At 45.4% G+C, this 288,358-nt stretch overlaps 1 long non-coding RNA gene and 1 other non-coding gene across 2 annotated transcripts; both read right to left on the bottom strand.

The window, feature by feature from the left end:
* Nucleotides 1-1,289: 1,289 nt before the first annotated feature.
* On the bottom strand, nt 1,290-111,062 carry LOC149865082 (uncharacterized). The gene is made up of 2 exons (XR_016442717.1): nt 110,956-111,062; nt 1,290-2,058 (listed from the first exon to the last, which is right to left on the bottom strand). It is a non-coding gene; the product is annotated as an uncharacterized LOC149865082 (long non-coding RNA).
* Nucleotides 111,063-133,689: 22,627 nt separating this feature from the next.
* TRNAR-UCU (transfer RNA arginine (anticodon UCU)) lies at nt 133,690-133,774 on the bottom strand. The gene is given in 2 exon segments: nt 133,690-133,725; nt 133,738-133,774. It is a non-coding gene; the product is annotated as a tRNA-Arg (tRNA).
* Nucleotides 133,775-288,358: the final 154,584 nt, after the last annotated feature.

Raw genomic sequence — 288,358 nt, forward strand, 5'->3', positions numbered from 1 at the left:
ACAGCATGTAGCAAAGTGTTTTGGTCCTTTGTCATCAACCTGTACCTCTGCATGAGTGTCATTTGAGGGAATCTGGGTTCCAAGTCCTGGAGATTAAGATTTGTCACCCCAGCCATATATATATATATATAAAAATATAAATGTAACCCTATTGGACTCACGCAGTGATTTTCATGTGTTTTGCCAACATACCTGAAAATCACAGAAGGAGTATGCCTATCTTGCAGGGGGGTGAGCAGTTATTACTTTGAGAAATACAGCGGGTCAATGCTGGAGTTGAGAGAGATCTTATCGCTCTGTCCTTTCATCTAAGCACTAATCATTGTTTCTTCTTTTAACTATGTTTTTGTAAAAAGTGGCACCCCATCCTTGCTATTCCTTTCCCAGCACTGCTAATTAGAAAGCTTCCTCACCATCCTAATGTGCTACCTAGTAACAATAATCTGCTTCTTCTTCTCCCTCAGCCATGTCACAATTCAGTCTTCACAATCAACACACACCTTTGGGTCATAATTTATCATGATGGAAAGAGCAATTTTACTGTAAGAAACATTTAGTAATGGCTTGAATGAAGAAATAAACAGAAATGAGTAGCTGATTATAAGGGAGTGACTGATTCCAATATATGTGATCTCACATCTCAATCACTGCAACATTTTTCCCTTGGCACTGGCAAATGCAAATGTGCGCAAGCCAATACCCATTCAGGATCCTGCTGCAGAGATCACCTTCCCAGCCTGTTGCTTTGAGCAGGTCACTCCTCTCTTGGCATCTCTCCACTCACTCTCCCTTCTCTAGCACATCAAACTATTAATCTTTAAGACCCTTCTTGGCCCATTCCCACTCTGTTTATCCTGGTTTCAGGATCAAGGTCACCTCCCTCCTTCAGTCTGTCCATGATATCAGGCAGCATCACCCGCTTAGATTCTCAATCAAACACCTTCATGCCTTCTCCTGTTTGGGAATGGATCCACATTAACTCTGCTGATTACCTCTCTGAGTTTATCTGAAGCCATGCAGAAGGCAGGGTAGAGATGCACCTTATAGACTAAATGAGAGATGCATATAAGCTTTCATGATTCTGATCTCACTTCATCAGCGGCTGTGAAAGGACGTGCATAGAGAAGGGAATCAGAGAGAGTGATCTGAAAGTCAGGGAATGGAGTGGGTGGGGCCAGTGCTGAGAGAGGCAAAAAAGTCATAAATCCATATGAACAAAGGGGTCACAAAGCTAATCCAGGTAATGGGATAAGAATCCAGAATCCCCATTTAGACCACACATAACACAATTCAGTCTGTGGATGATTTATTTTTCTGCAATTTCCCAGTCAACTTCATTTTTCAAGTTGGAATTTGACAGCAAGAACTTGACAGTAATTAGAGAGCTGATGCACTTGAATGACTGACAGGCATGTTGACTAATATCATCTCTTTTTTTTTTTCCTCTTTGGATTCCCCTCTCTGTTTCCACCTGTTGTCTTTTCCTTACATAATAAACTCATTCTTTGTATGTACAAGATGGGGTTCAAGTGCATGACTAGTTTCTGAATGCTATTATAACAACAGCATGCAGCTATAACGGATAAAAACAGGGGAGATATGAGAACATAATGGGGCTTTAGGGAAATCTTTTTTTCTTAAATCGCATTTGTGTAATGAGTGCTCTTTTACAGACAAGTCATCTCCCCCCCCCATCTTTTACGTGATATCTGCTTTGAATAGCAGGAGACTGACAATCAAACTGGTTATTCAAATGACAATTAGAAGAGGCCAGAAGAATATCTCCCTCTGCTCCGTGAGTATGCAGAGCTGTTTGTTCTTCCAGGGATCGCCGGCCACAGGAGGGAATGCTAATGTCCTGGAACCTCCCACTCCATTTGTCGGGTTGATGACTTACTGCTATCCAGTAATGTTTCAACACAGGCAGGGTGATGAGAGTGACAACACGCAGCTAACCTGCGTGTCATTTCTCCAGCATTGTGACTGTCGTGCAGATAATGGATGATCAAGATAAGCATTTTCATACAGGAAGTACAGCGGTTTCCTGCATCAGACTGTCTGGAATGAGAAAGTACTGCTTCAGTGAAAGCCACAACTCACAAATCACAGTAAACAGAAAAACAGTCTTCTTAAACAAGACAACAGTCTACATGAAAAAAGACATTCATTGGTGGTCATGGGAGAGAGGGAGCAAGGAGAAAAAAAAAGACTCATTGGAATATGAAATAACATACTCCTTTACGTTCACTTACCCATAGTAAGCTGGCAAGAGATAAGACACAATGAGCCAAATTCTCCTTTCCTTTATTCCATGTCAGTCCAAAGCAACTCTGCTGCTTGTAATAGGATCAGTTTTTATTTATAATGGGAAATAAGGAATAGAAATAGTTTGCTATTTCCCAGTTTAGCATGAATCTGCTTTGTACCTACCAGCTTTGTACCCATCTACTGGCTATAATAGATACCCTAAATACTGATAAGCATGAGTGAGGTCTACAAGGGGATAAGTTTCAATAACTACAGTTGGCTGAGTTTAAAATATCCACACAGAATTGTGTCCAGCTGAGTAAGAGTGAAAAATAATAAAGCTGTGATGTCAAATGGAGACAAAGGTCCATTTGCACAGAATTGAACTAGAAATATTTCTTGAGAGGTGTGTCTGTGTGTGCAGAATTCCTTCTACTTTTACATACTAGCATGCCTCAAGGGGACACCCCAGGGTTAACCAGCACGGTAGGTCAAATTCATTGTCAGTGTAATTAGATTAGGATCCACTGAATTCAGTGGAGTTACCCCAAGTATAAATGTGGTTCTTCTGTAGAGTATGCAGATTAACCTTTATCCCTTATTTGCAGTTTCTTCTTCCTTTGATCAATAGTATCATGCCATCTCCACATTTATTTAGTCTGGAGAAGAGAAGACAGAGCGAATTTAATAATAGCCTTCATCTGCCTGAAGGGTGGTCTCAAAGAGGATGGAGCTGGACTGTTATCAGCAGTGGCAGATGATCAAACAAGGAGCAATGGTCTCAAGTTGCAGGAAGGGAAGTTTAGGTTAGATATTGAGAAAATATTTTTAACTTAGTAAAGCACTGGAACCGGTTACCCAGAGAGGTTGTGGAATCTTCATCCTTGCAGATTTGTAAGACTCAGCTTGATAAAGCCTTGCCTGGGATGATTTAGTTGGCGGTGGTCCTGCTTTGAGCAAGGCGTTGGATTAGATGACCACATGAGGCCCCTTCCAACCCTCATTTTCTATGATTCTATGAAAATGTTGGTATAATCTGGACACTTTGATTTACTGAAATTACAAAAATAAAGCCTAATTGAAGACAGGGTATGATAAATTTATTAAAAGGCTGCCTGTGATAACAACAGCATATATTTGAACACCCAGAAGGTTCCAGTCCCTATGCAACATCCTTTGATATTTCATGACACAGGGTTAGTGTATTAAGTTCTTTAGCTCTTTTGGTAGAAGAAGTTGAACTTGAAAACCTAAGGAAAAGTACCACTATCTAATCCTTTAAGGAGAATAAAACATTTCCACCAAGATCAATCTCTCTTTAATTACTTGACTTGACTAGTGAAAATCTACTTCTTGTTGTAACATCAGAGCTGGAAATTCAATTAGTTTTTCCCTGAATTCCCACTGTGAAAAACACTTACAAATTAAGCACAATGTTGGCTTTGCACTCATATTTACTGTTTTCCCTTGTCATTTGACTATCAACTCACCGGTTTTTTATTGTTACAGGTTTAAATAACACTAGCAGCAACAACCTTGTCTCATGGAGCTTATTCTCAACTTATTTTAAATGGGTACTTTGCATCAGACCCCCCCTCTACATTAATGCAGTTTTATGTCACTCCACTGACACACAGATACTCTAAGACCAATGTAAATAGCCAGGGAAGGATGCCTCCAGACTAGGAGGGTCCCCTGGTCACAGATGCTGTAGCGACTCCCAAGCCACTCAATCCTGGCAGCAGTGATGGGATGTGACCATGATGAAGAGAAGTGTGTTTGTAATGCCTTTATGCCCCAACAGTCTCCTCAGGCTGTTGGGCAATAGGCTGCCTGTGCAAAGTAGAACACCCTGGGTGTGTCTACACATGAAATTAATGCAAAGTAATAAACTCCGGCACCAGTTTATTGCTCCTGGGCGCTACATCTTCATGTGCACCCAGGACCACAGCTCATTGAGCCAGGTCACCCTGCCAGGCTGGGGCTGCTCTGACCCAGCTTAGCATGTTGTGGAGGGGCTGGCTGGGGCATGAGGGTGCTCCACTGTGGAGCTAGCTAGCAGGCAGCCCTGGCACTGAACAACCCTCATGCCCCAGCCAGCATTGCAAGCGTCTACATGTGCATTGGTGCACAGTAAAGCAGTCCGCCACAGGATAGTACTTGTAAACAACTTGTAAACCTCCAGTGGAGATACTTTGTTTCCTGAGGCTTAACAGGGTCACACGTGTAGACATTGAGCCTTTACTGTGGAGCTGACCCAGCACAGGGTAATGCCAGTATCAGGGAGCGTTCTCTCTCCACCTGACTGTACAATCATCAAGACATAGATCTTGGCAGGTATAAGGGCCCCCAAAAGGAGCAGGGGTTTTGCCCACTTTCCTGAGGGTTGGATCGTATAATCACTACACATGAGTGAAGTCTTGTTGCCTTGGATGACACCATCTTGTACATGCTGGGTGGAAGGGAAGGGGGCTGCAGAGATAGGATCTGGGACCATAAAGGAATAGGCACTTAGAATAAGATGCAAATTCTCTCTTTGCATTTACATTCCCTTAAGCTGCATTTACAAAGCAGCACATCCCACAACAGATATTAACTACTGTGCCTCCAAACCTCTCTCTCCAAAAAACAAAACCCCCCAACAAAAAAACACAACCACCAAGTGGGCCACTTACTCTCTGGACAGAACCAAAACTTTATTTTTAGCCCAATTTCCAAAGTGCTCTTGAATGTGTTATTTTTATCCTAGCAGTCTAGATTTCATTTAGTGTTATATTGATTGCACAGTGTTTGATGAAAGGCACTTGTGGGTTGTGGGTATCTCTTACATCTTTGTCATTGGTTTATCTTTTGCTAACGGGTTCAGTGAATTCTATTTAGCAGCTATTCCCAGAAAGCCATAAAAAGCTACAGATTAACTATTCCTCCCCCCCCCCAAAAAAAGTAATTCTCATGCTGTAGAAAATCACCTGCAATAACAATTTTGACAATATGAACTTAGGAGTTATTAGATTTACCCTGCACAGTGCAGGAAAAACTAAGCGTATTTCCCAAGGGAACTAGCAAGCTTTGGGTCAAGAATTAGCTCCCTTGTCTGAATGGCCTATTTAAGTAATTTGAATCAGACCCTTATTGGATGATGCCATATTTACATTCTGTAGGTCTTTAATCATCTGTCTTAAAGGGGCATGTGCTCTTCTCAAGAGAGATCAGCTTAGCCAGAAACGAGAAAGGTTAGTTAGTCCTTCTCAGAGGAACTTGTTTCTCTTCACAAGGAATGTATTCAAATACAGAGTCCCAAATATAAACTGCATAATCCAGAGCTGATTGTTCAGAGGCACAATTCACCTGCAGATTCCACTGGGGAACTGAGCACAGATTTAGGAAACTCATTTGAGGCAAACAGGTTTGAAAAGTATTGTCTTTTTGGTTAAACTCCTCCATCTTCAGCCCAGGCAAAGGAACATGAAAGGTATCAGAGAGAATCTGGCAGTAGAATGGCTCCTTTGACTCTACTGTTAGATTAACATTGAGCATTTCTGAAAACCCTGTACAAGAGCCCTGGCCAATGTTATATATTATTTATGGCAGATTTAACTTGTTAGTCATGGCTTAAATGGTAACATACCATACACTGCTCCAGTTAATGGTGCTGTAGCAAGTGTCCCATGGGTGCCTGGGGCATTTCCTGGTACCCTATGACCATGCCAGCTCCGCCCCATGGGCACCTTCTTATCTCACCCACTGCACCTTGTTGGTAAAATAATAAATAGAGAGGCTGCCCACAAGCCTTTGCATGGCCCCCAGTCCCACTAAACCCTATTGGACCACACTGGCCTTTGGACCCCTTGATGGGGCCCTATCCAAGATGGTGCCTCATGGGACACCTCGAGCCTTATGGGCTAATTGTGTGACTCCAAACCTCCCCTATACTGCACCCCATGCCTCATGGGAGTTATACAAACAGTTGACTCAGTGCTTTCCAGGGCCAAACTCTGCCCCTGTGCTGGGCCTCTTTCATGTCCCTATCTCCTGCGCCCCTCTGGTGCTGGGCTCTACACAATTGGGTGCCCCTCTGGCTGGGCACTGATGAGGTCTCCACCTCCCCTTATAGCCTCATCCCAAACCACCAGAACAAATGATAACACAAACATAAGCCCCTGGCCCATAACACAACAATAACAGTGGCATCCATGCTCTGCCCCTTTAAGAAGGCAAGCTTCCACCCTAGGACAGTGCTACGAGACCCTAGCCCTGGGTACCTTGTAGGCTCCTGGAGCCTTTACTGTCCTTGTAGGCAACAGAGCAGGCAACCAAACATCTCTGGGTAGCTCTCTAAGGCACAGCTCCTTCACTTGGCAGTCTCCACAAAGTGTGAGCCCTGCCAGCCCCAGCCTTGAGCTGATATGTTCCCAGGACACTGCCTCCTTCCAGTCATCTGACCACCTGCAAGTGCTGGCTAATTACCCCATTAGGCTGTTGCTCAGACAACCTGCAGCTGTGGATCTCTGCCTAGTCTGTGGGGCTCCCTGGCTAGGCTGCTTCTGCCCTTCAAGAAGCAGACACATATCAGCGCCCTGCTATAGGTGCCATAAAATTGCAAAACAGCCAAAAAGATGTTACACATATAACACAGAATGTCTTTATGGCTGCTATGTAGGGGACCTTCATTTGAATGTGTGGCATGCTTCATCCCCGTGCCAACAATCAGCCCTGTCCCAGTTCAAGAACATGGGCTGCCCCTGTTCCATGCTGACAATCAGCTTATTATTGGTGCTGGAGTGGGGCAGCCCCAGCCTGGTTCAAGACCCAGAGCTGCCTTGGTCCTGGTACTGACAATCAGGTGACTGTCAGCCTGGGGATATGGGCCTCCCACAGTCTTGAACTGGGCCAGGGCAAACCAGTGAAAGTGCTGGGTAGGGGGGGAGCTGACTGGATCCACTGGCTCAGTAGATTCAAAGCCTGAGCCCCAGGTGGGGCTTTGAATTTGCCAAAAGGAAGAAACCTATTGACTTCCCCTGCCCAGCAATTGCAGCACATATGCAGCCGGTGGGTGAGTGGCTTTGAACTTGCCAAGTAGAGGAGCTTATCTATACCTCACACCCAGCACTTGCAGAGTCACATTCCCAGCAGTCCTATGCAGGGCTATATCATGTACAGCTTTCAATTTGCTGGTGCAGGTGGAGCCCAGGACTGCAATTAAATCAACATTTGCCAGGGCCACAAGACTGTTATCCATAAATCAGCCTATTTTGCCAAGGTGCTGCATCTATATTTAGGCAAGATAAGTTTCTACTCAAAGCTGAAATAGATAAAGATGAACAAGGAAACCAGACTCTCAGAGGTATGGAAATAGCCAAAAATAGCCCCTTAACTACTATACACAGAGGTTTCACAGCCAAGAGAAGATACTTATAAACTACAGCAGTCCTACAAAATAAGTGCTAATGACACCGGTTTTCCGTTTGCCACAGACAAATGTGGTAAAACCTGGATTTTCTCATTTTAAGAAGAAAAACCCTGGTCTTCTCCTTTAGAGGAGAAAAATGTGGGAAACAGTGGGTTTCCCCTTGAAGGCTAGCAGAGTTCCAGCCTACAAGGGGCTGGGGGGAGCAGGAAGTGAGTGATCAGCACAGGGCATCATGGGCATGTGCGCATGTATGCATCACATGACTGCCAGACAGCCTAGAGACAAGGTCCCCACAGGTAAGTCTGGCAGTGAGGGGTGGGGAGGGGGGCACAGATTGAGGCCCCCATAGGGAGGGAGGGAGTTGGGCAGGGCTGGGGCTGGGGCTAGGGCTGCTGCCCAGCTGGAGCAGTGCATGGAGCTTGGGGCTGGAATGCATGGCTGCAGGGCCCAAGTGGGCAGCAGGATGCAGCTGTGGAGGCTCATCTGGGGGGGGCCGCTGGCTCCCTGCCGCTGAGTGCACTCCCTGGGGAGGAGGGGGGTACATGCCCCCCAGATCTGTGCACAGGGCAGAGGCGAATGCAGGCTACCCCCTGAAGGTTTGGGGTCCCTACCCTGCTGCCCTCTCCCTAGGGTCTCCACAGCCCAGTGGGTGGGACTCAGCACAGCAGGGCAGAGTGGGGCAGGGAAGCTCAGTGCCGCTGTTGCAAGCCCCACACTGCCATGGCATGGCGCCCTGCTGCTGCTGGGTGGGCAGGGGAGTGGTGGTGCAGAGTTGTTCCCCTCGCTGCTGCCAGGTGGACAAGGGGCACCTCACCATGGTGGCATGGAGTTCCCAGCTGTGCAACGAGCCTCCCCACCCAGTTCCACTCTTCCCTGCCATGCCGGGTCCCACCCGCTGGGCTGCAGAGGCCCCAGGGGCAGGGCCGCAGGGTGGGGAGCCCCAAGCCTGCAGTAGGCAGCCCACATCTACCCCCCCACCACAACGGGCTCCTCTCTTGCTCTGCCACCTGAGTGAGAGGAGGAGCTAGACTCCACACCTTGCTTTGCCACAGCAGCCACCACTGCCTGTGGTTCAGGCGCTGCTTCATAGCCTTGGCAGCTGTGGGCTCTCTCTGGCAGGGCTTGGAGGGGGGGGGAACAGGGACAGGAGGTTGTGTGTGGGGTGTGAGAGGCACCAACTGGGCCCAGGGGGCTGTGGGTGGGGAGTGAGGGGCAATGGCATGGACAGGGCACCAGCATATCAGGGCTGTTCAGTACCACAAAGCAATGGGGGCGGGGACAGCCACAGCTGGACCCACATCCTGATGGGTGAAAGGGGCAGGGGGAACTCATCTCTGATAAAGATCCCAAAAATCAAATGTTATAATTTATAAGTATTTAGAATTTATTTTATTATAGTGATTGGTAGGCTTCCACATTTCTTTAAAACTGTGTTCAATTCAGACCTATATATATAGTGGCATTTCATTTTAATCATGGAAAAACACAGATTTGAGGGGCTTTAATCAGAGAATTTGTGATTTTTAAACAGAGAAAACCAGGATCCCCACTAATGATACATGGTTAAGTCATGGAAATATTCTTTAACCCATCTAAATAACATGTGGCTGTGCAGAATGAAAGCAAAGAGATTAGACAACAGGGAAGAGTAATGCAAAGACAAAAAATTTACGAGTGTGAAGAAGGGATAGTCTGAGCCTGCAAACTTTGGGTTAGATCTCATGCTCTCAATTGCTAACTGATTCTGTTTTATAATTGAAACAAAGACTCTATCTTGAGCTTTTAGAATGCAGAGTACAGTGAGTTACAGAAGAGGTCAAGTGTGGGAAGTTAAAATATTCAGTTATGAAGAGGAATGAGAAAGCCTAATAGAAAATATGTAGTGCCAAATAATTAAAGAGCTTGGGCTTGCATGCTAAATATTAGAAAATGAACAGTAAGAAGAGAATTCCAGCAGGACAATTTACATTCTGCATATTAAACAAGGGGCTTGATTCTAATTTCAGAACAGCGGCACCTACTTCTGAGCAAATTCATGCAAAAAATGACTTAATGTTAAGAGAGAGAGGTCACTAGCCATGTTAATCTGAAGTCAGGCAGAAGGCAAGGTTGAGATACACCTTACAGACTAACTAAATTGGAGACACAAGCTTTCATGAGCCCATGAGCTCGGGCTCTTAAATGATCGTGCATCTCTGATTTAGGTATTCTACAAGGTGGATCTCTACTCTGCTTTAATAATACTACAAGAAACATAGTTGTGGCGTCCTCTATATTTGGGCTTCCCACTGAGACAAAGGCAGTAGGTCAAAAGAATAAAACATTAAAAATGGTTGTCGGTGAAGGCATTAGCATGTCAGCTCATATGACCTACTTGCAAATTCCATACAGAGCAAGTAAAACTTAGTTGTCTGAGTCTTTGTTGAACAAATCCATCCCTTGATTCAATATAGATTGTCACAGAAGATCAGGGGAGGCTCAGCTGGTCCACACTGGTCAGAAGTGGTCTGAGATGCATCTAACCATTAGTGGTATAGCTGAGCACCCCACAATCTGTCATGGTTTTATTTATCCTCACAACAGCCTTGTGAGTTAGACATGCTGTTATATGGCCTCAGAGATGAGGAACCCAAGGACTAGAGGCAGAACCACACACAGCTTGGGCACTGCCATGCTCAGTGCCACAATGCATAGCTTCTAAACACCAGGGTCCCACAATGCAATCCACGGATCTAATTAGATGCATCTAGTCTTTGTACAAAGTACAGGGAGAGGTTTCACCACAGGTAGCAGTCTGAGCCAGGAGTCGCCTAAGCTACTCAACAGCAGAGGCTGAAAAGTGGGGTATGTCTGAAATCTTGACACTTTACAGGGGGTGGGGTACCCAAATCTGGCTCCTTCTTCTATACCAGGGGTTCACAACATTTAGAATTGGTTTTGGAATTTAGGGGCACCCCGGCTGAGAACCATTGACCTAGAATCTAGCTCATGCCAGATGAGGTGGGGAGCAAGCTCTCCCCACGGTGCCCTTTTTTTTTCCCATCATCTTCCCCCTCCCAACCTCTGATCTCTGTTTGGGGGGTCAGGTGCTGCTCCTCTGGAGACTCAAATTTCCAGTGGCTGGAACCAGGTTTTCCCATGGAGACTCCCACCAAAATTAAGAGCATGGAGGGAGGGGAAGAGGGATAGGTGGTGAACTGAAAATAACAATCCCGTGGCCCCATGGCCACCAGTTTGCATGTATGTACAAAGCACAGCACACTGCTGAGAGCACAGGAGCTGGTGCAGGAGTTGCTGGGGGATGGGAAGGAGCTACAGGCACTGTCTGTTGAAAGCTGGGGTGCTTGGCTCTGGGATAGATGAGAAGCACCCTGGTAAAGACTCAGTTTTATACAATACTTCAGGGACCAGTTCACTCAGCCAGGATGTGGGAGGCCTGGACATGGTCCTTGTCCCAAAAGTGTCTATGCATTTTACCTAACGAGTATTCAGAATAACACACAGAGTATTCAGCATAAAATACATAAGCTAAACCTCTGTATTCAGGTTGCCACCATAACGATGGCCACCCACACAAATGAGTTCTGGCTATTAACCCTCATCCTCCAGTTCATCAGTAGATGCCAGCAGTGAGTATTTTACCTGAGCTCTCAGACTGCAGAACTTTTAATTAAAAGACCATTATAATACATACTAGGGCTGCGCAAAACAGCACTGCTCCATTTCAGCTTCAGTTTCAAGGTCTGGACAGAACAGTGTTTTGTTTTGAATTTAATTTCGAGTCGAAACAGCCTCACTGTTTCACTTTATCGAAATAGTGAGGCGGTTTCAATGCTGTTTCGACATTTTGCCTGACCATCAGGCTGGGGAAAGGAATTCCACCCCAATCTAGCACAGGTTGACTTCCTCAACCTTCCTCCCCTGGCACAATCTAGCATGGGGGAGGGGAACTGAGCCTGGGCTCTGGGAGCACAGCCCTGGTTCTCCCTGGTCTCCCACCACCTCACTGCTGGCTGCTTCAAAACATTGCAAAACTTTTGAAACATTTTGACTAGCCTCGTTTTGTTTTGATTCAATTTTGCTGTTTCGACCTTGAAATGAGTCAAAACAGTATCAAATCAAAACAGCCAGCAAAATTTCGCACAGACCTAATACATACACATAAGCAAGTGGAAGAAGGAGTGCAGTCTTGATTCTGGTCCACCTGCATTCTGACTTTGCAAACTTGGGGCGGGTTCAGATGAGCACATACATCCCTGTTGTGGTGTCACAAAGCAGTTTGAGACACCACAAGAAGCACGCTGTGAACAGAAAATCATTCCGTGCACTGCATATGTGCAACACGGTCTCCAAATTTGATACCTGAGAACTCAGGTATAAAAAAAAATAAAGCCCTGGAAAAAAGTGTCACAGGGCACAGTCTAAGATCATGCCCTGAGACAACTGAAGGCTGTGTCCTCCAGAGAGATGCTCTGGGGTGCATGGGGGTGAGGGCGTTTGTGGGTGTGGGATGTGTGGGTGGGTGTGTGGGGGGATGTGGGGTGGGTGGGGAGTGGCAGGAGGTGTGAGAGGATGTGGGGGTTTTGGGTGTAGGGTTTGTTGGGAGGCTTGAGTGGGGGCTGCCACCTGCCTGCCTCCCTGTGGCACTGGCAGCAGCAGCCATTGGGGCTATGGGCCTGGCTGCAGGAACAGCCCCACGGGGTGCAGCACTACCTTACCTGGGGGGGTGTGCATGCCAAACAAACTGGGCCCAACCCGGCCCAGCCCACTAGTGCTTTGGACAGGACCAGGACTGCTCTCCCCACCCCATACTGCACACAGCACTCAGTGTGGGCAGCAGCAGCCAGCTGGGCCACGACCGCTGCAACACTGCCTGACCTGTGGTCTGTGCATGGAGAATGGGGCTGAACCAACCCATCCTGCCCCACTACCACACCTTTAGATCAGACTAGGACAACTCCTGCCACCACCCATGGCTCCTGTCTAAAGGTGCATAGTAGCAGGGCAGGTTGGGCCAGGGCTGTTCTTCATGACACTCAGGAAGTAGTGCACAGCCATGGGGCTGTGCCTACAGTGGGACATGATGGCCCGTTTGGCTGCTCCTGCCACTGTTGGGGACTGTGTCCTGCAGAGGATGGGTGGCAGGGCAGGCATGTGATGGCCCCCCTCAAACCCCTCCACAAACCACACATCCCCCCATGCCACCCCACTCCCACCCACACACCTCTATATCCACCCACACAACCTCCACACCCACCCACATTCACCTAGACATCCCACATGCCCCCCACATCCACCCACACCTCTTCCCAGCCCTTTTCCTGCAAACACCCAGCATGTCCAGCTGCCAGACAGGATGAGACCTGCTGGCAGGGGCTGTGGCTGCAGGAGAAGCTGTCCCCACATCCTGGTTAGTGAAGGGGTCAGGGGGAGCTCTGATTTTTCTATGAGAAGAAAGCCAAAAGCAAATATCAAAGCATATAGATATTTGTAATTTATTTTATTATGATGACAGAGGCACTGGTAGGTTTCCAAATTGCTTTAACATTGTAAATATATCAATGAAACTTTACCCAACTGATCTCTCTCTCTCTCTCTCTCTCTCTCATATATATATCTAGAATAGATTTAGATATCTATAGATATCTATCTATCTATCTATCTATCTAGATAGATAGAAAGATAGATAGATATTGTGGTCTTTTGTTTTAATTGTGAAAGAACATGGATTTGGAGGTATTTTAAAGAGTGAATTTGGTAATTTTTCTCAGAGTATTTGAAGTTTTTAAATAGGGAACACCAGGATAGTAAAGTGACCAAAACGCTCAAGCAAATCCCGGGACGTCATTCTCCCATTGAACTTGGCCTTGGTGAGGCCGCAGCTGGAGTACTGCGTCAGTTTTGGGCTCCACAATTCAAAAAGGATGAGGAGAAGTTTGACAGGGTCCAGAGAAGAGCCACATGCATGATCAGAGGTCAGGAAAACAGACCCTACGATGACAGGTTGAGAGCTGTGGGACTCTTCAGCCTGGAAAAGCGCAGGCTCAGGGGTGATCTGGTGGCCATCTGTAAAGTTTATCAGGGGCGACCACCAGGATCTGGGGAAACATTTGTTCATCAGAGCACCCCAAAGGATGACAAGGTCAAATGGTCATAAACTCCTGCAAGACCGTTTCAGGCTGGACATGAGGAAGAATTTCTTTACTCTCCGAGCCCCCAAGGTCTGGAACAGTCTGCCAGCGGAGGTGGTTCAAGCACCTACTTTGAATGCCTTCAAGAGAAATTTGGATGTTTATCTTGCTGGGATCCTATGATCCCCGCTGACTTCCTGCTCCTGCGGCAGGGGGCTGGACTCGATCTTCTGAGGTCCCTTCCAGCCCAAATGTCTATGAAATCTATGAAAATATGGCCTCACTTTACTATTTTTGCCCACACACCTACAAACATTATTATGTATATATATGCATTACATAACTGCATAAAATAAAGGTATATAACAAATTACATACAGAAACCTTTGTTAAAGGAATATCATCTGCAGCCATCAGCTGAGCTCTTCACACAGCGAGTGAGCATCCAGTGCTCAGATGTAAGGAAATGCCACAATTTAGGTTGCCCGTACAACTTTAATTTTGTCTCCTTGCTTTGTGAACTAGGTGACATTTTCAAACATGACTTGAAAGTGGCACTTGAGAGCACAGCTGCCTGGAGGGACATTTTTATTCGCTTGTTTTAAATCTTTTAAAATTACATAGTGGCAAACACCTTTCCCATTTTTGCCTTTTTAATTTTCAGCAGAGATAATCTGTTTTCCTCTTCCACTTCTCCCCTCTATAACATTTACCCTCTCAAAGCTAATTCCAATGATGGCTGAAGTGTGAATTATTATGCATAGAGAAAAATAAGTCCAACTTTGGAAGAGCTGGTCATGGCAGTGGTATTTAAATCTTTCACTTGCACAAAGTGCATTTATTATTAAAAGCAACAAAACCAGCATTTCCTTTTCATTTACCCCTTCCAGAACATCCGGCAGTTTTGTGTTCCCAATATGTCAATAAATTTACTAAGCAAATTGAGTCAATCCTATGCAAACATCCAGGAACCATGTTGGATGTTAGGGGGAGATTTTCAAAAACTCATAAGGGATTGAGGGGTATAAGCCCTATTGGCAATGAGATTTGTGCTCCAGAATCCTTTAAGTCATTTTGTGAATCTTCTCCTTAGTAAGTATGCCTCCGGCCAACATAGTTTATTTTCAATCTCTCCTTTTTTTTCTGCCCAGAGCAGTGCCATGAATAAATATTTAGTGTGCCAGCATGTCGCTAAAATATTCATGCTTTAAACTCATAACTGGGAAAGACAATTTTCCTGACTTTACATGGTCTCCTGAAGAGATGCGTTATTCATTGGCGATTTTATTCTCATATCTGTCATGTTTGTCTGTCAATGCAAAGCAGAGTGTGAAAGGAGAGGAAAAATGATAAACCAATTTGAGCTCTTTAATTTCACCCCACTTCTTTCCATTATTCACCAACAGGAGCAGTCAGGGAGAGTTATCTGAATTTGTGTGTGTATGTGTGTATATATATATATATATATATATAAATTTTAGATGTAGTAAACAATTAATGACACTCATTAGAGCTGGACATCACCATTATTTATTCTATGTATTGCAGTCATGCCTGAGAAACCTATGACATTGTGCTAGGCAGCAAAGTCAGAACAAAAAGATAGTGCTGGCCCCAAAGAGCTTACAATGCACATATAAGATGAGATGCTACAGCTAGATAGAGACAGACAGGCTGGAGGAAATGAGAAAGCAGTGAAGCACTGAAACCTGTTGACCAACTTTTGTCAAATCTTTTGTAGGCAAGCAATAACTAAACAAGTTACTGTATTTCCCTGCATACAACATGTTCCCAAACAAGATATATACCTTATTTTTGGAAGGCAGAACGTGGAGTTTGCTTTTGAAGTGTGGCCCTTGTCATTAGTTGTGAAGTGGTCTGACAGATAAACAGATATGTGAACTGAAGCCTACTTGAACGCAGAAGGCAAATGCAGTTGCTCCCACTAACTTCAACGCAAGTTATAATCATGTTCACCAAGGGAAATAGGTGGAGTCACCAAAGGTGAAAAAAGGTCCAGGTATTATTTAGCCCCCAAAATTACTGCATCAGATAAGCACAGGGAGGATGCCAGTACCTCTTCATTATTCCATCGCAAATATGCCCCATGTTCAAGGAAAAGGTTTTGTTGTGCCAGCATTTAAAATTAAACCTGGATCTAAAAGGTAAGCTTAGCTCCTTCTGTCCTCCTGTTCATTATCTGTTAACATCATCTGCAGCATAAGGATTGCTATATTAAGGAAGTTGCCAGAGTTATAAGACCTTGGAAGGGAGATTGAAAACCAGGAATAGATGGTTGTTTAGTCATAAAAATCAAAAGGAGAACAGGAAAGGAGCTGGAGCTGGAGCTGGAGCTGGAGCTGGAGCTGCTATGGACTGGAGATCCATGTGGCCCAAAAATTAAATGAATACTTTGTCTCAGTTTTCAAGGCTCTTTCATTCAGGGTTAAAGCCACTGCCATTGACTCACTTCTATTGCTATAAGAGCATCCAGAGGTAACCATGACAGCAGAACAGCTGATGTGTGTTCCTCCTCTTCTTGTAAAGTAGTTACAACCATGTCTGTTCACAGCCTCACACTGGCACAACTGGGGTTTTAGTGGTATTCTGTGTTTCACACCTGTGAGGAGGTTTTACTATTTGGATACAAAAATCCCACTGTGTCCACTTTAGAGGCACATCACCAGGACAGGAATACCAGTATGCTTACACTAGCAAAATACTCTTAGTATGGAGATTTTCACTTAGCCACTTCCCAGAGCAAAACGCTGTCTGAAGTAACTGGACCAGAGTAACCAACTGCTCTGCTATTCCATTTCACAATCTGATATACGGTACTAGACAATTGAACAGGCGGGTTATTTATTTGTCTGACCTGGAAGGCATCAGATAAAGCCGATTGCTTTCAATACCTGATAAATACTATTAAAGAGCACACCACTTTGAATACATAATAGATAGGAACATAAGGAAGCGATCCTTCAGGCACAGAGGGAGAGGATCCCCGTACAAGGGGAAAGGGTGAAGGAGCCAAAAAACTTCCTTGGCTAAACAGGGAAATCCCGGGGAACCTAAGGACAATAAAGGCACAAAGGTGGTGTAAGCATGGGGCAGCTACCAAGGAGGAATATACCTACTTGGCCCGTACTTGCAGGAAGGTAGTTAGAAAGGCCAAAGCAACTACAGAGCTGAGGCTGGTGACACATATTAAAGAAAACAAAAAGTCTTCTTTTTAGGTATGTAGGGAGTAAAAGGAAGGTGCAGGGCAGCATAACACCCCTACTGAATGAGGACGAGCAATTAGTGACAGACAGGGGGACAAGGCTGAGCTGTTCAATGAGTTTTTTTCCCTCAGTGTGCCTGAACAGGGATCAAGATAAGTCTCCTAATGAGTTCTTATTTGGGCATCAGAGGGACACCAGCCCATTGGTGCTGACCTGGTGCAGAGTCACTTGGATGGACTAGATGTGTTCAAGTCAGCAGGCCTGGATGAGTTTCATCCAAGAGTACTGAAGGAATTGGCCAGTGTCATAGCAGAACCACTGGCACAGCTGCTTGAGTGCTCGTGGTGCTCAGGTCAGGTCCCAGAGGACTGAAAAAGGGCCAGTGTGGTCCCTATTTGCAAGAAGGGGAGGAAAGAAGATCTGAGTAATCATAGTTTCGTAGTTAGTAGGGTCGGAAGGGACCTGAGCAGATCATCAAGTCCGACCCCCTGCCATGGCAGGAAACAGTACTGGGGTCAAACGACCCCAGCAAGGTGTTTGTCTAGCCTCCTGTTAAAGACCCCCAGGGTAGGAGTGAGCACCACTTCACTTGGAAGTTGGTTCCAGATCCTAGGTGCCCTGACTGTGAAGTAGCGCCTCCTGATATCTAATCTGAATCTACCCTCTGCCAGCTTGTGACCGTTATTTCTACTCACTCCCGGTAGCGCTCGGGGAAAACAGGGACTCCCCCAATGCCTCCTGGTCCCCTCTGACTAGTTTGTAAATGGCCACTAGATCCCCCCTTGGCCTTCTCTGCTGCCCCTTGATCATGTGAGTGGCCTCCTCTGGATCCTCTCCATGTTGTCCACATCTGTCCTGAAGTGTGGCGCCCAGAACTGGACTCAGTACTCCAACTGCGGCCTGACCAGTGTCGCATAGAGGGGGAGGATCACCTCCCTGGACCTACTCGAGATGCATCTGTGGATGCATGACAAGGTACGGCTGGCCTTCCTGACCGTGTCCCCACACTGCCGGCCCATGTTCATCTTGACATCAATGATGACTCCAAGATGCTTTTCTGCCTCTGCACTGATGAGAAGGGAGTTCCCCAGCCTGTAGGTACGGTGCCAGTTGTTCCTCCCCAGGTGCGTCACTTTGCACTTGTCGGTGTTGAATCCCATCCTATTCTCGTCCACCCACCGCTGTAACCTGTCTAGGTCCAATTATAGCCTATTCCTTCCTTCTAGCATGCCTACATCCCCCCACATCTTGGTGTCATCAGCAAATTTGAGGTGCTTTTTACCCCCTCATCCAAGTCGCTGATGAAGATGTTGAACAGTGCGGGCCCGAGGACCAAGCCCTGGGGGACCCCACTGCCCACATCCCTCCAGGTCGAAAATGACCCATCCACCACCACTCTCTGGGTGCGGCCCTCCAGCCAGTTGGTGACCCATTTGACTGTGTGGGTGTCAACACCGCAGTCCCCCAGTTTTTTAATGAGAACGGAGTGAGAGACAGTGTTGAAGACCTTCCTGAAGTCTAGAAAGACTATGTCCACTGCTACCCCTGCATCTAAGACCTTGGCGACCTGGTCGTAGAAGGCCACCAGGTTGGTCTGACAGGACCTGCCTCTAATGAACCCGTGCTGGTTGCCCTCGAGCATAATCTCCCCTGCGGGCCCCTCGTGGACATGTGCCAGGATAATTCTCTCAAAAAGGTTACCCAGGATCAAGGTAAGACTAACTGGCCTATAGTTTCCTGGGTCTTCCTTCCTCCCTTTTTTGAAGATGGGGACCACATTGGCCCTGTTCCATCCTCTGGCACCACACCAGAGCACCACGAATGCTTGTAAAGCCACTGTTACTGCGCTGTCATTTAGTACTGCCTTTTGGAAGTACTAAATGATGGCACAGTAACAGCCCATACTGCGCCATGCATGCCACACACGGTTATTTTTAGGCACTGTGTCACCGTAGACATGTGCTATAATGAGGGAGTGCATCACTATGGTAACGTGGCTGCAGTGTCACAATTTTTGCCTGCAGGCGCTACGTCACTGTAGTGCATTGCTACGGTGACATACCATCTTGTGTAGATGAGGCCACAGAAAACCTATCTGGTACATAAAATACACATGAAGGGCTCCCAAATATAGAGCAATACCACTGGAAACTCAGAATCCCTGCTGAAGACTTAAGAAGGTGGGACACACTAAACCCTTGCTTCTGGGATAAGGCAATTGCTACCAAACCGATTGCTTCTCCACACATACATTTTCTACCAGAAATGTTGCCAGTGGGTATTCCATCTAGTTGATCACCAAGGCTCAGGGTGGAAATATCAACCTTCCTTTGGGGTTGTTGAAATGAACAACCATAATTTAGGGTGAAATGAAGTGAATTAGACACATATTGGATGAGGGTGGATTAGAAGGGTCCACTATTAGCTGGCCTTAAATGCTATCTCTGCCTTCACGCGGAGTACAAGTTACAGATGCATACTTGGGAATGGAAAGCAAAAAGGGCAACACATTTATATAGAACGAGTTATAAAACAGGGCAACAAGTTTATTTAGAACAAGTTAAAGCCAGGAATCCAGTCAGACGACTGGAAACAGAATCTCTACAGATTAAGAACAAAGATGTTTCTCCCCCAGAATAATGGATTTTAACAAACACAATTATGTTAGTAATGGGATGAACAAAAGTACAATAAAAACAGCAGGTTCATACGTAAACTGTTATGACATCTTCCTAGCTATGGATGAGCTGTGGGGGGGTGGGAGTACTGTGAGATAAATAGTGTATATTTTTCCCTGAGCCAGAGGAACAGTGGCCATTTTAAGATACATCTGATAACACAAGATGATTTAAAATATAATGCTAATTTCAAAGCTAGGGCTCCAAAGCAGCAAACAATCATCATATGAACAATCCCACTGGCATCAGTATGCATATGCATAAAAGGTCAGGCACAAGTGTAACTGACTGCAGGAAGAGTTTAGAAGTAGATGGTATTCTAGTCTCTATCTCACTTTTCCCCATCCTTCCTCCTTCATCCATTTATTTGACCTGCTTGCAATAATCCCTGTCTGGTGAAACAAAAGTTTTACTGCATACCGTCTGAAAGGTAGATGCTGTGATTTTCAAAGCAATAATGTATGACTATGGAGGGGCAAAATGTATCAGTTTGACAGAGGCTTGACTTGGAAACAGAAAAGTCTGCGCACTTGAAAACTGAATTGAGATTTGTTAATGTGGTTTGTTTTGGCATTGTAAAGACATGCAGGATTTTAGGATGATGGTTCTGGAAGGCTGGAGGCACAGTTGATACTCAAGTCCACATTTTCTATACATTACATGCCATTCCAGACTCTTAAAGTCTTCTCCATCCATTGAAACACATGATTGTGCTACAGAGTCCAGGAGGAAAGGTGCGTTGAAGCTCTAATCCACAGAAGATAAGGGTTTGTTATAAGTGTCAGCCTGAGACCTTGACTCTTTAGCTTAAGCTATAACAAAGTACATGCTTCACACATCAGAAAGTCTTCAGTTCATTTGTGGGTGGTGGTTGGCATGTGCATCGCTAGCAATATTATCTTTGGGAATCTGAAGGCTGCTGTATCTGCTTTTACGGACAAGTCAGGTTTTTGATGGTCATGCATCTCTTGAGCCATGTTCAGCAGCTAGAGTAAACCCACAAAACTGGACTTATTACAGGGAACATCTACAGGTGCAATTAAGTTGGAGCAATATCTTGCTGGAGTTTATTACTTCCCAGGAGTCACATTTACATGTGTGCCTGGGAGTGCAGCATCTCACTGAGATGGAGTGGAGCATCTCCGGCTGGCAGGGGTTCTGGGGGGGTCAGCCTGCCAGACTGGGGCTGCTGTGACCCACCTCAATGTATTGCCAAGAGGCTGGCTGGGGCACAAGGGTGGTCCGATGTGGAGCTAGCCAGGAGGCAGCCCTGCACTGAAGCACCCTTGTGTCCCAGCCCACCACATCAGCATCTACACATGTGCTACTGTGAAGTAGAAAACTCTGCAGCAGAGTAGCAATTGTGTTTACAAGTACTGTCCTGCTGCAGAGTTAATTAGTTTACTCCTGCCTAATAGCATGGCATGTATAGATTCAAGATGTTAACTGCAGAGCTAATTAGTCAACTCCAGTAAACGTCCCATGCAGACATGCCCACTGTGAAGCAAATAGCATAGAAGACCTCCCACTTTCACAGTATAGTGACTCCTACGCTTCATGATTCCCTCTTGTGGAATAATTAAATTCAAATACAATTATTCTGGAAGACAAAGTAGAGCCAGAGATGCTAGCAGGAGAGCTCATTCCCACAAAGGGATTGTGTCTTTGACAACTGAAACTCCCCTTCCAGTCAAATGCCATCTTTTCCAACAGAATTTATAGTTACCATGCCCTACAGCTGTGCCCTCAAGCATACCATGCTGTTCTGTGTGTGCTACCCCTACCAACCAGCAGGAATGTGGCCCCAGATGTAGGCTACTTGGTACTGTCACTCAGCAGTGCTAATTACCCTGCCCTTGGCAGCAAATTGCTTCTGGATTAGAAGTTAGCATGCATGGAGCAGTGCTTCCTATCTGAGAGTGCTGCTGCCAGGCACAGTAAGTCTGCAGCCTAAACGTGGCTATGGATTTAGAAAGATGGGTTAAGCCAGCCAGGCACTCAACCATTTTGCTGACACTCCACTCTCACTAGCTTGCTTCCAAACAACTGTCTCCTCTGGGGAGAGCTACACTAGAATTTTCTTTTTGCATTATCTTGATAGACTCTTTCATCCCTAGTAAAGTTAAGCAATGTGAATCAATAACAGCAGTAACAATAATAAAAAATATCTTGCATCTATATCACACCCATCAGCTTCAAAGATCCCAAAGTACTTTACAAATTCAAAAGAATCTGCTTTGCAACAATATAAAGCAGTCACTTTCTCTGCCAGAGAAATGTAGGCACCTCTTTGATAAAACACAATGGCAACTTCTTTAGGCGAGTGGGTAGAAATACTACTAATAAAGATAAAACTTTGCACATATGCTGCCTTGCTGCTAAGATTCTCAAAGCACTTTGGAAACACCTGTTAATTACACCTAAGGCGTCTGAGTCTGAAAGAAGACTTGATACTTTTCTTGCAGTTGTACCCATATTCCAGGTGGTTAAACCAAGGCAAAAAACAGCTAAATGACATACTCAGTTCAGACAGTGAGGAATCTTGTGATGAAGTCTGGAGTTTTATTCAAGAATCCTCACACCCACTATCCCACTGTAACCATTGATATATACTACCAACTTATAAGAAAATAGTGCATTGGTTTCATACCAGTCCATTCTAACATGGCCTACTATTAGGGCTGTGAGAAGCTTCGGTCCCCGATTCAATTCGGGGGCGATTCAGCCCAATTCGGTGGCTGAATCTCCAAATCTGAATTGAATTAGAATCAAATCGGAACCCTCTGAATTGATTCAGAGAGATTTGGAAAGATTTGGCCGTAGATACAGCTTTAAATGTGTTTTCTACATATCTCTAGGCAGCAGGCAGATCTAGCTACTAGGTGGCTCCATGGTGCAGTGTATAGTGCATTGTACTTCTAGAGGGTGAAGGGATTCAAAGGCTCTGAGTCCTGGCAGAGTTGCACTTTTCTCTTGCTGGGGTCACTTGATCCCAGATGACTTCCCACTTATGGTGGAGGGGGCTGGACCTGATGATCTCATGAGGTCTCTTCCAGCCCCTAATGTCTATGAAATCTATGGATACTGGGGCACATGGAGTGAAGCACTTCTGGTCCACTTCCGGGTTTTCTGCAGAGCATGTGGAGGGCCCCCTCACGCTCCTGTGGGATGCTCCATATGCCCCAGCATCACAGCATTCACAAGCCGCACTGGTACCTCGAGGTATGTAGAAAAAACATTTAAAGCTGCATCTGTGTCCGAGTTGCTGATTCTCTGAATCAGCATCAAATCTTCAGATTCAGATTTCGCCGGATTGAATCAGCGATAGTAATCCGAATCAACGAATCGAATCACTGTCCCTGATTCAGGCTGAATCTGAATCCGAATTGCATTGGGTCCGCTTCGCACACCCCTACTAAATATACTTTACGTTACATGGCTACAGCATAAAAAGGAGCAATGAAAGAGTTCTATGATTAAAGACAGGAGACAGTTCTGGACATTGTCCAATTTTCCTGTTGCTTTCTGCCAATACATATTTTACCTCTAATGTTTAATAAGGAATTGACCACCAGGAATTATACCACATTTACATTTTACCATCCAAATAACAGAGAAGAACACACCAACATTTTAAAAATAAAGGCTATTTTACAAACTAGAGTTAACTGTCTTTCCTGATACAGGTTGCAATGGAATGTTGTTACCAGCTGTTGGGCAAATGAATTTAGTGAAATATTTAGCAACCTGTTACTAAATATATCTGGTCACATCTTCAATAGAGATTTTTCCCCATAGAGCCTATAGGGTAGGAAAAAGTTGAGAATGAGAACAAATTACAATGAAAATAAATGATACTGTTTTCCTGTCATTAAATGGCCAAGTCACCTGTGTCCCTGGAGAAGGCAGCAATTCAAAAAGGTGCAAAGTCATCAGGAAAAAAATGGGTCTGCTCTTCAAATAGATATAAACTAAGGAACATTTATAGGAAGAAGGGTACATGAACTAAAATTGTCCCGGGTTCACTGTTCCTGGAAACTAGCAATGAATTTTTGCTGTCTCAATTATTTATTTAAAGGAGAGTCACTGGCAACACAGTATCTCATGCACGCACTGCACATACCTCTTAGTGGAATAAATATACTGCAAACTCAAGACAAAGGGGACAAAAATCTGAACCACATCATTTTGAGGACGGCATGATTCTGACTTTGCTCACATGGGAAGGAATTGAACAGAAGACAGCAGAATTACGCTGGCATAGGAGACAATGAAAATGGTTCCTTTAATGTTTTGTGCCCAGTAGTGTATATGCAATGGCATCTCACAATGCAATGACAAGAGGTACATGCCACAGTACCCACAAGTTCACTTATATACAGCAGGGAAACAAAGAGCACTTTTTTCCCTACTAAGCCCCCACTCTGTGGCTGGCATGCTATCAGGGTTTCTACACCACTTCTTATACTGCAAAAATAGAAGACATTGAAACACCAGGATCAAAAATGGCTGGACTTGTAGACTGCCGTTGCATTAATTCCTGCTAGACAATTACCAGGGAGGTCATTGGCTTTGTACTGCTCTTTATGCCCTATGAATGACATCTATGTCAAGGCAGTTCCAAATAAACAGCAAGTCTATAGGATCTGCCAAGGATCTCAGGATTTATCTACTGTGCATTTATCTACTTGCCTCTGCCCAAATGCACCCTGTCCCCCTGCATCTACACACATACTGCAAACCTAAAAATATGTAGTGAGGCCACACAAGCCCAACCAGTGCATTTCTGGGATTCAAGCATGGTGTTGGTAAGGGCAGGGAGGAGTGAATAGGATGTGCTGGCCAAGACCCACGGCTGCTGTGGTTCAGACAGGTTGAAAAAACAAAATCTGGGGATTTGATTTAAATTTGTGCGTAGTTTTAGGACAACTGAAAACACTGCATTGAGCAAATACATTATTCAAAAAAACCCACCTAAAAGGTGCATTTGGGGGTCTGAGGTACACCTGTGATGGCCCCAGAATTATGGAAGAGAGGGAAAATTAGGCTCCCCGTGCAGGCAGTAAGCTGCCTCTGCCTTGGGAATTCTGCTGCTTTAAGTGTGCTCCTTGCCACACACACAGAGCACTTGGTGCCAGGAAGTGCTCCATGTGCTGGAGAGCCAGCTCCGCACAATGCCAGAAATCAGCTGGCAGACTGAGAACAGTAGGAGCAGCACAATGACAAGAATTAATAACATTCTTTTGAAAAGATTGATCTTTCCCATAGGGCACAGCCAGGGCAATGAACCAGCAATATTCAGAACCCCTGACAGCGCACTCAAGTACTATGGCCTGGATAATGGGCACAGAAGTGTTAAGGGTGTTGATGGACAGCTCAGAAAGTCTTGGGAGCTCAGAATGGCCAGAGATCTGAGCGACACAGGGGGGCTGCAAGACTGAAGGGTTACAGAGCATCTGAAAGTGAATGAGTGCTGGGCGGACTGGCAAGGGCAAGGCATCAGATTCCTGCAAGGAAACAGCAGTGATTTTGAGACTCAAGAGCAGCAGCAGCTGGTCTGGATCACATCAGATCTATTAGTTCAGGAAGGGTCTGAAATTGGATCAGGTCTTACAATTCCAGCTCCCTCCTCCAAGCATGAAATGGAAATTCTGCATTTGCATTGCCGTGAAATTTACATTGAACTTGTCTGCTCAGGATCACAGATGCCGATAATTAAGCTTCAAAAGTCACACTCTTTGGAGATAAAGGAGGGGCAGGAGTCAGTGAACAAGTCAGCTGGTGCTGCTGTTTCCTTCTGGTTTGCAGATTCAAAGTGTTTAGTCCCATTTCCCCTCGTATGTATTGCAAGTAATGGGTTTTGGGAACACCTCTCTCCCGGGATCCGTCCTGATGACAGTAACAGAAAGCAGGTTCAATTCCTGGTTAGACTAGATGATCTCTTGAAGTCCCTTCCAGCCTTACTTTTCTATGAACTCTATGAAGCTTAAGTTCTGGTAAAGTGCATCATGTCCATGGGAAGCACTTAACATTACAATTCCAGCCCTGTTTTCCTGACTGCAGAGGACTTTTGAGAACAAATATCTATAATAAACAAGTTTATTGCTAGCATAAGATTTTTTTAAACTGCTTTGGCCTTTTCACAGTAATGGAAATAAGCATCTCAGGCTAGAGGTATGAACCCAGTCATGTAGACTGCAGTGATATACATCTCTGGTGTGTAAGGGACTCTCTAAACACAAAGCTGAGAGCTCAATCCTTGAGCAGATTTGGGGGCACACGTCCATTCCCATGCCCTCCTGCACCAGCAGTGCGTGGCAGCATGCAGTGGCAGAAGGCCCCCTCACCCCAGCTGGACAGCTTGTCTGAGTCCCAGCTCCAATCCCTCTCTTGCTGTGGGGGAGTTGATCTGCCCTCCCCCATCCCTCTCCCCCACTCCTCTGCTCACCACAACAGACTTACCAGCTGGAGGCAGCTGTATCCAGTGTGGTGAGGACTGCTGCCTGGTTAGTCTGTGGCCAAATCTCTGAATCGGCACCGAATCTTTGGATCTGAATTAGCCAAATCAAATTGGGACAGTGATTCAAATTACTGAATCAAATCACTGTCCCTCTGAATCATCTGAATCCGAAGTGAATACTTGCCACTTCGCTTAGGCCTATTGGCCACTTTTAAAGTGCTCTGCAGCCATGTATGTGTGTCATAGCATAGCTGTAGTAAAGAGGGCCAATAGTGTGACAAATGTCACTTCGGTCTGTGCACTCAGTGTCCTCAGCTATTTATGCCTGTGTCCAGGGGTGTCCCCACCTTTTCACTGTGCCAAAGTGTTGCATTTGTGTATGAAAATGGGGATACTGTCTGATCAAGATACCATTGTCCTAAAAACATAGATCATCCGTGCCCAAGGAACTAATAGCCTCATTAAGTAAAGAGACCTTAAAGAAAAGTGTAAACTTACAGAGCCTGATAAAAGAGAATCAGATAACCAAAAGCTGGTCATTTGTTATCAGGTATTTTATGGAGCAAGAAAGATAAATACTGTATGCTAAAGGATGCTCTAAGAGAACTATGAATCATAGAAAAGAAAGATGATGGGCCCTTGTGAGGTCATTCAGTCCAATCTTATGCCCCAAAGCGTGTTTTTTCCAGCTTATAGAAAGAGAAGATGCCTCACTACCCACTTGAAAAGTGATAGTTATAGACCTAATAACAATTGAACTAATTTAGATGTTACTTGCTTATATATATCCCAGTACTATAGGGGGAGATGCTAAATTAGACTTAAATTCCTTTGTTACTAAGATGGATGCTTCTAGGAGAGCTGGGTTATTAAATTGAGCAAGGAAGTAACCTTTAATTTGCAGGTATCTGTCAAGAGACTATTGGGAACACTCAATTATCCCTGTAGATCTCTAAATGAAATTGTATTTCCCTTTCATATTGCATTATTCAGAAAACTGATAACTTTTGTACATTGAATTTGGGGGGCTAACTCCTTTATTCAAGTTACCATGTAGGCTGTGCCAAAGCCCACAGAAAAGGTCTGTTACTTATTTATTTAGTGAATGCAAATCTGCAAAGGGAAGCAATAGCCTCCTCATTAGCTAAGTTCAAAGTTATTAATCCACCTCTTAGTTTGTAGAGGGGACATTCCTCAGTGTGGCATTGTTTGTATATCTCCTCAAGTGCACAATGGGTTAAGCACTGAGGCCCCAGCAGTGAAGTTTGGCTACATAGGGGCCTTGGCTGGTCCTGAACCTGTTTAGCAGGGACCACTCTCACCATGGTAGTTCAAATCCAGCAGGTTGATGAGTGGGGTTTGTCACAGGGCACTTGTTTGTGACTTCCTGTGATTCCCATTCCGTGATTGAGAGGGCATCTGTAGACACATCAGGGAGGTGGCTTCATAAGGGGTGTCGTGAAGGAAGGTGGGCCCTGGGTGGATTAAACTGTAGGGCTGTACAAAGCTTTGGTCATTAATTCAATTAGTTGGAGATTCAGCCCGATTTGGTGACTGAATCTCCAAATCTGAATTGAATCAGGAGGCCCTTTAATCTCTCTGAATCGAATTGGAACCCTCTGAATCAATTCGGAGAGATTCTGTGATTTGGACATAGACACAGCTTTAAATATTTCTCTACATACCTCAAGGTAGCAGGCGGCTCATGAATGCTGTGATGGTGGGGTAGATGGAACATCCCACAGGAGTGTGGGGGGGGGCTCCCCAGTGTGCTCGGCAGCAGACCCAGAAATGGACCAGAAGCACTTCTGGTCCATTTCTGGGTCAACCGAGGAGCGCACCAGTGGGCCCCGCCCCCCCACACGCCTCCCCGGCTTAGCAACTGGTGCTTCCTGGGTCTGGGGGGCACCCAGGGTCTCCCCCTCCCCCACAGCCAATCACTGAGTTGAGGAGTATGGGGGGAGGCCCCAGGGCACTCCCCGGCAGGCTCGAAACTTCTGGGTTTGCTGCCAAGCACATGCGGGGGGATCCCTGCACTCCTGTGGGATGCTCCATCTGCCCCACCATCTCAGTGTCCACGAGCTGTGCCTGGTACCTCGAAGTATGTAGAAAAAACATTTAAAGCTGTGTCTATGGCCAAATCGCTGATTCTCTGAATCAGCATCGAATCTGCAGGTTCGGATTCAGCCGAATCAAATCGGGGACAGTGATCTGTATCAACGAATTGAATCACTGTCAATACCAATCCCAATTGAATATGGCCCATTTCTAAACAGGTCATCATAGAGTGGTAAGTAACGTGCAGCATGAATAGTTTGACCAACTTTTGAGTCATCATCAGTTGACAGATGCGTGGGGGGAGTGATATTTGTGAGTACAGGAAGCCAGGGGAGGGGAGTTGAGCAGAGGGTTCTAGTTATGATATGCATGGTTGCGTTCATTTCAGTGTCAACAAGATGTATGTATGATGGCTTTTGCAAGACAGGTACACAATACTCCACTGCTGAGTATGATTGAGCTGAGGTCTGGAGTGTTGTGGATGCAGCTCCCCATCTTGATCCAGCAAGCTTGGCTAGCAAATTGTTTTGGGATTTGAACTTTGCTGCTCTTTTCTTTAGATGTTCCCAGAAAATCAGGGTTCTGTCTAAAGACACTCCCAAGTATGTTGGGCAAGGATCATGCTTTAGTCTCTGACCACCCATATAGATGTTAAATTCTTTTTTGGCACCGCTATTGTGGAGATGGAATACACTGGATACAGTTTTGGCAGGACTTGGTGTAAGCCGCCATTTGGTGCAGAAGTCTGTCAGCTTTGTCACATCTTCGTTCAGAGTCTGGTCCAGAGTGAAAAAAGATGGAGCTTGAGTGGCGCAGCAGATGTCATCAGCATAGATGAACTTGCAAGATGTGGCTGTTGGTAGATCATTTATGTATAAATTGAACAGGGTTGGGGCCAGCACTGAGTCCTGTGGAAGTCCTTTGGCCTGTCTCCTTGTGACAGGAGTATCAATATTGGAGCCTTTCTGGGGGTGGCTCCGCCCTCCTGTAATGGGCCAACCGCCTGCTTACTCACCTGCCATGTCTTGATCTTATTTGATTAGAAGATGGTTGTAATCAGCGGGAGGCTGCCCATTTTTCCGCGCCCCGGTGACAGGGGGTGCTACCTGCGGCTCCTTTTCCTCCCCTGCACCACAGCCCAAGCCTCGCAGATGGAGTTGACGTGGTTCAACCTGGGCCTTGTTGTTTTCTGGCCCTCCTCTTTACTCCTGGGGCTCCTTGCTGCCCCCTTCTCTCGCTCGCTCTGGGCCTCACTGCCCCCCTTCTCTCACTCACTGTGGGGCTCCCTGCTGCCCCCTCTTGCTCTGGGGCTTCTCCCTACTGCCCCCTCTCGCTCCGGGGCTTCTGGGCTGGGGCCAATGCGCCCCCTAACAATGCTGCGCCCTCTCCGGTGCCAGGAGGCCCCACGCTACCATGGAGCTCCTATGAGGCCTCCTCCACCCCTAATAGCTTCGCCCGCTCCTCCAGTCAAAACAGTAAACATAAAACATAAAGCCCCTGGGCTACAACATAAAAACTAGACCGTCTGGTCGAACAAAAATCTACTCCCTACTAGACAGCGAGGTAGCGGGGGAAGAAGGGCTCCACCAACCTCAGTAGTGACCAGGGGATGTTCTCATGGCCAGAGTCCTCCCCTCTGTCTGTCTGAGCTGAGTCCTTACTCCCACGGCTGCTGGAGAGGGACTGCCTTCCTGGCCTCCTACCTGGGCTTAAGAAGGGATAAGCCCTGCCCCTTCCTGGTCAGCTGGTTTTACTAGTTGTCCCGGCAACCAGCACCTGTGCAGCCCTGGTGACTGGCATCTGAGACTCCCCCTTTCTGCCACTAGGGATCTCCCCAAAGCAGTCTCCACTCTCAGGCGCAGGGCACCTGAGTGCACTGCGACACTCCTCCATGTGCTTTTCCCCTGCCCGAGGTGGACTCTGAATCGTCTGTTATGGAGGAGTGTTTTGACAGGTATAACAACCCAGCTTGGAAGTACTCTTAGCAGATTTAGAAGCAGCCCAGTGTGCCATAATGTATCGTAGGCAGCTGCAAGGTCCAGTAGCACTACACCTGTCTTCAGGTTCTTCTGAAAACCGTTTTTGAAGTAGGTGGTAAGTGCCAGTACTTGATCACATGTGCTGCTGCCTTTGTGGAATCCAGCTTGATTGACATTAAGGACAGTCTCTACTTCCAGGGCTATCCATTGTAAAATAAGGCACTCAAGGACCTTGTCACACACAGACACAGTGCAATTGGTCTGTAGCTGGCTGCCAGTGTGAGGTCTTTGCCAGGTTTTGGAATGGCAATAACTTTTGCCATATGCCATTTCTTCAGGAGTGACCTTGAGCTGATGATTGTTGCATGGAATTAGGTCAGCCATGATGAGCACAGGGCCCAAGTTGTTAAAAAAATTCTGGTAAAATGTTATTGTAACTAGCAGCTTTGCCATGTTTCAGGCCATTTAAAACTTTTTCCAGTTTGGTGACCTCAAAGAAGTTGATGTTCTTATATTCCACATGTTGCTTCCAATATTGCCTCTGTTCTTGATAAATGATACACTTTGTATTCTTTTCCAGTGCTGCCTGAGCTACATGTGGTAGGTGGCTGGCAACTTGGTTTGGAATGACTGATGGACAGTTTGGTGCAGGTGGTTTTTGGACTGCTCCAAGGTGTGGGCCGTATCTACTGTAAAGCCTTATCCACTTTGAGACTGTCGACCGTATCCACTATAAGGGGGTGCATATCTACTGAATTCTGATCAGTAGGGCTGATTTTTTTACCTACATATTTAGTGAGTTGTGTAGCTAGTTGTATGTAAGCCCCTGCCTTTAGATTAATCATCAGAAGTCTTCCTAGAATTGTTGCAGTGTGCAGTCTCTTAGAAACCATAAAAGTGGTACTTGGTCCTCTGTTTATGTTCTTTACATGCTACCTCTTCCTTTCCCAGTACAACTGTATAGAGACAGCCTCTCTCTCACAAACACCTACCTACCTTTTCACGTAGCAAATATGTTGTATTTTCCCCAACAGTCAAACTACAATTTATTCAGGACCATGGAAGGACTAGATCGCTGTATCCCATCCATATTTCTAAGTTAGATTAAATTTAATGCATGACATGTGAAGCATTGAGATCCACAGCTCTCAGTAGGAAGATATTTGGACATTATAGCAAGTCCAAGGAAAAGCAGCAGGTGGCCATGACTTACAGCACTGATGGTGACCAGGCCTCTGTTTCAGAGAAGGGCTGGATTTCCCTAACTGAGAAGGAGTTCAGAGCACCAGAATAAAGGGACACAGTACTAGGGGAGGAATTTCTGAGTCAGATCCCCTACTATTGTAGATGACAACATTATGTAACCCCATGAACAAAGAAACTGGATTCCATTTTGAACCTGGTTGGTTTTTGCTCCCACGATTCCTATTGTAAGTCTACTCTAGAACCTTGGTCCTCTGATGGATTGGAAATGCTCTCATTTCCAACCTAAATTTATTTACAGCCAGTTAAACAAAGAACATAAATAGCTCTCCCTCATCTCAGTGTTTTATAGTCAGGAATAATATCTCATCTACAATCCTCTGATATTTTTAACAGTTTCTTTGCCTCTGTTTTCTTGAACAGGGACCGGGACGTCCCTCCTGCCAGAGGTAGGGACAATCTCAGGGATAGCTCTGTCAGGCTTTGGGTCAGCACAGATGTAGTTAAGGATCTTCTGGAAGAACTGGACCTTTTTAAATCTGCAGGTCCAGATGCTCTCCACCCAACAGTGTTGAGGGAGCTGGCAGGGGTCATCGCGGAGCCCTTGGCCCAGCTGTATGAGCATTTGTGGTCATCTGGCCAGGTGGTGGAGGATTGGAAACTAGCTAATGTGGTCCCCACTTTTAAGAAAGGGAGGAAGGAGGACCAAAGTAAATATAGGCCCGTAAGCCTCACCTCAGTCCTCGAGAAGATCTTGGGGAAAATCATCAAGGAGCAGATCTATGGGGGGCCAGCAGAGGAGATCATGATCAGAGGCAACTAGCATGGGTTCATTAAAGGCAGGTCCTGCCTGACCAACCTGGTTGCTTTTTATGACCAGGTAACTAAATCCTTGGATGATGGTGTCGCCATGGATGTCATCTTTCTAGACTTTAAGAAGGCCTTTGACACTGTCTCTCACCCCATCCTCATCAATAAATTAAGCGACTGTGGCATTGATACCTGCACAGTTGGATGGGTAAAAAACTGGCTGATGGGGCACACCCAGAGAGTAGTGGTGGACGGGTTGTACTCAACCAGGTGAGATGGGAGCAGTGGGGTCCCTCAGGGCTCAGTCCTCAGGCCTGTACTGTTTAACATCTTCATCAGCGATTTGGACAAGATGGTTGAAAGCACATTGTCCAAGTTTGCTGATGACACTAAGATGTGGGGTGAGGTGGACACACTTGAAGAGAGAGAGAGGCTGCACCTCTCTAGATTTAGACAGACTACAAAAGTGGGAAGATGAGAATAAGATGGGGTTCAATGTAAATAAATGCAGGGTGCTGCACCTGGCGAGAGGGAATCCACAGCATACATGCAGGCTGGGGAGTTCCCCTCTTGAAAGCACAGAGGCAGAAAGGGATCTTGGAGTCATTACTGACTCCAAGATGAATATGAGCTGCCAATGTTAGACTGCAGCCAGCAAGGCCAGCCATACCTTGTCATGCATCCAAAGATGCATCTCAAGCCAATCCAGAGAGTCCAGTCCAGTCCTCTATGCGACATTGGTCTGGTCACAGTTGGGGTACTGCATCCAGTACTGGACGCTGTACTTTAAAAGGGATGTGGCCGGCCTGGAGAGAGTTCAGAGGAGGGCCACCCATTTGGTGAGAGGGCAGCAGGACAGGCCCTGTGAGGAGGATTATCACCTGTCTGGGGTCTTGTGAATACAGCATTCATTCCTGCCTGTGGCAGGGGGTCAGGCTAGATGATCTGTTCAGGTCCCTCCTGACCCTAGCTACTATGAAACTATGAAACAAAGGGAGAAGTCTTTTGGTCTCCTGTCATAGGACACCCTCCATTCCCCTGTTCACCCAAGGAGCCCTTCTCAGCCCCTTTGCTCTTTGAATTAATCTTCATAAAGTTTTATGCATTCAAGATGGAGTCTTACTAGTGCCTTGTACAGTAGAATTAGAACTTGTTCATCCTTCCTGGAAATACCTCCCCAATACATCTTATGATCTCATGTGCTTTTTTTCAGGCCTATGTCACATGAATGGCTCAGAGCCATCCCACGATTGACTGACTTTCTAGGCCTCTCTCCTCCTCTGTTGCTTCCAGCTGACAGTGCTGCAATTTACAGTAGATGTTTTTCTGTAAGCCCCTAAATCCTAGCAGCAGAGCAGACTGGTTCTCCTCCAGGTAGATTAACAGATGAAGGGAGCACATCGTATACTTTAAAATTCCACTGAAGCCAAATATCTGAGGGCAAAATTTGGCCTCTGGGTATATTAGCCTCTGTAAACTCCCTTGCTTCTGCCGGCCAATTCAACCTCTGCTGCGCTTTTCAGTACTATTTTTTCCCCTTTAGCTTGAGAGTTTTGCAACTGAGCTTAGAGCCCAGCAGGATACAGAACAGAAACAAGCATTTGTCATTTTAAACTCAAGCAACTGTAGCTCCTGATAGAGTGGCCTGTATCAAGTTACTGCTGACTGAGGACTGCCTCAGGAAAGGTCATCTTGCAATCATGGAGCCACCTCTGCCCCAATATGGGTCCAGCACTGGCAGATGTTCAAACTTTCAGAATAGGTTTCCTTAAGTTGTTTTTCTTCATTATGATACTGGGTAGGATTGTTTGTGGAAAGATGAATTGAGGTGGATCAGGGCAAACTTTAGATCCTGATATCCACAGCCCTTACAGAAAAAGGAGGTTGAGCCATGGAGTTGAACTTTGGGACTTAAAGCTCACATCAAGTATGTGTAGGATGAAATGCAGTGTGTTGTGAACAGTGCATAACAGACTGAGATTATAGCATTAAACATATCCAGATTCTGATGAACTCGTTGAGCATTTTGCATTAAGATGCATGTCTCAGGCTGTGTCTAAATTAGGATTCTTTGCCACTACTGCACAATGCCAAAATACCCCTAGCATGAATGCAGTTAAACCACCAAACATACACTTTGTGCCCAAAGTACAGTCAACTACTATCAGGGAAAATCAACTCTTCCAGTGAAAGGTCAGTTTTGTCTGAATGTTTGTGTCACTAGTTGGACTTTTTGCCATAACAGCTATGTTGTTTGGGGTTCGTGCCTCTTTGCACCTTTGACAGAGCCAAACCCATCAGATGTGTGTGACGGAGATCTGGTCAGAGGCAACATCAGCAAGATGTTATCAGGTAACTCATAATCTGAGACTGAAGTATCCCTAACAATTCCTGCCGATTTCAAAATGGCTTCATACCAGCCTAACTCCATTAACTTAAGTAGAACTGTCTCCTGATGGCCATGACTCATATGCCCATTATTTTTGTGTCTAGATACCATTATGCTTAATGAAGAGGAAAAAAATGTAACTGAAATACCAGGTGGGAGATAAGCATCTTTTTTATATATCTTACCTCTATTTTTAATCTGCTTTAAAAAAGTTGTTGCAGCGAAAACATGTGTCATTGCCCCTGCTCTTCCCCCTTCCTTGCTTTGCAGCACTGAAGGGACTCAGTAGAAAATGGAAATTACAGGGAGAACAGGACAGCAGTTTTCAAATGTTTGAAAGGCTTCCACAAAGAAGATGGAGAAACATTGTTCTCCCTTGTCATGGGGTGCAGGAGATGAGACAGTAGGGTTCAACTGCAGCACAAAGGAAATTTGAAAAAATTTCTCAGGAAAAAACATCCTAACCCTGAGAACTATAGGACAATGATGCAAGATCACAGAAAAGTAGGGTTGGAAGGGACTTCAGGAGGTCATCTAGTCCAACCCCCTGCTCAAAGCAGGACCATCCCCAACTAGATCATCCCAGCCAAGGCTTTGTCTAGCTGGGTCTTAAAAACCTCCGAGGATGGAGACTCCACAGCCTCTCTGGGTAATCTGTTCCAGGGCTTTACTACCATCCTAGTGAGAAATTTTCTCCTAACATCTAACCTAAACTTCCCTTGCTGCAATTTGAGCCCATTGCTGCTTGTTTAGTCATCTGCCACCACTGAGAACAGTCCAGCTCCCTCCTCTTTGGATCATTGTCCCTGATTTGATTTGGCCGAATCCAAATCTGAAGATTCGATGCTGATTCAACATACGCACAGCTTTAAAAGTTTTTTCTCCATACCTTGAGGTAGAAGGCCTGGCTTATGATTGCCGTGATGCTGGGCCGCATGGAGCATCCTACAGGAGCATGGGGGGGCCTCCATGTGCTCGGCGGTGAACCCAGAAGTGGAACGGAAGTACTTCCAGTCCATTCCTGGGTCCACCGGGGAGTGCACAGGGGCGATTGGCCATGGAGGGACCCCAGGTGCCCCCCCAACACCCAGAAGGCACCAGTCGCTGATCTGGGAGGGTGCAGGGGGGCTCGCTGCTTGCTCCCCAGAGGACCTGGAAGTGGACCAGAAGTGCTTCTGGTCCACTTCCAGGTCTCCTGTTGAGCATGCTGGGGAGCTGTCCATGCTCCTGTGGGATGCTCCATGTGCCCCAGCACTGCAGCATTGATGAGCCACCTGCTATCTAGAGGTGCGTAGAAAAAACATTTAAAGCCATGGCTATGTCCGAATCTCTGAATCTTTCCAAATCAGTTCTGAGGGTTCCAATTCGATTTGGAGAGATTAAAGGGTCCTCTGATTCGATTCGGATTCAGAGAGTGGGCCACAGCCCTAATTTTCATGGCCCTCTGCTTGACTCTCTTCAATTTGTCCACATCCTTTCTGTAATGGGGGGCCCAAAACTGGACACAAGACTCCAGATGTGGCCTCACCAGTGACAAGAGAGTACACAGGGAGGGGGGGAAAATCACTTTGCTTGATCTGCTGGCAGCACTGCTAGTGCAGCCCAGTATACTGTTAACCTTCTTGACAACAAGGGCACACTGTTGGCTCATATTCAGCCTAGTATCTACTGTAACCTTTCCCCCCACCCCAAGTACTTTGTGGCAGAGCTGCTGCTTAGCTAGTCAGCCCCCCAACCTGTACCAGAGATCCCCGCTGACTTTCTCTTCTCTGTTTATTATGTTGCAAGTGCTTCTCCTGTCCTCCCACTCACTTGTCTCTTATCTGTGATAAGCAGGCCTAGCCTCTTGAGTCTCTCCTCATAGGGGAGCCCCTCCCTTGTCACTTAGCATCCTAGTGGCTCTTCTCTGGATCTTCTCTAGGTCTTCCCAGGCCTCTTTAGTCCCAAGTCAATCCACACACAGCGTTACTGCACTGTAATGCCTGCACGTGTAGCTGCCAGTGTAAAAGCCACTTACTGTGCAGTAAATGCACATGTAGACATGCCCGCTATGTCCCAGAGAGTTTGTGTGTGATTGCTAAGTGACTCTAAGAAAGGAACATTACTTTGAGGCCTGCAAGACCTTTGGATATTACTAGTCATATAGCCAGGAAAAGTGACTACTGTAAAATAGTAACTAATAAGCCAAACAATGTGGGAGCTTGCCAAAAAAATAAAAAGAGTTTCTGGACGTATCTGCCCTATGTATCTATGAGCCTCCCAGCAGTATACCTCAAACCATTACATGGTTCCAAACTGTTACTGGAGTGACAAGAATTATTAGAAATTGCTTTGAAGACATGAGAAGAGAGAAGCACATTTGAACAGTGTCACAGAACTATTATGCATCTTGGTAAAGGTTGGAATTGGAAGGCATTTTCATGACCAAACTTATCTCGATGCCATTCTGACCCAGGATTTAAACATGATTTTCCATTAGGGAAATTGCCCATCGCCAAAGAAAATCAGTGCAGATGTATCAATTCTTAAGACAGGTTAACTGTGAGCAGAAGCAGCTCTAGTTTCTTTGAGCCTACAACAGCAGCTGAACCACATTCAACACTTGCTCAACTTTACCCATGACAATATGCAGTAAGAGATATTCAGTAATAAGCAGTTTTCTTTGTGTGGATAAATCTATGCTAGGTGGAAACAGGATGCAGGCCTGGGGGCAAAGACTTTGCTGGCAGAGGCTTTGCCACCTGGGGCAGGGCTGGCCTGGAGCTGGGGCAGACCAGACAAGCTCTGGCTGAGCTCTGGCCAAGGCTAGAGTGCTGCCCCATGGGAGGGGAAGAGGGAAGGAGAAATGAGTGGGATGCTACAAAGCCCCATGGGATGCTGGCAGAATGCAACCCAACGTGAGTCATGATGGGATCTTGTACAGATGCTCGATACAGCGCTCTAAACCTACAGTGCTATACTCTTGATACCACATCCACCCAGCCAGGGTTATCTTAGAGAGGGATCTGCCATTTTTATAGTGCTCTATGTGCCCTAACCATCTGTTTGGTTACAGGTGTAGAGCGCTGTCTGCATGCTTATTGAAGAATAAGTGAAACATCTGTACCTGGCCCATGATTTCATAATTCAGAGCACTCAGCAGCTCATCTCCCTCTGCTCATCTTATTTTGTGACTGTCAGCACCACAAGAACATAGTGCTTTGTACGTGGGCGGTTTCTAAAAAGAAGCATTACACATTTAAGCCTGCTTGCTAGGTCTGATCAGGGACTGGATGTGGACGAGATCTGACTCTACCTGCTCTTCCATTCCCTTTGAACCTGACAGTGCTTAGTTGCCCGTTTGTACCAGCTCGTAACTTGATTAGGCGTTACACCTACATAAGGAGGGTGCTTATACCCGTTAGATAGAATTGCGTAATGGTTAGCACAGAAAATATGTTGCAAAGACTCCCAGGTTCACACACATACCTCACAAGGGCATTAGATTAATTAGTCATTCCTTATAAAGCTATTTGAAGATGAAAAGCTCCCTCTATCACCTCCCTCTTCAAGTCTGTCCTCTGGCTTCTTGTATTCTGTACTGAGTCTGATCTTCTGATCTCTGCCTCCAGGACCCAGCAGAACTTCCCCATCCCCTCCTTATCACTATCCCTCACCTTCATCCCAGCCTGCTTCCCAATTCCTTTGGGTGTCATCTCACATGCATCTCTGAGCCTTTCAAGTTGTCCAAACATGCCTAGCACCCCCTCCTTACCTTAGGGTGCCAGACAGCAATTTTTTTTTCTTTCTAAATCCTTCTTCCATACTCATTTCTTCTAGGGATCTCATAAAAGCAAATCCACAGCAACATCAACAATAAAACACTGTCACTCACCCATTGCGCATTTCATTTTAAATAACTGTATTAATTTCCAACTTCTTCCGCTAGACCTCCCACTGTACTCTGTCTAATCAGATTGCACACTGCTTGAGGCCAGCATGGGACACTTACACTCAACCCTACAGAAGCATTTTTCTATGATTCCTCCTTACTGTGTGATCCTTTCTACATACTGAAGAAAGTTATTATTTCGTATTTTTATATACAAGTAACAACTTGGAAGCTCAGTTACAGAGTAGCACTCCTGTGGGTCAGATATAAGAAAACCACATGAGAAATGTTTTTTGTTGCCTCAACCAAAAACAGTTTTTTGTTTGGAAAATATCAATTTGTTGGAACTGATTTTTGGGGGAAGAACATGACATTCTCTCTGAAATATTCTTATCAGGTCCGGCATGGAAAGCAAGGGGTAAAAAGGAGCATCTCACCTGTAACCAGGGACCCTGCCCTCTTACAAGAAAAATCAGTGCAAGAGTAAAGAAGTAAGGACTGTACCATTACGGTGAGCTGCTGGAAGAGATGGGCCCTGGGGATATAAGCCCAACTCTAGGGGCAGGGGGGGCAGCCTGACATAAGGAGAGCTGGAAGAAGCAGAGCTGGGAACTGATTGCTCTGTGTAGGGGTGTGGTGGGGTAGTCATAGCAGTTTTGGGGCAGAAGCCTGAGGAGGGCTAGGAAAAGGCCTCTGGCTGGGACTGATTGCAGGGGTAGCCATGCCTAGTGGAGCTGACTGTCGAAGTGGGAGGTGGCAGCAGTATTTCTAGGAGTAGGACATGAGAGAGAGGCAATGATCAGAATAACAAGGCTGCATGCTTACCTTGGCCGGATTCAAACTGTTTTATTCTGGCTTACTCGGGGTATTCAATGGAGGGAGCCCAGTCTGCTGATTGGGACCACAGCACCTGTGGGACCACAGGGAACAGGGAAAGGGGGCCCAAGGGTGTGAATATATAGGGAGAGATGTACCAAAAGTTGCTCCTCTCATACAGAACTCAATGTAAATACAATTCAGTCATGGCAAGCAGGAGGTTCAACATCTTCATCACCTACTTGGACGAGGGGGTGGAAAACAGATTGTCCAAGTTTGCTGATGAAACCAAGATGTGGAGAGAGGTGGACATGCTTGAAGGGAGAGAAAGACTGCAATTAGATTTAGCCAGACTACAGAAGTGGGCAGATGGTAACAGGATGGTGTTCAATGTAGATAAATGCAGGGTGTTGCACCTGGCGAGAGGGAATCCACAGCATACATCCAAGCTGGGGAGCTCTCCCCTTGTGAGCACAGAGGCGGAAAGGGATCTTACAGTCATTATTGACTCCAAGATCAACATGAGCTGCCAATGCCAGACCGCAAGCAGCAAAGCAACCGCACCTTGTCATGCATCCAAAGATGGATCTCAAGTCGGTCCAGAGAGGTGATACTTCCCCTCTACGTGACATTGGTCACAATTGGAGTACTGCGTCCAGTTCTCAGCACTGCACTTTAAGAAGGACGTGGCCTGCCTTGAGAGGGTTCAGAGGAGAGCCACCCACTTGGTTGGAGGGCAACAGGACAGGCCCTATGAGGAGAGGCTGAGGGACCTGAACCTGTTCAGCCTTGGCAAGCAGAGACTGAGGGGGTGGCTGCCTACCAACTCATTAGGGGAGATCAGCAGCAAATAGGAAGGGCCCTATTCCCCCCAGCAGCACCTGGGTTGACAAGGAACAATGGCCAGAAGCTGCTGGAGAAAAGGTTCAGGTTAGAGATTAGGAGGCACTATTTCATGGTTAGGGTGGGTAGGATCTGGAACCAACTTCTTAGGGAAGTGGTCCTCGCTCCTACCTTGGGTAAATTCAAAAAGAGGTTGGATAAACACCTGTCTGGGGTTGTGTGATCCCAGCGCGTGCTCCTACCAGTGGCGGGGGTCAGACTAGAGGATATGTTCAGGTCCCTTCTGACCCCAAACTACTATGAAACTATGACGTGAGTAGGCACTTTAGGAAGTAGGGAGGATCAGCAGGCTAGGATTGATCACCAAGGACAACAGGCTTCCACTAGGCGCCCTGGAACTGCTACACCACACTAGAATGGCATGTGAGTGTCCTGCCCACTTGGCTATTTGCTTGTCTGGGACCACTTTTTCAAAGTCCCCCCAGCCCCCTCCAGGAATAAGCCTCTTCTGCAAAGTCTGAGTTTCATCCCAACATAAGTTTGAAGTATTTTTGCAATTCCAAAAACATTCATGGAATGAGAAAAGCATCTTCTACTTGGCTGGAGCAGTGAGAGTTCCTCTGCCCCAAGTGCAAATAGTTACTGTGTGCCTCAGTTTAGCCCTGAGATATGTCCCCAGTGAAAAGAATGGAGAACTTTCTATTGACTCCTACATGTTTTGGATGAGGGCCTCAGTGGGTGACTTGCTGCATAGGAACTGTCCTGCTTGAGGCATAGTTAATTAAAGCAGAGATAAAATGATTGGACAAATGCCACATTGTTAAGCATTGTTATTATTACTCCTTTAAATCACTGAAATGGGTTTAATGACATAAAGTGGCTAAATTGTGGAACATCCAGGAAATACAAATCTTGTTTATTTCCCCTGGAAAAGATTGATAGATTTAAGGCGGAAAAAAGTAGTAATTTAGCACTGATGCAGTAATTTAGTACTTAAATGTTGTCTTAGTTGAAAATGTGTTTATATTTCACATGATTAAAGTGGACCAGGCACTAGGAACAATTAAAAGCACTTTCCAAATGTGAACATTTAATGTTGCATCTTTCTGTCTAGTTCTTTCACACAGGGATACTACTTACAGCAGGCAGTTTCTTGCCAAATGTAATGTCTTTTGCTAAACTTCTGGACTGAGAGGAAAAAAATTGCCTATAGGAAGGACTGGCAAGTATAAAAACATGACACATAGCTACAGGGATTAAATGTATTATAAAAATATGTCTTCACATATTATCTGATTTATTTTTTTAGTTTAAACAGATACTCAGAAAAGACAATACAATAATGTCACATTTTCACTCAAGCTCTCAAAGGGACAACAACTTTTTTCTCATAGTCCATGAATATTGAACAAATGGGGTGCACTTTTTAAGAGGAAACTATATTATCATGTTGCATTACAGCTTATTAATATTTCCTGAAAGTCATGGTTTCGTTTGAAACAATGGGGCAAATCCACCTATTCATTGTATTTCTGGCACCTACCACTCTTGCATCTACCTGTCTTTGAGCTCCATCAAACATGAACATAGGATCATAGGAAAGTAGGGCTGAAGGGACCTCACAGGGTCATCTAGTCCTGCTCCCTGCTCAAAGCAGGATCATCCCTGAGTAGCCTATCCCAGCCAAGTGTCTGTCTAACCTGCTTTTGAAATTTTCCAAGGATGGAAATGCCACAGCTCTTCTAGGTATCTGTTCCAATGCTTGACCAACCATATAAGGAGAAAGCTCCTCCTGATTTCCAACCTAAATTTCCCCTGCTCCAGCCCTGTCCCCTCTAGCTATAACTAAAAGGCCATCTCCATCCTCTCTATAATAGATCTTCAGGTGTTTGAAGACTGTTATCCGGTCCCCCTTCAGTTTCTCTTTTCCCGAATAAATAACTTTAGTTCTTTCAGCCTTTCCTCATACATCTCCCAGGCTCCTTATTTTTATTGCTCAGTTCAATGGTTGTGTGTCCTAGCATCATCTAATATTCATTATTTATAGTGAAAGATTAGGCCAAGGGTACCTCACATCCTGCACAAGTACAATGTATCAGTAACTCGCTTTTATTCTCACCCGATCCTGAAGTTAGCTAGTCCAATCTCAGATGCAGGCCAGAGCAGCCTTAATGCTGCTTTCAGTGGGCACCTCTACACAAGACATTTACTGCAGTTGACTAATTACCTGTTCAGTAAATATCTCAGCATTTACGCGTGCGCCCCTATTAGACTGGAGTAAACCAATTTACTCCACAGCAGGATAGTACTTGTAAATACTTGTAGGTACTTGTACACAAGTGCTATCCTGCTGCAGAGTAAATTGGCTTATTGGTACACAAGTAAAAATCTCTGCAGCAGCACACGTGTAGAAGCTGGAGGGGCTGACTGGGGCACAAGGGTGCTTCAGCGCCGGGGCTGCCTGCTGACTAGCCTCACACTGAAGCACCCTCATGCCCCAGCCAGCCTTTCAGCTGGGGCTGCCCATCCCCAGTCTAATGTGCTGCTCATGAATAAACTGGGGAGCTTATTCCTCTGGAGTTCGTTGCTCCTGGGCGCACATTCAAGCAGCGCAACCAGGAGCAATAAACTATGGAGCAATAAATGACATTGCACGTGTAAACGTGCCCAGTTATGCATGGATGCAACATCTGCCATCTGCATATCCTTGGAGCATAGACTATTTCTGATTCCTATACTAGGGCTAGGAAGGAGGCAGCACAATGATGGCTTTGTGCTCCCAAAGGATTGATCTCAGAGGGAGGACTCCTCAGAAGACAGGATTTGCTTGTTTGACACCAGAAATACACAAAGCAACCAGAGCCTGGCTCAGAGTCTGGTCCCTTGTGTGCCATCTTGTGCTGAATTTGAACCACCTCATCTTTAGGATAACATCAGATTCATACTTTTCCTGTTACTGCTAGTAATAAACTCTGTTTAAAAGATAAGGTGTTCTGTGACAGCAAGTAAATTTCTATAATGGAAATTTTAAAAGAGAGAGAGAGAAGTTCTAGAGTTATCTACACTTTACAGTAGATTCCCATGCACATTAAACATTTTCTGATGCACAGAAGACAGGTCCCTATAAAGTGTTTCTTTGCTATAAGCTGTGCCTGCATAAGAAGGGTTGCCTATAAATCCTCTCTACTGTAATCCTGGCTACATGCATTTGGATACGCATATCCCAGAGATAACAGACTTTGGAGGCCTGTCTCTATTTTGGGGTTAAATAGGTGTGAAGTACTCCCATACTCACTAACTAGTGCTTTGTTCATACAAGAGAGTTGGATACTGAACTCAATTGGTCCCAGGGGCTGGAACCAGACTGCAGGGCTCCTTGCAGGCCGGATCCAGAGCTGGTCATGGAGCAAGTCATGGGAGCAGTAATACAGCTGGCACTTGTTGTCCTCACCCCACACCTATGCCCCCACCTCACACCACCAACACACATCCCACCATTGCTCAACCTGCCACCCTACCCCACAATTCCCAGCCTCCCCAGAAGCCCTGCAGGTCAGGTAAAATGGCTACATGGGCCAGATCCAGTCTACAGACCATAGCTTTGACACCCCTACAGTACAGAATTCAGTTTTATCTTGCTCCCATTCAAGTCAACAAGAGATGGTTTGGGCCTATGTAACCAAGGAGGAACTGATTTACCACTGCCCTGAACCTATGCAATTAGTCGAAAGAAAAGTGTGTGAAACCTCCTGCATCAGAACAGAAGCCTTGGGCATCTGTGTTGCAGCCATTTTTCCAGATGTGCAAATGGCTTTAAAGGGTGTAAGACTCTGCATTGTTGGGACTAGGCCACGCAACTAATTTAAGTAAACTACTGGAGATTTAACTAACATGGTTTAAAAACTGATTTACATTAAACAAATGCACCTGTCTCCTATACAGGGCCTTAGAGCCAAAGATTTAAATAAGATTTGCAGCCAGGTAAGGGCAGAATTAGGCCTGCTGGATATAGCAGTTAGGAACATGGAGAGACTGTTCTGACCAGTACGAACTGAACTCATGAAAAAGAATTACATCTATATGTGAGAAGTGTCCATTGAGTCCTCATTTTCCAATCTCTCAAAAAAATTATTACCCATTTTAAACATTCATTTAAAGTAATTCATTTCTAGACCATTTCAGAGTGTTAAATTCTGCTTGATTAACATTTCCCTTATTACTTCCATCATTACAGCTGCAGCATGAAGTTAATTTGTTTTAGGTAGATGGAAGACAAGAAAAGACATATAAATCTTCACGTTTATTGCTGGTAGCTTGCAACCCTTTTCAGTTTTGAAAGGCTGAGAGATGCAGGTGTATTTATTCTTCTCCAAACATGACTGGATGGCACTCAAATTAGATCTCAGCTGTTTCTGTTTATTTAAATATTTAATTAAGCTGCCAACTACACGTTTTTTCAGCATTAAAATATATTGCACCTGTAGCAAATGGCATTAATATAAATTAATGCACTTGGAATATTTGCCTCTTTCTAACAGCGTTTGTTATAGATTTTTAGGTACATATTCAACTTAAAAATAAATCGTTGTTAGCTTAATTTTGCTAAGCACTAAGCTAATGATTTCTGCCATCATGTAACATAGGAAATTTAGTCATAAATTATGAAAAGCCTCATCCAACACAAATAGATCTGTGGGAATGGTTTGCCCCTGGTCACAGCGCTTAGAAGTCTATGCTGTGCTATGTGGGGAGGCAGGAAGAGAAAACGGAGGTGGGATTTCAACCTTTCTGTGCCGCCACAACCATTACATTTATGGTATCTTCTCTCATATACCATGCACCCTTTACTCCAAATTCAGCTGTTGGGAATTGATCTGTGCATTGTAAGTGAGGGAATATGGTAACAGCAACTTCTGCCTCTGCCAGAGGCAAGGATGAAAGTAAAGCCACAGTGCTGTATGCGTGCATCCATGGCCCCTGGTCGTGAATATATTCTTTTCCCCCTTGAAGTGTTACCAGCATTTTCAAGGAAAGCTCTTTTTTTCCTTCAACTGTCTTTCTAAAACAAGGTGCTTATCTGATTTGGGTGCACACTATACATGAGAAAATATGATCTCTACCTCAAGATGTAACAACACTCACCATTGGCAGGCAGAAAGGCCTGGACAACGTGCACATGCCTCCAGTCCCCAGGAGACACCAGCAACCTCTACCCCCGTCCATGGATCAGATATGCTGGCCCACCACTAGCTGCTCAAGCAACGCCAGTCTAGCTTACAGTAGCAGGAGACTGTCACCGGCTGGTTCCCACAGCAGACCCGGGCTCACACACTCTCTGTGATATACTAACAGCTATGGAGATGCAAGCATTTCTATGCAAAGCAGACTGCTGCTGCACTGAGAGAACATGACTCAGAGTGCCTGTGTCTTCCCTTAGGATGCACAAAATTGAGCTCCCTTATAACAGGGAGGTTAGGGGCCGCTGCAAAAAGGAGCTCATACCACACACAGTTGGATTTAGAAGGGCATGCCACTCACAGCTGCAGTTATCTTCCATGCACATCTTGGGACGCTCTTTGGTGAAATAAGGAACTTCTCCTCTCTCTGCTGCATATGGGGATACGGACAGGGCTTGGAGGTGTGATAAGATGACTCGAGGGATGTTCCTAACACAGTCGGTTTATCGGTGTGGTTTCCAATTAGAAAAGCTCGGGCTTAACAGATGCCCTTCTGTAATGAGAACTTTTGCAATCTCCCAGAACAATCCCCGGTACATTCCCCAGCAGAGAAAGCTATCACAGATGGAACAAACCTTTATATTGCCATTCCCCAGTAGGTTTCGTATAGATTATGTTATCACAGTGCTAGGCCTGTTTAGAAATATTGTCAGAGAAGTAAACGCTAGCACAGCAATTCCCAGGCAAGTTGTTTCATTGATCAGAATTTAAAAATTTAGAGTCCTCCTGCTCTAAAAAGAAACATTGAAAAACAGAAGCCTGGAGACTTGGCAGCAGGGTTATAAATACCCCAGTAAATAAAACCTTCATTTAGGGGGAAGCGCCCTAAACGACTTGGCAGCAGAATTCCACACTTGTAAGGAGAGGCAAAAATAGTTAAAATCCACTATGCAGATCTGAGAAGCAATTTTGAGCCCTAGAGAATAACCAATGATCAACACATTTTACCTACTAATAAAAATCAAACAGTAACGATACACAAACTCTCCAGTACGTAATAATGCTATTACACTTTAGTACCTGTCAGTTCTACTATGAACATGGGTTTGAGAAATCCAATTAATTTTAACATAAGAGAAAATGAAACCCCACAAAAAAGCCCAGGAGACTTTTTCTTCTCCCTGGTCTCTGCATCTTCCCTTGACATAATAAGAAGAACCAGGAATGCATGTCGCACAGGCAAAAATACATTATGGGATGAGAATTTGAAAGGGACAGCAAATTCAAGCAGCAGATGAGTATTGTTCCAACGGCTGCTATAGAGATGGTTCTTGCAGTAATGATCTGGAGACTGTGAGAAAGCATGGGGAGGCCAGAGACCTAGATGAGCTCATTAGAGTCTCGGCTGCAGAAATTTCATGGACAGCTTAAATACAAGACACTAGGCTCTCTGTCGTGCTTGGGCCCCTTAGATTACATTACACTGATGGTGCACATAGACCTTCAACAGGTAGAAACAAAGCCCTGAGGATGTTGCCTGCTTGGAGCAGAGCTGATGTAAGGGTCATGTGCCAGCCCTGTCCCCAATATGGTGTGTGGCTGGAATATGCTACCCTATAGGTTTTCCAGTGCTGATATGGGATCATAAAAAACCAAATGCATGCTAGAACAGTTCAGAGCTTATACCTGCGTGGAGAAATAATACAGGGAACATAAGGTTGGCTATGACCATCTGAGCAGGGGCAGAAAGCTCAGACCCCTGGAACTCAATCTTTTTCAGCTGGATTCTACTATTAGATGGGAGGTCGAGGAGGCGCTGGAGTATGTGTCCATCTTAGATCATACATAGCCTCAGGCCCCCTGTGCGAGTAAATCACAGGACACTAGAAATGCGGTTTCACTCGACTGCAGCTTTGACTTAGCACCTCTGAGAAGCTGCCTAGCTATAATTCACCCATCCTACCTTCTGTAAGCTATACCACCTTGGGGAAGGCTGCCCACAACCACTTCCCACTTCATGTTTGCACCCTGGGCTCAGCACCAGGCCTGGAAATATACCATCATTTCCTTGTACAAAGGTTGAGGGCCTAGGACAAAAGGGTCCAAGATGGGTAAAAGGTTGAGGGCCCTTGCTGTCCAAGATGGAGGGAACCCAGGCAGTTGTGGGATAGCAGAAGGGTTGGAGCAGTTGCCTCTGGGCCCAGAGTGGCACACTGGGCATAGGAAAAAGGTGACCAGTCTTCTGGGTGCAGAAGAATCAGTGAGCTTCCACTGCAGCTTTCTAACCAGTCAATCAAGGATTTCCTTCCCCATCTCCTCCACAACCCCATAAGAAGTTTGAGGATCCATAAGAAAAGAAGAAAAAAGTGGGGAGTCATTCCTTATAGGCAGCCAACTTCTCTGCCATGTGGCTGACCCTGACAAAGCCTCCCCCTCTCTGAAGCTATGGAGCTCATCGTTCTTTTAATTTGCTGTTCCTCTCAAACACTTACGAACAATGTCGCAGTCGCTCTTGTTCTGCAGAGCCAAATATTATTAACCTGCTCATACTTTCTGAAATAGGAAGTTCAAAACTAATAAGTCTCATAGCTGTCCTCATCACTGGGACTACCCTCCTCTGATCTCCAGTCGGCATATTTCTGTTGCTTTCATCCAATATATATTTCAATAGATGAAAGGTGACATTGCAAAGCAGATTGCTCCTGCCCCAATACACTGCTTCTCACAGGGAATGTTATCCAGCCACTTTACCCTACACGTCACTCACAGGTCTGCTAGCCTAAAGGCTGTGCACCAATTCCCTTTCAAATGTGAAAGTTTCTTTTTTAATAGGTTTTGAACATGGGTAATTATTCTATGCACAGCTAAATGACAGACTTGGAACTATGGCTTCCCAGTTAAAAATCCACCCAAAACATGTAAGAGTCTGAAGCCAGGGCTCAAACTCCGCCCTGTGCAAGTTAGTAGGTGTAGTTCCACTGTAATTGCTAGGTGAGCAGCGTTCTTTTAAACAGTGCTGATACCCCTTATAATTTGCTGGTTGCAATTATTGCAAGAGAATTTTGATTTGCAAGAATGTTGCTGGAAAAAATCAGTGTGACACATACACAAATAAACAAGCTAGAAACGGTGACTGCTGAAGGCAACAGTTGTATCACAGATTGAGAGAGATTCATAGGGAAAAACACAAGCAAAAACAAGTCAACCTAAAAATTTGGGGCCAAGATTTGGAAGTGGGTCATTTCCTACAGGCTTCAGTGTTTGTTTTCTAACAGAGCATGAATGGTAATCATTCCATGCAGGTGTTGCAAGAGAATTGTGGCAGCTGAGCTAATGCTTACTTTTTAAGAGTTAATTTTCTAGTATGACTTCTAAATTACGTGCATGAAAATTAACATGTGTAGACTGACAAGCATAATGGAGAATTTCAAAACATTTACACATTTAGAGCTTCCTTCTACACCCACTGAAATCTGGGAGCCCTTGAGGTTTAGGAGTTGAGGCTGAGCTCTACTGACAAGGTTTCAAATACAACATATTCATTGTTTTTCCAATGTGAGAGTGTGATATCTTCTCAGAAATGTGAAAAGAAAAACAGAATACAAATGAAGTACGCCTAGGAGTTGCAGAACTGGAGATGGTGAAGACAGATGCATGTTGCAAAATGGCCATATCCTGCTAAATTTAAAGAGCCAGTGAACAGCTCATCTCAGCTAAATTTAAAGGACTACATTAGGTATATATGGAGTGATATAAGCAAGGACCCTGCATTAGTATGGATTAGTAGGGACTAGAAAGTCACAAAGGAAGCAGACTTGGTAAAGAGAAAGCTTCTCCATGCCACCATCATTACAGCTTTGTCTAGACAGAACAAGAAGTGCTAAAAACCATAGCAGATAGCATATTGTGTGGGAGGAGGGGAGCCAGCGGCCCCCAAAACCCCACGATCCAGAGCTAACAAATCTATTTTACGCCCCTCGGGGCAAAATGCCAGGGTGGGGACACTCACCATCCACAGGTACACACAGAAGAAAGCCAGTCAGGCTGCTAGGCCCACTATAAAGGAGACGCCGCCGGCGGCTCAGGAGGAGGGACCGGAAGGGAGCGGTGGCGGAGCGGATGCCGGCGGGAGCGCCCGGGCGCAGACGCAAGTAGCCTGGTGGCACGGGAGGACCTTTTGGGGTAAGGGTAATCCCCAGTGGGGTTCAGGATCCGGGAAGGAACCGCCCCACCCCCCCAGACACTGACTGTTTTGAGCCAGCTGGAGTGGCTCGACCCGGCAGGAGCCGGTGGACCGTACTTGAGCTAATAGAGGGGCACTTACAGAGGGTAAAAGTGCCCCAACTGAGATTGAGAGGGGCCAGTGGACCCCATAAGCCCCTCGAGCAAGCTGAGGAGTTAAACGGAGGCTCGGAAGAGGGTACTAGCCCCACAGCAGACAGGGAAGGACCGGGGAGGCTCGCGAAAGGCCCAAGCAGCCCCAAGCTCCAGGGAATCCCTGGCTGTCAGTATTAAGTTGTTTCCTTATCTTTCGGTTTATGGGCCCCAGTCAGGATACCCTGATAAGGGGAATGACCAGATTGTTGCTCACGTCATAGAGGTACGGGTGAGGGTGTAGGGGCGGAGGAGCCCTCGACAATGTGGGACCCCTAGGACCCAGGAGTCTCGCCTTTGGACTGACACGTGCCGGATTATCAACACTGAACCAGGAGATCATCAAAGTCATGGCAGGTGGTCCGGAAGTGTTCAGCCTACAAAGGAGCAGTTCCTGGTAGATTACCCAGAGGACGGTCCCAATGCAGGGAGGTGGAGGTTATGGCGAGAACCAATGACATTGGAGCCACCCCCCCGACAGATATTTACACAGCAATTAGCATTAATGTAGACAAAGGCAAGGAAGTGGAGAAATATGTTAGTCATATCAACCCCTGTTTTCTCCAGTCTAGACAACAGCTGGAAGATAGTGGGAGAAGAGGAATTGGTGAGAAACCAAAATCAACTGCATTAGGAAATAAGCAAAATTACTATTGGTCAAGACTCAGAGCACTTGACACTTGATCTTTCAAGTAGTTATGTTCAGGTCTGATTGAATGATACATACACATGAGAAAGTGGCCTTCCTTAATGGCATAACAGAGTTGTCACCCAGTGCAAATCCTGCAGGAGAGCCAGGGTGGGGCATGTGGTTCCAAGAGAAGGTGCGAGAGGGCATGGGTTCCAAAAGGGGGAAGCACTGGGGGGGGGGGGGGGGGGAGGGGGGAGGAATGGGATCCAAAAGCAGGGACAGGGGAAATGGGTTCCAAGGGGGCATGGGAAGAATAGGATGCAAGAGCAGGAGCAGGGGGTACAGAATCTGAGAGTGTGGGTGGGGTGAGCAGGCTCTGACATCAGGGGAAGGGGCATGGCATCAGAAAGCAGGGGCACAAGATGCAAGAGTGGAGAGGGGTGGGGAGGGGTTTGCACTGGTTCTGAGGGGCAGTGGGAGAGACAGCAGTGTTACCCACACCAGGAACTTCACAGTCCCAACTGAGCTCCTGCTGCCAGTAGATGTGCTCTGCTCATACTGGCTAGGGACAGACATTCAAATCCCGAGCCTGAATTGATTCACTCTTTGCAGGTTAGTCTAATCTGGCTAGACTGAACTGATTTGTAACCATAAAGACATTCCCTCTGGACTGAAGAAATACAGACACATGCCTGCAGTGTCTCAGGCTAGAAGCCTGGGGATGCTACGGCAACTCCCCTATCCTTTCCACAGTCCTAAGCTGAGAGAGGGGACAGGATGCTCTGATTAGGGAGGAGTGATTCTCTCTCCCCTCCCCCCCCCTCCAATTGATAACACAGTATTTAGATACACAGCAGGGAGTTACATAGGGAGGTGTTAGCATTTATCAGCCCATCAAACAAAACAAAGCCTCTTTCATTAGTTCAAGCTCTTCTTAAACAACTGTTTCCAAGGAAGGAATGGAGGGACTTTATCAGCTACCTGTTGATTAGCTCCAAAAGCCCTAAGCTAACACTGTCCTGTCTCCCACAGCAGGGACCGCAGCCAGCATGTGATATACTTGCTAATGCTGAGAGGTGTCTGTGTAAGGCAGAGGGGAGGGGAGAATCCCTGCTTGAACAGGGAGTGGTGAGGGAGAGGTAGGAGCAGGAGAAAGCCAGGCAGATGCTACTGTACCTGCAGTCTCTGCCAGAGCTGCAGCCAGGAAGCAGAGGGGAAGGGCCAGCCCTCCTGGGCTGGAGCAGAGAGCTCAGGGTTGCAAAGCATCTGGGATGCTGGGGGACTCTCGTCCCTCAGGAAGAGGACTGGGACAGACAATGCATAAGCTGGTTTGACTCAAATCAGTTAAGTCTGATACTACATTCAACCAGGTTTATCTCAAACCAGTTTTAGTCATTTTCAAACTGGTTTATGTGCACTGAACATTTGTTCTGTTACAGGTTTAAACCAGTTTCTAATCCCTTGAACTGGTTTATGGGTAATGTCTGTCCCTAGCCAAGGGCTGTTACTTTTAAAGCTGCAGCAGCTGCAGACTGTTTTGGAGTTCCCAAAATGTGCAAATGCTGCTGGAGTGCAGATTCCACAGGGGTGGAGGGAAATTCTGGTACCCCCTCCTAACCTAGTGTCCTTCTGACCCCCCACCCACCCAGTTACACTACTGCTCTTCCTACCATTCCCTTCACCCCATTTTACAAAGTTGGCCTAGACCAAATTTGCCTTCTTTCTGGGATTTATGTCCTTTGTCAACTGAAAAAGAAACAATTTTTAAACTAAATACTATCCTAAGGTTCACAGAATCATAGAAGTCGGGTCAGAAGGGACCTTGTAGATCTTCAAGTCTGACCCCCCACCTGGGCAGGAGAAAAACTGGGCTCAAATGACTCCAGCCAGGTAGGCATCAAGCCTCTTCTTAAAGACCCCCAGAGTAGAAGCCAGCACCACTTCCCTTGGAAGTTGGTTCCAGCTCCTAGCCGCCCTAACTGTGAAGCAGCTCTTGCAGATGTCTAATCTAAACCTACTCTCCAACAACTTGTGGCCATTATTCCTTGTCATGCCAGGGGGCGCTAAGGGAAACAAGGTCTCGCCCAAACCCTTCTGGTCCCCCCTAGTGAGTTTATAAACAGTCACCAGATCCCCCCTCAGCCTTCTCTTGTGGAGGCTGAACAGGTTCAGGTCCCACAGTCTCTCATTGTAGGGTCTGCCCTGTAGTCCCTGGATCATATGGGTGGCCTCCTCTGGACCCTCTCCATGCTGTCCACATCCCTCCTGAAGTGCGGCGCAGAGAACTGGACGCAGTACTCCAGCTGCGGCCTGACCAGGGTTGCATAGAGGGGGAGGATCACCTCCTTGGCCCTACTTGATTGACTTGTCCTAGGATTTTTCTCTCCGTTCCTTCTGCCACAGGCTCTCTCTACTTCAAAGACAGGCACTCATGTAGCATGTTGAAAGAATCTGCTTGGTCTAGGGGCCAGGGTCAAACAGCAAAAGATCCATGTACTTCTTTGAAGATATCTAGCACCCACTAAACCTTGAATACTGATTGTTGTACAGAAAAACCTGAAATTTCCACTAGCGGTTGTAAAACATTTGCAAACTTAAGTTTAATGTGATATTTTACCATTATCGGAACAAAGGACATGTTGCATGGTGAATATTTTCTCCAGATTTTTTCTGGAAGCCAATTTTTATTTTGATGAAAATAGGAAATTGAAATGTGAGGCAAAGCCTCATTAATGCTTGGCATTTTTACTTTATTTTTTTCCCTTTTTAATACCATTTCACAACTGGTGAGGATCATTCCCCACAAACTCATATAGCAGAAGGCACAGGCGCATATGGATGATTACATCACAGTTGAAACATCTAAGGACTACATTTAATAAATCTCTTCTAAATGAGAGGCACAGTCCCAAAGATTAGCAATAATCCAAGATTAGGCTATTTTTCCCTATTCCTCAAAGCAGAGGCAATGAAAGTGCTACATAATTCAGAACTGTGGTTTTAGGGCTTCTCAGAAAAAGAATAGATTTTCCATATCTGTTTGGGAAAACAAATTGATTTGAATATCAGAGGTATCAGGTATTAATGTACTAAACCTCGTTTCCTAACCCTTATTGATAGATCAGAGAAATATTTGAAAATCTGAACCGCTTAGTTCCAACTCTACCCTGCTTTCTATCTGATGAGGTGAGCTGTTGCTTACAAAAGCTGAAGCATCTCTGATTTAATTAGACTACAAGGTGCAACTGTATCCTGCCTTCTAATGCTGCTGGCATTCAGTGGTCTAGTATCAACCCGTTAGTTTTTCAAAGCAGTAACAAGAAAAATGTCTGCAGTAAATGTATAAAATCAATATGCATTGATGGCTTTTGTTTTTGTGTTCCAACATAACATCCAAAATGCTGTCTACAAATAATGTTCATGATTTTATGGGACAACCAATACTTGTAATCAGATATAATGCAATTGCATGTATATTACTTGAGAACACCTTCCTGTATAAAGTTGACTAAGTCTCACAATCCTATAATTGTCAGTGTCAGTTTGCCCTGGCTTTGCACCTGTTTTGGGAAATGTCCAATGATTTTTACTGTAAAGGTATAAAACTTCAGAATTAATCCAACCTGTAACTGCCACTCACGTCTCAAAGCACAAAAGCATTGTATTTAAGTGTTGCAAATAGCACAAGTGTTAGTGGACACAGGATGGTGCATTTGTATAGCTTAATTAATCAATTTGTTCATGTTGCTTTTCACGGCTGCAGGACACTGGCTGTGCTGCCGTGTATTATTTAACTGTGCACTTCAGTAGCCACTTTCAAGGTCACACACAGGTAGCTGGGCTCAAGCACCGTAGGTGAAGTTAATCAAGCAGTTTTTCTCACTTTCTGTTGGCCATTCTTGTGTACCAGTGAATTGGCACAGCAACACATATACAATCTTGATTCGTTAATTAATGAGCGAGTATGGTTTGTTTATGGGCTCAACCTTTGGTATTTATCATGTGCAAGTGAATGAGCACGAGCAAAGAAATGTCCTGGAAACCCATTCTATCCTCACTATCAACCCGGGCACCATCTATCCACCTATAAAACCAACTTACGGACAATTATATGCAGAAGTGCCTGCCACCAAACGCAGAATACAGCCAGGTCACATTCTATCCGCTCAGGGCAGTTATTAAAATCAAGTGTATGTGAAAGGAAAGGGTCATTCATGCCCAGGGAAAGTGTGTTTTGGCTTAGGGCAAAGACAGGTTTCTGTACAGAGTCCAACAGAGACAATACAGTGTTGATCTTAAAATCAGCATGTGTCTGGAGGCCTGCTGTCCAGTCCTGACTCTTCACCTGTTTTATTGTGAAGCTTTTCGCAAATACTTAATTATTAATGATGTTTGCTGTAGCAATGCCTGAGGACCAAGCATACCCAGGACCTCACTGGGCTTGCAACCATACAAACACTGCCCTGAAGAACTTAGAGTCCAAACAGACGAGACACACACAGATTGGGGAAAGAGATATAACATGCCAGCAGAGAAACAGCAGCTCACAGCGTAGTAACAATACAATATGTTGAGGAGGAAAATGGGTTTATTTGGGATGGGATCAGCTCAATAGGAAGAAAGAGAAAGAAAAAGGCAGTGAGGAGGGACGGGAGAAGAGGATGAGAGAAGCAGGTGAAGGGAAGCTGAGATGCCAAGCCCATGAGGGTGAAGGGGGGAACAAGGTGGAATAAACCAGAAGTTCTCCAAATCGTCCAAGGTCTCAACTTTGGTAGCTTCTGCAACTGTTCTTGTTGGCCAGAGTCTCCAGCCAGCTCCTCTGTAGCTCCGCCCACAAAACTACATTGTAGGTGAGAGAGGAGGTGGGGTCCTTGTTTCCCCAGAGCAGGGAAATAATGTCTTAGTCTCCTCCTCTATAAAACAGAGGTGATACCTAACCAGGTTTCTGCAAATAGTCTTTGGTCCTCATTTGAAAAACACCACATAATAAGGGGCTTGGCATTCTTCTTTTAAGAGGCTTTGAGGTTCAGGTCCCTGAAGAACGCAATCAGGACGAGCCCTTCTTTTTTTCCCAGCTTGGGGTTAAAGGGATTTGTACTTGTTTTAATAGGGTGAAGTCAAACATATAGCAGAAGATTTGAGACGCTGCTTCTGTTAATGGTGCGACTGTACTGTAAACCCAAAGGAAGTAACTAACTTACTTTTAAAGTGAGCCAGAATTACCTTGGATTTTGATTTCCTAGCTGGTTTCTGCAAGTAGCCAACACTTTTTCTTACTCTTTCACACCATTTCCAGGTTCCCCCCCACACCTCCTTTCATACAGCTCCCTGTATTAAATCTTAAGTCTTGCTCCAGGCTAGGAAAACAGAAGGGGAAGGTTGTTATACTTTCAAAGGAAATACATGAACTTGAGCGTAGCATTAAATACAATACGGCCAGCAGGTAGAATCAAAGATTAAAAAGGGATAACAGATTTAAAAGAGCTCTTGAAAAACTACTTGACAGGTCCATTTCTACTGTAGTGTTCTGCTCCAGGAAAGATCTGGATCCCAGAGACAAAAACCAACCTCTTTGCTTGAGAGAAAATTGAATTAATAAATCATAATAACGAACAATTAAAATAAAGTGTGCGCAGAATAGTTGGAAATTTTTCAATAAAACCCTTTTTTTTTTTCTGTTAGACTCTATTTGTTCAAGTTGAAACATTCTGCAAGGACACACTGATTTGAGAGATGCTCTAGTAGGACACAGTGAGTTTCCAATAGAGCCGTGCTTGCCATATAGGTTTTGAAATGTAATATCTTCCCAACTTCCCCGTGTTCTGTTGCAGACTGTCTAGCCAGCTTCGGGGAGCACTGGCTGCTAGGGGCCGCCATGCTCCCAACACCCTGCGTTCCCTGGGTATTTAATTCCAGGGGAGCTATTACTAATAGCTGTGGCAGAGAGGAATAAAAAGGACCTGACAAACAGTAAAAATGTCCTGCACCAACAGAATAGTTTGAATTATGCAGAACAGATCCTGGAGCAAGTTTGCCAAATGTACTGTCCAGAAATATTACAAAGAGCTAAGAGCATTCCTATTCTTCCACCTTGCATACATTTTACAGATGCAGTGATGCAGGGCATTGACAACAGAGGGGGAGTCTGTCGTAGTAGACTCCACTTAAAATCTCACATCTTCACAGTGCCACAAAGAATAGCACTTCAGATAATTATGGGAACAAACATTTTTAAAATGCTCTGGGTTCCTCAGGTCTTCCTGTCATTCATGGGCCTCATTTTTCTCTCCCTTACCTACGCCAGGATACATCGCTCCCAGTGCAGGCTTCCAACCAGAGAGGAAGTAGCTCAAGAGCATTCCTACGATACGGTTCCTGGGGGCTGTGCTAGGGCAACTACAACTTGTGCCAGGGCCTAAAAAGGCAAAAATAGGAACCATAAGGGAGGAATATAGATGGTATAAAGTGATTTCATCCCGCTTGTCATGACTTCTCTGCAAAACTTAGTTCTGGCCTTGGAATAGCTTCACACTTCCATGTGCAGTCTGTAGACTCAAAGCTGTCGTGCAGAGGAAGTATCTGTCTTTTTGTGTATTGTATCTTGCTGGTATGCTGCTGGGGCTTAGCAAATAATGGGAAATCTGCATAAACTCCCTGACCCAGCAAAGCACAACACTGGTGCAGATTATGTCTGCTCCCAATTTAACCAGTTTGCAATGTGCCATGCACAAAGGTGCTGTATCAGAAGGTGCCATTATTATAACTGTGGCAACATAGTTAGAAACTTGATTGGGGAGCAATGGATTGCCTAGAACTTGCCCAAAGGGCGGTGGTCTCTTATTTCATATAGCGTAGAAAGATAATATCATCCACACCCATTTAATGTGGGACTGCCTCCCTCTAGTGGTAACTGGGTCACTGATTTAACAGTGGGGACTGAACCAGGGACTTTCTATTTCGATCCCAAGAGAGACTCCAGCCTGAGCCAGAAGACTCAGCCTCTGAAGGCCTGTGAACTACTGTACCTGGCCCAGCCATTTGTTTTACAATAAGCCCCACAACAGTGAAAAAAAATCTCTCCCTCCAAAATTTGGGACTCTGTAGTACTAAAATCCCAGCTCATTATCCAATCTAAAGCATGATAAAGTCAATAGGGGTGTGTGAAGCAGGCCCTATTCAATTCGGATTCAGATTCAGCCCAAATCAGGGACAATGGTTCGATTAGTTGATTTGGATCACTGTCCCTGATTTGATTTGGCCAAATCTGAATCTGAAGATTTGATGCTGATTCAGAGAATCAGCAACTGGGACAGACACAGCTTTAAATGTTTTTTCTACATACCTCGAGGTACCAGCGCACCTTGTGAATGCTGCGATGCTGGGACACATGAAGCATCCCACAGGAGTGCAGGGGGGCTATCCATGTGCTTGGCAGCAAACCCAGAAGTGCTTCATTCCACGTGCCCCAGCATCGCAGATTTCATAGACATTAGGGCCTGGAAGGGACCTCATGAGATCATCAGGTCCAGCCCTCCCACCATAGGCGGGAAGTCAGCTGGGATCAAGTGACCGCAGCAAGAGAAGAATACAACTCCACCAGGACTCCAACCCAGAACCTTTGAATCCCTTCACCCTCTAGAGGTCCAATGCGTTATCCATTGTGCCATGGAGCCACCTACTAGCTAGATCCGCCTGCTACCTAGAGGTATGTAGAAACAACATTTAAATTGTGTCTATATCTGAATCTCTGAATCTCTCTGAATTGATTCAGAGGGTTCTAATTCAATTCAGAGAGATTAAAGGGCCCTTTGATTCAATTCGGATTCAGAGATTCAGCCACCAAATCGGGCTGAATCTCTGCCAAATCGAATCAAGGACTGAAGCTTCACACATCCGTAAAAGTCAATAAGAGGCTTTCCATTAGAGTTTAATAAATTTTGGATCAAGCCTTTCTCCAGATATACAGCAAATGGAAAGAAGAAAAGGCAGGTTTAAAAAATGGAGTAACTAGAGGGCATTTCTGGATGCTGTATTAATAATTCTGACCATAATGTTCAGAGCAAAAAATCAATTCCATTGGCTTTTAGAATTGAGCCTGGCTAGGAAAGCACTTCTCCACTTAGCAGAAGTGTGAATTCATGGAGCCCGTGCTGAAATATTGTTGATCTTTCTGCAAACAGCTGAGAAAAAAAGCCCCAGCTGTCCATGCTCCTTCAGACAAGCACAAGAACGCTACCCAAGACCATGACCCACCTGAGTGAGCAATTAGTACTCATGTAAAGCAACAATTGACGCAGTCATAGGCAGATAGAAATGCAGTGTAGCAAGGCAAGAAACAAACCACAGCAACCTCGGGAGCAGCATTACTACAGGACTTCAAATATCATACGGGTTCACCCTCTCTCTGGGATCAGTTCCAAGAGACCCGCTGGCAGATTTAACAGCAGTTCCAGGAAACCAGTCGAGTTCTGTGATGTGGGCTGGCATGAGAGCTAACACGGAGAGAAGGGAAGTCTCTCTGAATCATAAAGAATAAGAAGTCTAACCAAATGACGTCAGGTCCAAAGAAAGGCCCAAAACAAAGGCCTGGACTCCACTGCATTTACACAGGTTGTGTAGGGCTTCAATACACAAGGTCGAGAAGTCCATTGATTTCAAGGGAAGCAGTATCCATAGAAGAAGTTCTACCCAAATCCATCAGGTTGCTTTTACAGGCTCGGAGGCATGCAGATGTCATGGTGCATCCGCTTACTCCACAAGGAGGCCTCCTCAGGTACTGACCTTGAACGTCAGGGAGACGTCTCATGGAGGAAGGTGCTAACCCATACGAGGAAAGGTATCAGACTTGGGACTACCATGAAGAGTGCAGAATCAGGCTCAAGCAAAGACGTTGATTGTGAGGTGACAGAAGCAAACTGGAGATTCATCGTGTAATCACTTTAGTCACATGGTGCTAACTCAAAAAAAGCTACACCGTGATTATTATGGTCCAAAGGCACAAAGAGGATGCAAAGAGTCATCTTCCTGAGAACAGATCAGAGATGCAGTAAGAGGTGATAAAAGTATTGGCTGTGTGCCCAGTCCTCAAAAGCAACACCCAGTCCTCCACAGATATTCGATATCTTTAATAAGCTGCTTGTCTTGAAATATGGGCTAGCATTTTTTTTAAGGTTTTGAAATTCACAAATAAGCACATAAATAACTGGTCTGATTTTTCTAAAGTACGCAGCTCCCTCTGACTTTATTTCAGGCTGATAGAGCTTTGTAATGGAGCCACCACGGTACTCACTGGGGCTGTGCAGCGCTTCGGGCCCTGATTCGATTCGATGGAGATTTGGCTTGATTTGGTGGCTGAATCTCCAAATCTGAATTGAATCAGAGGACCCTTTAATCTCTCTGAATTGAATAGAAGCCCTCTGAATTGATTTGGAGGGATTCAGAAAGATTTGTAGATTTGAACATAGACACAGCTTTAAATGCTTTTTCCACATACCTCTAGGTAGCAGGGGCTCGGGAGTGCTGTGATGGTGGGGAGGATGGAGCGTCCCACAGAAGCACGGGGGCTCCCCAGTGCACCCAGCAGCAGACGCAGCAGTGGACCAGAAGCACTTCCAGTCCACTTCTGGGTCTGCTGGGGAGTGCACTGGGGGCCCCCCACATCCCCTCAGCTCAGTGACTGGTGCCTCCTGGATCTGGGGGGGGCACCTGGGGTCCCCCTGTGGCAGGGAGGCACGGGAGGGCCCCCCAGCGAGCTCCCTGGCAGACCCAGAAGTGGACCGGAACTACTTCCAGTCCACTTCCAGGTTTGCCACCGAGCACATGGAGGGCTCCCCCATGCTCCTGTGGGACGCTCCATGCATCCCAGCATCACAGCCATCATGAGCCACACCTGCTACCTCAAGGTATGGAGGAAAATTTTAAAGCTGTGTCTGTGCCCAAATCACTGATTCTACAAATCTTCAGATTCGGATTTGGCTGAATGGAATCAGGGACAGTGATCCGAATCAACGAATTGAATCACCGTCCCTGATTCAGGCTGAGTCCGAATCTGAATTGAATAGGGCCTGCTTCACACACCTCTAGTACTCACTCAGAGATGATACCAGAGACCCATTAAGGAACACAGAGCCATACATCTCTGTGCCAGTAACTGATCCTTCCAAAACGGCATGATAAGAACCTGCTCTTGCCTGAAGTTTTCACATTTCCCTCTGTGACAATATGTACATGACAGAGCCCTTCTTACACTGCTGAGAACCCAAAAGCAAAAGGTAAGGCTTAGCTGAAACTATACAGTATTGTCTGGTTGACATCAGAACCCCCAAACCAGCCCCAAATTACACAAAGCTTACCCAATTTACCAAAACCTTCTGTAAACGTGCTTCAAGTTTGCAATGGAACTCAGAACTTGTCATATTTTATCAGAGTTTGGGTTTCACTATGAAAGATTCACGGAGCTCTAGTTTCCTGCCTCTGATAAACATCTTTTCAATTGTTAGGGCTCCTTTGAAAGTGTGAAAGGTGTTTCCACTTTGAAAAAATATCTCCTAGCTGAGACATAGATCCCTATGATCAATTTTTCATGATGCCCTTTTTCTGTCTTCATACTCCTCTTGCATGCAATTCTGAATTTTGGATGATAGACAACGGGAGTCAGCACACACTTTATTTTTTGCTGAACTATCATTAAAATATCCCCATCCTATTTCTTCAAAACAAATGACGTTATTCTATGCAGAATTCTTTCTTTCCCATAAAAATATTGCTTGCATTTTCTGAGCGGAAAACAGTGGGAATTTTGCCACAGAATTTAATAAGCATAAGATCAAGCCCCAAGTGAGTAACGCTTGCTGCCTCATGACTGCTATCATGACTGCAACGTGGGCAAGAATATTGTTAGCCGAGGCCTTACACATATAGTGCCCTTGAGATATGCACGTAATTCCCAAGGGTTTTTTTACATAAACTGATAATGATATACCATCCTGAAATATATCCCAATGTTGACATGTCTGATTTTTTTCCCCAGACTGATGTGTCCTCTTCTGAATATGTTTAAAACTATCTATATATAGATATCTATAGATATATAATGAATTAATAATACCCTATTTTAGTTTTTATTGTCTTTCAATAGGCTCTCACAGGACAGAATCGAATGAACAAATCTTTGCAGCTCGAGCAGGACAAAATCTTTGCATAGAACTTTGAATTCACTTGAAACAGAGGCCTGTATCCAAGTGTGGGTTATGCTCACAAAGCTTGGTCTCACGTTTGCAGAGATGTGTTTCTTTTCAGCCCTGTGCCGAGACTGTTTGCACAGTTCTCCTGTGCAAGTCCCAGCTGGTGTTTAGGACACTGGAGTTCAGTGAACTTCCAAAGAGCCTGCTGCACAGGGTTGGAGTATCACACGCTACAGGATTAACACAGCCATGTACATAAGACCCCTCTGTAGTCGGTATGACTCTTATTTGAAAAACAAGCCCAGAGGCAGAGTTGAAAACTGTGATCAATACACGCAGAGAAACAAAAAGGGAAAATAGGTCAAAGTAATTATATGATACTCATTTTCACTAAGCACTCTCTGGCAGCTAATGTGTTCTTTTGTGACTTAACTTAGTCAAGAACCCCTGTGACGTTCTAATTTTGTTTTAGCTGCGCACGTTTTGCTGTCGGTCTTTTACTTGGAACGCCTCATTATGTATCAAAAACCCTCCGGATTTCACAGCTTGTTCCAGGAGCAATGAAACCTGGTGAAGAACAAAACAAGCTCTTAAAGTCAAATGCTGGGGCTCATAAAATTTGAATGCCATACATCAAAATAGGAAATATTCCATTTTATCGGGGTCTGTTTTCAGCATCTTTTTGTTCAATCTGGGTCCCTTTCTTTTCGCCTTTTGGAATCACTTCTTGATCTGCTGCTTGTTTTCCATCAGTATAATAGTTTTTAAATACTAGAAAAGATTCCTCAGAGACCATGCTATCAGATACAATGTTGAGGTGCTGGAGAGGCCCGAGGTAAGAGGCAAGTATGAATAAAGGATCAGCCAAGAGCTTGCAGGATTCAACCCAGAACATCATTATAACACTGGTGGCTGATTGGCCACAGCAGAGCTCTCACTGATGAGGCTGGACTACAGCTGGCACAAAACTGAGAGATTCGAAAGGAAATGTTAATGGAGGACAGCCTAAGCTGCACTTGACAAATTAACCATTAAATATTTGAGATAAACTGAAGACACTCATTTCATGCTAGTTCTCACTGGCTGCCTAAGGAACTGCACTGGTGGCTCTATTTAGTGCAGGTTCGGTATTCAAGAATCAACCGCTTCCCATGGGTATGTCCTGGGTAAGTCAGCCCCTGCAACATCTCTGCAACTAAGGTATAAAATGGGACAAAAAAAATGAATCAACCCTCTGATCAATCCGCCCCTCCAACAGCAGGTTCCAAGTGAAGGAGTGGTGGAAATAGAGCAATTTATTTAGAAAATCAGAACTCCCATTTGTTTAAAAATCAGCTTTTAGGAAACAGCTTGAGCTCTAGCAAACATTTCTTTGGTCACCTCTTAAACATTGAAAGAGCTGGGAACATCCCAATTTATATGACCTGAGGGAATAGTTACAAAATGCCCAGGCAACTATTGATATAAAATTAAAACTGTGATAAAGCAAATAACCTGCCTGCTCAGATTGTAATAAATGACTAGGAAAATAAAAAAGATGAGAAACTGGATTTATCTTTTGTAAGCAGGTCCATAATTCTGTCAAAGATCTTAGGAAAGTGGGGCTGGAAGGAACTTCACATTGTCATCTGTTTCAGCCCTCTGATTGAGGCAATACTGTCCCCAACTAAACCATCCCAGCCAAGTGTCTGCTCTTGAAAACGTTCGAGAATGGAGATTCCACAACATCTTGAGGTAGCCTGTACCAATGCTTGGCCACCCTCATAGGCAAAAAGTTCCTCCTAATCTCCAGCCTAAATTTCTCCTGCTGCAGCTTGAGGCCATTGCTTCTACACCTGTCTCCTATGGCCATGGAGAAAAACCCATCTACATCTTCTCTGTAATCATCCATCAGTTATTTGAAGCCCGTTAGCAAATTCCCCCTCAGTCTTCTCTTCTAAACTAAATAACCCTAATTCTGCTGGCTTTTCCTCATAAATCTTGCTTCTCAGACCCCTCATCTTTTTTGTTACTCTGTGCTTGAGTCTCCAACCTGTCCACAGCCTTCTTAAAGCATGCAGTCCAACAATGGACCCCGCTAGAGTTAATCCAGTGAAAAATTTGACCCTGAAGAAGCAACAGGAATAGGCAAATTATTTAGCCAAAAAGTCTGACAATGAACAAGGGAACCTTGTCTCCACTCCTCAAATACAGAGCTAATTGGCATAACTCTCTAAAAATAACACACTTCAACTGTTCCTAAAAGGCATCAATCAGTTTTTACTCTAAGAAAATGACTCTCAGGCTAGGGACAGAAGTTACACATAAACCAGCTTATGTCATCAGAAAGTGATTTAAACCTGTAACAGAACAGAAGCTCAGTGCACATAAACCAATTTCAAAATGGCTGCAACTGGTTTAAGATAAACCTGGTTGAATGTAGTATCAGACTTAACTGATTTGGGTCAAACCAGTTTATGTCAAACTTCTGTCCCAGACCCGTTCCTGGTTCAACTTAAATCAGAGTCCCCCAGCACCGCAGCATGCTTTGCAGCCGTGGGTTGTGCTGTGCTGTCTGCTCCAGTGGAGAAGGGTTGCCTGAGGGAGGCAGGGATTGCCCCCACCCCCATTCAAACCCCAGCTAGGGTCTGGGGCTAGGGAGGGGGGTTAAATCCACCTTCCCCCAAGTACAGATCTGCTCTGCTGCTAAACTTACTGAAACTTACTGCTGGCTGTGGCTGTGAACTACAAATCCCAGAAGCACCTGGAAGCAGCAAGAGGAAGTGATGAGCAACCCTGGAGAGTCCTACTGCTATGATTCTGGACTGCAAATCCCAGAGACCTCAGGGACAGCAGGAAGAAAACATGCTGGTTATGTGCCAAAGAGGCGTGCTCTAGCACCCCCCAGCATCTGGCCTGAGCCACTGCAAGCATGTGGCTGCATTTCCTGAACCAAAGTAAACATGTGTCCATTTACTTCTCAGCTTAATCTGCATCTTAGACTAGCCTGCAAAGACTGAAATCAATTCCGCCTGGCTTTTTTACTGTTTGTACTTAGCCTTAATGCTAACACAGGGACCTATGTTTATTCCTTCTTGATGGTTTCCATATTACATCTATTCAGTTTACAATACGTTGAGGGGTTCACCTCACTGTTGGCAATGCAAATGTGTTCTGGGATGTTGAAGTGAAACTAGGTTCATTTCTACATTGGCGTCAGTAATAAGAGATATATGCAGCTACATTACATGCAAAAAACTTCTTCTGCATTAGCTTAGCTCAGGGCTGTTCAACTGGCAGGCCCTTCCTGGTTGCAACTCCCCGCAATACTCTTGTGGCCACTGAAGCCATGTCTCTGGGCTGCCCCTTCCCTCTCTCATCTTCTGGTTCCTGTCCCCGAGACTGGGAGCAGGATGGCACAGAGGGAGAGGGTCAGGCTGCTCATGCTGTGCAAGAGGCAGGAAACTCTGGGCTGTTGGTGCTTAGTGCTCAGCAAAGGAGAGAGCCAGGGTGCCCGTGCTTCATGCTGCTGGTGGGCTGCTTGTGTAACATGTGCAAGCTGCATGTGTGACAGGATTACAGGGCTGTCTGCATTGTAGGGCAGGCTGCCAACACACCGCTGGCTGCCCAGGCAGAGAGGCAGGAGCTGAGCTGCATGCACAGCAGAGGGCAGACTCAGGGGGGAGGTGGCCCCCATGACATATGGTCCCCAGGTGCCACCACTCAGCTGCCTAGAAACTGGACAGTCCTGGCTTAGCTAGAGTCAGTGTGCAGCCATACTGCAAAATAACACTCCCACTGTTCTGCCCATGCCATGGCTGCACCCATTCATGTGTGGCAGTAATATATCTGGAGCCACAACCTAAAAGTCTTTGTATGGCAGCAATCTGAGCCAGTCAGTGGGTGGTGCAGACTGCAGGGCACTGGTGGAATTGTGGGAAGCCTTCATCTCCTCTCATCGGATTCACTCTGTCGGGGATAGGTTGCACTACCTTGGTGTTAGCTTATATTCCCTAACAGGGCAGCCAACTAGATTTGAAAGCTAATTCCAGTGAAAGGATGTATGGTGCAGATTGGACTTCAGTTACTAGCACCTCATGATTTGTGATCCGCGTTAACTTTGCAGTGAAGATAAGCCCTAAGGCTCTAGACGTCTAAATAGCACCCTAAATACAACAATGCCCTCAATGGATCGACACCAGTGTAACTTCTCGGAAGCCTGTAAACAACTCAGCTGATGATGCACAGAAGACACCAAAAACACAGTCCATTGCCTTTCTGCTGTGCAGTACTGGATAAAGGAGTAATAACATACTTTTGCCAACATAACCAGCAAGTCTGACTCCAAATAAACACAGGGAGGAACAATTCTGTGAGAAAGATGATACCTTTTTTACACAATTGCTTGCACCTTAACAACTTCTGGGCTGATATACACTGCAACGTAGGCGATTCCTACTGTGGCTGACTACACAGTTTGCACAGGGCATATTTTCAGTTTTAATTTACATATAATAAACTCCTGGCAGCAGAATGGTGGCAGGTAGCAAGAGAACACAATTAGGCTTTCAGGAGCTGCAGCCAAATCACAGACCCTATAAAAACAGTTAGCACTGCAGCTAAATAAATATTACACTGCCACTGTGATAAATGTAGGATTACACACATGCTGTGATTTCAAAAAAAGAATCTGTGTAATGTATTAACTCTGATATCAAGAGCATATTATTCAATTAATCTCCTCTGCTCACTGCAGTTACGGGTTTGATCTTTATAGGCACTGCCTTTTCATGTTAATCTGAGCCAAAGCTCATTTAATTTTGCTCTTGGCTTCTGTATGATGGATCAATAAATAAATAAATCACATCCAACAAGGACATTATTGATATTTTGCTGAATATTAATGGGCTTGTAAGGTACAGTTTGCCCAAGCTGTCATGACACGGGGAAAAGATGCAAATGTTGACAGTGAACTGCCACTCACAGACATAGCAATTACTTATCTAAATGGCACTGAGTCAATAATTTGCCTAAGATAACATGAGCAGATGTTATTGCAATATATTATTTAAGGATAAATGTCAACACACATTTTGCTCATAAAGAATGTGTTGTGAATATTGCTTAATTTTCAATTAATATGTAGCATTTCCTCTCATCTCCATAAATAAAAGAAACAGATTCCACATTTGTTAGACATGTTGAGCCCAAGGGTTTAGTGTTTATGAAAGTTATATTTCATGTTTATCTCTGTGGCATACAAGTATGCTTACCACTCCAGGCTGATGAGATGCTCCAAACCCCATAAGCCTCTGCCCAAGTGACTTTCCATCACATCTGCAGAGGAATACTGTGACAGAAATAATAATCTGTGACTGGACAGCTAAACCCACGCTACCTACATAAGTCTTTTGAATGGACCAATTAAAGCAAATGCTACAAGAAGACAGTCCTACACAAGTGGAATAATTACCGCTTAATTACACTGTTCCCTCTACCTGAAGACACCCTGGCAACTTGCCATGGATGTACACAAGGTGTTACATGCAAAACAAAAATGGTTCGGTTCAGGGGCTGAGCCACATGACTTAGGAGGGGAGGCTGACAGAACTGGGCTTATTTAGTCTGGACAAGAGAAGACTGGGGGCGGGGGGTTGGGATTTGATAGCAGCTTTCAGCTTCCTGCAGGGGAGTTACAGAGAGGTTGGAGTTAAGTTGTTCTCAGTAGTAGAAGACAACAGAACAAGGAGGAATGGTCTCAAGTTGCAGCAAGAGAAGTTTAGGTTAGCTACTAGGAAAAACTTGGTGCTAGCAGGGTGGTGAAGCACTGGTAGAGTGGTGGACTCTCCATCCTTAGAGGTTTTTAAGATCCAACTCCTCAAAGCCCTGGCTGGAATGATCTAGATGGGGATGGTCCTGCTCTGAGCAGGGGGTTGGACTAGATGACCTCCTAAGGTCCCTTCCAACCCTCATTTTCTATTATTCTAATTGCCTTAAAATCAGTTGCCTTTCTCAATCTACTGGACGAACAGAGTCCAGATACCATACAGAGTCCAAATTCAGGCCATATCTGGGTTTTAACTTCATTTACCAAGGCAGCAGCAGTAAAACAAGAATGTTCAGCTAAAGCCTTTATTTAAGGCTTGGCTGTTCCTTCTTCAGGCCTGCTCGGCCCACATCCAAATCCCTGGGAGCTGCTCCAGCTTAGCTGATATAAGAATCAGGGAGGAATAAGGGCAGATCTACACAGCAAGTTTCATGCAGTGAGTATCCTATCTCCCAAGCATGATGTTGTATTCCCATAGATGTGTGCAGAGGTGTAACTACCAATTTCAGCATCTTGGGTGCTGTCAAGTGCAGGGGAGATGGGGTGGCAAGTACAGTACAGCAGGGCTCAAGTGCAGGGGTGCCAAGCGTTAGCTCAGTACACGATCTCAAAGACCCCCAGCTGCTGCCACCACGCTATGAACTTGTCCACACCCTGGCTGCTGCTACCACTGTATGAGATCCCCAGGGACTGCCATTCTGGTGCCCCTCTAAACTGTTACACCATTAGAAGTGTGGCACTATGCATGGCAACTGAGTAGCCCTACTTAGAGTCATGGCTAAATTGCAGGCCTGCACTGCCATGCAAACATGCAATGGTCCTTCTGATTCTGGTGGTGATACTGCCTGGGGCATTAGTTTGTACTAGAGACATACCCCACTTGTACAAGTGAGCCAATAAACCCACTTACCCTATCCCAACAGCATCAGTGCCTGCTAACATAATGATATATTTTAGGCAAATGTTACCAGACTTACCCTTACAACCCATTTGATAAACCTATGGAGTAAAAATGCCCTGCCCCACATTCATACTAAAGCTGGACAGAAACCAGCTATACAGATAGTGCTTGGAAATGTGTAATATCTGTATAGCTGCGTGGACATTTTTGTGGCATGATAATAACTTTGCATTCGCAGCAAATTTAAATTTACTGTGCGATTAACCAGTTAATTGCATAATAATTATGTTACGTGTGTGTCCAGTCTTATTTTGTGCATGTGGCCGGTCTAAATGTATTGCATGATTAACCAGATAATTTCAAAATATATGTAATGTGGCAGGGGCCAAAGTAACTGAAAGTAACAACTTCAAGTCTCCTCTCTAGATTGAGGAAATTATGAATTTACTAAGGGGGAAGAAACCAGTTGCATCTGTTCAGTAGTTATATTTAGTCATCTTTGCTGAAGCCTGGCAGAGGTGTTCTATAAGCACTGAAGTTGTTCAGAAAACTTTATTTTTTCCAGTGAGAGGCAAGGACTTTTAGTGATAACATTTACTGGACTACCTTTATAGTTAGGAGAACATTTTTTCTAATGGTGCTAGTCAAATCTGACTAGACTCTATGAAAGATTGTTTTATTTGAGTACTTTTGGTCAACCTGAAATGAAATGTTTGTGTCGATTATTTTCTGGTTCATGCAGCAAAATGAAACATCATGTATTCAGACCTCCCTCAGTACCTCCCTTTCACCTTTGCCCTGCGAATTCCTACCGTGACATTATCTTTACTTGCTTAGTCCTAGAGACCATTGTGCAGCCTCCTCCTACTGTTGGCAATCCTCCTGCCAGCAGGACGACACCTTTGTCCACCTTTACTAACACAGTCTGTGGTATTCGGCACTGAAATCAAGTGAGCTCAGCCTATCAAGGCACACATGCACCTCTTTTCTTATCAGCGTCACAGCTCTGTCAAGCTGCTGTAACTAATCTCTCTAGCATTTAGTACAACTACATCCAGCACAGTGGGCAGAGCTGGCATGCCTTCAGATAAATGCTGGAATTCAAATCTACAGAAAAGAATACAGACAAGAAGACATTCTCTTATTCCTTCCTCTAGTCTGTTTATTATGAACTCAAAGATTTTAAGGTCAAAACTAACTGGCCAGTCTCCAAGGCTACCCTCTTGGAGTACATACACATGCCTTAGAACTTCACCTAGCTACTTTTGTACTGAGCACAATCCTGTGCAACACGTTGAGGCATATCTATCTTCTATAAGGGCATCTTGTCTTTTTTACTTGGAAGCCTTCAAGAGGTGGAAGAATCCAACGTTTATTTCTCTTTTGAGTTTATTAACCTTTGCATCACCATCATCTAACAAGTCACAGGACTTATCACCACCTACAGGGAGAATACATTAAGGTAGTGTTTGTTACAATGTGACAGAGAAATGTTGGGGGGCGGGGGTGGATTTAAACATATTCAAACAATTCTACGCTCAAGAAATGTTTGATGAGCCAGGATCTTAAAATCAGAATTAAAAATGTGAATGTTATGTTGCCTTGGCTCTGGCTTTTCTGATCCTTGACCATGAAACAGTGCTACAGGGTGGTGTAAAGCATAACGCTGACTATAGGTGACCCCAACAGCTCCAACTCTAATGTGTTTATGGATTGAGATAAATATATAACTGATTTCTTTATATTTACTAGGGCTGTGTGAAGCTTCGGTCCCTGATTCAATTTGGCAGAGATTCGGCCCAATTTGGTGGCCGAATCTCCAAATCGAATCAGAGGATCCTTTAATCTCTCTGAATCAAATCAGAACCCTCCAAATCGATTTGGAGAGATTCAGAAAGATTTGGACACAGACACAGCTTTAAATGTTTTTTCTAGATACCTCTCAGTAGCAGGCAGATCTAGCTGGTAGGTGGCTCTGTGGTGCAATGGATAGTGCATTAGACTTCTAGCCAGTGAAGGGATTCAAGGATTCTGGGTTCAAGTTCTGGTAGAGTTGCACTTTTCTCTTGCTGGGGTCACTTGATCCCAGCTGACTTCCTGCTTGTGATGGAGGGGCTGGACCTGATGATCTCATGAGGTCCCTTCCAGGCCCTAATGAATTCTGTGATGCTGGGGAGCATGGAGTGAAGTACTTCTGGGTTTGCTGCCAAGCGTGTGGAGGGCCTCCCTGCACTCCTGTGGGATGCTCCATGTGCCCCAGCATAGCAGCATTCACAAGCCATGCTGGTACCTCAAGGTATGTAGAAAAAACATTTAAAGCCGTGTCTATGTCCGAATTGCTGATTCTCTGAATCAGCATCAAATCTTCAGGTTCAGATTTGGCTGAGTCAAATCAGGGATAGTGATCCAAATCAACTAATCGAATCACTGTCCCTGATTCGGGCTCAATCTGAATCCAAATCGAATAGGGCTGACTTCACACACCCCTAATATTTACCCCAGTCATAGTGAGAGACTGTTTTTCTCATTTATGCTGGTGAGAGCAGCCGGATTCTTGTCTCTCAGCTAAGCACCATAGGCCTTATCTGAAAAGGGATGCAAGTCCCTAAAGTCCATTTAAGAGTTTAGGTGCTTAAATACCTTTTAGGATCTAAGACCTTATGTCCACTGCTGCAGAAAACTGACTCTTTCTCACCTGGTCCACTTGCACCATTAACCAAGTGCTGAATTTTCAAACTATGCCAGGAGCATGAAAAGATCTCAGTGGTTGTTTGTAGCAACTAACTTTACAGTCTTTCTGTCAGGACCCCTGGGGCTTGAACCCAGGTTCCAGGCAGAGGCCTGAACCACACAGCAGTCCTCCTGTGAGATCCCCAATGGGAGATTGTGTTACCCAGAAAAAACAGTGGGGGCCACAGGGCCCTGGTGGGAGGATTATAAAACTCTCCCACTTCCTGCAGGCCCTTGTCTCTGCAAAAATATTCCTAGTATCCTTGTTGTGGATCTCTGTGCCTGATTCTAGTGCTCCTGCTCTTGTCCTGGACTTCCTGGCTCTGAACCCCTGTCTTGCTCTTGTCGTGGACCCACCTGCCTTATCTGTGCTTTGCTCGTGTCTCACTTCTGTGGACCATCCTGCCTGCTGGATCCTGTATGTTGGCTTCCTTAGCTCCTGATATCCACTCTGGCTCTGACCACAGTCTTACTTGATCTCCTGGCACAAACCACTGGACTCAAGACTGACACCTGGTACTATGGCCTTTGGTTTGCCTTCTGGACCTATGGTATTAGAAACCCTTAATTTTAGAGCCCTGACCACTCACGTCCAGGTCATACCTGTGACACCCCCAGCACTAACTGAGAATAAATATTTGCGCTGCCAAAATTTTTGGAAAGAAGAAATAAAGACAAAATCTCTGAGAGAAAGAAAGAGAGTTTCAAAGGCTCCGGGAATATTTTTCCTGGTGGAGTACTGCCTCCATGGAGTATTCCTATTTAACCAGTGATAAAAATCACCCCTATGAGAGATTAACTTGGATAATACCACTAGTGTTTATGATGCACTCAGAAGATATAATGAAGGGAGTCATACTTGTACGTAGATAGGCAGAACAGCCTAAGATGCGAGAAGGCTGCTTGCTCTCTTTCTAGTGTGGAGAGTTTGAGGCTTTCATCAAGAACTAAGTTTAAGAGAATGTTAATTCTCTCTGCCACTTGAGAAGAGTAACATTTGGTGCAAGAGTTTGAAGACAGAGGTGTTTTCGGGGGGGAGGGGGAAGAGTTGGTATATTGCTTCTCTTCTTTCCTCTCCCCCCCCCTCCAAAATACAGTAATTTGGACCCTTGTTTTTGAGGCAATATTAACAAATTTATTTCCAATAATTTGGCGCACAACTGTGTGACTCTCACCACAACGTTTTCCAATCTCAGTTTGATAGGGTATGTTAAACGAGAAACTGCCTAGGGCAGTCCCACAGGTTGGTGATGGCCGAGAGACCAGTGCGAACTCAAAAGAGTCAACATCCAGTAGTGACCTTGGCTCTTCCACGAAAACAGTCCTGGGACTTCCGATTCCTGTCTTCATGCGGAGCTGTTAGGTGCAAGCCACACTTGGCACTGATGCCATCTTTCAGATACCAATCCAAAGAACTCCATTTTGTAATGAAGGGAGAAACTACATAATTTTCTACCTACTTTATCTTTATTCCCAAGTTGGTTTTGATCATACTCCATGTGACAAACCTGATCAGTTCTTAGCAGAGGGGACTGGGATGAGAGTAGGGACTATCAAGCTGTAGGCAGGGCCATTCAGAATCCTGAAGGTGAGGACAAAGGTCTTGAACCTGATGTAGAAAGGTGGAAGATTTGAGCAGGGAGGCAGTGTGGCCAGAATAATGCAAGAAAGTGATTACTGCAGGAGAGCAATTACCAAGGTGTCACCCCCAAGAGCGCATGTTCCAAAAGTGGCTTTACTGCATCACCCAATTAATGTGCCTGCTGTGATAACAAGCTAGAAGTGCACTATTGTGGAGAAAGAAGATGCAGGAACCATATCAAGAAAAACAGTGGCACCATACTGCTCTTCAGATGGTATCAACAGTAATAACTATTCTACCTGTACCCTAAAACTATTCAAGGGTTTTTTTTGTTTTTTTTTTACAAAAGTATGATCATCACACTCAGAGAGTAATCCTCAACGGTTCAATGTCTAGTTGAGAGGAGATGTCAAGTGGAATTCTCCAGGGGCAGATCCTGGATCTAGTATTATTCAACATCATCTTCTTTTGGTATTATTCAACATCTTCATTTATGTTCAACATATTCATTAATGATTTGGACAATGAGATCAAGTGCATGCTGTAGCAGTTCACGGGTCTGTCCCTGGTGCCTGATGGTCCCTGGGTTCAGACCCACCTGCCACATCCTCTAAACCCCACCTTGCTTCCAGTCTTTTGCCTGCTATGCCTTTGATATCATCAATAATATACCGTGGAGGCATTCCCTGGAGGCCAGGAGCAGTTTCTCCAGTAGTCCCCCCCTTCTGATTCTGTCCTTGGGCTTCTATACCCCAAATTTAGTCCCAGGGTCTCTGTGCTTCTCTAGGGGTGGTTCCCTTTTAAGGCAGTCCCCCTCAGAGAAAATATGTTAGGGCTTCAACCTTCCCAGGTTTAGCTCCTTTCTTTCTCTGGCTAAGCCCTCAGTCCAGGTCTACTGCCTTTGACCTCAGCTCTTCATGTCCCTACCTAGAGGAGATCTCAACCTGCAGAACTCTGTTGACACTCTGCTACGTGTCCTCCAAATCTCCCCCATAGACACAAGCCAAACCTTCAGTCAAACTTAAACACAAAACATCAACCCAGACCGTTCAATTCAAATATAAACCCTGTCCTTGAGAATCTGCTTATTCTAGTCTTCCTACCTAGGGCTGGCCTGTTTCCCCAGCCTTGCAGGTATTCGCTTGGCCTGCCACACTCCTTCCCATAGTCAGTTTTGTTCAGAGCTCCTTACCCTGTAGCAGCCAGGGTCACACTGCTCCCTCCAAGTCCAAAGGCTGGGCCTAATGTGCACTAGCCCCCTTCTGACCCAGGAGAGAGCTCTTAACCCAGCTCTATCAGCTGGGCTGAGAGCTGGCGTTGGCCCAGGTGCTGCTGATAAGCTCGTCAGCAGGCTGCCATTCTGTGGTGGCTTTGGGCTCAATTTACATGGGTCACTCACACCTGCTGCCCTCTGCCATCAGGCTTTCTGCCCCCTTCCTTGTAACAAAGGTGGAGTTCCCTGTTATAATGCTTAGCAGATTTGTGGATGACACCAAGTTGGGTGGAATTAAAGACATTCTGGAGGGCAGAGCTTCAGTCTGGAATGACCTAGATAGACTGAAATGGCCTACAGGCCACGAGATGAGATTCAACGAGTTCAAAATCCTGCACTTGATGTGGAATAGTTGCATGCACGAATACAGACTGCAGAAAAGGAACTGGGGGTTACAGTAGACCATACGCTGAATATAACAAGCATGAGCTTGCTGAAAGAAAAGCCAACAGCATCCTGGGTTGTATTAACAGGATTGTCACTTGCAAATCAAAGGAAGTCTATTCAGCACTGATGAGGTTTCACCTAGAGTACTGTGTCCAGTTTTGGGCCCAACACTTCAAGAAGGCTGTGGGCAGATTGAAAAGAGCCAAGTGCAGAGGGACAAAAAAGCTGAGGGTCCTATGTAGCAAGACTTATGAGGAAAGGCTGAAAGAACTAGAGTTATATAGTTTGGAGAAGAAAACTGAGGGTGGATTTGATAACAGTCTTCAAATATCTGAAGGATGATTACAGAAAAAATGGAGATGGGCTTTCTCCATGACCAATAAGGGACAGAACTAGGAGCAATAGCCTTAAACTGCAGCAGAGGAAATTTAGGCTGGATATTAAGAGAAAATTTCTGCCCACAAGGATGATTAAGGATTGTAACAAGCTACCTAGAGAAACTGTAGAATCTCCACCCTTGGAAATTGTTAACAGCAGGTTAGATAGACACTTGCCTGGGATGTTTTAGTCAGGGGCAATCCTCTCTCGAGCAAGGGGGCTGCACTAGATGAGCTTGTGGCGTCTCTTCCAGCCCTGCTGCGATTCCAGTTATTTTTTTGAGTTAAGGCACAAGCCAGGCTTTTATAGCAGGGGCGAGCTAGTTGCAATAGAAGCATTTAAAGGGAATTTAAAGACATTTGCTTTGGCTTAAAAAGAAAATGGAGCCATTCCTTGTGTCTCTATAGAGCAGCAATAACTGAAATGAAGCATCCAGAATTTCTGCCACTAAAACAGTATCGAGGAATACAGCCATTCACTCAGCTAGTGGGAGGCTCCCTTCATCCACACAAGTCAACCAGGCTCATAAAAAACTGTAAGGAGAGCCTAAGGACTCCCAGTTATTAAAAGCTGGAGCTTTGTTGTCTGCCTGATGCTGGAATTGAAAACTACATAGATCTGTGAATGAGAAACAAAGACTGTGTGTGCACATACACATACACGCATGGGTGTACAAGTGGCTGCAAGGTGGGGAGAAGAGATCAGGAAAGGGCAGTGCCTGAAGGAAAGAAGTTACAAAACCACTAGGTAAAATGGAGCCGCATCCTAAATGCTCTAAGTGCTGTTTCGTGAAGATCTGCACATTCAGGCACTCTTTGCACACATACTCACACACTCTTTATGGCTTCATCTTTGGTAGACCAGCTGCATTTAAGTTCACTTCAGTTATTTTCAAAATGTATTGTAGGCAAAGGATTAGGCTGTAATTTTGCCGAGCAGAAACTGTCATTTTCTTCTGTGTTTGTGCAGCACCTGGCACACTGGATCCTAGCTCATGCCTGAAATCCTAGGTGCTACCACAACACAAGGAAATAATAAATAATGCTGGAAACCTGATGCAACCTGCAAACAGCAGGTAATGTTCATTCAGGAATGACATTATTTTTCTCTGTTTTCTAAAACTGCTCCATGGGGCGGGGGGTAATATGTTTTTAAGTTGAACAAAAACAAGAGAGACATGAACTCATTAGCTTCCATTTTCTTCTCATGTTTTGTAACGGCAACCCCTTGGTTTCTTTTTTATATTTTTTCAGCCTTTCACTTCCTATTATGTACATTGGTACACTGGCTGGCTCTAACTGCTTTGTGCTGATCCAGGCACACAAAGAATCTATAAAACCACTTTAACTGGGCAGCTAAGCTTGGTTTACAGCTGTTTTGTGTTGCTGGAGCAGAGTAAGGCAGCCCTAGTCTAACTGCTGAACCTGATCTGAATTAATTTTTTACACATAGTTGGGTCTTAAAACATAACATAAAAGTTGCCTTAACAGGATCAAGCCTCTCAAACCATTTTGTTCCTCATTGTTGACCCGAATGAATGTTTTATTGCTTTAACTCGCCTACTCATAGGACTAAAGATTATTTCATAAGTGCTGGTGGAACTGAGGCAGACATTTACACAGTTGTGTTTATGTTGTGTGCTTTCTGTAACAGGGATTGATCTGATAGCATCTTGCATCATGACCTCTTGCTCATGAAACCTTATGCGTCTCAAATTCAGTTAATCCATAAGATGCATCTCTACCCTGTCTTCTGCCTGACTTCAAAATAACAGGGCTAACTACCTCTCTCTGCTCAGGGATTGATGCATGTTATGAACATCTTCACAGTGATTGCACTCCAAAGAGGCCATAAACACATTTACAATAAATAGTACTTGTTGAACGCTGTGTTTTCAATAGACACCACTAGTAAAGAGTAACTACACAGAGTACTCTTTAATCCCATAAAAATAGCAAGCCTGAGTGAAAAATACTATTGTCCACAAACCATTTTGACTGGCATTAGTTACATTGCCTTGCTCTGATCCTTTATCGCGTCTGGTAGTAGTTATTCCTTGTATCAAGGGACTGCCGAGAACCAGTGGTTAGTCTGTTATTTTGCCCAAGTAACATAAGGCTGACGGGCCTATCGTTACCTAGGTGGTCTTATTTGCCCTTTTTAAATATTGGCACAACATCAGCTTTCTTCTGTTCTGCTGGAACGTCCTGCGTGTTCCAGGAAATACTGAACATTAATATTAATGGTCCATAGGCCTCCATGGCTCCTTTTCCTCAGATACTTGGATGCAAGTTATCTAAATACACTCAGATTAAAGTGTTTACCTTGAATGAATACCATATGGAAAACAGTGCACAAAAACGTGTGCGCACACGGCAAAAAGAATAGTTTACTGTGGTATCTATGAAGCTTCTCTAGACAGATTATGGTTGATTCTGATCCGGCACAGGGTGAGTGAGTGAGCAAATCCACATGGAGACACCCCACCCAGCCTTCAGGACACAGTCCCCAGGATCAGGGGTCACAGAAGGCTGCACTGCCACTGATCCAGGACTCCTTAGAGGAGAGAGGATGAGGCAAGGCAGGTGAGAGCCATAGCCTGCCTCCCTTCTGCTCTGGCCATCTGAGCTCTGCTGACACATGGAGGAGATCATAGTCCATTGGGCCAATGCCTGTGGAGCCTCTCCCCAGTGGCTAGGGCTGTGCGAAGCTTTGGTCCCTGATTCAATTTAGTGGAGATTCAACCCTATTTGGTGGCTGAATCTCCGAATCAAATCAGAGGACCCTTTAATCTCTCCGAATCAAATCAGAACCCTCCGAATCGATTCAGAAAGGTTCAGAGATTCGGATGTAGACACAGTTTTAAATGTTTTTTCTACATACCTCTAGGTAGCAGACAGACCTAGCTAGTAGGTGGCTCTGTGGCGCAATGGGTCAGTCATTGGACTTTTAGAGGGTGAAGGGATTCAGAGGTTCTGGGTTGGAGTCACATTTTTCTCTTGCTGGGGTCACTTGATCCCAGCTGACTTCCCGCCTATGGTGGGAGTGCTGGACCCGATGATCTTATGAGGTCCCTTCCAGCCCCTAATGTCTATGAAATCTATGGATATTGGGGGGCATGGAGTGAAGCACTTCTGGTCCACTTCTGAGTTCACCGCTGAGCACGTGAAAGCCCGCACTCCTGTGGGATGCTCCATGTGCCCCAGCATCGCAGCATTCACAAGCCACACTGGTACCTCAGGGTATGTAGAAAAAACATTTAAAGCTGTGTCTATGTCTGAATTGCTGATTCTCTGAATCAGCATTGAATCTTCAGATTCAGATTTGGCTGAATCAAATCAGGGACAGTGATCCGAATCAATGAATCGAATCACTGTCCCTGATTTGGACTGAATTCAAATCTGAATCGAATAGGGCCCACTTTGCACAACCCTACCAGTGGCTTCATCAAAACCCCTGAAGAAACTCTGCCTTAGGTGACTAGTGCTTGTCTGGACACTGTGAATGTCTGTATTGCAAACTATGAGCAGCTGCACTCCTCTGACTTACGCAGCTTGCCCTCTCTTGTATCCAAGGGTGGCCCAGGGAGTCGGTCAGTGTAGCCCTTGACCGTCAGTGCTCACAGCTGTTTTTAGTGCATGGTTTACTTAACTGCACGGTGTGTAGGACAGGGATTGACAACAACGTTCCAGCCATAATATCTCTGAAATTCCTTGCTTTGGTGGTTTTATAAGATTAAAACTTTCTTTCTGTGGTTGGGTTTATTTTGGAAGTTGACTTGTGCAAATAAGAACTGTAAAGACATAGTCAACCTCATCTTCACTAAATCATGCCGTAATGTGTCAGGAACAAATTAAAAGGGATGGAAAACCAAACACCCTGCTAAACACTGGGCAAATGTGATCTATGGGGCTCTAATTACATTGCTACTATATCAGTTACCTAGTAAGATTGTCTCACTAAATTAACAAGGTAGCAGGAAAACCACAGGATACATAATAAATACAAAGCCTGACACTGAATTAGCAAAGCATAAATGGTTTGATTTATTCTTTATAATAAAATCCTTTTTATTTACCTTCTGAAGCAAATGCTTTTTGGCAGTCTCCTAATTTCTGTTTTGTTATTTGCTAAATGCAGACTTGGCAAACCATTAATTCTTAGGATTTTCCTCATTATTAATACGGTGGTATTCAACTAGCACTTTTAAAAAACATTTTAGCATTAAAATCATGCAGGTATTTTGTGCCTTACTGATTATAGACAAAGATGTATGCACATCTACTCACACTAGATTCTCAGGGGATGTAAATTAAAGTAATTTGACTAAGCTAAGCAAATTTACATCAGTTTGGGATCTGGACCACCTGGCTACTGAAACCCTGCTAATGCAGCCCAGTATGTCGTTAGCAAGGACATACTGTTGATATCTGGAGAAAACCCTTCCTCCCCGTGTCCACAGCATTATGCTTTCCTCAGTACCATAAGACTATGTCTACAGAGCATCTTCTCTGAGCTAGCTTTGTTCTTTTTACCTCCAGGCAGGAAGCAGTATAACTGCATTAGCATGGCATCTGGGCTAATTAGCACCTGGCTACTTAGCTCCACTGACGGAAAGGGTATAGCCCCACATTAGGCCTCCTATCCTGTTGACATGCCTCTGCATAGCATTGCTGGGCCCTGTACAGACATACCCAAACACAATACTTTCAGAGGTTCCCAGCAAACAGACATTAAAAAAAGAAATAAGAAAACCTGTGAACAAATTCTCATCTGGGACCAGCTGAAATATTTTGTTTTGATTAAACAGCTTTTTTTTTGTTTCACATTTACTTTTTTATTATATAATGTAATTTTAAAATAGAAACTCGCTTTAAAATGAAACTTGAAGACAACCCTTTCCCAAAATGCAATATTTTAACACCACCAAGTCTTATATTCTGAAATGAAATTTTCCTGAAATTGGCACTGTCTTATGGCAAGCTGTCAATCTGATGAAACAGCACTGGCTGAGAGAGAAGCATGATAGACAAAAGGTGGGCACCAGTGCTACTCTTAGTCGCCTACCTCACAAGTGGTTTCATGCACCCCTGAGGCTGGGAGGTTGAGGCACTGCATCTCCCAGCCGCAGGGGGGTGTGGGGCACCCCACAGGTGGCAGGTCCTCAGCTGAAGGGGCTGCCAGCTTCATGCCACTGCCAGGATCGGGCTCCTTCTGCACTGGCAATAAAGTACGATGGGATCTAATGAGTGATCCCACGTGTGGCCTAGCAGGAGGTGTGACTGTATGAATCACGCATTAACTCCAATTGCACCTTTACCTGCATGTGTAAATGAGGCCGTACAGAGCACAAGGCAAAGGATGCCTCAAATGCTCCACTATAGGCTCAGCTAGCCTGCGTCAAGACACAATCGTGCTAGCCCTGTTCCAAGCTCCCTTGCCCACCCCTATCCCTCCACCTCCTGTTGAATGTAACCTAGCCCAGGACTTTGGGGCAAGGACTGCATTTGAACTCTGTCTGTACAGTAGCGAACACAAAGGACCTCGGTCTCTGGGCCAAGGTTCGTGGGTGTTACTGTAACATAAACGGGAATGATTAACACTAGCACTTCCGCTGCATGGCTCAGAGGTGAGGTCAGCTTCCTGTCCTCGCAGAGATGCCAGGGCCCACCTGAATTCCTCAGGCTGGCCACTAAGCAGGACTGTTTCTCCTAAGAATGCACCTTCAAAAAAAATAAAGGTCCTGATTCTTCACTAGGGCTCAACCATGGTCAGCAACAGGAGAAAGTGTCAGCTGCAGGGAGTCAGTTGTGGCTCCCCAGTCCTCTGGAGGAAATATGAATGGCAGTAGGTGACAGTAGCTTCTGCCATTCATGGAAAGTCAAGAGGTCATTTTGGCAAAGGGCCAAGTGCAGATGACATCAGCTCTGTCAACCCATAGTACTCCCTGAAGGTATGCAGCAGGGATGGTTTCTGCCTCCCAGAGTACCCCCAACACAGGCCTAAATGACACAGCTGATCCAATAATACATGTCCTATGGCAGCCATCCTACAGAAAGACCCTGGCATAGTTCCCACTGTGGTACCTCAAGCACTATCAAAGCCTTCACAGTTAATCCACAGATTGTAAAAGACAAAACCTTTCACAAAAAGCAATTGCTGAAATAAATCTGAAGCACTAATCCTTTCAGGAAGTAGCAGCCTGTTCACAGATATTCCCCCAGCAGCAAGAGGAGCTACCTTGGCAAAGCAAATGATTAGTTGCTCCATTTAAGTGCAACCATTTTAGTTTCAGCATCGGGAACGATGGACATGGGGTGGATCTAGCAGGGTGCAGTGGAGCAGTTGCACCAGCCTTTGATTCCTGTTCTACTCAAACTTTAAAACCAAGTGCCTGGGAGGGACAGCCACATTTCTATTCAGGCAGTGCTGAGAGCGCCAATTGACTTCATAGCTCATTCTCTTCTCCCTGATTCCTGTTAATCTCTCTCCACTCCACAGGTATTAAGAACCCTCTATTCTTAATGGTTTTAAGACTTCGTTATTGAGACTCTCTCTTCCTTTTGCAAGTTTGCTGTCTGTTAGTCATTCCTGGCAATGTCTTTCTTCTATTTTATAGCCCTACAGACTGTTTTTAGCTCTAGATAAAAGCTTTAACTCAGGTAAGGCAATATTAACTCAACTCTATAGAAGACTGACAGTGAAGTATTGGAGGCACTGTCAAAATACTTGAGAAGGCAAGATTTTGTTTTACGAATCTGACCAAGAGATGTATATTTAATTATAATGACTACAGGACTAATGATACTATACTATTTTGCCTAGTTTGTTCTGGTTTTAGGGCACATTCCAATAGTTATATTCATTTTTGCTGTGATCTTAAACTGAATAATACAGTGCTAGCCCCCTTCCACATTAGTAAAGCTTCTATTTTCTCTTCAGCTGGAGAGGAATACGTGTTGTGTTATATCTGATGATGTGTCAAACCATCAGCATCCCCCTTTTCAAAATCATAGATCCACCCATGAAAGGACCTCCTTTTGGGCAGACCCAGAAGAGATCTGGGTACTCTGCTCCCACTGCACACACTGCAGACAACATCCAGCTGTCCTACACTAACACAGTGCTTCACCTACAAAAGAGCAAGGAGAAAAAAGTGGCAAAACAAATCACACAAACAACTTCAAAGCTTCTCCTCGCACAGAAGGAGCTATCCAATTTCCAACTGGTACATGTCGAGAGCAGAATTCCTGATCTGCTTCACTAAAAAAGATTGTATGCTATTGCATAAAGGAATCCTCCCTCCGACGGAAGTAAAAAATTATGCAAATTGTCAGCTCTCCTGGGCAACACTACCGGTTCCCAGTTCTGTTCAAGCAGTGCTAACAGCTGTAATGTAACAGTACTGGCATCAGGGATTCTAGTCACCAGGACTCTGTTCCAAAAACCTTACCCATGCCCCCTTTGTTATAACTGCAAAAAAAAAAAAAATCCATCCAAAGCAAGCAGCTTTTCAATAAAACCTGTACAGAATCCAGTGCATAGTCTATTATAGGAAAAGCATATAGGAGACATATGGGACCCTGTGTGAGGTACGGAAGCATCCTTGTCCCCATTCCACAGAAGGAAACCTGAGACAGGGCAATTAAGGGTGATGTTCCCAAAGCTCCAAAATGGAGGTGAATGTACAGGTGCAAAAGGGAAGACATGGTCTGTCTACATTGCATTTCCAGCATGTCTGGAGTAGGACAGTCCTGAGCCTGCCCCATCCACGTAGTCCTACTCTAAACACCAAACACAGAAGTCCCAAGAGAAGTCTTGGGTGGCTGTGAGGGGATGCCTGTGGTGCAGCTTTGTGGGAGCAGGTAGACAGGATATGCTTGATCACATCCCTCCTTGGACACATAGGGATGTTCTGTAGATACACCTTGAGTCACCTAACTGGCTAGAATTGTTAATGTCCCTTCTCAAGAGGATCCAGCCCAAACAGCTGGGCTAGTCTCACACTAACTCACCTACAGTGTGTGAGTACAAAAATGGTATGGCACAGAAGGCCCTTACTGGTTCCCTTTCATACCATCACCTACCACATTTTCTCAGATGAGATGCATGCACTTTCTTTTTTGGAAGGAAGAATGTAGAAAAAGAGATTTTTGTTCCCAGAGTCATCGCCCAAAGCTGGCTTTTTCATGGAAAGGATGGGTTGCAAAAGGGCTTTCAGTTTCTCTCTTAGCCACTAAGCTGAGAATGGCTATGAAAAGGTCAGCATTGGACTCCACTCCCCCTGCTTACTTGCTGGCAACCATCTTTCAACACAGGGTCTTCAAGATTTTATTCTAGTGAAGTTGAGTTCCCCACTTAAGACATACACTCAATTTGGCAGGGCTGATTTTTGGGGGAAAGGAGGGTGTGGCATGTGAATAAATACAATATTAGCATGCCCAGAGGCCCCTTGCTGCCCTGGAGATGAAGCACTCATTCTGTCTGCTTCCTTTCATCTCTGCATCCAGAGGTCATTTGTTTTCACCTTCTGTCCATTTAACTAAACCATGGCAATCTCCAGAGCTGCAATCTTTGGCCTATGATAGATCTTTTGATCTGCTTGCTGCCATCTGGGAATAGGTCTCATCCATAGTCTAAGACTCAGCACATGTAGGCTGCTGATATACTAGCATCCTATGAAATTGGCTGCTTTGAGGCATCCTCTGGGATGTCTGACTCTCTGTCAGATATTCACAGTTGAATAAGCAACAATTTTCCAGAGGTGAACATAGCAAACAGAAGTCACTGGTTCCAGGCAGCTCTCCATAACATACGTTGCCTTTTCAACCCAGCGTGGAATTTCAAGGTAAATTCATTTTCTTGCCAAGGAACATTCTCCTGGCTCCTGCCTCCAAAGTATTGTTTAAAGAGTATATTTTATTTGATTCTCTCTCTCTGCAATTTAATTGGCAAGTTTTGCTACATGCAGAAGTAGAGCTGAATGTACCATTGTGAACATGCAGATATTTTTTTTTTTTGACAGAATCTTGTTGTATGATGAATTTCCTACGACCTCCCCCTGCCCCCAATCATGAGAACAAGATTTCAGGGTGGGCAGGACATGCAAAGACAGAGCAGAAAAGATGCTGTGATGCTGCATACGCTGCACTCGTAGGTATGATCTATATTCACAAATCATGATTTATCTTTATGATTACTCACTGTTCTTCTGAATTATTATAAAAATTGGCTTGAATACAGGACAAAACTATGCACTGAATAACGTAACTCAGGCAATAATGTGTGCTTTGACAAAAACATTAACTGGTGGATATTATTTTGCCAGCTACAGGTACTGTCATATACAAACGCGCCTTTTGCCTAATAAATGCATTCAACAAATACTGACTTTATTTGCCATAAATATTATTTTATGAATAGTATTCAACAGGCTCCAGTTCCTCCTCTTGGGATTCAGGATTGCATTGGCCTTAAGGATGGACATGGATGTCAGTGGCTAAAATTACTTCACCTGGAGTTAAGAGACTTGGGATTTGTACTGTGCTTCTGTGTGTCCCTTGGCAAGCTGCCACAGCTCTCTGTGACTCTATTTCCCCACCTGTAAAACAGGTAAAATAATGCTCATCCTCCCCGGTAAATTGTTTGAAGTCTTCAGATGGTAAAAGCAATAGAAGAGTGACGTAACAGTAACAGAGCTGCTTGAAACATGGACTCATTTATTTTCATGAATAAACTCCCCTGATTTTACTGCAAAGCCGAGTTCTCAGGTTGCAAGCCATCTGCTCTGAAGGAATAGAGGAAGGGGATTGGGAAGAAATACAACAAGCATTATTTTTTCCTTTCATGCAATAACTTTGACAAAGGAAGGCTGGGCCATTGGTTGAGAAATGAGTGCACACTGGTTTAACTCTGTTCTGCAAAAACTTCCTGTGGACTCTTGGGCAAGTTAATTAATTTCCCCTTCCCTCAGTACTACATAAATTACCTTGGGGGTGTTATGATGAGCTGCTTAGTACAGTAATGAAGAACATTTCAGGACCTCGGACAAATCATCTAGCTGTAATCGAACCCCTGGCAAACTGTTGTGCATTAGCCTGGAATCAGCAAGACGGTACCATACAAGTTACCCTTCCCCCTTTTTGGGGGCAGCTCCTTTCCTTGTATATGTTCATACTCATATTGGGCTTCTGCTGTCTATCCAAAGGTCACAACAACATCAGAAAACATCACCCAGCATCAAAAAGGAAATCAATCATTCCCATGCCCTTTATGATATATAAAGATGTCCTTTTATCAGAAAGATTACTGCCACATAGAAATATCAGGGCTATCAAGTTTTGACAGCCTTGTTTTCTGTTGGAGGATACCTTGGAAGATGGGGGACAGGAGAGCCATCACAGTAGGCTGAAATGTGAGTTGCAGTTTTGCAAACTCTAAACTGAGAGAAGGAAATGAGACTAGTATTGAAGTGGACTAGGTTTAAAATGAGACTAGGATTAAAACTCATTTTTGGTGTTAGACACCAACAGATGGGGAGTTTTAAATTGAGTCTAACTGGATATCCCTTCACTGTGTGCAGAGAAAACTGCAGATCTTGTTTTTGCTATTGTTATGATCACCGGATAATACCTTTGCATCTAGTCTTGGGAGTTTTTTATCTTGGTGTTTTGCGCAATGCTTGTCTTGAAAGAAAATGCTGCCACATTTTTGGTATCTTGAAGTACACCTTGGAACAAGCTGTGACAAACAGCCATAGAGTGTAATCTCCTTTTTAATCACTCTAAAGTGAATTAGTGAGGCAGAGGTGTGCAGGAAGAATCAGGGAATAACATTTGGGGTGATACTCGGTAAGAAGCAGTTGCCGGTAGGCCACTTAGAAACATCTCTGTTCCAGGATCAGTCAAATATGTGTGTATATAGCACCAAGAATATGCCTGATTCCTTGTCATTGTCTTCCCCTCCAAAATAAACTAACATCTACAAGACTCAAGCATCTGCCAACCAGCAGAGTGGCACATTGAGCCAAAGCTGTGTAAATACAGAATAAGATACAGCCCCTGCCACAATGTACTTAGAATCTAGCTAAAGCAGAACAGGGGAGTGAAAAGAGATGTGCAGAATAATGTAATGTGCCCAAGGTTACAGAGCTGCCCAGCAGGGCTGGGCAAAATTTCGCTGGCCATTTTGTCTCAATACTCTTTCAACTCATTGTGAGGTTGAAACAGCAAAATAGAAGTGAAACAAAGGCCATCAAAATAGCCTTGAAACAAAACGAGGCTAGTTGAAACGTTTTGAAAGTCAAAACGTTTCAAACACAGCACTGGGGATGGGAAGTCAGCTGGGCTGACTTTCCATCCCAGGCGCAAGATCTGGCAGGGGACGGGGAGTGAGCCCAGCTGGGATGATGTCCCATCCCTGGCACTGGGTCACACCAGCTGGGTTGACTCCCCATCCCAGGTGCTAGATCGTGCCGGGGTGGTCACTAGATATAGTGTGGGGGTGGGGAGTCAACCCAGCTGGGCTAAATTCCCACCCCCAGCACGATAACATCAAAACAGCATCGAAACAGCCTTTCTGTTTCGATGGAATGGAACGGAACAGCAGTTTCCAATCGAAATGAAATTTGAAATGGAACGCTGTTCCGTCGAACCTTTGAAACTCAAGGCAAAACACAATGGTGCCATTTTGCACAGCCCTACTGCCCAGTAGCAGAGCCAGGAATAGACTACAGATCTTTTACAGGCCATTTAGTGACTTAGACACAAGACTAAGCTGACTCCCATGCTTCTGTCTGCCACAGTGGCTGCATCTATGCAAGATGCTGACTGCCCAGTAGTAGCTCATTATTACTGCACAATAGCATTGTGTGGCAAAAAGCACGATGCAATGCTACTGCACAGTAGTAATAAACTACTGCGCAGTCAGCATCACCAAGCCACGTGGAGACACTACTGTGTAGTAACACCGGTTACTGTGAAGCCATGTAGTACTTCTGTATGCAAGTACTAATGACTGCACAGTAACAACTGCACAGTCATTGTCTTGTGTATACATGGCCAGTGTCTCTGTCCCATTAGATTTACCACCCTTAAGAGTATCTCCAAGCATAAAGAGCGCAGTTTCATAGATTTCATAGACATTAGGGCTGGAAGGCACCTCAGAAGATCGTCGAGTCCATCCCCCCACCCAAATGCAGGAAGCCAGATGGGTTCATAGGATCCCAGCAAGATAAGCATCCAATTTCCTCTTGAAGGTGTTCAGTGTAGGTGCTTGAACCACTTCCAATGGCAGGCTGTTCCAGACCTTGAGGGCTCAGACAGTAAAGAAATTCTTCCTTGTGTCCAGCCTGAAATGGTCTTGTAGTACTTTATGACCATTCGACCTGGTACTCCCTCGGGGTACTCTGGTGAACAAACATTCCCCCACATACCGGTGGTCACCCTTGATAAACTTATAGGTGACCATCAGATCACCCCTGAGCCTGTGTTTTTCCAGGCTAAAGAGTCCTATGGCTCTCACCCTGTCATCGCAAGGTCTGCTTTCCTGTTCTCTGATCATGCGTGTGGCTTTTCTCTGGACTCTCTGAAGCTTCTCCACATCCTTTTTGAATTGTGCAGCCCAAAACTGGATGCAGTACTCCAGCTGCAGCTTCACCAAGGCCGAGTACAAGGGGAGAATGACGTCCCGGGATTTGCTTGAGAAGCATCTATGGATGCAAGCCAGTATTTTGGTCGCTTTAGTAGCCACAGCATCGCACTGCAGGCTCATATTCATCTTGTGGTCAATGATGACCCCCAAGTCTCTTTCTTCCTTAGTGCTAGCCAGCGTAGCACTGCTGAGCCTATAAGGATGCTGCAGGTTTTTCCTCCCAAGGTGGAGAACCTTGCATTTTTCAGCGTTAAACACCATCAGGGTCTCGTCCGCCCATTTGCTGAGCCTGTCCAGGTCAGCCTGAATCACCTGCCTGTCTTCTGGTGTGGAGAAGTTAATGCCTGATCTTCCTGTTGTTAAAGCTAAGTAGAGGAACAGACTCTGCATCATAAAGAAAAAGTAAAGGGCACACAATCTTGTCTTCTTCTCTTTTTGCTTTGCAGTTCACCTTTAAAATGCAAAGATTTCTACTAGGATATGTTGCGTCTAAACTTCATAAGAATGCTTCCTCTGAGGATAGCAGCATGGTATCATCTTCTCCTGCTGAAACATTGTCTGAGAATAATAATCAAACCCCAGTAAAATTACAAGAGGCTGAAAATAACACTGCAACAACCTGAGCCTCCTATTCCTGCACACAGTTAGACAGTTATACTGCAATGGTCTTAATTCTCAAGGCCACGTTCCTAAATAAAGACCTCAGCAGGGGGGGTATGTGCTATATTGATCTACAACTGATCAAATATTTATCATTTGGCAGCTCAGTGAAATGCTCTGGGAATTCTAATGTGTGCTTTACTTATGTTTCATAGCTCTCAAAACACCTTTCTGGTCTGTTGACCAACAGAGACTAGGATTGTGGCTGTCACTGCTGAGAACTGGTTAAGCGAATAAGTGATCAGGAACAGATAAGTAAGCAGAGAAATGCCCACCCATATTTACATAACAATGTGTCATCTGAAATCTTTATGGGTTTCCATTCATTTGGTCATCCACTAGTAAGGCATCACTGTGCCCCCATTTCCAAATGCAAATAGAGTGTAATTCTATTCTATTAGCCCACATATGACTAACCTGTTCTAACCAAGAGTATAATGAATGGTGAGAAGTGATCTTTCTAGCGGTGAAATATCTATCTTGGGAGTGGTGGTGAGGTCACAATATCTAGAGGGACACACAAGAAGAAAAATGTATGGGACACCTTCCTACCTACATTTGAAGTGCCCTCTCCCATGTCTTTCAAAGATTAACCCCAACTGGAAAAAGGTACACAGAAGAGCTATTAGTATGATCGAGGAGATGGAGACTGAAGAAGCTAGGCTTTGGCCTAGCAACACGAAGACTTAGAAGGGATGTGACAGGTGTCTATACATCCCACATTAGAGGGATGACCACCAGTGAGGAGGAAATGGTATTTAAGTTGAAGGACAATGCTGGCATAAGAATAAATGTATGGAAACTGGCCCGGATTAAAGTTGAGATGGAAATTAAAAGAAGGTTCCTAACTACTGCAGCAGTGACATTCAGAAGCTGATATTCAGAGGGAGTTGTGGAGGTTCAGTAAGCCAAATTGCTTTTAAGATGGAGCTCGACACATTTATGACCAGGGTTATATGACACGGTGACTGCAGTTAGAAGGGAGTACTTGATGTTCAAGGAGATCCCTCCCAACGTTTTGTTTCAATATGAGATGATATTGCATAAAAATTCAAAGAGTATTATTTGTTCCTGTGTTCATTTTTTTCTTCCTTCAAACAAAACAAATACTGCTTTGATATGGGGGGGGACATTTTCCCCTCACAACTTTTACCCCTCAAAAAATAGGAGGCAGACTAGTGGACTATGTAAAGAGAGGGAGAGAAAGAGGTTTCCTTCCCATGAAAATAAATGCTATTTTTCTTTCTGAATTTTTGTCAAAAAAGGTTCAACCCAAGTGAATCATTTGGTGTGAACATGTCTGTGTTCACTGGAAGGCTCTTTTCTGTTACAGGAGAAAGTTTTCATGGAAACCTTTAGTTCAGCCCAGTGCTACTCACATTGATCTTTACTGTCACCTGTTGTTATGCTCTCCCCTTTGCCCCCAGATAACTGTTTCATAAAGACCATCCCTAAATAGCTGCCCTCCTGACTCCTTCACTTCTGTAGTAAGTGCTCGTCTCTCTTCACCCCAACCCGTTAACCACAGTTACTGTCTTCTTCCCCTCTGGCTGATACCCGTCTCCATCTTCTCCACACGCTGCCCGGAGTCTGTTGCCTAGCTTGGCAACTTCCCCCTTTATATGCTCCTAAAGTGCACATGTTGTTCCAAGACAGCCTCTTGCAGGTGCTGAAGTCTTCAAAAGAGGAAGAGGAAAAAGCCTCCTTCCACCTGGCAAGGAAAAAGGTGCACCTTCCCAAAACCTCTGGGAACAGGTATTTTGCCAAGGAACTGTGGGGTGAATTCTGAAGTGCACTTATTCTGGGCTGTATCAAAATTGCACGATCATATCTTAAGTCCTTGTTAGCACCTAGACCAAAGCTTGTCATCTCTAACCTATTACACCATATGAATAAAAATACTCACAGATCAGCAGATACCTTTCTACATTTGCCTCAGCATTGTTAGAAGTCACTGACCAGTTTTATAACGTTATTTAACTTTAATAGTGCAGGGCAAGAACCAATGTCACTGTGATGACTCAGTTCATGTCCTTATGGATTAACGACCAGAAAATATAACCTTCTCCTCTAAGACAGCACATGAATCTCACTGCTCAGACCTTCTCACCCCATTCTGTTCCAAACAAAGGCAAATGTGAAACTCTCAACATTGTCAACGTATCCAGAATTGGGCCTATTAAATTCATAAACATAATTAAAACCATTATGAAACAGGGAACCAGAGGCTCCTGTTACATGAATAGGGAGATTAAAGCAGAACAGCCCACAGACAGCTGAACCTGGGCTAGCTGCAGGACAGTAAGCAGGTAGGGACTTACAAGTGCTTACTGCAAGGCTAGCTGCCTAGCAATGAGACAGTAGGGCAGAGGCTGAGGGAAGCAGCAAAGGAGTAAATTCAGCCTAGCTGCAGAAACAGCAATAAGCTCCTCAGTAATCTGGGAAGACACACCTGTGGCCCATCAGGGGAACACTTAACCAGAAGAGGAGGAGCCCAGGGGATATAAACCTGGGTTCCTGAGGCAGGGGGTAGTGCAGGCTGAACTCTGCAAGGGAAAGCACTCCTGCCAGATCAGACTGGCATGGAGTGTGAGCTGCAGGCCATGTCAGGTACTTCCAGGGCTAAAAGAACCAGTGAGGGGGGGAGGAGACTTCTGCCATGGCACGGTGACCTAGGGAGGGCTTTGAGATTTGAGTTTAAAGCAGTTGCTTGTATATGTATTGTTTTCATTGTTTTAATTTATATGGGAGGGCCAGGTGGTGGCTGAAGGGGTGGAAAGGAGGCCACAGGAATGCCTGAGGGGCACACCAGGTTTTGAGCCCTTCTGGGGCAAGGACAGGGGCAGAAGCTCAGACAGGGTGACAAAGCTAAGCTGTGGCTGCTGTAAGATTTAGACTGAAGCCAAGTGGGCCCAAAGTATGAGTCTACAGCCAGAGTAACCTGGAAGCTTAGGCTAAGAGGGCCAAACCTATACAGAAGTGTAAATGGTGACACAGTGACACCTGCAAGACATGAGTGTGGGTATGGGGGAGGCTGGAGGCCATGACTAACACCCTTAAGATGATTTAGTAATGGAGAGTAAGGCTGGCGCCAGCCAAGAATGAGAAGTAGAAATGGAGACATGAACAGAAGCTCACTTTAGGGCCCTGGGGCAGCCTCCTGAAGGACTGAAATATAGATAAAGACATGGCAGGCGAGACAAACAAGGGAGCTGAGGTGAGGCAGGTGTATCGTGGCCACCAGGCAGCATCACAGCTGCCTTTAAGGCCTGCAATACCCTGTCCTTTTATTCATCCCATATTGCCAGTCTGCTTAATGTAAAAGGGGTTTCTCTCTGAAACAGCTGCAGGGACAGATGATCCAGGCAACTAGAATCCTGCCCCAGTCCCCTATAAGTCTATAGTCTACATGAGACCCCCACCAGCAACTGCAGCACAGTGTTGGTTTTCTCTGCAGGGGACAAAAAGATTAGGTAGTGGCCCCTAGAACTATTGATCAGGTCACAAACAATTAATCCGAGTGCTGGGCTCTGGGAATATTGTAGCATCATGAGCAATGCGCATAAGTAATTTCATTTTGCTGTCTGAAAAATCATAGAAAATTTAAGATTGGAAGGGACATCAGGAGGTCACATCTAGTCCAACACCCTGCCAAGCAGGCCCATCCCCAACCGGATCATCCCAGCCAAAGCTTTGTCTATGTGGGTCTTAAACGCTTCCAAGGATGGAGATTGCACAACCTCTCTGGGTAACCTGTTCCAGTGTTTTGCTACCCTCCTAGAGAGAAAATTCTTCCTAATATCTAACCTAAACTTAACACCTACCACCACTGAGAACAGTCCAGATGTATCCTCTTTAAACCCCCTTCAGGTAGTTTAAGGCTGCTGTTAAATCTCCTCTCAGTCTAGAGAAGAAGAGACCAAATAAACCCAGTTCCCTCAGTCTTTCCTCAGAAGTCATGTGCCCCAGCCCCCTCACCATTCTTGTTGCCCTCCACTGGACCTTCTTCAATTTGTCCACATCCTTTCTGTAGTGGGGGGCCAAAACCTGGACACAGTATTGCAGATGTGGCCTCAACAGTGCTGAATAGAGGGGAATAATTAATTCCCTGGACCTGCAGGCACCACAGGGACCAATGTAGCCCTGTATGCTGGTACCTTCTTTGCAACAAGTACACACTGTTGGCTCATTCAGCCTATTGTCCACTGTAACCCCCAGGTCCTTTTGTGCAGAGCTTCTGCCCAGCCAGTCAGCCCCCAGTCAGTACCGGTGCATGGGACTGTTCTGTCCTAAGTGCAGGACTTTGCACTTGTCCTTATTGAATTTCATGAGATTAGATTTCTTCTCCTAGTATTACTCTCTGATGCAGGTAGCTGAAGGCTTGCCCTGATTGGGTAATGGAATAACTGTGCTTTTGAGAGCAGTATCCACTACTGAGGTGCCTTCCCAAGCAGGGTGAAGTCCTGAGGGTTACCTCAGGCATGTAATTTTGGACATGAGATCCATTCACCCGTCCCAGGGGTTCCCTACCTGGTTCTGTCAACACTTCATATTCTTTCATTTTGCCATAACTAGGCCACACAAGGTGAGAAGCTGCAGGTCAGTCAGCTTCATTTCTAGGGCAGCCTGATACTGCTCCTCCTTGCAACAGTAGAAGCATTTGCTGTGCTCCTTGCTATCGCACTCAAAGGCACCATAACGTGGATTTCCTGGCACAGTAAACCTTTTGCTGGAAATTCCAATCTCTGAAGACTGTATCTGTTAATGCACAGTTCATTTAGTTCCTGTATTATTTGGTACTAGCATACTGTACAGTAGGCTAATCTACTGCTCAGTAAGTTCCATGCATTTGCAGACAGTGATGCTTTCCTGCTCATTAAATTAGTTTAATGTGTACTAAAGTGTCTTACGTAGATGTGCCCAGTGATAGCCTGATTCTGCTCCCATTGAGGTCACTTGAGTTTTACAGTACTGTTTAAGATACCGAGAGGGGGCATCATTGCATTGGGAGCTCCCAAAAACCATTTTGGTTATGAAGCTCCTGGAGACCACATGCTGCAGTGCAGCTCCACAACTCTTCAAACAGAGCTCACGTAGGTGTCTACTTCTGTGCACAGTCCCTGTGTCCATATCCTGACACTTATCCCCAGCAGCATCCTCCCAGGTTATACTTATCTTAAAAGATGGGAGAGAAGACAGGATAATGGCATCTTTTCTTTATCACTGGCCTGGAGAGATGGCCTGGCACTGAGGATGACAAGCTGCTTCTGGGAGTCCCTTAAAGCACACCTGCAAGTTACTGGAAAGAAGATACCTTTACTCAGAGAGCAATAAAATGTGAAAGGTTATGTGTTTAGGTATTTGGGACTACTCGATGAGTAAACTAAGGAAAGAATGGAATGGAATTCAAGCCCCAAGTTCTGTTTTGATGATTTCAAAGTTTTGCCTATTTAGATAAATCTGCATACTGAATTTAAGGCTGTGAGATAGCATAGAGCTGCCTGCACATAGTGAGATGGATAAGTGACCTCCCCTGCTCATGTCTGTGCTGGTTTTTGTGCTGTGACTCCGTGTTCCTTCCCTAGGGGGAAAGTTATCAGTTGAACTGCATGTTTTAGCAATCTGAACACCAGAAGCTCAAATCTTTCACAGCACAAATCAGCATTGTCCTAAAACAGCCAGATAACTGTAACACATCTTGCTGCCACATTTTGATAGAAAACTCCTTATAAAAGCTCCTGCCTTTGATAAACGTGAATTAATAAATCCCAATTCTTTTTAATATCTTGGAATCGAACACACTGATATCTGGAAGCTTATTACTCAACCCAAGGAAGCATAAATTGGTAGAGCAGCGATTCCTAACTTTCACCAGCCCAAAGATAACAATCCTGAGAAAGCAACATGCTGCAGGCAACCTCCGATTTTGCTATCTCTGTCCAGCTGGACAGTAAAAGAAGGTATCTTAGTTTTTACCTTGTGGCTGTACAATGTTGGAGCGTTTCATAGGCAACATGCCTATGAGTCTGGGGTTGTCTGCATAGTGTTTCTTGTTATCTTGTTTATACCGTTTACTGTCTTCAACCAGAAGAACAAGAGCAAACACCAAAATAGTTAAAGTTGGTTACCTAGATATGGCATTAATTGCCTAAATGGCCTGATTTTCAAAAGGACCCAACTTCAGGCATTCCAGTTTGAAATGTTAGCCCTCATTTTAAACTTCCATCTACAGGCACAGACAAGAGGCCAAGACTCCTGAAGTCTGCTTAGGCCTTGCTAAGCTATTTTACACAGAAACTGCTTCGAAATTGCAGTGATGAACAGTAGCACAAAACCCAGAGACGGGCAGATGAACAGTATTGAATTCATCAGCAGGTTGGTAGCTCTATCAGATATTCATTTATAATGCAAGATTAATATATTTTGTCCTCTTCAGAAGTGCTGCGAATACACAGAATGAGTTCTCTCATTAATTATTATTACAATGTTGGATGCGTCTTGCTTGGGCAAAAACCCTTGGAAGAAACACTTTTCATGTCACTTTCAAAAGGATGCCACTTCCTCGGCAGGGAAAATTACTTCCTAGGTTTTGTTACGAAGGAAAAATAGGTTCCTTTGTGCAGGCTGGTGAGTCGAACGAAGCCTTCCCTCTTTGCTGCCTGCTCTTAGAATTCTGGGTATCTATTTATTAAATCTAGTTCTGCCTTACTTAAATCACAGAAGGGGATCTCTAACAAATCCAAGCTGAACACATAGTTAAGGTAAGTATAAAAAGACCAGCCCTGATTCTGATCTTACCTATGGCAGCGTCAGTTCTAACCAACTGCACTGCGCTCGGCAGCGTTAACTGAGATTAGCCACTTGCTGTGTAACCGGTGCCTCCCCTTGCAGGGAGCAACAAAGCTGGTGTTGAACATCTGTGACTGATAACACTGTTTGCTTCTTGAAATTACTGAGCCCCGGGGCCCTACCCTGCCAGCAATGTCTTGTTCTTCCTTAACAAAGTTTCTGCCATGCAAGTAGCATTTTAAAGCTCGAGGATAGACAGGAAAGTTTGGTGTAAACTTTCATGGCTCTATTACCTCCTATGCAACTACAACAGTCTGCTACTAAGATAGGAATCTGCCAGAGGACTATCCCACTGTATAATATATATCAAGTGTATCAAAGATATGGCCTGCAAGCCATCTCTGGCCAGTGGAGCTGTATGATTCGGCTTGTGGGTCTCAGACCAACTCCATGTGCTACATATGGGACACATCACTATAGCACTTGCTGCGTGCTGTGCATGGACCTGGCAGCTCAGGTGCTTCCCATAGCACAGAGGGCCGGTTTGGGGTGTTCATTGCATGCAGCACCCCATCAGACTGACCCAGTATGCTGGCTTCTGCGCTCACCCAGATCAGGTCCACAGACCTGATGCACCAGCGCTAACATGTAAGGCACCTCATGCAGTATGTACCCCCACCAGATCCGCACACAAACCCTGGACTTGTGGCACCTACTGCACACAGTGCGTGGCTGGTCCAGGACAGGCACTGCATGAGGTGCCCACACTGGACTGGCCCTGTGCTCTGGCACATGGGGCCAGGCTGTAGACCTGATCTGGCCTTTAGCCATTCTGGCCTGCAGACCTGGATGAGTTTGACACTCCTGATATACATTAAAGATCACCTCAATCTGACAGTTTTGGATTCATATCCATGTTAGGAGATCCCAGGATTCAGGGATTTGTGGGTGTGGATTCTCCAGGTCACATGGCCTAAAGCAGTGGTTCCCAATCTTGTGTCGCGACCCAAATGAGGGTCATGGGGACAATGCCGGTAGTGCCGCACACAAAAGACAAGCCACGCCATGTGCCAGGAGCTTCCCCACCCCCAGGCCATTGCCACACTCCGCTCCCAACAGTGGGTCATGGCAAAAAAAGGCTGGGAACCACTGGCCTAAAGGAAGGAACTATTTGTGAAATATGAACCAGCTTTGGGTTCTGAAACCTCCCAGAACTTCAGGTCTGTGTATTCTCTAGGTTTAAATTACAAAAAGGGATATTTAGATTAGATATTAGGAAGAGATTTCTCAATCTGGAGGTACCTAAACACTGGAACAGATTTGCCTAGAGAGACTGTCCAATCTCCATTATTGAAAACTTAAGTGCAGGTTAGACAAATATGTCTGGAATAGTTTAATCAGAGATAATGCCTTGAGTAGGGGGATTGGACTAGATCGAGGTGGGCAATTATTTTGGCTGGAAGGCCACCGAATGAGTTTTGATAAGCTGTTGAGGGGCCCAAGGGTAGCCCCTCCCCTTGATGGGTGTTCCTCCCCCTAGTCGTCATCTTGCGGTCAGAAGTCCTGCCCCTAACCCCTGACCTTTGCCACCAGAAGTACTCCTTTTTTTGGAGGGGGGCATCTTGGAACTGGAAAAAAAACAAATCATATACTGAAAGTCAAATATCTGCTAAAACGTATTTTGATTTTATTTCAAAAAATGTTTTTGTCCTTATTTATGCGTTTGCATAGTGTACATAGGTGTGTGTATAGGGTTTGTGTGGGGGTGTGGCTGTGTGTATGGGGGTGTAGGGTATGTTGGAGGGTGTGGAGGTGTGTATGTGTGCGGGTGTTGTGGGGGGGTGGGCAGGGCGTGGACATGTGGGGTGTGAGGGAAGGTGAAGGGTGGGTGGTGTGGGGACCCTTTCACATGCCCTCTCCCATGGTGCAGCAGCAATAGCAGCAGGTAGCAGGCCCTTGGGGTACTCATGGCCTGTGCAGGTGCAGCTGCCTGGCAGCACATGGCTCCAGCCAGTTCTAGGAGATGCATGTGGTGGCAAGCAGTGGAGCCAGGCTGGCCTACCTGTATCATGTGGGGCTCCCTATGGCTCACATGCAGATCCTGGGACTCGTTTGCCACCAGGGAGAAGCCCTGTGTGATGGAGCCAGTAGCCTGGCCTGCTGTCCACCACCACATGCAGCTCCTGGGACTTCACCAGGAAACAGGGAGAGAGGCTCCCCACCCCTTACAGCTGTGTCCCAAGAGCTGCACTGGTGGCAGGGAGCAGGGAAGGCAGCTGGCTCCATTGTACAGGGCTTCCCCCTGATTGCACATGAATACCGGGAGCTGCATGTGCGTCACGGGAAGACCTGTGCAACGGAACCAGGCTGACCTGGGCACCAAGCTCCCTCCACCCTGCTGGATGCAAGCCCCAGTCTGGGCTGTGTGCTCCTGTTAGCCCCAGCCCCATGCTCCGCACTCCTGCCCAGCTGCAGCTTCCCCTTGTCTGCCACTGCTTCCCTACTTGCTGCCTGGAGCAAGCAGTGCAGCAGGGACATGAGGAGGAGCTGCTGGAGGATTGAGGAGCCGAGCACGTTCCCCAGCAGCTGCTGCAGTGACAGCAGTGGCCCCACCTGAAAGCTGTGCATGTTGGCCAGCGCTGGGGTCATCCCACACATGAGGGTGGAAGTAAAGTGCACAGGCTGGGAGGGTTACAATTAATTGGTGGGCACCAGAGGGCCAGATGAAATTGCCTGGCAGGCTGAATCCAGCTCACAGGCTGTATTTTGCCCGCCCCTGGACCAGATGCTCTCTCAAAGTCCCCTTCATGCTGATTTTTCTGTCTCTATACTTTTCTCCTCTAGTATTGATTTGGGCAAGTCACTTCACAAGTATGAGCCTCAATTCCCTTTCCTCTGAAATGGGGAGAATAATGCCTACCCTCCCTAATAAAGCACAGAGAGATTTGTGGTGGTTAGGTGCCATACAAATGCTGGATTATTATTAAATGCTATGTAGTAGGACAATCCTTTCAGACAACTGAACTGCAAGAAAAATGGGTATTATCACTTCACTAAAATCTTTACTGGCATTTATTTTCTTCACATACACCAGCCCTTTGAACAGCTTTTCACTTTGAATCCAGGCTCCCTAACAATTAATCAATATTTAACCCTGGCCTACTCAATTATTCATCTAAGCAACAGTCCCATGTCAACAGCAATAAAAAGCCCCAGAAAAATGCAAGAGCAAGGTAGCCATTCAAAACCCTCACAAAAATTAAGAAGAAAAAAGGAGTGGAAAAAGGTGAATCAACAGTAAACAGTACCCTGTAGAGTAAAAATTAAGGTCATGAAGAAATATGTATACAACATCTTTGACTATTGCAGTTAGTCAACTGTGCAATTCCACTGTCTTCAAATTATGCACTTAGTCACAGTTACTAAAATTGTACAGTCCTTCTGAAGGCTAATGGGGTTGCACAGGGCATAGTCTGACCTAAGGACTCTTATTACTGGTGGTGATGCATGAGGGGAAAAAAAGAAAAAAAAACAACTTGACTTTCAGATCCAAGGTTGAGCTTACAGAACTTGCTACTGGGAATATACATATATATATCTCCTTCTACTGGGAAGTGAAACACATTTGAGTAAGAACACAAAGATATGAAACCAAATGGTGCCATTTTACAGTCACTGTTTTTTTACAGTAGGATCATAGGAAAGTGGAGCTGGAAAGGACCTCACAAGGTCATTTAGTCCTCTTGAGTCAGAATCCCTGACTACATGGTTCCAGTCAAGCGTTTGTCAAACCTGCTCTTGAAAATTTCCAAGGACAAAGGTCCACAGTTTCTCTAGGTGATTTGGCCTAATACTTAAGCACACTCATAGGCAGAAAGTTCTTCCTAGTCTCCAACCTAAATTTCTCTGCTGCACCTTGAGTTTATTGCTCCTAGTCCTGTCCCCTGTGGCCAGAGAGAAAAACCCATCTCCAACCTCTCTAAAATTGCCCTTCAGTTCTTTGAAGACTGTTACCAAATCCTTCCTCAGTTCTCTTCTCCAGAGCCTGAATAACCCTAAATAACTCTTTCAGCCCTTCCTAATGAGTCTTGCTTCTCATTTTAATCATATTTGATGCTCTGCTCTGAGCACTTTCTAATCTATCTACATCTTTCTTGAAGTGTGGTCTCAAACTGGACACAGTATTCCAGGTGAGGCTTCTCCAGTGCTGAGTAGAGTGGAAAAATCACATTCCTTGATTTGCAGCTGACACTCCTATTAATACAGCCCAGTATGCTGTTGGCATTTTTTTGCAACAAGCATACACCATTGGCTTATATTCAGTTTATGGTCTACTGTAACCCCCAGGTCCTTCTCTGAAGTAATGCAGACTATCCAGTCATTCCCCAGCCTGCATTTGTGCAAGCAATTATTACATCCAAGTGCAGGACTTCATACTTGTTCTTGTTGAATCTTATTTGGTTGATTGCAGATCATTTTTCCAGTCTACCTAGGTCATTCTGGATTCTCATCCTGCTCTTCAGAGCATCTGAAAATCCTCTTAACTATGTGTCATCCACAAATATGCTGAGTGTGCACTCAATCCCATTGTCCAACTCATTACTGAAGATATTAAACGTGGACCTAAGACCCCTAGAGAACCCCAGTTGATACCTCCTCCCAACTAGACACTGAAGCACAATAACTGAACCAGTTATGAATCCACCTTACAGTATTTTCATCTGGTCTATATTTCTTAGTTAATGAGAACAGACAGTGTCAAAAGCCTTGCTAAAGTCAAAGTATATCACAGCCACTACTCTCCCACCATCCACAGAGCCTGTCACGTTATCATTGAAGGAAATCAGGTTGGTCAGGCATGACTTCCTTTTGGTGAATCCATGCTGGCTCTTCCTGTTCAACAGGGATCCTGGTTTTCCCTGATAAAAAATTGAAAATTCTCTGGTAAAAACCCCTAAATCTATCATTAAAGTGAAAGGCCCCCCACAACCCTCCCAGTCCTGCTGGTGCGCATCACTCCCCACCCACAGGCCCATAGCCCTTCCAGTGCCCCTCACTCTCTCGCTCCCCACCCCCTGCCGCCTGCCCACTGCAGGCTCGGGTGAGGTAGGGAGGGCTGTTTCCAGGGGGCAGGGGGGACCTGTGCCCCTCAAATCTGTGCACAGGATGGGGGCTGTATGCTGCCTGCTGTCGGCTCCCACCTGGCTGCTTTCCCCCAGCACCTCCGCAACCGTGTGCCCCAATGCTGCAAAGAACAGTGGGGCTGCGCAGGAACCTGCCTGCTGCTGCGAGCTCCCCACTGCCCTGGTGAGGCGTCCTCTGCCTGCAGCTGCATTGCAGGGTGGCAGCGCAGGGTTGCGCGCAGGAAATGTGGGTGCATGGAGCTCACAACAGCAGGCAGCTTCCTGCACAGCTCCGCTGTTCCCTGCAGCACCAGGTCGCACACACTGGGCTGCGGAGGCCCCAGGGGAGGGCAGCAGGGTTACAGTGTGAAGCCCCCGCCCTCAGCACAGATCTGGGGGGCATAGGTCCCCACTGGGAGTGCATGCAGCAGAGTGGGGAGCAGTCCCTCCCCCCCCTCGTCTGAGCCTGCAGCAGGCAGTCTGTCTGCCCCGCCCCTGCCCCACATACAGATCTAGGGGTGCATATGCCCTTTGCCTAGGAGTGTGAGCACTGGTGGGGAGCCAGTCCCCCCCCGCCCCAGCGAGCTGCCTGTGGCCCTGTCCCACACCCTGCCAGGGCCCTGCAGCCACACATTGTGGCCCCAGGCCCCAAGCTCCCAGCTCGTGGGAAACGGAAAACCCAGATCCCTGCTGAGCAACTTGTTCTCTAGCTGCTTCCCAAAAGATTCCTTGAAGACTGGAAAATGGGAGGAGTGCACTCTAAGCAAGCTTGCAGATGACACCAAGCTGGGGGGACGCAGTAGATACAACAAGGGTAGGGCTTAGATTCAGAATGACCTAGACAAATTCCAGGATTGGACCAAAAGAAATATCATGAAGTTCAATAAGGACAAGTGCAAAGTCATGCACTTAGGACATAGCAATCCCATGCACTAATATAGACTGGGGAAGGGCTACTTAAGCAGCAGTTTTGCAAAAAAGGACCTGGGGTTACAGTGGACAATAAGCTCAATATGAGCCAACAGTGTGCTCTTGTGATGAAGGCGGCTAACCACATACTGAGCTGCATTAGTAGAAGCATTAACAGTAGACTGAAGGAAGTGATTCTTTCCCAGTGATTAGGCACTGGTGAGGCAACATCCAGAGTACCGTGTCCAATTTTGGGTTCTCCACTATAGAAAGGATGTGGACAAATTCTTGGGAGAGTCCAGTGGAGGGCAACAAAAATGGTTAGTAGGCTGGGGAACATGATTTTGGAGGACAGGTGAAGGAATTGGGCTTACTTAGTGTAGAAAAGAGAAGACTGAGGGGAGATTTAATACCACCCTTCAACTACCTAAAGGGAGGTTCAAAAGAGGATGGAGCTGGACTGTTCTCAGTGGCAGATGACAGAACAAGGAGCAATGGTCTTAAGACCCAGCTAGATGAAGCCTTGGCTGGGATGATCTAGTTGGGGATGGTCCTGCTTTGAGCAGGGGGTTGGTCTAGCTGATCTCCTGATGTCCTTTTCCACCCTAATGTTCAATGATTCTATGTTCTGCTTCACAATCTTACCAGGTATCGATGCCAGGCTCACTGGTCTATAGTTCCCCAGATCCTCCTTCTTCGCTTTCTTAAACATGGGCACTCTATTTGCCCTTCAAACGTGAAAGCATCTAGACCAGGGGTTGGCAAGGGTCAAAAACACCCACACAACCTTAACCTGTAAGATGTTAGCGTGCCAGGGGCAGGTGGTAGGGGAACTGCAATAGGCCTGATCCTTGCTATGGCAGCACAGCCATTTCCCCACCATCTGCCCTAAGGCATTTATGCCAAGCAAAATGAATTCATATGCCACACTGGCACATATGCCAGGAATTGCCTACCCCTGATCTAGATTCTCTAAGTAATCCCCAACCTGCCATTACTCTAGGCTGTTTGTCTCCTTCTCTATCTGTTTTGCTAACTGCATTTGTCTCAACTGGTATCTACCCCATTAGTGTAAACCAGGGGTAGGCAAAATATGGCCCGTGAGCCACATCCAGCCCACAAGGCCATTCTATCTGGCCCATGGGGCCCCTAAAAATGTTAGAAAATTAATATTTATCTGTCTTTTGTTCCTGTAAAAAATGACAGGAACCAGGGTACAGGGGCAGTAGGACCCAGGGGAAGCCCAGTGGACTCCTGCAACACCAGGGCCTGCCTGGCCCTGCCCAGCCCCACAGCTGGAAGCCCCAGCAGGGGCTTTGGGCCTGGGACCATATGGCTTCTCAGTGCACTGGCATGGGAAACTTGGGAAAGGGTGGGGGGGAAGGGCAGGGGAGGAGCCCGGGGAAAAGCAGCCCCACCCTTGCCCCGTGGCCCACGCTCCCTGCTGCAGTCACTCACAGCCCACGTGGCACGGTCCTGAGCAGGCACAGGCAGCCCATGTGGGCTACGAGTGGCTGCAGTGCCAGGCGCCAGCCATGGGGCCGCTTTTCCCGCGCTTAACGCCAGCTTATAATCCACCCCCGCTGCCAGCCTGGGCCCCGTGCCAGCTCTGCGTGCAGCAGCTGTGGCCCCCACCACTTGCTGCGCTGGGCAGCATTTGCTGCTCCTGCCCACCCGGAGCTCACGCACTGGACAGCGGTGGAAAGCAGTGCACGACACAGCGAGCAGGGGGGCTGCAGCTGCTGCCACTGTGCACAGCCTCAACGGACGAGCTGGTGAAGGGCCCAGGCTGGCAGCACGGGCAGGTTGCAAGCTGGTGCTGAGTACAGGAAAAGTGGTCACTCGCCCTCCCCATGGCCAGCGCCCCGCGCTGCAGCCGCTCACAGCCCGCGTGGAGCTGCCTGCACCTGCTCCAGACAGCCCTGCACAGGCTGCAAACTGCTGCAGCAGCAGAGAGCTCAGGCCACAGGGGAGAGGGAGGGAGGGGCCGCTTTTCCACACTCAGCACGACCTGCTGGCGAGCAGGGGGTCAGGGCTGCACGCTGCCCCCCGCCTGTGCCACAGGGCTGGCAGGCACTGGGAGTGAGCGGGAGCATGGGGCCCACACCAGTGTCCTGGGGCCCAGAGCAGGGCGGCAGGAGTACAGGGGTCCTGGCTGGTAGGGGCTCTATGGAGCTGAGCCAGCTCCCCCCTCCCTGCTGGTGCAGCCCAGACCAGCTCCACTCTGAGCCCTGCTGGTGCTAGCCCAGAGACACTGGTCCCAAGATGGTGACCTGGGGGCAGGGCACCTGTCAAGGGGCAGGGGTACCCATGCAGCCCTCAACAGCTTGCCAAAACTGGGTAAGCAGCCCTCCCCTGGTGAAAACTGAAGTAAAAAATGGTATCAAATACTCCAGCCTTCTCTGCATTGTTTGTGACTAGATTGCATTTTGTATTCTATATTTTTAAGATACCTGTAGAATTCCTTTCTGTTGCCTTTTATGTCCCTTGCTATATGCATCTCAAATTATACCTTTCTAATTTTCTCCCTGCATGCCTATGTGATACTCTTGTACTCTTCCCTAGTACTATGAACAAGTTTCCACTCTTTGTAGGATGCATTTCTGAGGAAGAGATTGCTGTCTAGCCAGGCTTGCCTCCTGTTGCACGTCCTATTCTTTTGTCACACTGGGATAGCTTTCTGCACTCTTTAAAGGTCCTCCTTAATGTACAATCAGCTCTCCTGGTCAACTTTTCCCCTTGGACTTTGCTTCCTGGGGGATCCTGCCCACCAGTGTCCAGAGTTTGTTGAAGTCCACTTTTCTAAAGTCCAGTGTTTTTATTCTCCTGCTATCCTTCCTTTCTCCTTGTAAGATTTTGAACTTTGTCACCGCATACTCACTGTCACTCAAGCTACCTTACATTCTCAACCAATTCCTCCCTGTTTATGAGCTGCAGATTGAGAAAAGCTTCCCTCTAGTTGGCCTCTCTACCATCTGTATCAAACATTTATTCCCACCAGATTCCAAGATTTTGCTGGACTGCTTCTGCATTTCTGAGTTTCCCTCCCAGCAGATGTCCTGATAATCAAAGTCTCCCATGAGAACTAGGTCCTGCAATTTGGAAGCTTCAGTTATTTAAAGAAAGCATCATCCATCTCCTTGTCCTGGCTTGGTGACCTGTAGTAGATGCCCATCGTGGCATCCCCCCTACTTTCCCCCCTGACATTTACGCAGAGGCTTTCAACAGACCTTTCACTTCATACTTCACCTCACAACACCTTTATATACAGGGCAACACCTGCTCCTTTTTCCCCCCATGTCTATCCTTCCTGAACAAGCTATCCAGTCCATGTCCATACTTCAGTTATGCAAACTATCCCACTATGTCTCCATTGTCCCTATTCTATCATAATTCTGGGATTGTAACAGGACCTCCTGTTCTTCCTGTTTGTTCCCCATGTACTTCTTGTATTTGTATATAGACACTTTATATATAAAATATTATATAAACATATAAATACACATTAAAAGTACAACTACACATTAAAAATTCTCATCCATGGGTTTATTAATCTGGAGGCCACAACATTTATGACCTACAGCCAGATTCAGATGAATCCAACCAATTGACATGAGAATTGCAACTGTCAAGAATCATTTTGCTGTTGTAATATGAGGCCAGGGTATAGGAGTCCAGCAAAAACTGAGCAGTGTTATTCAGACATCTACATCATTCAGCATCCTGATCTCTAATTAATGGTGCAGGAGTCTCTGCACAATACAACTACAAATAACACTTTGGTCTTTAAATTTTTCATCTTCTAAATGGTTTTCGTTTCTAATAAACTTCCTTCCTGATGCTTTTAAATGAAATCCCATTTAGTACTGAATGCTCCTCCTTATATTGATAATAAGACCTGGGAATATGCTGTCACAGCCACCCCATGCCAATTACCTTAACTACTTTCTGCAGTCTCATCCTTAGAAGTAGTTGTAGGAATCACATTACATCTGAGACCTGAAAGGGTTTACTTTTTTAATTAGGCCGATATGTACATAATTATCTTTGGACTCTGCTCCACTGCAAATACACTAAATACTCTATTGCTTGTTTCTGCAACATTAAATCAAGGTGTCAAACTCCCCCCCAGACCTCATCCCAGATCCAACCATGGGGCTTCTCCCAAGCCAGGTCCTTTTTATGCAATGTGTAGTTAACCTGTGGAAATCATTGCTACAGGAGGTGGTAGAGGCAGTTAGCATAGCCATGTTCAAAAAGGGTCTAGGCAAATTCATAGATAATAGATCTACTAATATCTGTTGAACAGAATGGTTGGAGATGTTTCCTCTGACATGTCTAAACTAATAATTGTGGATGCCAGAGAGGGTAATAAATAGGGGATAGATCTCTCTAGTTAAATTCTCTCCCTCTAGCATCCACTTCTGCCACTGTTGGAGACAGGATCCTGGGCTAATAAACCACTGGTCTGACCCAGTATGGCACTTCTTATATACTTATCCATACCACAGTGGCTCCTCCTGGGCTGGATCTATGGAGTCAGCAGCAGCTGTGGTGGGCCTGGGTCTGGAACCAATGACGCAGGTCCACATTCAGGCAGCGGTGGTGGCTGGAGATCGGACAGCAGCACAGGTCCGAGAGTGGGCAGCAGCAAGGCATGTGAGGCATGTTTCTACACAGCCCTTGTTCACCTCCCTGTGCAAACATCCATGTCCACTGGGGTCTGGGGACCCTGAATTCTGTAACAGATTACATCCAACTGGCCATGTTCCCAACTTCCTGTAGCCCACTGGACCAGAGGGATGACTGGAATCGTTCCACAAGCTGGATCCGGTCCGTGGGCCATATGCTTGATACCCCTGCACTAAATCTTTCCCAAATTTTTACCCTATTTGCAAATCATGCTGAAAAATTAACCTCCCTATTTTTGAAGGAGAGGATGCTTTTCAAGACTCTTCCTGTAAGGGTGGTAAGTTTTATGGTCACTTTTTGGTAACACTGGCCTCCCGGGGAGACATGATTTTTTTTACACCATCATGAAAAGGTCAAAGTCTCCTTGAACTCATGGACATTTGGTTTCTTTTAGCATCCCTAAATCACTCATCTTCAATTTTGGCCTTATTATTGGAAAAAAGTCATGCCAGCCTTACCTCCTGCTTTGCGCAGGGGGTTGGACTAGATGACCTCCTGAGGTCCCTTCCAACGCTAATTTTCTAGGATTCTCCGATTCATTGAGGCACTAAGTTCTCACCAGTGCTACATAAGCATCTATGGACTACACCTGGACCCAGCTGGGTTTTACAAGAGCTTCTTAAAATGCACAGGGGCTTGCATCGAGATCCACACAGATGTTTGCGCACCAATATGCCTAAGCAGATCTGAACCTTGGCCTATATATGCAAGTGATCAAAGACAAGCCATATTCTTTGGTGATATTTTTTTATGAGATACAAAATAAGGCTGCTTTATTATGAAAGTTAAATATCATTTGTCTTTTTACAAATCACAGTGCTAGTCTAAACAGACCAGTTAGGAAGCGGATTGCTTCTAAAGGCTGTGGATTCCCAGCGGCAGAATCATTACATTTTCCAAAATACTTATCATAATTATGTTTTGTTCAGAGATTAGTTGAGTTATCCTCTTGGGATCAATTATGACTCATCCAAAAGCCAGAAGCAAAAGTTCTTCAGTAAAATCCTATTGGAATGGATACCAGCTGCTCACAACAATAAAGTATTTTCCCCCTCCACAATTTAATGTGCTACTGAAGTTATTAAAATGTTGCTCTTGGTCATTTTTCAACATTCTGCAGGAACTGCTTCAAGGTCATTATGCCTGACAAATAGAGAATAGGATATGCAAAAACAATTTCTCGAGGTGCTTTTAACCAGGTGCAGTCTATTTAATAAGATCATGTGGTCTACTTCAGAGGAATTAGCCATGTTTGTACTAAAGGTAGCAATAGGTTATAGCATTAGAATGGAAGAGCAGAAAAATTCAGAGGGCCAAATTCTGACTGGCTATGGATCTATAGAGGAAGCTGTAGGTATAAAAGTTTCCAACTCATCCCAGCCCCCGTGCCAGATCCCAATTGCAAGGGCCCATCTAGGGCCAGATCAGTGGGGCTGCTGCATTTTGGCAGCAGTGTGGGTCTGGGGCTGTGTGGCTGGCTGGAGATTCACAGAGCGCAGAGCTGGGAGCTTGTGGTGGCACAAGCTCTAGCCAAAGGTGGCTCTGCATCATTATATGTCCTCAGCTCTGTGCAGCTGCCTGGCTAGAGCTCTGCACCGCCATGTGACCTTGGCTCAGCACTACCACACACTCCAGGCACTGCTGCCCAACCGTTCAGTGCTGCTGCCCAAATGTGGCTCTATGTCACTGCTCAGTGGCATAGAGCGCTGGCCCCTGGCAATGGCAGGGATGTGTAGCAGTGCAGAGCTGAGGGCATGCAATTCCATATTCAGGATTAGGCACTAAGTGCAAATGCAGACTGGCTCCCTAAGACACCCCTGATTTAAGCATTCCAGCAGCAAGTAGCAAACTACAAAAACCCATGTGCTGAGCTGGGAGTGAGTGACCTGGGATACCCTAAATGAAATGGGGAACGCAGCAGTGTGTCTGGACTCAAACCCCTCATCATATCATAGATGCCTGGTATGGACTTCTGTCTACTCAGGGCTTGTCTACATTGTGCAGTAGCAGGTCCCAGTGAGGACAGGCTGAGCATACTCTTCCCATGCCCTGTTCATTCAAGTCTGCAGGCATGCTCCATAAGGACTCTGTGGGTTTGTCCTCTCCACTGTTGAGATTTGGCCAGTGTACAGCAAAGAATTCAAGATACATGGAGGCAAACAGAACAGGTACAAAGAAATCTGACTCTGAGTCCTAGCGGTTATGGCATTCAGCTGGGACGAAGGAGTCTTCGAATCTTGGGTTCCAGTCCCTACTGCCAGGAGTATTTCTGCTTCACCCACTGTCTGTCTAATGTAAAATGCACAAACTGCTTTGGGAGTAGGGACCATACCCAAGGGCTAGGGAGAGAAGTTGCACATAAACCAGTTTAAGTGATCAGAAACTAGTTTAAACCTGCAACAGAACAGAAGTTCACTGCTCATAAACCAGTTTCAAGGTGACCAAAGCTAGTTTAAGATAAACCTGGTTGAATGTAGCATCAGGCTTAACTGATTTAGGTCAAACCAGTTTATGGAACTTCCGTCCCAGACCCCTTCCTGGTTCAAGTTAAATCACTGTCCCCCAGCATCCCAGGATGCTTTGCAGCCCTGGGCTCTGCTGTGTTGTCTGCTCGAGCAGAGCAGGGTTAGCCCCACCCCTCTGCTCTCTAGCCAGAGCAGAGGGGACTGGATGACAAAGGGTGGGAGTGGAAAACCTGGCTGGGGATGCAACCTGCTCTGCGTGGAAAAGGCAGAGCAGCTCCTGCCACACTTTTCCCTGCTGAAGTGGAGGGGGCAGGTGGAGTGGAGGGGAGGGAGAGGAATTAAAGCCCCCTGCCTCCTCTCTCCCACCAGCACAGGACCCCTGTTGGAGTCTGCCTGGCTTTTCCCCCTGCTTGCAGCTCAAGCAGAAGAGCGCACGGCTAGCTGGTGGCCTGGGCAGCACCCTAGGCAAAGACAGGGGGAGGGAGGAGGATTAAAGCCCCCTGCCTCCTCTCTCCCACTGACACGGGACCCCAAATGGGGTCTGCTCAGCATTTCCCCCCTGCTCACTACTAAGTTTAATCCCTCTACCTGCCCCCCCACCCAAAACCCCACCCCCCTTCATGGGAGATGCTGCCCAGGCTGCTGGCTGGCCACACCCCCACCACTTGGGGAAAACTGGTACTTCTGTCTGTGCCTAGATATCCAGGTCTATGCAAAGGAAGCTTATCTTGGGACATGAATGCTACCACACTAAAACAGAAGCATCTTGCATGTACTTGCTTTAGTACCACAGTTGGTGTTAAACTTCCAGTAGGTGTTAGCAGTCCCAGTGCCACCACATGCTACACTCATTCCATGTGACTCTTCCCTCTCTGGGTAGATGTCACGTATGTGCAGAGGTCCAGGTGAATATTAAAACCTTGGCTAACAGCTAGATTTTAGCTCACTTCAATGGTCTGTTTTAATGCTCCTGTTTTAAGAATATATTTTTGCCCTGACATGGTGAAGCCTCTACTTCAGTGCTTCCCAAATTGTTCCTCAGCATGACCCCATTATGGCCTAATTTCCTCAACATGACTCCTCACTCCCAACCCTCAGCCCACACCCCCTGTGACTCTATCTGCTGATTGCTGCAACCCCATTTAGTCACGACCCACAGTTTGGGGACCCCTGCTCTACTTAGACAAGAGAATAGTTCAACCACCTTAGCCTTCAATTCTTGGGCTTTTTCTGGGATTACCGACAATAACATAACCAACCAATTGCAATCTGGATCCCCTTGGGGTTGGGCTGAGACCTCCAGCAAATTTCCCACACAGGAGAAAACCTTTATCAGTCCTCAAACCATTATTACTTGTCTGTAACTGGCTTTATGAGATCTAGGAGAGTAGTCTCATTTGCACTAGAAAACTTGATAAAACGACTTTTAGGATACAGGTGCCTTGCTCCTTCAATATGCTAAAATGCATAAAGTGTAAAAGAAGTGCATAGGGAAATGGTCCTTCTCTGCACAGAATGCTTCTCCTTGGAGAAAGAAATGAAAAATTGCCTGCAATTCTCAACAGTTAGTTCTGTCTGTTACAAAATGGGCTTTTCCAGCTTAAAATTACCATGGTATCTTATTCATTGTGACAACTCTACTTATCCATATCAATAAAACTGCCTTTGTGAAGGAAAAGATTTTGGTGGGCAATTTCTTTTGTCATTTCCTTGCACCAGAAAATGGTTTACCTATCAACTCTTCTTGCAAGTACCATAAGTCAATCAGCAATAAGGGTAAATCAATGGCATGAACCAAACAGGTCGATGACAGATGCAGCAATTAATTTAGCTCAATAGACTTTTCAAGGTATCATTTGCCTAACAAGCAGCAAACAAGCACGGTGACATCAATAGCCTTTCAGGGTTAGGATGACCTATGATAAGAGATAATTGGAAGTAATTATAAATATTAGATTTTAGAGTTTACAATGATTGAAGCAGAGAAGAGATCGATTATTCCTGTGAAAAGTCACTTCTCAAATAGCTGAAGAGCACTGTATGCACACAAGAAAAATATCTTATTTCAATTATCCTGGATTCAAGCACAGAGGTGGAGAGACAATATGTGTATGTGCATTTAGTCAGTTTTACCAATAAAAAAGGAGTGCCACCTTATTTTAAATCCAATCCCATCACCCATTTCCATGGCATCTAAGGACCCAGTCCTGTAACTGGTTCTGTCCCGGCAGATTCCTGCAGCCTCCCGGAAGCTTCTTTGATTCAATGGGCTCCCTATGGGTATAGGGCTCTGTTCACATAGTCAATAGCAGTAGCAGAGGAAATGCATTGGTGGGAGTTATGATTATACCAAATGACAGCGCATGTCAAATTCTGAAAACCCCAAATCCTTACATGAGTTCAATCAAACACCTAGATGAAGACACTGACAGCTCTGTTTCATAGAATTGAATCTGTAGCTTCCACAGAGGTGTACATGAGTACCTTCTTCCTACTGAGCAGCCAAAAACATCAGCATTTCCAAAGGGCCTTCACAGCTGTATGGAGGGATCTTAAAAGCCTAATACAATGCAAGTGCTTGCACCTAAAGTAGGATGTGTGGTGGGCCAGTAGGGGACGCTCCTGCGTTGAGCCGCCCACCTCCCTGCGCCCGACCACCTTCCAGACTCTGAATGCCTCCCTAGGGGTGCCTTATGCTTGGCCGACCCCTCTCCCGGAGCACACTCGCTAGTCTGGGGGTAACGTTGCCGCCACCACCCCGAGAAGGGACTGTCTCGCCCCTGTGTCCTCAGGGAAACACAGGCCTAATAGTCCGACAGGTACTCGACCCAGTACAGGCACTTGGGGCACTTCCCCAAGTCAAGGGGGCAAAAAGTAAAGTCTCCTTTAGTCCACAGACCTAAGGGGTGTCTCTGGCATAATTTAGACCCACCCCTCAATAAGTCTCCCACACCAGTCAAAAAGGAGAACTTTATTGATTACGAGGGGTAGGAGAAACTAGGGCACAGGACTGAGCAATATCTTAGAAATCCTAAAGAGCAAACAGTGTGGCTGAGGTAGCCTTTTGATTACCCATCTGTGTTACTGCCAACTAGATATCTAATCCGACTGAGTAGCTTACTCACAAGCATCTTCCAGAGTTCTCCAGTTTCCCCTCTGGAGTCTTGGGGTGAGAGAGAGAGCTAGGTCCAGATGGTAAGTCTTCTGTCTCCCCTGCTTTGCTGCTGCTTCACCTCATGGCTGAAGAGAGAGAGCCTCCTCCCCCGCCCCAACCGATACAGCCCCTGTGACCTCATTCACCTGGTCCAGTGGAAGTCAGCCCCAGCTGGCTGTCAGCAAACCAATTTGAAATACATCACCTGTTACCAGGCAGATTCCAGCCTCCCAGGTAGATGCCCCTCACCCAGGTAACAGATGCCAGCCACGTAGGCAGAGGGAGCAGGTTTCCCCCCTACCCTCAGGACTGCAGCCAGCTCAGGTTACCTAAAGAGACAGGCTGAGGTGTGAATCCTCTGTGCTGGCCCATCTAATCACATAGACACAGGGCAGAGATTTTGGGGAGAAACCAAGGTGGCTTTCTGCCACAGGATGTATGCTAGCTTTAAGCTCTTAAGTTCAACACTACATTCCAACGCCCCACTTCTCCTCACCACGAAAATCCCTACTCATTTGCTTAACCCTGGAGCATGTCCTTTTTGATCAGAAAGCACAGGAGCTGATAGTGGGGGTGCCCACAGTCTGTATAAGAACTTAGGGGTCAGACTATTCTCTCCATGGGTAGGGAAGAGGCAAGAGGGACAGTCCGGCCCTGCAGGGTGCAGCAAGCAGAGTTCCAGGGAGAAGCAGGGCCTGGCAGGACAAGGAGGAAGGACTCCAGGCTGCCGAGAAGCTGCAGGAAGCCCCTGCACCACCAGGCAGCCCGAGGTAAGTATTTTGGGACCTTGCATGGTAGTTTTGCCAAGGTGTGGTGTTAGCCCCCTTTTGTTTGAGAACAGATGCTCATATCTTTCGTTGTGTTTAAATACTGGAGGACTGGACTATGGCTGTAGGGGCAGAGGAGGCCACTGAGAAGGGTACCAAGGGCACCCCAAGTCCTAGACCCATTGAAGGGTCTAGGGCTGCTGTTAGCATATGGACTGTGGTGTCTGACCACAAAGACTAGGGGCACAAGCCCAGAGCCCATAAGGGTGAGACCAGGGGCTTGGGGGCCCAGAGCCCATAAGGACAACCCCCCTGCCCTCTAGGGACAGCTTCCCTGTTCAATCATAATATCCAGGTGTGGCAGACGAGACAACAGGGTGGAAACCTGAGAGGCCATAAGAGGCAAGCAAGTTGGGGTCCAGGTGGCTGATAAGGGGTGACTTTGCTGCCCCAGCACTGCACCTGCTATAGCCCTGTACCCAGCAGAGGGGTTGGCATGGGGAGCACACTGCATGTACAGCCCCATGGACCAGCCCTGTATTCTGGCTCTATGACCATTCCAGACCGGGCCATGGTGGAGCCGGCACGCAGAGCCAGTGCACACCCTGCACAGCACCCACAAAGTATCTCTGGGGCTCGCTGTGCATGAGGCACACAGGACTTGCAGAGGCGTCATACTGCATGTGGTGTGTGTCTTGGACTCGGTGCTGCAGGAGGCATACAAGTCTGAGGTGCGTGCAGCACGGGCTGCATGCAGTACCGTGGATCAATCTGCTTTGCTGCCTGCAATGCCAGATCCAGCCCACACACCACAGGGTATTTTCACACATTCACTTTTCATACAATCTCTCTTTGGCACCAGTCACTTAGTAAGCACCTTTAACTAGCTGCTCAATGCCAGGCAGTAAAGGCTGGCTTCGATGCCATCACAGAACTAATAAAAGAACAGGAATACAAAAGCCCATCCCCAAATTAGTTTAAAGCTTTTGAGGCACAAACTGTAAGGTTTCCCCCAGAAAAATTACTATCCCAGAACATTAAAATTACCTCACGCCCTACATGAATCGTCTGTTTAATAGAGGGCCACATCCTGATCCTGTTCACCCTGGATTTACATTATATTATTCCGCAGAACTTGTCCTGACTAACATTGGAATAGGTCTGGGAAGAAGCAGGTTCCCTGCAGCATCACAAGAATGTCCAGGTTCAGGGGATGTACCTGTGCTGACAAAACACAAGTAGGAAGCTGAGGAACAATATAATGGAACAGAAAGGAAAAATAAGTAGGATAATAAAGAATAGTAGGGAGCTATCATGTGCAGTGGTGCATTCACAGTAAGCTAAAAAGGATTGATGTGCCTCCTTGTATAGGTCACCGAGTTAGTTAAGAAATGGCTGCACAAATAGGCAAAGAGAAAGACTGTCAGGAGGCTGTCCAGGCAAGAACGCGCGTCACTGACAGTGACAAACCACAAGAAAACACAAAAAAGAAAAAAACCTGTTAAAGCAGCTCAAGAAGATGAAAAGGGAAATTAGCCAGGCACCAAAGAGCATCCCGTTAGAACAAAATTTGGTTTTAACGACCACTACTTGTAGTCATCATATGGCCTTAATGGACAATTTGTACTTGCCAAAGCCTGCTTCCAAGTACAAGCCACCGTGTTTGATGCCTTTTAATGGTCCATGGGTTTCATTTGTAACAATTCAATTAACAATTGGGCTACAGTTGCTCTAATCATCATCTACTGTTAATATTGTTTCTGCACTGTCAAGTGTTTCACAGTTTGTTAAACTGAATTTTAAACAACTTTTTTTTAGAATCAAAGACATTCTCGGTTTGAAAAGCTTTTGCTGGGGAATGGGCTGGTGAGAAGAGGTAGAAGAAAAAAAGAGATGGAGCTAGCAGTGCCAATGAGGTACTGCAGTAATTATGTCTTTTGAGCCTAATTTTTGACTGCAAGGGGTGTATTATGTATACAATCCATAGGAGACAGAGAGAGGGAACTTAAATTTTTATGAATAGCCTTACAGATACTGTGAAAAAGAAAAGCACTGAAATTTTGGCAATCAGCTACACTGTCAGATGGAACTACAGCACAGCAGGCCCAATTCCTGTTTTCACTCATATAGATTGGGAGGAAGTCAATGGAATTACACTAGTGTAGGAAGAGAATTTGGCAAGCATTTCTTTATGCAACACTGTGTGCCTGTATGTGTATGTGTGTCCCCAATACTACTGTTCAATATATTTCTTGCATTACTGCCATGCCCGAACTCTCCATTGAACTTGGCTTCCTCTATAGCACTAAGCACTAGGGCTATGTGAAGCTTTTGGTGCTGATATGATTCGGAGGAGATTTGGTTCAATTCAGTGGCTGAATCTCTGAACCTGAATCAAATCAGGGGACCAACTGAAAGGTCTGAATTGACTCAGAAAATATTCAGAGAGCTTTGGAGATCTGGGCAGTCCCCACTGGCTGCAGCAGTGAGCTGGACCTGGACTCCATGCTGATAAGTTGGGGGTGGGGGGGGGTCAGGAGGAAAGGGGAGGGAGCTGTGGGGGGACCCCAGCTAGGCCCCATCCCCTGCCTGCTCCCCCAACCCCCCCAAGTGCCCCCGAGCTCCTCCTGCTCTCAGTCCCCCCTCCCCCCAGCTTCTCCACCTGCCCCAGGTCCTTGTTGTTTAAAAAAAAGCCCCCACTCACCAGGTGCTGCCAAATGGGAAGGGTGATCCCCACTGCCCCACACTCCCTGAGGGGCTCTGCCATGAGTCCCCTGACCCCCGCCCACTCTCCCACCCCGCCCCCATGGCTGGCCTGCCTGCCCCAGCTCCCAGCCTTTTAAAAAAAATATCAAACCCCTCCCCCAGTCTCACCGGCTGCTGCAGAAGCCTCGGGGCTTTGGAGGTCTCATGGAAGAGCTCCCTACATAGTGCAGGGCAATGGGGGCCAGCGGGGATCACCCCCCGCCCCCATCAGGCAGGAGCTGGTGAGTTCTGGGTTTTTTGTTGTTTTTTTTTTTAAGGTCCAGGAGCTGGGGCGGGCAGGGCAGCCGTGGTGGGGCTGAGAGAGTGGGCAGGGGGGCGGGGCGCTCGTGGCAGGGCCCCCCCACGTGACATGGAAGAGTGGGGGAAGCGGGGATCACCCCCCGCCAGGCAGAAGCCAGTGAGTGGAGGCTTTTTTTTTCAAAGAGCTGGGGTGGGTGGGGCAGCCATTGAAACTGGGCAGGGATGAGGCCTGTATGATTTGGAGATTCAGCTGATTCGGCAGCAGCCAAATCTCCGAATCAGATTCAGCCAAATCGGTTTGGGACAGTGATTCAAATCACCAAAACAAATCACTGGCCCCCAAATCAGCCAAATCTGAATGTGACGTGAATACGAGGGGCTTTGCACAGGCCTACTAAGCACCATACAGATGCATAACTCAGACTCTAAGTTGTTGTAGGAGACACTGACTTATTCAAACACTTGCAAGGGGATAAAGAGGCATGGAGAAGAAAAGATATTTCCTGAGGCTTGCAGCAGTATTCTTACCCACTGCCTCAGCCTACAATGTGTTTGAAAATCATAAAATTGACTGGAACGTGGCTTTCACATGAAATTCGTAGTGCATTATTTTATCACACTTTGTTTAACACGCTCCCTCTGGGAAATGCAAATTTGCAAATATACACATACCCATAAAGTTCAGTACACTGCTTAGATTTGAGGCAAAGGTGATTTTTTTTTAGGCACATCTAGGTTGTTTTCCAGGTCTGACTTAATTTGTTAGATGTATATTTTGGCACTTGGTATTTCCATTTTTTTTTAATTACTTGAAATTCAAACTATTGCACATGTAGAGACTGAAGCTAAATTTTATCTTGAAGCTATATGGGCTATCTGGTTCTCTAGGAACCTGATCCTAGGAGGTTCTCCAAAAGCAATCGAATTGAGTGGTATTAGAAGTGCTTGGTATCTTATGGGCCAGGTCCTATACAACGGAATCTGTAAGCAATGGATTGCAATCTGACTTCTTAATCCTTTGACATTTTTTAAAATTTTGCAGCTTTCCTGGTCAATCCATGTGTGGTTTCTGTGGTAGTCTAACAGTGGTTTTCATACTTCCTAAAGTCAGGGAACCCTTTTATATCACTCCTGCCACAGAAGTCCCACCCCAGTCCTAAAGACTGATGTGGAACCAGGTGACATGGCACAACAGTGATGGCACATTGCCTCCCAGCCCACTCTGCCATTACTATGAAGGGTTTCTCTTTGTGAAACTCTTGATAGTCCCAAGGGTCCATGAACACAAAACACTGGTCTCACATAACAACTAAGTGGATTGTTATTATAGGTGGAACCTCAAGTGTCGCCTGGTTTAACCTGCTGCCCAGATGTAGGATTTGATGCTCCTAAACCATTCTAGACAGAGGACTGTCCATATTTCTCTTGACAGTCTCCAGTGAAGAAGATCCTGTGATTTCTTGAGGCAGCTTGTTGCATTGTCCTACAGTTCTGACAGTTGGGAAGTTTCCTCTGAGCTTTAACCTAAATCTGTTTTGTTGCAGTTCCAATCCATTCCCTTGTGTCCTGTCTTCCTTGTGCCAAAGGATAGGGATCGATATTTCTCTCTCCTCTTTATGACGGCCTTTCAAAAATGTGAAAACTACTGTCATGTGCCCCCATAACTTCCTTTTCCCCAGACTAACGATACCTAGTTCTCTCAACCCTTCCTCATACAGCTCACTTTCTAATCCCTTTGTCATCTTTGCCACATGCCTGCATCCTCTGCAGGTTGTCTTCATCCTTCCTAAAATGTGGTGCAAAACAGGGCACAGTACTCCAGCTGTGGCCTGACCAACACTGAATAGGGGGGTACTATTACTTCCCATGCCCTGCATGTAAAGCTTCTGTTAATACAACCTGTAAATCTCTCTGGAGTATTGCTTAATACAACCATTGATTGGTGTACATACAGCTCACACAAAGGCTCTGCTAGAAGGATTAACCAAAGCAGGCCTTGCTGAGAACAAACTAGGCATTGTCCATATTACTTACATAAGCATAAATTAGAAGGTACTGGGACAGGTAGGTTGTCAGGCTAGATTCATCACAAAGCCAATGGAAAAAGAAGATTGATAAGATCATACAAGATACCAAAATAAGGATCAGGACTACTTGGTAAACGTATTTTCCTACTTGGTGGGAAGGTCACAGTATTCAGTGAAAACTCAGATACAGATGATGGTACTGAAAGATGTTGTAGTATTTGCTGAGAACTAGGATGCATGTACTGTAAAGAGGAGTTAAAAGGAGGGTCTGGGAATCTTTGCTATTTTGTATTAAGCTTGGAGGGTGCACTCATGAGTTATATCTGTACTTTACTATAAGCATCCCGGCCAACACCACATACCCGATGGCATGTTAGTGTCTAGGTGCTTTACAGGCAATAAACCTAGCCAAGCTTTTGTCACATAAACTGGGTCTGCAGTTGTTTTTTCTCTAATAGCAAAATCTTCAAGGGACACAGAGTGGCTACAGCAGCAGCACAGAGAGCATCTAGACATAGTGCATGCAAAAACCACCCAAACTGAGGGAACTCAATGAAACTAGGAACAGCTGACCCTGCCTTTTAACACCGATAAAACTGTTGACCGCTCTGACAACACAACCCAAAGTTGCATTTGCCTTTTTTTGTAACAGTGTTACATGACTGATTTATATTGAGTCGGTGATCCATCATGACTCCCAGATCCTTCTTGGTAGTGCTACTCTCAAGCTACAAATACTCCATTCTGTATTTATGCATCTGACTTCTTCTCACCTTACTGGTCCACAGCCCAGTTCTCCAATTTATCAAGATCCCTTTAAATTTTAATTCTACCTACTACAGTGTTTCCAACACTTCCCTGTTTTACGTTGTCCACAAGTTTGATCAGCTTACTCTCTATCCCTGCATCCACTCGTTAATAAAAATGTTTAACAGTACTGAACCCAAAAGAGATGCCTATGAATGCTACTTGAAAATTTCTGATAATCTGACATCAATCCTTCAATAATTAATCTTTGCTTTTGGTTATTCAAAGAGTTCAGCCAACTATCTGTTCTCATTCTTCTCAAATCCAGTGTTCTAGTTTTGTAATATTTGAGGCATTGTTAGGAGAACTCGTGGTATTTTGTAGCGTCCGATTACAGAGACTGATGTGAGGATTGGTCTGTAAAGTGTCATTTTTCATTACATGCTTCTCTGTTGATTCATTATTCTTGTTTTTCACATATACTGACATGCGCTGCATATACAGTGCTACCATATTCAGCTTCCTGAAAAACATCATTATATTTTCCCCACACTTAAGAAAGAAAGATGTGCTTTTCCATTCCAAGTTACTTTTATTTCCAATTAAGAAAAAAGATCAAAGGAATACAGAGAAAATAGAAAGTCTCCTTCCTGCAAGGGGTGGGAGAGTTTGGCATTTACTCAGTCCCATTCTGCATGTTAACTGAAACACAAAATGCAGCTTAACCTCACAGCTGCTCCCAAAAGTTGCCAGGGATACTCGTCTATATTTAAAGGTACAATGCACAAAAAAGCCAACTATTTTTTATTAACATAGCTACACTAGCAACATATAAAATCTTCTGGCCAATCCCTTACAACTTGTTTCATGTTTGAGGCTATGATGAAACTCAGACAGCACACAAAAGACATGCAATTTGTGCCAAGATTACTCGAAACTACCTAAAACCTTCGCTTAGTCTGACTGAAGGTTTGAGACATGGAGATTTTGGTGGTAAACCTATCCCCCTCCCCCCAAGTATCCATGATGCTGGGTTATATGTAAACTCTTCTCCAATTCTATAAGTAATATACAACATGGTTTACTAATAATGACAGAACTTAGTTCTAACTATACAAACTACTTGCTAAAAGAGAGGAAGATTAAATGTTTAAAGAAGATCAAACAGTCCAATAAAACTCAATATCTTTGCAAGACCGAAATAAAACCAAAAAATCCAAACCTCTAGTTGATTCAATCAATGAAACTGTTGTAGCCAATAAAAGTTTATGTGAAAACATAATCTTCAAAATAGATAAAAATGAATTCCACACATGGTCGTTAAAAGGTTACTGAATTAGCCGCTTTTATCATGGAAGTTGGCAAAAGCTGTGAAATTAAAATGGAAGGCAAGTGTAAATTACTGATCAGTCTGATTCACAGGATCTATAATGTGTAGTAGCTACAGGGGTATAGCGGAAAGGTGTTCCATATTAAAAAGTCCTGATCGGTCACACAGCTCATTAACTAGTAATCAGATACCACCATGATGAAAATGAGAGACAAATTATTACTATTTAATAACTACATTACATATTGCCTAGAGGCCTGTAAGGAAGAAGGCTCCATTGTGAAGATGCTGTGTACACATATAATGAAGAAAGCCCCTGCCCCCAAAATTTTCCAGTGTCACTGATTGCTTGGTTGTTTGTTTAGTAGATAGAAAAGATATAGATAGAGCCACCAGTGAGTTGCTGGATGGGATTCATAGTCATTAATACACCAAAATATCATTAGTATTATGATAATTCTGTATTCCCTGAGGCATTTACATTTCTTTTCCTTTTATATTCATTTCCTTTCTGTAACAGCTTTTAAGGGATGACACACATTTACTTGAGCATACTTAAACTAAGCTGGTTGAGTGGGCCCATGTATTGGACTGCACATGTATTTCTTGTTGGAGGACTTTTATATATCACCTGCATGACAGTCTGGAAAATATGAAACTTAAAGTATCTGAAGCCTGAGTAAGCTGGAGGTGTGAAGAATAAAAGTCTAAATTTATTGGGCAGGAATCTATTCCAATGTGCTTGAAAAACTTTAATATAAAATGTTAATGGGTGCTCCTCCACCTCACTACTTTCTGTCACTCAGTATTAAGGGTAAGATGACGGTATATTACAAAAGTAACGGATTTTCAGGATTTGAACAGGGTGGAAGAAAAATCACACTTAAGCACCTAATTCCAAATGGAAGCCTAATAGGTGGAATGCAGAATCTGGCCCATAGCTTTTGCTTCCATGAGTAGTTCTCATTGAAACAAACCAAAAAAAGTAATGTAAAGTATCACTCACAGGAGTTAAGGCTTCATAGACAGGGCCCCAAATGTGCATGTCACTGTAACAGATGAGGAAATTGCCACAGATGAAGACAGCCTCTCTGCAGAATCCTTCCTCCTCCAAACCCTGCTATGATATTGTAGGGCAATATAATGCTAACAGCAATCACTCACACTCATTCCACCCCAGCACACTAAGAATGAGTCCAGATGAGCATGTACATGTGGTATATGGCAGCGCACAAGCACACATGCAGGCATTCCCCATGCTGCTAATTTGCAGCATGGAGGAAGGGGAGGTTTTGACTCCAGGGTTTGTTGATACTGAGAGATCCTGGTATCAGAAAAACCCGTGCCTGAAAATAAACGGTGGCACACAGCGGCAGTGTAAGCCACCTGAATCTGAAGCCTAGCTAGCCAGAGCCATCCTCTGGCTGCTGGCCAGGCTCCCTGCTGCTGGAGCCCTGGGAGGCCCCTAGGACCCAAAGTAAGGTTGCTGGGGCCAGCCCAGGTGCTGGCCCCAGCCTCCCCTACCCTACCTGGGCCAATTTGCCATGCACCAGAGCACACATGCACAGGCATTCCCTGGGGGCAAGTATTTGTCTGTGAGGATAAGCATATGTATGCTCATCTGGATGCACCCTAAAACTTCCATGAGGGGGAAGCAATTCTAGGACATTGGATATCCAGGACACCGTGGAAGTATGGTCCCTGATGGAGCCATGTTATTGTGGATATAGAACAAAACAACTTGGCACAATACGTATGTGGAAATGCTCCGGTGCTCTGCAGATGGGCCAGGATACACTATGGCTTTCCAAGGCCACTGGCACACATTTCAGTTATCATGAGATTCATGTGTTGCCAGGTTCCTAGCGATTAGAGTCTCTTGTCTTCCCCAGGTTGGGATCCTTCCAACCTGTTCTCTCAGCAGCCACTTTTCAGCATTGGGATCAGGGCTGTCCTGGTATGAATGCTGACCCCCTTTCCATGTCAATGCTGATTGTCAACATTGGTGTGGGAGTGCTACACTTTCAGCTGATACATGGAAGTATCATCTGGTTTAGCCATAGAGTGCTAAACCAGCCACAAAGTTGTTCCACAAAAATATGGAACATATTTGTGGTTGATTTTTATGGTACCACAAATTGAATGTCAACACCCCCATACCAATGCTGACAATTAGCTGATTGTCAGCCGGGACATGGAAACGGGGTCAGCACTGATACCAGGACACCCCTGATCCCAATGCTGAAAAACAGCTCCTGAGAGAACAGGTTGCAAAGTGCCCTGGCAAGGGGAGCCAAGGGACTCTGGCCACTGGAACCCTGGCAACCCCTGAACCTGCAGCCTTTTACTTAAAAACGCTGGGTTGCAGGAAGCCATGCTGAACATATGCTTTTGAGAGGCTCCCCAGTTCCGTGGTCCCAGTGCCCAGGTCTTCTAATAGCCATTCATCCAGATGAGCTGACCTGAAGTTGGCTGTCAATCAGCTGATTGTCAGAGCCTTCTCCACTGTCCTGGGTTTGAAACTCACCCTGGACTGCTGGCGGAGATCCAACAATCAACCGATTGTTGGACCTGGCCCAACAGCTTGGGGTCTTGAATTGGACCCGTGAGGGTCAGATCTTGAACTAGACCCAGGACTGTCAGGGCCAGATCTTGAACTGTACCAAAAACTGCCAGGGTCTGGTCTGACAATCACCTGATTGTCAACAGCTCCAGGTCTCAAATACACCCAGGGCTGTTGGGCCCAGGTCCAACAATCAGGTGATTGTCCAACCCAGCCCCAGCAACCTCAGGTCTGGAATCTGTGGGGGGCTGGAGGTATTCTGGATCAAGGACAGAGTCACTCCCTGCCCAATCTGCAGGACTGGGCTTGGGGCAACTCAGCCATAACACAATCGGGACTAGAGGGATTTTAGGCCCCATCCCAAACATTGTGCCTCCTACCATGCATGTCTGCTTTGGCAGGAGGCAACATGTTTGGGATGTGGTATACAATTCCTCCAGACCCAATCATGCCATGTCTAATCAGGGGCTCAGGTATGTCACACTGGGATAGGAAAGACCCCGACTGGGTGAGGAGCGGAGCCGGCTGGTCACCGCACTGGAACAAGGACGTAGTGAAAGTGAAACCACAGTGGGAGAAGACTCTGCATTAAAAGAAAAAAGGGGAAAAAAACAGTGGAGCCAGGAGGAACCAGGGTCAGCTTCTGCCTCAGAGTAGGCATGCTTTGTGGCCATGTGCAGGGGCCGATTTGCTGGCCAGCCCACTGAGACTGGGATAAAAGGCCTGGAAGAAGAGCAACTCAGGGGACCAGAAGTAAGTTCCACAACAGGCCCAGAGTGGCTGGGAACAGTATGGAGCCCCACTAAAGGGACATGGTAGCTGCCCCAGGAAGGGGCTTTCCGAGATAAGCAGAGCCAGACAAGGCTCAGTGACCCACTGGAAGAAGCACCATGGACGTTGGACATCTCTAGCCTAGATTAGACCCAGATGGGACCTGAAGGGACAAGAAGAGATAGATGCCTGAGCCATGGCAAGTATAGAGATGACAGCGAGGTGCCAGGGAGCAAGGTAACCTGGAGTCGGGAAGACGTTTAGGCAGGACCAAGTACAGTCAGGGAAAACTTGGACGAAGTAATATCCCAGTCTGAGCATCATAAATTCAGAGGACTGGAACACCAGAGTTTATACTGTACCAGCTTTAGCAATTCAGAAACAACATCTTTGGTTGGTGTTAGGTGGAATGAAGACTGAAGGAAAGTACCAGGAAGGGCAGGACAAACCATCTTCCTCTCAAATGAAATAATTAATTCCAGCAAGATGTGGCAGGAGAGACCCCTTGGGGAACCTTCCAAGATCTAACCCAGTAACAAGCTTGTCTCTTCTTTAAGCAACAGCAAAACCAGAAAAAGCCCTATGGACACAAAGCGTGCGTGAATGGCATGGGAGACTACACACATACTAGTAGGTTGAGTTAGCTAATTCCCCTTCTCCACTTGCTACTCTGTGAGTGATTTTACCCAAGAGAACATTTGCAGGAAACTACTGAGGGCTATAGACGAGATAGAGTAGGGAGAAAAGGGGGAAGTATTGCTCTCTATGTAAAGAAGCAATATACTTCTTCCATAATCAAGATGGGATCAGAGGAGCAGCAAACTGAGGTATTGTGGGTCAGAATGCAAAGGGGTTGGGGGGAAAGAGACTTGGTAGTGGGGGGTCTACTACAGGCTGCCACATCAGGAGGAGGAGTTGGACCTGGAATACTCCAGCTAGCTCTCAGAGGCCATACAGTCAAGGAACATGGTTGTCACGGGTGACCTAAACCACCCAGACATCTGCTGGGAGAAGCAGTCAGCTAGATCCAACCATTCACGTAGGTTCTTAACCTGCATACAGGACCGTCACCTAACACAGGAGGTATACGGTCCCACTAGGGGAAATACCTTACTGCACTTGGTTCTGGCTACAAGCGATGATTTGGTGAGGGATCTACTGACACAAGGTAACCAGAGGACAGTGACCATCACTTGACTGAATTCACTATCTGGCATAGGGTAGGAAAGATAACCAGTAGATAAGTGCCAGACTTCAGAAAGGCTAACTTCAGTGTGCTCAGGAGATTAATTAGTGAGGCAGGAGAATTGGTGAGATGGGAATCCAGGAAGAGTGGTCACTCCTAAAGGGAGCAGTCCTACGAGCACAGAAGGAGATAATTCCCTTGTTCATGAAAGGGGGCAAAGGGGCCAAGAAACCCTTTTGGCTGAACAGGGAAATCCAGGAAAGCCTTGGGGCAAAAAAAGGGGCATAAAAGCTGTGGAAGCAGGAGGTACGTACCAAGGCAGAGTATACCTACTTGGCCCACACTTGCAGGGAGGCAGTCAGAAAGGCCAAAGCAAAATGGAACTTAGGCTGGCAGCAAAACTTAAAGACAACAAAAAGTCCTTCTTCAGGTATATAGGGAGCAAAAAGAAGGCACAGGGTAGCATAGGCCCCCTACAAGAAAAACTAGGGCAATTAGTGATAGATGGGGGGATGTCACGGAGTCACATGGGTGCCCCGTGAGTGTGAGGGTGAGTGGCAGAGTTGTCAATCACCCAGGCAGCTCAGGTGCCTGGTTGCCAGGGCAACCAGGTGGTCACATGGCCGGAAGAGGGCAGGGCCAGGCCTTTATAACCAGCTGAGGCCAGAGCTGGAAAGACAGTTCCCTTCTGGCTGCCACAGGAGCAGGAGCTCTGCGGCTCGAGCTGAGTGGCCTGAGTTGGTGGTCGCAGCCTTACCCACTAACAGGCTGCGATGATGCGGGGAACAGGATCACCCTGACGGGAGGTAGGACTGAGAGCCCTGGCAGGGCTTGGAGTTATTGTTAGGCGTGTGGAGCCTCTGTTTATGTTGTAGCCAGAGGGCTTGAGTTTATGTTACAGTTTACACCGGAGGACCGGGTGAGGCTGTAGGGGAGCGAGGAGGCCTCACGGGAACTCCCCAACAGCTTGGGGGTTCCCGGTGCCCAGTAGGGGCACAGTGCCAGGGGCACCATTGTTGGTGCCAGGGAGGCACCGTATTGCGCCAGGGAGGCGCGGTGTGTGGGGTTATAGACCCCGGCCCATCAGGGCGGTGTTAGGCCTAGCGAGGCAACCAGACCCAGAGAAGGGTCAAGGAGACAGGCACGGCTGCGAGTGCCTGTGCCCCTAGCGCGAGGCGCGCGGTGTCAGCCCTAGAGAGGACAAGGCCCAGAGCGGGGCCGAGACTAGGGCTGATGCCGCGCCTCGCGCCCTGAGAGGGCAAGGCCCCAGAGCGGGGCAGAGGTAGGGCGCGAGGTGCGCGGTGTCAGCCCTAGAGAGGGCAAAGCCCAGAGTGGGGCAGAGACAGGGCGCGAGGCACGCGGTGTCAGCCCTGGAGAGGGCAAGGCCCCAGCGAGGGGCAGAGTCAAAGCCCAAGGGGCGAAGCGCAGAGAGCGCGGTAGAGGCCCCAGAGAGGCGAGGCCCCAGAGAGGGGCAGAATAGCCGGGGATAACAAGCCACCCAAGGGCGGCGAGAGCGCGCCGGCCCAAGGGCGCCGAGGCTAGGGCGGCGAGAGCGCGCCGGCCCAAGGCAGAGCCGGCGATTAGCTAGACGCCGGCAACGACCCGGACCCGGGGCGCGCCGGCAGTAGGCGGCACTAGGGCGCCGGTATTAGGCGACGCTAGGGAGCCGGACCCAGGGGGCGCCGGTATTAGGCGACGCTAGGGAGCCGGACCCAGGGGGCGCCAGCAAGTTGCTGGGCGCCAGTAAGACAGGCCCAGGGCGTGGGGAACGGGCTAGAGATTGGAGCCCGACCCAAAGGGGCGCCAGGTGGGCAAGGAGCCCCGGGGCCCGAGCGAAGGAGCAAAGGCACCCGAGGGGCGAGGGACTACACAAACGTCCCCCAGAACAGCTGCGAGGCTTGGGGCGTGCTAAGGGGGAGGTTTGGAGGCACGCATAGCCCTTAAGGCGGGACGCACATAGATACCCCAGTCTGGAATAGGGACAGGAACACCATTACCGTCCACTAGGGAAACTGGCAGCCTCCACATTATATATTTAACCATCAAAGTCATGGCGGGCGAGATTCTGAGGGTGCTATGTCACCCTAACATGACGGTAGGGGGCGCTAGGGGGTTCACGGCTGCCCCTAGCCGCCGCCCCCTCACAGGGGACAAAGCTGAGCTCTTCAATGAGTTTTTTGCCTCTGTATTCCTGAACTCAGATCAGGACAAATCTCCCAACTGGATCATAGACAGGCATAAAGAGGGAACCAGCCCACTAACTGTTAGCACCGACTTAGTGAAGAGACACTTGGAGGGACTGGATGTGTTTAAGTCACCAGCCCCAGATGATGTTCATTCAAGGGTACTGAAGGAATTGGCCAGTGTCACAGCAGAGCCATTAGCATCGGTGTTCGAGCCCTCTTGGTACTCAGGTCAGGTCCCAGAGGACTGCAAAAGGGCCAATGTGGTCCCTATTTTCAAGAAGGGGAGGAAGAAGGATCTGGGTAACTATAGACAGGTTAGTCTCACCTCTATCCTCAGGAAAACCTTTGAAAAAATTAAGGATCACATTTCTGGGAGTCCAGTGGGGAAAAGCAATGCTAAATAGCAACCATCATGGATTCATAGCAGGTAGATCCTGCCTGACTAACCTTGTTTCTTTTTACGACCAGGTCACAAAAGGCTTAAATGCAGGAATCGAAGTGGATGTCATCTACTTGGATTTTAAGAAGGCCTTTAATACAGTATCTCATTATACTTTTATAGATAAACAGAGTGACTGTAACATAGATGATTACATGGCCAGGTGGGTGGCATATTGGCTTAGGGGTCACACCCAGAGAGTGGTGGTGGATGGGCCAGTATTGACCTGAAAGGATGTGGGCAGTGGGGTCCTACAAGTCTCAGTCCTTGGACCGGTGCTGTTCAATGTCTTCAACAGTGACTTAGATGAAGGCGTGGAAAGCACTCTTTCCAAATTCGCAGATGATACCAAATTATGGGGCATATTTAACACACCAGAGGGTAGGGAACGAATCCAGTGGATCTGGACAGGTTGGAAAAGTGGGTGGAACAGAACAGAACGCAGTTCATAGACTTTCATAGACATTAGGGCTGGAAGGGACCTCGGAAGATCATCGAGTCCAGCCCCCTGCCCAAAAGGCAGGAAGTCAACTGGGGTCATAAGATCCCAGCAAGATAAGCATCCAATTTCCTCTTGAAGGTGTTCAATGTAGGTGCTTGAACGACCTCCAATGGCAGGCTGTTCCAGACCTCGGGGGCTTGGACAGTAAAGAAATTCTTCCTTATGTCCAGCCTGAAACGGTCTTGTAGTAGTTTATGACCATTCGACCTCATCATCCCTTGGGGCGCTCTGGTGAACAAACATTCCCCCACATACCGGTGGTCACCCTTGATAAACTTATAGGTGGCCACCAGATCACCCCTGAGCCTGCGCTTTTCCAAGCTAAAGAGTCCCATGGCTTTCAGCCTGTCATCGCAAGGTCTACTTTCCTCTCCTCTGATCATGCACATGGCTCTTCTCTGGACTCTCTGAAGCTTCTCCACATCCTTTTTGAATTGTGGGGCCCAAAACTGGATGCATAGTACTCCAGTTGCAGCCTCACCAAGACCGAGTACAAGGGGAGAACAGACGTCCCAGGATTTACTTGAGAAGCATCTATGGATGCAAGCCAGCATTTTGGTCACTTTAGTAGCTGCAACGTCACACTGTAGGTTCACATTCATCTTGTGGTCAATGATGATCCCCAAGCCTCTTTCTTTCGTAGTGCTAGCCAGTGTAGCACTGCTGAGCCTATAAGGATGCTGCAGGTTTTCCCTCCCAAGGTGGAGAACCTTGCATTTTTCAGCATTAAACATCAGCAGGTTCTCATCCTCCCATTTGCTGAGCCTGTCCAGGTCAGCCTGGGTCACCTGCCTGTCTTCTGGTGTGGAAGCTTTGCCCCAAAGTTTGGTGCCATCGGTGAACTTGGCCAGCCCGCTTCTGACTCCAATGTCCACATCATTAATGAAGATGTTGAACAATATGGATCCAAGAACAGAGCCTTGGGGGACCCCACTGGTCACAGGACACCATGATGAATGACTTCCATCAATTACTACCTTCTGGGTCTGACCACGGAGCCAATTTCCCAGCCGGTGGATCGTGGTGGACCCAAGGCCACAATTGGCCAGTTTGGCCAAGAGGTGATCATGGGATACCAGATCGAAGGCTTTTTTGAAGTCAAGATATATGACATCAATCTCTTCTCCCTTGTCCAGGTGATAGGTCACCTGGTCATAGAAGGAAATGAGATTGGTCAAACAAGATCTACCCGCAACAAACCCGTGCTGGCTATCCCTTAGGATGTTAGCCTGGGCCAGTCCATTAAGGATGGCATCTTTAATAAACTTTTCTAAGAACTTCCCCAGGATAGAAGTCAGGCTAATGGGCCTATAGTTAGCCGGATCCACTTTCCTCCCTTCCTTGAAGATAGGCACCACATTGACCTTCTTCCAGTCTTTGGGCACTACACCAGAGCACCAGAAGTTGTCAAAGATCTGTGCCAGAGGCTGAGCTATGATGATCTCCAGCTCCTTGAGTACCCTGGGGTGTAGATTGTCAGGGCCGGCTGACTTGAAGGTATCCAGCTTCTCAAGGTGTTCCTTCACGGGGTCAACATTAATGGAGGGCAGGGAATCTCCCTCACCCAGACCTCCCTGTCCCATAGTGGGCATGAGGATCCCATGGGACTGATGAAAGACTGACGCAAAGTACCTATTTAATAGGTTGGCTTTTTCCTGGGCGTCAGTTGTCAGCTGCCCCATCTGGTTCTGCAGGGGTCCAACGTTGCCCTTGCTTTTCCTCCAGCTCCCCACATATCTGAAAAAGGACTTTTTATTGTCCTTGATGCTTGAAGCTAGTTGGAGTTCAGTTGCAGCCTTGGCTTTCCTGGTTTGCTCCCTGCAGGACCGGGCCAGTGCAGAATAATCTTCCTTGGAGGTGAATGCCATCCTCCATCCTTTGTAGGCCTTTCTTTTTAGCCTCAGGAGGTCTTCTAGGTCCCTGGAGAGCCGGGGGGCTGCTGTGCCCTTTTGCTGCCTTTCCTCTGAGATGGAATAGACTTTGCTTGTGCATTGAGGATTGGTCCCTTGAGGAGCAACAACTCTTCTTGAACTCCCCTCTCCCTGGGGTCATGGTCCCTTAGGGCCTCACTGACAACCCTCCTGAGTTTCTCAAAGTTGGCTTTTCTGAAGTCAAGGACTTCTGTGTTGCTGACTGACTTGCCAGCTTTAGGGTGGATGGTAAAGGTGATCAGCTCATGGTTGCTGTCACCCAGCTTCCCATCAATCACTAGGTCACCGATTAGGTCATCCCCAGTAGCCAGTACCAGGTCGAGCAGTGCTTTGCCTCTCATTGGCCCATAGACTTCTTGAGTCAGGTAGAGGTCATCCACGCACAAGAGGAAGCTTTGCGACCACTCAGATTTTGCTGAGTGATCCTCCCACGAGATGTCCAGGTAATTGAAGTCACCCATGACAACCATGGTCCTGGAGCATGCAGCCTCAACCAGTTCCCGGGTGAACTCCTGGTTTAGGACTTTGGGTGGGAGGTCTGTAGTAGACTCCCACTGTTGTGTCCCCTGTGCCATATTTCCCACAGATTTTAACCCAGAGGGTCTCCAGTAGTCCACCCTGGTCGCCAATATCAGCTTGCAGGGACGTGTAGCTTTCCTTAAGATAGATACCCCCACCCCTTTTATCTACATGATCCCTCCTGTACAGCATATAGCCATCTATACCTGTGGTCCAATTCAATAAGGAGAAATGCAAAGTGCTGCACCTAGGGAAAAGGAATCACCAGCATGCTTACAGGCTTGGGGAAGACCTTCTCAGCAGCACAGCAATAGAAGGGATCTTGAAGTAACTGTTGACTCTAAGATGAACATGAGTCGTCAACATGATGATGTGATCAGAAAAGCTAACCACACTTTATCATGCATTAGCAGGTGCATCACGAACCAGTCCAAGGAGGTGATACTTACCATTTATGCGGCACTGGTCAGTCCACAGTTGGAGTACTGTGTCCAGTTTTGGGTGCCAGACTTCAAAAGGGATGTGGACAACCTCAAGAAGGTTCGTAGGAGGGCCACTCGTATGGTTAGGGGCCTGCATGCAAAGCCCTACAAGGAGAGATTAAGGGCCCTGGATCTCTTCAGCCTCCGCAAGAGAAGGCTGAGAGATGATCTTGTGGCCACCTACAAATTAATTGGTAGGGCAGCAAGGAATAAGAGATGTTCTGTTTACTAGGGCACCCCCTGGGTAACTAGGACCAACAGCCACACACTGGCGGAGAGCAGATTTAGGTTAGACATCAAGAAGAACTTCTTTATGGTAAGGGTTGCCAAAATCTGGAATGGGCTTCCAAGGGAGGTGGTGCTCTCCCCTACCTTGGAGAGGTAAGAGGAGGCTAGACATACACCTGGCTGGGGTCATTTGATCTCAGTGATCTTTCCTGCCCAGGGCAGGGGGTCGGACTTTATGATTTGCTAAGGTCCCTTCCAACCCAAACATCTATGAATTTATGAATCTGCCTAAGCTGAAAACTGCAGTGCTCCCTGACCTGTAACTGGCTTCTCTTGTACAGATTGTGGCATGGTCTTCTGTCTTTTGCAGGGTCTCCACGTTAAAGTGATCCACTTTAGACATTGGATAGGGTGCTAAGGAATTATGTATTTCCCATAATACAGACTGTAATCAACACAAGTGTCAAGTAGTTGGGAAGAGCCTGATAAAAAGATAGAGAGTCTGCTCCAAAGCCAATTATAGTCAAGGAGCGTTTTCCCATTGATTTCAGAGGGCTTGGTATCAGACTCTTACTGAGCATTTTCAAAAGCTCAGAATTGCCATGTGGTTCCTATTAAAAGACATTTCACCCTGGAAAGGATAAGGGCTGATTTATAATAGTTCTCCCTTACTTACTGAGCAGGCATTCGGACAGTGAGACACTGATAACTGACAATGACAAACTATTGGGTAAGTCAGTATTTTTGGGAATTTGCTGTAAAAAAGAATTTGATCTAAACTACATATAATGCAGAGATTGGGTACAGTTCTCTATGGGAATGCTTAGCTTCACAGGTATTTTCATATACTTACTGTATTAATTGGCTTGGCTGAACTATTTGCTGAAATAAACAAATCTACTGAGCATGTTTGCCAGTTTTGGCCTCATCATCCTTTGATTAGCTTGTTGTCATACTGGCACCAATAGAAAGCCCAGCTGATATAGACTATGATTTATAGCATTTTCACCTTATCCTGGCTTCCACTGATGGTAGTTTCCACTGGTACAGATATATAGCTTCGTCTGGTCTCACTGTGATTAGTAATGACCCAGTCTTATTTAGCTGGTAACAAATAGATTAGCCGCAGGTACATTAAAGATTGCAATAGACTTCACTAAAAGTGATAATTTAATAAGACCATTTGGTTCCTAGGGCAACAAAAGAGTAGTAATGATGTCCTGCCAGATCTACACACCCTGCTCAGTAATCTAAACATCTGCACTGGACAGAGAAAATTCCCTGAAATCTAAAATTAACCTGAAAGCCCACAGCCTTTGTCTTCTAGCCTTGTCCTACTGCCCACAAACTGCAGATATGAAATAATTAAAAAAGTGTCAGCATGGTCTGGATTTAGGACCCAGATGCCTTGTTCCAGGGGGGACTCAAACCCCTCAGATTGACCGCAACCTTTCCATTAAATAATAGGCAAATGTATTGATACACAGTGATAACAGAAAAGAATAATACAAACAATTCTCTATATCTACCAATCCTAGGGCTGCCAAAGTCAAGCATCTGGCCAGGATGCAAGCTTCACTCTGAGGTTCTATATTGAATGTCAGATGTCAGCAGCCTGGAGGTTGGAGGCCAAGGCCTCCCCCACCCCGCAGTAGGGTGAATGGGACAGACTGATGGTATGCCTTCTGTCCATGGTGCCTCAGGTTCCCCTCTCTGGGATGGGGACACTTTCTTGCTCTAAAGTCTCTGATTTTGTATGCTTTTTTCCTCCTGTTGACTGTATCCATGGCTATTGCTGATTGGTCTTTCTGTGGTCATCATACCATCCATATTCCATCCTGACAGTATAGCCCCTTGTTTCACAAGCCCATCTCATGCACACATCCTATTTTGGGCTTTCCGGGCCTTCTTCTAATTTGGTCTGCTCCCCCAAAACTGGAACTCTCAGGCCCCCCACTATTGGGCCTTGTCAGCTGGTGCCATCTTCTCTTACGTTATGGAATAGTGTGGTGCATGCCCACAATTTCCCAGGCTATGTGTATATCCATTGGCCCTGGTGTGTTAGACACCTTCTCTGCCTTAAAGGCTTTGAGAACTGTGTGTGTGACAACCAGGCCTTTATAAATTAATTAACCCTTGCTGCTGTCCTGAACCATTATTCTAATACATATATATTTACCTAAAAGCCAATTCCCAAAAGCAAAGCTCTAAATGTCATTATCTAGCCATCAGAAAGAAAACCTCAAAATTCTGCTCCTCCTTTATTCTCTCTAGTATCAGAGAAATGGATTTATCATCAGTAACATATACCTATTTTTAAAGGACTGAGCCACTGCCTACTCATGGGAGTGTTCCATTGACTTCAGTGGGCCCATTTTGCCTTTATTTGATCAAGTAAAAATGTCACTGTATTTTCACCCCACATTTATCATGTGGGCTAGTGTGGAGTGGTGGTTTCTTTACCACTTACATTGATTCCCTGTGATGGAAATCGCAAGTGTAGCAGCTCAGAACACTGGATTCCTATAGGCTACAGCAAGAGATACTTAGATCTGCCCAGTGCGGAAGGGCCACAAAATCCATGAGACATTCAGAAGTGGATAAATTAACTCTATACAAACTGTATTTCTTCTATTCTTCCTCCAATGCATGGTTGTCCAACTGGTGGCCCGTGGGCCATACGTGTCCCCTGAGGGATTATCCCATGGCTTCTAGGCTCCCTGTCCAGGTTCTACTCCCCCATCACTCTCCTGCTCCTACTACCAGGACCTCTAGGCTTCCCCTCCCTCCTTCAGTTTCCACTTCCTGCTCCCAGGGGAGGATGGGACAGCATAGGGCTGAAGAATCCCACAGACAGGGGACAAAAGGGGATCAGGAGGTGCCAATGCAGTATGGTGCAAAGCTTGCAATCCCAGCCACTCAGAAGGTGGACAGCCCTGCTGGGATACATACAATTTGTCATTATCACAGACAGGATATGGGGCTAAATAAACTCTTGTATTTATCTAACCCAGTGCTGGTAATTCCTATAGTCTAAGGTGCCTATATTTGATTGTGCAGAATCAGTGACCTACAAAGCTCCGCATGAGGCATGAAATGCACCAGTGGCTCATAGATCCATCAGTAGGTGGAGGGGTTGAAACCAAGCATGGTGGGTGTGATACACCAGGCACAGCTACATGTGCAATTAGCACAGTTTGTGCCGGACTTTATTGCTCCTGGGTGCTACATTTACATGTGTGCCCAGGACCGCAGTACGTTCAGCTGGGTCACAGCAGGCCTGGCTGGCAGGTGGTCTGGAGGGTCATCCTGCTAACCCAGACCTACTCCGACTGAGCTCAGCATGCTGTAGAGAGGGAGGCATGAGGGTGTTCCAGTACAGAACTAGCCACAAGGCAGCCCCACACAGAAGGACCCTAGTGCCCCAGCCAGCCCCATCAGTGTCTACATGTGTGTTGTGACACATTAAACACCACCACCATAGGATAATACTTGTGTTTACAGGTACTAACCTATAGTGGAGTTAGTTTACTGCAGACCAATAGGGTAGATGCTGAGACTTTACTAAGAAGCTAATTAGGCAACTCCGCAGTAGGGGTATGCGAAGCAGGCCCTATTTGATTCAGATTCGAATTCAGCCTGAATCAGGGACAGTGATTTGATTTGTTGATTCAGATCACAGCCAAATCAGAATCTGAAGATTTGATGCTGATTCAGAGAATCAGCAATCGGGACATATACACAGCTTTAAATGTTTTTTCTGCATACCTTGAGGTACCAGCACGGCTTGTGAATGCTGCAATGCTGGGGCACATGGAGCATCCCACAAGACTGTGGACCCCCATGTGCTCAGCAGTGAACCTGGAAATGGACCAGAAGTGCTTCACTCCATGCGCCCCAACATCCATAGATTTCATAGACATTAGGGGCTGGAAGGAACCTCATGAGATCACTGGGTCCAGCCCCACTACCCTAGGCAGGCAGTCAGCTGGGATCAAGTGACCCCAGCAAGAGAAAAGCATGACTCCACTGGGATTTGAACCCAGAACCTTTGAATCCCTTCAGTGTCTAGAAGTCCAATGTGCTATCCATTACACCACAGAGCCATCTACTAGGTAGACCCACCTGATATCTATGAGTATGTAGAAAAACATGTAACGCTGTGTCTATGTCCGAATCTCTGAATCTGATTAAAGGGTTCTCTGATTCAGTTTGGATTCAGAGATTTGGCCCCCAAATCAGGTCGAATCTCCGCCAAATCAAATCAGGGACCGAAGCTTCACACAGCCCTACTCCACAGTAAACATCTTGTGTAGATGCGTCTCAGTGAGAGGTGCTCAGAGTGTCCTTGCACCTTCAGGTGTGTTCTTCAGCCCCAAACCCCTCTCTCTGGGAATGGATAAGATAAAATGTGCCAGGAAACAACTCCTTGGCCTGTGGTGTCTCAGGCTTACCTTTCTCACCCATGTCTTGCCAGCTCTTAGAAGAGGAGATTTTGCCATCCTTGTCCAGTCACGGGCTCATAAATTAGACATTCCTGCTCTGGAGCTGCATGGTCAAATGCTCTGAAATCGCATGTACCATTGATAAAAGACAACAGAAAGATGTATTTGGAAAACTAGGGGAATCATAAGACATCAGTAACCATGTGTTGAGATAGTCAGAGATATAAGGAGAAACAAACAAAAGAAAATAACAAAACAATGATGTTACCTTATCCCAGCATCTTAGCCTTAAGAGCGCAGCTTCCACTTCACAGCTCAATAAGTTAAAAAGCAGCTGCTGTCTCTAACCTTCTCGTCAAGGCTTTCTGCAGGCTCCCCTGTCACCCTATTTCAGTCAGCCCATCATCTGAGGGAACCTATACATGTGCAGTGATGTGCTGTAATTATAGTGCATTGGAGCAGGCTACATTAATCGAGCCTGTTGAAGGGTGGGATTTACTGCTCTCCAGCAGACTCCAGCATCATGTGCGTCAGTGTCCCTGCACTGAAAAATGATGGCAGGAATGCTTTACCTACACCTCGGACCAGCTGATACACGTGACACTCCAGGCACTTTAATTAGAGTGGCTCTTGGAGTTGCTCTAATTAAAGTGCTTTCCCCCGACCTACTACAGGAGCACGTGCACCTTCTGCCCAGGAAACCTTAATCAAACACTACCTGTCACGGCAAGGCTTAAGTATGGTTTCCTTATCTGGCCCTTTACATACATTATCCATTGGATTCTTGGGGAGCCCATGCTGTGCATATAACTTCCCGCCTCCAAAGTATACTATCCATTTACAGAATAGAAGTCTTTTCTGATATAATTATGATCAGGAGAACATTTACAGCCTTTCAGACATAAAGATTACTAATCCAAAAACCTAAGGACACCATCTCTCACCTATTTCTCCAACGGTGAATAAAGTCCTTCCCTGAAAAGTCTGCAGGTATCATTCTTGCTCCGGGTCTCTCCTTTTAAAACATTAATTCACAATCTGAGAGGGTGTGCCTAGTGCCTTGGACTAGGTCCACAAGGGCCTACTTGACTGGCCAACATAACTGCATCAAAATCTAATTCCCAGTGATTACTTTTCTCAGCCAGTTAGGCTTTGGGCCTCTCCCAGGTGAGAAACTCACTGTTTAGGGATTAACACCTAAAAATCATCAACATGTTATGCAATACATTTATATCCAGTACTACAATTCATACATATGTAAGGGTGATAAAGCTAAATACAGCTTAATGCTACCTATCTGTAGAGGCCAAATATGCCATATCAGAAAACAAATTCAAGAAACATGCATGACATTTCACAAACACCTCGACCTGTTGAGGGTTGTGACACTGGGTGTGGTTCAATGTTATAGCCACTAATTATACTGTAGGCAAAGGCACACGAACAACATCCTATAAAGTAAGCAAGGCCAGGGATTCATAGAAAGTTGGCCATTCTGTGTTAAGTGTTTGTGTGTGCGTGTTCTTACCCTGTGGGAAATAAAAAGGTTAGCCCCTCTTTCACCTACAATACACATTTTCCATTGAGGAATAACCTGCCAGATATTAGCTTTCATTTACTGTGGGATAAGAACATGCAGCCAAGCAGTCATCGTGGAGCAGCTGAGCCACTGCAATTCCTTATCCTCATTCATCTATGGCAAATTGCTCATGTGTCCCTGTCCTATGTGCACCATGCTTAGAAGAAGATCTCTTAGTGAAGAAGACCATCTTTGGAAAATAGCCAGGGAAAAAAGAAATGGAAAATAAAGCAGTCAAAAAACTGAAAACAAACATGTTCTGATGATAGGGAAACTGCCTCAGGAGAACATTAATTCGATATAGGGCATCAATGCCATCAAGAGCAACGGTAAAAACAGACAACATGAGAGAGGACATGACTTGTGGCTTTTGGATCTTGTCTTTCAGGAAGCTAGTTTTGGACATATCCATTCTGCTCCTTTCCTTTATCCCACATCTAGTCATTGTAGTCCTACAGCCCCATCTAAAATTCAGACTGTTCTCATCAAATGTTGTGCCTACCTCTCACCCTTGACTACCACATTTGGAGGGCTCGTAGACTGGCTCTACATGGAACATATGCTTTTAACGATCATTTCTCCATATGCATTCATAGTTCTCATTGACAATGAAAGTACATAGACCATGATCCAAAGCTCATTAAGGTCAATAGAAAGAGTCATGCTGATTTCAATAGGCATCAGATCATGCATACTGAGAGGATAATAGACCTTTCCGAGGAGAAAGTGAATGTGTAATAATATGCTGGTTAGTATGTAATCACATTGTCTTCTAATAGCTGTCCCCAGTGACTATATTAGCTCAGTGCTTTCTCACAGATAAAAAGAGTTACTTGTTCAGCTCAGATAATAGGGGCTTGTGTTTTGGGTTCTGATGGTCTGGGATTCATTCCTGCTGATAATCATGCTGCTTGGATGAAGGCCTGTTACCAAATGGGAGTCCATATAGGTCTTACACTCCTGTGAATTATTGAAATTGTACGTCCCCATGGCTTACATCTTACTGACAACAAAAGGAATCACTCTCTTGGCTTAGATGTCAGACCTTTAAATTCTGAGGTTTGCAATGTCTAGATATATGCAGCTTTGGTTAATCAAGTTGCAGTTTATCTCCTAGCTTTCTTGTCCAGCAAAGGCTAAGGAGAAGGCAGACATACACCGAGCGGTAGCTGCTTTGTAAGTCTAGATTTTTAAAAAATGCATTTTAAACAGATTCTGAGCTGAAGCAAAGAGCATTGTCACCATATGTGTGCATTATTAGAACTAACTTATGGATGGTTAGAGCCAAAAGTTTTGCCACAGGGCATGCCATGAGGAAAAATGACAGCTTCATTCAGGAACCTTCCTATACAAGTCACTCTTTTTGAACCAACAGTGCAGGAATCTTTGCACCATAATGTGGGCTATGCTGTGAAAGGCAAAGGCCAATTTGTTACTGATTCCACTGTTCATGGCATTTTATCAGTGTTACAGAACACCGACTCCACAGGTAATTGTGCAGAGCAGCTACAGAAAACTGGCTTTCATCTAGATGAAACACTATTAGTTGCAGACAGACAGCATCCACAGAGAAAAAGCAAATAGATGAAAGTTTCCACCATTTTTTTATTTAACATTATCTCAACTTTGTCACTGGCAGGGTCGAAGACCAGCATTAACTGCACTGAGAATTATAGCAGGGATCCAGGTTTTCTCTGTTTAAAAGCTGCAAATTCTCTGATTAAAATGTGAAATTCTCTGATTAAACCCCCCAAAATCTGTGTTTTTCCATGATTAAAATGAAATGCAACTATATATATAGGTGTCAGTTGAATATAAAGTTTTATTGATATATTTACAATTTTAAAGTAATTTGGAAGCTTACCAGTGCCTCAATCACTATAATAAAATAAATTCTAAATACCTATTAATTTTGGTGTTTGATTTTGGGTTTTATCATGGAAAATCAGAGCTCCCCCTGCCTCATTCACTCACCAGGACACAGATCCAGGTGTGGCTGTCATCCCACCACTGATTTATGGTACTGGACAGCCCTGATATGCCAGTGTCCTGCCCATGCCATTGCCCCTGACTCCGAATCCACAGCCCCCCAGCCCTGCTGGTGCCCCCTCACTCCCCATCCACAGTTCCCCCGCCCCCCTCAGCCCTGCAAGAGAGGACTCCCAGCTGCCAGGGCAATGGGTCCAGGGACACGGGTTTGCAGCCCCTTCCCCCACAGCATCACCCAAGCCCCAGGCAACAGGGCAGGGAGCCCAAGCCCACAGCAGGCAGCCCATTCCTGCCCCTCCTGTGCACAAATCTGGTGGCAGGTGCCCTCCATGCCTCCCCCAGCAGTGCGCACAGTGGCTGGGTGCTGGGTCCCCCACTCCCCAGACAAGCCACTTGCAGCGCCATCCCACTCTCCACCCAGGCCCTGCAGCCAAATGTTCCTGCCCCAGGCCTCAAGCCCCATGTTTTGCCCCAGCGGCCACATGGGTATGTACATGCTCACAAATACAAGGCACATCCTGCTGCTTATCCTCCTCCTGCTTCCTCCCAACCCCTAGACTGGAGCTCTGCCAGCCTGCACGGGGAAACCCACTGTTCCCCACATTTTTCTCCTTTAAAGGAGAAAATCTGGGTTTCACCGCATTTTTCCATGGTAAACGGAAAACCCAGATACCTGGTTATAAGCTAGAAAATGACATTTCATAGACATTCGGGCTGAAAGGGACCCCGAAGGATCATTGTGTCCAGCCCCCTGCCCCAGGGGCAGGAAGTCAGGTGGGATCACAGGATGCCAGCAAGATAAGCATCCAAATGTGTCTTGAAGGCATTCAAAGCAGGTGCTTGAACCACCTCCAATGGCAGGCTATTCCAAACCTTGGGGCTCGGACAGTAAAGAAGTTCTTCCTTATGTCCAGCCTGAATCTGTCGCGGTGGAGTTTGTGACCATTCGCTCGTCCTCCCTTGGGGCGCTCTGGTGAACAGATGTTCCCCCGATCCTGGTGAACACCCCTGAAAAACTTATAGGTGGCCACCAGATCACCCCTGAGCCTGTGCTTTTCCAAGCTAAAGAGTCCCATGGCTCTCAGCCTCTAATCATAAGGTCTGTTTTCCTGACTGCTGATCATGCGCATGGCTCTCCTCTGAACTCTCTCAAGCTATTTCACATCCTTTTTAAATTGTGGAGCCCAAAACTGGATGCAGTACTCCAGCTACAGCCTCACCAAGGCCGAGTAGAAGGGGAAAAGGACATCCCGGGATTTGCTCGAGAAGCATTTATGGATGCAAGCCAGTGTTTTGCTCGCTTTACTAACCGGCGCATTGCATTGAAGGCTCCTGTTCATCTTGTGGTCAATGAAAATACCAACACAGGAATCTGATGTGGGCTAAATGGAGAAAGTTAGTTTCAACTAAGCAAATTTGATCAGCCATCCAGATATATGCAGTTAGTGACCATGTATAAGTCCTTTTATGAGAAAGAGAAGAGCAATGAAGACAAGAAATACCATATTTTATCATGGCCAACACACACCTTTTCCCCCCAAATCAGCATTCAGAATTAGGGTATCTGTATTAACTGGGGAACCTGATTTTCTGCCCAAGATTGATGCACGCTGCTTTCATTCCTGCTCCATGGTGTAGCAGCTGTTGCATTACCATTCAGGCAAGCTGAGGGAATCAGCTGACTTAACGACTCATTATTCTCACTGCAGAGGTGTCAACAATTGTTTCTTCTTCTTGATGCTCTTGATATTCCATTAAACTTTCTTAGGTCAATTTTGCTGTCTGCTATCTGTTCCCGGTTTCTCTCCTCATATTTCACAGCCTTGGAGACTCTTTAGATCTTTTCAGTATCATATATCCATCCATGGAGACCAGTCTTCAGCAGCATCTGAGTTTGAGCTTTCATTAAAGGAAAATGGGGGTGAGAGCTGAATATTAGGCTCTGTTCCTACTCTAGGCAACCATAACTCTGAAAAAAATATTTTCATGTTTGCTCTGCCTTTCAAAAACAAAGTGAGTATTAAGTTCAGGAGTGTATATATATGCAAAAATACAGTATTCTCTAATAGGTTCATAGCTGGTAAAATACATAGCATCCAAACTTTGATTACTGGCAGGATAGACAGGAGTATGCTCTTGAACCAATTTCACTTTTACCCACTCAACTTTAAAGTGTTACCTTAAAGCATGGGATTTCCAAGCCCAAAACCTGCTGTTCCTATCCCAGGACCTGGATCTGTGCATGGTCCTGCTGTTCCCTTCCCAGGACCTGAATCTTATATCATTTACAATATGGTATCAGCCCAGAAATAATCTACTCCACAACATGTGCGCCATCAACACTACCAGCATCCCCATTTTCCTGACACTATAATCTTCATACACCTCTTTCCCATCACTTCATTGTTCACTAGCACATCTAGTCTCTGCTTATAATATAAGGCTCCATATTGTAAAGTTCTATACATATTTACAATATCATTTAACTAACTCAGGCTATAGTCGCCAAGTGTGGAGATAAGGTACCATCACAGCTGTGATAAAAATCAACATTTTCCTACTGTTCCCTTAAGATGATATCTTATCTTCTAGAACCACTGGAGGAAATAGCACAGCTATTTCAGATAGGATCCTGCTGAATCAATGCATAAATGCTAGTTTTTAATGATGAGTGTAATGATTTTAAAATGGTCAGGATATGAAGCACAGCCAAATGTTTAAAAGTCTTTAAATATTCTTTTTCTTCGGGTTCACAGTGATAACTCCTCAACACTTTCTGACCTGAGTCAGATATCACAATCTCTGCATTCAGTGAAGGCAGGAGAAATGCAATGTTACAATAATGTTGGTTTAGCTTTTAATAAGGCTTGGGCAGTAATGGAGGGAACCTATGCCTTGCATCCAGTTTAGTACTGCATTAAACCATTTGAACTGTATTGATACCATGTTGGTACTATCCCTGAAATAAGCCTTCTGCATGTTCTTGCAAAGAAAGTGTACCTCAGAAACTGAACTGTCAGTACAGCAATATTCATTGCATGCAAGACACTAGAGAAAATTTGAAATATGATTCAAGAGACCCAAAATGCCAAAAAACATAACAGATCACCTACGATCACAGCCTCTTAAGTGCTAAAGCCTTTAACTGCAAGATGTTTAGAACGATACAGTTAATAGCGCTAATCGTGTGTGTCATTTTCCTCTAAGAAAACAAAGCTGAATAGCATTTAAAAAAAAAGAAAAAGAAAAAAGAGCAACACTATGGGTTACATTTTTGAAGAACAATATGTAAAATATCTGATTAACAAGGAGAATTTGAACTTTAAAAACTCTTTCTGAAAACTCTGCTTCCTTTGTGGAGACACTGCTAAAATCACAGTTTACAAAAAAGATCTGCTTGCCAAGATAACATCATTTAATGAAATGTGGCAAACCATTCACTCACTATTGCATTTAATGATTTATCTCATTAGTATAAGTACAGCAGACACTGAAGCACCATTTCAACCTTCTGCTATGCCAGTTGCAACAAGACGTAGTAAAATATTGAGTCAATGCTCCCAAAATTACAGGCCAAATCTGAAAGGCAACAACTGCCTTTTAAAGGGTGTTGTGTTCAGCACCATCGACTGACCCTATTATAAGAGCAGAGGTATTGTTGACTTACCTGGCGAGTATTTATGAATCTAGGACCCAAGTATTTTTGTTCTGATGTGATGGACCTTTCAATCCGTAAGGTAAGAAATACAATGAATGTTAGTCTTTTCCACTGCAGACTAGATTACATCTTTTTTCTGTCATTATTCAAGTACCTCGGATAGCTCAAAGTTGACGAAATTGAATGAAAACAGAATAATCCTTAAAAAAAAATCAACATAGAATCCCTTTTCATTTCATTGCCACAGGATCCTTTTTGAATATCCTAAGTATGTTCCTTTAATGATGATAACTTACTGGCTACGAGAGTAATAAAAAGAAAACTTTGCAGACTAATAAACAAAACATATGAAACTGACTGAATGATAAGCAAGAATTTTTAATTAATACTTACTGAATTATTTATGACAAGAGAGTCACACATATAGAGCCTTTTTATGGCTATAAGGCTCATGTGGATTTAGCTATAAAGTTCAAAAATGTACTTCAGGATACATCTCTCGTATCACAAACAAAAAATCAAACAAGTGCGTCCCATAATCAACACACAATAATCAAATAAGTAGAAGAGTAGAATAAATGCTTCCAAAAGACAAAGAAATAAATTGCTGTTTAATTATTTAGTAAAGTGATTTTGAAAACACAAAAGCAATGACACCATTATTAACGTTTCCATTAACAATGAGCATGTCTTTGCTTGCAATTTGTTAATTATTATTAGCAAGGGGTTTTCTTTGTCTAAACGCTACTCCACAGAAATGAGATTTACAAGGACGAGGTCAAATATGACTCTTGATTGGAAGAATTCAAAGGAGAGCTCAATTTTCTATGGATCATCCAGGGATGCATTCACTGCCTGCAGGGCACATAGGGGTTGTATACATCCTAATTCACAGCTGCCCTGAGATCTACAGAGAACTGAATCTATTTCTTTTCCCTTGTGCCATGATCTCAACAGTGCAAACAGGCTGGCAAGTGCTGATTTAGCAGTGTATTGCACTTCCTAAATAAGCACTTGCTTTGCCCAGATGAGAAGGGCTGCACAGAGGGCCAAGCCATGGAGAGCCCAGCTCTGAGTTTCTGTAAATGTTCTAGCTTGCCCACTGAGCACAACAACTGGGAGGCACAGCAAACATAGGTGCACTGGGATGATTCAGAAAAAAAACAAGTTCCTATAAAAAGTCCCATCTGAACTTGAAGTGTTTAGACACCGGCATAGGCAGATCCAGAATTGTTAACAGGGGGATGCAGGAGCAGTGACCATGCTGCAGAAATGGCTACACCCCACACCCAGCCTTCCCCCTCAGTGTGGCAAGCAGACCACGTGTGAGAGCACCAGCCAGGGACTTTTTCAGTCCCCTAAGCAGGTAAGAACCCCACACCCGCGCATACTCTCGGCAGCCGTTCCCTTCTCCTCCATGCTCAACAGCACCTCCCTTCTGTTCCTCTCCCTTCCCCCTATATGCATGCTTTTCTGCTTATACTTCTGGGTACAAGGAGACCCACTCACCACTACCAGTATCTCAGCTGCTCTGGCCCTGCTTCAGCTGAGGCTATGGGGAGTTGGGCTTGGCCAGGGACCAGATTCCCTTTTCCTGCAGCTGGGCTGACAGGGGCAGGGAGCACCTGGGAGGACTGGGAAGAGAAGACCAATCCACCTGCCCAGTACTTTTACTGCCCAACTGAACCTGGCTCCTTGCACAGCCCAGCTGGACTGGGGCAGAAGCAGCTCTGGAGCCTTCCCATGTCTGGGTCAGCAAGGAAGAGTGGTAACGGTGGATGCGGGAGGAGGAAAGTGGTGGGGAAGGGAAGAAGGGCCCCGAGCATAAAGAGGAAGAGAGCAGGTGCCAAGACGAGGGGATTCTTACCTGCTTCACAGACTTCCAAAAAATCCCTGGCTACCGTTCTTGCAGCGTGGTCCAAAAGGGGGGATGTGACCGCAATCTTTCACACCAGCTGGATCTGGCCCTGGACAGTAGAAACCCCTCACTAACAATAACTAACATAATGCCAAAAGAGAGTTGTTGTTTTTGAGCTACCTTTGCACCCCCAGGATTGTGTTACTTAGGGCCTCTTGTAGTCTCCAACAGCCTCCTTAGAGCTATTTTTGGGCAGTAGCTCCAATCCCCCAGAGCAGCTACTTTGCACAGATTCCCAGGTCTGAAACACCCCCTCTCAGCCTCATGCAAACACAGCATGTAAGGCAGGAGACCCTATGTCGTGGCTACTGTCAATGGCATTCTCTTCTGGAGGACTGCAGAGCTTTTACAAGCCTTGCACTCTAAAGCAGTCATATGGAGCAGCTATAGCAGAGAGAAAAATACTTCCATAAAAGTTTGTTCTTCTTCCTTGAATATATTAATGAACTAACATGGGGATTGCTAGAAAATACGAACACCTCTGATATTGTTAAGCAGCAAAAACGGAGGTGGTTTGGCTACATTAGGAGATGTCTTAGTTTGGCCAACACAGTAGTCCATGGAAAAGTTCATGGAAGGGGAATAAGAGGCTGGGCAAGGAAAATGTGGCTAGACAGCATTACTAAATGAACAAAAAAGGTCATGAAAGAGCTTTTTACTTTGTCAAAGTGTCAAGGAGCTGTTCTGGTAACACCTTAGCAAACTGGAGATTATGGGAACCCAGCTGACTGACAGGGCCTTAGCTTGCAGCACTAGGGAGAGGATGGAGTAGGGTTTAGAATTTGTTGAGGGCTCTGTATACTCCCTCCCTGGTCAACATTTATTGATAGTGCCTGAAATCCAATCCAGCCTAAAGACAAATTGTTTTCTGCTTGGAAGATTTTTACGAGCTTCAGGAAGAAGTTAGGTAAAAGAGTCTCAGCCTGGTGTGGGAGGAAAAGTATTGTTGACCATTTCATGGAGTACTGAGCAGAAAAATGTTGTGTTAATGGTAAAATGGACTTTTCAGCTTCAACACAGGTTTCTCTACTGATAACATGAGACTCGCTGCTCTAATGGTTACTGTAGAAATCAAGCAGAACAGACTTTTACTCTCTCGTCTTATGTGGGTAAGTAGTTTGGCTGCAGCTGATCCAGACTTGCCATTGAACGTGTGCCCCCATCACCAGGTGAGGGTACCCACTACAAATACACAATGCACGCAAAGAATCTAAATGCTAGAAGTAAGGAAATTACCAATGTTCTTCAGAGAATCATGTCAAACAATCATATGCACAAATCTAATTAATTGCACAGAGTGTCTGAGTGGTGAAATGCCAAGCACGGGAAAATCTTTCAGATTTTGTTTGTGACTAAGAGCTTAGTTGCAAACAAAATTTCTTTGTTGTGGATTTTGATAACATTTATGGGCAGTCTATTATATACTCAAACCATGACTCTGTTGCCAAAAGGAAGGATATAAAAGCCTGATTTACATGATCACTTGAGAGGAAAGATTTGTTTCCTTATGAAAGTTCATGAGAGCATAGCAATAATCCTGTTCCTTAAGCTTTTTTAATTTGTTATTTGCAATCTATTTTTTATTTTGTAGTTTTTAATCTGTAATCTTTGTAGCTCATCTGCCACCTTGTGGCCCCTCTGCAAACATTTTATGGCACTGAAAAAGTATTTGCTGGTTAGCAAAATGCATGCGTCTCCATTACTTTCAAGCGATGCAGCGAAGTGGTCTGGTGCTTGCTTCTTGGCAACATGAAATTTCAAATGTTCATGGAACAAAAACATTTAAGCTACTTTCCTAAAATCAACCACTTCTGGTAGAGATGAAAACACTGGATATGCGTTTTCAGGTGATCAGTGTTTTGGGGTGTCCAGCTTGAGTCTTCTTAAAGAGTCTTGATTTCTGATGTGCTGGCCATCAGCCTTTTGCAAAATCATGTCTTTCTAAAATGTCTCAAGGCATAAACTGACAAGGAAGCACCCAAAATTACCAATGCCCTTAAAAATGGAATGCCTAATATCAGTAAAATGGACTGATCTTTCCACCTCAGCGCTGTAAGGTTTAGTTAAAGGGTAAGCTATTTAAAATCTATTACTTTAGTCCATGTACTCAATCATTTCCAGATTTTCACTACCAAAAACCACCGCTCCCCTTTCTTCTCTCTTTTTTTAGCATCTTCAACAGAAGTGAATTTCATTGAAAAAGATAAAATTCAGGTTAAAAAGCAAGGTGTTGTTCCAAGCTCTGCAGTAAGATGTGTTAGAAGGTAGAACATAAAAAATACTGATTGTGGTGCAAGCTAAGATTGCTGTTTAAAGAGAAAGTGTACCCTTACATCCATAGCATTATATGGAAGATGCCAATCGTAGATGCTGATGGAAAACCAATCACTGCAGACCTAGGGCCCTGCTTTGGCAAGGCGTTCAGGCTTTAAGCCTACAGCCAGTCCCAGTGATGTTCTGCCCAACTCTTTACCTCACTCCCCTTAAGACAAACACCTGTGTAAGGTCCTCTGACAACGGTAGTCTGAAACCAATATTTATTTCTTCAAGCTCCCTAATTACCGCATTAATAACTGAGAAAGGCTTTTGTACATAACTGGATCCAATGTATAATTTCTGTGGTCAAAAGGACAGAGTGAAAATTTACACAGAAGAATATCACGTTCCAGACAATTCTGTATTTTAAAGCCCATTTCAGTCTTTGCTTTGAAGTGCCTCCATTATCAAAGGATCTCACAAAGACAGAAATGAAATACAGTCCAATTATATCAACTCCAGAATGATCTTGATTGTCTCTTTCCTCATCCTTTTAGTCCCTGCCAGCTATTGTTCCTTCAACAAGAGGAATACCATCACCGGCTTTGTCTGTCATCTGTCAATAAGGGGCTGAACCTTTACCTCATTCTCCCTGCAAAGATCAGAGGAGCTGCTGCAGAGAGACTTTTGAAGCTGCCCAAGGGATTTGGACACATGCATTCATACCAATTTCTCAAAAGGTACTATAACAGGGGAAGTGAACCCTGTTACGAGGGAAGAGGGAGACTCAGTCAGTATACCCAGAGCCTGTGCCAAAACAGTCCACAGGAAGGCAGGAGCTCTGGCAGATGGCACGGAGGAAAGGACTGTAAGAAATCATTCTGCAAGGAGAGCGGGGATTGAGGCAGCTGGTCCAGACAGCAGGAACCCGCACCAGGGAGCCAGGGACTCCTGGCGCTTTAAGAGGGCAGAGTGGCAGGAGCACAGGCTGGCCCTTAATTAAGACAGTGAAAACCCGTGTGGGTAGGGAGGGGGAAGATATTTGACTGCAAGGAGGTGGGACTACCTGGCACATAAGCCCAGTCCCTGCAGGGGAAGCAGGCTGTGGGAAGCAGTACCCAGGGGAACAGAAGCTACCCACAAGGGTGAGAAGGGGGCCCAGCTCTGGGAGTTATAGTTTAGGGGAGGTGAGCTTCATGCAGGCGATATGTGTATATTTTAGCTGTGCTAATATATGTTTGTTTTTGGTTGCTATACTACAGTCAGATTGGGTATGGCTGAAAGGGGAGAAGAGGAGGCCACAGGGGTGCTGCAGGGGCACCCAGCTTAAAGCCTTGCTCTGGATCAGGGATGTCAGCGGGGGGCTGAGCTGAACTGGGAGCAGCTTGGCCCTAGGTCTAGTGTGCTAGGCAGGCTGGGACTAGGAGCAAGACAGGGCTGAGTGACTCAGAGACTAGAGGCACTGGCCAGCTGAGGCTGGGAGGGCTGAAGCCCGAGCCCAGATGGGACAGTCAAGGTGGCCAGGGGCTGACCAGAGACTGAGACTGGAAAAGCCAGGCCAGCGGGTTTAGGCCACCAGTCACAAGCCAGAGTAACACATAGGCTAAAGCTAGTAAAGTCAAGGCCTAACAATGGATTAACTGGCAATAGAGTAACACCAACGTGGCATGGGCAGGGCTGTAGGGGTGGAAGGAGGCCACAAACGTTAGCCCTTAAGGCAAGAAGGGCCTGAGAAAACAAAGACTGAAAGAGCAAGAGTGCACCCTAGGCTCACCAGCCTCTGAGAGTTGCCTCCCTTCCTCACTTCTCAAAATCAAGGCATGGCAGGTGAAGAAGCAGGACTGGGTCTGGGATTAGGGCATCCACTAGGGAGCACCATGACAGCCTTCAGGCACCCACCCTGTTACAGGCACCTTTGGAAATCTCCATCTCTCCGCCTAAGACTTCAGTGCTTCACTTACCTCCGTGTAAACAGAGCATAATCCCGTTATGGCTAATGGGGGGACAAATCTAGGTAGAATGCTTAATGTACAAACACCACTTGGTCTTTTTCAATCCCCCAGGACTGACTGCAATTCAAATTGCTCATTTAGCAGCTTTCGAGTAATCCATTTACTCACTGTTTGCCCAATTTGTATGTTGTCAACTGTCCTCCAGGGGCAGCTTTACGACTGGCCTTTACATGTCCATTCAGTCATGGAAAGGGAGGAAGGAGCCTCAGGCCTCCCTCCTCCTACCAACACACACACACACACACACACACACACACACACACACACACACACACACACATATGCACCTGCACGCACGCACGCACACACACACCACTCAGCGGGGTGCTTGCTCTGTGCCTCTCTATGGTTCCTACGACTGCTGCAGTTTTGGCTAACCGGGTTTGTATGTTAAGACACAGTCACATGTTCAATTCCTACTGCCAGTGACCCGCTCAACGGTACAGGCATTTCGCCTACTAATGGGGACGGGAGCTGCCAGGACTAGAAACAACCTCTAATCCGTCCCCACATTCACCGACCGAGTAGAGGAAGGTGTGGTCCTGAATCGCTCCAGTCTAAGAGCAGCGAACACCTGCACTGCTTACTGACACAGTGCCTCTTGGTGTTCCTCCCAGGGTCCTCCGAGTACAGGGCTAAAAGCTGTAACTCTGCCTTATGTTTTGGATTTTTCAGCCCTGTCGTGACAGTATAGGCTGCTGTCTACATGTCTGGTCAGAGAAAGTCTTGGCTAAGTTAGCCCCTGAACCCAGGAGCTGGGACCTCTCACACAAATCTCATTGCTGGCAGTGGAACAGGACAGGATAGTTGGTGCCAAAAGGCTCAAATTGTGGATGTCTATAACACAGCATGACATTTTTGCAGCCCTTTTGAGGCCAGACTCTGCCCCCCCATATTCATATTCAGTTGTAATGTTACAGCACAGGAACCCTATGCCAGGTCCCTGTAGGATGGCCTGTAAAGAGACTGGAGGTGGGCTAATCTTGCCCATATCCCAGAAGACATATCAAAAAGCAACCCCCTTCTGGCTGGAATACTTGCCATGGAAGGTCTTTTCCTCAACAGTGAGGAAACCAAATGATTCAAAGAGGCAGGAATATAGGAAAAACAGGAAGATGAGTTCATTACAGTCAGTTTGGACAGACTCGAGGGTGAAAAGCTCAGTCAGTGAAGCCTGACAGGAAAGATACAGTATAATCAAGGTAAATAATAACCAAGACCTTGTCAAGAGTGTCTAATGGGAGAAATAAAATAGGAAAGGGTGAGGAACGGATGGAGAAAGTGTCTGTATGGAACAACTGGACAAGGTATTAGATGAGATAAAATTGCAAAATGGGACAATGCCAGGTAGAAAGCTGGAGATTTTTTTTTTTTTTTGGTAACTGTTCAAGGAAGGGCATGGAGGTCAATGAGGTTAACAGGAGCAAAGAATTAAGGAGGGGAAAGGTGTTTTTTTACAAGTGAAAGAGGAAGAAGGAAAACCTGAATTTACAACCTAAAGGGCATCCCTATATATTATCTGATGAGATTTCTGGAACTTGCAGCAGATAAGAAGTTGGGACCTATGTGCTATTGTTTTTTCAAGCGTCTTAGGTATTGTATATGACTACCCACAGAAATTATTTTCTGTTTCAGAAACAGCTGAAAGGGCTCCCTTGAATAATATAGTTTTATCTATACCAATATTTTAGAACAAAGTATTACTGCATTATTTGTTCCAATCTGTCTGCATTTTAAATTATGCCATGGCAGAGTATATCAGCATGAATTGCATTTGAAATATAAATTTGTTTATGCTGCTTTTTTTCTCCCTTCCAAATCAAAACAACCTGATATACCAATTGTAATGGATTTCTAAACACATTTATTATAACAGAATCATTGTAGGGAAAAAATGCCAGGAACTGGAACACAAATAGACCCTTCCTTATAACATTTTCCTGGGGCTTCATAGATATGCATTGTACAAAATAGGATGCCCAAAAGATTTGAACATTTTTATGACATTTTCTTTATCTATATGATTAATTAATTTTACAACCTAAAATAATATGCAGGTACTGTCAACAGCCAAAGCAAGTGAAACCAAAGAATGTGTTTCTTCACTTCCTTGCCCTTCCCAACCTGCTCCACCAATGCACTATTTTGCCCCCCGCAAAAATTCAAAGTTATTGAGCACCTCAAAAGAACTGAAACCAAGAAGATAACGACTGCATAGAAACTCAACTAGAATTTCAGTACAGTCTGATGTACATAAAATATCAAATACAGATGAATTATTTGTCTACCAGCTGCAAACACAACCCACATTCTTGTTCGTACAATGGCAGTCACTAGATGGTGCCATTACACATAATCTCATAGGTCTTTTTCTTTGTGTGAGAGCAGTGTACTATCGTTAAAGAAAGGCTATATTGTTGTTCTTTTTGTGTGTTTGCTATCTTTGGGGGAGTGCTGGTAAACAACAAATAGTTTCCATTATTGTTTAATCTGCCCATTTAAACTCAATTCTGGTGAAGTGTTCATTTTTCAGGGAGAGAGACAGGCATTGGTGTTAGACCAAGTTATCAACTTGCTCTTCATGACCACCTCTGGTCAACAACCGACCAACACATTTTCAGCTCTTGGTACCACGTAGCGGAAGGGGTGGTCTTTGAAGTCCTTCAGTGGTTGACCACAAGGTTTATGACTCTGCTACTGCTTCCAGGTAAAGAAAGCAGATCCTTTAGCTCAATGTGAAGAGGCTTATGCTTTTACATCCAGTAGGCCTACATATAAAATCCCACAGACCACTCAACAAGGGCATTTCTCATGCATATGCAATTATTTAGATGGAAAATATGGTTTAATTGTTAATTATAAGGCTGAAATTCACAAGAGCAATTTACATGCCACACCCAACAAATATTGTGCTTAATAATATAATGAACCATGTGTCATAGAAAAGTAAGGCTAGACATGAATTTCAGAGATGGGATCATCCCTATTCAAACCACCCTATAAAAATCTACTGTTAGTAAAACAATAGTCAACCCAAACACAACTGATGGGAATTGATAGCATTACATATATCACCTGAAAACACAGGCATTAGTTTATGTTTGTCCATTTTCACCAATTATGGGAAGAGTTGTGGAGGGGGCGTTCCTGAACTCATGGGGCATAAAGTTAAAAATATTCTTGGATATTAGAGACCAGAAGCAATCCTAGCAGAACACACTGTGGAAAAGGAAAAGAAATTGTGGGGTGTTTTTTGGTTTGTTTGTTTTTAACGTATAGAGTTATCTCTTGTAATTATGGAAGCAATAAACATTTTGAAAATAGGCAAGAGGAATGGAGAAGTTTACTGATAATTGGTGAGTATGAACTGTAATAAACATATACGATCCTTTTCACTAAACCAACTTAAAAGTTGATAATCACATTTGTGTGGGATATTTGTTATGTTCATGCATAGAGCTAAGGTTTTTTTTCTTTCTTACGAGATGCATCCATCACCACTTTTCTATTACCATGTTTATAGTAACAAACTTAGTAACAGATTGGGCTGTGTTCTATCGACTGGTATGAGGCGGAGCTATTCACATAGTCCTCTACAGTCATATACTCCAAAAACTGCTACATGTATGCAACCATGTTAAAACCAAGGTGAGTGGGGATGTACCAACGTAACAGAAAATCTGACCCTACTCCTTACTACCAGGAGTAAAAGTCACTGGATCAAATGCAAGGATCTTTACTTACTCATTATATATATTCCAGTAGAACTTGTAATATGATCAGTTACTGTTCATAAGGACAGTACTGTGAAGTATATTTAAATACATTACCTTTAACAGACCTTTTTCTGAGAAGCAAAGATTTCAGGGTTCAGTCCACTATACATATTCATTTTCAATTACCAATTGTTAAGCTTGATACATTTTGGGCACCTATACATGTGCCTGACACCCGCTTTGATGCTAATTAGCACACGTTGGAGTGGACTTGATTGAGTCTGCTGGAGCGTGCTAATTAGCACACTCCAGCAGCCTCAGCATCATGTGCATTCAGCATCCCCATGCTTCAAAATAGTAGCAAGGATACTTTAACTAAAGCTTGTTGAATAAGCTTTAGTTAAAGGGCCCCACCTCCATTTTGAAGCAAGAGCTGCTCCCAAGAGCTACTCTAATTAAAGCCTTCCCTTCCTCCCCCTCACCCTGGAGCATGTGTAAAGATGCTCTTTATGAACAATAGGGACTACTGAATCATTTCGTGGAGTGATTCCCAACCAGAGTGCAGTGGTACCCTGCCTGGGGTGCCTCCTCAAGAGACTTTCAAGGGTGTTGCAGGGTGCCATGCAACGTTACCACTGTCAGGTGTGCAAAAATGATTCACAGGATAAACCCAGAGTTTTCAAATAGTGTTAGAAACATTCTGACTTGTTGTGGTCTTTCTGAGATCCTTGCAGCAGAAGAATTACTCTTTTTTTTTTTTTTTATTACAGAAAAATAAAAGAGTGAAAACTAAGAGCTGGCATTTTTCAAGGGGTACCCAATTCTATCCAGAAGTGCTTTGAGAACTGCCTATCTAGTCTGACCTGCTGCATAGCAGAAACCATTAAATATCACCAAGTCACCACTGTATTGTGCCCAAGAGCTTGTATTTGGCTCATACATATATCCAGAAAGTGATTTTGTCTGGATCTGAAGACATTAAAACATGGGGAATCCACCACCAACTAATTCAAAATATAATTTCAGTGTCATTTGTATCATCATAAACTCAAGTAAGGTGCCCTTTTTTAAGATCATCATCATTATAAATGCTGCTTGCTTGTTCTGCCACAAATAAAAAAATTGCTCATGTGCAGAAAGGCCCTGCACTAATACCAAAATGAAAAAAGGAAAATAAACACATTCATTTTAAAGATGAGTAAAGGAGGAATCAGTTTCCTGAAACCTTCTTTTCTACAGCCAAAACTGCATGGAATGCAGCAAAAGGGTTTTCTCAGAAAGCAATTGATATCTCACTAGGACAGTAAATTATATTTACTATTACTTTAAAAAAATACTAAAAAAGAAAAGAGACGAAATCACAGATACCAGAAACTTCAGTAAGTCAGGCAGGCTACTCTACTGGACACTCTGATCGAAAGCACCTGAAATGGACTTTTAACATCTGTTGACCTAATGTGCCGTAGAAATCTAATAATTCTTGCAGAATTTCTCCAAAAATGTCTTCAAGGGTACTGGTGCAACAAAATTATTCTCTCTGTGTCTGTAGTGTTTTCTTCGTGTGGGTATTATTACCTTGTATTATTTGAGCCTGCAGTGCTGAAATAAGTTATTAACATAATCACCTCCATGGTTGGTTTTGGTATTCAAGCAGTTACAAAATATATTCTTCTATCCAATGTATTTTGCTTTCAAAAGGGCCTTCCAGAATTTCATCTGAACACATAGACAACCAAAGCTGAATACGTATAAGAGCTGAATTATCATCAGAGGTACAATTCTGGGATATAGTTAACTTCTCTGGAATGAGTATATACTGCTGAAGATACTAAGACAAGAAATATAAACCTATCCACATCTTAAATAGGAGTGGATGATTGTTATTTAAACAGCAGATCGTGGCTATTCACTTGATGTGAAAGCTAACATAATGCATTCACTGGGAAGGAGTTACAGCTGAGCCTTCAAGAACAGAGCATAGAATAGAGCAAAGTTTAGTCTAATGGCAGTATATAGAAAATCATTAGTGAGCAGATAATTTTATGCTCAGACTATGGTCAAGAGTCTACTGAGCTGTTTCATCTCCAGATAACAAGGGATACCCTCATTGCTGGCAGATACATAGCTGTAATATAATGTGCTCAGTAAAATCTTTAGAGCTAGAGTTTACTGTGTGGTTAGTATAAGCAAAAAATTGTCCTGTGTCTAGATTTTTTATTGACAGTCAGCCTTGTGATACAAAATTATATATTCCTTGTAAAATGCTCTGCAATTCCATCATCAAATTAACAGAGTAGAAATTGCTCTTCTGACTGTGGTGGGATTACTCATGGTCATTACGCTCTTCAGCCAGAGTTAAGGTGTGAAACCGTTCTCACGGAGAGGAATAGGAATTGATATCTGTCAGTTACTTCCTTTTCCCTAACACTTTTAAGAAGAACAGAGTTGTCATCCCACTAATTATAATCATTGCTATAGCAACGACCATAATGAGAAACCTCTGCAACTTAAGCTTTGCTCCAGTGATTATTTTGCTGTGCAGATAGAAACATTATAGCTGTTATTATTATTACAACACATTTCCACACTACTGTTTACTTGTGCTGCACTCCATAAATATAGACAAAGTAAGTGCCCTATACTGATAAGCTCACACACTAAATAACACAACAGAAAATGTATAACAACACATCAGTAGAGGGCCTGAGGGCCTTGCTAATGGGAAAGAAAAGGAGGAGTGATTTTTAGTGATTTCAGAAAGGAGAAAGGGAACATATCAAAGGAAGGACCGTGATAGAAGGGGGAAAAAGCCAAAAGAGGGAAAGACAACACTGGAAAAGGTAAGGTAAAAAGAACGGGAAAAGAACAGATGACAAAAGCAAGTGGAAAGGAGGGAAAGTGTGTAAGTGGGGCAAGACTGTGGGAACAATTCTCTTCCCCAACTTGCTCCATTTGTGTCAGCTGAATGGTACAAAAAAAGTGGACATTTCCTCTACCTGCCTGCTGGGAACTCACGTAGTAAATTGGAGGGGGTGGGGTGTGGGGGGAGAGGGGACAGGGCTTTCTACCAAGTGCAAGATGTGTGAATCTGTCTTGTGCACTTCCATCCACTATGGGCCCAATCATGGCACTCTTCACTGGGTCTGGCCAAACCCAGTGGATTATATGTGCATATAAGGGTGGCTGGATGACTTCTATCGCTTTTTATGACTCAAAACTCGATTATGCTGCTCAAGTTGCATTGAGACGTGCAGTACAACTGGCTCTTCTTAAGAGTCACCCTCACCTCTGACTGTATGAGTAAAATGTTGACTTGGCCACATGTGAGTAAATACGTAATTTCACATTCACTCAGTCCTACAGGCTGCTTAAATAGCCCCTCGCACATCAGTGCAGTGCCAGGAATGCTGGAGAACTGTTAGTGTACATCTTCTTGCAATTGCACATATGTGGTTACCTCAAATTAAGGAAGAAAGGCTTGTCAAAACACTGAATGATACAGATCCCTTCTTACTAATAAGACATTGTTTAAGACTCACATTATTGTATAAAACATGAACAATGTTTTAAGACTGAAGACTTGCTAGGTATAACTGGGAATGATCAATGGCATTATCAGAACCTTAGGAGCATTTCACATACTCACTTTGAACCATTTTAAGATCATTAAAGTCAAATAGCCCAAGCCATTAAATAGATAAATAACGATGAGCCTGTGTTCTTTTTTGTGGCAGAGGAAACAACATAGGGACAGAGATATCTAGTAGCCAGTAGAATAACCTCCCAAACAAGTGATGGAAGAGAATGAAACACTAGTATTACAAGGATAAAATCTGACCCTAAACTTTTCCCATAGGAATAAAAGTATCTGGGTCAAATCCAAGGATCTTTACCCACGCCTGCATGGGGAGGGTTGGAGTCTGTGTGCTCAGCTTTTTTATTCCTAGCTGCATGACTCCAAGTTTTTTTTTTACTTTAAATCAAAGATGGCCCATATCCAGGATGATCTTGCCAGTCTCCGGGGGAACAATTCAAGCCCAAACTGGGATTGCAATATCCCCTCTCCAATAGTTTGGCTTCACTCAAGGAGAGGTAGCCGAGGTACAGGTGGGTGAGGATTCGACCCTCACATTGCTTAAAAATAATCTCTAGCACCAGCTCCCTGGCTTTCAGCTTCAGGCTTGGCAATGGGGCTGACCAAACACTGACCCCATAGGTGGCTGACTCCCTGACAATAGTGTGTGGGGGGCAGAATTGTGTGCGATAATACTGCACTGCAAAATTTGGTGGTATGGATGGTGGTCATGGGGAAATAGCTCTGCAGTGGCTCAGGGCTTTACACTTAAACGAGACTGTAGTCATGGGCAATGCCTCCAGGTTGCTTTGTTTATTCCACCTCCCCCTCCCCAGCTGGAGCAATTCCTGTGTGACCCAAGTAAGACTGAGAGAACTGAAGTGTCAAATGGTACATAGTAAACAACCAACTGCTCATCTCCTTTGTGTCAACAGAAAATGGGGCTGTTTCCAAGCATGCTGACTGCCGTTCTGAGCCCACGTGCTACACAAACAGCAGCTGGCTGTAGCTGAATCTGGAAGATGCTGGGGGGATACCAGGGGAAAGCTGCAAGCTCTATTAAAAGCTCCCCTCCTGCAAACCAATCCTGTCCACTGAAGACATCTGTCCCCACTGCCCCAAATCCACCCACAGTCCTGGCATCCTCCAAGACTCCAGACCACCTTTGGAAACTCGTATACTACCAAAACCCACCCACATCCATCTGCAGCCAGCCAGAAGACTGCGCCCAGTCCTAGAACTGGCCACAGTGATCCAAGCTGGACCGCTGCAATTCACTTTATCAAGCAATGAAGCCCCCGTGTCCCAAGGAAACCCGCCCGCCCAGCAGCACAGCGTGTTGGAACACACAGAACTCAGCGTCTAGTCCAAGGTCACTGTCCTCATTTGCAAAACTCAACGTGGAAAAGATCCTGGATCCCTTGGAAACCTGTCACACATTCTCCTAGCTTTATTCTACCCTTCACAGCACCACATTTCACTGCAACAGTGACATCGCTGACCATGATGGATCAGCTAGACACCATGGAAAACAGAACCAGAGACAGAATAATCTCCAGATGGGTCTGACAACACATGAAAGGTCCTAACTGTGGAAGGATCATGGGCAGATCTAGAACTGAAAAAAAAGTGTGGGGGGGTACGCAGATGGTGTTTCTGAAATGTAGGGATGCCCCCATCATCACATATACAGCAACGCAATTTTCTTCGGTTCAAGATAAACAAGAAGCTTTACTAATATGCTAGGGGCCCAAGGCTGTAATATTCAGTTTAAGATTGAAGCAAAAACAAATATGACTTCATTGGAATGAGTTCAAAACAATCTGCAGGGCTGTGAATTAGGAGCTTCATTACCAGGAGCAGCTAACAGACAACAGCATAGCAGAACAAAGGATAGCTTGCCTGGAGGACCAGCAAAACCATTCAAAAGGAGAGACGGTTGTTAGCATCTGTGGAATGAAGAGTTCAGGAGGGATTAGATAGATTATAATAAGCCATAAAGTCAAGTCAGCACTGCCGGGTTAGAAATGCTGCTACCTCTGCGAGGCAGTTGGTTTTAAACTTTGGGTGGAGCAGAAATCAAAAGGGGGTGCAAGTGCACCAGTTCACCCAGTGCAGATCCACCCCAGTGAGAGATGTTGGTAATTAGATACTTAAATTACACTGTGCCTGTGACCTGGCAATTGCTAGGCACCATCCTTCACAAATACCTTGGCTGCCCTTACTATCGAGAATCTGGTAGAAGGAATAAACAAGGTAACACTGTATGTTATCAGAGGCAGTGAGTTACTCCAAGGAAAAATTAAAATTCATTTAAATTAAATAGCATAGCGATGAGCTGCTATAAATAGATTTCAGATGCTGTTCAAACCTTAGCAGGTACCAGGTTGATTTACCCAAAATACTCTCCTTGCTCTTACAAGTTTTAACAAAAATACCACCTTGTGCAAATTTTATTCTATTTTCAGGCATTGGATTGTGGTTGTGTTAAGAAAATGCACCGGGGGAAAGGAGATTAGTGAGAACATGTGGAGCAAAGCAAAAGGAATGCTCTTTGTAAAGGATCTCCTGATGTAAAGTGCTGAAGCGTCTTGGATCCCACTGGATCCGGTTCAGGATTTGCTGACGACACTAAGATGTGGGGGGATGTGGGCATGCTAGAAGGGAGGAATAGGCTGCAGTCAGACCTAGACAGGTTACAGGGGTGGGCGGATGAGAACAGGATGGGATTCAACACCAACAGGTGCGAAGTGCTGCACCTGGGGAGGAACAACCAGCACCATACCTACAGGCTGGGGAACTCCATTCTCGGGAGTGCAGAGGCAGAAAAGGATCTTGGAGTCATCATTGATGCCAAGATGAACATGGGCCGGCAGTGTGAGGATGCAATCAGGAAGGCCAACCGCACCTTGTCATGCATCCACAGATGCATCACGAGCAGGTGCAAGGAGGTGATCCTCCCCCTCTATGCGGCACTGGTCAGGCCGCAGCTGGGGTACTGCGTCCAGTTCTGGGCGCCGCTCTTCAGGAGGGATGTGGACAACATGGAGAGGGTCCAGAGGAGGGTCACTCACACAATCAGAGGGCAGCAGGGCAGGCCCTACAAGGAGAAGCTACAGGACCTGAACCTGTTCAGCCTCCACAGGAGAAGGCTGTCGGGGCGGTGGGAGGGATCTAGTGGCCTGTTACAAACTAGTCAGAGGGGACCAGCAGGCACTGGGGGGAGTCCCTGTTCCCCCAAGCACCACCAGGAGTGACTAGAAATAACGGTCCCAAGCTGGCAGAGGGTAAAGTCAGGTTAGACATCAGGAGGTGCTGCTTCACTGTCAGGGCGGCTAGGATCTGGAACCAGCTTCCAAGAGAAGTGGTGCTGGCCCTTATCCTGGGGGTCTGTAAGAGGAGGCTGGATGGATGAACACCTTGCTGAGGTCGTATGACCTCAGTACTCTTTCCTGCCATGGCAGGGGGTTGGACTCGATGATCTGCTCAGGTCCCTTCTGACCCGACCTACTATGAAACTATGGATTCCACTTGACTTGAGGACACTCTCCAAGGCCCCCCAAGAGGTGCTCAGAGAAAACACAGAGAACCACAGAGTGAAGTGACTTGCCTAGCTGTCACAGCAGGGCAATGGAAAAGCTTGGAAGAGAATAGAACTCCTAAACACCAAATCTACCCCCTGGACCTCGGCCTTCATGAAGTCTCCTCCAGAATCGGTTGCTTTTTCAGGTGTTAAGCAAGATTCAAGCTTTGTCTCTAACTCTTTCATTTAAAGGCCTAAAATGGGGCATTTAAACCCCGAGCATTGGTTTTAAAATCAGTGTACGTGAGGGGACTCCACTTGAAAAACTGGCATCAAGGGACGAGGCCTGTTTAGATCCCCCAGTGCAGTAGGTGGGACCGTATGGATTTTAATGGAAGAAAACTTTAGAGCAAAGAGTTAGCACTTAGAGCACTGTACTGGGAGATCACACATGCAGATTAGTGAGAGGTGACCTACAACCCAAGTCTCCTGCTTCTTGGACCTATGCCCTAACCACTTAGTTGCTAGGGCTAAAACATGGGTGGACTGGCTTCTTCCATTAATCATGGGTTTTGTCTGGCCACATTTTTGTGGCTTGCACATCCACAATTGTCACACATACATAGTCACATACCTCCCTGGCCAGCGCATAGATGTACTGTGCATGCTCAGTCTACATGCTTATGCTCCAGCTTCTGCACTGCAGGAGTGATAGAATCACAACCTTACATAAGTGCCAAAAATGTCACTTATGTGGTTGGGAAACTGCCATTTAAGTGCACGAAGGGAAGCAGAATCCTGTTTTATATTCATAACATGTCTAATGTATTGGGACCCTGATCTAAGCTGGGACCTCGCAGCACTACTGCAAAGTGTCTCATCAAGCCTGATATATACTGCAGTCTTATGTGGCATCTACTACTGGGCACCCATGCTAGAGGGATATCACTGGGCAAACCTAGCTAACAGTAGGTTATCGAAGAGCAGAACTGAACCCTGACTGACAGCTAAAACATCCTCCTATCAAGTGCTGTACTCTTTACCAGGTCTATAGAGCACCAGCCAAAATACTGCCCTATTAGCACTAATTCTTTTCTAATAAGTACCCAGCTGACTGCAGTTCTTGAGGACTCATTTCCATCAGACCATTATCCCACATTATTTCCCTTCATCAGAAAAGAGGCCTGAGCATCCATTTGACTGACAGACATCCATTCCCAAATTGCACTGCAACTGTCTGAATATGAATGATTGCTTTGAGCAGTACTTTAAAGCCATGGAAAGACAATGAGCAGAGCCAGACATTCAGTAATTGCGCTGTATCCATAATGGGCTAGCAATATACCGTGGCATAGTCATGAGACATCACTTTGTCAGGGGGAGTTAAATGAGGCAATTGCCGTGTGTCATGGGAGCTGCTTTTCAAAACACTGGATGTCTTCTCCATTTGGTTGAACTACAGGATAATACAGAGTGATCAGGGGTGGGGGGGAAATGGGTGTGTTTGCTTGAAATGGACTGCACAGATAGCAAGAATTATATACTGTGCTGTACGTGTCAAATGATAAGCACTCAGCACTGGGGTCTGCACAAATGCTTTGGTTAGATGATGAATGGACAAGAAAAACATCAATGTTGCATAGGTCTTACGTTGGCCTTTCACTCAGAAAATAATTTCATGCACAGGGATCTTATTCTGGCAGCTGATGCCCATCAGAGGTAGATGGGCAGCATCTTGAAGAGGTCAGAACTCCTCCGGTCAAGGTGTGGAGCTGCAGCAGAAGTCATCCCACAACCTCTACTGCAACTTTCAACAGAGACTGCCGTTCCAACTCCTGTGCAATCTGCATCGTCTCAGCTGGTTGTCTTACCCAGTCATGGATCTGTCAGCCCCAGATTCATTCTGGGTCATAGGGAACATTCAGACACTGATCCCTGCCAACCCTCATCTAATGGAACCGCATCAGTTCTGCAGCATTCGGACAATAAGCGGGAAAAAGCTACAATCAGGAAGAACAGCTCCATTAGGTTAGGCGTTAAATCTGCTCATACCAAGGAAAGGGACTCTGTCCCAAACAGTTTCCAGTCTAAGGACTTCTGTGACTGAGATGCACAGGCTGTGCACCAGCACAAAAAATCTGACTGTACTGAAGTCTTGGTTAAGCCCCCAAACTAGGTCTTAAAGCTCTGGAGGCCTTAAGCTGACCCTCTAAAAGAAGGCATTTTGCAGTTTGTGACTGCAAGGGAACGTTCACCTTTTAATGAGATCTCAGGGGCTTTTAAACACTTCTTAATACAGAGAACAGAACTAACCAAAAATAAGGCAGCGCTTTTAATTAACAAGGACAATTGCTTTTAATTGTAAAGCTCATACATTTTTCAGAAGGAGAGATACAATTTTTGTCTTAATTGCTAGGTGTGTTGAATAGGCAATTAAAAACGCATTAAAATACAACCCATAGCTAAAAAGAAGCAAATTTCTGTCCTGAGTAGATTAGGAAAGAAGCCATGGATGTAACCCCCCCTTTTCACTTGAAAACCAATAAGGAAGCTGCCTGTGCATATTTTATGCTTTCTCTAGTCCTGCTACTACAGACAAGATATCAGCATTTTCATCCCAAACACCAGCTCTTCACAGCAGTTAATTAAATATTCCTGTGGACAGAAATCTGACATACCTTATCCTAGGAGAGTAGTTTTTTGCTTTGTTTTACATGAAAATGCAAATATTAGATTGACTGGGCCACCTTTAGCCCTGGGAGTGCTGCTGAGTCTGACTACTGTATGGGGGAAATCCCAGCCCACATGCATGGAGATGCATGCTTTTGGTGCTGACATGCTAATGAAATGTAGTCACCTGACAAAAGGACCGCTATACACCTGCACCACACAGACACACACTATCCTGTGCTGGAAAAAGTAGTGAGCGATTAGCACACGGTTGTTGGAATAAGGGTTACACGGGGAGCCAGAATAGTTGGTTTCTCATTCCATTCCCAAATCTTTCACTAATCCTTCAACATTGCAGCCCTTGGCTTATTACGCACAGGATCAGTCCCCTGGAACAGCATCTTGTTTTTCTACTGGAGGAGTGGAATGAGTAAAAGAAAATCACTGTGGTTCAAATATGACATGCTGTTCTTGCTGTCACTAATTTGCAAGAGAAGAACAGGGAATTTCACACAGCTGTTGTGCAAGGAAAATGGCTGTCATGAAAGAAGAACACATAATATTATGTTTCATAATCACTAAGAGGCGCACCTCCCTCCCCCCAAGGCCTGGGAGCACCTGTAATGTCAAGTAAACTCATATTGCTGCCAACCTGGGACAGGTTCAAGATAAGAAAATCTCCATGTTTCAACAATTTCCTTTACTCATATAAGCAACTCACCCCCAAACACGGAAACCAATGCTTTACTGTCAGCTCTAATCAGAATGGTTACTGGCAAACCCGGGGGAATAGTACACTTGGAAATGAAATGAGGAATGACTTCTTTTCTCAGCCCGCATGGTAACTCTTACCCATCCATCCCACTCATCACCTTCTCCTTAACTCATCTATTTTAAAACTCACCCTACAAGCATACAGGCACAAAGAACTGAGGCATGACCAGGATGGATCGAAATGTTTTCTCTCTCTGCTGCATATGTTGTCTGGTTTAACAGAAAGTGTTAAGACACAGAACTATTAGACTTACTTTTCACAAGCACTAAACACATTCAATAAAGCATCTGAATGTTGCCTTTTCTGTTTGTGTGGCACACTGAGTGTTAAGCCACATGCAGTATGTGGTATTAATAAATGGTATTCTTAGAGAAGGGACTTTTAAAAAAGGAAAACCCTAACCACTAACAATCTTTTATTAGTCTCTTATTCAGCAAAACACTTAGCATTTGCTTAACTTTAACATCTCTATTAACCCTACCCCCATTCAGCAAAGCATTTTCAGTGGAACTCACACGTCTAAAATTAAGATGCTTGAAGGCAGTGTTGAATAGGACTTAGATTAATCAGGTGCGCATAAAGTCAAGCCTGTTCTTAAGTACCTTGCTGAATTGGGGCCTTCCTAATTAAATCCGTTGTGCAAGCCTCATTTATTCATTGATTTCATGCCAGAACCATTTATAAAGTTACAGAACCCATAACTTCCTATGGAGATCCTTGCTGAATTAATAGAAGAGTTATAGATGATTAAAAAGCTCCTCGTCCTGCCCTGGCTGATGGGTAAAAGGTATCTAAGTAATTCTGGTTCCTGTTTGTCTTGTGCAAAGATACATTAATATTCTAGGAGTGGAGAGTTAGTAATATGGACCCAAAAGCCAGTCAAAGGTGAGTTGTTACCCACATCCATCAACTCAGTGGACCAGGCTGGGATAATTACATGCTATTTGCCAGAGCTGAGAGACACCTCTTCTTAAAAACAGCAATGCACAAAACAGAGGGGGAGATGGTCTGATTGTTCAAATTAAAGAATTATACGAATTCATGTAAACAGTTGTTAATAATAGCGTTGCCTCACTAACGCCATCTGCACAACCACAGCTCCCTTCCTTGCCTAAAATTAAGATGCTTGAAGGCAGTGTTGTTAACACTGTAATAGTAAGTTCTTTGTAAGCTGTTTGGGAAAGGTGAAGCTGGTCATTTAAAATGACTTCTCTTACGCACATATTTTAAACCAAGGCAAAACAGGCTATGAAGCCCACCAGTGATACTGTACGGTGCAACACGAAGCTTCGCGTCCCTGTCAGTCACATCAGAAGCCTCCTGTACTTGCTCTCCATTGTCTTCTACAACCGTCTGCTAGGTCTTGCCCTGCTTCTGACCATAAGCTCTTTGGGGCAAGAAACATCTTTATTTTACGATTTTACAGCATCTAATGCAATGCTTTCCTGATTCTGACTGGGCACTATCCCGATACTATGATTATAATGCATCTAAAGCTGGTAGATAGGCAGCACCTAGCAATGTACATCTGAGCATTAACAGGAAGTATGTGGTGTGGAGATCCCCAAGCTAGCTTAGGTACTGAGAGCAGCCTTACAGCTTTAGCTCAGAATGGGCTGCAAAACCCATCCAAAAGAGGATAAATTGGCTTATGCCACTCTGAGTTCCTAGCCACTGCAGCTGCAGCTACGGGCACCTGAGCTAGCAAAGCTCTCAGATACTTCTGCACTACCCTCCAGACTCCGCTGAGATTTCAGCAAAGATGTGCCCTGAAGCCTCACACCACCTCCAGGAGGCTGATATCTTTATTCCAATCTCCAGATGGGTTTTTGGTTGTAGCTGTGTTATTCTAAGGACATAGGCAGTCAAAGCTATTTGGATAGATGTGATATCTTTTATTACACCAAGTAATTGGAAAATAAGTTCTTTGCAAGCTTTTGGGTGCAATCACCCTTCCTCAGGCATAGGAAGTCTCTGCCGTTCTCCGCTGTTCTGAGACTCCAAGGAATGAAAGAAGCTAAAATTGTGACAGGATGTCAGTGAAATAGGTATACATTAGGAAAATAAAAAGGTAGAGCAGGGAGGGGAGGGGGGAAGCCAGAGGTGAATAAGGGAGACTCTACAGTAGTAGTAATACTAGGTAGAAAAGAGGCTGTCTGAGAAAAAGGAAAAAGCTGGAGAACACGGTGATAATTTTAGAGGCATACTTCTATGCTATGAGGAAAAAAAAACTCCATTAGCAATAAAAATCATGGGCTGAATCCTGGAACAAGGATGCATCTTGAATTGCCAGGCTGCATCCTGAGGACTCCTACTAGGGCTAAGGAGAAAAGAATTTCCTCTCCTCCTTACCACTAAACTGTTGCCAAGTCAACCCGTTATAGCCACAGGCTTTTAGGAACTCCTGAAGACACTCATTTTCTTATCACAAAGACAATGGCATAGTAGTATATTCATTGGCCTCTCACTGCCACTCTGCACAGCTCCTTGAGCAGCGGTACAGGGGACCCAGGAAGCATAGGTCCTCATGTTCTCCCTTCCCTCCAAAAAAGAACAGGTTCCAAGTTGAATCAAGACTTTCTGTGACTTTCAAGCAGTGGTCCTCAACCTTCAACTACAGAAAAAAAAACAATTCTTCTCTTGCAAAGAACTCAGAAAGATCACAGTAGGTCAGAATGGTTTTAACAGTATGGATTCCTATTTGAAATCTCTAGGTTTATTTTGTGAATAATATTTGTACACCTACCACTGCTAACACTGTGTGACATCAAATGGCACCCCTGAAAGGATTTCAAGGCATCTCAGGCTACCCTGGCATCCTGGTTGAGAATCACTACTTTAGAGGATGCAGCAGTAATTGGCTTATCGTGCCTCAGAGTCTACCACCAAATTACACCACAGTCTAAATATGAAATACACAGCAGCCTGACATGCCCACATAGCTGTCAAATAAGAGCAAGCAGGGGTGGTTTTGCACTGTGAACCTTTCTGTAACTTGTGAACGTTCAGATCCCCTGCAGCCATGGAACTCATTCAAAACCTATGGCCCAGGGCAGATTCCCTCTTAAGGAGGACTTGACTACTACAAAGTTAAACACACCTGCTTTAATGCTAAATGGAGGACTTCAAATTGCTAAAGTCTAAATCCCCAAAGTCTATACAGAACACTGCCCTCTTTATCAACAATTCCCTATAGCAGCCATGGTAAGTACTTACATAATTAAGCCTTCTGTGCCCTTGTTCACAGAATCGTAGAAAATTAGGGTTGGAAGGGACCACAAGAGGTTATCTAGTCCAATCCCTTACTCAAGGCAGAACCATCCCCAAACAGATCATCCCAGCCAAAGCTTTATCTTGCCAGATCTTAAAAGCCTGCAAGAATGGAGAGTAGGCCTATGCGAAGCGGCTAGTATTCACTTCGGATTCGGATTCGGCTGATTTGGGGAACAGCGATTTGATTCGGTGATTCATATCACGGCCAAATCGGATTCAGAGATTCAGCTGCTGCCGAATCAGCCTACTGTCCGAATTGGCCCCACCCCCTGCCTGCTCTGCCCTGCCCGGCCCCAGCTCCCAGGTCTGTGAAAAGAAAAGGCCCCCACTCACTGGCTCCTGCCCGGTAGGGAGTGATCCCCACAGCTCCCCGCTGCCTCTCACCACACGGGGGGCTCTGTCATGAGATCCCTGACCCCCGCCCACTCTCCCAGTCCCCGCCCCCATGGCTGCCCTATCTGCCCCAGCTCCTGGGCCTTTAAAAAACAATAAACCCCAGACTCACTGGCTCCTGCCCAGCAGTGGGGTGGGCGATCCCTGCTGCCCCCACTGCCCCATGCTGCATGGGGAGCTCTTCCACAAGCCCCCAGAAGGCCTGAGGCTGCTGCTTCAGTTGCCAGTGAGTCTGGGTTTTGGGGTTTGTTTTTTCTGAGGGCAGGGAGCTGAGGCGGGTGGGGGAGCAAAGGGGGGGGTTTAAGGGTGGGGAGCGGGCAGGGATCGGGGGGCCTGGGGGAGCAGGCAGGGGATGAGGCCTGGCAGGGGTCCCCCCCATGGTCCATTCCCTCCCTCCCCTCCCCTCAATCTAGCACCAGGGATGGGAAAGCAGCCCAGCTGGGCTGTCTTCCACCCCTGGCATGATCTAGCACTGGGATGGAAAGTCAGCCCATCTGGGTTAACTCCCCATCCCCAGCAAAACATCAAAACAGCAGTGAAACAGCCTTTCTGTGTTGATGGAACAGAATGGAACAGCTGTTTCGACTCAAAATGAAATTCAAAATGGAACGCTGCTCCGTCGAACCATCAAAACTCAAGGCAAAAGGGAACAGAGCCATTCCGCACAGCCCTACTAACCAGTACCAGCTTAGCTTGCTTGCAAGAAAGTTGTGGGAGACCATATCAAAAGCTTTGCTAAAGTCAAGGTAGATCACATCTACAAGGTATATCATAAACACTGGTTTCCCTACATGCACACAGCTAGTCATCTCATCATAGAAGGACATCAGGTTGTTCAGGTATGACTTGTCCTTCATGAATCTATGCTGACTGTTCCTAATCACCTTCTCCTCCACGCACTTAGAAATGGATTTCTTGAGGAACTGTTCCATGATTTTTCCAGGGACTGAGGTGAGGCTGACTTGTCTGTAGCTTCCTGGATTCTCCTTTTTCCCTTTCTTCAAGATGGGCACTATATTTGCCCTATTCCAATCATCTAAGACCTCTCCCAATTGCCACACATTTTCAAAGATAAAGGCCAGTGGCTCTGCAATTACAGCTGGCCAATTCCCTCAGCACCCATGGATATGGGAAAATCTAGCTTTTCTAAATAGTCCCTAGCCTGTTCTTCTGCCATGGTTGGCTGCTCACCTCCTCCCCAAACTGTGCTGCCAGGTATAGTAGTCTGGGAGTTGACCTTGCCTGTGAAGACTGAGATGAAAAAGGCATTGAGCACCTCAGCCTTTTCTGCATCCTCTGTCACTAGGTTGCTTCCCCAATTCAGTAAAGGACCCACACTTTTCCTGATCTTCCTCTTGTTCCTGATATACTTGTAGAAACCCTTTTTGTTACCCTTTGCATCCCTTGCTAGCTGCAACTCCAATTGTATTTTGGCCTTCCTGATTTCGTACCAGCATGCCCAAGAAATATGTTTATACTCCTCCCTAGTTGTTTGTCCATACTTACTCTTATTATAAGCTTCCTTTTTGTGTTTTAGCTTACTGAAGAGTTCCCTGCTAAGCCTTTTGCCATATTTGCTAGTCTTCCTGCACATTGGGATGGTTTGCTCCTACACCCTCAGCAAGGTTTTTTTAAAGTACAACCAACTCTCCTCGACTCCTCTCCCCCCCCAAGACTGGCTTTCCAGGGGATCCTGCCCATGAGTCCTCTGAGTGAGTTGAAGTCTGCTTTTCTGAAGCCCAGGGTCCTTATTCTGCTGCTCTCCTTCCTTCTTTCCTTAGGATCCTGAACAAAATCATCTCATGGTCGCTGCTGCCCAAGTTGCTATCCACTACTACATTACCCACCAATTCTTCCCTGTTTGTGAGCAGCAGGTCAAGAAGAACATGGCCCCTAGGTGGCCGCTTCAACACTTGCACCAGGAAGTTATCCCCAACACTCTCCAAAATCTTCCTGGATTGCCTGTGCACTGCTGTATTGCCCTCCCAGCAGATGTCAGGGTAACTGAAGTCCCCCGTGAAAACCAGAACCTGTGATCAGGAAACTTCCACTAACTGTTCAAAGAAAGCCTCATCCACCACGTCCCCCTAGTCCAGTGGTCTACATCAGACAACCACCATGACACCGCCCCACCCTTACTGCTATCTCCTCTGATCCTAACCCAGAGACTTTCAACAGGCCTATCTCCAGTTTCATACTGGAGCTCTGAGCAATAATACAGCTCTTTTACATACAACACAACTCCTCCTCCTCTTCTCCCCTGCCTGTCCTTCCTGAACAGTTTGTACCCATCCATGACAGTGCTCTAGTCATGCAAGCTATCCAACCAAGTCTCTGTTATTCCGACCAAGTCATAGCTCTGTGACTGTGCAAGGACTTCCAGTTTTTCCTGCTTGTTTCCCAGACTGTGCATTTGTGTACAGGCACATGAGGTAACTAGTCGATTGCCCTGATTTCTCAGGAAGAAGGAGAACGCCTCCCTTGTTGCCCCATCCAGCTTGTGCTTCCTCCAGGTCACCCACTTCCCCACTTACCTCAGGGTTTTGGTCTCCATCCCCTGGCAAACCTAATTTAAAGCCCTCCTCACTAGGTTAGTGAGTCTGTCTGTGAAGATACTCTTCCATTTCTTTGTCAGGTGGATCCCATCTCTTCCTAGCAGTCCTTCTTGGAACATCATCCTGTGGTCAAAGAAGCCAAAGCCCTGCTGGTGATACCATCTGCATAGACATGCACTGATCTGCAGGATGCATCTCCTTCTGCCTGGCCCTTCCCTTTGCCCAGAAGGATTGAGGAGAACACTACCTGAGCCCCTGTCCCCTTCATCCTTGCACCCAGAGCCCTGTAGTTACTTTGGCTGCTCAAAGATTCCGCTGGTACTATCACTGGTGCCCACATGGATGAGTAGCACAGGGTAGTGGTAAGAGGGCCAGTCAAGTCTCAGTAATCCTTCCATGACATCTTGGATCTGGGCTCTGGGCAAGTAGAAGACTTCCTGAGACAACAAGTCAGACTGGCAGATGGATGATTCCATCCCCCTCAAAAAGGAGTCTCCAACCACTACCACTCGTTGCTTCTTTTTGGTGAAAGTGGTCTTGGTCCATCCAAACTTGGGGAGGCCTGGCCAGTTCTCCTCCACCAATGGAATGTCCTCCTCACCTTCTGCTGCTAGGGCCCCCTATCTGTTTTCCAGGCAAAATGCTGCAGGTCAAGAAAAGATTTTTGCTTTTTGCCAGAGGACAGAAACTTCCAGCTTCCACCTTCTGGGAGTCCATGTCCTCTCTCTTCTCTAGCATTGCCTTTGGCAGCCCTTCCTCCAGTCCTAGAGATCTCCTTCAGCATTGAATCAATGAAGTCCTCATGGTGAAGGATGCTTTGGAGCCTCTCCACCTTCTCCTTTAGCTCTCTTGCCTGCTTTCTGAGGGACACCACCAGAAGGCACCACTCACATTGCAGGCACTCCCCCACCTTGCAGTCACTGGAAGGAACCTGCAAGCCACAGTCTCCACAGCACCAGCCCAGGACCTGGGTGGAAGCCTTGACAGTAAGCAGTCCTGCTTGGACAGCCACCTCACAGGTGCAAGCAGAGACAGTGGCAGCAGCTCTGAAATTGCAACATCCTCCAGCCCTTTCTCTGGATCTTTTAATCTGCTGCCTCTCTCTTGCTGCCCTTCTTCCAAGCATACCTTTCCTACAAACTCACCTGTAAGCTGGACTGTTTACTGCTCCTTGGTCTCAAAATGTTCCTTTTTCCCTGCTTCCTTTCACCAAGCTTGAAGGCTCGGAGGAGGGCAGCAAACTGACCTGCGAATTGCTTGCAAACTACTTGCCCTATTTGCTGCCCCTGTTCACTTGTCCCATCAAGCTTGTTGTTCTCCATCAAGCATGAACTATCAGCCCTGCCATCACAGTCCCTTTGTAACTAGATTAGTTGTACGTCTACCTCACTGAGATCCCTGGTCTGTTGCCTTCTTGCTCTTTCCTGTCTTAGAGAGGAATGCCACAATTTCTCTCCTCCTTGGCTGCGTACAAGTACAGTAACCCAAGTATGCCAACAGCTTATTACCCTGCAGACCCAGCTGGGGATGGGGCACCTGCCTTTTCTTTTTGTGGGAATCTGTAGCAAACAAGATTGCCAATGGCCTCTATAAAATGGAGTATGCTAAATTAGCAAGTGCACTAAGTTAGCAAGTGAAAGAAAGCATGCAAGAAAGACATTTTTAAAAAACACCTCTAGGCACATTTACCTCAGGCACTACCCTCTGCTGGTGGCACCCTAGGTAGGCTTAGCTTCTAAGAACACCTGCACCACCTCCTGGTTTGGGGAAAGGGAAAAAAAACCCGTTGAAATCTCAAAAACTTTGTGGGCTGGCAAAACTAGTTCCTTCCCTAGCTCTATAGGTCAGTGGCAGTCAGAAATTGAACCCAGACCAATGCTCCTTGATGCAACAACAGGACAAATGAGGTTTAAGAAATTCAAAATAACTTGGAGTTGAAGGAAAATGTTAGATCCCATGTCACAGGAAAAAGGAGAGATGATGAAGCTCTAGGCAGTGTATATATTGTAATACTCACAAATCCATAAAGTGATATTGTACCTCATTGAATTTATTCATTTAAAAATCCCCTAATATTAAAGCAGTGCATAAATATTTGGCTGATGAGACTTTGATTTGTACAATATTAAAGTGTTCTTTGTACAACCAGCTGAGTAGACCAACTGAATATATCACACAGGAGATGTCTTTTGGAGTGTTCAGTGCATATATATTAGGAAGCTCCTGAAATATATATACATAATTTGAAGGACTGGACTATTTTAGCACAGGGAGAGAGATGAAAATGTTTGCATATAATCACAAATAGAAGGTCACTATTCCTCAGAAAGCAAGACAGAAAAAGATGAGTTGTGGGCCACAGTTGCATATTCTGATGCCTGCCCTTGTAAATATGTATGAGGTAAAAGAAAGTTTATTTCAATGCATTTGTAAATGTCTAATCGATGTGAGGGGTATAGTTCAGTAAGTGCTTGGTCCAATTAATGCATCAGGGCTGTAATATATGGACGTGCTAATAAAAATATTTGGTAGTAAAGATCATATTGATACTACTGCAGATAACATACAGAGGTAGTTTGCCCTGACTGTTGCCCTCATGGGCAGTGCTGAAGCGGCAGTCAACCACTGGTCTTTCCCACTGGGTCACTGCTGAGCAATAGTCTTAAAAATCATTGCTTTTAGACCATTGCCAGTTTGATTCTATGTGTAAAAAATTAGTAGGTTCAATTTGTAGACAAAGTTTTCCCCTGCCCTTCCCTATATGCACATCACTGTTAACCTAAGGTTGCATTTATTTTAATTTATGTAGATGTTCTCTTTGTAGTTGCTGTTTGTTTTGTTTCACTTTTAAGGAAAAAAAAGATTTTTTGTTTCTTATGCTGGTATTACTGGGGGCAACTCCAGTGACTATATATGTGATTTACTCTCCTAGAAGTGAGCAGAGAATTGGGTCCCCTCTACAAAACACTAAATCGCACAAAGCGCGTGGAGATGTGCAGCAGGAAAAAATCCTGCACCCATAGACAAACAAATTACCAACCCAGTATTGCCAACTCTCATTATTTTTGGTGTTGTTCTTAAAGTCTATGCTTCAGGCAATAAATATATATAAAAGAAAGAGCTAAGTTTTTCACATTCTCAAAGCACAGACTTTAAGAACAGAGCCAAAAATCGTGGAAGTTGACAACACTGCCAACCTGACACAATCCACATCCAGATGAATCCTGATGCCCATCCCCTGCTCTTTAGGGTGAATTCTACCAAAGAACATCATATTTCTGCACAAAGTCCCAGGCCCTTTCTGTTCAAGCAAAATTAGAAACCTCCAAGATTGTAAGGGTGTGATTTCCCCTCAGTGAATCAGTATACACTTCCATGGGATCAATTATGTTATAATGCTGAAAAGCCAGTGTAAGTGAAAGGTCTAGGTTATTGCCATCTGTAGATGCCATGAGAACAGCCCACATTGTTGTTTGGGGAACCAAGGGAAACCCTTTCAAATGTGGATGACTGACAGTGTTCTAGTTTTGGCAGAGGTGCTCTTGCTAAATGGTTTAAGAGCTTGCATGAATTATTTCCTGCTGGCACCACAGTTCTCTGAAGGAAATTTCAAACCATATTTACCCAAAGCCGAGGCAACTTTGCATTTCAGATGACCTCCCAATACGTAGATTCTAGACATGGAAAATTATAGATTTAGAAACTAATTATTGGAGGATTGTCTTAAATTTGTCCCCTCAGCCACTGCAGCAGGAAAGCAGCGGCAGGGGATTACCTGGAGGAGAAAAGAGAGGCAACAGGCAAGCAATAGGGAGGCAACCAGCGTGGGTAATGGGCAACTTGAACCCTGCTCCTTGATCCCGAGTGTCTGCCCCCCTACCACATATCCCCCCCCACTGCCTACTCTCCCCACTTCAGCTACTTTCCCCAGCTGATCTAGTGCAAGGGGGTCCCCAGAGCTGCTCCTGCACCCCACTGCAGGGAGCAGCTATGCAGGGAGCCCGGCTCAGCTGGGGGAAGTGCGGGTGGTGCCCATGTTCCTTCTTCCCTACCTGACTGGGTGGATGAATTTGTGCACTGCCACAGCTGCTCTCTACAGTAGAGGACCGAAGCAGGTCAGGAGGGCTCTGGATCTTCTTCCCTCCACCCATGCCTGCTTCAGCCGCAAGCTATTGAAAGCAGCTGTGCAGAGGGCCTGGCCCAGTCTGGGGCCACAGCAGCAGCATGCAGATTCCTCCTTCACTGCCTGGCTCCCTGCCAGGGGGTGGTGAAGGGAGTGGAGCTGGGCAAGCAGCAGATGCTAAAAGAAGGAGCCTGCTGCTGTCTCCTGCACAGCCAGGCTCTCTGCACAGCTGCTCCCCACACCTCCCAGCTGGAACAGTCTGATACTCAGTGCTAAGATGAGGCTTTGTTTTCCCCATGATGAACAAGAGGGTGGGGAGAAGGGGGAGCCTTCATCTTGGAATTAAGTAATCATCAGAAGCCCCAGTCACGGACAAGGACCTAATAGTGCAAAGTGTCGCGCAAAGATCATGCTGTCCAAAAGTCTTTACCAAGGTAACACATGATACAATGGGGTCACTGCAGTTCAATGTGCCTCAGTAAATAATCTTGCCCTCAGGATTTTAGCCAATAGTTCCTTCCCACCTAGCCTCAAATATAGCTGGTCAAGTCCTGTCCCCAGCATTCACAGGCAAGCATTTACCCAAGAATTTCCCAGAACTGACATTTCAAGCACACCCATGCATGTATAAGGCACAAACTGGGTATATTAGGAACACCCTGCAATATGGCAAGAATACAGACCTGTCTGTGATTTAAGGAGGCCTTTTTCAGGGTGTGGGTACAAGCTATCCCAATGTGATGGAAGAATAGTAAATGTAGCAGGAGGCCAGTATCATATCCTGAGGTTTGGGATTTGGAAATAACTCTTTATTTTTTAGATAAACTTATAGACTACTATTTACAGTGCATCCAGGTTGGAGCTCCAGAATCATACCATACTTCTGTCATTCAGAAGCAGTCACTATATCCTTGCATCTCCAAGTCCTCTTTTAACTATTTCATCCAGTGGTTTGTGATGTGTTTCTGCCACGAATCTCTGACCATACAGTAAGTTAGGGATTTTCAACCTTTTTAGATCATTATACCCCTGGTGGCCAAGCTGGGGCAAGCTTCTCCCACTGCCCGTGTCTGGCCAGGTGGGCAGTGCCTGCACTGCAGCACAGGATGCTGCGTGGTGGTGCTCCATCCCCTCCCATCCATGCATTCCCCCTAGAGCCATCTCAAGTACCCCCGGGGGTCTGTGGAGCCCCAGTTGACAACCCCTACAATAAATCATGGAATCTGGCATGTCCATAATCCAGGCCAAGGGTCTCATTTGCAATTTGCACATATACTTTTTCTACAGCTGTCACAGGCTATGAGACTAGCAACCAATGACACTGTAATACTCCCATCCATCTTTTGGGGCAACCATAGAGACGTTGATGTCCTTTAATTGGTCACAGAATTGTAGTACTTGGGCTGATATCAATATGGGTTTTAGATCATTCAATTCATGGTCATGATCTGGCATCCAGGCCCATCCCATGTCTTTGTGAAGAAGATGACTTAAGCTTGTTGTGTGAGCTGTGTAGTTCGGAACAAACTTGCAGACATAATTCAGCATTCCTAGCAAACTTTGGATTCCATTTTTGTTTTTAGGGGTTGGCATGTTCAGTATCACCTGGACTTGGAGTCGTCAAGTAAGATTCCCTTTGAGGGCAGCTGCTCACCCAAATACATTATTTTTGTTGTCCAAAATTGATACTTGTCCTTATTCAGTTTAAGGTTGTCAGCTATATCCAAGACTTTTCTCAGTTCAATGGCACAACTGCCCCATGTTATTATGACATCAGTATAGACTTTCACACATGCTGGATCCTTTAGCATATGGCTTATTGTGCAGTCAAATACTTATATGGAGCTGAGTATTTTCCAAAAAGTAGTCTTGCAAAGCAGTGTCTTCCAAATGGGGGCGTTGAAAGCGCAGATCTTGCAGCTCTCCGTGTCCAAAGGGATCTGCAAAAATCCTGCTAATGCATCTAATATGCTGAAGGATTTGGCTCTTGCCATCTCTGACAATGAGTTGTATTAACAGGAGTGTCACTTGAACATCAAGGGAAGTGGTTCTGCTTCATACAGCACTGGCAGGGCCTCACTTGGAAAACTGTGTCTAGTTTTGGGTCCCACACTTCAAGAAGGATGTGGACAGATGGGAAAGAATCCAGCACAGAATGACAGAAAAGATGAGGGGCCCAGGAAGCAAAACTTCTGAGACAAGGCTGAAAGTACAGGTGCTATTTAGTCTGGAGTACAGAAGACTAAGGGCAGGATTTGATAACAGTCTTCAAATACCCGAAGGGCAATTTTATAGGATGGAGATACGGCCGCAGAAAAAAGCCTGAGGCACAGGACCTAGATCCATGGGCTCCAGCTGCAACAGAGCAAAATAAGACAGTTCTACCTTGAGCAGGGGCCGGACTAGATGACCTCATGAGGTCCCTTCGAGCCCTATTTTCCTATAATCCTAAATGCAGGGGAGACACGGGCATTGCCAGTTCCCTGTCACTGCAATTTCTAACTGCTTAGAAGACAGACCTGTATCTCCACCCTCATTAGATTCTCTAAAACAGACCAAGTGATATTGTCTTACATGGGAGAGCAGGGACCATTGGTCACATGAAGGAGAGCATGTACCTCTACGTCCATTTGTCTCTACATCTGAAAGAACTCCATGTGGCAAATCCCACCAAACATGCTCAAAAACACTTCACAATAAGGTACAATCAGTATTTTACTGTTAGTCCTGTAATATTTAGTACAGTTCTGAAAGTCCCAACTTTCACTTAAAAAAAAAAAAAAAAAAAGAAGGATGGGCTTACCCCCTGAGGTTGTGGAGAAACAATTTAAAAAAATCCTAAAAGGTCAAAACCAGAAAGGAAGTCAAAAGAACCCCAAATTATTATTAGTGTTTTTAATTCTTGTGATCCTGAGGACCCTGGCTTGTGGTTCAGTGCTTGGGCTGAAAAATAACATTTTGCTGATATCTTAGAGGAAAAAGAAAAGATAAATCCCAACTTGAAGGGAATGTTATTTTATGTGGAAAAAAACGCCTCTCAGGCCAGGAGACATTTTCACAAGAGGTTTCTCAGACCCCCAGAAAAGGAAATATTCCAAGTGCTCCCCATTCCACCCCCAGTATTTCATGCAACTCCATGCCAAACACTATGTAATAAAACCAAAAGGGACAAACAAAACCTCAGACTGAAAGCAAACTGTGATCCTCCATCAGAATACGCCACTCACGTTCTTAACACACCCCACGTTCTTAAGTCACCCCATTTCATTGCAATTGAAAAAGTAGAGAAAGCCTTTTTGTAAGAATGTCATTTTGTCTGCAAGCAAACTGCTGGCAGACCAGCTATGATCCATAAGTTCAAATCCCTTCGCTAAAAGCCTCTATTCATTTGCATTCTATTGCACAGCACAGCATGAAGGCTGCCCACACTGCTTATCTCGTTTCTTAAAAATGTTTGGCACAGAAAAATAAACGATTAATCATATGCAATATATTTTCATTATGTAAATAGTGATATGCCAACTCAAATAGATTACTTAGCATAAACATTTTTCGTAAAATATGAGTGGGCATCATATTTAATAAAAATCACGAACGAGTGTTGAGTTATTGCCCTGCAAGTGAAACCAATGTAAAATAAACACCTTTAGAAGCAACTGTTTGACCACTTACCTCTCAAGTTATATGCACAATCCATTTATAACAGTAAACTGGCCTTTGCTTTCTCAGCTGTACAATTATTACCCTCTCAAGAGGGAGACAATATGTAACTTTACAGCAACTTTTCTCAGTTTATGCTGCACATAAATTATTATCAAGATACAGTGAGCTGAACAATTCCTTTTTGGTTTGCTAATGAAAATATTCCCTTCCATTTTAAAGTCTCCAACCACTGGAGAAAAAGAATAGCTTGTATGTGCAGTTTGCCTATTATCCATTAAAGGATAAAGATTGTCTCAATGACTATGTGTGGCTGCAAAAGCTCAGAAGACCCTATATCTTGCAGAATTAGTACAGGAGATGCAAAGGAAATGGGTTATCCATATAAAGAATACATGGCCCATTTGTACCAAGTGCTCCCCATGAGATCTTTCTTGCTCACAGAAGTGGGATTCAAGGATGTCAGGGGAATATGGAAGTGCCATTCCTTTGTGAGTATAAGGAGCCCACAAATCTGAAATAGATGCATGTGAGGACAAAATGGGAGAGTATAATGAGAACAGAAGTAGTGTTCTAGTCAGGGATAATGCTCTTTGTCCAATGTGCTATGGCACATGTATGCCCCTCCCCGCACATATGCCAATATATTTATGACAGACCTTGAAGTATGCTTCGTTTGCAGCTGTCCCCCTGGCATACCTAAGGTACATCGATGGCGTTTGTCATCACATAGATTCATAGGAACAATCTCTGGAGAAATGCCACCAGAACTTTGGCAACTTCCACCCCTTCATCAAACTGACTCTGAAATACTCTTTCCAGAAAATGTAATTCTTGTACACTGCTGTGGAAGTTTGCACTGGCCATATCACCACCACGTTGTATTGTAAACCCATCAATGACTACAGCTACCTCCACATCGGCAGCATTCATCCAAAGCACACCACTAGATTCATCACCTACAGCCAAGCTCTACATTACAACCATATCTCCTTTCATCCCTCTGAATGGGATGCACAACCTAAGGATCTGGAGCAGGAATACCTACAATTGCAATGCTGTCCTAAAACAGTAACCAGTCAAATCAACAGAGCCAGTCTCAGACTGCACTCCAAACTGCTACAATACCAATCTGAAGATAAGGACATCAGAATCCCTCTGGTTGTCACCTACAGCCCCCAGCTTGAACATCGCAGACACATCATTAGCAACCTTAAGTGCCTCCCAGAAAACGATGACCATCTCAAAATAGCTATGGGGGACAAACCTGTCCTGGCTTACAGGCAGCCCTCAGACTCACACAGCATCTCTCCAGCAACAGGCTACCTAACTCCTATTCTCACCAAGGCACCAGACCTTGCTCCAGAGCCAGATGCCAGCCGTGCCCCATTAACACAGACTGCATCATCACTGGACCAAATAACACAGATCATAACATCCAAGGGTAATTTACCTGCCCCTCTGCCAATGTCATATATGCCATCGGCCACTTATAGTGCCCCTTCATGTAAGAGTGAATGAACACTGATCTGACATCAATATTAGGGCTGTGTGAAATGGCACTGTTCCATTTTGACTAGCGTTTCAATGTTTCAACAGAACAGCATTTTGTTTCGAATTTTGTTTTGATTCAAAACAGTTGTTCTGTTCCATTCGACACAGGGTTGAAATGGTGAAACTGTTTCGACGTTTCGCCCATAGGATATAATGGGGAAGGACAAAACAGCCTATAACTTTCTCATTTCTGGCCTGATTTGGATGACCCTTGTAGGATTGATAGCCCCTTCTGAGGGCATGAAGTCTGCAAAGTTTCAAGGATATAGGTGTAGGGATTTTGGGGAAACTGCACCCCAAAATCAAGAAAGCAAAACTCATGTCGTGTGTGTTAAGCCCCAGTGGAGTCAAAACTGCAGGCATGCCAGCCCCTGCAGAGGCCACAAAGCCTACCAAGTTTCAAAGAGATAACTGCAAGGGTTTGGGGGAAACTGTACCTCAAGCTGCAGACAAGCAAAACACGTGACATGGGTGACACTGTGTGTGTTAAGGTGCAGCAGGGAGAAAGCTTCAGGCCTGCTAGCCCCTGCTGTGGCCACAAAGCCTGCCACCTGTTAAGGAGATAGGTGCAGGGGGGTTCTGGGGCCCTGCACCCATAGCTGCTGACAGGCAAAACTCATGACATGGGTGCTTGTGCAACTGACTGTGTCTGTTTTGGGGCAGAAGCAGTTCCCGGTTCTGTATTGATTGTTTCCTCTCCTTAGTCTGTGGTTTTGTAGGTGTTAATCCTTGCTCTTTAACTTGTTATCCTAGCTAGCTACTTTGTATTGAGCTGGTCCCTGTGTGAATCATGATTGGTTGCATAAAACAGTAGCTAGCTAGGATAACGAGTCATATTAAGTACAGTCTAAACCAAGACTACAGATTCTTATGCCATTACCTGGATTAGCTTTCAGAAAACTTATGCCCCACAATAGATTAACTTCTTCATTTTTCTCTCTCTTACCTTGCCTCTTCCACTTCGCTTCTTTCAGCAGTGACCCCTCCTTTTTTCCTTTCCTTGCTCTTGTACTGTAAGCAGTGAGTGTGTCTACACGTGAATATTAACACAACACAATAAACTCCAATGCAGTTTGTGCTGGAGGTCATTGCTCCTGGGCTCAGCATTTACACGTGAGCCTGGAATCTCAGTGTGTTGAGTTGGGGTGGCACAGCCCTGGCTGGCAGGGACCTAGGGGGTCAGCCTGCCAGCCCGGGGCTGCTCCAGCCCAGCTTAATGTGCTGCAGAGGGGCTGGCTGGAGCACAGAGATGCTTCACTGCAGGCCCCCACTGAAGCTCCCTTGTGCCCAAGCGAGCCCTGTCAGCACCTACACGAGTTTCACTGCGTAATAAATAACTCTGCCATAGGATAGTATATTTGTGTCAGGCACTACTAACCTATGGTGGAGTTAATTAGTTTACTCTAGCCTAATAGCTCCTCACATGCAGACAGAGATGCTGTAGTATGGAGCTAATCAAGCAACTCCGCAGTAAGTGTCTCATGTAGATCCCCCCCCAGTTTTTTTCTATTTAGCAGCTCTGTTTCCTGCAGTCTCTTCACATCAGCTGATGAAATAAGCCCTCCAGTTACAAAAGTTTACACTGTGTCCCCTTATTTAGTTAGTCTATAGAGATGCAAATCTATCTGCCTCTTGCTGATTTCAGACTAACATGCCGAACTACCTCTTTCAGATTAGTGATTGTAACACCTCTCCACCGGGGAGTAAGAAAATCTCTGTGTGTCAGGCCTTGTCTCAATGGATTTGGGGATGGAGCATACAGAAGTGAGTGGAAGGTGTTTTGCATGCGTAACTCTTCACAGCAGCAGTGTAGGGGACGTATAAAGGAATAGACTCCTCCCCCAAAATACACTAAGCATGACAGCGGGTGTTTTCACTTACCTGAAGCAGGTCAGGAGCTCCTTATTACCTCACCACAGGTAGGGAACTGCCTTAGAGGGGTTTTAGATACAGTGCCTTGCAGAGCTACCATGGAGGTAGTGCAACTCATTCTCCCCTTAGGTAAGAAGCTCAAGCTAACCCTAAAAGAGCACAGTGCCCTCCTGAAGGGTTTATGACCCAAAAACTTTACAGTTTTAAATTTTACATTTTTTAAAGACAATTAACATTACAGCCAGGTGTTATGATTATAGAGGAACTTTATCCTCTATAAGATTAAAGCAGTTGTTGGAAATGTACTCTACTGTATTCCTATTGTTCTGCTACTACAAACTCTTCTGCAGTTTCAGTTGGGTGAAGTATCTGCTTCCTGCCCTCCACCATTTTGTAGGGGCCCTACTGGATGTTCAGGTAAAGACATGGTGAGATCTGATAAGCAATTCATACAATCATGCCTCCAGACCCAGACCCCTGCCATGTACTCCATGTACCAGTCCCAGCTGCAACCTAACACTGCGCCTTGGCATGATCCAGTGTGGAAAGCCATGTTATTCAGGCAATGGGGCTCCCCATGGGTCTGGAAATTTGGCAGCAGAAGAGCAGTGGCAGTGTTAAGTGCTGTGGGTCTTCGCTCTGCCATGGCAATTAATGCTGCCACTGCTCCCTGAGCCAAATTTCCAGACCCATGAGGAGCCCTATGGGTTGGGTGACATGCCTCTGCAGGCTGGATATGGCCTGTGAGCCACAGGCTGAGCACTGCTGCCTATACTGTTCCTACTTCTGTATTTCCCAGTCCATCTTGTGCTCTCCCATATTATACAGCAGGCCCAGATCCTACACTTCACCAGCATGTAAGTTAACAATACATTTTAAAAATATGTGGCTTTCCATGTACCCTAAATCCACTTCCTATCTGAAGGACTGTGCAAATGGGCCTGAAAATGAGCATAAACTTTACCAGAGTGATGTAAAAAGTCATCAGGGTTCTTCTTCTACACCTAGACTCCCATCAAAAAATAAGACAGAGATCCTGAGAACGCCTCTAAACACATGCCAAAATGTGACCACCAAATGTTTTTCTGGAGGTGGCTTATGTGGAGCTGGATTGAGTACAAGGGGTTTGTTTCTTGGCAGGAATCTCAGCATAAGACTCATAGATGTATGTACATGAAATGTCAAGCCTAACCCATAAGAGAGATGCTAGCAACATTTTCATTTTCAAGGAACATGGCAATGCTCTAATTTCCAAAACTGTTACTGCTATCGCTTCTGGTAAAGCAAACAAGGGTGTTAGTGGTAAGTGTGTTGGTTATTCCACCATTAGTGGAGCTGATGCATAAGAAACAGATGAATAAGTATGATTGACAAGTAAGAGTTTGACCTGCTCTTTATGCATAACTATTGCAACGTCCTTCCAAAGAGCTCTGCTGAGAGTGTTTCTGAATAGTAATCAGTCACTCATGCTCGACTCTTAAGCATAACCTTCTGAACCGGTACGTAGTGTTAAAATAAGAGCTCTGGAAAATTAAGCAGCAAGAGGAATAAATAAAAAATGCTGGTTAGGGAAGAGTAACACCACAGGACACAACGCAAGCATTATTACCGCTAGATGATGAATATTATTCAGAGTCAAATCCAAGGTCATAATTCACTGACAACATTCACTGATAACTTCATGAACTTGTTGGTTCTACACATCATTTATGTCGACACGAACAAAGTTAGTTGGCCCAAGACAACAAAGTGCTTTTTCTTTTGCTGACCCACGCAGGCTGATACTGCTGGTTGCTGATAGATATTAAGGGAGTGTTCTGTTATTTCCAGAGGCAACTTCGGGAAATTGTGATGAACCAAGTGCATGTGCCTATCGTTAAACTCTGCTATTCATGTTCTTAGGGGAAACCAGGTCTTTGAAGCATTAAGCTTTCAATAGCAATTTTCATTGCACATTTAACGTTACCCCTTTTAGTGTCTGCAGCTTTTTTAGGATTTATATCATTATAACCTGGTTCAAATCTTAAAGGGTATTTTTAATTCACTATTTCCATGTTAATTTAAATCGTCTCTGCATTCCATACATTTCTGTCTAGAGAGCTCAGTGTCTGTGATTGGCAACCCCCCGCCTCCCCCCAGTATTCTTATAAATCTAAATAATAAATCAAGTAGATAATTAAAATTAAGCTTTCACAAGTACCCCTTTCAATACACACTCCTTCCTACTACTCACCAAGAAGCTCCTGAGCTAGTACTTATGTCAACAGATATGAGGGTTTAAATCAGCAGGCCAAGTTTTCCATTTCCTGCCCTTAAAGTCCTTGACAGGGGTTGTAGAACCTGTAGGGGGCAAGAGATAAGTGCTAAGGTTGGGGTGAAGGAGGTTTGCCAGATCCCCATGCCTGTCAACAATTTCATCTCATGTTCTCTAAATGCTCATAGTGGCACGTAGGCTGAAACAAATGATGCCGTGAACCCAAAGATCAGTTCAAGTGTAGGCTAACATCTAATCTAGCTCACATTGCTGTCTGTCTTCCTCATCATGGACCTTCTCCCCTCAATATCTTTGTTTCAAGCTGCTTTCTTAGATCCACCTACAAACACAAACAAAGGGCATCACCCATTTTAATCGAGGGCTAAAATTCTGTCATTTGAATTAAATGGAGAAAAAATAGCATGGAGTCAATTTTATCAGGCAGAATTACTGCTTTAATCCATCATGCTTACTACTGTGGTGAGTTATGGCCCCAAACCATGGGAGACCACTTGATTATCACTTAATTACCCATCACACTGAAGCTGTGATAAGAGACACAGTATGTACTTGATTTCTACATGAATCATGCAAGTCAGCTGGTTGGCTAGGATTAATGTAGGTACTGTAAGAGACTAATAAGAGTGATTATGATGATCTCTTCATCTATAGCCTAAAATATAACCCCTTTTACATTTAGAAATACAGTGCCTAGTTTCCACGTACCTAGCATTCTTTAGCAGCCATTTATTCTTGCAGACAGTGTTTTATACCCATGGTTCACAGGTCTAAAGAGCTGCCAGGGTACAAAATGGTGGACAATCAGACCAATCGTTTTTACAACTGTTCTGAATATTTCATAGCATTTTTTTCCATGCTGCCTTTGGAACCAACTTCTGCAGGGAAATCTGTGAAATATGAAAAGCTATAAATCTATGTAGGTAGCTGTGCAAACGAAGAAAAGAAAAAGGAATTCCTGCTCTTAAGCCAAGCAGTATGATCAGTTACTAAGTTTACTTATTACACCAGGTAGGTGGACAAATCCATAGGGAAAGGAAGAAGGATTAAGAAAATACAACATTTGTCCATCATATGATAAAAACAAAAGCAAGTGCATTTTACTTTTTAGTCTTTACCATTTTTTTGTGAGTGCTGAGATTAACAGCCTTCTTCTCACAATGTTTGTGTATCCTTTGCGCTTGAAATAACATTTTTATGACTCGGTCCCCTGATAGATCTTGATAAGGCATCTGCAGAATTTTTGATGCAGACCATTACTGCACTGCTGTAGTATTGATTGATCCACAGTGAGATGTACAGGAGGTGCTCATATAGGTTTGAAATTCCCTGAATATATTTGCAAATAGTTCCCTTAGGTAAGATTTGTGTTACTGAGAATGTGCGAAGGGACGCTGAGTTCAAAAGGATTTTAGAAATGCAGTTCCTGCTCCTAAATAGTTTATTTTTGTACTCCTACATTTTTAAATATATATGTATTTTTGTTGTTCAAAGCCACTGTGTTTCTACAGATCACTGAATGACTGTGGGAAAGGGCTAATCTCCACGTTGTTGATAATACATCTGTCAGTTTTTGTCAGGCAGCATGCCACATTGTGTTTCTGGATCACTTTGAATTGGTGCTTGGGAGAGAATTGCAGCAAGCTGATTTGAAGCTACTCCTAGCCAGCAGACAGCACACAGTATTATGGGCTCAGTAAATGTTGTTTATTGACTCTAGTGGGACACAGGAATAATTGAACATTGCAATTCAGAACTAGACCCAAGGCAAAGGTCATATTCAACTGAAAACAATTCAAAACATTATCTGAATTCTTGGGTGTGCAAAGCCAAGATGCAGAGCCCAAGAGCCTGGGTTCCCTTGTGCAAGATGTTCCTTTATCTGTTGATAACCAACTAGCCAGGAAACACCAAAGAAGAACATGCCTGGCATAACAGTCTACTCTGTGTTACATACAATGTTCAAATGACCTCCCTACAAATGAAAATATTAAGGGACCAAATATCTGAGGAAATCAAATATGAACACTTTAGATCAAACTGTAGGGTTCTCTCCATGGGTTTCTGCCGCAGTGGTTAGTTTTGCGTGCATTGTAATCGATTTACCTCTCAAGGTCTCTTGTTCCTTCCAAATGCACAATAGCGTAATATCAGTCACTAAGAGAATCAGAAGGAGCTTTATTCATTCAACCCTAAATTAGCTTCATTATGAGTTTCCGCCCACTTATAGTTACCATCCTCAGCCTTTCATACAGGTAAGCTTCCTAATCCACTGAAAGGAGTTTGCAGATTTAAGCAGCCCACTCAAAATCTACAGCTGGTTGGAAGCTTTCTGATGCACTGTTTTGCCATCTGCAAGGCCCAGCCTATCGAAATGAAACCATTTGGTGTTGATTTCAACAAGATTCCACCTTGAAAAACTTGCAGGTTAAGAGGCATTTTCATAAAGACAAAACAGTCAACTTAAACCATTGCATTAACAGGGAACTCTTCAGTGAGCTAAAACACAAAAAGGAAGCGTATAAGTGGCAACTTTGACAAACAACTAGGCAGGAGGATAAGGGTATTTCTTGGGCATGCAGGGATGAAGTCAAAAAGGCTGAAGTGCAATTGGAGTTGCAGCTAGCAAGGGATGTGAAGGATAACAAGAAGAGTTTCTACAAGTATGTCAGCAACAAAAGGAATAATCAGGAAAAGTGTGGGTCCTTGGGGGAGGCAACTTACTGATGAAGAAAAGGCTGAAGTACTTGATGCCTTTTTCACCTCAGTCTTCACAGGCACAGTCAGTTCCCAGCCCACTGCACCTGGCAGCAGAGTGTGGGGAGGAGGTAAGCAGTCAGTTATAAAACAACAGGCTAGGGACTATTTAGAAAATCTGGACATATACAAGTCCATGAGGCTGGATGCAATGCACTTGAAGGTACTGAAGGAGTTGGCCGAGTTAACTGCAGAGCCGCTGGCCATTATCTTTGAAACCTCATGGTGATCAGGAGAAGTCCCAGATGATTGGAAAGGGGCAAATATAGCACCCATCTTTACAAAAGGGAAGAAAGAGGATCCAGGGAACAGACCAGTCAATATCACAGGGTACTCCAAGAAAGTTTTGAGAAGCCCTGCTCTATTAGGCAGTCTGCCCAGCTCTTGCCCTGGTCTTATTGCAATGACCACCCAGATTGTGCCCCTGGTCTTATGGCCAAATTGCACAGCTCCATACCTTCCCTACACCATGCCCCATGCCTTGCAGATGGCATCCTTATAGATGTTCTATCACTTGCTGATGCAGCCCCTCTCTCAGCCTTTCTCAGTTCCACTCTGGGCTTCAGACCTATTGGTCTCTCCATACAGCTCCTTCCTGGGCTGCCAGACCCCTTGGCCTCCTGCTCAGCTCCACTCGGGTTGCCAGAATCCTGAGTCTCTCTTCTGGCCCCTTTCTGGGCCCTCAAACCTCTCAGTCTCACACAACCACACCCTGGGCTACCAGGCCCCTTGGTCTCCCTCCTAGCCCTTCTCTGGGCTGCCAGCTCCTTTTGGTCCCTTGTCCTGGACTCTTTTAGTTCTTCACTTTCCTGGTTGCTCTCCAGGCCCTTGGACCCATATGGTCCTTAAATCTATTCCTGGCCCCTCACTGGGCCACTGGACCCTTCTGGTCCCACTACACTCACTTGGCATCGCTATCTCTGTCAGGCCCCTTGCTAGGTCTCACTAACCAGGCCCTTGGACCCATATGGCCCTGCACTCTATTTTCTGGTCCCTCACTGAGCTGCTGGACCCACATGGTCCTGGTCTTCTCCAGACCCTCGCTGGGTCACTGGGCCCACATGGTCCTAGTCTTCCCCGTCAAGTACTTTTCTGATGAGGTGTGCTCCCCTAGCCTTCCCCTCCATGGGGTAACCCACAAGGCAGTAAGATCTGAGGCTTTCTGGTGCCCCATCCTCACCTTTCCCTGGAGTGGACCATGCATGGCATTCCAAGGTGGCTGCCCCACCACAGGCAGCCCCACTACACAAAGTAGCCCCAGTAGGGTGCAGTTTCAGGTCTTACCCATGACCAGTCTTCAGGCCTACCTGATCTTATTTGTCCCTTTCTGGGATCACCCTAGAGGTCCTACACCCAGGGCTGCTAACCACCAGCCCCCCTGGCCCTGGCTCCCTCTCCCATCTGAATCTTGCAACTCTGACTCTCAGCTTACTCTTTGGACACATGTTCTCGATCCCTCATTATTAGATGGCCTAGGACTAGCCATTGTCAGCCTTGAGTGCATGCCCCTTTTCCCCTTCCTTTCAGCTGTGGCCACACAAGGACCTTTGGCTTCTCCTAGGACTTGGCACCACCTCAGGCCAGCTGAGAACTCCAGGCTCTCCTGGCTCTGGCAGTATCTGCTGTGGTCTAGCTCACCCTTTGGCCCCTCGTGGGCCCTGGCCCCACACAAGCCAGTTGAGGTTCCCAGGGTCAGTTCTCCAACTGCCAGCCCTCTCATCTCTGTGAGTCCCCCCTCTCAGGCCCCTCCATAGATCACTCCCTGTCTCTGGGCCCATCCAGAGCCCTCCATAGGTCTTCTCTAATGCAGCTTCTTCCTCCTCTGGGTTCATCCAGACCCCTCAATAGACCCTCCCTTTGCCCCACTTACTGGGTTCACTCAGACCCTTCACTAGATCTCCCAAACACTCATCCCCTCTCTCAGGGCTCACCTGACCCCTCAATAGGCCCAAAGACACTCATCTCCTTTCCCAGAGCTCACGTGGCCTCTCACTAAGCCCCTGTGCACTTAGCCCCTCTCTCTCTCTGTCATCTGGCCCTCCAATATGCCCCAGGCACTCAGCCCCCTTCTCAGAGCTCTGGACCACACACTGGGTCCCCCAGGAACCTCTCCATCTCCTTAGTTCCTACCCAAACATCCAGATGTTATTCTCCTTGCTGGCATTCAGGAGCAGCAGTCTTCCTGCTGGGTGATGTCCCTACATCTATTCCCAAGACATTACTGCTTACCCTACTCCCAGTGTCTGGGCTTATACCCTGTCTAAACCAAGTCCTCTTCCAATCAAGTGACTCCCTTGATCAGGCCTAGCCTTACCTGCCAGCCCCCTGGTCATCTGCCTCTGCAATTAGCCCTGACCCCCACCAGCCAGTAGCTTAGCAGGCTGCCTCACCTTTTAAAGTGGCAGGCACATCAAGTGCTGTAAGTCTCACCTCAGTCCCCAGAAAAATCATGGAGCAAGTCTTCAAAGAATCCATTTCAAGTACTTGGAGAAGAAGAAGGTGATTAGGAACAATCAGCATGAGGTCACTGAGGGCACGTCATGCCTGACAAACCTGATTGCCTTCAATGATATGATGACTGGCTCTGTGGAGACCAACGCATGTGGTGTACCTTGACTTTAGCAAGGCTTTTGGTATGGTCTCCCACAACATTCTTTCAAGCGAGTTAAGCAAGTACAGCAGTGGCTCCCAACCTTTTTTTGCTGCGACCCTAAATCCGGGTCATGACCCCTGCCTCTGTCCCCACCCCCGCTGCTGACTCATTCATGCCCGGTGGCACCAGCAGAGCCTGGGCCAGGCTGGGATTATGAGGGGAAGCAGCTGTGAGAGCCACACGGACCATATTCCAGGAGAGCCTCACAGACAGGATGGGTGGAGTGAGGGGCAGACCCTGCACAACCCTGACTTGGATAGTGACCTGAGGTTGGGAGCCCCTGAAGTACAGGTTCGATGAATGGACTGTAAGATGGATAGAAAACTGGCTGGATCACTGGGTTCAGAGGGTGCATCTACACCTGCACAGTTACTGCACAGTAACCTAAGGTATTGCACAGTAACCTAAAAATTCTGGTGTTATGGAAACATGCTATATATATGTTGCATGTTTTTGGCTGTGAAGTTAACCTCCAATGTGAGTCATAAAGTATGACTTATTCCTTGCATGAAACAATACCAAATACTCCACTTTTAAGCAAAAAGATACTTAAGCACATGCCTAACTTTCAGCCTACCAGTAGCATAACTAGAGATGAGAGACTGGGGCACCAGCGACAGGTGCCAACTTAGAAGGGGCATCAAAATTACCGAGGCCTTCATAGAATCATAGAAGTAGGGTTGGAAGGGACCTTGTAGATCTTCAAGTCCAACCCCCCGCCTGGGTGGGAGAAAAGACTGGACTCAGATGAGTGCACCCAGGTAGTCATCAAGCCTCTTCTTAAAGATCCCCAGGGTAGGAGCCAGCATCACTTCCCTAGGAAGCTGGTTCAAGCTCCTAGCCACCCTAACTGTGAAGTAGTTCTTGCGGATGTCTAATCTAAATCTACTTTCTAATAATTTGTGCCCATTGTTCCTTGTCATGCCAGGGGGCGCTCGGGGAAACAGCGTCTCCCCTAAACCCTTATGGTCCCTGCTAGTGAGTTTATACACAGTCACCAGGTCCCCGCTAAGCCTTCTCTTGTGAAGGCTGAACAGGTTCAGGCCCGCAGTCTTTCGATGTAGGGTCTGCCCTGTAGTCCCTGGGTCATGCGTATCACCTTCCTCTGGACCCTCTCCATGTTGTCCACATCCCTCCTGACGTGGGGCGCGCAGAACTGGATGCAGTACTCCAGCTGTGGCCTGACCAGCGTCACATACAGGGGGAGGATCACCTCCTTGTCTCTACTTGAGATGCACCTGTGGATGCACGACAAGGTCCGGTTAGCCCTGCCAACCGTGACCTCGCATTGTCGGCCCATGTTCATCTTAGGGTCAGTAATGACTCCGAGATCCCTTTCTGCCTCCGTGCTCTCAAGAAGGGAGTTTCCCATTCTGTAAGTGTGCTGCTGGTTACTACTGCCTAAGTGCAGCACCCTGCACTTGTCAGTATTGAAACGCATCCTGTTTATGTCAGCCCACTCCTGTAACCTATCCAGATCTTGTTGCAGTCTTTCCCTCCCTCCTAGCGTGCTCACCTCACCCCAAATTTTGGTATCATCAGCGAATTTAAACAGGTTGCATTTCACCCCATTGTCCAGATCGCTGATGAAGAAATTGAACAGCGCAGGCCCAAGGACCAAGCCCTGGGGGACTCCGCTGCCCACTTCCCCCCAGGTTAAATAGGACCCATCCACCACCACCCTCTGAGTACGACCCTTGAGCCAATCTGCAATCCATCTGACTGTGTAGACATCAATGCCATAGTCACCTAGTTTTTTAATGAGGATGGGGTGGGAGACGGTGTCAAAGGCCTTGCTGAAGTCTAGAAAGACTACGTCCATGGCAACACCTGCATCCATTGCCTTTGTGACGTGATCATAAAAGGCAATCAGGTTGGTCTGACATGACCTGCCCCTAATGAAACCGTGCTGAGGCCTTCATGGAATCCATGCCCTGGCAACAAGAGCATCCCCACAACATTGCTCTTTCAGCAGCAGCTGGATGCATGGACACCCTGCTGTGGCTGAGCTGGGTAGACCACACAACAGCAGCAGATGAGGACTCTTTTTGAGTCTCCGGTGTACGTAAGACTCCTGCCTCCATCCCCACCCCCCACCCCCCGCTCTCAAAACCCACACGCTCTGGCACTCTTCACCTCACCCCTCCTTGCTCTTTCACAGGTGTTGCCCAAGGCACAAACCCTACTTGCTACACCTCTTCAGCATACAAAAATCACATTTCCTTCATTGTGATAGCTCTGGTGCTGCTTTCTTATTGATGCATGGGCCTAAAAGAAGTTTCCATTAAAAACAACAAAATCATGATTTCGAAACTGAACCAAAGATGTTTCTGCCTTTTACCTCTTCCTACAAAGTTTTAATTGAAATAGTCCAGACATTTCTAAGATAAAGAGGAGGGGGGAATGGCTTTGCTCTCCAGTCACTGTTTAGCCTACAAAACTCTTTAGAACCATTTAAGTGAAAAGAACCATTTAAGTCAGAAAAATTCCAAATAGGGTTTTTGTCAGAATTTCCCATATTGTCACAAGTGAAATGGTTCATAGATGATGATCTGATTGCAAGATGCCTTCACCAGAAATCAGGCATGGTAACAACAACCTGCTTCATTTCTGTCAGGTTACCTAGCCAGTCTGGCAGATGGGGTGTTTTTGAGTCATGGATCCAAGAATTTCCAGGGTTCCCAGCTCTGCAGCAGGCAAACAAGCAGAGTGCTCCAGGTTGAAACTTCACAGCTTTCAGTATCTGTGGCTCAAGGCAGTCCAACATGCAGACTGGCCTGCAGTGCATTTTTTTTGGTGGAGAATTTTGCAATACCAAACTCCTCTGTGCACCAGAAATCGCCTTCCTCTGCACAGTTCTACTGAGATCTTAGACACCCCCACCCCACCGACTTTGAAGCAGTGATCTGAATTCTGGAAGGGCATCACCCTAGTGTATGAGAGTTGCCTTTTGCTGTTTCCATGCAAATCTGGCTATGTTTAGCCAAGCTACAAGCCTTAAAAACCCTGCACACTCAGTAAAGCTCCCCGTATTATGCCAGGGTTTGTTAGAGCAGTGCAATTAAAATCTCAGAGAATTCCATTTGTACAAAGCATGTTCTCTACCAGGACTGCAAGTGTTCACAGGCCAATCCTAATTCTGGCATTCCTAAATTTTGAACACCTAACATTGCAATCTTAATGCCCTTTTGATATATTTCGTTTTATGTCACTTGCATACTGTAGGAAAACATGAACAGTGTCGTTGATGTTCATTATACTATTCCAACAGTATATAGAGTCCAGGATGCCATTACAACCAGATTCTGAACTGGTTTTCAGATTAGAAAATTAAGATGTTACAAGGTCTTAGAGGCTATAATTGCACCTGAGGGCGAGTCCAAATGAGTGCACACATGCAGGGGCATGCATTTTGCACAGTACAATTAGCAGCATGGGACTATTCAGTCTGGAAAAGTGCAGGCTCAGGGGCGATCTGATGGCCACCTATAAGGTTTTATAATGGGTGATCACCAGGACCTGGAGAACCTTGCATTTTTCAGTGTTAAACACCATCAGGTTCTCGTCTGCCCATTTCCTGAGCATTTCCTGAGCCTGTCGAGGTCAGCCTGGATTACCTCCCTGTCTTCAGGTGTAGATGCTTTACCCCAAAGTTTGGTATCATCTACAAACATGGCCAACCCATTTCTGATACAAATGTCCACATCATTAATGAAGATGTTGAACAAAATAGGTCCAAGGACAGAGCCTTAAGGGACCCCACTGGTCACAGGGCACCATGATGATTGACTTCCATCAACCACCACCCTCTGGGTCTGACCACAGAGCCAATTCCCCAGCCAGCAGATCATAGTGGACCCGAGGCCGCGGTTGGCCAGTTTCACCCAAAGGTGTTCATGGGATACCAGATCAAAGGCTTTTTTAAAGTCAAGATGTATGACATAAATCTCTTCTCCCTCATCCAGGTGATAGGTCACCTGGTCATAAAAGGAAATGAGATGGGTCAAGCACAACCTACCAACATCAAACCCATGCTGGCTATCCCTCAGGATGTTGCCATTGGCCAGTCCATTAAGCATGGCCTCTTTGATGATTTTTTCTAAGACCTTCCCCAGGACAGAAGTCAGGCTGGTGGGCCTGTAGTTTGCCAGATCCACTTTCCTCCCTTTCTTGAAGATAGGCACCACATTGGCCTTCTTCCAATCATCAGGCACTTCAGAGTGCCAGGACCTCTCGAAGATCCATGCCAGAGGCTGAGCTATGATGCTGGCCAGCTCCTTGAGTACTCCAGGGTGTAAATTGTGAGTATTTTGAGCAGGAGGACAAGTTCCTCCTGTTTATGCCCCAAGCTCTTGACATTGGAGTACAGGCTGTACGGAGCCTGGCTGGCAGCCAGAGAGTGGCTCTGGATGGCCACGCTCCATTTCTGACAGTGCATATTGCTGTCATCTGTGCTCTGCAGCACTGCACTGCTTTTTCTGCAGCATTTTTTGGGAGGGTTGGGGGGGAAGTTTACACTAGGACCTCCTGGTGTCAAATTTTGGCACCACACTGCAAATTAGCAGCACGATGAATGGATGACCATATGTCAGGTACAGTTTGCGGGGCCTCAAATAGCTTTGAGGTGCTGCAAACCAAACTCATCTGGACATGTCCTGAGGGGTTGCTGAGATAAAGTGTGTTTAATACTTCTGGTCATCTGCATTCTCTTGAATATCAAAAAGGCATTTTGCTCCATGCAGTGAAAGCTAATTATATTACTGTTAACTCAAAATAGCTAAGGAATCTCAGTTCACCTAGCAAAATGCTTGGTTATAATCATTAAAAGATTAGACATCTAGATGGGGAAAGTATCTGAAATCCCTACTGGCTAGAATTAAAAAAAATACCAAGTTCAGCAGACCGCATCCTACAAGACATAAAGGGCCCAGATTTTTCAGTCAGATGAATGAAAGTGTATCCATATATAGCTGTGTGCCTTATGCAGGCACAGCCAGCCAGGGGCACAGATTTCCATTAAAATTGTTTTTAATTGGAACCTTGGCTTCTACTCATTTTTAATGAAAACAATTTTGTTTCAGGAGATTTTGTTCACAAACTGAAAAACTTCAGGCCACACAAAGAGTGACAGTGCTTCACAGGAGTTGTAGTTGGCTCCTGCTGTTTCTCCGTTCTCCTCCATGGGCTGGGATTAAGGATGAGTAGAAAATCATTTCTCCAACTTTTGGAAATGTTTGAGATTTCTGTCTAATCTCACAAATACAGGAGTTACATAAAAATGTAAATTCACTGCTGACACAAAGATGTAGGGAGAAGTGGGGACAGGAGGGACAGAATCCAGGTAGATCTAGACAGGTTACAGAGGTAGGTGGATGAGAATAGGATGGAGTTCAATGCAGACAAGTACAAGGTGCTACATCTAGGAAGAAGGAGCCAGCAACACACCTATGGGCTGGGGAACATCCTTTTCAACAACACAATGACTGAAAGGGATCTTGGAGTCATTGTTGACTCCAGGATGGACATGAGCCACCAATGCAAGGAAGAGGTCAGCAAGGCTAACCGCACCTTGTCATGCATCTACAGATGCATCACAAGCAGGTCCAGGGAGGTGATCCTTCCCCTTTATGCAGTGCTGGACAGGCCACACTTGGAGTATTGCATCCAGTTCTGGGCGCCGCACTCCAGGAGGGATGTGGCTAGCACTGAGAGGGTCCAGAGGAGGCCACTCGCATGGTCAGGAGGCAGCAGGCCAGGGCCTACGAAGAGAGGCTCAAGGGCCTGAATCTGTTCAGCCTCCACAAGAGAGGGCTGAGAGGGGATCTGGTGGCCATCTATAAACTCACCAGGGGGGACCAGTGGGAATTGGGGGCGGCTCTGTTCCCCCCGGGCACCACCTGGGATAACAAGGAATAATGCCCACAAATTGATTGAGAGCAAGTTCAGGCTGGACATCAGGAGACATTACTTTACAGTTAGGGCTGCCAGGCTCTGGAATGGGCTCTCAAGGGAGGTGGTGCTCTCCCCTTCCTTGGGGATCTCCAAGAAAAGGTTGGATAGATATCTGGCTGGGGTATTATGATCCCAACACTCATTCCTGCCCAGGGCAGGGGGTCGGACTTGATGACCTGTTCAGGTCCCTTCCAACCCTCGAAACTATGAAACTATAAACTATTTGCATACAAAAGTTGCTTCCATGCAAATGTGCCCTTGCTTTTGCTTTTGCAAAATGGAAAACTCTAATCCAAAATGACCATTAAGTGAGGTCAGGAAAAAAAAATTCCTCCTTCCATATAGTATTGCACTATTAAGAGCACTATCATGTAGTCTTTTTATGCATTTAATATGGGATACAGAGGCAAATGAACTGAGCAGGGATGAAAAATTGTTGCCCCATTTAAGTTAGTAACAAGTCCCAGCAAACTTTAATGAAGTCAATATTTGACTCTACGTACATATGAGCCATTCATCTGATCCAGCCTCACAGCTATTAAATTCTTCCATCTATCCCATCTTGAGGGGAGAACCACAGTACAAAGTTTTGGGCATTTTTACACATGCTCGGGGGGGGGCATTTTAATTAAAGCAATTAAAATTAGAGCTGCTCTAATTAAAGCACCCACCAGATCTCATGTTTCAGCATCCCCATGCTTCCAAATGGCAGCAGGGGCACTTCAGTTAAACCTTGAACAAGCTTTAGTCAAAATGCCCTTGCTGCCATTTAGAAGCATGGGGACACTGATAAACAAGACATAGAGGGTAACTGGAATATCATAATTAGCATGGTCCAGCAGACTCAACTAATTGAGTCTGCTCTGATGCACTGTAATTACAGCACATTGGAGCAGCTTCCCTGCACATGTATAGGCACCCATTGTGTCTTTTAGTTTTCCCATCTGTAAAATGGGATCAAAACTCTCTCTCATCTCACAGAATACGGCTGATTTAGTTTAGATTTGTAGGGAACTTTGAAAAAGTAGAGCTTTATAGAAGAACTAAATACAATTTGTATTATCCGCTAAAACAGTGGCTCCCAACCTTCTTTCCCCTGCAACCTTAAATCGCAGCCCCCACCCCCACTTATGCCCAGCAGTGCCAGCAGAGCCTGGGCTGGGCCGGGATTGTGAGGGGCAGTGGTAGTGAGAGCTGCGCGGACCATGCACCAAGAGACCCACACAGGAGGGAGGGACGGAGCGAGGAGCAGGCCCCCCGTGATCCTGATTTGGGTCGTGACCCGAGGTTGGAAGCCACTGCTCTAAAACATTTATGGCCTACTATTTATTCCAGAGATCTGTGTCTGTGGCATTTGGTCATATGGATTCATTGAGTTTCTCCTGCCATCCAGGCTTGGCTGCAGTTTGGCCATATAAGTTAAAAATCCATTCATCTAGGTGCTGAACAAGAATGGACCCTGCAGCAGACAGCATCTGCTTCTTCCTTATCCTAATATCTCAGCTGATTGCAGCACTATTTCTAAGCAGTATGAGCAATGTACTTGACCAGGCCTTTTCAAAAAGGCCACAGGAGCACTTATAATGAGGCTGCTTTTATGAATGTTAATTGATGCTAGTCTTCATACTTTATGGTTGATAAAACCCATTCCCTTAATGGTCACAAATTAAAGAAGCCATTAGTACTAGTGAAACAAGTATGGGAAGGGTTTATGTGCTAAACCACTCTCAGGTACTGTTCTGCTGTACCTCTATGGAAGCTACATTGAACCAGGTACTTTATTTCAAGTCTCAAGAGCAAATGTCTGCAAGGACAGGAGTATATGAGGAGCTTACCATTGTGAAAATTTCACTATGACCACCAGTTAAGGGCCTTTTTAGAAAAATTCTGGCATGTATATGCAATTATTTGTGAATCTGCTTGCCAAGGCTCCTGTCTTAGTGTGCTTAAGCATAAGTACCTGCATAATTGCCTTGCTGAAGGGGGGCCCAAGATTTCATATTCTTATGTCGATGCTTAAAGTAAGCAATGCAATACCTGGCTCAGTTGGAAGATCTGATAACCTTTCAATTGCATGGGAACATCTCTGTAATTAGGGATTCCTGCATCCCTGCAACTTCAAAGTCTACATACTCAATAGAAGGCCCTTCTTCAAAACACTTCATGTTCATAGGAGGTCTTTCCCTTCAAAGAATTCAGATCAATGAAGCTTGCCCCCACTTAAAGATTTTGCATTATCTGAAAAGTAGCCCTTTGAAGATGCTGCTGAAGGGACTTTGAAGTTTTCTGTAGTCTTGAGAGGAGGGATCATTTCTTCAAGGCTTTCACATGATTGGGCATTTTTAAAAGAGTCTTCATCCCTAAGCGCTAAGCAGATGAAAATCTTATCTTAGTGTTATTAGGATAATGCTAAACTTGTTTTTCCCTTCACACTTTGTCTCAGTGTTATCAATGATTGTAATTTTATCATAAGTCTCACACTATTACAACCTCCCAGTTGTGGTTGAATCCTTGTCTACCATGTGGGACACCAGGGGTTTGATTCCTGGACTTCCCTATAACCACACCCCCATTGTGGTTCCAGACTCTGTCTGGCCTTTGGATACCATCTAAAAGGGGGCATCCTCTGTACCTCCATATTCCTACCTAGGTGTATGTGTTGAAGGTCCTGGTGACTTCTCATACATAGGCCATGATCCAGAAGGACTGATGGTTCCCTACATTGCTATGTAAATGTTTCGTGGTTTTTCTTAAAACTCCAGGTCCTTGCAAGGTTGATTAGTTGAGAACCTCAGAAAGGATGTTTCTGTCCCTCATGGTTGAAGAAAAAAAACTGGAGAATAAGCCCCAAAGGGCTAAATTAAAGACCCAGATCTTGCTTTTTTTTTTAAAAAAACGATATAATTTTTAATTAATTTTAAGATTCTTGGGGATGGGCCTGATCCATGATGTCTTGTCATCAGTGTATTGTAGTCTTTTCAGGACAAGGACTGTCTCTCACGCTCTCTGTTTGCACAGTGCCTAGCCCACTTGTATCCCAGTTACACTTAGTGACTCTAAGCCAGTGGTCCCTCAGCTTTGTTGGCCCTTAAGCATAAATACCAAGAAAATAAGTGCCCTGTTAACAACATCAGACTCTGCTCGTCACGATAACCTGAACTGAACCTTCTAATCTCCAGTTCACAAGCAATCCCAGTGTCCTGTGGGCATGTTTCCTGCAGCCATGGTTTCTGGCAAAATGCCATTTTAGTAGTAATAAAAAACAAGGATATTTATGTATTTCTTTAAAAAACAAAACATAGTTAGCCAGGCTTCATAGCCATCTCTAATATTTAAGGATTACTCCTAGGATCTGAATGGCCCAGGAATGCAGCACAAGGAGAAAGCATGAACATATATGTTTCAGCTATGACTTCTTAGTACTTACTGCAGCTTTTTTGCCTGTTGTCTTCTCTACAAGGTTTTAAATCCATGGAAAAATTGTTCATAGGCAACTTCATAGCAATATTCTGCACTGCCCCAGAGCTGAACAATACTCTCCTTTGGAGGTACAAGGAGTCCAGAAGCAGGACCAGGGGTAGTCAGTAGGGCTGTGCAAAATTTCACCAGGTATTTCATTTTGAAGCTGTTTTTGATGCGTTTTGAGCTCAAAACAGCAAAATCAAAATGAAACAAAAGCCTTTATAACAGCTGCAAAATGAAACAAGGGCACTCAAAATGTTTTGAAACTTTCAAAATGTTTCAAGTTTTGGGGCCGGGCTTACTTGGCTTGAGCACCGGTCCCAGCTGGCAGCAGCAGCCTGCTGTCATCCCTCATACAAATCCGGGGGCCACACCCCAGGGAGGAGTCTGGCACAGCCCTGCAGCCCTCCTAGGGGTGCAGGCCCCTGGATCTGCACACCGGGTGACAGGAGGCTGTCGCTGCCAACCGGGACCAGCTCTGGGTGCAGCCCATGCCCAGTTCCAGGAAGATTGCTACTGCTGCTAGGCCCAGGCAGCAGCAGCCTCCTGTCATCCTGTGTACAGATTTGGGGGCTCGCACCCCTGGGAGAGATATGGGGCTGTGATCCATGGGGCTAGTGGAGCCACTTGTAGTGCAGCCCAGTTGCAGGAGGGAGGGGAGAGCCAGTGGTGGAGCCGCTCTGAGCACAGCCCTGGCCAGTGGCTCTCTCCCACCTCCTGCCACTGGGCTGAGCTGGCGGGCTGGTGGAGCCACTAGGAGTGCAGCCCTGGCTCTGACCTGGCTCCCACCACTGAGCTGCACTCCAACCATCTCTGCCAGCCCCACAGAGCTGACCCCAGCAGCAAGAGGCAGGGGAGAGCCACTGGCTAGGGCTGTGCTTGCAGCAAGGGCTGCACGCTGAGCCCTTCACCACTGGCTCTCTACCACCTCCTGCTGCAAGACTCAGCTCCATGAGGCTGCGAAGCCTCCAACCACTGGGCTGTGCTCACCAGGGCTGCACTCCAAGTTGCTCTGCAGCCCCACGGAGATGAGCCCGGCAGCAGGAGGCAGGGGCAAGCCACTGGTCAGGACTGCACTCAGACCAAAGGCTGCACTCCAAGTGGCTCCACCACTGGCTCTCCATCACTTCCCACCACACGGCTCAGCTCCATGGGGCTGGCAGAGTGCAACCCTGGCTCTCCCCCACCTCTCACCACCAGGCTGCACTCTAAGCGACTCTGCCAGCCCCATGGAGCTCAGCCCCACAGCCCTCCCAGGGGTGCAGGCCCCCAGATCTTCATGTGAAATGACAGGAGGCTGCCACTCCTGCTTGGGGCCAATGGCAGCAGCTGTCTTCCCAGCACTAGGCATAGACTGCACCCAGTGCCAGTCCCAGGCGGTAGTGGCAGCCTCCTGTCATCCCAAGAGCAGATCCAGGGGCCCACACCCCCAGGAGGAGTCTGGCATAGCCCCATAGCCCTCCAGGGAGTGAGGGACTCCAGATCTGTGCACAGGATGACAAGGAGGCTGCTGCTGCTGGCAAGTGACATGAGTTTTGCTTGTCAGCAGCTTAAGGTGAAGTTTCCCAGAAACCCTTTCCCTGCACCTCTCTCCCTGAAACCTGGAGGCTTAATGCCCTCAGAAGGGGCTACCATCCCTGCACTTTTCACCTGAATCAGGTAAGAAATGACAAAGTTATAGGCATTTTCATGACTCCCCATTATATCCTATCGGCGAAACGTTGAAACAGCATCAAAACAGTGAAACAGTTTCGACGAAACAAAACAGAACAGTGCTCTGAAATGAAATGAAATGAAATGATGAAACAAAGCAATGTCTCTTGAAATGACAAACCAGAAGTCAAAACAAAATGGTGCTGTTTTGCACAGCTGTAGTAGTCAGGTATTGTCCCCTCACCATCAAGGCAGAAAAAGAGAGCCTTGGGCTATAATCTTTTCCACAATCCCATATCTGTGTTATTGATTCCCTAGTTATTCCTCACACAAACCCAAGTGCTTCACAGGTCACCATTTAGTCCCAAACTACACCAGGAACATAATTAATGTTGTCCATTCACTGCATAGCTTTAATGGGTTAAAGCACTGAAAAACAGGGTGCATCTACTACTTCATATATAACTTGCAATAGCTGGAGTTGTGAGCAACAGCTACCAATATGGATTGTGTTCCTGTTACTATTGTGTGCACTTGGCTATGAGTTCCCAGAATTCACAGTTCTCCTAGGTTGTCATTTCTCTGGAAAGATAATAGGTTAGAGCCTCACTTGGTGTAAATCAGTGTAGCCCCCATGACTGATTAGAATTGCACCACGCTAGTTAGAGACTTGTCACAGTGCTCCAGTCTTGCCATTCATAGTTAACAACTGAGATAGAAAAGAATCTAATTATCACCTTCCTATTCTCACCAGTTGGGAGGTACTGTTAGTCTCCTCCCAAAGAATCCTGCAAGCCTGGCGGTCCACTAGCTCTACTTGTTTTTCTTTGCCATCTTATTTTCAAGTGATTTGTGGGGGGGTTTCTTGCAACAAAGAGACATTGAAGGAGTGCTTCACAGTATACAACAGCTGGCTGGCACTGTTGGTTGAGAGTATTTTCTGCTTTGGAGGGAAAGCTTGGATTTGTATTTCAAGTACTGAAAGGCAAGCCTCGACAAGATCCTACAAACTCTTCCCTCAGTTAGTTGTAAGTATGGATTTAATATTGCTGTCTCTGTTTTACTGTGATCTAAGAGAAGTGCTTTTGGGGCCTGATTCTGCCATATACTGAGCTTCCCCAATAACTGTGGGTGAACATGTTATAGAGCCTTGAGCTGGGAGTGCTACAGGGCCAAGCCATCCCATTCAGACACCCAGTGGAAAGATTAGACTTTGGGCATTCCCCAGTTCCTCAGACAGGAACTGTAGGTTCGCTTCCCCTGTGTTTCCACACTGTGTTAGCACTGGTACATTACAAAACAGGACCAAACCCCTCCTGTTTCCTCTGCACCCTTTGAGGGAATGAGAACTTAGGGACACACGAAGGAAGCAGTCCCTGTGCTCCCAATTGCAATTAGCTCTTGCTCAAAGTGAGTGGAGAAAAGGGCCTTCATCATTCCCCATGCCCTAATCAATGTGAGACAATGCCCCTGACCCCATCAATGTGACACAATGGCTTTTGATTCCAAATAGAGTAGATGCCACTCTTCCCATGGGTGATGGATCAGGCCCTAATGACTGGGGACATGATTCTGTCCCTATAAAAGATAAGGGCAGAACTTCTGTCAGCTTCAGTGAAAGCACAACCGCAGCTGGAGATCAGACTTTAATCCAGGAAATTGCTTTTATCAGTCCAGTTACTACAGATTAATCAAAAAACTTAAGATACTCTTAGCTACGGACCTACCCAAATTTCAGAGATTTCATAGAAACTAGGGCTGGAACAGACATCAGGAGATCACTGGATCCAGCCCCCTGCCCAAGGGGCAGGAAGTCAGCTGTGGTCACATGACCCCAGCAAGATAAGCATCCAAGTGTTTCTTAAAAGGCATCCAGAGTAGGTGTTTGCACCACTTCTGAGGGGAATCTATTCCAGGCTCTGGAGACTCGGGTGGTAAAGAAGTTTTTCCTTATGTCCAGTCTAAAATGGTCTTCCAGCAGTTTGTGACGGTTAGACCTTGTCTTCCTTTTGTGTGCCCTGATGAACAGATGTTCTCCAACATGAGCAACTGGTGCCACCTTAGTCAGGGGGGCACATGCCCCCCCGGGACCAGTCCCACCGACCGCTCCTGAGACCCATGCACCACCTATGCATCACCACTGTTCTCCAAGTTCCTGATGCACAGCCTTTATATACTTATAGGCTGCCACCAAGTCACTCCTGAGCCTTCTCCAGGCTGAAGAGTCCCATGCTTCTCAGGCTTTCCTCATAAGGCCTGTTTTCTTGACCTCTAATCATTTGCGCACCTCTCCTCTGGACTCTTTCAAGCTTCTCCACATCCTTTCTAAAGTGTGGAGCCCAGAATTGAATGCAGTACTCCAGCTGCGGCTTCACCAAGACCAAGTAAAGTGGGAGGAAGATTTCTTGGTCTTGCTTGAGATGCATCAGTAGATGCAAGCCAGAGTTTTATTTGCTTTGCCAGATGTGGCATCACATTGGTGGCTCATGTTCATCACGTGGTCAATCATGACCCCCAAATCTCTTTTGATCATGGTGCTAGTGAGTGTAGCACAGGTGAGCCTTTTGGAGGTGCCAGACAGGCGATTTTGCAAGCCAGGCACACTCCTGGCTGTAATTTTTGTGGACTTATCATGATAGGATCCCCTTACACCTCTGATTGGCTATGGGGCCAAAGTGGCCCTGCCCCTCACCGCTGGTTGGCAGAGGGGCGGGGCCATACCAAAGGCATCCCTCTCTGCCAATCAGCTTCAGGACGAGATGAACTCCATCTGAGAGTGCTGAATGAATTAGCTAAAGTCATTGCAGGACAGCTGATGAACCTCTGAGAATTCATGGTGCTCAGGAGAGATCCCAGAAGACTGGAAGAGGTCCAATGCTGTACCCATTTTCAAGAAGGAGAGGAGAGAGGACCCAGGGAACTACAGGCCAATCAGCCTACCTCAATCCCATGAAAAATCCTTTAAAAATTTCTCAAGGAATCCATATGTGATAAGCTAGTAGAAGACAAAATTCTGAATGACAGCCAGCACGGTTTTCTTGCAGGTAGATGATGCCCAACTAACCTCATCTCCCTCTATGACCAGGTTACTTGCCACCTGGATAAGGAAGATGAGGTTGGCATCATTTACTTGGACTTTAGGAAGTCCTTTGACTTGATGTCTCATGAGGCTCTCAAGGTAAAATTAGGGAATTATGGGCTCAACAATTCAATGGTCAGATGGGTGGGAAACTGCTTGCAGGTTTGGACTCAGAGACTACTAATAGATAGATCTGTGTCAACCTGGCAGAATGTAGCCAGTAGGGTCCCTGAGGGTTCGGTTCTTGGACCAGTGCTTTTCAACATCTTCATCAATAATCTGGATATGGGGCTGAAAAGCACACTGGCAAAATTTGCCAATGACACTAAGCTGTGAAGAAGCGCGGCCATGCATCAAGGTAGGCTAGTTAGATGGGTAGACCAGAACCAGATGCTGTTCAACACTGTAAAGTGCTCCATCTTGGAAGGGAAAAATCTGCAACAAACTTACAGTCTGGGTAGTGCTATGCTAGCTAGCACCACATCTGAAAGAGACCTGGGGGTCATAATAGACCATAAAATAAATAGCCTGTCTGGAGCCACCAGTGTGATGCTATAGTTAGCAAAGTAAACAATATGCTGACATGCATCAACCAATGCATCTCAAGCAAAACTAAGGAAGTTATTCTCCCGCTCTACTCAGCATTGGTGAGGTGGCAACTGGAGTACTGCGCCCAGTTCTGGGCACCACCTCAAGAAGGATGTGGAGAAGCTTGAGAGAGCCCAGAAAAGAGTCGTTTGTACGATTAGAGGCATCAAGCGCAAGACATTTGAGGAAAGGCTGACAGATATAGGACTGTTCAGCCTAGAAAAGGGAAGACTGCAGGGGGATTGGTGGCAGCTTACAAATACATCAGAGGTGAGCATCAGGGGCTAGGCAAACAACTATTCACCAAAGTGCCCCAGGAGAAAACCAGGAGCAACAATCAAACTCTTAAAAGAAGGTTTCAGGCTGGATAAAAAGAAAAACTTCTTCATGGTTCATGTGACCAAACTCTGGAATAGACTCCCAGCAGGGGTGGTGCAGGCACCTACCCTGGAGATCTTCAAAAGGAGACTGGATGCACACCTTGCTAGGGTTATTTGACCCCAGCAGTCTTTCCCGCCCAAAGCAAGGGGGCTGGACCCAATGGTCTCACAAGGTCTCTTCCAGCCCTAAACTTCCATGAATCTGTGAGAGGGGAGAAGCGGTGACTGCCATCTTGGCTGCTCCCATTCACAGCAGTGGCTACCCCTAGCAAGCTGTGAGGATGCAGCAGTCACTGGCTCCCATGAGCTAGCATTTTATTTTTAGTAAGTTTTTTTTAATCCTGCAATACTACACAAAAATCGAGAAAACCACTGTTTTTAATGGTGTTTGTGGAGTAGATCCCTACTCATAGCTGTATCATCTTTCAAGTGATTTTGGCATGCTTATTATTTGCATTGACTGCATTATGAAGAATCAGGACTGTACACACACTGCATAAAATTATTATGGAACACGTACTTTCTTTCAAGTAACAAAGCCAGCTCTAGACTTGTAGAAATAGTCTTTTAAATGTATGCCTATAATATTCCATCATGCATTGCACTATGTTTGGATTACTTTGTAATGTTTTATGCATGTTTGCATGGATCTTTAATCTTCAGAAAAACAAGTATGAAGCATATAGCAATTAAATGACAGGTGCCATAGAAGCATTGTTAAAATGTAGGAGTAATTTAAGAGCTTTGCAAAACAGGTTCATGAAACCATGGCAAATCCTAGATATAGGCATCTAACTTTGTTTCAGGCACAAAAAAACAAAGGAAGTTCTGCAACATAGAGGAACTGGCAAGCCACATCCTCAGTCATCTAATGACTTGTCAAATACGTACAATGCTGAGACATCCCTTACGCAGGGGATTCTGAAATGCCCCTCAGCAGAAACTAAATGTGATGTGAATAAAAAAGTAAAACAGAGCCATATAAATAAATATTGGTCTAGGGAAGAGATGCCAACAAAGAAAGCAAATGAGAGAGAAGTACAACGAGGAAGAGAAGAGTGTCAAGGCTGTTATTTAAAGAAGAACATTTAAAGAATCTTGTCCCGACAAATATCTGGCTAATGTATAAACAAAGTGAATTTTTCCTTTCTTCTCTCTTACAAGGAGGCTCTTCCCTCTAAAAACACAAAAGGGAGTGACTGCTGTTAATCTAGAAGAAATTATATGATTCTTATATGAGAAATAGAGTCCCAGATCCTAGGATATGAGGGGGTGGAAAAGAGAGAGAGGCAGGCAGGCAGACTTCTCACTGGAAGAGGAGCAAGAAAGGCCAGGTTTAGTTTATTAGAAAGTAAGAGCATACAGACAGGGAGTTACCCCAGAGGTGATATACTACAACCCCCTTACTCTCAGTTGCTTCAAACAATTTGTTTCCATGCCCATGGCCTAACAGAGGGAGCGGCATTCTTTCTAATGGCATTCTTTCTAAGACTTTCAACTTTGAAACGTGTCTGTCATGAGGGCACTTGGGTGCCCCATGTCTTGGAAGAAATAAGGGCAGCTGCTACACTTTAAGGCTGCCCAGGTACCGGTTGCTGGGGCAACCAGGCAGGTCATGTGACCAGAAGGGGGCAGGGCTGGGCCTTTATAAACAGCCCGGGCCAAAGCCTCGGAGCAGTTCCCTTTTGGCAGGAGCAGGAGCAGACGCAGACGCAGACGCAGACGCAGACGCAGACGCAGACGCAGACGCAGACACTGTTGATGGTTGCAGCCTGAGCACCCAGACTGGCTGCATGAGGATACGGGGTAGGGAGAACCCTAAAGGAGGTATGGTAGAGAGCCAGCATGGCACAGAGTTTACATTATAAGCCAGAAGGCTTCTTGTTGTTATGTTGCAGCCGTTTGGCTCATGGTTTAGTTATTGCTGGACCGGAGGACCGGGTAAGGCTGTAGGGGCATGAGGAGGCCTCACGGGATCTCCCCAGCTGTGTGGGGGTTCCCAGTGCCCTGAGTGGGCAACAGAGTGGTGCCTGGGGCGGCACAGCTTTTCAGTGCTGAGGCAGCACAGTGGGTAGCCCTGGGTGGATGATGGTGAGAGGCCGGAGCAAGGCAGGGGACCCCGCTCAAGGGGCCGAACACCAGAGTGAAGCCTGTAGGTACTCATGTTGGGCTCCAGGTGTGGGAGCCACATGAGTGGAAGCCTAGGGTGGATGCTGTAAAGACAATTAGCCTGGTGAGGGCGACCCAGGGGCTGTTTAGGGCCCGGAGAAGGTGCCGAGAGGCCATGGGAGCAGGCACGTGCAGTATAAAGCCACCCCAAGGGGGGGCATGCACCATTGACAGCCACCCCAAGACCGGTGCGGTCTAAAAGGGGTTCCAGAGGGCTTCCGCAGCAATAGGAATCCCAAGGACCCAGAGGGGCCAGGTAAGGCTCCGGCCACCTGAGCCTAATTGGATAATCATTATTGACAGGACCCAGAGGGGCCAGGTAAGGCTCAGGCCACCTGAGCCCAACTGCTACAGGTAATGAACACAAATAACTAATACGGATTGCAGAGGGGCGCTAGGTAGGGCGCTGGTTGTGGGCCAAGCCCAGAGGCGCCAGGTGGGGCGCAGAAGCTTAAGGACCGGATAACATCCAGGAAAAGCTGCGAGGCTTGGGGCGTGCTAAAGGGGAGGTAGGAGGCACGCATTGCCCATAAGGCAGGGGTGCATTGAGGCACCCCACTCAGAACGGGGAAGAGTATTAGCACAGTGTCCAGGGCGATAAGAAGCAGCCTCCCAAATTGAACCTTATAACATCAAAGATGTGGTGGATGAGTAGAGGGTGCTGGATTGCCTGATTGACATGGCAGGGGGCGCTAGTGAGATCACGGCCACTCCTAGGCCCCACTCGTGACAGTGTCCCTTCCTTACTTCCCAAGCAGCCTACATTGGTCGATTGTTAGGGTATACTGCAAATCCCATCCATTTCAGACAGTGTTCAATGTCTCAGCAGTAGACACTCATAGAAGTTTTTTTGTTTGCTTGAACTGAAGAGTTGAGGTCTTTTTCAGGAACTGTGGGAGGAAGATTTTTGTAATTTGTGGGTGCCTGTTAGAGCCTGAAAACTTTCTAAGTTTAATACTGCTGATTTTTGTCTTAGTGAGACTGAATTTAAGTATTTGATAGGGCACACCTCAAGCCAAAAGTCACATTCTTCTAACATATGCACTGACACTGTAATAAATAAATAAAAAGTAACCACCTGAGGTATACTATAATCACCCCAAAATGCGGAAACTAACACATCTTATTGCTTAAAGAAAATAAAATACTTTTTAAAGACACCAAGTTTTCTTTTTTTTCCTCAGAAAAATCAACCTTAGGAAGAATAAAAGAAGTCTCTCATTCTTCCTTTAGTTCCCATTATGAATAGAAACATCTTCATCCCTACAGGCCAGAGTTTCTATAACACATTATGTGGCACAAAGTCTGGTTAACCAAAATCATAGGCCTGCAGACTACAAACAATGGAATGTAATTGAGCACAACTGAAGTTGCGCTTAAATATATCCACCCACTGCATTTATCTCTTACAAATTCTACCTCATTATTACAGTCATTAGTGCCTGCTAACCTACATAAATACAATTAAAGACAGAGATGTTTTAAAAGGGTCAAACAAATAAGAATGCCAGCATTGTGTTGCTGCAAGAAAATTTCAAGGTTGCAACATGTATTAATGTAATGGGACCCATGCCACAAGGCCACAACAGGATGGGGCTCAGATGCCACACTCTCAAAGGGTGTCTTATTCCCCTATTTCTGTATCTCAACTGCCATGACTTGATGTAACTATAAAGGATATCAGCAGGTAGTACCTGACCATAGGTGCAGGTTGGGTCAGGATGTGTAGGAGTATTCTGTGGGGCTCCATCTCCCCTACACCTCACTCCTTTCCACTCAGGTGTTCACTCACTGATCAAAGTAGGTGCCTGGCCTTCCTAAGCATCTGACCTCATGTGCTGGGTAGAAAGACCTGTGAAAGAAGAAAACCAACTGGCCTGGGATAAGCAGGAGTTGGCTAAGCCTAGGGATCCTCATACAGGTCTGTGGCTAATGGGGTCCCCGGCTGTGTAAGAAAATGAATAAACCAATACAACCTAAATAATAATGTCTGTGTCTGCTTCACATTTTACCTCAGCCCAACAGCATGTGGCTGCCTTTCTTCAAGCAGCCAGGGCTCTTCAGGGTTTGCCCCCTACATTGAGCCCAATCCAAGCAAGCTGGCTTATCTTGGGTCAAGCCCTTCCAGTAGCCTGGAGCCACAGGTATTATGAACCCCTTTGGGGCCCCTGTATGGCCCTGGGCCCCTGAAGTTCCACAGAGGGAGCTGGAGTCAAGCTGGTCTCAGATCGAACATCCTTGGCTCTGCTAGAGGGAAGTGACACAGGCCAGTGCCTACGCTAATGTCTCCCTGCTTCTGAGGCTGGTGCTGCCTTATAAAGAAAGTTCCAGGTTGGCCTGGGCCAACCCAGATCCCTGCCTACCTCCACATTTTCGCTGGCTGCCCTTGGGTGCTAAGAGCCACAGAGGGGCTCATCAGCTCATTCAGCTGCAGCTTCTGCACCAGCTACTCACTCTCTTCTCAGGCTGGGCCCAGGTCCCATTTGAAGCCCAGCTTCCAACTCTCACATAAGCCTGGGGAATGGGCCTATGGAGAGCACATTGCCCACCAGCTGACTGTCCCACCCAGGGAGCAGGTGCGTGGAAGATAGTGTGTTGTCAGCCCTTAGGCTCATTACTTCCTCTTAGGGCAGACTGGAAGTACGCTGCCTGCAGAACACACCAGTGGTCACCCCCTAGTAAATGTGGGGCTTATGCAGGGTCATACTACAATTAGTTACTCCATAAATAACAACAGGGATGTAGATGGGCCAGCACCTCTTATGCTGGATTAAGATGTACAAATACCATGTTATTCTGGATTGAGTTAAAAAAAATGAAGCTGATCTAAGATGCACATAATAGGACTGTCTCTTTCTGATGTACAAGTTCTGTACAACATGGACTGTATTATTTTATGCAACCTGTATCGCAGTAAACACATTACTGGCAGATAAAGATGGATTATACCTTAATCTGTCCCCTCCCCTGCTCTCTCCCACTACGTTTCATTCAAGTTGTCAAAAAATGAAAGTGATGAAAAACTTGCAAATTTTCAATTTATTTTCATTTCATAGGGGGTCAAAGTGAACCCATGGTTTCACATGATTTTAACCTCAATTTTATTTACCAAAATAGCTTTTTGAAATATTTCATCTGTCATACCCATTGTCAGCAAGAAACAGACTCCTGCCTTCTGACAGAGAAATCTTATTTCTGTATAATTCAGGGATAATAGTCCCAGTGCCCAAATTGATATGGCGATTAATCACCATTAACCATCAAAGCACAGCTCAAGGATTGAACATAGCTACAAAGTCACTTCTTACACACATTTTCTGATGACACCATTCCAGTGAGTTGGCAAAGCACACTAATAAAGGTGATGCATTAAACACACACAACACACACACACACACACACACACACACACACACTTTAAATTGTGTATTTTCTTGGTTTGCATGTCTGACTGTGTAGGCAGGAACAATTGTATGAATAAGCCTAGCAGGGAGGATTCAGAGGCTGAGAGATGTCCAAAATGCCTGACTGAACAAGGACAAGTGTATTAGCAGCATTTAGGTAGGTATTTCCCAGGCTGGGGGTGGGCAGGCTCCAGATGGGTCAGGAATGGTGAAGGCAGAGAGGGCAAGAACTGAGAGGTGAAGATAAGTTGTGCGAGTCCAGAGTGTAATTTAGCAGTGTTCCAGTAATATCAATAGGACTATAATAATGTATATTAACTTAGGCCTTGTCCCCTTGCATCTCGTCCTATTCAATAAGATTTTTTTTGTGGTGGGGAAAAGTCCTGGTGTTGATACGTGCTGTATTCTTTTACATAGAAGATGTGCTTTTTAAAAAGAAATATTTCTCTTAGAAATTACCTGTATCATAAATTTGAGGAAGGGGGGAAAAAAGTAAAACACTTTTTGTACCATACCATACAGACTGTACTCTTGTTCAACCTGTTTTGGAGTTTTTTGGGTGGGAAGATTATTCATTTAAAACCTAATGAAAATTGAGCACATCTTAAATTTAAATATGCCTTATAATCAGAGAAATAAGATGCATCCTATTGTAGACAACCACGCATTTCATGAAATCTGTTTTGTCTCACACTACAGAAAACAGGACAGATACAGAATACAGATCAGGAGCAACAAATGAGCTCTTTAAGTAGTTGGGAAAGTTGTGATTCAACCTTTATAAAAAAAAATAGTCTACATGGTAAATCTAAAAGGCAACTACTTTCATGCAGAAATCAAAATAATCTGAAGAAAGTCTCCCAGCTGGCTTCCTCCCAGCCAGTCTTGGATCCATGACAGTCTCAGAGTTTTAGTTCATAGAATCCTGACTGGTACTATTTGTTAGATCTGGTTTGATAGAACTGTGACCCACGCTTTTGTGATAAAGCAGTAACCAGACTGGACAGCAGGATTGCTTATAGACCATCAGTAAAAATTCAGGCCAAAAAGAGCTGACTGTAAATAAATTTGAGCCTTCTGTAAAAAGGGGCTTTGTGAGCCCCTCTCTCAGAAACAAGGTGGACAGCCAGAATTTGACTGAAGGACAGTTACACCACCTGATCCAAGCAGGAGTGCAACATGCAGCAGTAAACTTTTCCATGCATTGTAGGCCCCTCCCCCACTAGCCATGTGCTGCTCCTGCTTCCTATTCTGTAATACTACTGGGTCACAGGCAGGCTTCTTCTGAGGTCCATGCTTACAAGGGTTAAGATTGGAGGGTAGACAGGGGGCACAGTAGGTTGCAAGGTTCAGTAATGAGGGTGTGAGATGATTACGAGACCCCTGCAATAAGGACATCAGGGTGTAAAACCATTGTTGAAAATAAAGCATGTCAGTAAAAAAGTTGGTTTGGCAGTAAAAAAAAAAGATGGTCAGAAAAGAAATATTGTTGGCAAACCTGATGAATGCAGAGACGTGTGGAAAGGGACAGATGTAATCTGCTCGTAGGCACCAGTCCAGCAAGCCTTTAAGCATGTGATTACTACTAAGCACAGAAATAGCCCCATTAAAGTCAGAGCATTTCATATAAATTGGAGCATTTGTATATTTCAACCATGGTTAGGAGTTATGCTGCATCGGGGCATAAGCAATATTGCTTTAAATGAGTTTATAACCAGAGGTAGCTAAGGCATTCACTTAAAAGTACATTTAGGTAAGAACAGATGCAAGATGTCTCAATTCTTTTGAAGAACTTTCAAGGGGAAATAGATGCATACCTATTTATTTATTAGCTAGTTTGCCAAGACTCCTTTCTGGAAGCTCATTGAGCCAAATCCAGAAAAGTGGAGAGCCTCTGCAATTTCCATTTAAATGCCTGATCTATGATTAAGCAATTGTATTTAGTGGGGCCTCGCACTGGATTCTAAAGGGTCTATCCTCAAGCCATAAATTCTGGAGTCCATACTCAGGACTTAAGGAGACCCTTAATAGGGTCTAGATTTTTACCAGCATAGGAAATAAGTAGAGACTTCAAACTTGTCCTTTTGCCTTCATCAAGTATTTTGTCTGAGTAAAACGCAGAGCAGGAATTGGGATTTGAGCATTTGAACTCCTATTTTAAAAAAGCCAAAACCCAATGGTAGTTAAGGTAGTTCCATTACTTAATTCTTCTCCCCTGTTATATCAGAATAATCAACAAAAACTCTTTTAGGTGCCAAGTAGTGCCTTGCAGTGTGAATTACAATATGATACCCAAGCTAATTAAGCAGCATTAATCTCCCTGATTTGGGCTTTGGTACATATTATATCTTGGCTGTATCAGCATTTTGTGTATTTTATCCCTAGCCTACACTTTATTCAGTATCTGATTTGTTGGCCTACATGTTTCACATTGTTTGTAGATCATTCCTCAATAAAAAAAGAGAACTGCTTTGGAAATGTCTCATTATAACTCTGTACCTCCATCCCATTTGTTTCTTCTACGTCAGCAAGTTACAAGTTCCATATGTCAACCCAGTAGCTGGGTGGAGCCAGGAAGCTTGGCAGGGATACCGAAGAAATATTCATTATGCCCAGCAAGGGGAGAAAAGGGCTGGTTCTAACCAATGGGTATGGAACCAGTGAGAGCAGAACAGCATGCAGTGTCGACACCACAGTTTGTGTGTACATGCACACTGAGACTTAAAAATCAGGTGGGCTGTGATGTCACAAACCCATGCCCACCACAGGAGTTAAGAGGACCAGGAACACCAGTCAACAGGGGGGAAGCGTGTAATGTGCCTATGTTGATTGCTCCTGCTGGAACTGGAGTAAGTGCTGCAGCCATGCTGGTTCCCCAGACTGCAGACCTGGAGGGGTCTCTAGCCATTTCTCAGTGCAGGGTAGAACAGCAGAAAGGAAGTAGGCTTGAAGCCTGAAGTACTCTGATGCCTGAAGACAGAAACCCCAAAAGGAGACACCAGGTAAGCCACATGCCAAAGTCTGGTGGGCAAATGCTCCACAAAGGGTAAAGTGTGAGACCAGAAAATTTACAGGAGGGGAACCAACTCTGAATGTGAGTGGAACTCCCTATGGCAAACTAAAAGTGATACAATTCATTGAAAATAAGAAGGTGGGACAGCCCGGAGTTACATGCATGTGTGATGTGGGGTGAACCCTCTTAATGATTTATTAATGAAATTGATAAGAGTGAAGAGAAACATAATGAATTAATTATTTTCTTTTTGGGATCATTATGTATTTTGTTATCTGTGAATTGATTCATCTATATTTACATGACCATGAATTAATTAAGTGTACTGGGCTATTCAAAATTACTATAAATAAACATATGTTGAACTGAGTTGTCAGGTTCAAAGAAACATCAGATCAATATACAAGTTGTCTCAAACCTAATAGAAGGGATACAAAAACCAAGGACAAAGGAAGATCTATATACCTCTTGCTAAAAGCTGTAGGATCTGCAGCCATCAAACTCAGTTGACTAGTGGACAGGGTATAGGGGAGGCAGAGCCCCAGGAAGCACCATCAGTGGAAATACACTTGCAATAATATATACCAAAGGAACCTCCCTTTCTTTTTTTTCTTTTCTTTTTTTTGTGACCAAGATGTGGCAGGCAAGTTAAGGGAGACTTACCATGAGTGGGTAGCCCAAAGTACCCAGACATAGGCATCAGAAGGATGCCAAAACATAACAACTTGATCCAAGTGCACAAGACACCTACTGTTTTGGCTCAACCGGGTACACTCTATTTTAACCCAATTCATAAAGCTGAATCACTTCTCTACTTGTCACATAATTCGTTATTTAAAACTAGCCCTCATTTCTTGGATGTGGTAATTTATTATCAGTGGATCAAACATTACACAGGCAGGACAGATTCCACTGGGCTACCCTGCAGAGATAGAATTTAACAACAGGTTTTTAAGTGGGAATAGGGAGCATCCAATCAGTCTTAGTGAGATGTTGATGAGGCACAGACGCATAGAAACACACACACACACACCCCTATATGCTACCCCCCAAAAAAACCAATACCAGTAACATAGAAACAGGCAGAATGTAATGTAGCTAGCCTAACAGGCTAGAATAACTGACACTTAGCGTGTACAGGGTCATTTGCTCAGTTGCTTCCTTAGGTGTTATAAATGCTTGCTAGTGATATACTGATCTCTTTCTCCTGTTCCTTGTTAGACAAAGAACACTGGACCAGGTGAGTCACTTGTTTTATCTACCATGACAATTCATATGTCCAGAACACAAATAATTACAAACTGAGACTCTCTAGCTTAGGCATTAAGTTTTGGCTTGATTCAGGTTCCACTAATCTCAGCCTTTACATATGAAAGAAAAATAAATAAATAATTCAAGTGGTTTTAGACAAGGACCTGTTCCCAGAGCACTAGACAGCCAGGCTCACCCTCCTACAGCAGGTAGAATACTACCCCAGTGATGCAAAGAGGAATTTTTTTGTATTAACGTAATTGAAGCTAGGAGTTCCCTCTGATTGCTAAGGCCAGTGATCGCCACATGGGCAGGCTTTTAGTGGAAAAGAAATCTCCCTATGGATTTGAAATAGGAAAGCCCATGCAAAGCCCCTTGCAAGACCAAGATGTAATATCTCATATCTATTCTGTGGACCTGAAATCTTCACCTGATTTTCTGCTTGAATCGTTCTTAACCCAGGTACTCATGATACCACAGTCATTGCCCATTTTAGGTATTCAAATACTGCCAATGCTCAGAAAATGTTCATGCATCTCAACTTTTCACAATGACAATGTAGTTTGCTTATTCTCAGGACTGAATGAATTTAATATTTTTAAATTCTCATGGTTATCATAAGACGTAATTCCAGTGATCCTTTTCCCCTCACCAAATAGACTTTTAATATATATACTGAACACAAAGTTTCAGTGCTTTAAAAGTATTTAACAGTGCTTTACCCAAAGTCTGATTTCCAAAGGGCACATATTTTTGTTGGAGACGTGGCAAAAAAAATATTTTGAAATCATGAGTGAACAAATGTAATGTTAGCAAAGTTCAAGCTGAACTGTCCAAACAGAGTAAGTTCAGTGACTCAAACACTATTTTGGACACAGTGGAACGGCAATACAATAACCATCCTCTGAGAAAGCCTATAGCAAAAGAAGGAAAAAGTTGCTTGGCAGATTTCTCAAACAGCAGGGTTCAAAGCACACTGGTGAGCTCCCTGTATTGAATACTGATAGAAATATAAACACCAACATCGGCACTTAGCAGAAGCCAAGAACACAGGTGCAAAGAGGAAAAATTCACTTGCTGAAAGACAGCAGGCGGCATGAGGAAATCTGTGTCCTCAAAGAGACTCCAAGTTTTTATCACGTCCTATTTTTCAGGCTTGCTTGGATCCGGCTCTGCACAAAGCCTGAGAGACAATGGTTCCTGAAAGGCTTCAAGAGGCTGCTGCGAGAAGGACAAGAGGGAATGTGAGAGCTTTCAATCAATAATTTAAAGGGATACCAAATCCGCAAACCCACTGCTGTAAGAACAATGGCGTTAACATCTGTGTTCTCATCAAGGATTCCTGTTTATTTAAAAGAACAGGAGCACAAGAAAGTCTGCCACAGAACTGTTATCATCCCGTTATTGTGCTTCTGACTAAGCAAGTATACCAACCGTGCCCTATTTAGAAGGCATTATATCAAAAGTCCAAGCAAACCAATACAGTGTGTTATGTCTCTCAGTAGCATGCCCTTATTAAGCGCGCTGAATTATTTGTAACTCTACAGTAAAGACCAAGGTATAACAGCCAGGAATCTTTCATCTTAAATATTATACAAGTCCCTCTGTAGAACAAGAAATCTTTTCACCGCACAAGATCTCTCTTGCCTGAAAACAAGGAGCGCCAGGCAGAAATCCCTGTTGGACAGAGATTCATGTGAGACCAGAGTCCACCACATATCATAGCTATGGTACTTATCGGTATGTCCATAGCCCACCAAGCTGGGCCATCCCACACATGCTCACTTGTGCACACTTGCTCCAGAACCAGGAGTAGAGCCTTGTTAGCACAAAATTGTTTGCACATCAATAAGGTCCACTTCTCAGAGCTATGCTGCCTTTGTTTTTCAGGGTAGCACATCTCCACATGGCACTTATGCATCCCATAGACATAACCTCTACAACCCCTTTCACATTAATATTTGAGCAATGTCCTTGAGGCAGGTAAGTGCTACTGTCTTAGTTCTGCAGATGGGGAACTGAGGTACAGTGGCCAAAGAGGATTACAAAAGACATTTAGGCCTCTAAGATGCCACTACATGCTTAGTGGAAATTTTAGAAGCATCTAGGTCCCTAGTCCTTATTTAAATCACTTGGAATCTGACTCCCAGGCACTTCTGAAAAGCCAATTAGGCTATGGATATCTGTCCTTAAGTGATACACCAAAGTACACAAGCTTATGATGGACCCAGGAATTGAACCCTGTCCCCAGAATCATAAATTAATACCATAGGCAGTGGAGGCCGGGGGGGGGGGTGCTAATGGGGCTTAGCCCCTCCCCCAACACCAGACAGTGGTAGGGCCTTAAGGCAGCCTGGCTGAGGCCTTCCAACACAGCAGGGGTGGGGAGGGAGTGGGGCTGGGGGGGGGCAGGTGCTGTAGAGCCAGTGGGGCACAGGACTGAACTACAAATGATTTGTCCAGGAGATATGGCTCCTGCTGCTACGTGCACCCCAGGAGGTATACGCCCCTGGGTCAATGCAAGGCAGAGCAGGTTACGTTCCTAGCAGGCTGGGAAGGGCTCAGCACAGCCTCCACCCCAGCAGAACCCAGCCCTGCCCCATGCAGATTCAGGGACGTGCACCCTGCCACGTGCTCCTGGGATACATGCTGTGGCAGGAGCATCCCTGCGCCCCCTGGCAAGCAAGGACAACTTGGGGCAGGGTGGGCGCTGGAGACCCGGGGGCTCCATCCTCTCTGGCCTGACAGCGCAGCTGAGGCTGGTACTGCTCCAGCCCCCAGCTCCGGGCTCCCCAGGCGGTGCAGGCCTGGGGCCAGTGCAAGGAGGCAGCCAGGGCTGGTGCAGGACTGGGGGCATGGAGGATACAGGGGTGCCAGTGCCAGGCAGTGACCCCAGGTGCAAGGGAAGGGGCAGCCGCATGTGCGCAGCGGGTCCCGGGCCTGGCTTCACTCTGCTCTCTCCTGATCCTTGCCCGGTCCCAGGCCCACTCTCCCCCGCCGCCCCCACGGCCCTTCCCCCTCCTTCTTCAGACTTTCCTGCCTGGGGTGGAGTGCATGCACGCATGCTCATCCCCACCCTCCAAAAAAAAATATCTCCCTCTGCCTATGATTAATACCCTAAACACTGGGTCAGCAATCACTGCCTAACAACATCATGCCTCTTCACCCATTTCAGGTTCCACTTTGACTCTCCCAGAACTCAAAAGGCAGCCTTCATGCCAGGCAAGACATGCCCATGAACACAAGCTTTGTACACAGAACTGGCTAATTTCTGATTGGCGCATAGGAATACACAAGAGGAGAAGAGAATATGCAAAAATCCCCATTTCCCATTTCACAGTAGTTGCCCATAGTCAATTCTGGTCCTCCACAGTGAGGAAATAACTTAGAACAGCAGCTTTTGTTTCCCAGGACCTCACACAGTGGCTATAACTCCACAGTTTACGCTTGCGCCATAGTGTGAATCACTGCACTGCTTTCAGTGAGTTCATCTTTGTGGACATCTTAAGTGTACATATGCTACTAGAGCAAAAGACATTCAAGCCTCTCCCCAAATTAAATACATGAGCCATATCCCAGAAACACACACACCAGTCAAACAAGATGTCAACCATTAGTAAATGAAAGCAAGTTGCGGGCGGCCCCTCAACTTTGGTCTTTCCTCAGCTTGTTTAAAGTTTCTCTTTCCTCCCATCTCATGTATCCAGATCACAGTGGCTCCACTTACCCCAGCCAAACTTTTTGGCCCCTTACGTAGAGTTCAGTTCCTTGTAGGTGAACAATGTCACAGGAACAAAAAAAAATGTTTTCTTGCATAAGGAAATATTACCCTCAAATTTATTCCTCAGGAAATGGGCCCATCCTTTAACAGAAGGGCAGCTTTATATAATCATGAACTAATGACAAGGCTCCTTCAGTAATTACCCTTTTCTTTCAGACTCCAATTTCCAAGAACTCCACCAGCAGCAATTCTTTATTGAATATATATAATCCCTGCAGGAATTTCCTTTACATCAGCAACACATACCTAATTATTTTCAGTGATCTCATTATGTAAAACAGTTGCGACTGACCAAGACTTGGAATTAACAAGATGTTAGGAGCCAAAAGTAAAAAAAAAAAAGTCATATCAAATTTGACTTTATTGAACTCAATTTAGTTTTATGAGATTCACTTTTTAAAATGATCATTTACCCAGTGTTATTATTTAATTTGCCAAAATGGGAAATAATGTACGTGGTGGAATTACTGTGGTTTTGCTGACACAACTATATCTGGGATATTGCCAGGAACATGCTTTTTATTCAATAATCACTCAAAATGGTTACGACTTGGAGCTCTGCTTTTCAGAGCCAATAGTGTAAAGACAACCTAATTAAGCAAGGAAATTCAGATAGTCCCCAAAGAGCTCTCGGTCATCGGGTAATACTACATAAGCACTAGGGGTGTGCAAAATGGCCATCTTTGATTCGGATTTGGATTCAACCCAAATCAGGGGCAGTGATTTGATGCATTGATTCAAATCACTTTGCCTGCTTTGATTCAGCCGAATCCAAATCTGAAGATTCAATGCCAGTTTGGAGAATCAGCAATTCGGCCATAGACACAGCTTTAAATATTTTTTCGACACAGCTCAAGGTACCAACTGTGGCTCATGAATGCAATGCTGGGGCACATGGAGCGTCCCACAGGAGAACCGGGGGACCCTCTGCATGCTCGGTGGCAAACCCAGAAGTGGACCAGAAGTACTTCCGGTCCACTTCCAGGTCTGCCGGGGAGTGTGCTGGGCCCCCCCCCCATGCTCTCCTGGCTTGGTGATTGGCCGTGGGGGGACCCCAGCTACCTCCCAGACCCAGGAGGAACCAGTCGACAAGTCACGGGGGTGCGGGGAGCCCAGTGCACTCCCTGGAGGATCTAGAAGTGGACTAGAAGTGCTTCTGGTCCACTTCTGGGTCTGCTGCAAAGTGCACTGGGGACCTCCCTTCCCCCCCACATACACACTCCTGTGGGACGCTCCATGTGCCCCAGCATCTCAGCATTCATGAGCCGCCTGCTACCTTGAGGTATGTAGAAAAAACCTTTAAAACTGTATCTATGTCCAAATCGCCGAATCTTTCCAAATCTCTCCAAATTGATTCAGAGGATTCCAATTCGATTCAGAGAGATTAAAGAGTCTCCTGATTTGATACCAATTCAGATATTTGGCCACTGAATTGGGCCGAATCTCCACCAAATCAAATTAGTGATGGAAGCTTCACACAGGCCTAATAAGCACCAATCTTAATGTTTACAGTCCAAGTCACTCCTGGCAGGGACGTGGACCAGCTTCCCACAATTGGGATACAAAGCATTGAATATGCTGGGCCCCTCTGAAACTAAACTATGGGAGCATTTCAAAAGCAGCAAGTCAATCCAATAAGCAGCTCCTCCTATTATAACAGAACTCAGATACTTTTTAGGGTTAAGTTCCTTGCCAACACCCATAAAGATGAGGATTTCATGGATTTCATAGACATTTGGGCTGGAAAAGACCTTGGAAGATCATCGAGTCCAGCCCCTTCCTGAGGGGCAGGAAGTCAGCTGGGGTCATAGGATCCCAGCAAGATAAGCATCCAAATTTCTCTTGAAAGTGTTCATTGTAGGTGCTTGAACCACCTCCGATGATAAGCTGTTCCAGACCTTGGGGGCTTGGACAGTAAAGAAATTCTTCCTTATGTCCAGCTTGAAACTGTCTTGCAGTGGTTTATAACTGTTCGACCTAGTCATCCCTTAGGGCGCTTTGGTGAACAAACGTTCCCCAAGATACTGGTGGTCACCCCGATAAATTTATAGGTGGCCATCAGGTCACCCCTGAGCCTACGCTTTTCCAGGCTAAAGAGCCCCATGGCTCTCGGCTTGTCATCGTAAGGTCTGCTTACTTGACCTCTGATCATGCACGTGGCTCTTCTCTGGACTCTCTCAAGCTTCTCCACATCCTTTTTGAATTGTGGGGCCCAAAACTGGATACAGTACTCCAGCTGCGGCCTCATCAAGGCTGAGTACAAGGGGAGAATGACGTCCCAGGATTTGCTTGAGAAGCATCTATGGATGCAAGCCAGCATTTTGGTCACTTTACTAGCCGCAGCATCACATTGCAGGCTCATGTTCATCTTGTGGTCAATGATGACCCCCAAGTCTCTTTCTTCCATAGTGCTAGCCAGTGTAGCACTGCCGAGCTTATAAGGATGCTGCAAGTTTTTCCTCCCAAGGTGGAGAACCTTGCACTTTTCAGTGTTAAACACCATCAGGCTCTCATCTGCCCATTTGCTGAGCCTGTCCAGGTCAGCCTGGATCGCCCTCCTGTCTTCAGGTGTGGATGCTTTGCCCCAGAGTTTGGTGTCATTGGCGAACTTGGCCAGTCCACTTCTGACTCCACATCATTAATGAAGATGTTGAACAATATAGGTCCAAGGACAGAGCCTTGGGGACCCCACTGGTCACAGGACACCATGATGATTGACTTCCATCAATTACTACTCTCTGGGTCTGACCACGGAGCCAATTTCCCAGTCGGCAGATCATGGTGGACCCAAGGCCACAATTTCGCCAGTTTCGCCAAGAGGTGATCATGGGATACCAGTTCAAAGGCTTTTTTGAAGTCAAGATATATGACATCAATCTCATCTCCCTTGTCCAGGTGATAGATCACCTGGTCATAAAAGGAAATGAGATTGGTCAAGCAAGACCTACCCACAACAAAGCCATGCTGGCTATCCCTCAGGATGCTGGCATCAGTCATTCCATTAAGGATGGCCTCTTTAATAAACTTTTCTAAGACCTTCCCTGGGATAGAGGTCAGGCTGATGGGCCTGTAGTTTGCTGGATCCACTTTCCTCCCTTTCTTGTAGACAGACACCATATTGGCTTTCTTCCAGGTCTTTGGGCACTACAACAGAGCACCAGGAGTTCTCAAAGATCCGTGCCAGGGGCTGGGCTGTGATGCTCACCAGCTCCTTGAGTACCCAGGGGTGTAAATTGTCAGGGCCGGCTGACTTGAAGGTATCCAGCCTCTCAAGGTGTTCCTTCATGAGGTCAGCATTGATGGAGGGCAGGGGATCTCCCTCACCCAGACCTCCCTGATTTAAGTAACCAGGATACAGAGAGCCACAGCAAGAGCTAGACAGGACCATGGAAGTGTTCCAGCATTTCTTTCAAAGGAAGCCAGGTCTCCAGTCAACTGTGAGGGATTGTTATTGTGCAGGGGCCCTGGTTTTCTCTGATTAAAAAAAAAAAAACAACCCTACAATTCTCCGATTTAAAAAACCCACCCAAAATCCAACACATTTCCATGATTAAAACAAAACACCACTATATAGTATTTGGGTTGATACAGCGTTTTGTTTTAATCATAGACAAATGTGAATTATTGAGGGGTTTTTTAAACAGAGAATTTGAGATTTTCTTTTATCAGAGAAAACCAGGATCCCTGCTGTTATGCTCCAGCAGAATGGAATTGTGGTGCCCTTTGAAGTAAAAGCTGTACCAAACAGCTGAGTAGCTCATCCTGAATTCAGCCACCTGCTACAGATTAAGTGGGTCGCAGACCACTTGGATATCAATGATCCACATTCTACTTAAGGATCTCTGCTTTAGTTGGCACTTTGCAGATAGCAAGAACCCCTTTAAGACCAGGCCTCCATCCCTGGTTTCACTCTTGCTCATAATGGAGCTCCATTAGGTATGAAATAGCTTAAGACCTTTAATTAAGCAACTATGTGTAGCTGAATAACACTTGGTGCTCAGAGGAAAAGAACAGGAAATTGATGGCTTGAGAGTAGTCGGCAAAGGAGAGATGAAGAATCCCAGAGATTCCTCAAAAAACATAAAATCACAGCTGGCAACACCATTTTAAAGATGGTATAAGGTTAGGCACCTTTTGAAGACGACTGCGGGTCATTTAGAAATGTCAGGCCCGATTCTGATCACTTAACCTAGTGAAAAGCAGGAATTACTCTATAAATGTCTTCCCCAGTTAAAGTCTGTGTCTGCCATTCATTTTTCATAGGACTTTAGTTTTAGCTTATTGAATAAGACAGGTGTTTGACTGGTTTTATATTTGGAGCCTATTTAAAACTGCAGGCAGACTCATTTTAAAAGTGGTTAATCTGAAAAAAATGGGGCATGTGGTGAATCAGACTGCCCATTAAGGCCCATATTTTCCCATGTGGTTCCTGATTTTGGCTGTGCACTGTTAGGCACAGTGGGCTTGTTTTTCACAAAGTGCCAAGGATTCATGGCTGGGGTTTTCCAGCATCCTTGAGAATCAACCTCAGTGACTGAGTCGGGTGCACAAAAATGGATGCCCTCCAAATTCAGTACCCTCTTAGGGAAATCAAGACCTCAACTCTGAGCTTTGCAGGAGATCCAAGACTCACTTGAACTGGCTGAGACTAAAGGAAGGGAAGGAGCCCCAGCCAAGTGCTGCTCTCTGTTGGGAAAGGTGAAGGCAAATACCTCTTTTGTAGGTTAAAAATGTCTCCACTCATGGTGAGGAAGGGAAGGGGTGCACACAGTAATTGTGAGATCAACCTGTTTCGTTTTTGTTTTCCAGTAGTATTACTGTCATTATGATCCTTATTATGGTGGCCCACTGCAGCTGATGCTAATCATGTAGGAAGAGGGTGTTGCCTCATTGACTGATTTGTTACAGCTGCTGCTGATTGCTGGTAATTGTCTTTCACTTAAAATTGCTGTTTCTCTATCTGCCCTGTGCTTGTCAGGAGCTGAACTATGTTTCAGATAGACATCAACAAATTTTAAAAAACAGTGTTGCCAGGGTGAGTCCAAACAGCAAATAAAGGCAGGGTAAGACACCCTTTTTCCCATGAAGAGGGCTGAGATCCTCACGTCATCAAAGCTACGTTAACCTCAGTGGAGCTACATGATGGACGTATCTCTTCTAGCTTGCTGCATTCTGTTCCCTTTGTGACCATGTCTAAAAAACATTTCTGCATCTTGAAGATAAACGGACAGTGTTTGATGGCGTATGTAAACCAGAAGGGTGGCAGGTTACATACAAGATGGAGCAATGAATGCTGAAAGATCGAGTGCTCTGGAGGACATGTTGAGTCCTTGCAGAAAACAAATTCCCAGTACCTGATCACAAGAAGTGAAGTAGAAGGTTAAAGAGAACATGTTCACCCAAGATAGCAGACCTGCTTTATGTTATTTACGTTGTGGTAGTGCTGATTGGTAGAGATGGTCAGAAAATTGGAAGGCTTTCCCCTCCCCCCAAAAATCTCATTTTTCCATGAAACACCTATATTATTTTGTGCAAAAATACACACAGAAATTATGGCTGAAACTAGGAGTTTGGATAGGAACTGCTGACAGCACTGACATTTTCCTTTGTGAGTCAGCGGACTTCTGGATTTGGACCACACTTCCCATGATGCACCATGGTCTTCCCTTGGGGAAAAGAGGAGGAGTGATATAGTTGCTATTGGGAGCCTAGCCCATAGAAAAGAATGAGGACATGAGTCATATGGACTGCAGCTTCGAGGTGGGATTGCAATGGCATTGCCAAATTTCTGGTTCTTAGGGTTTGTCACCACCTTTCCCCTCCACGCAAAGGAATATTTAAAGTGTTCCACACAAAATAGGTGCTCTTTTGGGGAAAAAAAACAACTTTATTTGAAAACTTTCTTTCCTGTTCAAAGCAGCTTCTGTGAAAGATTTTTTGGTTTTTTAACCAACCCTCTCTATTGTCCATGGCCAAGCCTCACTGTGCACGGTATGGGAGAGACAAATAATAAAAAATGTCCATGCTACCAAAAGCACACCGCCCAGGTACGAAATGAGAGGCAACAGGGAAATACCACAAGCAGAAGACAGCAATGTAGACAAGGGGATAAGCAGCAATCTTAGTTCTAAGGGACTGAACTAGTGGCAGGTGCTTTTCCTTGTTTCACAGGCACTATGGCCAAGGAGAATTTTCAGAAAGGATTTGAAGGAAGAGCCTTACTAGGCTAACTGAAGCTTTTAAGTAAGTATGCCCATTTGCGTCTGACATTTAAAGGTGCATAGGGCAACACACTGAAAAAGTACTTTGCATATCTTTGGCAATAATGAATCATATTTTAGAATTAGAACATAATGTTCATAATTAGAACATATATGAAAGGAGGAGATTTCTTATACTGGCCAGAGAAGTGGACTAATACCTCTACTGTCTTCAGAGTCATTTCAATGACTAGTTTCAGCATGTCTGAAAAATAAGATCCCGGATAGGGTTACTATATGTCCAGGTTTTTTGGAGCCCTGTGCTGTATCTGGGTGGGTTTTTAAAATAAGACAGAGAGAGAGTGTGAGTGTGAGTGTGTGCACGCGTGCGAGCAAGAGAGAGAGCGCCAGCACGTGCACAGTGCTGGAGCTGCTTGGGAGGCCAGGGGTAACATTTAAATCCAGAAACATGAAAAGGATTGGGCACTTCTGTGATCACTATTGACAATTCTATCAATGACTGGGGGAGGAGGGGAGACATTATCTAGGTCCCCTAGAAATGTCTCAGCCATTTAGAAGAGGTATAAGCAACAGAGAAATGCTTTTGCATGCTAGGAAAGAGCATTACATTCTTCACTCTCAAATCTTAATGTTGTTAGTATCTTGTCTCTCAAGTGGAGTAGAAAATACAGTCAAAAGTACAAAAAGGCTTGCAGAATGCAGGTGATGGGCCAAGAGCTATGGATTATGCTGGTTCCTGATGGATTACTAGAAGTTGTAGAAGTTCTGCTGATCATATTAAGAGAAGGTGGCATCAGAGAAGAGGAGCAAAATCTTAGGACATATCTCTAAGGTCAGGTAAAGTCCACTAGCAAGGGAAAGCAGGATTAATCTTTCCCAACCAGCACCCACAGTCAGCCCACAGCACTTTTTCAGTCTTCTCATGACTGCCCAGAATCAAGACCTTGTTCCATTTCTAAGTAGCTTCAGGCCACCCCTTCCCAAATAAGAGTTTCTAACAAATGATTTCCTCTCTCTGCATCTTTTAGACCCTCAGAAGTCACTGAAATTCATGGTGCCCATCCCAAGGAGTTATCAGGCATCAGCCATTAAACCTCACATTTCTAGAGTCTAGAATACACCTGCTCGGGACCCATGAATCGCACCATATTTGAATGCCATTATCTGTGCAGCATTCCAGAAAATGCATGAAAGCTTATCATCTACATTAGACAGGTAACATAAGATACAGAACAGAAAGCGCCAGTCATCTGCAAAGGAAGAAGATCATATTTAGCTTATTCTGTAATTTCTCCCTCCCTCTCCTCCATTAATTACTGCTTTTGTTTGCTGATACCCAGCAGAGGCTCAGATACCACATGACATGCAGCACTTGTAAATCCTGAGAGACACACATGCAGCCAGGTTGGCAGCCTAAGTGAACTGATCTGAATAAGGGACAAGTACAGGTGATGAACAGTTTGGAGCTAATGGAGGAACCGCAGTTCAAAAGAGCCGGAGAGGGGAGGATTATTGCTGAAGGGATAGAACCAGTACAGCAAAGGGGCATTTATACAGAGGGAGTCTTCAGAAGATCTGAGGTCTGCAGAAAAGCAGGGAAGAAAAAGGAGTAGTTGGGTGATCCAGAAAATTACAGAAATCTCATCCTTTAGTTAGTGAGAACTAGAGTGAAGAAAATACATGAAGATGCTACAAACAAAGCCGCTGTATTAGCCACAGGGTTACCGATTTTGATATCTCTGATTTCTATGCTACTACTAAACTTAATCTGTGTATATCTAATCTATACATTAATAACAATGCTCCACACTGGGGAGCTCAGCATTACAGTAATACAAATAATAATATACTGATTCAGTAACTTTAGCTCTTCAGAAATGTACCTTGAACATCAGAGTTTTTCACTTAAGTTTAAAAGCCCCTTTCCAGTTTCTGTATGTGTAGCTAAGAGGGGGAAAGAGTGAAATTAGGAAGAATTTAAGTGCTGGGTATATTAAAAAGTCTTTTGGAATAGTCAGGCTGAGCAACTGTTTGAGAGGGAGTAAATGAACTGTCAGAGAGGATAGGCATTAGAGAATATTGTTTTGAACAAACAATAATAGGCAAAGGAAAGGGATAAAATGGCCTGTAGCTGTAGAGACAGCAGCAGAGACCTCTGTCCACAGGGACAACACTGATGCAAGAAACAAATCAGAAGAGTATGATAATACCCTTAAATGTATAAAAAAAGTGAGGTCCACAAAATGAATTCAAATTAAAGTGAAGGGCTGGTGGCAGAGGAGAAAAAATTATTCTTAAAGTGTGATTGAGTCAGACCCATTACAGCTTTGCAATACTGCATCTAACAAGTATGATTAATTTGAACTTGCCTAATTGACTACGGTAAGCAGCATGGAACAAGGTGCATACTTGGATTTTAAAACAACTATCAAGACTCCTTGAGTTGTTCATAAGATTCACAAGAGGTGGTTAGCTTCTGATACAACTTCTTAGCTCTAATACGTTGTTATAACCAAAAATTCCAGTAAAAATAGGAGTTAGTATCTAGACATTAAGTAACCCACTATATTGCATGTGAGGACAAAAGGAATAGGTATTGTTGTCATTCCATTTGACATATAATTAAATCAGCAAAAGTGACACAACAATTGAAATATTTGTACCAGAGGCTGGAAAGTAACTGATAGCATGGACATTTGTAGTGAGAAACTCATGCTTTTAGGGCCCCAAAAAGCAAGCGTACAGCCATTCAAGTGGTTTTTCACAGAAAAAACAATGATAGTTCTGCAAAAAGATGTTAGCTCTTTCCAACAGCAACTTCCTGACAACAAGACTATTCCCAGCATCATATGTAATGTCTGTCCAATTACATATAGCAACATAGGCTATGGCGCAGTAAAGCGTCACCATCTACATGTGCTGGGGTCACAACACGTGTATTAGGGCACAATAGATTAATTAACTGTGCCCTATGATAGTGCTGCTGGAGACAGTACTGTCTTAAGGCACAGTTACTTACTGCACGTGCACACATAGATGGTGACCAGGGCTGGCTAAGGCACAAGGATGCAAAAGCGCGGGGGCTGCCTGCTGCCCAGTAGGGCTGCATGAAGTTTCAGTAGCTGATTCGATTTGGTCTGATTCAGCAGCCGAACCTCCAAATCTGAATCAAATCAGGAGACTCTTTAATCTCTCTGAATAGACTCAGAAGCCTCTGAATCAATTCTGAGAGAGTCTGAGATTCGCCCATAGACAGTACAGGAGCGCACTAGGCAGTGCCAGCAGGAGCAGCTGGCGGAGCAGCCGAATAACCCCCGGCTTGAGGCGGCAGACCTGGGAGAAGCTGCAGCTCATCCAGCTGTGAGGCAGGCAGTGCTGGCAGCCCTGGGAGAAGTCGCGGAGGCAGGAGGGAATGATTGAGAGCAGGGGGGATTGAACCAGGAGCTGGGGAATCAAACTGGGAACTGGGAGAAATGATCAGGGCTGGGGGAATGAACAGGGGCTTCCCCCCAGCTCCTGGTTTGATCCCCCAGGCCCTGTAGCTTCTCCAAGGGCTGCCAGCTCAAGCCATGGCTAATCTGGCTGCTCCCTCCAGTTGCCCCTCCCCGCCATCGGGGCAAGGCAGGCAGTGCTAAGAGCCCTGGGAGAAGCTGCGGGGGCTGGGGGTAATGATCAGAGAGCTGAGGGATCAAACTGGGAAATGAGGAATCGGACTGGGAGCTGGGGGAATGATTGGGGGCTGGAAGAATGAACAGGGACTTCCCCCCAGCTTCCGGTTCGATCCCCCAACCCCTGCGGCTTCTCCCATGGCTACCAGCATTGCCTGCCGTGCCCCAGCAGGACGGGCAGCTGGAGAAGCAACTGGATGAGCTGCGGCTTCTCCCAGGGCTGCTGGCTCAAGCCAGGGCTCATCCGGCCATGCCTCCAAGCTGCTCCCGCCAGCACTGCCTGCCTGCATAGTCTATGGATGAATAAGATTTGGCGCCTTATATCTTTGGATTTGGATTCAGCTGAATTGAATTGGGACAGTGATTTGAATCACCAAACTGAATTACTGCCCCTCCGAAATGAATGCTTTCTTCTTCACGCAGGCCTACCGCCCAGGCCTACACTTTAGCACTCTCTTGCCCTAGCCAGCCTCTCCAGTAGGGCAGTTTTGAGCATCTCTGCTTCGCAAAACCAGCACCCAGAGTGCAGGGCTCACCCCCTGAACCCTCTGCCAGATGGGGGCTGCTCTGCCCTGGCTCAAACTGCTGTGGTCCCAGGTGCAGCATCTGCACATGGCACATGTAAATGCACCCATTGAGTGTCAAAATGCACCTGAAGTTGGTACTTGGTCCCCTTGGTGTAAATGAGGGCCTTGCCCTCTTGCTTGGATCTCTCAAGTGCATTTTAACAATCCTAACAGGAGCAGGACAGTGACAGCCCTCCATCTGCCAGCTTTACCTGTGCCAGGTTTGGCGTCTTTGGGCAACAGTTGTGCAACAGTGTTGATTGTGTAGTTTTTATCTATAGGTTGGAAACGGACTTGTATGCGATGGCTTGGATGAGGATGATCCCACAGGGGTTTGGACTACACTGGGGTGGCCAACCTGCAGCATGAGTGTCACAGGCAGCACATGGCAGATCAGGCAGGCATCCTAGCAGCAGTTGGTGTAGGGTGCAGAAAGCAGATCAGCAGATCAGACAGGGAGCACAGGGCAGAGGGCAAAAAGGTCCCATTTTAGAATGCAGTACTTACAGTGCATGCCTCATAGCACTTCAGTATACTAGCTGTTGCCTAAGACCTTTGGTTTGGATGACTGAGGCAAGTATCATCATCAAGCTTGTATTATACCCTGTACACACACACAACTCTCCCCACCAGAATTGCTGAAGAGCGCTTTTAAAATAACAAACAAAACAACACCATCATAGTTCACAAGCTTAGAAGCTGTCTGTGCTCAGGGTGCTGTGCTGTAGAGATAATTGTTTCAAGGCCTATGCTCTTTGAAACTGTGACCTATTCACTTCAGTGCATGAGCTGCACAGCAATTCCCATCCCTTGCCTGCTTCAGCTAACCCTTTGCATACTTCCCCTCCAACACTAAATCAAGTGCTTGCCCTCCAGAGTTTCTTGGAAATCAGAAGTAAACCGTGGTGCAAAGCTTTTTTGCTGAGGTTGTACATTGTGCAGTTTGCTGTCTTCCAAAGAACAGAAACACAGAACTTCAAAAGTACCTTGCAAGCTAAATGTGGTAAAAGAACAGACTTTGATCTTGCTGCACACTCTTCCAGGTGGACATGATTAGATGGCAAAATGCGACCGGGAGAGATGGAACATCTGTTCCGCAGCAACAGAGAACAGTAGCATGACATGTACCATTATTACATACTGTGATCAGCTCTTTTTGTTGCTATTGACATTTACCCAGGTAGTTACTGTTGTAGTACCTAGGAGACCTGCTCGTGGTCCAGGACCCTGCTCTCCTGGGTGCTGCACGAGCACAGAAAAGTTGCTGGCCATAAAGAACTTACAAGCTAAGGGCTTAACATTACTAAAAAAAGTGAAATTCTGTGCAAGGTCCTGTAAACCCTGCATTTCTTCTGTCTTGGGCAGGGGCAGGATTGTGAGCAAAGCAGACATGCCATGACCCTCTGACCAGCCTGTGAACCAAGATGGAAGTTGGTATCCTATGTGCCTTTGTAGTTGGGCCAAAAAGGGGTGGTTTGCCATATGAGGGGGAAAGGCAGAAGAGGGTCTCCTAGGCCTGTATACGTATGGACCCAAAAATCTAAAAGCACTATGGATGGTAGAGAAGCCATGGTGGAATAGTGTTTTTGGAAGATTTATTTTGTGGCTAGAAGGTTTGCTGAGGTGAATTCCAAGTGACTCTAACCCTCTCAAATCCCTCTTGTTGGCTGAGCCAGTGATCGCTAGGTTCAATAAACACAGGCATCCAATGAATGAGAAAAACAAAACAAGCTGTATTGTGAAGCAGTAGGCAACCTCTGCAGATCCCTATGTTTGTCTCTGACTACCTACTTACCTGAGGGACCATTTCTGAATTACCAACTTCCTCAATCTCCTTGGCATTACAGAGCATCTTTAAATTACAGTTTGTATCACTACAGACAGAAAGGTTTAGCAATTCTGTAATTGCTAAAACTTCCCAAAAACTTATAAGACCTGGAAGGATTGGAAGATACCCAGCAGAATTGAGTGAGAAGAACCAAAGGCTTTGTGCTTGGTACAGAATAAAGTTATATTGGCATGTGCTTATTCTGAAATGAAGGAATCTGCACAGCTTGGTACAAAGCAAAATGATATTGGAATGTACTTATTTAAGATGCAAAGTGCATAAGTAATAAATATCTGATTATGTGTTTGTGGCTTTATAAGATTGAATCATGTTACGAATGATAAGGGATTAAAATGCCGGATTTGTATAACAAAATATATGTACCCCTGCATTATTCCCTGCTGCAAGCAGTTTCATTATCGAGAGTGCTGAAGGAGCTGGCTGAAGTCATTGCAGAACCCCTTGTGAAACTCTTCCCAAACTCGTGGCGCTCTGGAGAAGTCCCCGAGGACTGGAAGAAGGTCAATGTTGTGCCCATCCACAAGAGGGGCAGGAGGGAGGACCTGGGTAACCATAGGCCAGCCAGCCTAACTTCCATCCTAGGGACTATCCTAGAAAAGTTCATCAAGGAATCTATCTGCAATAAGGTTGCACATAGGCAAAATTCTGCAGGCAGCAGCCACCCGCCTTGCCACCAGCTGCAGGCAGTCCTCGCTCACTGCTCGCCACCACTGACAGCACAGAGGTTGGCTGCAGGCGGTCCCCATTCATCACCCATTGCTCACCGCTCCCTACTCCCCCTGCTGGCGGCAGCGGCTGCAAGCTGTCCCTGCTCACTGCTTGCTACCACGGTGCCTCCCAAGTAGCGGGAGGCACCAGTCGTTCATGAACTTGCAGTAGGTAAGATTCTGAATGACAGCCAGCATGGCTTCATTGCAGGCAAGTCTGGCTTTACCAGCCTCATCTCCTTCTATAACCAGGAAACTCGCCACCCAGATGCAAGACAGCAGGTTGACAGTACATACCTTGACTTCCAAAAGGCCTTTGGATCTAGTATCCCATAATGTCCTCATGAGAAAATTGGACGATTGTGGGCTTGTCTCTGAGACAGTCAAGGAGGATGAGAAATGGGCTGCAGGATAGGAGCCAGAGAGTCATAGTGAATGGATCTGTGTCATCCTGGCAAGAAGTGGTAGCAGTGTCCTGCAGGGGTCAATGCTTGGTCCAGTATTTTTCATCATCTTTATTAACAATCGGATGTGGGGATGAAGAGCTCACTGGCCAAGTTCATGGACAATACCAAGTTATGGGGAAGCGTGGTCACGCTTGAAAATGGGCTACAGATACAGGCAGACCTACACAGGCTGGCAGGTTGAATTTCATCAGATTCAGATCTGCCCAATGTCAAGAAATGTAAAGTCCTTCACCTGGGGCCGAGCAACCCCCAACACACCCACAAGCTCGGCAGCACCAAACTGACCAGCACCAGGAATGGATTCAGGTATGATAATATTACCTCAAGTGTAGAAATAATGGACAATGATGCTTGGAAGCACTGTCAAGATGCTCAAGAAAGCTAGTTTTTTTTTCTAAATCTGACTGAGAGACATACATTTAACTATAATGACTACAGGACTAATGATATAATATCCTTTGGCTATTTTTGCCTAGTTAGTTGTGTTTTCTTAAACTTTATATATACTCTAGGAAATTAGTGCGCATTCAAACAGTTACATTTATTTTTTCTCTGATCTTAAACTGAATAATATAGTGCTACCATATTAGTAAAGCTGCTTGTTTAACTACATTAACTGTAGAAAAATACGTTGTGTTCACATGTGGTGAGGTGCCACAACATCTTCACACCCCCCGTTTCAAAATCCTAAATCCACCCACGCTCCCCTTCTGCAACTTGACTGATCAAATCAACAGGTCATGCAATTGTGAACATAGGATGCAAAACTAGGAAGCCTGGGAATTGTGGGCAACATACACAGACTCAGTAAAAGCACAGGCTCAGCAACATGCCAGCTAACAACTATGCACTTCTACCTAAGACTGCCTAAGAGAAAGTTAGTCAGGAGCTCCAAAGTAGCCCACTATGGTTAATGAATGATAGGAGGCTTGCTACAAATAAAAGCAGAAAGGCTTGTAGGAGGAATATGAATGCATTAAAACCTTTTAAAATGCAAATCTGTCTGTCAATTAAACCCCTTCACCAGATAGGGCTTTCAGTATCGTTAGGAGGGAGATGCAACCAGGATAGAGGTTATAGATAATAAGTTTCCTCCTTTGCAATTTAGTCCTATCTATTCCCTGGGGAAAGAACAGCCAGGTTCAAACTGGCTCTTGCTCTGCTAGCAAATGAAATACAGAACTAATTTACAGCTTTCTTTATATTTGCAATCATTAGCCTTTTAGATGAGGGAAGGGAGCATTTGAAAGGACACACTCAAGAACTTGGTTTCAAAGTTCAACTTTGCTTTCCCCTCTCTCTCAATAGTTTGTAATAGCCTCCTTTTCTGTTCGTCAAACACTAATCCCCTCTATTTCCTAATACTAACTAAGCTGAAAATTTACATGAAAGAAAGGAAAAGAACTTAGTTTGTTCATACGTAATGACAGGAAGCAAACTGTTATGTTAAGTCCCCTATTACTACAATAGCAAGCAGCACATTCTCTCAGAGTCTGGCTACATAAAAAATTCAATCAAGTTATAGGCTCCATTATTTAACTTGTACTTAAAAATGTATATTTTTATGTATAGGTTAAATTATGTATGTATGCATGTATGTCTGTATGTATATAAGAGAGTGAGAGAGAGATCTTCAGATGGGGCAAAGCAAAGTTTAATTGACAATAACAGACCTAAGCCAGTGCTTCTTAAACTCCTCCAAAATACTGCCTTGAGTTACAGCAGAAAACATTGGGCATCTTTACACATGCTCCAGGGGCAGGGGAAGGCACTTTAATTAGCGCAGCTCTCAGGAGCCACTCTAATTAAAGCACCCACAGTGTCTCCTGCTGCCATTTCGAAGCAAGGCTGCTGGAATGTGCTAATTAGCATGCTTTAGCAGACTCAGTTTATTGAGTCTGCTCCGATGTGCTGCAATTACAGTGCATCAGAGCAGGCACCCCGCACATCTATAGGCACCTACTGAAACTCCCATCTATTCTAGCCATAAAAGAAAGGGGAAGTGCAAACCAGGAAAGTGAAAACTGTAACTCCTGCAAGTCTGCTACCCAAGCAAAATGATGAAACTTCACTCTCATTTTGTACAGATATTAATGACCATGCACATATTGAGGAAACAGTTCTTGGATCTTCTATTCTGCTGCTTTTCCTAAGGGCCTTGGGTATTTGACAATGTCCCTTTAAAACAAATGTAATTAGAGGCTCTGGGCTGAATGGCTCAGAGCATTGGTAATGGGACATACAGGTCTGTCAGCATCAAAATCACCTGCCAGTCAAAAGTAATTATTTTTAAAGGAAAGAGGAAATCCTTCTGAATCACCAGATGTCACTGTTCACCTCCATGATATTATGGATTTAACTATAAATGTCTATCATTAAGTTTTTTGGGAGTCTGTTTCTCCCCCTCTAATTATTTCTTTTCATGACACAATGTAAAAGGAGCAGTGGAAACTTCTCAAAGTGTGTACACTAGGGAAGAAAGTTGTCTTGAGCCCTAGGACTTAGATTCTTGAGGTTATTTTTTGCAAGAAGCATTGCATCTCCTATACTTGCTATGGCTGTATCTGTCCCTTTGAAGGAGTCTGTAAGATTTCAGCTATTAATTAACTTAGGCCTCTTTGTATCTTAGAGAGGCCTATGCTAAAAATATCACCTGGTGAGAGTTACACATGATATAATGTGCAACTCTTACCAACATGGGAAAAGGTGGAAAGGTCAGGCCTTAAGTAATCCTTGATCTCTAGAGTGTATGAGGCCTTTGGAGTTTCATGGGGCACATTTACCAAACCTGTTTCTTATTGTGTTCACCAAATATAATGACTACCAGTCCAAGGGGCTGGGAAGTTTCCCTAACTTTAAAAAGCCTCAGTCCATCCCCTTTTTGCAAACCCCATTCCTGTTTTGAATGGAATTTCTGTTCTGGTTCAAATTGTGAAATTCAGGATTTCAACCAGCTCTGTATAAAACAAAATCAAGTCCACAAATGGATTCTTCTCCTTTGACATGCAATATTTCATAGTTTCATACAGGCAGTGGTTCTCAGCCTTTTCAAATCCATCTCGTCAGACTTGAGCCACCACTCCATAACTTTTGTGAACTGAGCAGCAGCCCATTTCAAAACCAATTTATTACAGGGCTCATCTCCTTGCAGAGGGGGTAAGCAGCAGAGGTGGGAGAGCAGCTAGGCAGGGGAGTCTGTGCAAGCCCTTGTCTGCTTATCTCCTCATACCTGCAGCATGATCCTGGACGTAAGGAAGAATTTCTTTACTGTCCGAGTCCCCAAGGTCTGGAACAGACTGCCGCCGGAGGTGGTTCAAGCACCTACATTGAACACCTTCAAGAGTAAATTGGATGTTTATCTTGCTGGGATCCTATGACCCCAGCTGACTTCTGCCCCTGGGGCAGGGGGCTGGACTCGATGATCTTCTGAGGTCCCTTCCAGCCCTAATGTCTATGAACTCTATGAATCCTGTGCTTATTTACTTCTCTCTTCACACTTCCTGTAACATCCTTCAAAGGATCTCCCAACACCCTGAGTGTGAATCATTGATCTAGGGAGATTTCACTCATACTCCATCCTACAAAATCCCATCACTTCAGCTACTCCTGAACAGAGTTCAATCAGTCTGCGTTTGCCCAAAGCAGATTTTTCTAAGATTCTTGTGGTATTTCTTAATGCAGTTTCTTCCTAGAGTGCTTCTCACAGATGCTTCAAGAATACCTGCTACAAGAACTGCTTCTTATTTAGCCGTGCACATGTGAACCTCTTCTCACAGCAAGGCTTCAAAAGAATAAAACTAAATGTGGACAAACCACAACCCAGTTGTGCTGAGACATCCCTAAATATCAGAAAACTGCTAAAAAAAGGCAGATAAACCCCTTTAAAGAACTGATACAAAGAGATTGGGATGAGCCATTTTACTGTGTTTGTATGTTAAGATTTAGACAACGCTCCTATCATAACCCTCCAATAATGTGAAAAGTCACTGTTTAAAAATGCCTAGCAATCATTTTGGTTATACGTCTACTTCACCACTCCCTCACCTTGCAACTCACACCAGTTTACACTTAAACTTCACTGACATGGACCCATTTATTTCTTGGATTTACTATAAGTCTTGCTTACTTAGCAGCAGTTCCAGCTCTAATTAGTATTCTTCCGATTGCTCAACATGTCTGTTCCTTATAAAATCCTATACAAATAGGCCTGCAAGGGACCTCAGGATGTCATCTATTCAAAGCAGAAACATCCCTCTCTAAACCATCCCAGCCATACAGCCAGTCAGAAAATGTTATGCTGAATCAATTTTGGCAAAACTGATATTTTGCAGAAAAATGTCAGTCTCCAATAAATTCTATCTGGGGTTGGCAGGGAGAGGAAAGGGAAATGGGAACAAGGTACTCCAGACTCCAGCAGTTAGGGGATGGCTTATATTCAAGCCCTTGCTCTGCTTGATTCAAGAAAGATCAGGAAGGGCAAAATATGCTCGGAGTCAAACAGAACAGGGAAACTTGGATGTGGTTCTTCCATATTCTAGGCCTATACCCCCACCAGATCACAATGCATGCTACACATATAAGCATATGCTACACATACAAGCATATGTTTTTGTTCTGCATAAGGTATGCAGAACAAAAACAAAATCTCAAAAGTTTCTGCAAAGTGGAATTGCCATCTTCCGTCATACCTTCCAGAACCAAGGTATTCCTCCAACACTGCTCATGGAAAGCTGACACCACAAACACACCATTTCACTCTTCCTGGAAAGGTGAAGTGTTCAAAAGGACTTTAAATCAAGGAAGGGCCAGCATAGCTTAGTCATCACCATGTCATTGCCTACTTCCCTATCAAACAGCTTCTGTCTGAACATTCATTTTGTACTCAGAAACCTCTCACAGATTCCAAACCATCAGCATAGGTTGATCGAGATGCTGATGGCATTGCTGAATGAATGAAATAGAAGGTGAGGCAGGGCTCGCAGCAAGGAGCTTAAGTTGTGGGTTAAAACTATGCACAATTCAGGGATTTTGGTGTGGGTTACACTTGGTCAAGAGGTGACATCATCATCATGGCCCACAGGTACCTACGCAGAGGTTTCTAATAGTAAAAGGGATCGTTAACAAAAGGGCATCACAGGTTCCAACATCAGAAACCTGAAGATGAACACATGCAGACTGAAAATAGGGCTCCTATTTTGAACTTTGAGGATAATCTATCCTTGGAGAAACTGATGAAGAAACATGGTGGATTCTGCACTGATGAAGAAACTTGAAGTGTTTTAGCTAAGACCAGATGTCTCTAAAAGACATAAATATATCTGCCACAAATGGTAGGCCTGGTGTAGAAATTACTGCAGGAGGTTTTCTCCTATATTGAGGTTGTTCAACATTTAAGCAGCTAGTGAATTCCTGCTCAGAGGCCACACCAGGGCAAGCCATGGGTTCCCTGAGGCCACACACAGTGTGGACAACCTCCTATGCCCACCCCTGCATCATAGGACCATATGGTCCCAGGCTCACTCTCAGCTCCCCAGGCTGCACTGCACTACCCTACTCCCTGGGGCAGGAAAACGCAGTGAACGCTGGAGGAGGGAGGGGGAGCCCAGAGACTCCAGCTGGAGCGATGTGGGAGAGCAGAGGCTCGGTGCAAGCCCAGGGGTCACAACTTAATAGGCCACGTTGGCCATGTGCAGCCAGCAGGCTGCCAGTCGGACAGCCCTGTCCAACATTTTGCAGGTCAGGCTAAATAAACCAGCTGATCAATTCAGGCCTTAAAATGTTTTATTCCAACTCCACTGGTCAGCCTGTGCTGAAAAACAAACTCAAAGTAAAACTTGGGCTGCAAACACCAAAACATGAAGTGTGGAGAAAGTGGGCCTGCATAGAATAAAAGACTGGAGCTTCACTTTGCACCAATGTGTTAAGTTTGTTTAAATTTGCCTGTTACATTTATCTTTAAACCTTAGGAGTAGGCAAAACAATTAGACATGTATTGCTGGATTCATTACCAATTAGATTGGAAAGCTGCTATACCATCAAGTACAGAAAACTGATGGTTTCTTCATGCTCAGAGAAATTAATGCTTTCTTTATGCTGGGTGTCCAATAAACACCTCTTTGGTAGGTACCTAAAGCATTTACCCTACAAGGTTTCTCTTTACGTTGGACGTTTCCTTACTCTGTTTCCTAGCAGTTAGTTAAAATGGCTCTCAGTGTACCAGCCACATTGTAAGCAGGGTGGGCAACCTCCACAGGAGGTATGGGGCTTGTGAGATTCACCAACTCTTTTAACTAAACATTAAAGAGAATCAAGCATAACTGAAAAAAAATGTAGGCTCTTTTCAAATGTAACCTGGAATGAAAGTTTCCACAATTTTTTCCTCAATGAGTGCACTCCTTGCCAGGCAGTTACGCTGCCTTGTTTGCTCTCAACTCGGTTGTTGCACCAGTTTCTTACTGAGGCCTGGGAATGCAAAACTACAATGGAGTAAACAGCAAAAGCAAAACGGACTCATTTATTCTCACAGCCCAGGCCATGAGAAATGCAACTACCATGTGCCACAAATACCAAATGGTAGATTCAGATTTCAAAATCCCCTTCAGTTGTAGTAAGCTAAGATGTCAGAACATAAGACCCTAAGACCCGTCCAACAACTATGTTCCCCAGAGGGTAGCTACTGGCAGGGCTCAGGGCCTGTCCCACTGATAATGACACTATCTGTGCACGTGGCCATATCTTCGGAAAGGAATAAATGCACCAACCACCAGTGGAGTCCCTACGAGGGAGATCCTATTAGGTCTGTAAAAGTTCACCATCCCCTCCCTTCGGCACATTATATTATTGCATGGAATTACATGACTGAACTCTCTGGCCCCAGAGGTGCTTCCCAGGCTACGCTCCTGCCTTCTGAACGGCAGTTTGGCCCATTTCGACATGCTCAGGATTTGCAGAGGCGTTTTTCTAATCGCTGCCTTCTGCAAAAGGATAAGCTGGACTCTAATCAGCATCTAACACCCATTAAAATCAAAGAGATGTGACCACTTGCAGTAACTCTGAGAATCTGGATTTAGGTTTCCGTGTTCTCAAAAGGGCTCCAGGCAGGATGTAGCCCCTATAAAACAAAATGAGAACTCAAGCTGCTTAAACCTGTGTACCTGCAGTGAGAGCAGCTGCTCAATATATGCCTCCTGTTTAGGAAGATCGGTGATTTCATCTGACAACAGGAAACATAAAGAAAGAAGCTAAAACATGCAAGTGCTGGTGCAGCTGTCTACCACTGTATAAGTTCCCTTCCCCCTCCCCGGGCCTAGTGGACTTCAGACATTTGCTATTTTTTATTGCTTTTAAGGATTTCTGTTCTCATTCAACACACTTTCAAATACTGATGAAACCGTTCCAGAGCTGTTAGCGAGCAGGCGTGCCAGAGACCTGCATGCTCTTTGCTTCACATTTCAGTATGTTCATTTCTAGGGGGAAAGTGTACGTCACTAATTTCACAGGGGTTTCACTAATAGCTGCACTAGGTTCACTAATTCAGTCGAGGCAAAGCAGCACTTTCATATTCCACAGTAAGTTCAGTGGCTTGTAGCTGAACAGCTGGGACATAATTTTCCTTTCATATGAGCTTTTGGTCCTCCTTTAGGGAAAAAAAAGCATCAGTTTCCTGGATTTATACTACTTATCCCATCAAAGCACAGAAAAGGGAGCCTGACTCCTGGGTTATTTGTGCTTTACTTGAAAGTTCTTGATGTAACCAAAAGGTGGCAATTAACTGGCTCAAGGATTTTATGACACCTCGTGAATACATTCAACATTGTTCTCACTTTCAGCAGCCACACTGCTCTGACCCCTGCACTCTCCCCTGGCAATACCCCTATGGCAGGAACACAGTGAGCAGAGAAGCAGGTATAAATACGCTGACTTATTAGCCCTCAGCGGCCACCGATTCCCCTTTAAGCTGCTTGAGTTGTTGGGCTCCAGTCCCTTCTGGGTTTATTTTTAATATTATCATTATTTATATTTAGTGACTATATTTTTTATCATCTTGCCTCTGCCTAACCTATTTGCGCATTTCCTTCTCCTGCTATCATTTCTCCGCCTCTCCCCTCCAGCTTCTCCCTAAATTTCTTTCGACCTGCCTGGCTTTCCCATACCCGTGTTCAGGGCTTGTCCGGACCCCCTCCTCCCCATCTGGTACCAGGTGCCTGCTCTCTCTCACTTTTCCATTGCCTTCTAAAATCCTTTCTCTTTCATGACTCCCCTTTTATCAAACTTACCAACATCTTCACACCTTTTCTGTCTGAAATGTACTTGGCTTGGGTTCTTGTCTAACTTAAACTGCAAAGATTTTAGGGGGAAAAAAATCTCAAGGAGTGTTTCAGTGTGATGTTGAATCTTGAACGCTACTTTCTAAAAGAGAGTTAAGGCATGGACATGCATCCAAGTGACTAAAGGACCAAGGGAGTGGTAGGGGTGTAGGGAACTCTTTCAGCGCCAGAGGCAGAGGTGAGGTAAGGCAGAGGGAGGGGGGAATTAAACTAACCCTGAAGATCAGGAAGGAAGGGCGAGGGGAGCAGACTCTTACCTGCCCCTGCACTCTACACATGGGCAGCAGCTGCTACAGCTATGGCTCCTGTTCTAACAGCATGGGCTTAGGCTGCCACAGCTAAGGGACAGGCTTGCTGCACACTGATGCAGCAACCCAGCAGCACTAGGTCCTGGTGTCCTGCTCACTCTCCCTCTCCCTCTCCCTCCAGATATGCTACTGGGTGCAGGGCTGCACCTCTGATGGCAAAACCTCACTGAGGAAGCCCCTGTTCCACTCACCTCGTTCCCCCACCCCTCCCTACAAATACACTAAAGGGCACAGGGCTGCGCCCGCCCAGCTCCTATGGCTGGGTTACACCAGGGCAGGCAAAGACTCTTGATGGGAAGGGGTCCATGCTGGTGCCCCCCTCTAAGTCTGTTATGCCATGAGGTTGGGTCTTTGTCCCAGAGGAGTGGACATACAGTAACACCCTGTGTGCACATCCTTGCCCCTCGGCATCATAGCCCAGCCCCTGGCACAGATCTTTGAAAACTCCTGGTGCTCTGGTGTAGTGCCCGAAGACTGGAAGAAGGCCAATGTGGTGCCGATCTGGAAGAAAGGGAGGAAAGTGGATCCAGGAAACTATAGGCCCATCAGCCTGACTTCTATCCCAGGGAAGATGTTAGAAAAGTTTATTAAAGAGGCCATCCTTAATGGACTGGCCGATGCCAACATCCTGAGGGATAGCCAGCACGGGTTTGTTGCGGGTAGGTCTTGCTTGACCAATCTCATTTCCTCCTACGACCAGGTGACCTACCACCTGGACAAGGGAGAAGAGATTGATGTCATATATCTTGACTTCATGAGATACCAGATCGAAGGCTTTTTTGATCACCTCTTGGTGAAACTGGCCAATTGTCGCCTTGGGTCCACCACGATCCACTGGCTGGGAAATTGGCTCCGTGGTCAGACCCAGAGGGTAGTAATTGGTGGAAGTTAACCATCATGGTGCCCTGTGACCAGTGGGGTCCCCCAAGGCTGTGTCCTTGGACCCATATTGTTCAACATCTTCATTAATGATGTGGACATTGGAGACAGGAGTGGACTGGCCAAGTTCGCCGATAACACTGAACTTTGGGGCAAAGCATCCACGCCAGAAGACAGGAGGGTGATCCAGGCTGACCTGGACAGGCTCAGCAAATGGGCGGACGAGAACCTGATGGTGTTTAACACCGAAAAATGCAAGGTTCTCCACCTTGGGAAGAAAAACCTGCAGCATCATTATAGACTCAGCAGTGCTATGCTGGCTAGCACTACGGAAGAAAGAGACTTGGGGGTCATCATTGACCACAAGATGAACATGAGCCTGCAATGTGATGCTGCGGCTAGTAAAGCGACCAAAACGCTGGCTTGCATCCACAGATGCTTCTCAAGCAAATCCCGGGACGTCATTCTTCCCTTGTACTTGGCCTTGGTGAGGCCGCAGCTGGAGTACTGCGTCCAGTTTTGGGCCCCACAATTCAAAAAGGATGCGAAGAAGCTTGAGAGAGTCCAGAGAAGAGCCACGCGCATGATCAGAGGTCAGGAAAACAGACCTTACAATGACAGGCTGAGAGCCATGGGACTCTTTAGCCTGGAAAAACGCAGGCTCAGGGGTGATCTGATGGCCACCTATAAGTTTATCAGGGGTGACCACCAGGATCTGGGGGAACGTTTGTTCACCAGAGCGCCCGGAGGGATGACGAGGTCGAACGGTCACAAACTCCTGCAAGACCGTTTCAGGGTGGACATAAGGAAGAATTTCTTTACTGTCCGAGCCCCCAAGGTCTGGAACAGTCTGCCAGCGGAGGTGATTCAAGCACCTACATTGAACACCTTCAAGAGCAAATTGGATGCTTATCTTGCTGGGATCTTATGACCCCATCTGACTTCCTGCCCTTTGGGCGGGGGGCAGGACTTGATGATCTTCTGAGGTCCCTTCCAGCCCTAATGTCTATGACATCTGTGAAATCTATGAAAGAGCTAAACTGTGGTAGCTTAGGCCTCCATGAAAGAGCTAACAGAGAATTAGCCTTCACTGACCCCAGGGTTAAAGCAGTCAGGTGGTCACCACAGAGCAGCTAATGCACAGTAAAGCCTCACCCCTTTTTGTCCTTCAAGTAAGTCGCATGCTTGTCTATAGCCTTAGGCAATTAGAAACCTGAGCTTTGGTCTACAGCTTGTTTTTGCATATGTAGGGTTCAGATACCATATACTTAACCCAGTACCACCCATACCCTGGCTGCAGTTATACCGATATAGAGGTTGCTTATCTCAGAATAGCTTCTTCACATGGGAATCACTGTAACAGTATTAAGTATATCCATACCAGTATAACAGCATCCACACTCAGGGGCTTGCATACTGCTTTAACTAAACCGATCCTATGGTTCAGTTATCACAGGATCAGAGCATGCACTTGGGCTGTTGTCATAGAGCAGATGATGGACAGTAATGTCCCACCCCCTTTAGCCACGCAATATGTTGCTTGCATGCCTGTGTGCGTCACTGCTGTAGTATAACCAGAGCAGGGGATTGTTCTAGTGGATATGACTTTGAGCCAGGTCTGCAGCACAAACATTTTTGCTGGTATAATGATGGTGGATCAGAGTAGGAGGAGGTGTGATCTCCTGTAACTAGTAATAGCAGTGCTGGCAAGGGCCCTGAGTTACAGATGCAGTTATACCAGCAACACTCTGGCATAGCTTAAAGGAGCTGGAATAAAATATACCAGCAAAAGAGCAGGTTGTGTTCATATGAGGAGCACTTTGTCACTGTAGTGATACATACTGGTACAGAGTAGGGCGGCCACTGACACTTCCCCAGAATATAGGACACCCCCTTGGTGAGCATGGGTGGAGGGAGGACCACCTGTCCCCTAGGCCAATCAGTGGCAAGGAGTAGAGTCACTGCCTCCTCAGGCAATCAGCAATGAGAGTTGGGGCCACTGGGCCCCTTGGCCAATTGGGAGCAAGGGGCAGGGCCACCACCAAAAGGCCACCTCCCTGGCTGGGTCAGAACACTGCTCCCCCGGACTGCACACCACCCTACCTCTAGGCACAGCCAGTAGAATCGCAAGGGCCAATGATTGACATGTATTTCCACTCATGACCTGAAAAACAGGACTTTCTGCAGCCTCTTCCTCATTTAGAAGTGACAAAGGGTTTAAAAACAGGACAGTCTGGTATAAAACAGGACCAATGGCCACCCTAGTACAGCTACACCAACAAGGCTCTCCTAATTCACACTGAGCCTCAATTTTCCCAGAAGTCAATAAGATTTAGCCTCCTAACTGCCTAAGAAACTTGCAAAAACGATTATTGGGTCCAAACCCATTGCCACTTTGGAAAACATTGTGCTGTATAACTATTGCACATGCAAACCCAGTCCCGCACACAATAGCCAAGTCAAGCTCCTACATTGTTTTATTAGTTATCTTTTTACAGTTGTTGCTTGTCCTGGCTATATGAATAATAATATCCAATGGTCTTCCTAGCCTTGAAGTAGTGTTCCTTTCTTAGAGCCACTCAGCAATCACCAAAAAACCCTCTAGGATACAGTGTCTATGATGTTCCCCTTAAGAAACACCTCACATTCTTCAATGGGAAGAGAGGAAACTCTTTGCCTATTTTCCCAATCTTCTGCCTGCAAAAGAAGCAGTGATTTTATTTTCCCTTCTCAGTCCAGTAGATTCCCTAAAATCTGTAAGAGATAAACAGGGCCACCTTCCTGAGGCCATAGTGAGAAGTGGCAGCCAGGTTGTCCCACTTGCCAGCTCATGCCCCAGAAAGGGCAAGTTAGGAGCACCAGGTACTTGGTGTTGTGTCAATATTCCAGCAGTCCTTTGTCAATTATCTAATTAGCTAGCACCCTCACATTACCAGCCGATAGGAGACATTGCATGTCTGAAGAACAAGCAGTGAAGCCACTACCGCAGTACCAGGACAATGCATTGTTTACCAAGAAATTGTTTAAAGGTTTGCAAAGGCATTGTTTGTTTGCACCTAGGGCAGTAATGCTATATGGCTTTGGGGGGGCTGGTGGGGGAGGTTGAGTTTATCACACAGTCCTTCAGTCACATGCAAGGCATAATATTTAAATCTGAAATTGGACTTGTCATTTTTCAAGGATTTATGGCCTGATCTTGCACTCACTGAAGTCAGGGGTAATTTTCCCTTGATTTCAACTGAAGCAGAGTTGGGTCCTTGTACTGAATGTACTGTTTAATGGAAAGTACATTCCTAGCCTGCCTTTGTTTTGTCTTCTATCAGTGAATTAGAGGAACATCCCATCTGCAGCCAGATAAACCGTACTTTAAATTTGGCCTGATCCCAGGTAAGGGTAATATGGCTGCTTGCAGACATGAAAAAAAAAAACAAAAAAACCCCCTGTGCTGTACTGGAAACAGCAGCGCATTACTTCAGCCTGGCTCTGCAGTGTCTGTATAGCTTGGGCGATTCAGTGGGGCTTTTTGGTGCTTTTATCTAAAGCTGATTTGACCAGCTATTGGATAAAAGCACCAAAAAAGCCCCACTAAAGTACCCGATCCATACAGATGCTGCAGAACCAGGTCAAAGTGACATGCTGCCTCTTCTGGGCATGCGCTGGGCCTTACCTGGGACCAGGCCAAATTTAAAGTATGGTTTAAAGCAGGGAGGGGGAGAAGGTTCATGCCTGCAATCAACCTAAAAGCAATTATAAATAATAAAAATTCTACAGTTTGGGGGAAGAGGGAGAGAGGGCAGAAAATTGAGGGCCACTTAATGTCTTGCAGTTTAAAAAACTAAAAACCAAAAAAAAAAAAAGCCCAACAGGTGGCATTTCTGTGGTAGAAGTTTCTGTGATAACCACAATGGGAACTGTGATAGGCCAGCACTGGCTGGATCAAACCCAGGCTGATTTGTAGTTTTATATCAGAACAGATGCAATGAAACAGGTTTGAATTATTTCATTCTGAACCTGGATTGAAAGGTAAACTCGAGGAGGGTGAGTGAAGCCAGAGTGTCAGATACCTGGCGGGGGGCGGTGCCTACATGCGCGCATGTGTGTGTGTGTGTGTGTGTGTGTACACGTTTGCATGTGCATGTGCGTGTACGTGTCCCAGGCACCTGGGTTCTGTGTGGGGCGGACGGAGATGGGGTGTGCGCATGCACACACACAACCCATCTGTCTGGGACACACACACACACACACACACACACACACACACAAAACCCAGCTATGCACACACACAACATTCAGGATACACACACAGAGCCCATGTGTCCAGGACATGGACATACACAGAACCCAGGCGTCCGGGACGGGCACACACCTTAGCAGGTGCAGGGTGCTGTGTGTGGCCATGTGCAGGATGGCCGGCTGGTGGCTCGTGGCCATGAGGGCACATGCCATGATGAGCTGTTGCCACATCAGCTGTGATGTCCCGTGGCCTCCAGCGGGCTCACACAAGGCAACCAGCAGGACCTGCCACAGCTCCTGGGTCTCCCTGCTTGGATGCGCAAGCCAGGTAATGAAGCCACATTCAGGTCACAACAGCAGAGGGTTGGGGCTGTGGTGGCTCATTCCCAGCCAATCGGGGTAGCTCGGCCATTCAGCTCCAGCAGCCTGGGCCCCCGGGGGCCCTCTCCCCACCTGCTGGGCTCAGCCTGTGCAGAGTTGCGTCTGTTCTGGTTGCTCCAACCTAACCTTCGGTGCTTAGAGTAAAGCTTGAAAGTTAGAGTGCTTCTGCCTTGGGCTTCTTGAATGCTCGTACTTAGCTTTCATGCTTAAGTGCCATCTCGAAGAAAGATGGATTTATACGTGCTGAAATATGTAGTCGGGCTTCTGTATCCAAGCCTTGATATAGAAGAATGGAAACAGACTGGAGAAAGGACGTACACAGTTCCCCTTTTATGCTGTTCAGACAACTCTGTTGAAATGTAAGTGGATAAAAACAACCTGTCAGATAGAAAAACTTCAAAAGGATTTGAGCTAAAAAGAGTTCAGGATGTTTTTTTCTTCCAACTTGAAAAAAGAACCCGAGAAGAAGAAGAAGAAGGAAAAAAAAAAAAGAAGGCAATAAAAGCCACCATAATATAATTTTCTCTGATTTCTATTGCTAAATGTCAACCACATTTTTCATTCCACGCTAATCGCATCTACTCTGTTGAGCAAAAAGTTTGTAAAGAAAAAGTACAAGAGCTAATCTAAAGTTCTGAGGAGATAATAAAAATAAAGGCATAAAAATCACTTAACAGTCTAGCGCTAATTTGTATTGATCCAAAACTATGTTTAAAATGCCTAAGTTCTTCTCTTCTGATTTCTCCCTGAGTGGTACAGCATACATGAGTAAAGTGGTAGGAAATGTACTCAGGGGAGCAATCCCAAACTGGCAGAGGAGAAGAAGTCAATGACCTAATATCGCAGGTCTTTGCCATCTCATTTAAATCTTCCCTATGAGGACCTTCGGGCAAAGTTGGGTCCCAAGATCGTCTGAGTGCACGTATCCTAGAGTATTTCACATCATGAATAAGACCCTGTGGCAGCAGCAATCTGATTGTTTAATGAATTCAAGGCTGCATTAGCTAGTTCTGTGCAGGACTTCTCTCCATTTTTCAATAGTTTGCTAGTACAATTTGCGGCAGCAAGTTTATACGCGATAGCTTACTAAAGCAGAGGTCTTCTGTTTCCTAGTCCTTCAATAAGTTAAATCTCCAATTACTTTTAAAATTAAGGGCCAGATACAGCATGAGTGTTTGCAAGACTGGGGTCTCACAGACCCAGGGAAGAATTCGACCACGATTATTTGCTAAATTTTCCTGCCTTTATTTAGCATAAGCAGTACTTGACGTTATGAGTAACCACAGGGAAATGAATGGAATTACTTTAAGAATAAAAGGTACTAGTTACGATTTGTAGTGACAGACACCTGCCCTATATCGCCAGATCTAACTGTAAGAGTATAAGCATTCACGCTTGTATCCTGTCCTTGAATCAGGCAAAAAATTCTGTGCATTGAAGGGGAAGGCAGGGAGGAGAATTCATTTCATCAGACCCACTTCCAGTTGAGTCACAATGCTCACATGTTCTCCAATGGTTTTTCAGAGGACGCATCAGACTGGGGTGAGACAAGACATAAATTCCACTGTGTTCTTGAATTAAGGTTCATTTAAAAGCACCCTCTCAGTTGCAGCTCTGTGTTGGTTCATACGTACAGATTACTGATTGGACATATAACAACATAAAAAAATAGGTCAATATATGTCTCCTTCAGTACTTTCCACACGGCATAGCGATGGCAGGGCAGCAGGGGTAACTACCCCAAATGCTGATGGTGGCAGGGGGCAAAAAAGTGGCCTTTGCTGCAGCCATGTACAGTAATCATAAAAATATAAGCAGCATCATATTGGGTCAGACCAAAGGTCCATCTAGCCCAGTATTCTGCCTCTGACACTGGTAGAAATGCATGCTATGAAGGCAGAGCGCAGAACCGGATCTCTCTAGTGATCTACGCTATATTCAATATCCTACCTGGCATCCACCATTATTGGCTTAGAGATGCCAGAAGAAACATCTCCAACCATTCTGTCTGCTGCTGTCCTTGCATATGGCAGCTGACCCAGGGACCTGGCCACAATCTTATGCAGCTGACTTTCTCTATTTTTCCCTTTTATATAACTGTTGCTAATTTTGATTTATAAATCAGGCCTAGCTGTTCATTATCACTGGTCAAAACTGAGGGGGGGAAAAATGGTTTTTCCAAAATTACCAGCAAAATGAAAATTCAAAAATGTTTTTGAAAAGCTAATTACAGAATTCTGAACTGTTTTAAAATTACTTCAAAGCAGATACAGAATTTAACATTCAAAATTATATTCTGGATTTTCCTCAATCTCAGAATTTTACCTACTCCAAAGCATTTTTCTCAATAAGACCTTTCATCAAAAGCAAAGGTTGGGTTTTTTTAATCTCATGTTTGTCTTTGGGACACCAGCATTTTCATTTAATTTTTTTTTTTGTAAGTTTCCAACCAGCTCTACTACAAAACAAACAATTCCTTTCTTCCAAATACCCAAATCCTGAAGGATTTCTGTGTCAGAATCTTAATTGAAAAATAAAAATTATTATTGGTTTTCCATCAGGAAAAATACTGAACTCTCTCTCTCCCTTTTCCCCTTTTTTGCAAAAAAGTATAAAATGCCAAACAACTAGCTCTGTTATTTTTATAAACAAACTCTTTGGAGTGGCAACTGTCTGTTCATTATTGGTTCTTACAGAGATCAGGTCCATTTTGAAATTTGTCAGCATGGAGTTATTGGCCGGGAGATGGGTATATGGAAAGGCTCCTTTTTGCTACTATGAGCTGCATCCCTCATTAGCAGGTTTTTCTGCTAGAGCCATACCAATGACCTATACCAGCAGAGCCCTTATAATGCAAGCTAGCCCAAAGGTGCCCGGATTGCTGCCTGCTACTATAATACTTCTAATAGTGCAACCTAAATTTTTTGATAAATTCTAAGCCCTGAATTAACATCTTCATTCTTCGCAGCTCCAAAATGGATTAAAAAAATTAGAAATTCTCCAATTAACCCTTTAAATGCATTCAGTTGTTGGGAAGTTTGTAATCGGTCACAGTCCTCTCTGATAGGCCTCAAAAGACATACAATGCCTACAAAAGGTAATTAGGTCTAATTTGAGATGCAGCTTGTGAAGAATATGAAATAAACCTACAGCAATCAAAGAGAGAAGTCAGACAGCAAAGAAAATAAGCAGCAGTGTAACTTATTTGACAAGCAGAAATAGCGAAGCTAATAAGATGCAGCTGTGAGAGGCTCAGGAAGCAATGTTTGATTTTGAATCATTTATAAGAAGCAGCCATTCAATTGCCTATCGGAGTATTAGCATATTTAAACAGTTTTAATCTGGTTTCATCACTCTGATTAAAATTGCTGACAAGGATGGAAAATAGTGATGAACAGAATTAAGCAGAGCAAATAGTGCAATATAAATGGGCTTACAAAGGCATTAAGAATGACAGCATATTTAATACAAGAGCAAAACAGATCTCAAGTGAAGATTAAGAACTGCGGAGGCTAAATTGCAACAAATGAGTATGTTTATGACCTTCCTTAACATGTGTGCGTGCGTGTGTGTGTGTGTGTGTGTGGTTTTGCATGCGCATTTTGAATTAGGCCATGTTTTAACCAGTTTCCAAATGGAATGGAATGTACTGCACTGTTTCTGATCCAAAATTCAAGAGGCTAGGATAGACAATTAAACCAGAAGTAACAAATTTGGACACCCAAGACCAAATGTGGAGACAGGCTTAGTTGTCAGTGTCATCTATATGGCCAAACCCTAGCATCCAAAGAGACGTGAATGCAACACCTCCCAAAAAATCACAAGTAGATTTAAAAAAAAAAGCAGGAGGCTGGTTCTGGTTTTTTAATATATTTTTTCAGCCCCATGGATTCACATTGTCAAGCTTCTTTCCTTCAGTTTTAAGGACTAGAAACTAAATGATTTTAATAAAAGCCAGCTGAGTCTCTCATATAAATCACATGACTCTCAACCAGTGCAGCTCTAATTAAAAGATCTTGGGATTCATTAAATCAAGAGTTGGCCATATAGCCTGCTACTTTGTCAAACACAGCTCAAGCAAAGGCTAATTCCAGTTAAACCTTTAAGCATGACTGCAACAGTTGTAATGCCTAGGTCAAACAGCTGGCTGAAAAACCTTCATGTGACGTGAAGAAATATACAACCCAGTAACTGTGCAAATTAAAAAAGGACTCCTGTCATCAGGAAAATCAGGAAAATCCTCTGAATTCAAGATATAATGGAGCTGTGCTGGTTGATGCCAACATTCACATTTGGTAAACTTTCAGCAGCTCATTTGGTCTGGCCATCCTCATGGGCTTTTATACCCCGCCTACTCCATTTGAACAAATGTGATTTTGTTTGCTGGTATGTCTGGGGACTAGTTTTTCTTTATTAAATGCCATATTAATTAGCTTATGAGCAGGGATACTGCTACACAGAGAGAAAGCTAATTAGGAGTGATTGTCAGGGAGGTACGATTATTCCCATTTTACAGAACACCCCAACAATACAATCCATTATAGTCTGGTGGAGGCAGTCTCCCCCTCTCCTGCTGGAGTCATTCCACTTTGCAGAGAGGAATTCAGGGGCTTGAAATGGCTGCAGCCCAAGGCTGTGAGCACTTACTCAGGAAGGGAAAGTCCTAGAGGTTTCAGCCCCTCTATCAAGGTCTATTTACAACGTTACATCTATCCTATAACTGTTTAAATAGAAGAATCCATCCTGGCAGCAGGGACCAGACACTTCCCACTACACGCCCTAACCACAAGGCTGTAGTCTAACTCATTCTTGCTCCCTCTTTCTGGCTCAATAAACCATTGATTTTTTTTCTGCACAGTGCTACAGCTTCAGCAGGACGGAGCGTATGTGTCCTGACCTAGAGCAGCCCAGTGCTCCAGGGACCTTCTCAGGCCAGAACCAGGTCTCCCATGCAGAACTGAAGCCCGGTTTCTTTAAACTCTAATCTCTACAGATCCAAACACAAGGAGAAGGCTTATGTGGCACAATGTAGTGCTGTGCAGAGATACCCAAGCTAGCTCAGGCACTAGAGCTGTATAGCTGCATTAGTTTAATGGTCCTCCTCATGGTCTAGTCAGCCCTGCTGTAAAAGTAATAATAATAAGGTACTTGCACAGAGCTAGCTCAGGTATGTCAATAAGGCATCACCTTGTGCTGTGCAGAGGTATGCCATGTGATAAAAAGGCAACCCGGCTTCAGACTTCCTGCCCCAAATATCTGCACCTCAATTCCTTCCATGTAAAATGGGGGAAATAATGCTTCCCTGTCCCACAGACATGCTGCTGTGCAAATAGATCCCTGGGGACATGGGGAGGTACTCAGTCCCCACTGCTAGGAAGCTAACGACAGAAGGGAAGGTTCGACGACTCAGTGGGAGGAGACGCTAGAAAAGGAAACCAGAATAAGGCATAATGAATGTGAGAAAATATATTTGTGGGAAAATAATTCCTCTACAGCCCTATGGTTCTTTATTGTTTTGTATCTCTTTCACTGAAACGTTGGCAGTTAAAAAAAGAGAAGGGAGTGGGGGGATGGAGAGAGAAAATGCAGCACACCACTGAGAACAGAAAAGACAATTGCAGAAAGTGAGTATTTTCAAGAAAATTGCCAACACAAATTCTGATGTCTTACTCCTCTGGAGGCCTCTGGGAAAAAAAAAAATGATGCCTCTGAGCTTTTTTGAAAAGCTGGAATACTGCAATAAAATATAATGCAATACAAGGCTATATAAAATTTATGGTGCACCTTTTATGAGAACATCCCAAGGGGCTTCATATAATAGCTATAAAACAGTAAAACACATTGTGGCACAGATTTAATTTTTAAAATGGCTGAATATATATATTAATGATTTATCATCCTTATACTTCATTGGAGGTCTAGGAATACTAATAAAACAGTTATATCTATAGCCATTTCAGATGGAAACAATAGAGTTTAATCTCTGAATAGAATTCATATTTTAATACATTTAATTGGCTGATCAGAATAATATCAAAAGGGAAAAATAGCTGTTGTTTCTGCCAAAGTCTTAAATTATGATCCATAATAATTCTTTCATTTTCCCATCCTCCCCAAGATATGACTGTGGCTATATCTGCCTCATACAAGTAAAGGTGGACCTGCACAACCAAAAAGAAAAACTAGCATCTCTCTCATGCTATCACCCCTTGATCACAGATGGGAAGAGAGTGCCAACATGTAAAAAGTTCCACATAAGGAAAGTACTACACGTGGTCCAGAATAAACAGTACCCAGCACTTTCCCAGCTCCCTTTGAACACAGGATAGCAGCTAGACCACAGAGACTACCCAATGGGCATGAAATTTATGAATCAAGGGGCGCATTTACACATGCAATTAATGCAACTTAATATATTCCAGCTCAATTTGAGCCAGAGTAAGATAATTCTGATGTCATTGTCTACACATGCATTTAAGCACAATAATTTACTGTAGTGCCAGATACTTGTATCTGATAGGATTATCTGGCAGTGCAGTAAATTAGTCCACTGTGCCCCAAATGCCACCCACACACGTGTAGATGGTAACGATTTGCTGTGCAGCAAATGAGTCTGCTGTGCAGTAAAACATCTTGTGTAGATGTACCCAGAGTGATTTCAAACAAGCTCCCAGGCCGAATCATTCCTGTTTACTGGTGGACATGTTCCAATGGACTCGGCTTTTTTTTCTTTTCTTTTTTTTTGCTGGTAAGTAAGCAAGCCTTAAAGATCCATAGCTTCTGGGAGCCAAGCTCATGTCCTACAGTTCTTGTTTTCCTAAAAAAATTCTAAGGTGGAAAGCATCACTCCTCCTGGACTGAACTGCATAGCAGAAAACCAACAACCTCACACACCTAGTTGGCTAGCACCCATCAGGCTACTGGGACTGCTGCTGTGAAAGGGGAACAGATCACCACAGTGTTTCACTGTGTTTTATTTCCCACTTGAACAGGCCTGCAAAACTAATACATCTTCATCTTCCCTCTCACAGAGACCCCCCTGACCATTACTGTATCTAAGCACCACTCATTCATGCGTTATTGTATACCACAAAACCCTCTGAAGTAGGGAAGCACAGGTTCAGTCTTAGAGCTGGGAGCACTAAGGCTACAGCAAGCACGTCGACCCTGCACAGTGCAGCCTGGTGTGGAAATACCAAAGCCAGTTGTCCATTAGTCTGCTCCAAAGGAGACGGGGTGCTTTTAACATGTAAGCTAATTCCTTAAACAAAAAATTAGCCCTCAAGTGCAGCCATACTGTTTTTAGTACTCAGATTAACTCGTGTACACCTAGCTTATATTACTCTTCCCAGCACTGCAGTGCAAAAGGTACATGTGTCCTAAACAGCTCACCCATACTGGCCAAGCCCCAATGCCTTAATCACTAGGCCCCCCTACATTGATACTCATCCTTGCCCATCTCTTGGTTAGCAACAACTGCTTTGCAAGGGAGCAAGGAGAGTTTTCAGGTTGGGTTTGTGTCACCAGTTCTGACCAGGGCAAGGTGCTGGCTGCAAAGCCTCTGGCCTGGCGTTCTTATAAGCACAAGAGAGAGAGAGAGACTGTTACCCCCACTCACACACTCCAAGCACCTTGGAATATTAAGCAGGCCCCAGCTGTGCTGGCCAGAGAATTTGAAGTTCCCCTGGGTTATCAGCTACAGAGGCTATTTTCTGCTGAATCTGTCTTTAAGCCCTTTTAAATTAGAACTAGCATCAGAAAGTCAGTTAACAAGATTTAACTGCAACTCCTGCAAATGAGCTGTTTGAAGAAAGATAAGCCAAGCACGATGTACACACAATTAATAGGCTGCATGAGTTATGAACTGACCTCAAGGGATAAAAAGAAAAAAGGATGGGTCTGTGTTTTCAGCTCTTTGATATAAAAAGAGGGCAAAGCTAGGGGAAAAAGGAAAAGAGAGAAAAAAAATCAAAGCCAAAAGACCAAATTGGGAATATCATGTCAGATGGCATGGTAACAATTAAATGTCTTAGCAATTATGAAGACTCAGCATTTATATTTATCTGCATCCATATACCTAACCTTAACCCTACAATTACCAGCCTTGTTAAACTACCAACCAGATACATGTCTAGAACACCTCCATAGGTCTCTTAGTGTACAAAGTGCTTAGATATCAAAAGGTAAAGTAGGGCACGGACTAGACCTTAAGTTATTATTGCTGGCTACACTGCAGAAAGTTTAGGCCAAGAACTTAACTATGGGCCTGTTCTACTGGCATATAGTCATCCTGATCATTTCCAGATTGTTGTGCTGGCCACCAAGATAACCTGCTGCAGCTGCAAAGCTTGCTCTCGGGGTGATGCTAGAGTTCTGGGATTGTGAATAGCCGTGATTGTGCTGGACAAGGTCAACCCTACATTATCTGGGCCCACCGTAGGTGAAGAAGATTAAAAAAAGGCAAAAAATTTTAATTTGACCTGGCTTTCAATAGAGACCCTTTGATGAGACCAGAGCATTAGTGTCTGCAGAAGTATTTGTAGCTTGTAATGCTTTGTATTTAGGTATTAAAACATTCAAACTTGAATACCATACGTAAATGGATCTCTGTGGATAAGATTGAGGCCAGAATAGGCCATAGCCATGAATGAGAAAAGGTGTTTGTGGCAGCCATGGCTACTTGCACTCCAAATCGAAGAAGTGTGAGAATACCCAGAGTCCTAATGACAAGGGCTCTGCAAAATTTTGCCGGGTGTTTCATTTCAACTCATTATTTTGAGCTCGAAACAGTGAAATCAAAATGAAATGAAAGGCTTCAAAACAGCCTCAAAATGATACGAGGACAGTCAAAACGTTTTGAAAGTTTCAAAACATTTCAAGTTTCAAAGCTGGGTTTGCTTACAACTAAAGAGAAACTAAGGACAGGGAGGGGGGAAGAGGGGAAGGACCGCTCTGATCTTGACATGTGTGGCTGGCCAGTGACTGTCATCTTTCCCTGAGGTCCCTCCCAATCCCAGTGCTCTGGGGGAGGGACAGAAAAACAGCTGCACCTTACACACACACACACACACACACACACACACACACACAGTCATACATGTCATGAGTTTTGCTTGTCAGCAGCTTCCCAGAACCCCCGGCACCTATCTCCTTGAAACTTGGCAAAGGCTGGCTTTTCATCTTCCCTCCAGCTGGAAGCCCGGTGCTGTTCAAGAGGGAGCCCAGGCTAGCAGGTCTCAGTGCTGCAGAGATGGCCCATTCACACATACTTTCACCCTCTCAATACTTCTGCTTTGACAGCTACTGCAAAATTAGGCATGTGGCTTTGCAGTCCGTGTTATGGGAGACCTGCAACACAGCCAGGGGTCCACGCTTCCTAAAGAGCACTGTGGCACTGGATAGAGCTGGAGCCCTTCCATGTCAAACAGAGAGAAAAGATTCTGGCCTCACACTTCCCTGTGCAGTTGCAAAAAGTATAGATGCCACAAGGCACACACCACCAAAATACAGTATCCCTGTCCTACCACACACTCCGCATATGCACTTGAAACACATTGTATGCTTCAGTACTCAGACATCACTGTGCATACAGGAAGCCAAACCACTTATTGCTACAACTCAACATATGGTTTTATGAGACAAAACAGAGGCATTCCAGCAAGGACTTGGGCAACCTGACATGGATTGTATCATTCATCTCATCAGACACCAAATTCTCATAGGCACTGTAGCATAACACTATCCATAGGTAAAGGGAGAGATGAGTTGTATATGCTTTAACCTGACAAATGATAATGCTGGTCAGGGCAAGACCATCTCCTGCCTCTATATCAAACTTGTCAGATAATGATCTAAAAGCTGCAAGTGAACAAAATCTCAGCTTTTTACAAAAACAGACAAGTAATCAGAGCCCTGCGGTATTAAAATGATAAGCTCAAAATATACTGTGCAGGAGAAAGCTCCTTATGGCTTAATCCTCAACTCTCAAGCAAGCCAACCATAAAATCCTTTAATAAAAGCTAATAACCACAGATAATGTTCTAAATAATGACTGTAAGGAATATCCAGTACCTATTTCTGATAATCCTCAGAATTTAGAAATGAATTTTTAATAGCAAATTTAAAAAAGTATTCTCGCATGTTGATTTAGCATCATTTCTCAGCAGCAAAATATTTTTAATGGCGAAAACATACATTCATGGTGCACAAGCCTGTTTTTAATGGAAATGGTTAGCTTTGAGACCAGTGATTCTCAGCCATTTTACACTCAAGGCATCCCTCCATAACTTCTGAATTTAGTGGCACCCCATTTTCAAAGAGTAATGTCAACTGGTTTTTGACTGTGAAAAAAATAAGAAAGCAACTCTTCTATTGCGAAGAACTCAGAAACACCAGAAGACCATTCAGGAATCTGTTGTGTGAAAAACATTCTATCTGAAGGCTCTGGGATTATCTTGCAAATCGTGTAGGTGTCCTCACGTGTAGTAGTGCTAATATTGCACAGCACCCCACAACACCTTGAAAAGGATTTCACATTACTTCAGTTGAGAATCACTGTTCTAAGATTCACCACGTAAGCCATTCTTGTACTGGAGTCTTCTGACTCTAGAGGGGATGCAGATTGTGAGGAGCATCAACACATACAACACAATACGTATTTTTCCTCAATTCAAAATAAACTAGAAGGTTTACTAATATGTTGGGGGCCTTGGACTATATTATTCCGTTTCAGATTAAAGCAAAAACAATTATAACTTCATTAGAATGTGTTAAAAACAGTCTGTAGGGTTGTGAAATAGGAGTGCCATTACTCGGCACAATTGCAGAACAAAGGATAGTTTGATTGGTAGAACATCAAAAAGACGACAGGGCCATTAACACCTGTGGGATAAAGAGTTAATAAGGGAGCACATAGATTATAATGAGCCATGAAGTCACAATTGGTTCCCCCCACTGCTACCCGACTAGAAAAGCTGCTGCCACGGCCATTTTGGGTGGTGCAAGAATCAAAGGGGTGGGAGGTGCAAGCGTACGAATGCCCCTCCCCTGGATCTGCCCCTCCAAGCATCAGAACTAGGTTTGTTCTCTATCAGGACTGTAGACAGGACATTTACAGAATCCGTTTTCAAAGGAATTGCTCATAGGAACAGATTTATTAGGAAATGGCAGTCTCTCCCTCGCTCTTTCCTGTCATTGTTTTGTCAGAAGTTTCTTGTTGCGAAAGGGAACGTTAAGGAATGCTTTAGACCCAAGTATTGGAACTAAAGAAGGATTTATTTCTAAGGAATTTGTCCCCATAAACACTTTGGAGAAAGAAGAGTACATAGAGATGAAATGTTCTTCCCTCACATATAAATTTTAGTGCCAGAACATACCTTGACTACACCATTTTTGCATTAAAGTGCATTGTTGCACAACGATTTTAAATGAAATGTTGCCTGTATACCAAATAAAATAACTGAGATGTCAACAGATGGTGACTATTGTGGCCCTGTCAGATAACTTATAAGCTAAGTTAGGCTGGACCAGAGGGCTATCAATACTCAGGTAGGAAGGCTGTATTGAAATATTGAGTATTGCAGAAAATGGGGATGATGAATCCGTAGGTGGCCCTTTCTCCATGAATCAGCACTGAGCCAGTGCCACGGCAGGATTCAGGATGTAGCATCTCATATAAGAGTTAAAACTAATATCTTTACTGCTTTGGTAAGTAATGGTTTTATGTTAGCTTAATAAAAAGTATTAATATAGACAGGTTTAATACAATTTAACACAATTCACATAGTATGATATAGACAGCTCTAGCCATAGACAGCCAAATTGCATGTTAGGCAATTATGTTCTGCCTGCCTAGATTTCTCTGAAGTTGAAATTCAGTACAGAGTTGGACAAAAACATTGTAACGTAACACTGAAGCAAAATAGAACTTGCCTAATTTTGCATTGCTCTTTGATATTTGCAATGAATGACATGGCCATTGTGATAAAACAAAAAAAATAGCTCCTTTTTCTTCCTCAATTCACAAAATTATTTTTGAACCAGCTGTTGCAAATGTAGTTGTTAACCATAAACATTCACCCAGATAGTGCGGATAAACTTTTTTCACTCTGTGGATTGCCTGCAGGTTTCATGTCAGCTATTTTTCTAATTATTATTTGTATTCATCATTCAGAGCAGTCACCTAAGTCGCCTGATATTTTTTCTTATCCCTGATTGGATGAATGGAAGACAACCAGTAATTAATAGCACTCTTGGTCAGGCATGCATGTCTACAATGACTAGTGAACAACACTAGTATGCCATTAATATGAAGAAAAGATATTCCTCAAACAGCAGCAGAAAGCCTCATTTACTCAAAAAGACAAACAAAAAACTGGAATTCTTGGTTCCAAAATGATACCTTTTATTAGACCAACTGGAAAATGGCAAGAAAATTGTCCTTAAGAGCTACTCAACACAGCTGTCACAAAGATAAAGACACTCTCATGAACCCAGAGAGACAGCCTCCCATCTTCAGCTCCCTCTGTGCAAATATGAAGCTTATTTCCTATCTATGGGGACTTTTGTACCATCTTAGACCATCTACACTTTTCCCAGAGCCTGATGAAGGGACTTTGATCCTGAAAGCGCAGAAAAGGACAATTTTCTTGCCATTTTCCAGTTGGTCTAATGAAAGGTATCATTTAGGAACCAAGAGTTCTAGTTTTTTTATGTCTTTTTGTCTCAGACCAAAATGGCTACCAAGTACAGCACTTACAGAAACACTCAAGAACAGAGAATAGAGTGGATCAATGACATGATCAATCTGACCAAACACATGTTTGTGCAGGTGACACGTCTGTGCGACAGTGGACAAGTCCGAGACCAAGATCCTAAGCATTTAGACACCTTTGAGGACAAGGAACTTATTTTCTCCATGTCTTCATTCTCCTGCAGTAAAATCAAGATAATAGCATTGCCTCGCTTCACAAGTATTTTGTAAAGATTAATGCATTAAAGATTGCGAGGGGCTCAGATGCTTCAAGCAATAGAATCCACTGTCATTCTCATTTGATGATATTCTAGGCACCTGCTTTGATTATCAACAAAAGAATAAAGCAGCTTTGCAAGCCTCTTGGGCAAATCTGGGCTATGTTTCCAATGCATCTTAGCAAGTTCTCTTTTCACATACACCCTATGAAGACTATGTTGTTCTGGAAAATGCTTGCCCGAGTTACTGAGGCCTTTCTAGATTGCTAATGTTTTGTCTAACAAGAAAACATGCTCATTACTACATTTTCCAAGAAGTGCAGACACAGTGCTTCCCATCTGCCCTACATGTTGTTGTCTTTTGCATTTTCCCCATGAGGCCCTAGCAAGGATACAGAGAAATTCATAGTCAACAGACTATATCCAGTGAACAGCAGGACTATCTGGTATCTGTTTTTCTGTTGATACATCTTTTATTGAAAATGGAAACTCCCCAAAACCAATGTTGCCCATCCAGAAAATATCACATTGTACCAGAAATGCAAGGCACCGAGACCCGTGAGACCTTGTAAGAGACACAACATTAAAATGGCTGCCACAAAGCCTGGCCAACTTTAAGTAAATCCCTCTTCTCCACCAGCTCTGAGAATCCAGGCATCCTCAATGTTTTTTCCTGATATGATCCAGATTATGATTTAAGCTGTACATGAAAGCTACAGGGGCAAATACGCTTGAAGATGAGCGTAAGATTGTTCTCTTCACAGCAGCAGGAAAAGCAGCACTAGGTGTGTATTACCTGGAAATAGGGGCAGGGAAAAAGAAAAGAGGTGCAAAAAAGGTTGAGGATCATTAATCCATACAGGATTTTATGCAATGGACACAGCAGAGGATTTGGGCTCAAACATGAGTCAGTACTCTGAATATGAAAAATTAAAGAAACTCCCTCAGTGAAGACCAGATTGGCCAGAGGTATAGCAATTAAAAACAAATAAAAGATATAAATGCTTCCAGGAGAGGAGGGATCTGGCACTAGAGAAAACAATGCATCTCTGGAAGCAGCTAAAGAAACAGCACACACAAATAAGAGCTCCAGGGAAGGCACAGAGGATATGTCAGAGCAGCACAATTCAACTGGACAGAGGTTGGCCAAATGTAATTAACCAAAGATGGAAATGCACAAGACAGGAAACAACGCCAGCCATAGTTTCATAGTTGGTCGGGTCAGAAGGGACTTGAGCAGATCAAGTGCGACCCCCTGCCATGGCAGGAAAGAGTACTGGGATCAAATAACCCCAGCAAGGTGATTGTCTAGCCTTGTCTTAAAGACCCCCAGGGTAGAAGCCAGCACCACTTCTCTTGGAAGTTGGTTCCAGATCCTAGCCGCCCTGACCATGAGGTAGCGCCTCCTGATGTCTAGTCTGAATCTACCCTCTGCCAGCTTGTGACCATTATTCCTGGTCACTCCTGGCAGTGCTCGGGGGAACAGGGACTCCCCCAGTGCCTGCTGGTCCCCTCTGGCTAGTTTGTAACAGACAACTAGATCCCACCCTCAGCCTTCTCTTATGGAAGCAGGTTCAGGTCCCATAGCCTCTCCTTGTAGGGCCTGCCCTGCTGCCCCCTGATCATGCGAGTGGTCTCCTCTGGACCCTCTCCATGTTGTCCACATCCTTCCTGAAGTCCAGCGGCCAGAACTGGACACAGTACTCCAGCTGCGGCCTGACCAGTGCCGCATAGAGGGGGATTATCATCTCCGTGGACCTGCCTGAGATGCATCTGTGAATGCACGACAAGGTGCGGTTGGCCTTCCTGACTGCATCCCCACACTGCCGGCCCATATTTATCTTGGCATCAATGATGACTCCAAGATCCTTTTCTGCCTCTGCACTGCCGAGAAGGGAGTTTCCCAGCCTGTGGGTATGCTGCTGGTTCTTTCTCCCCAGGTGCAGCACCTTGCACTTGTCAGTGTTGAATCCCATCCTATTCTCATCTGCCCACCCCTGTAACCTGTCTAGGTACAATAGTAGCCCTGGAGAACCCCATTGCCCACATCCCTCCAGGTCAAAAATGACCCGTCCATCACCACTCTCTGGGTGCGACCCTCTAGCCAGTTCACGACCCATCTGACTGTGTGGGTGTTGACGCCACAGCCCCCCAGTTTCTTAATGAGAATGGGGTGAGAGACAGTGTCGAAGGCCTTCTGAAAGTCCAGAAAGACTATGTCCACTGCTGCCCCTGCATCTAAGGATTTGGTGACCTGGTCGTAAAAGGCCACCAGGTTGGTCTGACAGGGCCTGCAGCTAATAAACCCGTGTTGGTTGCCCCTAAGCATAATCTCCCCTGCTGGCCCCTCATGGACATGGTCCAGAATAAATCCTCTCAAAAAGCTTACCCAGGATTGAGGTAACACTAACTGACCTATAGTTCCCTTGGTCCTCCTTCCTCCCTTTTTTGAAGATAGGAACCACATTGGCCCTCTTCCAGTCCTCTGGCACTGCACCAGAGCACCACGACTGCTTGTAAAGCCGTGCCAGGGGTCCCGCAATGACCTCAGCTAATTCCCTCAGCACTCGGGGGTGGAGATCATCGGGACCAGCTGATCTGAATACATCCAGTCCCTCCAGAAGTTCCCTGACTAGATCCTCCCTGACCCTTGGCCTAGGTGTGCCTCCGCTGGGGCCTGAGGGGGACCTGGTGTGGGGGCTGATCTGGTCCCTGCTCAGGAAAATGGAGGCAAAGAAGTCATTAAATAGATTAGCTTTGTCGTCTAGTATGATGACCAGATTTCCTAGCATGTTGTGCATGGGCCTCACGTTACCCGGTACCTTGTTTTTACCCACTATGTATTTAAAAAGGACTTCTTGTTGTCCTTGATCCAGGAAGCTAGTCCCAGTTCCATCTCCACCTTGGCCTTCCTGCTTGCCCCCCTGCATCCCCAAGCAACTGCAGTATAATCCTCCCTGGTGATGGCCCCTCCCTTCCATTGGGTGTATGCCTCCCTTTTAGCTAGAAGACATTCCCGGATGCGTTTGGTGAGCCATGGGGGCTTTTGTGCCTTCCTGCTCCCTTTGATCCATGTTGGGATTACCTCCCTTTGGGCTTGGAGGATCGTCTCCTTAAAGAGCGACCACTCTTCTTGGACACCTGGCTCCCCTCCGCTCCAGGACCTCAGTGCTTCCCCAACTATTCTCCTTAGCTCATTGAAGTCCGCCCTCCTGAAATCTAGGGCTGCTGCCTTGCTGCAGGCCTTTGCCACCTCGCGCTGGATGGTGAATTCCAGCAGGTGATGATCGCTGTCACCCAGGTGGTCGAGTACCCGCAGCCCCATCACCAGGTCGTCACCTGTGGCCAGCACCAGGTCCAACAAGGCATCTACCCTGGTGGGGCTGTGCACCTCCTGGGTTAGATGGAGGTCCTGCATTCAGTCTAGGAACCTACGTGAGCGGTCAGACCTGGCTGACTGCTCTTCCCAGCAGATGTCTGGAAAGTTCAGGCCACCCATGATGACCATGTCTTTTGACCTAACTACCTCTGTGAGCTGACTTAAGAATTCCCGGTCTAGCTCTTCCCCTTGGTTGGGAGGTCTGTAGTAGATCCCCACCATTAAATCCCTTTCCCCTCGACTGCCCTGTATTCTAACCCAGAGCACTTCCATGTGCCTCTCCTCTGACTCTGTGCTACCTGGTGAGGATGTGTGTTCCTCCTTAATACAGAGCGCCACACCCCTGCCTTTCCTCCCTGCTCTCTCCCTCCTGTACAGCGTATAGCCCTTGATATTCACTGCCCAGTCATGCATTGGGTTCCACCACATTTCAGTGAGCCCCTCTATGTCTGGGTTGGTGTCAGCTAGCAGGAGGGTAAGTTCCTCCTGCTCATTTCCCATACTACCATGTGGCAACCAGCTATGGGGTAACTGGGAAAATGTTGCTACTGAACATCCCGAAGGACCAAGATAGAGCAGTGGAAATTGTGAGAGTCGATAAACCGAGTAAGGCCAAATGTCAGGTTCAAACATGGGAAATCACTGCATGCCACAAAGACTGACCTCAAGGAGAATCTTGCCCAGTTCAAAAAAAAACAGTCAAGGTTTCAAACAATACTAAACATGCCAAGACCTGAGGGGGATTCAAAGGAGTATTGAAGGGTATCGAGTTTGTACTTGGCTACAGAGTTGCTATAGCTGTCTTTATGAGCTCATTTTAATAAGGTAACCAAACATGTCAGAAGTAGGGAAGAATCCAGACGAGACCACACAAATGGCTCACAATTCCACAGAACTGAGTCAGAATCACCTCCTTCAACCTAATGTGGAGTTGGAGTGGTGTTGTGGCCTTGATGGTCCAGGAAATATGCAAAAGTAAAGGGTCTTTTTTTGGTTTGGGGGGAGGGTGTGATTTTTTTTTTAAATTAGACCAACTGTATAGTTGGGAGAAATGCCAGGTTAGCTTTTGGGTACAAAGTTCCCTTCCTTAAGTCTCCTGAAGAACTTGCAGAGAGAAGTAAAGTAAGAGCAGATATGCAAGACAAAAATAATACATAAATAGATCCTGTTGTTGATTGAGAGAGAACTGCCCATCACCAACAGGGACTTGCAACAACTTTCCACCCCTGCTGTATTACAATAATCCGAGAGACCAACTGAGATAAGTTAAAAGTTGTGGTGAAGCAACATGGAAATGCAATTCAGTTCAAGCCTATTTTTTTTGTTTTGTTAGTTTGAATTTAAGTCATTTGTTACTTACACAATTCTTGTATGTTTTAGAAGATGTCCCAGTCAGGCCTACACGACCACATTTTGGTGACATAGCTATGCCAACAAGGCATGCAACAAGATCATACCTCTAGTTAGGCAAAACCCTTTGGTCTGGACACAGCTATTCTGACAGAGGATGTATATTCCAGTAGCCCAGTGTCAAGTCTCCACTAGAGATCACAGCCAACATAACCAAAACAGTTATAGCAACAGCAGCTTCATTATGTAAAGAGGCCCCTTTGTGTTTCCTGTAAGGTTGTGCATGCTAAATAAAAGTACAAGGAAGGAGCATAGAGCAGGGCAGTCTCACAGGCCACAGCTAATGAATGGTGGGAAGGCCCTTTTTGTTTTGACTTTTTAATGAGGAGGTTATCCTGAGACTGGTTAAGTAGATACTACTGAGATGTTCCTTTCCTATAGTTTTGTATACTGCACAGGCACTGTGCTTCCTAACCAAAATATTTAAAATTTATGAACAACAATTATTCTCGACACATTTATTAATAACATTTAAAATTTGGCTGCCTGTGACTCCCGTCACTTTTTTAGTGCTCTGCCACAAGAAGGGGTTAAATTTACATCATTTCTTATTACCATTGGAATCAGAGTCCTGAGACAAGATTCATATTAGCCATTTTCAGCTCTTGTTGCATCATTTGTCAAGAAAATGAGGTATATGAATTTCAGGGTCTAATAGAATCTGTGAATTATAGTACTGTGCTGTGCTTATACTTCAGCTATTCTGTAGCATGTAGTTAGTTCTCTGTCATACTTTTCTTTGTACAGAAGTCCTCAAGTGCCAACTTACAATAGCCTTAATTCATTTATTCTAGAAAGACTCCTTCCCTCCAGCCCTGACCAAGCTCTGACACATCAAGAGCAAACAAGAGGGTGTAATAAATCTGCTCCCAGCTCATAGCTCAGCAGTAAATGTGCTACCATTTGTCCCAGGGGAAGGAGGAGTCACGGTTCCACTTATCCCCCACCCTGACCAACCTGTGCTTAATTGCCGAAACAGGGAGGTGGAGGAATTCTTGGGTGTACAACTACTGCCCTGTTCTTTGTGCCTGAAGCGGTAGGGATACAAAGTTGTATGTGCACACACCCCTGTATTTGGGTATGGGTCTTACTCCATCAAATGCCCCTGCATGGTTGCATACCGCTGGCCACTTGGGGCATATCCCCATGAGTGCACACATGCAGTTTGCAGCACTGCAGACCTGGCTACTGCACTGCACATGCACACGTTCACCACGCTGCTAATTTGCAGCACAGGAGGGGTTGGGGTTTTGGGGGGGGGGGGGGAGGGGGGGTTGTTTGTTTGTTTTTTGGGGGGATGGGGGTTTTTTTGTTTGTTTGTTGTTTGGGGGGGGGGTTAAACATCGGGAGAGCCCACTGTCAAAAACCAACTACATCAGAAAAAAGTGGAGCAGCGCACATGGCGGTAGCGTGCACTGTCTGAAGCCAGAACCTAGCTAGCCAGAGCCACACTCCAGCTGCCAGCCAGGTTCTGTGCACCGGGATCACCACCGCTGCAGCCCCGGGAGGCCCCCGGACCCCCAGGTAAAGCTGCTGGGCCCAGCCCAGGTGCTGTCCTCAGCTTCCCCTACTGCACCCAGGGCAACTTGCTGTGCATGCAGGTGGGTTTCCCAAGGACAACTAGCAGTGACACAAATACACACCCTTGGGTTTTATTTTGTGGTATCGCCACATTGTTGATTTCTACCAAATCTGTGATCTACTACCATAACATGACCCCCAGATCCTTTCGAACAGCACTACTGCCTAGCAAAATATCTCCCCTTATGCATCTATGCATTTCTTTCTCCTTTGCTGGGTGTATCTCCTTACATTTGTCTTTGCTGACTTTCATTTGGCATCAATAGTCCAGTTCTCCAACTCATCAAGATCCTTTTAAATTCAACTCCTATCCTTAATTGTTTGCACACCCTCCCAGATCAGGGTCATTTTCAAACCTGATGAGCAAGCTCTCTATTCCTGCCTCCAAGTCATTAATAAAAAACGTTAAACAGCACCAGGCACAGAAGAAACCCCTGTGGAACCCCACTTGAAACTTCCTGCCATTCCAGCATTGATCCATTTATAATTAGTTGCTCCTTGCTTGCAGTTAGTCAGCCAATTGTATATCCACCTAACAGTAATTCTACCTGGCCTACATTTCTCAGATTTTCTTACGAGAATGTCATGCGGGACGGTATCAAAGCGTTACTAAAGTCTACATACATTATGTCCACTGCATTCCATTCATCCATCGTACCAGCTATCCCGAAGAGGGGCATCAAGTTGGGTTGACATAATTTGTCCTTAACAAATCCATGTCAGCTGCTAGTTATCCTCCCTTCTTCCTCCAGATGTTTACAAAATGCCCCTTCAATTATTTGCTCTCAAAACTTGCCAGGTAAAACTATCAGGCTGATTAGTCTGTAATTCTGCAGGTCCTCCCTTTTTAAGGCAAGCACTCTTTTAGGCCCATGTCTACTTTTCTAAGACCTCACCCAATCATCCATGACTTGCAAAAATAATTGCCAATAATTCTAAAATGTCTTCAGCTCATTTCTTAAGCACCTTATGATGACTTTCATCAGGCCTTGCCAACTCAAAATTGATTCAAATCTATCCAAAGCTCTTTGACATGATTTTTACTTAAGATATGCAATCTCTTCTCCCTTTTTGTCTACATTAATTTTGTTAGCTGCCTGTTCTGTTGGTTTGGCCTTGGTTGTCACAGACACAAAACAAAGCAAGACAAAGTAGCCCTTGAGCTCTGAATTTTTTGCCCCTTTGCTTAATGTTTTGCCTTGACTAATGAGTGGTAGGCCCACAGTTTCCCTAGTCTCTTTTCTTCTACTTCTTAGGGCCCTTTACTGTTGTCTTCAACATCCCTTGCCAGTTGTACCTCATTTTCTGCTTTTGCCCATGCAAGTTCTTGCTCGTCCTTTGTGTACACCCCTAATGACTTTCCCTGCTTTTTTCTATTGACTGCACATTTCTCTTTCAATTCTGAGTTACTTAAGCAGCTCTGTGTACAGACACTCCAGTCTCCAGCAGTTTTTCTTAGCTTTTTACCCTGTCAGAATAGCTTCTTTTTAAGCTCCCAATGGTACATCATTCGGGAACTGCTAGCCCTCCAGTCCTCTTGAGTTCAACGAGTTTTAGTTAAAACACCACTATCACCATTTTGAAGCACAGGGGACACTGAATGCACGTAACATCAAGGTGGCTGGAGCATGCTAATTAACACTCTCCAACAGACTCAATTAATCAAGTTTGCTTTGATGTGTGCTAATTTGCACGTGTCAGAGCAGGCATCAGGCACATGTATAAGTGCCCATGAATTCTATCATGATTACGATCACTTCTTAAATGATCCCCTTTACATTCACAACCACTGATCAGTACAAGATCCAAAATCCTGTTTCCTCAACTTTCTAGAAGATAAATTATTCTCTACATATGCTATTTGACAGCTTAAATTTTGCTCTATTATTCTTCTTAGCAGATATTAGTTATAAAGTTAAAATTCTCCAGTGGTATCATTTTATAAACTAGAGATGTTCTTTTTTCCTCCATGCGCCTCAGCTCTTCTTCCTGACTTGGCAGTTGATAGCAGACTCCCACTATAATGTCAGCAGTGTACTTTCCTCCTTTTAACTTCACCCATACACACTCAGATCTGCTGCTTTCTTCATTCTTGCTCTCCTCAGCAAGTTAACTGATGGTGCTGATAAAGATCATGAATAGGATGTTCTGTCACTCACCCCCAGGATGAATTAATGTCAGGTTCTTGTCCCCTCCCCCATGCAGCTGGGTGGGAAATGGCCTTCCCATAAATTGAATTGTGGGATTTTGGAAATTTTTCATGTCTTAAGGTAGAAGTCAAAATCCCGGAAATGCTTATTAATTGGGCGGAAAGAATCTGATAAATAATTGGTTTGGCTAAACTGAAGCATTTCAGATTAAAACAGAAACATAATGTTTTAAATTATCAACCTCATTTGCATCCATGTACTGTAATTAGCTTAAATTTCTAAATTAAACCCAATTTTAGAACTTTCATTTTGAAAATGTTGCTATGAAGTTCTGTTTTTTTTTCAAATAGAAAGATCCACCAAGACGGACCTTTTCCTAAGAATCATTTCACCTTTGATAAAGTGATAATTTTTAATAACTATCATGACCAGCCCTACTCTTCACCACTTACTAATACATATTTAATGTAAAAAAAAACAAACCCACTTTGAGTTGCATTCTAGTCTATTCCAGGTACGAGCTGGCACTAGAAGTGTGTGCAAGAAAATTGAATGTCCGCTAAATGTACTCTCATTTTTTTCAAAACATTTATAGTCCTGGTGTCTGTGGCTTAAAACCACAATTTAACCATCATTTTTTAACTTATTCCACTTTAATTTTAAGATCTTATTCCCAAGATAAACAAATAAGCAAAATGTAGCAATTCTCTTGCAACCACTTCCACGTAGGTTTAAGAGATCAGGTCTCAGCACTGCGACCAATAGGTTAATCTCTTATGGGAAAACCTACCCTGGCTCTCAATAACTGTGAAGGTAGAAGCACAGAGCTCCAAGTACTGTGCATACGACTGAGGGAATACTCCCCGGCTTAGTGATACCAGTCTATACTTCTAGATATTTATATGGCTCCTGTCATCATCGTATGACCACCTTAGTCGCCAAAAGTGGATTTTATCCTCGCAGTGCTACCCTGAAGTATGGAAATATCCCTGTTTCTCAGGGTAGGAAAACTATGGTACATTGGCAAATTATTTTCTCCAAGGTCACATCTGAGTTAGGAATTGAGCCCACAACCCCTAAGTCCCACCACAGTACTTTCCTACTAGCAACACAGGTTCATCCTCCTTTTAGGTATCTGCTCTCCCTTGTCTCAGGCTACCAGAAGTAGGATTCACTGGCAGGAAAGTCTAAAGCAGGGGCAGGCAATTATTTTGGGCAGAGGGCCACTTACTGAGTTTTGACAAGCTGTCAAGGGCCACATGGGTAACCCCACCCCTTGACAGCTGCCCCACCCCGTGGCTGCCATCTCATGACTGGAAGTCCTGCCCCCAGGACCTGACCTTTGCCACAAGAAGTCACTCCCCTTGCCCCGGGAAGTACTCTTTTCAGCAAGGACTTTTGCCATCTCAGAACCAGCAAAATACCAAATTATATTCTAAAAAGAGAACATCTACAACATTAATTAATTTGATTTCAAAAAATATTTATGTCCTGATTTACATGCATTTGTGTAGTGTACACAGAGGTGATTACACAATAGCTTAAAATGAAGTCTTACTCTTGTAGATTGTGGAGGGATGAGGAGTATGGGGGTATAGGTATAGGTTTGTGGGGGCTGTGGGGATATGGGTATGTGGAGTGTGGAGGAGGGTGTGGGTGCGTCTGTGGGGGACTTGCAGGGATGTGGATAGGTTTGAGGGGCGTGGGTGTGGGATGAAGGATCATAGGGGTGGATATGTGGCATGTGGGGTGAGGGTAGCTAAGGTGTGAGAGGGGGTGGGAGTGTGGAGGTGTGTGTGTGTGTGTATGGAAGTGCGAGGGGGAGTGTGGGTGCATGTGAATGGTGGGCTAAACATGTAGGACTCACCGTACGAACACGCACGCATGCACACAGAGTCCCTCCCTTCCTGGCTCCTTCTGTCTCTCTCTTCCCCTCCCTCATTGCACAGACACATGCATGTGCGCACACACCCCTCTCGCTCCTGGCCCTGGGATAGTGGTGTGGGTCCCATGTTCAGGGGAGAAGGGAGGGAGTGTCTTCTGTTTTTATTTTGGTATGTTAGCTCCCTTTTAAATTGGTTTGTTCTCTTATTGTTTTCCTATTTTATAAAGGTATTCCACCCTCTTATTCTAAGCTTTGGTGGGAAAGGCAGCATATAAAAATAAATAAATACATAAATTTAAAAAAAAAATCAAATCAATCGTCCACAGCATCATAGACTGATGGCAGAACTTGGACTTCATGTATTTCAGCCTACTGACAAAACTAACATTTCAGCCACAGAATACTTGTGTCTCTGATCAACGGCAGATAAAAGCCATATACAGGGAAAGGCAAACTTCATGCTAACAAAATTCTTGAGACTGAGGGAGAATTTCACCTGCAATGTGCATCAACAGCCCATGCAAAAGGTATATTAAAAAAGGCCACTTTCCCTGTTGCAGCGGTGGAATGGGAAGAATGTATTTGGGCCATCAAAACATGCAGACCCAAGGGAACATGATATTTACTTTACCAATACGCCCAGCCAAACTATCAAAAAGGTTTGAGGTGTTGATTGGAAATTATGATGTCAACCCCCTCCCCGGCCATCTCCATGAAATATAAGAACCAATTACTTTCTTAGTGTCTGGGAATCGCCAAAGGGCGATTTCATTACATTGCCACATGGACTGGCCATAGCACTGAGCCAGCAATTGACTTTCAATGTCCTAAGCTAACCAGTACCTAAAAACCATGGGACCAATGCAAGGAATAGCATCCAGGCTTATGCAGCCTGATGCTACCCTACTTGCACTTTTACAATCATGCAATGGTGGTGCAAAATGCTACTTAAACCATTCACTTATGGAGCAGTTAGTGCTTAAATTCCATTTTACATAAATAATAAAGAAATAAAAGAAATAAAGAATTCAGTAGACATATTTCTAGGCCATGGAGAATCAGATCCTATGGACATTAGAATAGCTCTATTCACACACAGAGGCTGGAAGAGCTGGTTATGATCATCTACTCTGACCTCATGTAATGCATAGGTTATAAAACAGTATATACATATACAAACAACACACACACACACACACACACACACACACACAGAGCAGGATCTTTTTCTCCACCCCCTGCTAAGTTGTTTGTGTTGCTGTCTCCATCACTGTTGAATGTACCCCCTCAGGGAGTCCTTCCACTCCTTTAAAGTCAGTGAAGTGCTCCAATACTACCAATTATTGCACTCCACCTTTCCATAGACAAGAAAAGTGGCATATTGTTGAAGATGAAAAATAAAGTCAGTCACAATGTACGTTTTAGCAACAGGGAAGCGTAAGTGAAATTAATGGCTGATGAAACTACAATAAATCGAGAAAAGGGTAATGAGCTCCCTGTAGCTTTGCATTGTGCTACCCACATTCCATTATCTGCTAAAAATCACTTTCTTTAAATATCTAAATTAAAATAATATGTGAACTGAAACTAATGAAAACATCATCTTAATTAACAAGATACTACAAAGCAATTTGAAAATACCTTGAACAGCAACAGCAGCAGCACAGGTTGCAAACAGAAATACTGTTACCAGCTGCAAAAAGAAGTATTTTCTGTAATTAATTTTTTAGATAGCAACTGGTAGGACCAGGGTGTATTTCAAACACATTTTATCTATATCTTACCCTAAACAGACTTCAATCCTTCATATTTATCTATTTGATTTATATGCCACCCTCCCCCAAAGGAGGCTCAGGGTGACTTTCCAAAAAAAAAAGAAAAAAACCAAGCAAACAATACAAAATAAAGACAGATAAAATATTACAATAAAATAATAGGTAATAGAACAAACTCCCCAGACAATGGCCCAAAACTTAACCCCATCTGAGAAAGGCCTGCCCAGATAAAAAAAAAAAAAATCTTCTTACAAATGCTTCCAAATGATATTCAGGCTTGGGCCCTGACAGACCACAAGGGAGGAGGACTTCCAAAGCTGCAGAGTGGCTACCAAGAACACTCTTGCCACACAAATGGCATTTTTTGGAGCTTAGTCTTATCTGAACTTAGGGACCACAAGGGAATGTAAGGGATAAGGCAGTCCTTTATGTATATAAGGCCCAAACCATTTCAAGCCTTATAAGGAGGTTTCAGACTGGATGGAAGGAAAAACATCTTCACGGTTCACGTGACCAGACTCTGGAATAGACTCCCGGTGGGGGTGGTGCAGGCATCTACCCTGGAGATCTTCAAAAGGAGACCAGATGCACACCTCGCTGGGGTTATTTGACCCCAAAAGTCTTTCCTGCCCAGAGCAGGGGGATGGACCCCATGATCTCACAAGGTCCCTTCCAGCTCTAAACTTGTGTGAATCTGTAAATGTTCACACCGGAAACAAATGGACAAATTTTATTCGTTTCATCACAAGCTCTTAACCCAGGTTAGATGGAAGATGCACATATATTTTGCGTACGTTTGGATGGGTTTATGGTTTTGTGACAAATGCTCAGTTCCCACAGGCTTTCCAATGTACAGCTTCCATTCAGCAGACACTACTGAAGAGGATGAAAAAGACTCTCCGTAAGAGAAAACTATCCACTGAGGTCCACACCACCTGCTTCCCTGGCACCTTCCCTCCCAGGATGCTACTAAACAGACCCTTGTAACCAAGACATGTTGCAGCATTAAAAATGGACCCACTTGAAGGAAGAGGAAGGGCTGCCCTGCAGAGGGACCGAGTGGCAAAGAGACAGTTTGTCCCAGCAGGACATCGCTTGCCTTGAAGGCGAGTGAAGCTGCTTTGGAGGCAGCCCTCTTTGTAGTGGGAGGAGTGATGTAACCCCAGCAGGGTTAGCAAAAGCCCAGGAAGAGGCCTGGCCTGGGATTAGCTGAGGGTTGGTTAAAAAAAGGGAGCAGTTTTCCTGGGGGCAGAAGAAAGGGGAGAGCGAATGAGTGGCAGACAGGCTGGAGACCAGGGAAAGGATCTCCGCACAGCCATCCCTCCAAGAGCCCCTGGCAGAGCCCTGCAGAAATAGCAGCAAAGGCTGCACTGAGAGTGCTGCACCGTGTCCGTTCTCCCTCCCTTCCCCTCCAAGCCCTGCGAGGCTGGACAAGAGAGGAGCTGCCAGGACTGCAAGCCTGGGAAGATCCTCCTGCAAGCTCCTGTGTGACTGGGTGAGCACAGCGGGGGGGGGAGATGCAGAGCCAGGGGGAGACGGCTGGAGACTGCTTGGAGTTTCCCAGCGAGTAAGGCGGCCCGGGCAGGGGCAGGCTCAGGGTGCTGGGGGAGCCCTGGCCTAGAGGGGCAGAGACTGCTCCACCCACCAGAAGCCCCAGGGTGGGCAGGGCCCAGGGAGGGGCTGCACTTGCTGGGTGCTGTGAGGCTGTGATGGGCAGGGGAAACTGTTACAACCTACAGCCCAGACACTGCTCCCCGCTGAGCCAGCTCTCTTGCAGGAACTACAGGGAAGGGAGCCACCGCCTGCTGCACGGAGACCTCGGGAGCTTGTAGGAGGGATGCCAGCACCAGGGACCACCCAAGGCTCCTGTGCCAGGGACACAGACGCAGTCCTGAGACACCCAGCCAGGGACAGCGCACACAGGGTCCTCAGTACACAGTGTACAAGTTATAGACTGTGTAAATAAGTCCTTGATGGTTTATTAGTTGGAGTATCAATGTATTTATTTATTGGTCCCTTATTTCTCATGGGTAATTTGTACACCTTCCCCTAGTGTAGTGGATATCCAAGAAGCATTAACCCTTAAGCAAACCATTCCCAGGTCATGCAGCGTAACCTTTTTTCTACTGCATTGGTTATACGTTACCTTGTAAATAATTCATTTTATAACAGTCTACAAGGTTGTTTGATTGTTAGGGGTGGCTCTCCACTCGGGGACCCTGCAGCAGCTACCCAGGGAGCTGGGTGGGGCCACTGGCTACCGGGTACCCCAGGATCCCACTAGTCAGGTGAGGGCATCGCACCCAGGATTATGGACACATTACCATTATGTTTTGGGAAATCTACAGTGGGGTTTACATTTGAGGGCCCAGTGCACAGGTTCAATTTCTGATCCCTACTCTTTACTAGGCAACCATATAAAAACATAACCATAATGCAGTGGGTCCTAACTGTCTCACAGCTTCATACATTTCCACTGCTTGAAAGGCCCTAATGCCACCCTGGAGGATCATGATCCTAGAATCATAATATCATCATCTGGAGCTTTGCTGGTACAGAGCAGCTGTACTAGAAACAGTATCTGGATTCTGTTAAGCAATTACTTATAAAAGAGATTAAATATTATTAGTGCCTTGGAGCCTGTAAAAGGCTAATTTGCTTTTGGCTTGTTTGTTGTTTTTTTTTAATTGGATCAATTATGGACTAGTCCTTGATAAAAGGGGGGATGACAGTAACAGACTAAAGTCTACGGCCAGATACATTTCTTGAGGGTTTGGTTTCATTTCTTTATCCAACCAGTTAAAAAAAAAAAAAAAGGAACAAAAACGAACTAGTGTTGTACTGAGATGAAGTCAAAAGGCAGACTTTCAATGAAGGGAAACTTGCAACTTCCTTATTTTTGGACTGTGCAGAGGAATTCTCCATCTCTTCCAGAAAAGTAGCTGCTAAATCCCAGGCAGAAATGTTCCAGCCTCAATAAGCCTATTGCCTTCAATTGTCTCTAGGATCCAGGATCTCTCAGAAAAAGGCAGATGCATTAGAAACTAGGGTTACATGCTCAATTGATTTACTGGCCAATAGTTTCATAGTTTCTGGGGTCGGAAGGGACCTGAGCAGATCATCTAGTCCAAACCCCCGCCCTGGCAGTAAAGAGTACTGGGGTCAAACGACCCCAGTAAGGTGTTCATCTAACCTCCTCTTAAAGACCCCCAGGGTAGGAGCCAGCAGCACTTCTCTTGGAAGTTGGTTCCAGATCCTAGCCGCCCTGACCGTGAAGTAGCACCTCCTGATGTCTAGTCTGAATCTACCCTCTGCCAGCCTGTGACCGTTATTCCTGGTCACTCCTGGCGGTGCTCGGGGGAACAGGGACTCCCCCAATGCCTGCTGGTCCCCCCTGTTTGTAACAGGCCACTAGATCCCCCCTCAGCCTTCTCTTTTGGAGGCTGAACAGGTTCAGGTCCCGCAACCTCTCCTCGTAGGGCCTGCCCTGCTGCCCCCTGATCATGCGAGTGGCCTCCTCTGGACCCTCTCCATGTTGTTCACATCACTCCTGAAGTGCGGTGCCCAGAACTGGACGCAGTACTCCAGCTGCGGCCTGACCAGTGCCGCATCGAGGGGGAGTATCGCCTCCTCGGACCTGCTCGAGATGCATCTGTGGATGCATGACAAGGTGCGGTTGGTCTTCCTAACTGCACCCCCACACTGCCAGCCCATGTTTATCTTGGAGTCAATGACCCCAAGATCCTTTTCTGCCTCTGTACTGACAAGAATGGAGTTCCCCAACCTGTAGGTATGGTGCCGGTTGTTCTTCTCCAGGTGCATCAGTTTGCACTTGTCGGTGTTGAAACCCACCCTGTTCTTATCTGCCCACCCCTATAACCGGTCTAGGTCCGATTGCAGCCTATTCCTCCCTTCTAGCATGCCCACATCCCTCCACATCTTAGTGTCGTCAGCAAATTTGAACAGGGTGCTTTTTACCCCCTCGTCCAAGTCACTGATGAAGATGTTGAATAGTGCAGGCTCAAGGACCGAGCCCGGGGGGACCCCACTGCCCACATCCCTCCAGGTCGAAAATGACCCGTCCACTACCACTCTCTGGGTGCGGCCCTCCAGCCAGTTGGCGACCCGACTGATTGTGTGGGCGTTGACACCACAGTCCCCCAGTTTCTTAATAAGAACGGGGTGAGAGACAGTGTCAGAGGCCTTCCGAAAGTCCAGGAAGACTATGTCCACTGCTACCCCTGCATCTAAGGATTTGGTGACCTGGTCGTAGAAGGCCACCAGGTTGGTCTGACATGACCTGCCACTAATGAACCCGTGTTGGTTGCCCCTAAGCATGATCTCCCCTGCGGGCCCCTCGTGGACATGTGCCAGGATAATTCTCTCAAAAACCTTACCCAGGACCAAGGTAAGACTAACTGGCCTATAGTTTCCCAATTCTTCTTTCTTCCCCTTTTTAAAGATGGGAACCACACTGGCCCTCTTCCAGTTCTCTGGCACCACACCAGAGTACCACAGTGCTCGTAAACCTGTGCCAGGGGTCCTGCAATGACCTCAGCCAATTCCCTCAGTACTCTAGGGTGGAGATCGTCCGGACCAGCTGATTTGAATACATCCAGTCCCTCCAGAAGTTCCCTAACTAGTTCCTCACTAACCCTTGGCCTAGGTGCACCTCCTGTGGGGCCTGAGGGGGGCCCAGCAGTGGGGTCATTGTTCCAGTCCCTGCTTAGGAAAATGGAGGCAAAGAAATCATTAAATATGTTAGCTTTGTCATCTGGTGTGACGACCAAATTTTCTAACGTGTCCTGCAGAGGCCCCACATTACCTGGAACCTTCTTTTTACCCCCTATGTATTTAAAAAAGGACTTCTTATTGTCCTTAATCCGGGAAGCTAGTCCCAGTCCCATCTCTGCCTTGGCTTTCCTGCCTGCCCCCCAGGATCCCCAAGCAACTGCAGTATAATCCTCCCTGGTGATGGCCCCTCCTTTCCATTGGGTGTGTGCCTCCCTTTTTGCTAGGAGACATTCCCGGATGCTTTTGGTGAACCACGGGGGCTTATGTGCCCTCCTGCCCCCTTTGATCCGTATTGGGATTACCTCCCTTTGGGCTTGGAGGATCGTCTCCTTAAGGAGCAACCACTCTCCTTGGACACCTGGCTCCCCTCCCCCCCCGGGACCTCAGCGCTTCTCTAACCATTCTCCTTAGCTCATTGAAGTCTGCCCTCCTGCAATCCAGGGCTGCTGCCTTGCTGCAGGCCTTTGCCACCTTGCGCTGGATGGTAAATAAAAGCTCTCCATGTTATTTTGGAGAAAAACATTGAATTCAACCCAAAAATAAACATTTAGTTGGGAAGTGAAGGAGGGTTGCCTGTTTATTTTTTAATTAACACTGTGGCAATTTTGGTCTAAAAAATTATTGTTCCTATAAATCAATGTTTCCAAACAAATTAACTATTTATTTCATTTTTTAAAATGAAAAAATTAAATGTCTTGACCTTCACCAAATATTTTTGGCTGTTTTTAGCTGAAAATATTTTCTATATTCAACCTCATTGCACATATTCAGCCATCCTGAAACTGTACCAGGAAAAAAATAATAATAAACAAACCCAATGTTGGCACCCTGGTAACAGAGTGCTCATGTCCCTGAGTAAATATGCCTCACCCATCTGCTCCTACTCCATGTACAGCAACTCCGGAAGTGCTGTAGTGAGAAGGACGTGTGGGCACCCTTACCACCATGCTCAAGAACTCAGTTTCAGTAGCTTGCAGCGCCTTCAAGGCATCTTCATTGCTTCATCTCTGGCGTTCACACACACACTGAAAGATAGATGGAGCCTATTTTCTCAATGGTACAACTAAGCACTCTGGTTTCATGGTCTAGATACCCTTTCTGAAATCCAGAAAGAAAGAAAGTCCTCTGAGTATTGCTACAAAACCTGCTCCTTCCTTCCACTCAAAGTCCAGGCTGAGCAAATATTTTGCTAGGAATGAAGAATCAAGCGCGCTTGGGACACCTTCTAGCTAAAACCATTAATATCTCCTGTAGGAAGAAATATGACTTATCCTACAGGCAATAACCAGGCCAAGACATAAGAAACTATCATATGATAAAAATGGCCTTCTTAGTCAAACTGATGCTCACCAGCAACTGCCTTCTACTCTACAATCATACTAATAGCCTAAATTCTCCCAGTCTGGTTTCAAGGAAGAAAGTCCAGAATTCAATAATTCCCTCTTGGACTGGACAAGGACCACTGAGACACCCTGCAACAAAGACCATCTTTCCTCTTCGGCTTGCCAAAAGCCATCACGAGCGCAGATGGTACCAAACCAAGAGTCAGGTACAAAACTCTTTGCAATCCATGTAGCCAATAGGTTGTCAACCTGTAAAATCTCCAAAGGTGACTTTGAGAGTCTTAATTATTCTCTGAACTCCACAGTTGAACTGTAACAGTCAAAACAAAACTGGAGTTCAGCAGTAAAACAAAGGTAGTGTGACTGGGGCAGCTGCCCTGGGCAACAACCTGGCCGGGGGGTGAGAAACACTGCCACCCCAGCTGCTCTCATACCACCAGTGCAACTGTGTGGTTGTAAGTCCCTGGTGCCCCAGATGCCTGGTTGCACTGGTATGCTGGAAATGGTGCAGGAGGGGGTTCCCTCTTCCTGTCCAGATTTCTGCATAGTACCCATCAGCATGGTATCAATCTGATTGCATATGAATGGGTCTTGGTATTCTCTTTCTTTGCTTGTACTTGATCACATGCAGTTGATAACTACCACAAGCCAAGTGCCCTAGGAAAAAGTAGCCCATAACTCTCCGCTGCATCCCCACAGTCCTGGTGCTGTTTTTTTCTCCATTCTCACAAAGCAGCCTTAGGCTTCATTAACCTTCACCAGGCTGTGCTCACAACAGCCCAGAAATGCAACCCAACCTCTAAGTGATTGTGGTTAACTACATAAATAAAAAGGGGAAAAAAAATCTTAAAAAGGAAGAGGTGTCAGAAACCATATTAAACCAGCTACTATCTTTCTACAGGAGGAAAAAAAAAAAAAAAGTAATCAGGTCATCTTTTTCCTGGAGGTGGAGGTTCAGAGCAAAGTCCGAGTCCGGCTATGTTGATGTGAAACACTACTGTGTGGGGACTGTACTGTAATTGTAGAAATCTGACCGCACACTGACCTGCTACAAATCAAACCCTGAGACAAGGACAACAATCCTTCTGGTTGTCGTGTTCATCCCCTGCCTCGAACACCTTAGACACATCATTAGTGACCTCCAACCCCTCCTGGAAAAGGATGAACATCAAGGTAGCCGTGGAAAACAAACCTATTCTGACTTATAGATAGTGTTCCGCATTCTCGGTTTTTATTTAAATGGGCCATTCTCTACTCATGCTGGTTAACAGGGATTTGAACTGAAAAATGGGTTTAAGTGAGTAAAAACTGAATTACTTAAATTCATTGATTTTTTTCCATCTTTCTTTTTTTCACTGATTTAAAAAAAAAAAAAAGAAGTCACTAAAAACCGAGAATGCAGAACACTACTTAATAGACCAAACTCAAAGATCATGGTCTCTCTCAAGCAAAAGACTAAATTCCATCCTTACTCAGGCACCAAGCCTTGCAATGGGCCCAAATGCCTGCTATGCCCCCATATCAATACAGACCACATCATCATTGGACTGAATAATAAGAAATCTAACATCCAAGTTTCAATCACCTGTACTCTACCAATGTCACATAAGCAATCACCTGCTTACAGTGTCTCTCTGCTGCCTACAATCAGACAGATGGGGAAATCTCTATCTGTAAGAGTAAATGAACACCAAGCTGACATCAGCTTTAAAAAGCAGCAAAGGCCTGTGGCAGAACACTTTAAAACTCCCTGGACACTCCATCACTGACTTCAGGACTGCTGTTCTCAGCAAAATTTTAAAACCAGTTTGAACAAGAAATTTTGGAATGAGAAATCATCCAGAATGGCTTGTGTTAAATGTCTTAAACAGGGGCTATGGATTCTTATCCTATGACCTACATTAACTTTTGTGACCCCTTTGTTCCTATGGACTCGTTGTTTGTTCACCTCTCCCAGCATTTCCCCCTTCCCACCTTTTGTATTCAAATCACTCACTCCACTTTGTACACTGTGTGGCAGGGTGATAGTCAACCCCGTTCTTTGGTAGAATTCTGCTCCCGAGGAGGGTGGGTCACGGAAAGGGCAAAGACTCATACGCGAGGCACACCTGCGCCTCTATACACACCGGGGAGACACAGCAACGAGGGTTCAGGAGCTACAAAACCTTCAAAACCCCTGGGGGCACATAAAGAGAAGAGAGAGATTGGCCAGCATGCTCACAGATGGATTGGGATTGGGAGTTGAAGCTAAGGAGCCTCGCGTGCTGGGTGAAGCGGACCACAGTGAGATTCCCCTTGATAAAAAGGATATCCAATAAGGATCACTTACCTGGTGGGTCTGTCGCAGGGCACTTTGGTGCCTGCTCCTAAAAGACCAAAAACTGTCTGGGAAACACCCAAAGAGCCAGACAGGAGCCCTGGTGCAGGTTGCCATGGCAACTAGCTAATGAGGAAATTAGCCTGCACTTGGTCAGCTGGCCGGAAGAGGCAGGGCGCTGGACCCATATGAACCCCAGGATGGGGACTAGGAAGCAGTTCTCTGCTGGCGGCCAAGGGAGAAGGAGCCCTCATGAAGCATGTGAAGGGAAGAGGCCTAACCAAGTTCTGCTTTGGGTAATATAGAGGGACCGAGCACACCTTATGTAGGTTGTTTTATGTTATAGCCCAGGGCTTATGTTTTGTTTGCCATTTTCATAGTTTCATAGTTTCTAGGGTCGGAAGGGACCTGAGCAGATCATCTAGTCCAACTCCCTGCCATGGCAGGAAAGAGTACTGGGGTCAAATGACCCCGGCAAGGTGTTCATCTAGCCTCCTCTTAAAGACCCCCAGGGTAGGAGCCAGCGCCACTTCTCTTGGAAGTTGGTTCCAGACCCTAGCCCCCCTGACCGTGAAGTAGCGCTTCCTGATATCCAACCTAAACCTACCCTCTGCCAGCTTGTGACCGTTATTCCTGGTCACTCCTGGCAGTGCTCGGGGGAACAGGGACTCCCCCAATGCCTGCTGATCCCCCCTGACTAGTTTGTAACAGGCCACAAGATCCCCCCTCAGCCTTCTCTTTTGGAGGCTGAACAGTTTCAGGTCCCGTAGCCTCTCTTCATAGGGCCTGCCCTGTTGTCCCCTGATCATACGAGTGGCCTCCTCTGGACCCTCTCCATGCTGTTGACATCCCTCTTGAAGTGTGGCGCCCAGAACTGGACATAGTACTCCAACTGCAGCCTGACCAGTGCTGCAGAGGGGGAGGATCACCTCTTTGGACCTGCTTGAGATGCATCTGTGGATGCATGACAAGGTGCGGTTGGCCTTCCTAACTGCCTCCCCACACTGCCGGCCCATGTTCATCTTGGAGTTGATGATGACCCCAAGATCCTTTTCCGCCTCCGTGCTGACAACAGGGGAGTTCCCTAACTTGTAGATATGGTGCCGGTTGTTCCTCCCGAGGTGCATCACCTTGCACTTGTCTGTGTTGAAATCCATCCTATTCTCGTCCGCCCACCCTTGTAACCTGTCTAGGTCTGATTGTAGCCTCTTGCATCCTTCCAGTGTGCCCACGTCCCCCCACATCTTAGTGTCATCAGCAAATTTGAACAGGGTGCTTTTTACTCCCTCGTCCAAATCACTGATGAAGATGTTGAACAGTGCGGGCCCGAGGACCGAGCCCTGTGGACCCCACTGCCCACGTCCTTCCAGGTTGAGAAGGACCCATCCACTACCACCCTCTGGGTGCGGCCGTCCAGCCAGTTGGCGACCCATTTGACTGTGTGGGTGTCTACACCACAGCCTCACAGTTTCTTAATGAGAACAGGGTGACAGACAGTGTCAAAAGCCTTCCGGAAGTCCAGGAAGATTATATCCACTGCTACCCCTGCATCTAATGATCTGGTGATCTGATCGTAAAAGGCCACCAGGTTGGTCTGACAGGACCTGCCACTGATGAACCCGTGTTGGTTGCCCCTAAGCATGCAGTCCCCTGCTGGCCCCCCCTCCCTGCTCCATCAGCCCCCAGCCAGCTTCCCCCCCAACCAGCTCAGCCCCCACCCCTGCCCCACAACCCCCAAAGTCCCACGTACCTTAGGCTCCAGGCGAGAAGTGAACCTGAGCCCAGCCTTGGCTGACTCAGAGCCTCAGGCCCTACTGTTTCCCCCTCTCTGTCCCCCTCCAGGCAGGGCTGGGGGTTTTCTATCCTTTCTGCAATCAGCTTTTGCAGGCTAGAACTCTGCCAGCCTGCAAGAGGTCTTTGCAAAAGCGGGGAATCTGAAGGTTTCTCTGTTAAAAGGGAAAATCCACATTCTCTCTGATCAAAACAGGAAATCTGTGGTTTTCTCCATTTTTCCATGGAAAGCAGAAAACCCAGATCCCTGCTAATCATGAGCCCAGTCCCTCCAAAATCAGGCTACTGTGTTAAGAAGAGAGAGATTAAGTAATAAATGTTGGGAGGAGGGGTATTTGCCTTTTGAACCCATTTCTCTGCAACAAGAACTACAAGCTACAATAGACAGAAAGGTATTTTTACGCATGCTCTGGGGTGTGGAGGGGGCACTTTAATTCAAGTGGCTCTCAGGAGCTGCTCTAATTAAAGTGCCCCAGCATGTCATGTATTCAGTGTCCTACACTTCGAAATGGTGGTGAGGGCACTTTAACTAAAACTTGTTCAATGAGCTTTAATTAAATCTCCTCCACCATTTTAAAGCACAGGACACGGAATACATGCAGCCACCATTTTGAAGTGCAGGACACTGAATACATGCAACATTAAGGCTGCTCGAGCCTGCTAACTAGCACACTCCAGTAGACTCTGTTCTGATACATTCTAATCAATTCAGAGCTGGCATCAGGCATGTGTAAAGGTGCCCAAAAGTGGAAGAGTTGGCAACCCTGCTTTTAGTCCCAAATTAAACTAGGATTAGTTGACTCCATGGAGGAGGCCCATTCTTTAAATCTATTAGTCACCACGAGTGGACTATGTTCAAGATAAAAAACCAGATATATCCAAGCCATCTCAAGTTTCCCAGGGCTCCTTTCTTCCATACCAAAATATACACTTCCTACCAGATAAAATAATGACTGTATAAATAATCTGTGTGCTACTCAAATTGTGCTGGCAATTTGGAGGGGGAGAAATAGACTTAAATAAGCACTTTTTAAATTTTTCTTCCTCCCTCTGGCTGTGTAAATTGTCTTGGTGAAGTTACCAGTAAAGGTTTAAGTTATGTTTTTTGACCTAATATTTATTTTTATTTTCTCCAGTTATTTCCGATGAGCCTTTCTAAGATGAGCTTCTAATGTAATGTTCTGGCTAAAGGCAGCCATGAGTGCTGGGTTCCTAAACAGAGAAATATGGGGGAGTCAGGAGATGGCACTGCCTAGGAATATGCCAGTATTAGATTTCATACATTTCATAGACATCAGGGCTGCAAGGGACTTTGGGAGATTGAGTCCAGCCCCCTGCCCAAAGGGCAGGAAGTCAGCTGGGGTCATAGGATCCCAGCAAGATAAGCATCCAATGCTTAGAATGAGGTGTCCACATTTTAAGAAGAATTTTGAAAAATTGGAGTGGGTTCAGAAGAATGATTCAGTCTGGAAAATCTGCTTTACAGTAAGAGATTTAAGAAAGCCAGTGTACAGGATAAAGAGCCAGGTTGATCCATAAATACCTACATGGGGAGTGGCCAAGGAACCCTGACTTAGGAGGAAAGGCTGACAGAACTAGAACTGTTTATGCTAGAAGAGAAGACAGAGTAAGGACTAGATACCAATCTTCAGAATACCTGGAGATTATAAAGGGGATGGAAACAGACTTCTCTGTGGCTGCAGGAGACAGGATAAGGAACAAGGGCCTCGAACTGCAGCAGAGGAAACTTAATGTGGAAATTAGGAGGAACTTTCTGACTAAGACATGGTCAGGTATTGGAACAGGCTACCTAGGGAGGTTGTTTATTCCTGCCCTGAATAAGGGGTTGGACTAGATAACCTAACTGAGATACCTTACTAAAAGGATTTACTAAAAGGATTGCAAAATGGATCGTAACAAGCAAAAGAAGTTAGAAAAACTGAAGCTGAAAACAAAGTCAAAATGTTCAAGGAAGGAAAATTAACCCTTAGAACAGTTAATAAATTTGTATAGGATAATCTCCATTAGTTGAAGTTTTAACCTCAGAGAAGTCTTTTTAAAGCACTTGGTGTAGCATTTACTAGATCAGGGCCTTTGTGTTATACAATAGGGCAGATTAGATTAATATAATAGTACCTTCTTGCCCTTCATAGGATTGAATCTGACAGCACTGTACACTAAGAAAAACTTACTAGAGATCATAGATAACTCTCTACCCTGCATACATACAGAGACAAAACGCATGAAATAAATAGCCTTCTAGGTGGCCATTTGGAGAGGCTGCTGATTTACCAGGACCATTGCTTTTCATGCTGACTAATATGGTTTTGTTGTCTCCATCCCTTACTTCTTGCCTTTTGCTTGGATTGTAAGCTCTGTGGCAGAAGCTACCTTGCTGCAGAAAAGGTCTCTCAGATAATGACTATAGCTCCTAAGTGGTACAGTTTTTATAACAACAGCATACCTTGGATGTGCAAAGACATTAAAACGACTATATTAATATATTACTTAATTAGCCCAATTTCTGCCTCTTAAAGCTAGCAAAAAAGGATTTCTCTCTCCAATTGTTTCCAAGCGACAAGTTATATTACTGCTATTTATATATTGAATTGTATAAGTGTTTTCTAGTGCTACAGGATGCACTTAAAACTTAAAAATAAGCTTCTGTTAAAAAGGTAGCTATTTTATCCATTGCTATTTTTATATTTCTGTGAAGCCATTTCCATTCCTTGCTTAAACTGAAAAATGCCATAACAAAATTTATAGTTAACACAAGAATAATTGTCTTCTCTGCAACTTCACATACTTTTCGAACTTTTTATTGTGGCTGTGGATATTAAAGGCCTACATTATAATTAACAATAGAAATAGCATTTATTGAGTGCAGTTAATGTATGGGGTCCTTTACAATAAGGGCAAAAGACAAAAAACACACAAATGGGAAGCTCCCAATCATTTTAGCATCACTGACCCTCAGACACTAAGCTCTGTTCCTCTCCCGCTTCCCTCCACCCCCATCATCCAAGAACCCTGTCCCAAGGCTTTCTTTTACACTCTAGAATCCCAGTTCTACCTCTTATCACAGCGAGTGTTCTAGTTTTCCATTTTCCATGGAAAAATGTGGATTTTCTCATCTGAAGCAGGAAACTGCTTTTGCAAATAGCTTTCTGCAAGCTGCCAGAATTCCAGGCTTGCAAAAGGGCAGGAAATCCTAAGCCAGGGCAGAAAAAATATGGCCCATGGGCCAAAACCAGCCCACCAGGCCATTCTAACCAGCCTGTGGGGCCCTAAAATATTTAGAAAATAATCTGCTTCTGGCTACCTGTCAAAGATGACAGGAACCAAGGGCAGTAGGACTCAGGGGGAGCTGGCAGCAGGACTGAGCAAAGTCCTGCCCCACCCCCAGCCATTTCCCTGCTTTCTTGCCTCCACACTGCTGCAGCACCACATGGTTTCTGGCTGTGTTCCTAGACCCCGAGAGCACAGGGCCCATGCCAGTACCCTGGGGCCAGGAGTGGGAAAGGGTGGGGCAGGGTGCGTGTGTGTGTACATGTGTTTCTATGTTCATAGGGTGAGTCCCACACACACACACACACACACACACACACACACACACACACACTTCACACTGCCATACACAGAGACCCCTACACCCAATGGCCACCCAGCCCCCACAAACCCCATACCCACCCACACCCCACATCCACAGGCCCACACAAACCTATACCCACCCCCAATCCCCACCCCCTCATAATATACAAGAGTAAGACTTCATTTTAAGCTGTTGTGCAATCCCCTCTATGTACACTACACAAACACATGTAAATCAGGACCAAAACATTTTTTTAATCAAATTAATGAATGTTGTAGATATTCACTTTTTAGAATATAATTTGGTATTTTTCTGGTTCTGAGATGGCAAAACCCCTTGCAGAAAGGAGTACTTTTAGGGGCAAGGGGAGGGACTTCTGGTGGCAAAGGTCAGGTGTTAGAGGGTGGGACTTCTAGCCAGGAGATGGCAGCTGGGGGGGTGGGACATCCATCAAGGGGCAGGGCTACTCGTGTAGCCTGACAACTTGCCAAAACTTGGTAAGCAGTCATCCAGCCAAAATAATTGCCCGTCCCTGCCCCAAGCCCTATCCGAATGGGGAGGGGGAGGGGGCAGGGCCTGAGAATCAGAGTCAGCCAGGGCTGAGTCAAATTCACCGTCAATCCTGTGACCTGTGGGGTAAGTATGGCTCTTCGGGGCTGGTGGGGCAGGGGGCTGCAGGTCAGGAATGAGGGGCACTGGCAGGGCTGGGTAAAGATCACACTGCTGAAGGGGGCCTGGTAGGGGTGTGTATTTGAGGGCCGGAGGAGTGAAGCAGGGTCCATGGGAGTTCTCATGTTGGTGTGGGGTGAATCCCGGCAGCATCCCTGTGCTGTGCCCTGCCAGGGGTACGGATGGACAGACAGGGTCTCATACCTGCTTGGAAGAGGCAGCAGCAATGGTGGCCACTGTACTACAACTTCAGGGATGCTGAGGCATGCAGGGTGCTACCACTGTACTGCCCAGCCATCATCCTGCCACAGGCCAGGGCCAGGGTGAGTGTGGGCTGCCTTGCATCCAGCTATGCCGCCTTGTCCACAGCTTGGGCAGATGCTGGCAGTGGCAATAGCAGCACTGAGTCTGCAAGTCTGGTCAGGCTGCAGCCCCCATGCCATGCAGAAATCTTGATGGGGAGGCACGTTCTCCCCATTCCCTCCCAATGTGATCTCCAGTAGGCATACCTGGACTACCCCTGTGCCAGTCTGGGCAAGCCAGAGCTTAGTCCGTGGCCCCAGTGGTACTAGGCTGGTCCAGGCCATCAGGGGCCAAGCTGTGGCAAGTCCAGACCAGCCCTTCATCATCCTGGCAGGGGCCAAAGCTCTGCAAAGCCCCACACACCTGCTGCCACACACACTGGAGGGTTGCAGCCTGGGGGAGCTGGAGCCCCTCTGGCAGGGTGGGGGGTAGGGGCTGTGAACGAGTCCGATTATGGCACTGTCTTTTCTCGTCCGGTCACCCACCTCCAGCCAGAAGTGTGCCGTTCCCAGAGCGGCACATGCCAGAACCACCTGCCACGACTTGGATGGTTCCTATGTTCAGTGATCCTTTCTAGCGTGCGCCGGGCCAGAAACGAGACTTTCCCGTCACCTCAGAGGGGTGGTCCTTGAGGGCTCCTTCCTCCCCTACACCCCTCGCCCGGGCCTCCATGACAGTTCGCAGTCAGTCTCTCAACACCCCCCTTTTCCTTAGGGCAAGAGTGCAGGCCAATGCCTGAGATACACGAGTCCCAAAAATCACCCTGTCCAGGGTTACACTCAGTTCACTCGCGGGCACCAAATCCCGGCTTCCTATGGTCCGCCGGCCTGCGTAGAATTCCTCAAAGTCTGTATCCCAGGAACTCCTTTCGTTCCCCTGAGAGTCCTCCCCTCTCTGGGCAAACTCTTCCCTTGCATGGGTATGCTGGGGTGCCACTAGCCGCCCTAAAGTCTAAGCTGCCTGCCGTGACAATCCCGCCGTGGTAGGGCAGCTCCGACCACCACAGCCTCCACCACCAACTTCAGGGTCTACAGCCCCCATCGTCTCGCCCCTTCCAGGGCCTTACCCTTGCCCCAGAACATAGGGGACGGCCACGTGTCAGTGCGTCTCCCCTGCGCTGAGCTTCTGCCAGCAGTCTGCTCCCACACCAGCACTTCCGGTCCGCCGCTCCTTGGTCCCAGGCTCGCCTTTAAGCCCACCAGCTTTTCTTCGCACCTGTAACAGGTGAGTAAGTACCCTGCCTCCCGGGGCTGCTGGCAGGCAGTTTCAGCAGCGCCTTCCACCCCGCGGGTCTCGGAGCTTGTCCGCCTTGCCTCCTGGGGTCGTGGGCGGACAGTAGCTGCAGAGCCTTCCGCCCCGTGGGTCTCGGGGCTTGACTGCCCCGCCGCACTCGCACTGGGGCTACAGATAAAAAAAATAAGGGACACCCCCCAGCTTGCTGCCTCCTCTTCCACCGCTGCCTGAGCTGAGGCATAGCCCTGCTCTGGGGTACCAAGATGCCCCCCACCACCAGAATGCCCTGGGTGGTTCCTCTCACTGCCCACCTGTAGCACGGCACTAAGGTGCCTGCTACTCTTGGGAGCAATGAGGAAGGAGCCCAGGTGCTGGTTGTTAGGGCAACTGGAGGGAGCCAGTGACTCGTACCTGTCAGTGGTCAGCTGACCAAAAGGGGCAAGGCCTGGCTCCCATTTAAACCCTGGGACTGAGTCCAGGGAGGCAGTTCCCTGCGGGCAGCCAGAGGGAAAGGAGCTCTGCCAGACTGAGCTGAGAGGAGAGGCAGGACTACAGGTACGGCCCGAAGTTGAGAAAAGATAGAGCAACCCTGGGTGTGGCAGAAAGAATGATGTTATTGCTGATTGGCAGAGATTTGTTATAGCTTAGGGGTTTGAGTTTTATGTTTGCTGTTTACAACTGGAGGTTTGGGTGAGGCTATTAGGGGACAGAGGAGGCCTCATTTTTGAGGGCACAGACCCTGGTGCCAGTGAGGATGCAGACCCTGGCACCAGTGAAGGCGCAGCCTTTTGGGATAAGACAGACCCTGGCACTGGAACGATGAGCTTAAAAAAAAGCCAGGGATGCCTGGTGTGGGGGTGCGCAAGGATATGTATCTGGGGGGGGGGGGGGTTGTGTTGTTGCCAGGACTGGCAGGTTGCCCCTGGTTTTGAACTGGTAGCCACTTTGCTGTGGGGCTGTTGCCTGCACACCTGGGCTGGGGGGGGGGGGGGCCTTGCTCCCAAAGGAAACAGAAAAGGGGGCCATGAGCCTCCAGGCACTTGAAGGAAGAGCTAGAGCCTCGGGGTCAAACCCTGTGTAGTAGGTTTGGATGAGGAGGCCTAGCTAGAATAGAAGGGGTCAGGCCATTCTAGGGAGACTCCAACATACCCAATAGAATAGGCAGTCTCCCACTCTCATAATAAAATTCCAACACGACATGGCAGGAGAGATTAAAGTGGGACAGAAGGATTCCAAGGGCACCCCACATAAAGGTGTGGATGACTAGGAAGATGGCACTGGGGAGGGAGACCTGTTACACCACCCTTAAGGCCAGTTCTGCCTGCAGGTCATGCTAGCAGGGCTGATGGTGGGAGGGCAGGGAGATGCAGGTCATGCTGGCAGGGCAGTGGGGGCTGTGGCTTGGGAGTGAGGGGCACTAGCATATCAGGGCTACTCAGCACCACAGCTGGACGCCCATCCTGGTGAATGAAGGTGGCAGGGGCAGTTCTGATTTTCCATGATAAAAACCAAAATCAAATGCCAAAATATGTAGGTATTTAGTATTTTTTATAATGTTTGAGGCACTGCTAGGCTTCCAAATTTCTTTAAAATTGTAAATATAGCAATAAAACATTGTGTTCACCTGATACCTATATTTATAGTGGAATTTCATTTATTCACAAAAGAACATAGATTTGAGGGGTTTTTAAAAATCACAGAATTGTGGAATTTTTTATCAAATAATTTGGGATTTTTAAACGGAAAACCAGGATCTTTAGTGATCAGCCTTCCTACAAGAATAATCCAGTTAACTTCAATACAACTGCTTACATGAGCAGGTCACTCATGTTTAAGGGATGCAGAGCTAGAACCTACAGACTAGAACGGTCTACACCAGTGGTGCTCAATCTATGGCCTACCGGCTGGATCCAGCCTGTAGCACGGGGATCATCATCAAGCCTGGCCTGGTGCATCCCCTCCCTGCTGTGCTGTGCCGCAGATCTCCTATGCAGCCTTCCATAGTCTGTCCTTCTCCCCCACCAACCATGAAAGGTGCTACTTATGCTCTCCCCACCCTTCCCTAGCTAGGCACTGGGCTTACAGGAGGTAAGCTCTCTCCTTCCTTCACCTATAAAAAGGTTTTGTTTCCCTGAGTTAATCTCTTTTCCTCTCCCTGCCATCTATTTCCTTACCCTCCATCTGACATTGAATCATAGAAATCATAGAGAAGTAGAGCTGAAAGTGAACCTCCGCAAGTCATCCAGTCCAACCCCCGACTGAAGCAGGATCATCCCTATCCAAACCATCTCATACAAGTCCATAATCTAACCTCTTACTAAAACTACAGTCAGCCTTGACAACACAAAACATAACACCCTAAGTTGCTGCAAATAAAGTAGGAGGAACACAGCAGTCAACATCCTGCTTCTATAAAAGCTTGTTAATAGATGTTCAAGAGATCCCAAGTAGACAGCCAGGCCCTACACCAGAGGAAAGCAAACCTGCCCCCTTCCCCCCCACAGTCCATACTAATCTGATGATGGGTAAAATTCCTTTGTGACCACAAAATCTGGCAATCGGTGAGTGGAGGGACAAGACCATCTGGCCAGGAACCTTTGGCTTTGAATCCCAGCAGAAGCATTGGTACAATGCAGTCAAAATCCCTAGCCTTGGCTGCAGCCAAGACCCAATGCCTTTGGGAAAGATTTAAAAACACCCTGACATGTAGCAGAAAGTGGGACTGGAGGTGGGGAGGAGGGTAGAATTACCTCCCAGCCCCATTCACCAACCAGCAAAGCCCAGGGGCATTGGAAATACCCATAGTAGAACATAGGCATAGCCACACCTATATTATCCCAGACCAGTGGCTGTCCAACCTCTTGAACACCTCCAGTGATGGAGGGTCCACAGCTTCCCTAGGCAGTCTGTTCTTCTGCCTTGCTGTTCTAACAGTGAAGACATTTTTCCAAGTATCCAATCTAACCTACTTCGCTGCAGCTTCAAGTGATTGGTCTGCATACCACTTTCTGCAGCAAAAGAATAAAGGTATTTTCCATCTTATTCATGGCAGCCCTTCAAATATTTGAATACTGCTATCATGCCCCCTCTTAAGTACCTTCTCTGCAAACTGAACATACCTAGCTCTTTCAGCCTCTCCTTGTATGACTTGATTTCCAAGCCCTTTGTCATCCCTGTCACCTGCCTCTGAACCCTCTGGCAGCCACTTACCTCTCGTGGGGGAGGAAGAAAGACAGGAAGGGAGTAGTGACCCCTGGTGCAATTGGGTTGCAACACTCAGCCCACCGCTCTAAAAAGGTTGGTCTCCACTGATCTGTGATGAACCTTTGTGGGGCTGGTCCAAAAGGACACTGAAGTCCATGAAAGACCTCCCACTGATTTCAATAGGCTATTGATGATGCCTGCAACACCTTGGAGGTAGAGGACTGTGGGGGATGAGGATGTTAGTCAAAGCACAAGTGGCGTGACAGGCACAGAGCTGCCAAAAGCAGGAGAGAAGAGATAAAAGCAGCAAGCCAGGAGGTAAGAAAAACCGAGGGAGAGATCTAAGCCAGCGCAGAACAATGCAGTTCTCTGAAGGAGAGACTTGTTCCTCTAGTTTCAAATTACTAGTTACTGAAATAGGATTCAAAGGCGGCAAAAATCAATCTTAGCAAGCGCTTATTAAATGGCAAGAAAGATTTCAAAGTTCACCTGGTAGTGAGCATTCTGCAACAAGCAGTAAGCTAGAAAATGATGCGCACTTAGCTTCTTCAAGGCCACAACTATCATAAGTATATCTTGGACTGCATTTACATCACATCTCATTTTACTGCCCCTCACCCCCCAAGATGTCAATTGTCTATCGATTCCTTCATTTCAAAGTGCACAGGTCTCAACTAGAGTACAAAGGGAATTAGAGCCATCATTGATTTACCACAGAACTAACATCTTG

This window comes from Crocodylus siamensis, chromosome 5 (assembly GCF_052110815.1).
Source record: "Crocodylus siamensis isolate JL-2025a chromosome 5, ASM5211081v1, whole genome shotgun sequence".
NCBI lineage: Eukaryota > Metazoa > Chordata > Crocodylia > Crocodylidae > Crocodylus > Crocodylus siamensis.